Source organism: Emydura macquarii, unplaced genomic scaffold, assembly GCF_026122565.2.
Source record: "Emydura macquarii macquarii isolate MOO-44397 ecotype Brisbane River unplaced genomic scaffold, CSIRO-AGI_Emac_v2 contig_1230, whole genome shotgun sequence".
In the NCBI taxonomy this organism is placed as follows: Eukaryota; Metazoa; Chordata; order Testudines; family Chelidae; genus Emydura; species Emydura macquarii.
The window spans coordinates 12,617,031-12,855,041 of NW_027131367.1; the positions used below are offsets into that span (position 1 = coordinate 12,617,031).

Sequence of the window (238,011 nt, forward strand, 5' to 3'; positions counted from 1 at the left end):
GCAAATTCCAGGTCTGAACAGCCCTGAATTTAGGAGCGTTCCAAATCCTCACTTCAGTTCCAGACAGGTCCTGCCATATAAGGAGCTGAACCCAGCACCCTCAAACTTTGGAGCGTTCCAAATCCAGATCTGGACGGGAATTGGGCGTCCTGAGCCAAGCTCCATTCCAGCTGTCCAGGGTGAGTCACCAGGAGTGCTCACGCTGTGCTCAGCGCTACTAACCCAAGCAGCTCAGAGACCAAGACACAAAGAGGGGGAGGGTTAGAATCCATCGGCAGAGTTGTCCAGGCGATGCTCAGCCATGTCCTGGCAAAATAAAGTTAAATTCAGCTAAATTAGGAGGCCCTAGATGAGATTCGACTAGGCTGAAGGTAAATCTTCCAGGGGACACGTTGCAGCTGTGCATGGCCAGAGCAGTGTGGGACAAGCCACAGGACCTGGGGAGGTGAGCACCACGGTGGAGGGGCATGAGCACCGCAAAGTCTGGCTTCCATTGGCTCAAGATTAAACCTGGGATTTATCAGATAATAGCCATTTTCGTCTCAATGGGCTGGAAAGGGCGAGGTGACAAAAGGAGCAAATGCATTGTTTTAAATTGATTGCTCCTATCCATTGCCAATGAACAACGCATGGGTAAGCAGGCTGGGTTATCCAGCCAGGGAGGGGAACCTCGGTCATGCGCAGGTCTGTGTTCATCTCTGGCACTCACACTGACCCCAGACGCAATGGCTTTAATTCTGCAAAGGTTGGTCTGGTTTTAAATTCCACCGTGGCTGCCAATTTATTCCAGCAGGGCGAGCTGTTGCATTACTTGTAAATCGAGCATGCTGTTTGAGCTAGAAAGAAGCTGACTATCTTGTACTGCCTGAAAAGACCAGTTCTCGGGACTCAGTATTCATTGTCCGCCAACTGGCAACTTGAAAACTCAGTGCATCTAATTTCAGTGCATTTGTACTGGACTTTAATCCAGGTGATCTACAAGGGGCCAGGGAGAATTGCTTCATATATCCAGAGAACTACTAACCCTTTAAATAATAAAGGATAACAGAAGAAATACTTAAAGCACCTTTCACTTAGCGCACATTACCAATATTCAGTGATGAAAGCATTTCAACACCCTAGGGCCATGAGGGATTTTTGGTAGTATCCCCATCTTACAGATGGGCAAGAAAGGCTGAGCGTACGTCTACACTGCAAAAACGAGTGTTCTGAACTAGGGTTAAAATAGCAGCGAAGTCCCAGCAACTTGGCTTTTAACTTGGGTTAACAGCTCCAGTTCAACCCCATGTTCCACGGCGGCTTCAACTTGAGCTGCTCACCCAGGTGACTCGGTCTTTGCTGCTGTTTTAAGTCGAGCTAGCTAAGCCAAGGTAAGAAGGCAGCATGTTTTGCAGGGTAGACATGCCCTAAAAGAGACTCAGTGTCTTGTCCAGGGTCACAAGCAAGTCACTGGCACAACCCTTGCAGTCCTGGCTTTGTTGCCTCTGCCCTAGGCACCCCCTCGCAATCCCTTTTTACTAGCCCCTAATGTTGACCCCTCTGGGAGTCACAGCATGTGTCTGTAGCTGATAGCCGGGCCAGGTTCTTGCACTAGGGTCAGACTAACAAGCTGATCTCACGGCCTTAGACATGTGCAGCCGGAAATGTGCACAGGCATCTGCATAGACACTCAGCAACCAGGAAGGAGAGAAAGAGACACCAGGAGCAGGAAGTGTACCATGGACAGGAGACAAGGTGCATTAAAAAGCCCCGAAAAGTTTTATAATGGGATCTGCTGGAGCCGAAAGCTGCAACATGGAAGCAACATGACAGTTGGGTTTTGGCTAATCTCACGCATGAAGGCGTCATGCACTGGGGTTGGGATCACCTGCACCTTTCCATTCCCACTTCTTCTTTGGAAACAAAACAAGCCCAAATTCCCATCCAAGCGTGACCTGCTGATACAGCCAAGCATCCAAACCAGAGTCAAGGAAGTCACTTTGCAGAGGGTGCATTCCTTACAAAATGTGTAATCATCAGGCAGTGATAAGGGGACGGAAGTTCATGGTCTCTAATAAATAAATGGGAAACACTATGGTCCTTTGACAGGTAGGAATCCCAGACAATGAACAGAGAACGGCTAGCTGCAGAGGTCAGAGGTTTTACATATATACATTTACTAAGCAGAAAAGTACCTGGTGCAGGAATGTCCTGGTGTGAGGGAATGTGGTGTAAGGGGGAATCTTTCACTTCTTCACATATTGGGCTCACCTCTGTGTAGGTTAGAGATGGACTCAAGCGCCACCATTCACAGCTGGAGCATCTCAGAGTTTGGATCCAGTGCTTTTGATCTAATCCTTTATAAAGAGAGGGACCACTTGAAGCTACCTGGTCCGTGGAGGCATTTACAACAGGCCTGTCACTCTGCGGTTTGCGTGAATTCTGGGCTGAGGTTACAAACGCTGCTTGTGGGCAGTTGGATCTGGGGCTCTGGTTGGGGCCCAGGCTAAGTTAGAGATTTTATTTCATACGTTCGGTTTTGCCCAGGAGGGGCTGTGAATCCTGCACCCAGCCTCCTTCAAACAGGGGCAGGGCCTGGGCTGGGATGATTCTCCCAACACAGCTTTGTTTGCCTTCTCTGGAACGTCTCACTTCTGGGGCCAGGGCCGGAATCCAGGTGGATTGCCAGGTCTGCCCGCCAAAGGGCCTGACGCATTCTCCCTCTTGCCGTGCTCCAAAGCCCATCCGAGCCGATGCAAGTCTTTCCACTGCTTTCAATGGGCTTTCGCTCAGGGTCCACGTGAGCCGGGCTTCGCAGGGTGTGTAGCACGCGTACCATTGCTTCCTCACAATTGCCACAGCTCAGCCAGGGCCACACCTACGCAGCAAAGCTCTTGCACACATGCTTAACTTTAAGCATGCACTTAAATCCTACTGAAGTCACCCAGACTTAATACCTCCCTGAAGTTAAGCACAAGCTTAAGCTCTTAGCTGAATAGGGCTCGATGGCCAAATGGCGGCCTACCAGGTTCATTCTGCTAACGGTTGTTCTCCACCAGCTCCCTCTGGCATCAGTGGAACATCTGGGCGCAGGGCCCAACCCCATTGACACATCTTTTCCCACATCCAGGAGGACTTGCTCCCCAAAACCTACCCTCTAATACAAACTCTCCGTGATTGACATCCCACATCCTGGGAGACAAAACATTAACCACACAACAGTCCCTCGATACTACCCTTTGCAAAGAGCATGGCTGGGTTTCTACCCTCATCCTCGTCCCAAAGCGTCTCACTCAGCACCAGGAGGTGGGTGGGGACAGCAGGTCCAGCTGGGAAGTTAGGAACAGCTGTGGGAGAACAGGAGAGACCCAGTCACAGCTACCCCAAACATCTCCCTCCAGGGCAGTCACCTTTTTCCAGGTCCAGGAAGACACAACTAAGGTCACATGTCAAACCGGTAATCCAGGTTGCCTGAGAAAAACCATGAATCAGAAGCAGTAACAAATGGCAGTGGGTACATTGGTAATGTAAGTTATACAGGGGTTACATGTGCTTCCCATAAGGAGCCATAGGGCCACAGACTTTCAAGCAACTAAAAAGGACCTGGCTAACAGAGCGGGGCAGGAAATGAGTTTACTGTCCCACGAACGGTTTTGAGATATTGAAAAATTTTCCTGTCCCAAACTGGAATGAAAAGTCAAAATCTTGACAATTTTTATGAGCCAAAGAAAAGTCGGTTTGGGTCAATCAAAGATGTTTCATTTCAATTTTGACTGTTTAAAAAATGATTCGTTTACGTTTCTAAATGAGACGTCGTTTCCAACCAAAAAACCAGACTGGTTCGTTCTGAAAATGTTGACACATTTTGAAACTTTTTTTCCCAAAATTTTTTCAAGTTGAAAAACAAAAGTTGAAACTGACCCTTTCCCACGAGTGGCTTCGGTTTCTGACGAATCAGCATTTTCCGATAAAACCGTTTCACTGGAAAATTCCCGACTAGTTCCACTCGCTAACACTGGAATGAGGGGTATTACTGCAAAGCCAGACTGTACGGAGCACAACCAAAACCCCACAGCACAGCACATTCCCCTGAATGGGAGGGAAATGTGGATCTGAGCTTGGAGGCTTAGGCCCATAACAAAATTGGTATTTAACTGTTTTGGCTACTAAGCCCAACCCATGAGGCTCATAGCTACCGCCTCAAACTCCTCTTCAGTTGATCACGGTGCCCCCACCCACCCAGCCATTTTTGGGTCATTTCCTATCATCTTCTTCCGGGAGAATGGGCTCCACAAACCCAACCCGAACCAGGGCTATCAGAAGCTAGAAAACAAATCTCCTCTTGATGGTCTTGGTTCATGCATGTTTATGTTCTTTCACCTCACTAGAGCAGCCAGCATTTCTTTGCAAATGCTCCAGGAAGAACCAAATGGAGCTTCATCCCTCTCTCCTACTGCCAGAATTGTCCTTGGCTGTTATGTCTTAGTGAGTTACAATATTCAAAAGCTGCAAGGTGCCAGAGCTTACTGAAGAGACTCAAAGCTGCCTCAGGGGAATCAGTGCAGAATCCGAGTTCTGTTTGCAGCGATAGGCCAACTGTGCAGCTAGTCACTAAAGCCCTGTGTAATTCATAGCAGAAGAGGTGGGAGATCATGGTACAAATGTGGCTAATAAATTGCCACTGGGAGATATCTTTTTACTGGTGGTCCCGCCCCCTGCTTGTCCCTCCTTTTCTGGAAGTTCCTGGATCTTCCTGGATCCATTAAGAATACCAGAGCCACAAACCCAAGGGAACAGGCAGATCACACAGGGTTTGCGGTTCAAGCATGATGAAAGAATTGGGAGGGGTTTTCCCTTTGCAATATGGGGGGCATTTTGGCCACTCATTTCAATTTCCTGGAAATACCATATGCATGGCGGTGGCACTTTCAGGCCCATCCATCGACAGCAGAGGAACGGGCAAGTCGGAATAGGGTAGCATCCCTTTAAATAGTTTCTGAGCCTTCACCACGTTCTGTGTTTTAAAAGCTGCCAGAAATTAACCAGAGCAGCAGTGTCTCTAGGCTGCATTTCTGTAGGCCGGTCAGAAATTCGCCAGAGCACAAGGCACTTGCTTGAATGTCTGGATACATTTTCCATTGATCAGTTAGTGGCAGGATGGTAAGGAGCGGCCATGGTGTGTGTGGTACCGTTTCTTTTGACAAACAATTGAAACTCTGTGATGCTCACAACCTACTTACAGGGATAGTACCTTATTCCAGTGTTTCTCAATTAAATTTGGCCATGGAACCCTTTTGAACTCGATAAATAATTGCGGAACCCCCCAAACTCTTAACATTATTTTTACATATGGGGCCAACAAGAATGTCAAAATAAGCAAATTATATACAAACAACTAGGTCAGTGTTTCTCAATTAAATTTCCCCGCGGAACCCTTTAGGCTCCGCAGGGAAATTACACTCATACTCGATACCCTCCGCCGAAAAATCCGGGACATCTTCCCTTTTTCGGCGGCGCGGAGAACAGCTGCTCTCGGCGGCGCAATGTCACTTTCTCGCGGAACCCTAACAGTGTTCCCGCGGAACCCCAGGGTTCCGCAATTGAGAAACACTGCCTTATTCCTATAAACTCCAAGCCGGGTAGCATCACCCTTTGGATTTTTAAGGGTGAAAAATCCCTATGTCTCCTTCAGAAGCACAGTATTTGGAAGCAAGTTAATTTGTCCAAAAGAAACTGGGCTCAGGCTGCACTATTTGGAGCCAGAGTTCAGGGGTGTTCAGATGTGGAGGTTTAGTTAGGCTCACTATAAACACAGTGATGAGAATTCTGGGCTGGGATTCAGAGCACCCAAATTTCAGAGGTGCCTGGAGTCAGATTTTTGGTTTGGATCCGTCTCTATTAAAATAATAATTGTGCTTTGCACTTCTGGGGTGTTTTCCATATGAGGATCTCAGTGCGCTTTACAGACATTATGTACTTCAGCCTCACAGCACTCCTGCAAGGTAGGACAGGATTATCGTCTCCAGGGAGCATTCTCTCCATTTTACAGAATGAGAAACTGAGGTACAGAGCGGTAAAGGCCGATGTGTTCAAAAGTGGCCATTGATTTGGGGTCCCTTCATTTCTGGATGCCCCACTTTAGACATGAAGGGCCTGATTTTCAGAGGGGCTGACCCTCCCCCAAGGCTAAGTGACATCAGAGCTGTGGGACTGTGAGACTCAACCCAAGGGGTCTCAAACTGGGAACCCAAAACCCGAGGCACCAAAACTTGGCCGTCATTTTAAAAATGTGGCTGCAAATGACTTCTCCCAAGCCACACACTGAGTGAACAGCGGAGCCAGAAACAGAGGAAGGAGTCCTGAGTCCCACTCCACCAAAGCACACCGCCTCCCTAGAGAAAAGTTGTGGATGATTATTTATTTGTTGGTCCATTCCAAGGTATCATACTGTTGTCTTTGTCTATGGCTTCCTACGCTTTGTCAAACTGTGATCACATGGAGTTTCACCTATCAGCTTCATGGCATAGCACCATCTGGTCCCCACTCTAGCAAGCAGGCTGGTCGGAGCTCCACTCAGCAAAGATGGAGCATCAGGCAGGTCATATCTCAAAGATTCCTCTTAGCAGCAGGTTCCTGTTGGGCAGAGTCCCACAGACCGGAAGCAGAATGGGGAAGGAGGCAGTCAGTTAGGAGGGACTGATCTACACTGTGGCTTGCAGTTGTCCTAGTGGAAGAGTCCCTGGTTTCGGTTTTCTGGCAACTTAGAATTGGTTTTGTTTCTTGTTCATAAAATCTGCTATCTGTAGAGCAAAAGAGAAAACCTGTTAGCAAGCTCACACCGGGGCCAAATACTGAGCAGATGGCCAAACCACTACTGAATAATGAATAAAACAAAGGGGAATGTGTCAGAGAAGCTGGAGTCAGCAGGTTGTCCCACAATGAAAGACAAGGTAGCACAACGGATACCCCATTTGGTGATGAAAATTTTCAAAGCACTCTAAAGGATTTTGACTCATGCCCTCCTCTAATCTTAGTGGAAGAGATGTTTAAATCCCCCAGGCAGCTCTGAAAATCTCAACCAGTATTAGCCAAACAGCTAAATCTGGTAGTCCTAACTAGATCATGGCCACAGTTCAACAGATATAACAGATGCAAAAGATTCTGAACATGTAAATTATCAAAGCCACAGATGCTACCACTTAGACACCTACCGATGGCACCCCAAGTTGGGTAGCTAGGTGTATAAGTGGGAGCCTCTCTGCTAGGAATGAAATGCAGGCACAAAACTGGTCCCCTTTTAGAAATCAGGGTCTAGGTCCCAACCTGTGAACTTAGCTTCCATTTAGGCATCTTCCTTGTGCAAATAGGTTTGACCCAAGCCTTCACCCAAAACTGGAACCAAACCTTTCTTAATGTACAGAGGCAAACTTGGAGACCCTTTTCCCCTTACCCCCCACCCACAATTTCCATTATCCTTCCCAATCCCAGCCAGCACTATAAGTGGAAATACCAAAATACTGTTTTCGTAACACTCCCAACCCAAGTTTGCAAACTCAAGAGCTTTGAATAAAAACCCAGGCATCTGAGGTGGGTTTTGCAGATTCGCTCACTAATGGCCCAACTGCTCTCATTGAAATCGACAATCTGTCGACGCCAATGGGCGCAGAGCAAGGCCAAGGTTGGGTGCTTCTGAAACATCCACCCGGGGGAGCTCAATAGGAATCTGACCTCAGAATGGTCTCAGTTTGTCCAGGTTACAGAACGGCAAGGACTTCGACTCCCACCCACCCAGCATTGGAAATGCTGAGAAATGAACTAACCTAAGCAACTCTGTAACCACCCAAGATCTCCGTGTGCTGGCAGGTTCCTGTCTTGTGTATACATGAAGAAAATACTGATCTTAGCTGAGCTCCTGTTCTTCCGATGGAAAATACGTTGAGCACATATTCAAGCCCTTCAGCTCCCCCAGTCTCCCTCACGCTGAGGGAGATATGGCTCTAGGGCTACAGAGCGAGGGACATCTCCTACTTACAGATCGGTGTCTGCAATAACATCAGGCCTCTCCAGGGTCTGCTTCCTCCTCTGGATGGCATCCAGTATCTTTTTCCGAGGCCCCAACGGGATGTTGATGCTCTTCAGGTCATTGTCTGAACACAGCATGAGGGCCTCCAAGTCGATCTTCTCCTTCTTGAGGATGGAGATGAACTCAGACATGTGCAGGGAAGCCAGGAAGGCCTCCAGGGGACTGGTATCAGGCTCATTGTCATCATCCAGGCCCAGCTCCACCTCATCCCAGGGCAGCTCCTCCGCGTTCCTCTCCTGCAGGCTGTTGGCACTGCCGATGCTGTCGTTGAGACTTGGCGAGCGCTGCAGGCGGCTCCGCAGTTTGACACCTACCCCGTCCAGATTGCCCTCGCCCGGCAGGCTGGCACCCTCCTGGCCGATCCCAAAGAGCCCGCTGCTGACGTAGTTCCTCCGGAACACCATGGTGCCGAGGCCAGGCCGGGTGAACAATGAGTCGTGGCCGGAATCGGTGCTGACCTCAGAGTGGGCCAAGTCTATGTGCAAACCTGGGTCGCTGATGGCACGGGAGACGGTATCTTCGTCCGTTAGGAACATGTCCCTGAGGTTGCGCCGGGTCCAGTCCTTTGGGCTGCCATAGGTGCCTTGCTTCACAAACATGACGTCATTCCCCAGTTGCAAGCCCGACAAGGACCTCACGCTTTTCCTCCCATCCTCGTAGATCTTAAACGTTCCATCCACCTGCTTCTTCTTCTCCAGCTTCTTCTGAATTTTGGTCTTGCCCTTGGCGGTGCCGTGGATGGTGGCTTGGGAATATGGCAGGGACGTCACCATGGACATGTGCTGGAACCTCCTGCTAAGAGTGCTGCTGGCGTAGCTGGAGAAACTCATGGTGTCCGAGTTGTCAGACATCTCCTTCTTGTACCTCTTCTCCATCCGCTCGTGATGCTTTTTCTGCATCTTCACGCAGTCCTTGATCCTCCTCTCTGCGTCTCTGAAAGCCCTGTCCTTCAACTTGCTCACCAGCTTGGGGTTGAGGCTGCTCTGCTTGGCGGCAATGGAGTCTAGGTACCGCACGCTCTCCATGTGCCCCTTCATGGCAGCCATGTCCAGTGGCGTGTGGTAGTCATTGTCCAGGCACCAGATGTTGGCCCCAAAAGACACCAGGAAGGAGAGGCAGTTCAGATGGCCATTGGCTGCCGCCAGGTGAAGGGGCGTGTTCCCCCAGATGTCACATTTGTCTGGATCACCCCTAAAACAATGTTTGGAACAACTAGTTAACGAGCAGTTCTGCTGGGCTGACCTTACCGTGAAGATATGAAGTGGGGTTTAAAGAGATGTTTACTGGACAATAAGCTCATGCATTGGATGCCACCATCCCCACTGCCATACGAGCTCTTTCTTTCCCCCGAAACATAAGCAACATGTCCCCTAGCCCAGCCACCACATACCCCATCCCATGAGCTCCCTGAAGAGGTGTAGTGAGCGTCAGGTAATCACATGTCCGACAGACAGGCCTGTGGCAATTTCTGTTACCCACATTTAACCCCAAAGGTCGCACTCATGCCCCTGTGCCCACCCCACCATCTTCTCTCCATGCTGGAGAGGGACCTGAGCTGCAAAACTGGGATCCAGATTCTGAACATCCTAGAGTCGGTGAGAGAGGTGAGACTGGTTCTGGAATATTGCCTGGCCCATTATAAAGGTAGAGGCAATTTGCAGAATTCAGATGCCGGTTCAGATCTCAGCCATCTCTAAAATCAGAGGGTGTTCATATTCAAGCCCTTCTCTACACCATATAACATGGAGCAAGCTCCCAAAATAAGCCCTGTACTCTATGTGCACTTCTACAGGTCCTCCCAGGATAAATGGCTATCCGAAGCACAGGGCCTAAATCTCATCAGTTGTTTCACCTTTTCACCTTCATGTGCACATCATGTGAACTGCATCCCTGCCTCACAACTGTGCCTGGGGCACCATTCAAGTGAATAAGACTGGGTGGGCGTTTTTGCCTTTCCAAGTTTGGTTTTCGATTGCACAGTCCAGAGCAAGTTGCTACTAGCACATCCTGAGAATCCGGTTTCAAAGGAAGTGGAGATTAGGTTTCCATCTTTCTTAAGAGCCACAGACTCAACTAATGTGATTAGCAGAACCTGTAGTGATGTCAGCACATATCCCAGCAGGCCATTGCTCACCAGGGAGTTGCCCAGTTTTTGCAGCCTCCCATGATAAGAAAGGTCCAATAGGGTATGCCAAGTAGGATTTGGCCATAGAGAAAGTGCACTTAAGAATACTCAGGTGCATGTCTGAGCTCCGAACATTCCTCTCTATTTGTGATCTGCTGAAATAAGACACGGCTACTCCCCTTCCAGCATCAACCATGCACTTGTATATACGAGTCAATGAAATGCATCCAGCATCAGTAGCTGACATCTGTCAACAAGCCTCTCTCTCTCTCTCTCTCTCTCTCTCTCTCACACACACACACACACACACACACACACACACACACACACACACACACACGATCAAAATAGCAGAACTACCAAACCACACTGCTGCACCATTCCCTAGAGCGACTCCTCCTGGGAGAGCATGGGATTGCGACAGCTCTCACCCGCATTCCTACACCTTTCCTTATAATCATGCCTGAGGAGCTACAGCTGCCATGGGAGGAACCAAGTGCTCCCCCACAGCCACTGATAGACCATTTCCAAAACTGGCCCTTGCTAGGAGTGACTGAAATGGGAGCTGAGCCACCCTGGCCCATGTTCCCCCAGCTCATGTGTAGGACTAGAATGTCCTCCAGGTCTACAAAGAAAGAGAACAGGTTGGTGAGAAGAGAGAGACTGGCACTGGAGAGGCTCAGACATCCTTCCTTACAGGGCTTCTCGCAGAGAGGGGCTGGGATGGAGGCACCAGACGCTCCCTCACCAGCCCTGGTGTAAGGGGGTGGCTACAGCCAGCAGTGCTGAAAGAGGCTAAGATGACACCTGCAAGAAGGGGCTAAATTGGCACTAGGTGCGAACTTCCCCGTTGGCTGCACCCTTTTACCCCAGGGGCTGGGCTTGGAGGGAGGGGAGCCTGGCCTGCACCATTCCACCTAGCATCTTGCAGATTTCCCTCTCCAGCGCCCACCCTCCCCTCCGAACTTTGGTAGCTTGGAGCGACAGACCCTTGACCACAGCCGCTCCCGCTTTTGCAAAACTAAGTCCCGAGCAATGAGGCACTGACCTGGCCCCTCTAACCCCTATTGGAAAAAAAGACATAGGGCCCCAGTCCTGCATAAGGAATTCTCACTGGCTTCAGAGGCAGTTCTGTGCTCCAAGGGCTTGGAGGATCAGTCCCAGAAAGATTCTAGAGAGAAAAGAAAGGCAAAGGACCACTGAACGTCAGGGATCCATTAACCCAGCAGCAGGGCAGGGGGCGGTTTATCTTGACTGCAAGTCTCCTGTCTATTCTACCGGTGCTGATCTCTGGTGACAGGTACTTCCTAGTTCCTCTGCTAGCTCCGCCCTAGTAATGACATGTCCAGGCTGGGAAATTCATGGGGGGGATAAATATTTGATGAATTGCAAGAGAGGAGTAAATTATTTAGCCAGTTGAATTAAAGAGCTAGTGAAAATGGACCTGCCGGCGCTGGCAGTGGGCTTCTAGGTGTGTGAACCGTTGTTTGTTTATGTTTGCGCTGAGTGGCCACACGTGTGTCAGAGCTGGACACGTCTCTCTGTGCGTGTGTACGAGCGTGTGGCATGGGGGACCAGCACCTTCGCGCGTTATGTGTGATTTGGTGGTGGACCCGGAGCAAAACTTTGGTTCCAAACCTAACCGCTGGACTTGGATCCAAACGTCACAGTTCAGCCCCATTTCTCATGGACATGTGCTTTGGACTGCAGCAGGGTGTTTCTTGGCCATCTGGGTTACAGAGGAGATAATGATACTGGCCTCTCTTGTAAAGTGCTCTTAGATCTACTGACGAAAAGCGCTATATAAAGAGCTACGGATTATTATTAGGATGCTTTCCATGTGCTTATTGTTGCCTCAGGGAGCCTTTGACTGGGGAGAAATAACACAAGGTCCAGCCTTCTCAGCGTATTTCCCCTATCCAAGAACCAAAACATTGTAACAGGACCAGATCTCTGCTTATCGTGGCCCCATAAATGGCTCCTGGAGATGGGAAAAATGCCCATGAGAAACAAGGAAGATCAATGCCTTGTAAAGCAGACGCAGCTGATCCAGCGTCAGGGAGAGACAACAAACACAAGGGACCCCCCTTGCTGTTTTTATAATCACTTCTCAAAGCAGAACCACACTGCAAGGGCATTGCACATTGTTAATTGCCAGGTCCAGGAAGTGGGAACGTATTTTAGGAACAGGTAGTACATTGTATTTATCCAGTGGGACACTTTTCAGCATCAAAGCATTTTCAAGTGCTGAGTCAACAATCGTAACAATTATTAATATTACTTTTTAAAAATATTTGTAACTGAACCCCTTCTCCTCCCCTCCGGTGCACCCAAGGCTACAGCGAGTCACCATGCTGTCTTATCACTGCAACACGCACCCTTCCTCATTCCATCCCATTCCTTCCGTTTGTTTCGCTCCACTTGTGCCATCACATCTAAAATTGGGCCCCAATCCTGCCAACATGAGCTTACAGCACCTGCGTACTCCCTTTGAAATCAACGGGACTGCTTGCACACTTAAAGTCAATTGCATGTAGACGTGTTTGCAAGATTGACGCCTTGCACTGTAAGCTCTTCGGGAGGAGAGTGTATCTTTCTCTCTGTCCTGTCAGCGTAATGGTTGTCATTCCTCAGGACATGCCGGAAAAAGCAAAACTATCCTCAAGATACAGTAGATTCCCCTGATTAGCAACCCCTTGGTTGCCAGCAAAAGTTTGCCATTGTCCAGCCATTGCCAATATAAGCAGAAGGCAAGTTCATGAAGCTGCAGATTTGCGGGGTTGCAACTAGGGAAGGAAGCACTGGGACAGGCCGAGTCTGGCCATGGGCAGGTTTGCGGGGCTGTGGCCAGGGAAAGCCCATCCCAGCACTTCTTTCTCCAGCTGCAGCCTCGCAACCTTGTCTGCAGCTGGGACCTTTCTTCCACAAAATGTTCTTAATAAGCGGCATGCCATTGGCAATATCCGAATCCCACTACCTTTCGAGTCAACGGGACAGGAATGGTTCCCAGCAAAACGTGGCTATTAACTGGAAGTCGTTAATAGCTGGGTTGCTATTAAGCGGAATCGACTGTAGTTGGAATGGCCCACAGGGGATTTCACTCCCTCAGAAATGACTAGATAAAATTGGGATTCAGAGCTGGCAGCTGCACGCCCCCAAACTGGATCCAGGGGTTTGGTTCCGTCCATGATAACTGTAGGTTTGGATCTGGATCTGGCTGTGGATTTTGATCGCTTGGGAGTTCGGGGGCATTTGAAATCCAGAACTGGATTCTGTGCTTGAGCCCATGTTAAGGCTTTGCAGAGGGAACAGATCTTTCTTTTACTGGTTAGTGCTGGGATTTCACAGGCAGCTGGGAACATCCACAGAACAGAAAGTCCTACTGTCCAGAGCATTCTCCCCTCCGTGGGACAGAAGAACAAATCCACCCCAGCCCACCCTGTGGGCAGAGAATCCTGACACCCCACATTGCCGAGCCCGCCTCCTCCCAGTGAATCAGAAGCTGGTCTGATTCCCAACCCAGTCACCCCTTTCATGAAGACGTCAGACCCACGCTGCAGGATTATTGTCTCCTTGCAGCTCCATTGGCCATTATTGTCTCCATTGGCCGCTTTGCCTCCGCTTTCCCAGCTTCCGCGTTAATTGGGATCCTTTCCCTCGCCGGAGCCCAGCCAGGAACATGAAAGAGGCTTTTTGTGTAACTAACGACTTGGACGAGCCACCACCAAACCCGACTCTGCCCCCCTTCCCCTCCTCTCATCCAAGGGGCAGACACGTATCAGTGTTCGTTACACTACCCTCGCCACCAGCCTTCTTTGCTAGCCCCTTGCGATGGGCTGAGACCGCGAATTGCACTCGGGGCAGCCATCAAGGGAGATTACTCACACAGCCATGTCCAGCGATAGGCTATTCTTGGCTCCATACTCACGTCCTTCCTGGCCTCCCATCTATTGCATGCGTCAGTGTGTGTCGTCCGTGTCGTGGTCGCGCCCCCCCCCCCATTCCCATCACTGTGGTATCCAAACCCCGCACGCACATTAATGAATGTAGCAGAACACCGCCGGGAGGGGGGAAAATATTAGCATTCCCATGTTCAGAAGAGGAAACTGAGACCCAGAGGTTAAATGACTCAGTTGGGGTCACCCAGCCGGCTCCGTGGCAGAGCCAGGGACGTAACCCAGATCTCCGGAGTCACTCTGCAATGCCTGAACATGCTGCCGAGCTTCTGTAGGATACCACAGTCCCTGTGGGGGATGCTGGGCCCCTCTGAGACGCAGAGATCCAGCAACGAGGGACATGAGCACGGTCAGGGCCTGTTTACACCATCAAAGCTACCGTGTTGTGGCGGCAGGTTACAGCAAGGCATTGCCCAAGAGAGTTCGGTCTTGCCTGCATGAACCATCGGCAACCCACAGTTCCCACAAGGTGCTTATAACACGGCCTGTTCCCACCCACACAGGCAAAAAGCAAACGGTGCTACAACACTCCCAGGATACAAACGAACACAGCTAGCTGTCCGGACGCAGGTGCCACTGTAGAGTAGCCGCGTGAGCCCGCTCCAGCACTGGAATTCCAAAAGGGCTGACAGATTCATTCCAGGGCATTGGATAGTTTAGCTGGCACTGAGAGGTCTATCCGCCAGGCCGTGGACTTGTTTTAAAAGAAGCAACAGCACTGACTTCCCAGCAACCTGTCTCCCTCAACCGCCTTTCTCTCTTGTCCCTCACCCGCCTCTCTCTCTCAGACACACACACACATTCTGTTCCCACAGGGTAACTGTCATCCTCCCTCCTTATCTGTGCTCACCGACTAGACATTGCATAACTGCCTGCCTCCAGCATTCACTTCACTGGGCACAAACACAGAGAGGACAATTTACTGGGCTTGAGTGTCTGCCAGTACCATAGCTCTGAGTTGCTTACCCAGCCCTGACAAAGAGTAGCGGCTCCTTTGTGATCCCAGCTGCCTCCTGAGACCACGGTCTCTGGTTAGTCTCCTAGATCACACCGTCTCTCATTACCCTACTGCAGGCGAGTGTGCTACTGGCCGGAAGTTCAGATTTCTACTTGTGTGCGCAGGATCTGCTAGGCCCCAGAAAGAGAAGGACTTAAAGGTAAAACCTCGAAACATTTGGACATTTGGACAGTTTTTATCACTGGGGTAAAATTTTCAAAAGCACCTAAGTGACTTAGGAGCCTAAGTTCCATTTTCCAAAGTGACTTAGGTGGATTTCAGAACTTCACGCTGGAGCTGGTTGGAAAATGAAACACAAAAATATTCCCCCCAAAATTTTGACCCTTCCAATTTGTTTCCATTTCATGGGTTCCAAATGGCCTCTTTTTTTTCCAACAAACATTTTTATCGACCTTTTCCCCCAAAGCCGTGATTGAAACCTTTTGTCCTCTGAAAACTGGGTTACGATAATATCGCCAAAACATCTGCAAAAAATGACTTGGGTTTTTAAAAAGTCAATAATTTTTCATTTTCCTTAAAACACTGTATTTCAACGGGAAAAAATGTGAGTTCAAATCATTCCGACCAGCTCTAGCTGTGATGTTTCAACGTATCCTTGAGATGAACGTCAGTGACAAAGAACTGACGCTCCCATCCATGTGGGCATCAGAACTACTCCAGCTATAGCGTGCTGGGTTCCAGGATGGCTTCCCTGATCAGTGTGGACAGGGAAATATTTTGCCCTGAGAACTGTGCCAGCCAAGATGTGCTGAAAACCCTAGCCATGCAATGAAAACAACCCAGTCGAGCAATGATTGAGACCCTAAATATTCCCCAACCCTCTTATAAAAAAAAGGGCCCGGCCCAGATCCTGCTTGCAGCTCCACAGGAGGAATCCCACTGGAGACAGTGGACTTCCACTGATGTAACTGACAGCCGCATTTGGCGCCTGTGTTTGGAACTCTCCTCTCTTTCCAACAGCTTGCTGCTAACAATCGAATTCCTCTCTCCGGCACATCCTGTCTCTCTGGGAATGTCTACACTGCCATTAAAAACCCGCCACTGGCCCTCACTTCTCGCGGGATCTCAGAGCCACTCTGAGCCCAAACATCTACACTGTAGTTTTATAGCCCCACAGCCCGAACCCCGCATGCCCAAGTCAGCTGACCCAGGCCAGTCACAGCCAGGCCATGGGCTCTTTATGGCAGTGTAGATGTACCCTCTGTCTCTCTCTAGCTCTCCACCTGATTGGTTGCTCTGTGCATCCCCCACTTTCACACACCCAGCATCTGAGCAGCAGCCATCACTGCTGACATAGGAGCTGCGGCAGGTCACAGACCTCAGGAGAAAGAGCGGCATTCAGGCGCAGGGGGAGAAGAAAAGGCTTTGTTAATCTCGCCCCTCAGATTGCCTCCACACTCTGTAGCTTCTGTGAACTCTGCACTGGTTTAGTGAAGCATCTGGGGATATTTCATCCCTCCCTGACAGAGTGTGACCAATGCACTGATGAAAACACATTCTAAGCACCACTGACAAAGGCTTTGCATGTACCATTCATCACCAAAAGGGCATGGCCCTTCCCTGTGCTATTTTCCCTGTCAACAGCAAACGTATGTTACGCTGTTAATTAAACACCAGCCGAGCGACACAGGAGGGTTTCAGCTGGGATCGTCAATTCCCATTAGAATTTATAAAAGGGGCCCGTCTCCAGAAATCTGCCTTTGGTCTCATGGGCAGGCTGCAGTTCAGTTAGATGCACTGGCAGCAGAGCTCTGTGGGGCTCTGAAGCTGCAATGCCGGAGGGAGCTTTCGGGGGAGCTGTGAGGTGCACTGACAGACCTGGTAGGGGGCCCAGAACTGAACAGGGATGGGCAGAAGCCCCAGAACAGAGCAATAGTGGATGCAGCCTGGAAGTGAAATAAAATGAACAGTACGGGCGTTGCTTTTCTCGCCATGCTGCACTCATTTTAATGACAATCACAGCCCTGCGCAGCGGGAAGCTCTCCGTAAGTGCTTAGCGTTACCCAGGCTAAGGCTCAGCCAGGGGCCCATTGCTGGCATTTCCGCCCCACCCCCTCGACAGATGCCTCTTTGACTTGTGCCACGCCCGGAAGCTGAGAGGAGATTTTTAAGCCTGGGTAATACTAGGTCACACGCCCGGTCACACAACCACATCGGATCCTAAACCTTCTCTCCCCAGTCTGGTGCAATCTTTACCAGCCAGCCCATCAGCTCCTGCAGGCCAGTTCACCAGGACCCCCCAAAAACGCTTAGTGAAGACAACATGTAGTGGAGCTGTAGCCGTGTTGGTCCCAGGATATTAGTGAGTCGAGGTGGGTGAGGTCATATCTTTAATTGGATCAACTTCTGTCGGTGAGAGAGACAAGCCTTTCCCAAACCTGAAGAAGAGCTCTCTGTGGCTCCAAAGCGTCTCTCTCTCACCAGCAGAAGTCGGCCCAATAAAAGACATTCCCTCACCCGCTTGGTCTCTCTATTGAAGACAAGGACATTTATCCAGTTGGCTTTAATGGCAGCTGGCTCAGGCTTCAAGAGCACAGTACTGAACAGGGTAAAGAAAAGCGAGCCGTGATTTTAAGTGCCTCAATTTTGTGGGGGTCCACCTGAACGAGGCCCATTGTTCAGAAGGGGCTGTGCCCTCTGCAAATCGGGCTCTTTAAGCTGCCCCTTGTTCAGCGCCCAAATATTGAGGTACCCAAAAGCACTGATCACTTTTGAAAATCCAGGCCGGGAGCGCTACTCATCACTGCCAGGATCACAGAGTGGCTGGAATCCACCAAAAGTCACTATGGCTAAGAACTCAATGCTCCTCAGAGAGGGAAATACCACCCTCCCCTGACCGGGAAAAGCCCTGGAAAAGCCCCGAGGAGCAGGCAAACCACTATAACGCTCTCAGGCTGCACCACCACAGGCTCAGAATCAAATCAGTACTATGAAGGCATGGAGATCTGAGTCCCAGGCCGGATCTTATCCCAGGAGAAATGCAGATAGCATCGCTTTGCAGTAACACCCAGCACCTTTCATCTGAGGATCTCAGTGCACGTCACAGAGGTGGGGTGGCAATACTGGGCTAGATTCTTCTGTGAATACACCCAGGCAGCTGGCGGGGAAGTCAGTAGGCGGTTACACACCTGTGGATGGGTAAAACAGAGGCACAGAGCACATGTTCCCTAGCTCTAGCCCCTCCCCCAGTCCATCAAACAGTTTGGCACAGATGGGTGAAATGAGCAGGGTCTGCTTGAGACACGCTCAGGCCTGGGAAGAGTCAAGGGGGAGGGGAGCAAGGGTCGGGACTGTGCTGTGTTAGCAGAGCTGGGTGAGGCCCGTGGGCAGGAATATCAGGGGGCGTCTCAGGTCAGGAACTGGGGGGCCCAGCAGAGAAGTGTGAGGCCTCAAACATGGAGCGGGGGGGGGGGGGCTTGTGGTATCACCAGAGGTGCCTTAGCGGTGCTAGTGGGAGAGCACAGCACCTGCTCAGGTACATCCGTCTGCAGCCAGTGCTGAGAACTGATTCAAGCACCACGCTCACCACACACTCACTGTGGACAGACGCTGGTGCCAGCAGGTGACACTTGCGAAGAGGCTCCTTCCTTCCTGGGCTTGGGCACACACCCCTCTGTACCGAGCTCCCCCTCACATCCCTGTCACAAAACTGACCCTCCGGCTCGGACACTCCCCTGGCTCTAGAAGGATCTCGTCTTTCTTCAGAAGAGTTCCACACCAGAGAAGCTTTTAGCAAAGTGGAGGCTCCATTAGGGGAAAGAAATGCTTTGACCGCTCCTTTCTCTGGGCTCGCCTCTTGCGCCCGGACTCCACCACTCCACATCCCCTCGGCCCACAACTAACACCTCGGTTGACGTGCCAGGAAAACCCTTTTTCCCTTACCTGATTTTAAAGCGAAACGGCACATCTGGGAAACCCTCTGACAAGCCCTTCCCACTCCCCCTCATGCATCTTGCTTGCCAGTCCGGAGCCCTTAGGAACCAATGCCTCTTTCAAACTGGGATGAGGAGGCAGAGGGAATCACTAGCCAACCACCACCCCTGGGGAATACTGTGACAAAAGAAATCTGCTGTTGGGAGGGGTTGGATGCTTGGAACTGCCCTGACTCCAGAATCCAGGAGAGGCTGTACCCCAGGCAGTTCATGCTGGGATGGTACCAGCTTGGGATGGGATGGACAGAAGCTGGCACTGCCCCATTTACAAGCATTTCTTTTCTGACCAGAGGTAGAGATTTTTTCATCTGAAGTGTCGGAGAGAGAGAGAAAGAGAATCAAGGCCTGGGCAGTTTCTTAATGCACTAGCCTTTCATCTCCGCAGCTCTGCATTCAAATCCTGCTCTTCGGGAGCGGGCCAGTGTATTTGCAGAGCTGTGGAGGGTCCCACGCCTGAAAGCAGGGGAAGGTGGGAGACACTGGCAGAGCTGTGTTGGGACGTGGTCCCAGACTAGCAAGGGCGTTTGCAAAGCAGGTTCCAGGTGCATTGGGAGGGAGAGCTGGGAGAGTAGTGGAATAGCAGCGGTGTTGCAGGGTTGGAGGCGTTTTAGCAGAGCTATATGATGGCAGAGCACTTGGATAGCAGGGAAGATGCAGGCCAGGAATGAAGTGCACCCACCGAGCCGAATGAGTGAAGCTTGCCTAACACCTGCTCACGCTCCTTTCGAGCGTAGTCAGGCTTATCAATCTCTCACATCCCAGGTGCCTAGGGACTACAGGGATGGGGGTATCAGAAACGCCCCGGACTGGCTCAGACAGACTCACTCCTCATTCTAACAGGAAAGAAAATAGCTGAGGGGAGGCAGGACGAAAGAAGTGGCATTCCCCGTGCAGGGCAAAGGATGGAGGCCATCGGCTTCCCAGCACCGACAGCTCTCCTGACCTGCGCGGGGGAGGAAGACGGGTTTTCACGGAGCCACCCCATCTATGCTAGGAAAGGAGCAGAGCAGAGAGCAGCACTTACCCTCTGCTAACTATCAGCCTCAGCGCCTCCAAGTTGCCGTGGTAAGCGGCCCAGAGGGTCGGGGTCATGCCATCCTCGTCGGGCGAGTTTAGGTCCTTCCGGGTGGCTTCCTTTAGAAGGTCCAGGTAGCCATCCCGGGCGGCTCGGTGGTACTGGTCGTTCATGATGCTGAGCAATCCTCCAGCCAGCGCATCGGGGAGGCAGGCGGGCAGGGCTGGGAGATCCTAAAGGATGGGCATTGGCTCGGCCCTGGATCCAGGAAAGCAGCTGCCCGAGAGCCCAGGCGGGAGCTGAGAGCGGCTGGTGGTTACCAGGACACCTGAGAAGTCCTGAGCAGCCAAGGGAGGAACTCCTTGAAATGAATGCAGGAGAAGCCTTGTCCGAAGCTCCCCCTGGGTCCTAAGAATCCTCCCTCCACCCAGTGAAGGCCTCACTGCAAGAAGCAGAAGACACGGGTCAGCCGGGTCCCCAGCTGGAAGGCACCTTCAAAGCACCTTTTAACTTTACCGTCTCCATCCTGGGCCCAGCCGCCTCTCACCAGAGTCCTCCTGAGGGCAAGTCATGCTGTAGTTGGGGCAGCTTAGCACAGGCTCTTCCAGCCCCAGGGACCTTTCTAAAGGAGGAAGCCAAATGCAATACCAGTCAGCATCCCTGGCCGTACCATTCCAGCCATTCCAGCAATGCACCTGCACGGTTCACAACGGCAGCTTGGATCCACGCAGGGGCCTGGGATATTACTTGAGTGAACACGTCAGCACTCAGATCCGCCCAAGAGACAGGGGGACCCGGTGTCCCGATTTTACAGGGACAGTCCCGCTATCCGGGGCTTTCTCTTATATAGGCGCCTATTTCCCTTCACCCGGGAGGGAAGTTCAGCTGGAAGTGTCCAGAGTGGAGCGCCAGGAAATATTTTCAAACCCGCGGGACCAATGCCCCGAGATCCCCTGCCATGCAGCTGAAACCCAGAGCCCTGAATGGGTGGGGGAGGTGTGGTTGGGGAGGAGGAGGATCTCCAGGAAATACCATATGAGAATTTAAGCCTTGGTCCCCCACCTCCCATCTCCATTTTTCACACTTGCTATCTGGTCACCCGACCAAGAGAACATTTTGGCTGCTCGATAAGCCCAGGAGCCACACTCTCTCCTGGCAGGGAGGCCACCAAGAGCAGCATTTGAGGGATGGGGGTTGTTTTTACTGATTTCTAGGGTTTATTTTTCTGCAAATGACGGCTCAGTTTGTCTTGGTAAAACACATAACACAGGTCAGGCCTGCGTGTGGGCATGCTAGCGACACCGCAGCAACCCCGCCAGGGCACCTGGAGAACTGGAACTCACAGTAATTTCAGGGCTCCAAAATCCCCTCCCTTCACCCCGGTCCCCAGCAGAGAACCCCACTGGTTTGTCTGAGGCCCTCCCTCGGGAGGGGCAGGATTTGGCCTGTAGTTTCTTGGTGTCGGTGAAATGCTAGCACCTCCCCTGGTTCTACGGCCAATCCAGTATTCCCTGGTGGGAACGGGCAGGTGCTGACCCCATGGCAGCCCCCGCAGGGTGCTGGGAGCATGCAGTCCTGACATGCTGCTCCACCCTCCCTCCGCCACAGGCAGAGCCGGCTCTCCTGGGAACGCATGGGCCTGTGGCGCCCTCTGCCGCTCATCAACCTGCCAAACCAGCCATGTGGTTATCCCAGCACGTTGCCCTGAGCTTTGATTTTCCTTGAGCTCACTAGGGCACCTGGCTGTGTAATGTGCAGGGAATTTCCTGTTGCTCCCTTGGCATTAATAGGACCCAGGCCACTAAATCCTGGGGCCGTTTGCCTACAGCGCAGCCCTGGGACATGGGAAAGGATGAGCCTGCCGGCACCAGGGACCATGGCCCCGTGGGAGGTGGTAGGACTGCACATCAGTGCCGTTTGAGCCCCGGGGAGGGGAACGAAGACAGAGAGGATTGGGAGGGGAGAAGGGTGAAGGAGGAAAATGGGAAAGGAACAGAAAAGGGACTGAGAGTGAGAGACAAAGCATCACTAACGGGAAGGAATGGGGCGGACAGAGGGAGGGAGAAAGGGGTGAAAAGGAGAAGGATGACAGAAAGGGGGAAGAGAAAGACAATGACTAGAGGGGCCTAGGGCTGCATTTGTGAGTGATAATGAGATGATAAAATGGCACTTGGCACAGCCCATCTTGCAAGCAATTTGCAAATACTCACTGATCAACCCGCTTAGAGCACAGGTAAGTTTCCCACAGCCAGGGCCAAATTCAGGCGTGGGGGGTCCATTGGCGACGGTGGATTTGCAGCCATTCGTATTACATCCTGTCTGAACTTGGCCCTGAGTGGTTAAGTGGTAGATAAAGAGATAGTTGTCATTCTTCAGGCCATGTGTATCTTTCCAGAGGAAAGGCAATAGAGTCATGCACATTATTCATGACTTAGATACTAGTTGTTCTCATATAATTATTATTATTAATGTACATGTATGTAATGTAATTATTACATTATTAATGTAATTACTGTAACTCCTGGGGTTCTCAGAGAACAGCTCAGTGAAGGAAATACTCTCTCTTCAGGTCTGTCTAGTAAGGGGAAAAGGCAGCATGATGGAAGAGGTGAACATAAATGAGACAGACCAAGTAACAAGGCCGGGTATTTCGGCAACTGGGGTAGAAAAGGATATAGCAATCCCCATCCCAGCCAGCAGAGGGCAGGGCAGGGAAAAGAGATGTAGTTGGTCAGCGACACTGTTGCGGAAAGAAGAGACACTACAGCTACTGGGGGAAATGGGGATGTGCAGAAAATAGCCCCATCTATCCCAAGCCCAGGAGAGGGGATGACTGGAAAGGAAAGAGAGGAGCTAGACCTATTTCTGCCATAGATAGACCACTCTATAGAAGGGAAACACAAGGAAGAAGTGGAGCTATAGTGAAGCCTGGAAAAAAGCCCATTCTTATTAGGCCGCTTCCTGTCTTGAGCGACCATTGCCAAAATACAGAGCACAACTCTACCCTGTCCTACTGAGACCACCATGGTTAAGCAACCGGCTTTGGCCCATGGCTCAGCAACCATGGGAGAACGGTGTACAGCCTCCTTGCCTACGCGCCATCAGTGACAAATCAGCTTGGCATCTGAAGAGAGATACAGGGAAATTAACCGGTGGCAAAGAGAAAGGAGCAGTCCCAGCAGAGCACGTCATAGGCTGTGTTTGGATTGAGGAGTGCATGGAATCCAAGGAACAAGGACAGCAAATTCTACTCAGTCCCCGTTGCACACCTCCCCAAACACTGACCAAGCAGAGAAAGACTGAGCAGCGCCCAGGCCTGAATGGATATGGGAGTGGATTCCTTTCTTTCCCTCAAGAATGGGTCCAGATAGGGCAGGCTGGACATAGAGCAATTTAGGGTGGGCTGGTGTCTACACCTGGAGTATTAGCCATACTCTGTAGTGGGAGAGAGAAGCCCATTAACATCAGCTAAGATCAAAGTTTAGCCCGTAATATGTCATCTGTCAGGGCAATCTAACCTGCCCTTTCAGGGGCATGGCCTTGATCTAATGGATCTGTGGTCACAGATCTTGATCTATGATCCTGTGACCTAGAGGGGTGGGTCACGCCATGCTCAGTAACGTTCATACCTCATGCCCTTCGAAGGCAAATAACTCTTATCTCCCGCTCTCTCTCTTCCCTAAAACCAGCCCATTGCACAAAATGGATCATGTGAGTTTCACAGAGAAGTTTATGAAGCAGCACTGTCAGCTCCAGAGATGGTGTAAATCAAGATGTCCAAATAGGTATAAATTCCTCAGCTGCCCAGATCCGAGGGAAGAGGAACCTTGTGTGGAAGCCCAGGTAAGATCAGAGAATCAGGCTGCAGGCATAAAAGCAGGTTGGTGAAATGACTTTCAGCTTTAATGCTAGTTTTGCTCTCCTAGATACTTCAGCCCAGGTTTACCTAGTGATAAATTCAACGTTTTATAAAATATTAATAAAGCACTGAGCTTAACCTGTTCGTAACAGGCTTTAGAGGCGTTGGAAAGCTAGACAAGATCACTAAGGAACCTGTTTTAATGCATAAGCTTGCTGCAAACTACACTGTGTTCTTCTAAGGGATTCCTAGTCTATTAGGTTTATCATTTTAATACGTCTGTTTCTTTGCAGGGAGCATGGCATTTCGTCTGCACGTTTTGTGGCTGACATTTAAATCCAACCATGTTGGCCATTTGTTCTGAGACCTTTGATCTTGCCCTGCATTCACATCGATAAACATTTAAATGTTATATTATATATTAGGTGTGTGTTACCCTGGGGATTTAATACTTGTCTTACACTGGCATTTAATTCATTCTAACATGCATTGATCTGAGATGTCAAAAGTAACGAAACAGTGAATGCAGCCCACAGGGTCTCAGTCACCAAATGCTACTGATGAAACGTCTTGCTACCCTTTTAAACAGGCTTCTTCACATCTAAAGATTCCCCTTAGCAGAGACAGATCTTGAGTCTCATCCCGATAACAGCAGAAGCAGGGCATGCACAATACTGCACAAAAGGTGCAACCCCAGGAGAAAATAAGTTGGGGCTGAGGGTGCACAAGAACCTTGCATTGAGGGGAACATCAACAGAATGGCACAAAGCCAGGTGGAGAACGTCCCCTCTTGTGTCTCCTCCCAGTAGGTGCACTCAACTGCGCTACTGAACATTCTCTAGGCATCCATAGCGGCTCCCCACCAGCTCTTATCCCATGCGTGTACTAGCTGGCACAGGGAAATGCAGCTGCAGTCAGTGTTCCTCTGAATGCGGGGGACAGGGGATGGAGTTTGGAGAGAGATGTCAGAAGTCAGCTCATCCCTAGTTTTAGTGCTTGCTAGCTTCTGCCTCCTCCCCACCCTTCCATCTCCTTTGAACCCCCCCCCCCCCCCCGCCTCCCACCCTCCCCTTTGGTTCAGCCCTGGGCCATTCAGATGGAGTGATCCTTTTTTTTCTTGGCTTCTGTTCCTGACAGCAGTAACACTTGGCTTCAGCATTAGTTGAACCATGACAGAGGAGCCCGTGTGGACAGACAGCGAGATCCGCCGCGCAGACTCCATCATGGGCTCCGGCCGGAGGGAAAACAAGGACAGCGTGGCCCGCAGCCCAACTGGCTCCTTGAGCCACCACCCGCCCTCGCCCCCCTTGACACACAGCCCCAAGGAGGTCTGGAAAAAAGGAGGCCGCATGTTCTCGGTCCTGCTGGCCATTAATTTGGTGTTACTGGCCTGCACCCTGGTGAGCAGTGGGGCCTTCAACGAGGTAGCTGTGCATGACTACGATGTATTCTTCATGCTGACCATCATGATGCTGATCTGCATCGCCTGGATCCTCTTCTACCTCCTGGTCACCGCCAAGCGCCAGGACGCCATCCTCTGCAAGGACTCCCACGCGGGACCAGTCTGGCTGAGAGGTAGGAAGCCACCACAGATGATGCCTTGGGGGGGGGCAGGGCTGGTGGGAAGATGCAAAATGAGGTAGAGATGGGATTCCAGACCAGGTAAGTGCGCTGTGGGCAAAGCATTACTCAGATGGCGTCATCGGGGCCCCATAGCCTCTTTCCTTGTCAAAACATCCCTCACGGAGAACTTCAGAAGGGTCCTCTCCTTAGTGCTCTGGGTCTGACGGTTGGACTCTCCATGCTCAGTCTCATTAACCTGTGTCCTGCTGGGTCCGGGCCTTATGTGGAAGGGTTCTCTGAAGCACTCGGTTGCCATTACACGGGCTGGTGGTGCAAAGAATTTGTAGGTGCTGGGTAAAAAAGAAAACTGGGGCCGCTATAAAGGGGAAGCCTGAAACGTCATCTGCTTCTGCTTGGTGATGCCAGTTCTGTCCCTCCTCCACCCATCAGCACTAGCGTGGGCTCACATACATCTGTCTGTCCACCCCCCACCATGCACACAGCGTCTCTAATTGCCTTTTGCTTCCTCAACAGGAGGCCTGCTTTTGTTTGCCATTTTGTCCCTCGTGATGGACGTGTTTAAAACTGGGTATTACTCCAGCTTCTACAACTGCCTGTCCGCCATCAAAATCATCTACCCTATTGTGCAGGCTGTGTACGTCGTCATCCAGGTGAGCTTGGGTACTCTGAGCGCCCCGGGGGGACATGTGGGTCAGCTCAGGGACAATGCTTGGCCTGCAGAAGGTGCTGATCGCTCCTGGACCATTCTCTGCCCAGCGAGCTTAGCACACTCCTTGATCCATCCTAGCCTAGCAGAGCAAACTCAGGTGCACTCTAACTAAACTCCTCTTCCCCGGTGAGCACCTAACATAGCTGATCTGGGGTGGCTTGCTCTAGGCCGAGAGTCACAACTATGACCTGCTATGACCTGCTCACTTGAACTCTATCCCGCCTAGCCAGGTCCGAGCCAGAACTTCTCTCCCCTTTAGCAACATGGAAAGGGGCAGATGGCCGTGACCCCTGACATCTGTTCATGATTGCCTGTGGGGTCTCAACCCCCCCGGCTAGGAACCCCTGCTCGACGTCAGTATTGTGGAGCGGAGAGGGCTGGATGGGAGCCCGGGATGAGGAGCGGCAGGATGATGTGCAGCAACATGGGGCAGGAGTGGACGGCAGAGGAGCTGCCCCGGGTGGGATCACAGGCCTGATGCAGCAGAGAACGGGGCAGGGCCTGACTCATTTGGCAGAGCATGGAAGTGGCTGGGTCTGTTTCTAGTCCGACACTGCCGCCTGGAGGGCCTGTCTGAATCAAAACTTGTATTTCTTCCAGACGTACTTTCTGTGGGTTTCTGCCAAAGACTGCATCCACGTGCACCTGGACGCTACCAGGTGAGTATTTCTCCCAGCTGGGCGGGTTTCCTCCTGCTCTGGTCCCCATTCCTCTGCCAAGACTGCCTAGCCTCCCCTGCAATTAGCTGCAGCTATAGGAGGAACATTCCTACATTCCTTCATGTCAGTGGGTCTATTACAGGATTATCTTACCAGGCTCACGCACGAGATGGCACTGGGGTGAGAAGCTGAGATCGGCCATTTGGATCCCGGCTGCCCTGAAGTGCTACGACGGGAGGGATCCAGTCACAGTTTGGGTTCAGTAACCCATAGAAACGGGGGCCAGCTGCAAACCGGAGAGGCATATCCAGGGTTTTGGTTTGAGTCCATTTCCAGTGTAAACCCTGTCCACTCAGGGTGGCACGCTGTCCCCCTCTAATGGCGGCTGGGCCACAGGAGACGTTAACGAGCCTGCGACAGCCTTTGCTCAGGCACTAGCAGCTCAGACTTTAAGATCCAGAAGTGGGAAGCTAGGGGCCCAGCCTTACACTAGCACATAACATTTACATTTCAATGAACGTCCTGGTCCTGGTACGGAAGACAAAGCACTCTAGAGGAGCGTCAGGAAGATCAAAAGGCCAATGGAATGAGAAACCAGACCTCAGACAATCATATTCAGTTTTGCAAGACTGAATCCACCTTTCTGGACAGGCCAACCCTGACCAATTACTCTACATACTTCCACCCACGCCCTGTGAGAGGCTGAGCCAGAAATAACAAGAGAGATCATACTTGGTTGGTGCTTACCAGCAAGTAGATGGTATAAAGAGTGAAGGGAATGAGAGAGGGTGGTAAAGGCAGCAGACAGGGAACCAGGACACCTATTCCTGACCCTGCCACGGGCTCCTTGTGTGACCTGGGAAAGTCACTTCCCCTCCTCGTGCCTATGTTTATCCATATATACAATGGGGATAATGGTCCTTGCTTGCCTCACAGAGGCGAGGTTTAATTCACTAATGGTTGAAGAGTGCAGTGAGTCCTGGAGACGAAAGTTGCCAGAGAAGTAGACGTTGCCTTGATTCTATGCCTCTCCTCTCTTGCACAGGTGTGGCTTGATGCTGACTTTGACCACTAACCTAGCCGTGTGGATGTCGGCAGTAACGGACGAGTCCGTGCATAAATCACACACAAAATTCCAGAACACAACGGATGAAACACACAAATGGATCATGAAAGGTAATTTGCCCAATAGCAAAGCCCCAGAGCTGAGGCTAGGAGGTAGAAGCCTTTCTCCAGATCGGATTCAGATATCCTAACTCAGGCTGAGTGAATGCAAGGGGACTGCTCAGAGTCAGGCGCTATCTAGTGTGAGGAGGGGCCCTTAGCATTCATGTCTTGATTTGTATCCAGGAGGAGTCATGGGGGTGGGAGGGAGAGTCTAGGATGAACAGGGGAGGAGGAGAGGAGACGAGGAAAAGGAAGGATAAGGAAAAGAAAAGGAAAGAGGGAGAACAAAAGAAAGAACAAGGGTGGGAGAGAAGCGAGAGGAAGAAGGGATTCTACACAGGCACAGATGAGAGAGGAGCGTTCACTAAACCGATTGTTTGACAAAGGGGAAAGCAATCCAGAAAGGCAGCAAACCCAAGGGAGGCAGAGGTTTCAATGGCCGGACTCTCAGTGCCAATCAGCCCTGCCTCTCATACTCATGAAATCTACTTGTATCTTTGCTCTTGGATTTTAGTGACTGTGATTCTCCAGACTGAGGCTCTTCAGGCAGGACTGTTAATAAATGCTTGTGCCGTGCAATAACAATGTCAAATGTATGTGTTTTTCCTGTTCCAGCTGGAACGCCAAGTGGCTCGACAGAAGGCTGTAATTGTAACAGCCAAATTTGCCAGATCTTCCAGAATGGCTCTTTTTGGTTGTACCCCTTCAACATTGAGTACAGTCTCTTTGCCTCCGCCATGCTGTATGTGATGTGGAAGAACGTTGGACGCCTCATAGACCACCACACCCACCACATCCATCACCTGAAGTTCAGGCTCTTCAGAAGGACCTTCTTTGTGGGCACTGTTTTGGGGCTATTTATACTGGTGAGCGGCCTGGCGGTCCTTATTGTTTATGAGGTGCAGGTGAATAACAAAAGCCAGCCGGACAAGAACCAAGCACTCATCATGTATTACAGCTTCAACATAGTTTGCCTGATCCTGATGTCCTTCGTCTCCATCGGAGGTTCCATCATCTACAGGTTTGATAAGAGAGACATGGACCTCCACAAGAATCCAACCAGGACTCTGGATGTGGCCTTGCTGATGGGGGCTGCCTTGGGGCAATACGCTATCTCCTACTACTCCATTGTGGCTGTGGTGGCCAGCACACCAAGGGATGCCATAAGTGCCCTCAACTTGACCTACTCCCTGCTGATGATCGCCCAGCACACTTTCCAGAACATCTTCATCATCGAAGGCCTTCATCGGCAACCCCCAGAAGAGGACCACAAAATTGATCCTCACCGGAAGGATCTATACGGACTCACCTTTGTCAATATCAATGCTGTATCCCTCCGCGTCCCTGATGGTGGAAGTGCTCTGCCATCCCCCATGCCTGACAGTCTAGGTACGGTAGCAATCCAGCCTTCAGAGATAGTGCAGTCCATAATGGTCCCCAAGAAGGTGAAATGGAGGAGGAAGTTCCTAAAGGAGATCTCCTTGTTCCTGCTCCTGTGCAACGTAATTGTAAGTGAGAATCAGAAAGGGATTTTGGGGGTGGGACAGTGGAGGACATAGGATGTGGTCTAAGGAAAATGTTCCTTTTTCTTACTCTAGTACCTAGTAGCACAGGATGTGGGCAAGTTTCTGAGATCCCATTCTGAAAAAAATATCATGGGCCTGATTTCCCTCTGACTTAAATCAAAAGTAGCTGCGTTGAAGTCAGTCAAGTTATTGGGACAAATTCTCGGCTGGTGTAACTAGGCACAGCTCCCTTGATTTCAGTGAAGTTTTGCTTATTTATGCCAGTAGAGAACTGAGCCCATAATATTGTGAAATTGGTTCAAAGGAGTGGAGAATCCGTCCCAATATTTTTCATGAAGCATAATCCTTTTGTACAACATTTTTAATGTATGGAAAAGGCATCGAGAGCTGGATCTAAGCTCTTTTATTATATGTTAGACATCAAAAGACATGATGTCAAGTGACCGATAGTTAAACAACATGCGTGAAACCCTGGCTTCATTGAAGCCAATAGCAGAACTTCCATCGATTTCAGTGAGGCCAGGATTTCACCCTATGGGTCAATTTATCTCAGTATCTCTACTGACAGGTCTATCTCAGAGCAGAATCTGGCCCCAGTTAGTTTCACTTACACCTCCCCTTGATTAGCAATTACCCTTGATTAGCAGCCACTCCTTTAGGTTGCAAGCCATAGGGGAAGCCAATTAAATGTAGCATGAGTCCCCTATGTTTTAAGTCACTTTTGATTTACAGGAAAGCTGCGGAGGAATTGCATACATTTCATAGGAGCTATGGCTTCTGAACAAACCAGGCACCGATGATTTAGATAAAGAGCCTCCAACCCCAACTGGGCCGTTTTCTCGCTCTAATATGGTCCTGATTTTAGAAGTTTTATCCTTTCCCTTTTCTCTGACTTTTCTGCCCTTTGAAGTCCTTAGCAGCAGTTGCAGTGACTCACCCCTTACCACCCCTCTCATTGAGACTGTCATGTTTTTTCCCCATCTCCAAACAGCTCTGGATCATGCCTGCATTCGGCGCCCGGCCGCAGTTCGACAACGACAGGGAGCTCAAATTCTACGGCTACCCCATGTGGGCTGCCATTGTGGACATCTGCTTGCCGTTTGGGATCTTCTACCGGATGCACGCGGTGGCCAGCTTGCTGGAGGTCTACATCATGTCCTAAAAGGAAGATGAACACCTGCTCTATCAAGCCACCTTTCCCACCCCGGAACTGAAAGCCTGAGCAGCTGTACTGAGGGGTTGGAGGGTGGCATGCATCTCACGCCCTAGCGATGACAGGGCATTACTGCACCGCCATGGAAAATTGCCACTCATAGTCCCAGATTTGGTTTTCTGTCTGAGTGCGTGTTTGTTTTCAATTCTTGCTTGAAGTTCTAAGACTTTTAGAAAAGTGGGATGTTTACAAAGTGGGGCAGTGAAAACCACTTTCATTTAAATTGACACACCTTCCTACTAAGGGCTTGCTCCTGCCGAGTGCTCTCAACGCCACAGACTTCATTCTCCCAGGGGAACGCTCGGCACCTTGCAGGGTCAGAGCCCATCTATGTGCAGGCTGAATCCCGTTCACCTTAAGAGATCCATTGGCTTCAGTGAGATAACTCAGGCACGTAAGGCAAACGGGACACAATTCTACGTCCCGCTTCTGGGAGCTCAGCACAAAGGAGAAGAAGCAAGTGCACAGCCATGAAAACTGAACTGGTGAATGCTGAAGGCTTTTGGAATCACGTTAGAATTCTCTGCTTCCTGCTGCCCCACCACGGTCCTAACAGCTTCGCAATACTGCCCTCGGTCACAACCCCTTCCTCCTCATTGAGGCTTTATAGCTGATCAGCCAAGGCCCAGAATGACTGAAAGCATCCTTATTTGGGACAGCACCTATGCATCTGCTTAATTCCCACTGAAGTCAATGGGCCCTTAGCACATCCTTACGTACTGTCTTGAATAGGAATAGATTTAAGCACATGCTTAAGTTCTTTCCTGAATCAGGGCCTAAGGTTAATTCTATTACGAGAATTATAAGGATTTTTTAAATAGTTTAATGATTTTTTAAAAAAATACATGAACTTATTTTATATAAAAAAAATTATTTATTGATTTTCAGTGTAACAATAAATGACTAAGCGTTCACACTGCCACACAATGCAGACATCAGAGATCCAGTGCATTCTACAGGCCAGAGCTTGACCATAGATGAATACACAGGGCTGCCAATGATTTCATTAGGAGACCTGTGCATCAGAAAGTAAAACTGATCTACGAGTTGTCTGCATAACCTGAAGCAAGCCTCAAGAACTCTAAACAGGCCGTGCTTCATTTGGCCAGTGCAAATAAATGTCAGCAAATGCTCCAGCATGAGCACAGCTCAACGTCTCTCTCTCTTACAAAGTTATGTTTACAGGGGAAGGAAATTTCATTGTACTGAAGAAGAAAATTGCAGAGCTGATGAAAATGTACAATCATTTCCCAAGGCTATTTGTATATTTCTCAAATAAAAGAATCAATGAAAATCCTGCTACTTTACTGAGCAGAGTTTATTTTTCACCAGCCAGCTGGAGTCACTGGAGGTTTGGTCCACGTAACACCAGAATGAGAGGGAAAGACAAAAATGTTGAGGTGGCTGAACTATTTTGAATCCCCCCCCCCCCCGGCCCTCAAAAAAAGAGTTCTAAAGAGTACTTTAGAAAGGGTGGCCAACTTTCTAAATACCGTGCCTCTTTTTGGCGCTTTTCCTGTGTACACACTTGGTGTGAAAGCTTCTCCATTACAAGAACAGTCCATGTTTTCCTGTATCACAAATTCCATGGGTGGAGGTGTCACATTTTTCCAATAATGTGCCATGCAGAATCTAACTGCTAACAATGAAAAAGAAATTTATTTGTCGTTCTGTTTAAAATACAGATCCCTTACTAGATCAGTAAGCGAGCAGGTCAGGGGATCTCCCACCCATTGGAATGCCTTTCTCCACTAGACTCCAGGCCCATCAGTACTTTTTTAAGACCTGCTCTTCAGAGGTTACAAATTAACATGCAAGAGAAACAAGGCTGGACTAAAAAAACCTAGCCAGAATCTTCTCCCGCTGAAAAATGTATTCCTGCTGGTGAATTGCACTTTCCTCATTATTTGCAAACATCCATCAGAAGGTAGTACCCTCTGTCATGGTTACAGGGCTTGGCCCCCTCTCTATTAGTCCATCCCCACAGGTGTCACTCCTCAAGCCTTCACCTCTCTTTGGTGTGGAACCACATGATTCTCTCACTAGGTCCTGGGCTACAGAAACCTGTGCATCAACCCTGCTTACACAACAGGTCCGACTGGGTTCAGGTACTTGCAGTTCTTTCCTTCAAGAGTACGTTACCAATGGTGTATGGACTTAAAACAAATGTATTGTTTAGTTTAATCACAGGAGCAAAGCATACCAGAAGAGAAAAAGGATTTAAAAACAACATAAGGTCCACACAGGTCAATTTTACCTACAGTTCTGTGCACTGGCAGGCCTATCTTATCCCAGCACACTAAGCTCTGGGAGCCTGGATCTCAGCCTCCACAACTGTCCTATTCCTTGAGCGAGTGTCTGTCTTTTTAAACCCTTCCTGACTCCTTTGTTGCGGTTTCCCAGGCATGGACTGCTGCCTAAAACCAGTCTGGTGGAGCTGCAGGGGTCAAGCCAGGGCTCCAAAATTCAAAGTAGTGGCTCTTGAATGGTCTCTCAAGTAGAGCTGGGCGAAATTTTTCCAAAAAACCTTTTTTTCAGCTGAAAATGCAGGTTCTTGTTGACCAAAACGTTTCACAAATTTGTGTCGGATTTGTTTGATTGTTTCAGTCGGGGGGAAAAAAATTCTGAAAAAGTCAAAACGTTTCATGCTGACATTTTTTGAAGTGAAACATTTTGACTTTTGCTTCAAAACAATTTTGTTTCAAATTTGACTTCAATTGTATTTAAAAAAAAAATAATAAAAAAGGTTTAAAAAAACAAAAACCAAAAAACCCTCATTCAGCCCAAAGGAAAAAACATTCAACTTTTTCAGTTCACCAAAAAGTTTGGAAAAAATTCATTCAGATTGACCCAAAATGAATTATTTTTCCCCTCATAGTTTCAGTTCAGCCACCAAACTGAAAAATTACTTATTTGCACAGCTCTACTCCAGGGTTTGCTTGAGAAGGAGATATCAGGATCCATCTCCTTCCTGAGTGTGGGAAAAGGGTGTTTGTGGCTGCCTGGGGTAAGCATATTTTATTGACAATGGGTGGCCACTATTATTTTGTTATTCAGTTGTGTAAATGTGTCTAGCTATGAATGATGATAGGTGTGTTATTAAGGCAAGATTTTTAAAGCTCAGCCATTTACACCCATGTATAATTGTGGGTGCAAAAAAATAAAAAAGAAGACAGGTAGAAAATCTCTAAATATGTAGGCAGGGGCTCTCATGTATTAGAGAATCAAAAAACAAAAAAACCTCTCTTTCCAGTAATGAATTGGTTACAGTTTATTTAATGCTCAAAAGGATTATCACAAGCATTGGTGGGCATCAAGATGCACTGTCTAGCCAGTTTAGAAGACACCCTACCTCCAGGCAAACCAATTCGTTAAGCACAGCTGTAGTCTAGCACATCAGTTGCAACTCACAATCAGGTGTCAACCTTTCACTGGTCACAAGCCCTTCTATCCAATATGAATCCAGAAACGCACTCCAGGAACGCTAAAGTAGTTCAACTGAATACCACTGTGGGACAATTAACCCGTCTGTCACCGGGTTAAAATATTATGTCATTGAATTATAATATACCCACTACCTGTACCCAGAATAGTGAAAAGGATCAGTAAAAGATTCCACCGCCTCACGATGATTTTTTCTTGGCAGATCAAAATGCTCAGAACACTTAAGATATGTATATGTCCCCCATTAGTGACAGAGCACCTCACACTCTGTAATGTATTTATCCTTACACCATCCCTGTGCAGTAGCGCAGTGCTATGAAAACTATTTTACAGATCAGCAACTGAGGCACAGAGCGGCTAAGTGACCTGCCAAGGTCAGACAGGAAGTCTTTGGCAGAGCAGAGAATTAAACCTAATTAAACCTAGATCTCCTGACCAGCATCTTAACTTTCTGGACTAGCCTTTCTTTCATGGTATCTCAAAGTACCTAGGTTTCTGAAGGAACAGAAATCAGATCTGCATCAGGGGACACTTGCTTAACGGGACACAGATGGGAAATAACAGAGCAGCTGCCTTTGACACAAATCAAACAATTATTAATCAAACAAAGCAACTCAAAAGCTACAAAGAGAAAAGGGACAACGCTGGAGCCTTACCCTTAAGATCTGGTTCCTAAATACATAGTTAGGAACCTAAATAAAAGGAGCTAAGCACCTGCAAACGCTCATTGGTGTCAGTGGGAACTCAGCCAGCACCTCTGAAAAGAAGGCCACTATATTGCTTGAATCTGGATGTAAGAGCCCAGCTTCCCTTGAGTTTCCGTGACGTTTGGGGCTGGATTTCACAGCTGGGCCCTCGCCCTTTCACAGGCCAAACCAGGCTCCAGTTCCAGACACCCTGGAACCATGCGGATCCAGATTTAGAGCTGGGGTTTTATAGGTTTGGCCCAGCTCTACCCAAACCTGAATGTGCCAAATCTGGGTGTCAGGAGAGCACCTTAGTCTCTTGGGCCTGAGCCATCAAAGGCACAAAAGTCAGGACCTTTCATCATTTAAGTACACAACGAGGGAACTAATCTAACAAACAGCAGATAAGAAATCGCTTTATGGAAGGTGAACAACAGGGAGAGGAAAAGGCTGCAATTAGGGCCCGACCTGAGTCACTGTGTGGTGGAGATAGAGAATTTGCACCTCTTCCCTGATTTCTGAACCATTCCTTGCTCTCCGGGTCAGTTTTTTATTTGCGCTAAGGTGTGGCGGGGGAGCAGGAGCTGGGGAGGAGGGAGGGTGATGATCACCTGCTGACACAACAGCTGGGTGGGAGGGGGGGGGGGTGGCCAGTCAGGGGGTGCAGTTTGAGCAGCATTGGCCATGAAAGAGGGATGAGATTGGCTGCTCGCAGAGAGCAGCGTGGGGGGAGCCGTCAGGTTTGAAAGATGGGAGAATGATGTCACCCAGGGCAGGGTGTCTGTTGAGGGCTGATGGGGAGGGGTTGGATGTTTGCTGGGAAGGGAGTTCCCCAAGGGGCTGTAGGTGGGTGGATTCAGTGGCGGGGGGGGTGGGGAGAGATCAGGTTGGGTCTTTGATGAGGAGTGGAGGGGGGAGGAAATCAGGCTGGCTGCCTGCTTGTGGGCAGGAGGATGTGTGGGGTAGGTCTTGGTTCTTGTTGAGGGCTGGCTGGGCGGGAAGAGGGGCAGCTACAACACTGTGCCGTTGCCCCATCGTTTTTCCCCAGTGGATTGGCTGGCTCCCCCTCCTTCGGCTGCAGCGAAGGGAAGAGCGCATGGAGAGTTCTTGCGGGGGACGCAGGGGAAATGGCACCGACAGGGAGAAGCAGCCATCAGAGAGCCTCAATCACCTTATCACACCAGAATCTCACCTGTCAATTAGTTTCACACTGGATGTCATCCTGGAGCACTGATCTGTAAAGGGGCTGTCTAGGCAAAAGGCATTCCACAGAACTCTCCTGGAAAAACATCAGAGTTTGGCCTCCTACCGTCTTGGCTCTGATTTACAGTTTGCCTGTGCAGATACGCTCAGCAAGCGCCCGTAACTTTATTAATGCTGAGTGCACAAATAAAGCTGTTAATCAGAATGCTGCAGATAATGGACAGGGAGAGATTATTTCTGGTCTTAATGACTTCGATTCAGCCCAGGAGCAAAGAAAGCCATCTCTCTGCTAGAAAACTGCACCTGTTTCATTACATGGACTTCAAAACTTAACTAGTTAATGTGGTTCAAGCCCCAACATAGACACACTTAAATTGGTTTTACCGTGGCCTGTGTTGATTCAACTTGCGCCAGTATGTTTGAAAGCTAAAGACGTGCCTTTCTAACTCCTACAAGCCAGAAACTCAGGATTAAGCAAAGGTGAACCAGATGGGTTTGGGGGTTTGTAAACTCCCAGCACTTTTCAAGTGCTGAGTTTCATGAAACGCTTTTGAATACTGTGACACTTTATTTTTTTAACTTTAAATTATTACTCCTCAAGGGAACTTTATTTACATGTTTTCCTTCACTGCAGAGTGTTCAGATCTGGGGGTTGATCTGCTCTACCTGAGTGGCTGACCACCCAGTTCAGATCCCCATCCAGGCTTCCCAAAGCTACAGGGAGGGTCAGATTTGGATCTCTGGTTATAAAGGCAGAATGCAGAATTTCATCAAAGTCAGTTCCCCTCTCCCTGCCCATGACAGACCCAGCCTCAGCTGCAGAAAACATAAACCTGTGGTTTTAAAGTCCACAGGAGGGCTTTCAATTTTGCACTAAGTGCTCTGGGAAGAAGATTTCAGGTTTGTTATTATCCTACCCAGAAATCTGTTTTTCCTGTTAAATATATGGCAACTTTGGGCAACCCAGGGACCTGCTAAGCACTAAAATGGGCATTATGAAAGGAGCTTGATTACCTGTCTAAAATGTCTACACATATGACATGCCTTACCAGGACAGACAGTGGTCCATCTAGCCCGGTATCCTGCCCTGGGAGTGGCCAGTAACAGATTCTTCAGAGGTAGGTGCAGGAAACTGTGAGGTGGATAGTTGTGAAATAACCGGTTCATAGGTGAAATTTCTTCCTACTTCTAATCTCCCCATCAGTTACTGGCTGGCTTACGCTGTGAAGTCGGATGGTTTATATCACGGAATAATATCTTGATCGCCACTCCTAGGACAGAACCTTGGGGCTCTTCCACTCTTGACTTTTTGCCAGATTAATCATTCCTTCTCCTTCTTTTCTCTCTTTTAAGTCATTTCTGAGCCACAGCATAATTTTGCATCTCATCCCACGGTTCCTTTGGCTCCTTATCAGTCTCCCGTGAGGGACTTTGTGACTCAGAACTCAAGCGTGTTGTAAAAGTGACAACCCCAGAGCTGCACAGAAGTTACTGCTAGAAGTTTCTGTTCTTGAAGACCTCTCCCCTGGAGGCCTTTTACTGGTTTTTGCACCCCATACGTTGCACTTGGAGTTTCAGGGAACACAAACTCAGCCAACAGCAGCAGTGTTGTCCCAGGCTTCCAACCCAAAAACAGAAGTCAGCTCACATTTGCCAAAAATATTCCAGTGGCAGAAAGAAACGGACCTTCAGCAGGGCCGGGAGCATACAATAGACTAAGACCAAGTATTGTACTGCTCAAATCAAGATGAGCCCAAAGCACACTTCAGGATCTGAACACCCCCAAAACTTTGTGCTATTGGAAATTCAGATCTGGTTCTGAATTCTGCCTTTGCAGCGCTCTCTCATCTCAGGCAGTGATACCAGTATCTCATACTCAGTACTCCTGTGGTTCGGTTTGGAGATGCGCCTTAGGAGTTAGGATGTTTATCCATCCATATGTCTAACCATACTGTCTACCTACCTCTCCTGACCAGCATCTCCCAAGATTCACCACAGCTCCTGCTTTTGGTAGGGTTGGAAATACCTTGAGACCAGTCTTTTCCATTCGGAGCCAGAACCTGAATTGGGATCAATTGATGTAGCTCCATTGATTTGAAGCTGAGGATCTGGCTCTGTATCTCAGCATTTCCACTTCCAGAATCTAAAAGAACAGCTCAGAGATGTGCCAACAGCACCACCCTGTCTCTAAGACCCGCCGACTTTGCAGGCTCAGGTGAAACTAGTCCTGGATCCAAACAAACCTTGTTTTGGTATCACCGAAGAAAAAAAACCACCTCCAGTTTGGCCCATTTCTAGAGAAAGGGTCAGAGAAAATGGAAAATGGGGGTGGGGAGAAAAGAGATTCAAACTTTTTTTGGAACTTCAAAACCAGCTTAGTGTAGGTTCTTTCTGAGACGTGGGGAAAGTTCAGGTTGTTTCTCATTTTAGCCAACCCAGTTTGTCCACCATCCCGCACCCGGGGCTCCCTTGAGCGAGCCAGTTAGGAGTAACTGGCTTTCAGTCACAGCAGAGCTTCAAAAGGCATTAGTCACTATGGCTTGTGGTTTTTACGGAGAACCAACAGGCTGTTGACATGGGCTGGCCAGGCAGGTGTATAAGAGGGTTGATTCCCATTGGCTGCCCTCTGCAGAGCTAATGAGCCTCTCAGCTAGGTCATTAATATAATGACAATAATATTCCAAAAGTAAACAGGCAAAAAATCAATGCGCTGTGAGAGCACAGGTTACACTTCCCAGTTGTCAGCCTTTGCCTGCCTGCCGCAGCTTCTCAGTCCTTCGGAGAAGCCTGGCGACCCGCGGGCCGAACGGCCGTCACCGAGGGGGTGATCTGAGCTTTGCATGCCTGGAGAATGTAAAACGGGCCCCACCGGTTGCTGCTTCTACCCTGCGGATCTCACCAGCCCGTGGGGAGGTAAGAACGCTTCAAGGAGCTCTGGCCAGTCTGGACACCTCTGCTCAGCTTCTTCTTTCTCCGAGTCATTCCTGAGGGTCGGGGGAAAGATTGGACATGGTCCTGTGCTTCCTGCCTGGTCCCTTTTCAGCTGGCTTTGGGAATCTTCTCTGACAGGCTGAGTGTATTGGGTACTGCAAAGGGATCTGCTTTCCCTTGGTGTATTTAGTAGATCCCAGATGGCTGCCCGGTGCAGTTGAATCAGCACTGGTCCATTGCATGAAACAGGCTTCTCTTGCTGGATCTTTTAGGGTAGATCAGGGTCTTTTCACTGGCTTCGCACAGAACATTTTCTTAGCCCTCAAGAACTGCATCATAAGAGCTCATTTAAGCACCATTTTAAACACTGTTACTCTCCCAGGTCGCTTGCTGTAAACTACAGCTGGGTCCAAATTGAAAAGAGCCCCGAAGTCTGGGTGTGCTCCACCTGTGGGGGTGGATTGGGCCCATCTCTGTTCAAAATCTACCATCCCGTAGGGACAAGCTCCAGGTGTTTATTCTTCCATTTCCCTCCGCACTTCGAGAGGGGAATAGCTCTACCCCATTCTTGACATATGACGTGGGGGTGGGATGGGGGGAGAGGGGTGTCAGGATCTTTTGCTGACAAACTGGTGCAGGTCTGGGCAAGTCCCCCACATCTTTGAAAGTCCCCGTTCTGCTTTATGCTCCTCGGACACAGGCAGGCTGGTTGTCTCAGACATTCCATTAAAATAGCATGGTGTTTTTGTGAGTAAATCAAAATCCCACAACCAAATAACCCTGAACTTTAGAGTTCTGATCCACAGCCAGATCCAAACTTTGCAACTGGTCTAGATACTTATCGTGGAACAAGCTGAAAAGCTGGAGGCAGAGAAGTCTGGGGAGCAGGATGTGAATAGCGCTGCTGGTCTTTAGTACTCCTGCCCCAATGCCTCCAGCTATCATAACCAACAACAAAAACTTCAGCTGGCCTCACAACTCTTCCAAACACACGTGCTGGTCACGGGGGAGTATCCAGTCTTGACAAAGGCTCAGGATCACGCATGCAGACTGTAAAAGGTAATGCCTGGAACATGTCAAAGTGCCTTTAACCAGATGTCTGTCTTTTCATCTTTCCTTCCATCATTCTGGGGGGGGATCTTTGCTGGTACGGGTGAGGCCACTTTTAACATCTGACCCTCCAGCTCAGACTGAGAGGGTTCGGCAGCAAGTTGTTTCCTCCTTCCCTGACCCTGCTGCCAGAGAGGACAGATGAAATCCTCCCACAAGCGGCAAAGTATGCTCGAGAGGTAGCGGCCCCAAACAAGGAAGGTCCCCAGGGGCATTTGCTTTTCTTGCACTCAAGGCTTGTCCTGGGAGGGTTTATGTAGATAAATTGTGCCAGGGACTAAGCTGAGACCACCAAACTCATCTCACGTGTGACTTTGTCTCCATCTGAAGCCAAGTGGCTCGATATGACAGCAGCAGCCCCTAACATCCTCTCCACTGGTGCTTTTATTAATCCCTCTTTGTTTAATGGGACAGAAGACTCCAGCGTGAACTCTTCTTCCGATCAGACAGCAGAAAACCGTGACTGCTGAGACATGGCTGGCAAGAAAGCGGCCCGGCAGAGGCACCTTAACCAGGAAACTGATGGCGAGGAGTCAGCGTCAGCAGGGCCAGAAGCCTGGAAGATCCATTACGAGAAGTCCTGGCTGCACCGGTGCTACGCCTCGCTGCTCCACAAGGACAAGCAGGCTCGGAAGGCTGGGCAGCTCTTCTCGGGGCTGCTGGCCATGAACGTGGTGTTTCTGGGCTGCGCCTTCATAAGCAGCATGATTTTCAACAGGGTGGCAATTATCTTGCGCGATGTCTGGATCTTCCTCTCCATCCTCAAGATCCTGTCTCTCTGCTGGATCGTCTACTACTTGCTGGGTACCAGCAGGAAGTCCCATGCGGTGTTGTACAGGGACTCCCATGCCGGCCCAGTCTGGGTGAAGGGTAAGTGCTGCACGCATCCCTCTTATCTTTATACAGTGCCTTGCACCCAGACCACTTTACATACAAGGGAGCACTTTACCCATCATCAAAATGCTGCCACCTCTGGCATGGCAACACAGCATTTCCTACTGGTTAGAGTACAGGGAACGAGGCGATCTAGGCTGTCTGCCACTGTCTCAAGCTGTGACCTTGGGCAAGTCACTTCATCTCTCCTCCCTTTCACCCCATGCCTCATTTTCTCCATCTGAATGACTGGGGTCACCCGACTTCCTTGCCTCACAAGGGTGCTGGGGGGCCTTAAAGTCCTGGATGTTTGTAAACTGCCCTGTAAACCCTTGCCCTGGATTCTTCCCCATTCTCAGGCTCCAGCCTGAACCCAAACATCTATGCAGCCATTTTATAGCCCTGCAGCCCGAACCCAAGTCAGCTGACATGAGCCAGCTGTGGGTGTTTAATTGCAATGTAGACCTACCCTTAGTGGCCACAAATGGGGGGACACCATTACAGCTAAGGGCACCTCTGGCAGCGGAGTACTGTGCTCCCCTTAGTGCCATGCTGGAGCATTGGCTCAGTACCGATTCAACGGGAAGATTTCTGCTTAGGGAATCCCCTCCTTGCAACACCGGGGGCTTCCCATCCAAGTCCTGACCAGGCCCAGCCCGCTTTAGTTTATGAGCTGACACCTCCAAATTGCACTGTCCTCATTTTACTAGGGCATTTTAGTTAGTGCCCAGACTCATTAGTAAAATGAAGAACTAAGGGCCACATATTCAAAGGGTCTTTAGACACTGAAAGATGCAGATAGGTGCCTAGGGGGATTCTTAGAAGCACCTAACCCACGCTAGGCACCTAACACCTATTGATTTCAATGGGAGTTAAGCAAGTTAGGGTGAAGTCACTGGGAGCTCAGGGCTTAGCTAGAGCTGGGAGACATTTTTTGGCCAAATAATTGAGTTTATTTGCCGAAAAATGCAGTTTGGGGTTGGCCGAAGCTATCTGCAAACATGAGTTGAATTTGGCACATGGTTCTGGAAGGGGGGAAAAAAAGTCAAAATGTTTTGTTTCAATGTTTTCAGAACTACCCCTTTCGATTTTTTGTCTCCAAATGATGTTTCCTTCTGAAACTGAGCTAGGTTGATTTAAAAAACAAAAGAAAGGATTAAAACACTTGAAAGCAAAATGAACAAACGAAAGATGTTTCATTCCATGTGAACTTGAAACAAAAAAAACATTTTTTAGTTCAACCACCAAACTAAAAAGTCAATTCTTCACTCAGCTCTATGCCGAAGCTGCTTAGTTGCTTCTGAGAAGCCCAGTGGATGCCTATCTGCATCCTTAAACACCAAAACAGCTTTGAAACTCTGACCCTAACAAACAGCTTTTCTGAGCGATATCCAGTACGGCTAGATTGCTACACAGAAATCATCACGCCCAGTGACCTTGTCTCTACTACCGCACCTTGTGCAAAACATGGGATGAAATTCCACCTCCCACACACACGTCATCCATGAAAATGGCACGTGTTAGTCAAGTGTCTATTGCCAAAGCCAAATGTTCAAAAATCATGATTCAGGGTTCCCCCCACCCCCAAACAATCAGGAGATTTTCAATTTTTCCCACATTTCAGGGTACCTGGATCCAGGATTTGAATTCAGGCCCACCCCTGAAGTCCCAAAACCAGAACTCTGTCAGCCCCACCCAGCTCAGGAAGCACAAAAGCAGGAGAAGGGGTGATGTTTACTAAACTTGCACCAGACCCTTGCTCATTTGGTTCACTGATGGCTTTGCTGTTTGGACAGGGTCTCTAGTGCTGTTCGGAGCCTGCAGCATCCTCCTGAACGTTTTCAGGATCGGATATGATGTCAGCCACAGACACTGCAAATCCCAAGTGGAAATCCTGTTCCCGTGCATAGAAATCGTCTTCATTGGTGTTCAGGTCTGGAACTCCATCGTCTCCGGAATCCGGTTACTCTCACTGTCATACGGATGGGAGGCAAGGGAGGGAGGGAGGGAGAGATCAGAGGCAGGGTTTTTTGTTAAAGGTATTTTTAACACGGGTTATTGTTTAAATACCAAACCGTACACAGTGTCCGTACGTGGCACAAATAGCACTCAAAGACATAAAAGTAAAATGAAATCATTACTGTGATAAAAGACAATAAATCTATCATGGAATTTAGGGGAAGTTCCCCTGCTTCCCTGTGCAAAGTCAGTAAAGAGACAGAGAGAAGTGAAAATCTGGTACATTACCCTTCAACCGTTCAGACAGCTGTCTCTGTACCGATGTCTCCCAGGAAGCTTTTTGTTTGAAATCAGGATGTCTCTATGTTTGCCATTGCCAAACCCCAATAGCAAAATCAGTTGCACACTTAAATGATTCAGACATGCTTCGCAACCAGAAATTCTGTAAAGTAGGACATCCCTCTGACCGAAAACCAGATTTGCAAATTCCCCAGATTCTATCAGAAACAAATTCCTGTGCCTAATGGTGCAAAAGGAAATGTAGATTCAAGTCCCTCTTTCAGGATTAGATTCATACATGCATGCTCCCTCACAGCATATTAACTACATGTTAGCCAGACATATGGTGTATCTATACTGCACACTTCCTATCGCTTGCTTCCTATCACATCTATATTGCATGCTTCCTATTGTTACATAGCTGAGAAACCCCCTTGCATGGGTAAAGTAGCAGTGTAGACCGAGAAGCATGGCCCTGAAGGGTGCAGGTACATATCAGATCACAAACCCTACATGCTCCCTACTCACCCATGCCATACCTCCATGTTTACATTGCTATTTTTAGCAGGGTAGCCTCCTGCTGCCTACCTGCTGCTGGAGCCTTCCACTGACATGTGTAGCTACACACTGCAGTGTGGACGCAGCTTGCGTTTCACTGCAGTGTGTAGCTACATATACACCAGATGCCGCCAGCACTAATAGTATTAATAGTCTATATTATATTAAATACGAATGGTGGGCGGTTCTGCTAACAGACTCGTATTCTGTTCCCTTCTGCCAAGATGGCTAGCTCCCCCTCAACACTCTGCAGATCTAAACCATTGGCATTAGCAAATAGGAAACCTGGCTGAGACAAGATACACAAATGGTGTGTCCTAGCTCAGGCTGGTTTGTGCCGTCACGGCCCCTAGCATTTGGAATGTGGGATCCAAAACAAAAGATAAGGACAAAACAAGTTAATACAGAAAAATAAGGTAAAAAGCCGATTGGTGGATTTTAGTCTTGGGTGAGTTATAAAGTGCTTTTAGTTTGTAAAAAGCCATAGTACAAATATGGCTAATTTAAATGCCTACTTCGGAGAACCTCTTCTGTGTAAGGTGAACTACAGGCGCCAGAGAACCGCTGCCTGGAAAGAATAGTACGGATGCCTCCTTTTCCTACTGTCCGACTCTCTCTTTAGACAAGGCAATAGCCAGGCTTGGTTATTTGGTCTCTCGAATATTTTTCATATCAAATCACAAGTGTAGTCAAGCAGCTGGCTTCACTTTGGAGAATACGTTTGCCCTCATGCAGGCGCTGCCGTATGGAGGCATATGCACACGCAAGCGCAAGCACTCCTGCACCCGTTCAGCAACGTATGCACAGAGGTCCACGCGCTCCCACTCAGACGCTTGCATTTGCACAGGCTCTCGCTCACGCACATCTGCACATGCATCCGTCACCGGGTTTACAGTAGGTTCATCTGATTGTTTCTGTTGCTTTCAGACATACCTTTTATGGCACCACTGTAAGGATTGTACCCAAGTCCAGCACAACCTCAGCAGGTAGGAAGAGAGGAGGAGGGGCATTGTTTAATAGCCCTTCGTGTTACTTCGAACGCTGTCTCTACCCATGCTAGGGCTTTCTGACTCAACCTGCCCTTCCTCAGCTGACCTACCGTGGGTTCCTTATAGTCTGCATTTCAGCTTTCAAGGTCTGTGTTTCTTAAAACTGAGGGATTTTATATTTAAATGCAAGTCAGATCGATTTGTCATTCTTTCAGATGGGCTTTGGATGGGATTTGCCTTCTGATCCATCTTCTTGTTTGGTCTGTGCGGCACCAAACGGTTTGATTTCCTAATCCCATCTCCAGTCCACTTGGATTTCCTCAGGGGAGGATAATGACCTATTCAGCATGAACTGGAGGCTGTAGATTATAGTAGCGAGGAACAATCCTCGCAGATCAACATATAGAATTGCAGTACGTGCATTGGATCCGATATCCATGCCAGTACTGGGCGCCCAGTGGGATTACTGCTGTTTCCACTAAGCAGGAAGATTCATCTTTAAAGGGTGAGAGATTGCACAAATCAATCTCCAACCTCAAGGATCTTTCCACTGAACGTCTTTGCTGAGGCACTAGGTTTTGACTTGACTTGACTTTGCCCATTCTCATTACATCTAGACGTGTTAGCCAGCTTTCTTCTGGCCATTGGATGTTCCTAGGACACCAACAAGCCTGAACAGGCCTTGGGCACAGTTTGCCACTAGGTTCAGAGTTCAGCCGTAAATTTAATGCAAGTGAGAATCTGGGCAAACTGCTGCGAGTGGGAATGTGTCTGAGTGTGAGGGAATGGGTGTGCTTGTGCGTGCAAATACAAGAGAGTGCATGCATGAGTGTGTGTGTAAGCACAGATGTGTGAGTCCAGATGGTATCATACAAGCCAGAGAATGTGGGTTCACTGTAAAGCAAGGAGGAGCTAAGGGTAAATGTTCCAGGATGGCCTGATGTAGACTCAACCATGAGAGATGCTCTGAGGTGACACATAGTAAAGGTGCTGTTCCCCTTTCACAGATGTGGGCTGATGCTGACCATGGCCACAGATCTCCTCCTCTGGCTGCTAGCGGTGACCAACGACTCTGTTCACAAGGAAATAGAATCTGCACTCAAAGATCTTGTGCAGAATTTTCCAGGCATGGCTCATTCTTCACGGCTTCTTAATAGCTACAGGTAGACAGGTAGGAGGGAGAATCTGCAAGGCCAGCACTAGCCTTTGGCCCCAGCCATTCAGTTTTCTGGGTCACCCCCCGTCAGGACACATGGCTTCACTAAAGCACAAGGAGTTGGTGTCTGTTTTTCTAGGGAAAGGGGAAGCTTTGTTTAACTGCAGGTTGAGGTGGCCCGTAGAGCTCTAGATTTTTGGATGCTCCCTGCTGCAGTTTGTGGGAAGTGTGGAACATGCTGACGTGCCTGCAAAACTATTTAGCCACTAAACTTTGGGGATAAAGAGGTCTCCTGGGAGGATGTCTAGCTAGGGAAGGAAAGAGAATACATATTACAGGGCAAGGTCCCCAGGTAGTCATGGTCAGGCACTGTGTCCGGTCTCCTTCCAGAGGGAGAGAGAGAGTCATCCTCAGCAGTGATAGGGTGGAAGGCTCCATTTCCCTCCGCAACTAATTCCTCATGGCATGGCAGAACCCTCACACCCTCAGGTCGATGTTGTAGACTTTACCAGGGCTCTTAGCTGCTCAGATGCCTGTGAGGAGAGTTTAGCAGATTGAGCCGGGAGCTAGAATCCAGGAAAGCCATAGCGCTGATCCTGGCTTTGCCACTGGCATGCAGTGTGGCCTGGGACAGGTGACACCACCTGTCTGTGTCTTGTACAAATGGAGAAACTAATAATTCCCCCCTCCCCGGGGGGGCTGATTAGTCAGTGTTTGTACAGCGCTCAGAACATGGGAAATGCTGAGTATTATTATTCTGACCTCCCTCCCCCCCAGTCAAAGACTCCCTGGGCTTTATGCAGATCATTAGACTTGCTGGGGCAGGCAGGTATGCAGAACCTCAGTACAGGTAGCCAGGAAAAAGGCAAAAAAAAACTTCCCAGGCTGCTCGTACCTCCCAAGTAAACCCCTTCCTCCTTCCTCGCTACAGGCAATGAGACCAGCTCATGCACTTGCCTGAACACCACAGCCTGCCGTGTCTTCCAGAAGGGCTACATCTTGCTGTACCCCTTCAACACGGAATACTGCCTCATCAGCTGCTCCATGCTGTACATCATGTGGAAGAATGTGGGGAGGCACATCCCTCACCAGCAGGCCATTCATGCCTCGCCCAAGTTCAAGCTCCATGAGGTCATCTTTGGGCTGGTGCTGGGCACATCTGCTGTGATCATTGGGATCTGCATCTTCATGACGTACCAGATCCAGGCTACCAGCTCAGCGTCTCGCCAGACGGCCTTTGTGCTGTATTATTCCTACTACATCGTGCTTGTCCCGGTGATGACCGTGGGCGCCTTGGCTGGAACGGTCATCCATGGTTTGGAAGAGCGTGAGCTAGATACTCTGAAAAACCCGACCCGAAGCCTGGACGTGATCCTGCTCATGGGAGCTGCCCTGGGCCAGATTGGCATTTCTTACTTCTCCATTGTGGCCATTGTGGCCACCGACCCCGGAGACCTGCTGAACAGACTCATCCTGACCTATTCGATCAGCCTCATCATTCAGCTCATCACCCAGAACATCTTCATCATCGAGGGGCTTCACAGGCAGCCTTTGGTGGAGGACACGGACGCCAGCCATGCTGGGCCCCACCCACAGGACTCAGGCCCACCCAGTGACGAGACGGCTGCGTCGCGCAGCGGCCAAGAGCCCACGCCGCCCCCTGGCGACAAAGAGACTGAGTCAAAAGAAGGCGAGAAGTGCGGAGACTGTGACCCGAGAAGAGTTTACGCTCTAGAGACACAACAGGAGGTCAGGATGGGTTCCAGTGCCTACACCCGTACCTACAGCCGCTTGAACTGGAAGAGGAAAGCGCTGAAGGAGATCTCAATCTTCTTGGTCTTGTGCAATATCATAGTGAGTATCTCTCTTAAGCTGTCTTCTCTACATACCGAGCCTGGAATGAGAACAAGTGTAACAGAGAACACCCTGGCTCTACATTTTCTCTCTCTCATGCACACCCACACACCCCTTCCTTCTCTTTCCTTTGAACCACCCATCCTCCCAGAGAAGCTTCATCAGCATTTCCTAGGCCTGCTAGTGAACTCTTACACACCAACAGTGAGGCCTGTGCCACCATGGGAGACAAGCTTTCTTATTAACAACCCACTTCCTTGACCCTAAAATATCTTTTTAATGCTAATGATCCCAGCGTGGCTGGATTTTCTGTACATGGGGAGAGAGGGAGATTTTCACGGCAGCTAAAAACCCCACAACTGCCATGATTTTAAGTGTATGAGAAGTTCTTAGACACATTATTACCCAAGGTGTTTATTAAAAAGTGCCTCACTAGGAAGCTGCAAAGCACAGAGGATAGCAATGGGCCCTTGTAATCAAGAGTCCCCAGTATTAGGACCGATCTGCAACAACATCTGTGTCCACGGAGCTTCTTACAACACATTTCCATTTAACAGCGTCGACAAGACGGTAACCACATCCCTGGACCATGATAAAAACTTTGGAAAAGCTGTAACATGAGCTTGAGGATGTGATTAAAACGCGGGTAGCTCCCATCTGTCACGGTTACTGGGCTAGCTGTACTGCTGTCCCTTCTCAGAGCGTCACTGAGTGCGCATCCAGGGATGTCAGGCCTTGGGCCTTTACCGCTCCTGGGGTGGAATTCTGCAATTCGCCCATTCCTAGACCAGGTCCTGGGATACAATCCCCTGGTACCAACTGGGACAAATTCTGCGGGCCCAACTGGGGTTGGACCGTGCAAGGGTGTGTCTCGTGGGAAGCCTGTGACAGTAGATGTTTGCAGCGAGACAGAAGCAGCTTCTTCAAAATAAACCATGATTTATTCTGCCCCAGAAGTACATAGAGCTCACAGAAGTAGATTTAAAGACCTACATGCACATTCCCTTTCCCAAGTTTAACCTCTCCATCCAAAGCTCCGGCAGGTCTAGCTGCTTCCCCATCTCTGAGTTGGCATGAAACAACCTTCACTGTTTCCAGCCTACTTCCTCTGCCTCTGAGTGAGTCCTCCCACCTTCTCAGCCTTTTCAGTGACACGTCCTGGCCAGCCTCAGCTCATCCCCTGGCAAAAATCCCTCCTTTTCGGCAATGGGCACCTTTTTAGCAGATCTTATGACCCCAGGCTTAGCTAGGTAACTTCTGCTAGGTAACTTCTGCTCCCAGCTGATGGCCCAGCCTTGTTATCTTAACTCCTTTGAAGCTGGGTACTTAAGAGGCTGTCAGTGTTTTTCCTGGCCTGCTCAGTTCTGTAACTCTCCCTTCACAGACTCCTGTGATTTAGCTCTGTGCACGCAATCAGGCCACCATACAAAACTGAACAGGGAAACTGAGTCATACATAAAGGTCATAAAATTTTTTTCCAAGTTCCTCACCCCATCCACATGTCAAAGCTGAACCAAGCTGTGTGGGCAAATGTGTTGTTACGGGGTCTCCGGACGTGGTTATTTTAGAAACAGGGTTTTACTTGGCAGAGACTGCAGTAGTGTAAGCGGAGGAAACATCCCAGTGAGATGTTTTCTGTTAGGGAGAGGACTCGCTCCATTAATCCAAGATCCCCCAGTGACTGCCTCAGCCAGTCCTGAGTCCATTCAGCACTGTAGGCATTCGAGCATACCCAGTGCCATGGACGATGTTGAAGATAGGTAGGACACCCTAACCTCCTCTGACCTCTGCTCTTGGTAACCACCCTTCTAGCTCTGGATTATGCCCACGTTCGGGATGCACCCCGCCTTCGAGAACGGACTCGAGACGTCGTTTTACGGTTACTCCACCTGGTTTGCCATCGTGAACTTCGGCCTGCCCCTGGGTGTGTTCTACAGAATGCACTCCGTCGGGGGGCTCCTGGAGGTTTATGTGTCATCCTGAACCAGACCCAATCCGCCCTCGCCCAGGGGTGGAGGAGAAATGGAGCTGAAATAACATAGCCGTAGCCGGATGGGGAAGATCCCCAGGAACAAAGACACAGATACTTACAGCTCGCTTTCATTTTGGTCTTTCACTTTGGTTCCTCTGAGCCCTATTTCTCTGAAAGGGAAGTTATTTTGTGTTTCGAACAGGCTGGTATCAGCTTTCTCCATAGAAAAAAAAACAATCTAGACCAGTCTGTAAAATATCTTACTGCTCAATGCAAACAAACTAGTGCCCAAATAGTAGGTAGAATATCACAAATGCCCTGAGGACACTGTTAATGGGACTTTAAACAGCTCCCACTTAAGCCCCCTGAACATAAGAGCAGCATCAAGATCAGGAGGTGCAGAGACTGAAATGCACTCCACAGAACCTCGAAAATCACCACCACCCATGCGCCAGCCATCCTGCAATATCGGCAATCTCTGGAAGACACCCTAGAAATACCTGAAGCACGTGTCCTGTTGTCAAGCAAAAATGAACAAAAATGTCTGCTTTTCACATGGCTGTATGGAAGCAGAAGGTTCATCTGAGCACCTACGGAGCATGATGTAGTGGTTAGAGCAGATCTGGGTTCTGCTCCTGATCCTGACACTAATTCAGTGTGTGTCCTTGGGCAAGTCACTTAAGGCCCGATGCTCAAAGATATTTAGTTCTCTAAGGGCGTGTCCACACTTGAAACACTACAGCAGCAAAGCTGCATCTGTGCCGCATCAGTGTAGACACTACCCACGCCAGCAGGACGGGTTTTCCCATTGGCATGGGTAATCCACCTCCCGAGAGCTCCGGCTGTGGCCCCACTCCTGGTTGCAGACCGGTTTACAGCCTCGGCCCCCGACCGCAGCTCTGGCTCTGCTCCTGACTGGCTCCCAACCATGGCTCTGGGGGTGGATCAGGTAAAATGACAGAAAAGTTTTGGGGCCCACTGCTCTGTCCCCATCTGTAGAATGGGAATGAACTCACTAACTCCATTTAACTGGGCTCAGTGAATTTTCCTAGAGGCATTTGGAGCAGGTCCAGTGAAAAGCACTAGAAAAGAGTTATAATCACCATTTAGTTTAGACTTGACATTCCTTGTTCCTGCTTTTTACCGAGTATCTCTTGTTCTCTTACGAAATGGAATCAGCTCATCCTTCTGCGTGAGCGAAGGTCACATCACTGCATGCTGTTTCGATAGTCTAGCTCGGGGAAGTTCTATGGCCTGGGTTATAGAGGAGGTCAGACTAGATGATCACAATGGTCCCTTCTGGCCTGGAAATCCATGAAAGCCCTAAAATAAGCTACTAATAAATCTACTGTGAAACCCCTCAATATCCCTCCCTTTGTGCTTTCCACAGTCTGCACAGTACACAGCAATGTGCATTGACCTGTGTGCAAATAAGGGAGTAAAAATGCACCGCACAGTGTCTGAGGGCTGGTTCACACTGACCGCGCGATTCGGCGGCAGTCGACGGGAGTTACGCAAACTACACAGAGTAACTGACGCCGACCGCTCAGCTTCCCTTCTGCGCGCTGTTCACACTGCACTGAGCCGTTCCCGTCGACTCAGCACTACGCTACTTGAAGGGGTGGACTTATTCAGTCGACTTCCTGATCGATTGAGCGGGTCTACACTGACCGCTCCATCGATCCTGAAAGATCGATCTGGCGGGGGCGATTTTGCCGCCGTCAGTGTAAACGTAGCCTGAGGAGAAACACATCAGGTGTTTGATTAATCAAAGGTGCTTAGCTGGGGAACTGGAGAGCACAAAGGCCAGTGGTGGCCCTCGTGACCGAGGACCTCAAGCTCTGAGTGCGGTGAATAGAAATAAAGACAATCTGAATGGTCCCGTTTCTCTGGTGCAGTCTTTGTTTCACCTTTTGCACACAGAGCCTGATCTAAAGCCCACTGAAGTCAACAGAAAGATCCCCAATTCATCGCAACAGACTTCAGATCACGCCCTTCCCACGTACAAAGATTATATAAAGATTTAAGGGCAGGTCCCAGTTTTACAATCAATCCATCTCTTCTTGCTATCAAAATTCTTCATGTCACTTAACCAAGGCTGATGGATTAAAGTGCAAATACCTCTACCTTCACTGCTCCCATCCAACATAAATCACTCTAAAAAAGGGTTTGACTAGAGTCAGAGTGTGGCTTCTCAGAGCTGCGGCCTTGTATAAAAACAAACCCCTACAAGCCACGATCAGGGGCAGAGAGTGCTCATAGCATTTGGAAATGCCTCTCCAAAGCGCCCCGAACACTGGCATCTGAGGATCACAATTACTGCAGCTTGTCTGGAAGTTACAAGTGAGACAGGTCAAGCGAGCAGGGACTTTGCCTTTCAAATACTTTTACTAAGCCGTGTGTCAACAAGAAGTGTCAGGAGAACTTACAGCTGAATAAATTAGGCACCAATAAAGTTAATTATTACTTCCATTTCAGTTTGTACCAGGGATCTCACCAGAGAAACACACCGGGGTCCTTTCCTTTCAAATGAAAAGCTCTTAAACCTTCTCCCTTGTTTTCAAAAGATCCTGGTGCAACGAATGATGTATGTGCATGGGGAAGAGAAAGTTACTTGGGTTTGAGTTGCGGTACCAGAGCCAAAGGTCACGCTCAAGTTGATAGACTCCAACTGATCAGGGAGTTCTGGAGGCCAAACACCGAGATACAAATACTAGCACTGTGTGGGCATGTTGACATGGCAAAGAGCACACTCGTGGCAGCAAGTCTCAGAGCCCAGGTCTGCAGACTCAGCCCCACAGGGCTCACACTAGGTCATGTAGATGTCCCTGCTCAGGATGGAGCTTGGGCTCTGAGATGCATCCCCCTCACCAGGTTTCGAGTGGGAACTTTTAAGTGGCTATTTTTAGGTTGTAGCACACGCCCTGCAAGCCCAATCTGGAGCCCCGGGTTCTGAGATTTCCTCCCATGAGAGGTTAGCAGCATAGATGTACCCTGTATGTACAATAAACGTGTACACACAGCAAGAGAAAGAAACTGGGACGTGGTCTCTTGTGGCAGCATCATGAGCTCACCTATTAAGTCTCAACAACCAGAGGACAATTACCTATCAGCTCTGGAGCATAGGAACTGCCATGCCAGATTGGACTAAGGGTCCAGCTACACCAGTATCCTGCATCTGACAGGGGCCAGCATCAGCTGCTTAAGGTACAAGAAACCCCCAATGGACAATGCTGCAATATCCTGCCCCTCGATAGTTTGTCATGCCCTGAGGCATGGGATTTATATCCCTCAAATTAGATCGGACAACAAAAATCAAAACTCTAGGGGAAAAGGATCTGGGGGTTTATAGTGGATCACAAATGGAATGAGTCAGCAATGTGATGCAGTTGTGGAAAAGGCTAGTATCATTCTGGGCTGTATTAAACGGAGTGTTGTGTGTAAGACACAGGAGGGAACTGTCCCATCTCCTCAGCAATGGTGAGACCTCTGCTGGAGTGCTGGGTCCAGGTCTGGGTGCCACCTTTTAAGAAACATGTGGACAAATTGGAGAGAGTCCAGAGGAGAGATACAAGAACAACAGTGGCGTACGGAGGTCTCCAGCACCATGGGACCAAGCCTACATTTGTGCCCCACCCCAAGCCTCACCTCCCCCCTGCACATGGCAAGAGGGGTCCCAGCACCACCCCCCAGCTGCCCCGGGGAGGGGGGTCTGTAGCTGCGGGGAGGAGGGCGAGGGGTCAAATGCAGGCTTGGCTCTGCCGCCGCCCCCTCTGCGCACTTACCCGGTGTGCGGCGCCCGCCTCTCCCCATGCAGCCCCGCAGCCCAGCGCCAGCTTGGATGGGGCAGCCTCACCCCCCTGGCCTAGGAAGGGGGGCCTGCACCCCAATCCATCGCGAAGGGCCAGCCCAACGTGTCCCCCGGCCCTGGCACTTACCCGCTGCTCCAGCCCTGCAGCCCGGTGTCGGCTCAGATGGGGGGTGGCCTCATCTCCTGGGCTGGGGGGGGGGGGAAGCCATGCTGGCCCTTCACAATGCACAGGGGGTGGGGACCGCAGGAGCGGAAGTGGGAGCAGCCACCCCTCAGCCTCCTGCGCCCTCTGCCCATTGTGAAGGGCCGGCCCGTAGCGCCCCCGCCCTTACCCGCCACTCCAGCCCTGCAGCCCAGCGCCAGCTCGGATGGGGTGGCCTATCCCCTCCAGTCTGGGGGCGGATGCCAAGTCAGCCCTTCACGACAGGCAGGGGGCACGGGAGGCTGAGAGGCGGCTGCTCCCACTTCTGCTCCTGGTGGGTGAGGCCTCCCCATCTGGGCTGCGGGGCTGGAGCAGTGGGTAAGTGCGCTCCAGACCAGCCCTTCACAATGGGCGGGGGGCACAGGAGGCTCAGTGCCACCTGCACCCCCAGCCGTCTGCACATTGTGAAGGGCCGGCCCGGCGCTGTCCCCCCCACCCAGGCTGGCGCCCGAGGCCTGGTCCGTCCCCTCGGTACACCAATGAAGAATGAGAAAAGTTTTAGAACATCTGATCTTTGAAGAATGGTTAAAAAAACCTTGACATTTTAGTCTTGAGAAAAGAAAACGGCGAAGAGAGAAGTCTTCCAATATGTGAAAGACTGTTACAAAGACAACAGTGATCAACTGTTCTCCATGTCCACTGAAGACAGGTCAAGGAGAATTCATCTGCAGCAAGGGAAACTTAGGTTAAATATGATGGGGGGCGGGGGAGGAGAGGGGATTTCTAACTATAAAGAATAGTTACGCTCTGGAACCAGCTTCCAAGGGAGGCTGTGGAATCCCCATCATTGAAGGTCTTTAAGAACAGGTTGGACAGACACCCCCTCAGGGATGGTCTAGGTTTACTTGGTCCTGCCTCAGCACAGGGGGTTGGACTTGATGACATCTCAAGATCCCTTTTAGCCCTACATGTTTATGATTCTATGTACTCAACATTCACATAAGCATCTAATCCTTCGTTGGAATCCTGTGAAGGCCTTGGCCTTGGCCTCAGTCATATTAACAGACCCTATCCGCAGTATGTCAAAGGCAGGGAATGCAGAGGTCAGGTAAGTTACCAAAGATAACCAGGTGGGAAGCCACCCATTGCAAAGGAATCCAGGACAGCATATCCTCCAGTCACATAAATCATGCAGTAGGCCCACAGAAATAACACAAACAAGATCATAAACCCCCTCTAGTACAGACAGAGTCAAAGTAGGTGCCATGTTTAAGATAATTTTTATCTTTTCGTAGATGGGCAAATAGTTTACAGTGCAATTTGATTTTCATGGAACAAAGATTGGACTTGAAACATCAAGGAACATAAAACCACAGAGGAACTCACAAACGAACATAAAATACACAAAGCAAAATGAAAGGACAGAATATACCACAAAACCAGAGTGTGTGTGGGCGGGAGGAGGGGAAGCAAGCATCTGGGACACAAGAAGCCCCTTCCCCAGCTGTGAGGTGCAACGGCAGTACAATCAGAGGACGGCCCATCACCAGGGCTCCACCAATCACATTCTTCAGACGAGAGATATGCCAAGCAAAATATAGACTTCAATCTGTAAATGTCTTTATACAGATGGAGAGGGTGATGACAAAATGCGTGGGGGGTGGAGAGAAAAATGCTCCTTTCTTCATCTATCCCTTGTCCTTCAAGGATTTGCCAGGCTATACTTCAGTACCAAATGGGGCTGGGGGCTTAAGTCCAGTTCCAGCACCCCAGGAGGGAGACTGCTTTGATACTAGATCAGTGAGCTACCCATACTAAACCAGAAAGAGGCCTACTGCATGATGGCTGCCCAAACCACGTCATGGACCTCCTCGTAAGGGGAAGAACTACAAGGTGGCTGCATACGGGGTGGGAGAATTGTTTACATGGAGTCATCTACAGCAGTGGTTCTAAGCTAGGGATCCTGAGTGGTGGTCCCTGGAGTTGTGCAGAATGAAACACAAAGGAGGAAGCAGTATGGGAGATAGGATTTGGTCCATGAGAGCTTCCCTCTCATTCTGTGGCCCAAGCGAGCTGGTCTGCAACATAAGGATCCTTTCAGTGGAACAGAAACACCTCTGGCTCATGCCCCAACCTACAGAACTGCAACCCTGCATCAAGCAAGTCAGGGCTACATCTTGTGACTGTGGCAGACCTTCCAATATCTCTGCAAACTATGGCCTCCCACACTTACTAAGCCTGGGAACCAATATAGTCTAGCTTTTTTAACCCAGAAGCCATCAAGACCTCCTGAAAGATCCAACTTCACTCGAGCAGTCATTCCCACCAGTGTATAGCTGCTTTTCTCCTGCTGCCTTCATCAAGCTTCTTAAGGCTTCCCTGAGACCCTCCCCAAACCCCTTGCCCTGAAAAAGCAGTGCACAATTGAGCCTTTCCACCAGTCCCCACATGCCGTGACAACGTGCCCAGCAAAGAAGGTGGAATATAGCTTCTTCCAAGGCCAGACAATGCTGCCCCTTCAGGCAGCTGGAGAAGGCTGACAGAGGGCGACACAAACTGTTCCTTTCTCCTTGAAAGGAAGAGCTTTTTGATGCCTCCAGCCCTTTGCACTGACCCCCTTAGACTGAGGAGGGTTTTCAAAGTGGCTTTAGACACATACACTCTGGTCATTTAAAGAGCCCATCTCTACAGGCACAATGTCGTTCCTGGTCTGCAAACCTCCAAGGCAGTGAGTGACAAAGTGGAGAAGAAGAAGAAGAAAGAGCAGAGCTTTGGACACTGCACTGAAGCATTGGCTACTGCAAAACCCTACACTGGTTTCCAAAGAAGGGGAGGAAAAGAGGGACTCAAAACACAGACATGAAGTGGATTAGCAAAGAGATTCCCTTTAGCATTCCCTGTTCATTCAGCTGCTAAATAAGGATCTTCCTGCCTTGCCACATACAGTGAGGTGAGGCAGCAGCAAGACAACCTGCAATCTGACGGAGTCTTGGAATAAATTCTTTGGAAAAGAACCACAAAAACCATGTATTTCTTTAAAAAAACAAAACAAAAAAAACCCAACCTCCTGCAGCAGCAGCTTCTTCCCTCATTGACCCAGTTTAATGCTTTACATTCAGTGTCTTTTAATCAAATGCTGAATCTGACCAGGGGGTGAGGGAGCAGAAAAGATCACAGCTTCCAGCTGGTCAGGTTCAGATTTGTCTCCAAATCAAACCCAGGAGTGAAAGAATGACTGAAGACCTAAGAATGGTCTGGTTTCTAGTGCAAAGCCACAATGGACACTCTTTGGGCATTTTTCACTCAGAGTTCCTGGGGAGGGGTAGGAAGGGAGGTGGGCCAAAAGACAGGTATCTCTGAGCAGATCCTGATTAAAGCTTAAAATGACGGGTAGGTAAATGGGAGTGATTGTCCTTTTGGTGTCTCAGCTGGCTGTGAAATGCAGAAATATCTGTGACGAAGCAGCGCATAGCGAGGTCCTTGTTTCCAGTGTTTCTCTCCCAGCAGAGGTAAGTGCCTTCTCTCATCTTAGACTCGCTGAATTTCAAATAGCTTCACATCTGTATCATACCAGATGGGGGGATCCACATTCCTGAGAGAAAGAGAAGGTCGCGTCACTTTCCATGAAACAAATCCATGTTCATGGGACTCAGATCTTGCCAGCTGGGATAACCAGAACGGGGACATTTAATGGGGCAAAGAAGAGACTGCAACAGCCACGAGCTCCTGCTCCAATGCCCTGTACTGCCTCCTGTGAGCAGAGGTAGGGACAGGTGGAGCTGCAAGACCCCACGCAGTCAATGCTCCTCCATCATTTCCCTGCAACACCTCCTGCTTGGGGATGCAGTTGGGCTCCCCCACTGCCAGCTTTTCTACACTATTCCCTATAGCACCCGCTGCTAGAACAGGGAAGTCCTAGAGTAGCTGCACGTTTTCCCAGCACTCTACACCAACAACAGAAGGGAGGGTCTAGAGCTGGCCAAGCCGCAAGCAGTATGCTCTACAGACTAGGGATTTGCATAGAAACCTCTCAATAGTTCGGAAAAGCTGGGCTTAGAGTGCATCTAGCTGCTTTACCTTAAATAAATAACTCCCCACATGTAGGTTCGGAACCACATGGCAGTGCCCGAGTTAGCCTGGTACTTGCGGATCAAGATTGGGTGAGGGACAGGTAACAATCCCACTAGAGTGCCATGCTGCAAGAACTTGAGGATTTCAGATTCATCCGTGAGGCCCCTGCAGAGAGAGAGAGAGAGAGAGGATGGGAGTGTCCAGGACATCTTCAATTGCCACTTGTGGAATCTGCTGCAGCAGACAGTACTGCCCCACGCAAACACATACACACCATGTTTGGACAGATACACACACACAAAGAGCCCATGGGCGTGACTCCTGAGCTGCTCCCACTGAAAAGAGGCAGTTGTGTAAGTGACTAGATAAACGGAAAGATCGGGGAGAGCTCTAGCGCCTGGTATCTGCTGAAGTTGTAAATGTAGCTGAAAGCACCACAAGAGGAAAGAAATAGATGGACTTGAATTCATGGCCTGAGTTCCTGACCTCTAGGCATGCACTCAAGTCCATCGCTGGTAAAACCTTAGATTGTCTCCTAGATTATATCATATCCTTTAGCCACTCACAACCAGCCTCCAATCAAACCCCTCCAGCCTCACACCTATTACATAACACAACACACTTACTTATCAATGCAGATCTTCTCCACCTGGGGGACCAGCACCTGTAAGAGCCGCATGATTGTCTGCAGAGGCAGCTTTGATTTCCAAGACATCACCTGTGGGTAAAAAGCCCCCCAAGGAGATCAGTGCCCATGAAGCTGTGTATGAACAGCTCACAGGTTATGTTAATGCTTAGCAATTTAAGTATCACTGCTCACAATATGTTGAGTATTCAGATTTGGAAGTCTCTGAAGAGGGATGTGTATCTAGTGGGAGAAACAGGGAGTCAGTGGGAAACCCTGGAGAGGGAGCTGTCCACACTAGGGTCTCTCTCTAAGGACTATCACAAGAGTACAGAAGCCTTGATATGCACTAAGGGCCTGACTCAAAACTCACTAAGTCTATGGGAGTCATTCCACTGGCTTTGGATCAGGCCCCGAGTCAGTGGAAATTTTGCACAGAGATTCATCTGCAGCAATATCCTCAGCACAGCTGGGACATCCCAGCTATGGAAACAGGAGTTCTACCCCAATCCCTTTCCTTGGGTATTTCCCTTGCCCCGGCTCCTCTCACCCAGTCAGGAGTTGGGATCCATTGCCCGCTCAAGGATGCGCTGGATAGACGCCTTCGATCCCGTTTGGGCTGAGATGCCTCCTGTTAATATACAATCAGAGTCAATATGAGCACAGAATAGTTAGCAGGATGTTTCCTGCTGAACACTGCCTCTTCCTCCTGGCCACACTGGAGAATCACTATGCCAAGCAGCCTGGATAGGTCCCCAGCCTGGAAAAAGTACCACCACCAGCATTTAATTACCCACTGTTCTGTCTAATGCACTAGCCTTTTACTGTGATACGGCCTGGGTTCAAACACAGTTCAGCCAGAGGTCAGATTGTGTGAGGAAGTGACAAGGTTACAACTCTGGCCAGAAACCTTGATACTCTACTAAGACCATGAACAGCGGTATAGTTAAGAGGACCTACATGAGGGAAAAAGTTGGTTTGGGCCTGTTTTTTTGCTTCTTTCTGATAAGGAAAGAAGGTCTGAGTCATACAGGTATTAAACAAACAAAAGAGAAGCCAAGGCTTTCAAAAGTGACTAGTAATTTGGGGGTGTCACAGTTTTTTGGTGCCCAACATGAGATATCTTAATAGAGCCCAATTTTCTGAGACTTGGTTAGCAGCACTTTGTGAAAAACAGGCCAGGCGCCTCTAGGGTGTCTTAAGAGAGAAACCAAAAAATAAGCCCTAAAAATCACTCGTCACTTTTGAAAGCTTTGGTCAAAGAGTTTTAAATCGTCTAATTACAAATCTCTTCCCCTCTACAAATACTCTGGTTTTACTCCCTTGAGACAGTGATGTCATAATCCTCCTAGTTCTGTGGTCACTCAGCGTCTGCCATGTTTTCCTAGAAGACTAGACTGAATAGCTCTAATGCAAAAAGCTGGGAAAATACCCCCTTTATAAAATCACTTCAGGTGCCTCTTTGTACAGGGTAAAAAGGAGCCCCATTTTTTTCTTCGCAAGTCATCTTCATATTGTCATTATTAGGGTTTAGAGTCAACACGCCCCACTGAGTGGAAACAGTTTTCCCTTCCTATGTTCATTGTCTCCATCTATACTCACAGAGGCAGTAAGACAATTCTACATGGCTTCACATGCAGGTCATCTTTACAACTAGAATCACAGAAGTGCTGGTACTTAGGAATGGCTCGCTTCTGCTGCTGGGAAGAGGGAATGTCACTGATCCTACACAGAGGTATGACCATGCACCAGTTTATTCCACAGACCCCTAGTGGATGAAGGCCTTGATTTTGCAGACCACTTAAATTGTCCTGTTTAATCCAATCGAACTACTCATGTGATTAAAGACAGACAGGTACGTACTTAAGTAACCTGGTGACCCGGGGCCAAAACCAGCAGCACAGCTCTAGAATGAGAGCATCAGGAGGGTAAGCAAAACAAGCCAGGGAATCTCAGTTCTCTGGGATTATATTTATTCTGGTCTATTCAACATCGGAATGATAAGGCAGTTTTGCAATGTTTGCAGCTACAACATCCTTATGGTTCAGCTTCAGTATCCTGTCTCAATCAAGCTTCTAAAAATAAATTCATAAAAATACCCGTTTTAGCAGACCTGCCCTGGCCCCCTTCCTCTTTCTCTCTCCCATAGCCCTTCCCAACTTCCCGCCACCACTTTGCATCTGTCTCGCTGCTGACATGTTTAGGGGCCGTTGGATGGAATTATGCTGCAATATGGTAAACAAAGATGCTTTCGAGATGGTTCCCACTGATAAGAGGAGATCATTGCAATAGGCTCAAGGGAGCATTTTAACTCAGTCAGCGTGAGGAGGGGACTGAACTTCACACTACCGGGTGAAGGGTCTTGCGGGGAGGGGGAGTGTGTGGAAATAGCCACTTTAGAAGAAGGACATGATTTACTCAAGTATTCCCGGCTCTCTTTGTTTAGATGGTCTGAACCAACTAGATCAACATGCATCCATGGAGACAGGCTTGTACCTAAACAAAAGCACCGTCTGACTGTGCTGTTATAACCCCTACCCTTTCTCACCCCACCACACCCTATGTTTCGTTGCTCATCTCATCACGTCTACTGTTTGGCCCCAGTCCTGCAAACACTTAGCTATGCAAATAGTCCCACTGGACTCACGCACGTAGTTACTTGCGTGTTTAGGTGTCTGCAACACTGGGCTCGACAGCCCCAATCCTGCCTTTGCAGCCATGTGATCAGATCCCTAAGCCTGTGTACAACTAAAGCCACAAAGAGAATCATTAGAGGAGATGGGGTCCCTTGCTCAGTGCATTAGATCGCAACACTTTGAGCTGCTATATCTTGTGAGGTCAGAGTTGTTCAGTTGTAGGCAGCCAGCTGGCAAGGGAAAGGGAGTTTGCGGCAGTCCAAGTGCACATAAACAGCAGCCTAGCCAGCGTTCCCCAGGATGGTTACATATTGAGCCGGGCCCAACCAAACATCAAGGTGTCCTTCTTGTAAGGGACATCTCCAAGTCCCATCCCAGGCAGCCATGGGCATACGGGGAAAAGGGCCATGAATAACCTGTGATCTTTAAGGGAAATCAGTGACAAACTTTCAGACTGAGAAAGCAGTTTACGTTTCCCAGGCCATCTTCCCCAGGGAAAAGGGAAGAGACTGGATTTGTTTTAAATAAGAGCTGAGGTCAGGCTTGATATGTCAGGGTCTCCCAAGAAAAGTTCCTCAGGGGTCAGCTCTAAGAACATCTTCCATTTTTCAAGGAGGAGGCGGAAACCTGGATGCAAATTCTGCAGCTCTGGTTCATCTCAAACGTTACTGAAGTGAAATACAGTGAAAGATTCTTATGGCGAAGTCAGTCTTTCCAGGCCAGCTTCACTCTAAGCAGAGGCTGGCTGTGTTTGAAATAGCAACCAGCACATTACAATGCTCCGAGATAATTCAGGGCTACTGGTTGGTGACTAGGGCTCCCAGGTACTATGGTAATACAAATACTAATTTCACTGGAAATGGAGTTTTACTTTAGCCAGGTTCACTCTAGGCAGGTTCCATCACATCAAATGAAACCCCCACTGTCCCCAGCCCAGTTTATGTTCTACACTGGATGAACTTATATAGGGGATTGACCAGCCATTCCAAACAAGGCTGAGGGGACCTAGAAAAGAAGCTGGGAAAAAGGTCACACATTGTACAAAGGATAATCTTGCCCTCTAGTGGCTGGAGGTGCAGTGTTCATAGTGAAGCAAAACACTACGGTGGCTAAGGAACAGGAGCACCATGTTTTCCTCAAATGCAAAGTAACACAAAATAAAATGAAAAACTATTAAAATGACATAAAACAATAAACTCCACAGCAGTGGCTCCTGTAGCTTCTTATCCATGGCATTGGGCCGGGCTCCTTGCTCTGGGAACTGCAACCTGGCACTGCCAGCTCACAACACCAGGAGTGGGTAGCCAGCCCTGCAGGAGAAAAGCTGCCACTACAGCATGAGTGTAGGGTGGTTTGCTCTGCAACCCTCCCCTGGCGCACAGCACCTCACACCCCTGGGGCAGGACCCCGAGATAAAAATGCAACAGCAAGACATTCCTGATAAACAAAATGAAAGATTATTAAAAGAATTTCATGGGGCTCTAGGAATGAGTGCTTAAGCAGAACCATGTCTACAAACCTAACTTCCCTATCAGAGAGAGGGCCCACATGACAGCATCTGAGGTGTGCCCTGAGAAAGAGCCCAAGGGTTTGGAGTATTGCACAGAGGAGGGCTGGCTGAAGAATTAATGGCATGCAATAAAAGAGCAGACTGGTTCTGCTGGAAATGGAATAATGCTGCTTGGTGGTTCTTGATGGGAAATTAGCAGGCTGACACCGTCACAAAGGCCTAGGAGTCCAGCACTATGGTGATTCACAGAGCATGAAGCGTCTCCTTAGTACAAACAGTGAAACTGCTGCTGCTTTTAGAGGAAAGTCTCGGGCAAGCCCTGTAGGAAGAGAAGGCAAAGCTGGCAGCTTTTATGCTAGTGTCCTTGGGCTAAGGGTATTTTTAAATTTTACTGATTTTCAGTTCACCTTAGGACTGTACATTTTACCCCTTGGATGAAGGCCAGCCTTGTATGGACTTTATCAGGGCCTCTCCTTCGGGGTTCATAGACTTTCACCCATTTGGTGCCGTTTTACAGACCTTTTCATGCAGGAGAGGAGCACAGGGCCTTACCCCGCTCCAGGACTCTGTGTCACTAACGACCGCAGCCGGGCTACCCTCCGAAGGAGACTGTGAAGACTCTGGCTCTAGGGAGCGCATGGTCCCGTCTTCCGACACCTGCGATTTCTCTGTGAGCTTGTCAATGCCTGAATTCAGAGGGGAGAGTTAGAAAGTCTAAGCAAGAGCTCTAAAGTGGCCTATGCTTTAGGGCCTACAAAACCAAACTCCCTGCACTTCTATTTCCATCTGAAATTATGCTCTCCCTTTGCCATAACCGCCCCTCACCACCCCATACAGGTAAAGGAGTGACTATGTCTACACGAGCAAGAGTCACTGGTATAACTGGATAGTGCTAAACTGGGCCACAAGACAGTGCAGAGCCTCTTTGTTCTGTCTCAGGACGGTTTGATTCAGTTAGGAACAGGTTTAACTACTTGGACTAAACTGCATCAAGCCACTCTTATGCTGAGACAAGAGTGGCCACAGCTTTCTGCACCAGTTTAACATTCATCGTTTTTAAACTGATATCGTTACGCTAGTGCAACCTGCTCCTATAAATAAGTCCTTAGATTTTTCAAAAACCCTGCTGATGGCTGAGTCCCGGCCACACCTTGTAGAGAAGGCAGCCAGGCCCTCCTCACCCAACCCCCACTGTAAAGGTGAGCCCAGGCTGACCTGGTGTTGCCACCAGACTAGTCTTCAGTGTCCCTGGCTCTGCAGGAGCAGCGGGACGGGACCCTTCCATGGAGATCCCATCCTGGGAGTTGGTGCGAGAAATGGGCTCTGGAGTCTTCTTCTTGCGCTGCAGAGCTTTCTGGATGGACTGAGCATCCGTGGGCAAGTTGGCCAGCTGATGAAACACGTTCCGCTTGCGGATAATGGCGTAGACCAAGTTGGAGTTCCCTGGGAATCACAGCAATAAAACGAGCATCGAAAAAAGGTTCCAAGATCTTTAACATAATCTACCCCCAGGGACCTGGGCATCCCAAAGGGAACACAGTAACCCAATGTGCATTAGCAGGGATTCTGGTCAGAAAGCCTCACCTCCACCAATAAAAGCAAACTGCACAAGGGGGAAAGCTGGACTTGCGCCCTTAATACTTATGACAGATTAAAAAAAGGCCTGAGAAATTCAGGTCCTGTCTAGACGAGAAGACACTGTGATGATTGAAGAACTAGTGAAATGACAGCATCACAAGAGTCAAGAAAGTAACATTTCAGTAACTGAGAGCAGAAGGGATTTTTAGTCAGTCTGTTTAAAACTGTTTTCTGTTACCACCAATTTAAATCAAGTGCCTAGTTAACATTTTGAGAAAGGATGTCTTTGTTAATGATTCCACATCCCTCCTTCTTCATTTAAGAGCACAACATGCATCCTCCAGAATAACCCAGGGAAGACTAGAGTCAAGATGCCTGAGATTTCTAAGGGGAAAATAAAACATAACTTTTAAAAAAAACCTCTCACTCTTTGTGGACCTTTTTTACCTGTCACAAAGTAGTGAAAGAGAGCACAAAGTCCATTATTTATAACAGTCACTTGTAGGCCACCTTTAGGAAAAATGGAACTCTGTTTTCCAGTTCTTTTTTTATTTTTTAAATCATTGCACTAACTCCGAACAGGAGAATCCAGGAGCCCCTAGAAGGTTGTCAGATCCCACTCCATTTCTGCAAAAGTCAGAATCTGTCATGCACCGGGGACAGGATATCGAGAAGAAAGGTGGAAGATGCTTGAACTTGGTCAGTAAATATTTGACCTTCACCAAGCAATCAGGAGTTTCTCCTCAAGTTGAGGAACATTCCAAACACCTGGAGTTGCAGAGCTGGGAGGCACATTTAAAAATTCAAATTAAAAACGGGAGGCTGTATTCCTTCCTCGTATGCAAAGCTGAACAATTCAAGCAGTTTGATTCCACCCCTAAGCCATGTTTCTAGTATTCCCACTCCCTTCCCTCCACTCATTGCAGCCATCATTGGTGTCTGACATGTCAAGGGCAGGACCCTGCTTCACCCTATCAGCCATCTCAGGCTCCATCTGTAAAGGGGTTTTCTTTGCACTGGGAACTAGCACAAGCCCCGTTTTGCCCCAGAGCAGTGTGTCTACATGCGGGCTTGGCAGCAGAGTAGCTATATTGGTGCAAACCTCTCTAGTCTAGACAAGCCCCCAGCTAGCTGGTTTCTGCACCATCTTGCTTGGGCAAAGGAGACTGAATAGTTTGTACCTCAGACCAGTATGTACTCTGAAATTCCTCCCCGTACTCCCTCGGACTGAGACAGCAGAACGAAGTCAGGGCCGGCTCACCTTTAGCCACTTACCATCAAACTGGTACTGGATGATGTTATTGAAAACCTCCAGCAGGAAGAAGACAAGATGGTGGTTCTGGACCGTGGAGAACAGGAACCAGGTGGTGGAAAAGGCCTCCAGAAGGTGCAGCAGTTTGTTGGCAGCGACCATGGACAGAGACTTCAGGTATGGAGACACTATGGGAAGGAAGAGGGAGGAATGGGCAGTGGAAAGAGAAGGAGGGATGAGTGTGAACAGCCCACCAAAAGGTTAGCTCAGTCTATTAAACTCTACAGGATTTCTCCATAAGGGCCTATCTTGACTACAATCCGGACCCAGCTACCTTCATCAGAAAACAACTGGCACCACCTGCTGAAGAAGAGTTAGTATTACACCTCTTCAGTCCTGTCCCAAACACTTCATTTGCCCTTGCTCAGGTTACCTCTCTGCAGTGCTGGGGTGACTTGTTCCCACCTTCCTCTGCAGGGAAAGCTCCCAGGGGACGGGGTCTAATTCAGTGGCATCCAACTCCAACCAACATTCTCTCCACCCAGCCCCATTTCAACAGGTGCCTCTCCAGTGCAACAGGGAACGAAGGTGACGACTCCCAGATCTGGTTCACCCTAAAAGCTGTGCTGACCAATCCCCACTGCGGCACCTACCTACCCTGATCACTGCTGCCACTTTCTATGCTGGCGACAAGTTAAACCAGACCAGCAAAAGCTACCAAACCAAGGCATCAGTTAGGTTCCTCCACTGAAATTCACAGGAAAACCCAAACCCCTCCCCCTGGAGGCTGCTTTACTCCACAGTCAGCACGGCTACGTACCATTCACGATGATGGTGAGCAGGCAGTCGAAGAGGGGCTGCAGCCGCTGGTGCCCACTGGTTATGATCTTGTGAAAGACCTACAGCAAGGAAGGACTTGAGCAATGGGAGAGCCAGTACAGCTGCACTGTTGAAACAATTATCCCCACTAATAGCTTTCTGACAACATTCATTCCAAGGCAGGGCCCACGTACTCTGCAATTACACAGGCATGGAATGCAGCCCTTGCTACAGACTTGTACTCCAGGAGTCTAAGTTTTCATTTATACAGAATCCTTGCCAGCCCTTATGGTTAAGAACACATTAAAACCAGAAACTGAGCACAAGTTGATGCAGTGCCATCTTCCTGAGTCTGCAAACAACCTGAAATAAGAGAGGTGTGAACTGTCCTATTCATCTCAATAAGGTGTTAACCCTGAAACCCAGCGATGGACACTTAAACACCAAAATGAGCTAACAGTTTCACTGCCAATTTTAGCAGAAACATCCAGCTAATACACTTAGCCCGCAATCTCAGACTGACTCCCAGGCCTCCCTAGGTGCCAAAAGCCCCACTGTTCCCTAACCAGCTGAGAGAAACTTCATCTTGCCCCCACCCATCTCACTCCATTACAGTAGTGCATTGTCAATACAAGAGTCTGCAGCCCAGTGAAAATGTAGATGCAACATAAAATAAATGGAACTGAATACAAAATAAAGAGCACCGAGGACACTTTACCAGTTGGGTTATTCGCCTTCATATTTCATTTAGAACAGGCCTCCATTCTTTAAGTCTGCCTAAAAGCTTCTGCAGAAGCTCCACTCTGCTGTACAAGAGCACAACAGAAACTACAGGGCTTTGCAGCAGATTTCAGCCACCACTGTCGGAGTACATGGGCTTTTTTTTACAGGTATTTCTATGATCGTATTTTGTCTATGGGTATTTCAGCACCGCAGTATTCCAGCACTTCACTCACACATCAGTGAGTGAATTTAATGTCGCAACAACACTATCAGGTAGGGGTGAGTGTTATTGTCCCCATTTTTACAGCTGGGGAAACTGAGGCACGGAGTAGTGAAATGACTTGCCCCAGGTCATTTGCTTTAAACACAAGAACCATCCTTCCCTCACTTAAGGACCAGTTCTGCCCCAGTTGTGCTAACCCCACCCCACCTCACCCTATCACTCCTTTGGGACACCTGTCCACTGCCACAGTAGTATCCTTCCCTTTGGAATAACCATCCTCTAGCAAAACCACTCCTCTCATGCTCCTTGCAAGATATTGCTTCTGACTTAGTAGGAGGCAAGGATCCCATTAATGCTCAGACACTTCAGTGACAGGCACCCAGGTCTTTCTGGCTCCTCACTGGCGGGCTGTCTAGGATGTACCAGCATTCGGAGGATAAAGGCAGGAAGGGGATTGGTGAAGTGTGGCTTGAGGAAGCAGGGGCTGGCAGTGCCAGCCAGGGCCATACTCACTACGATGAGAAGATCCGCATGTGTCCCTGTGAAGACGGGGATGTCCATGGGCACTCGCACAGAGTACGGCTTGTTCAGGCGGACGCCAAAGTTACGCTCCCCACTGAGCAGCAATAGGATGAAGACGCCGATGTGCATCAGTCCCACTCGAGCTGCAAAAAGAAGCACAATGGTGAAGCCAGCTGGCCAATGGAGAAGGAAGGTCAGGGAGAAGAAACAGAGCGAGACCAAAGGAGAAAGCATAACTTAACAGGATTGCCCACACAGGGGCTCTGCAAGGAATGACCCTATCTCCATCTCCAGCAGCAGGAAAGGAGGGCAAGGAGACAACCTGTTGTCAGAAACTCCTGCTGCCTCCAGGAATGGAGCTGGAAGAGGAAGCTAGCACATCTTTCCTGCTACCAGCAGCCTGGCATCCAGCACATTTATAAGGTCGTCCCCAGGATAGTGAAGGATTTGCATGGACTCATTTTTTCTCCATGAAATTCCTGTGTGAGGCCCCAAGTCTCTGAACTGGAGACACCTGCCCTGCTCCTGCTCTCACTTACACCAGTGTAACCACAGTAATTTCAGTGGAGTAACTCCTGATTTACTCTGGGGTGAGAACAGAAGTGAGACCCACTGTCTGTCTGTCTCTCCCTCTCTCCACTGGATCAGGGACACCTTTCCAGAGCTGAAGCCCGGGGTTTTGGAACAGGCAGTGGATATAGAACTTACATTGATCTGCTCTGGCGTCATTGAGAAAGTAGAGGATTGGGACCAGGATGTCAAGGACATCACTGCTCTTCAGCACGAAGAAGAGGAATTTCTGAAAGAGAGGGAAGGATGTGAGATGATCTCAGATGGATTCTGTTCTCTCCAGCATCTGTGCTGTATCAGCCCTGACAAGTCAGTCAAAGGTACTTTCACATCCTAGCTAGAAAAAGGAGATCAACACCAAGGCCAGCATTTCCAGAAGTGGCTGTTGGTTTGAGGTGCCTGACCTGAGTTATGTAGGGTCTGATTTTCAGAGGGCTGAGAATCTGTAGGTCCCTTGGGGAGATTCTATGTGTCTCAAGCTGAGCACCCAAAATCTGAGGCATCTAAATCAGTGGCTGCTTTCTAAAATGTGCCTGTGAATGTTTAGTTGCTGATCCCAGCCACCAGGTAATTAGACAGGAAAAGGAAGGAACAGGCCAGATTCTCTGCTGGCCCTAGCCATCCACGCCTGGACATGTCCTGCTTCTGGGGATGTAATCAAGCCCTTCCATCTCATGGGGATTTAATCCTTTGATTTTTAAAAGCTTGTTAGAATTTTTTCCACACGCTGCTCTGGGTTTGACCCTAGTCTTCAGCCAGAGGAGTCAGGTCCCCGTCTGTCACGCAGCCAGAACACCAGCAAGTCACTTGTTCATTTCTACCCGCTCATCATAGACCAACCAACCAGAGCTCCAGGGTTTACATAACCACCATTAACTGCTGGGCAGGGGCCAATGCAACCAGAGGTCATGTGATCACCCCTAGCAACTTTCCAGCAGCCAACACAGCCAGAGCTCCTGGTGTCATGTGATCTCCCACAACCTTTCAGCCAGAGCCAAGCCAACCAGCCACGTACATCACATGCTCACCCTTAAACGCTTGAAATTCCATTAGTCTACAAAGACCCAGCTTTGGGCACAGGCTCGGTGCTCCCATTCCAAGGTCACCAAGCTCCTCTCCCATTCCTATCCCCTCCTGGGTCCAACCCTGCTCTTGCTGTCTGTCTCCCTCCCCTGGCAGTGCTACTTAATCTGCACCTTATTGAAGTCACAGAGTTTCCAGAAGAGAACAAGGAGCTCCTGATGGAACTGGATCTTCTTGGCTGAGTTTGGCAGGTAGGTCTGGACCAGTGGGTTCGAAAGCAGACGTGCCACTCCTTTGAGGATGAACTGGAAGTCCTGGGACAGATAACCAAGAGGGTAAAGAAACATCAGTGTATGGTGGCCTGGGTTAGCCTAATATACAGGAAATCAATCAGGAAGGATCTTAACGAAGGAGCACCTTACCTCCTCTCTGTGTATCCTAGACAAATAATTCACAAACAAGTTGTCTGGCCCCGGAGGCTGCATTAAAAGAAAATTTAAGACCAATATTAGTAACAGAATTTCCTTGGGAAGCCAAGTTTAAGCGCACAGCAAGCCAACCAGCCACCACCAATTGGGGCCAGAGGCTAGCGACGTTTGCACCTGCTCTCCAACTGTCAGCTTCTCTCTGAGGGACACAAATACTTCGATTGCTGAACGCCCGGGGACCGGATGGCTCAGGGGATTGGAAATGGAATAAGGGCCTTTCATTTATAAGCCACTGTGGCCAAAGTCATTACCACCCGATGGCTGTTCAGTGGCCTACGGAAAATAGGTTAGACTGTGTCATACTGGGCCCTAGTAGACAAGTGTCCACAGCATAAAGCCCATCTCAATTGGCCCCAGACAGGAACAGAAAGGCCGAATGGGGCTGTGGAGACTGAACTTCTCTGTAGCCGTAAAGAGGGCTTCTTCAGGTCAGCATGGGGAGACCCGTATGGCTATTGACTGTGCTGTATATATAGAGAGGACTGTAGCCTTCAGGGACTTCAGGCTGCTGGCATCAATCACCAGCATCGCCCATCCAAACACATGCGCTGTAGGAGAAGAGGAAGAGCATCCTAGCTGGGATGTGACACAAGTGTGGGTCTGAAGAAGCCCTTGGTAGAGAGGAGGCAGCATCAGGAAGGCCTGGAAAAAGGATCTGCGGCAAAGATGCTGAAGAGACTGGTGGCAAGGGTGAGAGAGGTACCAGGTGTAACTTACGTCCACGTCATCCATGGCGGTGCTGGTAGTGGTGCCGTCCACTGTGGGGCTTGAGCTGGTGGAGGTGTCATAGTCCAAAGTGACTATCAGCACCTGGGCCGCCTCCTCCACGAGGGGCTCACGGTAGTCGGAGAAGAGCAGGTGGTTGTAGGGGATCCCGTAACCCACTGGGTCGTAGGCACAGACGATATTCAAGAGCGAGGTGAAGAGCGGCAGCGCGTGCCTGCAAGAGGACTCCAGAGACTCAGAGAGAAGCAGCAGGAGATACTTATCCCACACACTCCATACCCTGATCAACGCCCCTCCAAAGGGAAGCAGGCTTCCTATGGGGAGTATAACCAGCAGCTTCACCTGAGAATCTACACACAACCATATTCAGGTGTGTGGGGTGGGAATGGAGGGGTCACTTATCACAGTGTATATACAGCAGCCAGAATACAGGCCTCACAGACAGAGCATGGGTAAGAAAGGCATGGCAGGCTTTCAATTTAAGTCCTTACCATGCAGGACATGGGGGCCACTTGGCTCAGTGATCTGGCAATGAGCTATTGAGCCTTTCACCTCTACAGAAGGTTATTGGTTCAAATCCAGCTCAAGTCCACAGCAAATCAAAAGATGTTACTGACGGCTGTTTGGAGGTCTATAGGGAATGAGTTTGGGGGGTCAAAAAAAAAAAAAATCACGCCTCCCCACCATTTGACAACGGGGTTAGTCAGTTTCAGCAGAGGCCGAGGATTGAATGGGCAGTGGAAACTCCCACCAGTCTGATTCCTAAATGGGCTCCCAGGTTAGGGCTATGGTGTTGGATGGTGTGAGTCTGTGCTGCTCCGGTCAAGGGATGGGGGGTGCCTATTCTGTGGCCAAGTAAAAGACTTCAGCATCCAGGGCTATCAATGCACACACAAAACATATGAAAGATGGCAAGACCCTTGAAGCACTCCAGACAGAGGGATGAAGCTGATCTCCTCCAGCCTGTGAAATGTAGCCTCAAAGAAATACGTCATTTTGCAGATTGAAAGTCACACAGGAGATTCACTGCTCAGCCAGTAGGAGACAGCACTCCCCTATAACCAAATGTAGCAAACCAGGCACTGTACTCATTGCAACAAACAAGGGTGTTTAAAGCAGAGGGGAACCAAGACAGGGAAAAGGACAGTCTTGAGAGCCGAGGCTGCTTGAGTTCTACGCCCTCAGCTCTGCAACAGACTCCCTCCATGGTCTGGGGCATGGCACATCACCTCTCTGTGCCTCAGTTTCTCCACCTGTAAGCGAGGGATAACACTGACCTATCTCCCAGGGCGCTGGGCAGGCATTGTGTGTAAGGTAGATGAAGTGGGCTAAGTACACAGAAGGAGGGAGGGGACAGAGTCACATGAGGAGGATGAGCCACAATCTGCTTTGCCTGGGGGAGCAAATCCTAAGGCCTCCTACGCTGCATAAACTATCCTGTGTCTGGGGAGAAGAGCTAGGAGCACCCTCTCTCCCTCCCCCACCCCAAAGACTTTGCCACTTGCCCTTGCTCCCTCTGACCTGTTCTCCGTGGAGCAAAAGAACTGCACCCAGGGATTGGCGTTGCTGCTGTCTGAGGAGGGGGGAAGGTACATGGCCTCCGAGAAACACGTCAGCAGAAGTTTCAGCAGCTCTGTCCTGAAAGAAGAGCAGGAGGATGAGTCCTGGAGCCATTTGGGTAGAGAGTCCTCCTCAGTCGCATCACTGGACAGCTACTTTCAACGCTTTGATGAACTTTGGACAGTTGGAAACGCCCTTCTAAGGCCCCAGACACACAACGGCAGCTCTCACCAGCAACAGACACTTCCAGGAGTCTCCTCCTCACAACACAGAATCCTTCTCAGTTGGTTTGCAATGAATTGGCCCATACACCAGCTAACGCACTGGAATCCAAGTCACTGCCCCCATCGCACAGAACAGAATCTACCCTCTCCCCTCCACGCTTGCCCGCCAACTCCCCTCGACGGCTTTCAACCACTCAGCAGCCCCTCCCTATCCCCCCAGCTCCGCACCTGTCTATTGACAGTGATAGGACCACTACAGACAGAACCAGGAGCAGACTTGTCCCTTGGGTTAACGGAGCCGGTTTATGCATCTGCACATGTGCATGTGTCAGGAAGAGGGGCTGTCAAGGGCCCCCATTTTCCATCCCTGCAAAGGCCCCATGTTCCAGTCAGCAGAGGCTGAACGTGGCTCCCTTCAGGGCCGATCGATGCCATGTCGCGCTAGCCAGGCTGTGGGGAGGTAGGAGGTTGAATGGGAAACCAGAGGGATGCAAGATGCCCCTCCTCCCCCAGTGCGAGGAAGCAGGTGCGTTACCTCTGCCATACTCCCAATGCCTACTGCAATGGGGAGCCCAGCCTCTGAGCTTGCAACCCCAACGTGACAGCGTCTTTTGCAGCCACAAGGTACTTCCCTGGTCTGTACTGCAAGTTCTGTTGGTATAATAGGTAGCAGAAAGAAGACGCATCCACAAAGCAAGGAGTGTGACTCCTGCATGGGTTTAGATACTGGCAAAGGCAGCGTTTCAAACAAATTGGGGGGTGGCAAAGTTGTGTCAGCATATTATAGGTGATGATATCATATCCTGCAAAGTTGGGGGAGGTGCTAGGAGGGGCGGAGTGGAAGACATAAACCTAGGAAAAGTCTGGGGCACAGGCAAGCCAAGGTCTGGGGGAACAACTGCCCCCTTGGCCCATAGCAAATAAAAAGCCTGGATGCCGGGGGAAGTGAGCGAGCAGATCCCAGCTCCATGAGAATCTCCATTAGGGCTATGCATCGCCCAGGGCCCACTGCACACAGCCGTAGCGCACCGCCCTGCACCTCTGGACTGTCTTACCGGTTTAAATCATGGCTGTAGTTGGGCTGGGGGGAGTGAGCAAAGCCCACGCCAGCCTCCCAGATGTACTCACAGCTGTCAATGGAATGAATGTCCTCTGCCGTGTCCTGTGGAGAAGAAAGAGATCACAGCTCTGGCACGCAGAGGCTTGAGTCAACAGCCTCAGTGGCACACAGGGGGGTTAAAACCTGCAGCCCACCAGGGGATGTTGTAGATGCCTGCACGGGGGGGAGCCAAGGTGTTAACAAGTCCAAACATATTTTACTTTTAATTGTTTGAAGTATTAGCCCCTCCTCTCTCCAACACACTCCCACTCTGTCCCCGCCCAAAAAAAGGGTGCCCAGTCCAACTTCCAGCACTATTAGCTCCTTAGGGCAGGGACCGACTTTTCATTATGTGCATGTACAACACTAGCATAACAGGGCCTTGATCCCCCCCACAGGCTCTACCGCAATACAAACAACATCACTGTTATCCAAGCAACTTCTCCTCCTTGCCCCTCGGACAGCTCCTGGCCTTGTTCACAGCACGAATCTAGAACAACTCCTGCCTTCCCCCACACGCACTTTGGTAACACTAGGGGATGAACTCCGAGCCCCCTGGGAGCAGCCATGTTTCCTGTAGTCAATTGTCTAGTCAGAACTGGATCCCCCGCACAGGCAATTTGTGGAGACAAATGGCCATTGAAAGCAGCATGTTTACTCTCCAGGAACAGTCAGGGTAAAAGGGCTCAGATGAATGCATTTACACCAAGGGCTTTTGGCACATGTAAACTATCCCTTTCAGTGGTTTAATTAAGCAAATTCTCTGTGCTGCCTTTTTCCTGGTGCACTCAGGAGCAGGAGTTCACAGAACAGCTCTTTCCTAATTACTCTGGATTCCCATTGTGCCACACTCTCTCTCACACGCCCAGGACTGCTCTCAGTACAGCGAGGTTCAAGTGCAATCACACCACCCTCCCTACGTTCCCAACCACAAGCTCCCACAAAGCTAGTGCATCCACACCTGCTCCTGCTGGGACTGGAGCAACTGCAAGCTCCTGCTGACAGAGACTGGAACTCACCTGCCGCCAGAATTCCTGCATTAGCCCTGACAACAACTCCATGCTGGAACAGGCATGAGCTCACATACAACCTCCTGTGCGTGAGAGTGACAGGGAGAGATGATGCTCCCTGATGATTAAACTGCAGTCAGATAAGAAGCTGAGCACAGGAACCATATGCAGTGAGAGAAGCCACATGGCCAGCCAGCCATGAAGAATTCTCCCCCAACTTAGGCCAAGTGGGGATCTAAACTCAGGCATCTGCCTATTCATCTGAGTCCATGCTACACTGTTTGCTGTTAAATATTTTGGGATGTTTTAAGTGATATTACTGCCATCACTGTAAGAAGAGAGAGCATGAAGTGCAAATCACAGCTCCTTTGGAAACGCCCATCGCTCAATGCATTTGTCAGTAATCAAACGTGCACTATTTTGATGCAATTTTGATGCTCCTTCATAGGTATATTTTTAAAGGAGGGTTCCACATTGCTGTGTTTACAGGCAGGGCCTGGAATAAACATTGCAGTTTTTATAAAAAAATATTCAACATGGGAGAGATTTAAAAAAAAAAAAAAAAAAAACCACCACAGCCTAAGGTCTGACATCCAAAGGTGAAGAGCACCTTTGAAGTTCATGGAAGCTGCAGATGCTCTGAAGGTCAGGCCATCGGGCTGGTAGCACATTTGCCACAACAATAAAATGTTACGAAGAGGAAGCTGAGACTTGACAGGCTCCTTCTACTCACCTGAGTTACAATCCCCAGTGAAAGAGCCCTGCGGTTGAGCTAACACTGGGTTAATGCTGTCCCCGGTTTGTAACACATGCCGGGGAAAGGAACAAGATACTAAAGTTCTCCACTCTTGAGGGAACAATGGAAGAGTGTTTGTTTGCCAGGATGACCGCATTTTCTGGAGGGGCTGATCTGTAATGAGGGGGTAGTGCCAGCCAAGTCTATAGCACCCGGCCGTGCCAGACCACCCTGCTATTGGCTGCTCTTCACCCAGCCTGTACCAGGCAACTCAGCTCTGCTCTCAGGGATGGCCTCACAGGCGAATCATGTAGGAGAGAAACTTCCTGCATCATCATCATTAGACTTCCAGTTGCAGGCCAAGTATGTATATCTCCTTCCTCATGCCACAGGCTTTCTTTGTTAATCAGTGAGAAGAGGGGAGGGTTAGTCATTTCAGAGTAGTTTTCTTACTCTGAAAACCCAAGATGGACCTACAGAGAATTCAGAGGTTAACCCTGAATGCACCGCCAGCCAGAGGGCAGCAGCTCAGTGCTGCATCCTCTGCCTCCACGGAGTGTCACACAGAAGCAAAGACACAAACTTTCACAGTATTTCTACAGCACCTTCCACGCGAGGACCTCAGCATACTTTCAAGACATCTAGCAATTTACAGCTCCTCTGAGGAACAAGCATTAATCCCTACTTTACAGGCAAGACGTGGATCTTCAGCTGCTGTAAATCAGTGTAGTTCCACTGATTTCAATGGAGCTTTGCAGATGTACACCAGCTGCACATCAGGGCAAGTGACTTGTCCAAGGGTCTGTGGCGGATTCAGGACTAGAACCAAGGTCCCTGTTTCCCAGACCTATATCATCTTAGACACAAGATCATCATTCCTCCCATTCAGGCAGTTCTGAATCCAGAGACCAAGAGCAAGAGAATTTCTTCTAAACCTTACTAGACTGCACTGATATTTCCTCAAAAGGGAACAATAGATACCTCCAGCTTCATGTCAAAGGCAACAAGCTGCCCAGGTGCTCCTTCAAGGCAAAACGAAGCTATATATACATGTCAATTCCTCCATTTTTAGCATACGGCATCTCCGAAAATCAAGGGTTTTGAATCTCATCACTCCACTGACACTGACCCAGAAAATGAACTGTCGTATCTAGTTTGATGGCGGGAGGAATGGGATCTTAGCAAGATTTCGTGTGTAAGCACAGACCAAGCAAGGCAGGTACAATGCAATAGCACCTTTTGTGATCTAGGAAGCATGGAAAGGGTGGGGATTAAGTTCAGATCAACTAATGACAGCAGTGTCTAATGCTGGCCTCCAAGCCAAGGGCCTGATTCTAAGAGGTACTGAGTACACCCAGCTCCAGCGGAAGTCAGTTGTACCTCCTGATGTTCAGCACATTTGAAAATCAGGCTCCAAATGTGGACGTCTATAGCACCCAGGCTCCTGCTGCTTTCACTTCTTCAGTACGTCCCTTATTTCAGCCTCATTTACCTCCACTTCTATAGATTAGTTTGATGTTAAAAGTTGAACCATGTGAATTACCAAAAAATATTACTGGTGCCAAAGAACTGAACCCCGCAGCATTATAAGTTGTCTGCACGGTTAGGTATACAGTTCCATTCATCTCTGGGCCACAGGAGCCCGGCAGCGGCTTCTAGCCGACTTCTAGTCTGGGACAACATGAAGTTGATCTCTTAAGAGATCATGACGTGTTGTTTTAATCATTGCCCCTTTACAACAAACGGACACCATGGCATGAGCGCTGAATGCTGCAGAAGGACAGAGTCGGCAGCTCCAGCATTAGCCACAGCAAGTTCATATCACAGTGACGCACCAGTCTCCTGCCTACGGCTGTGCAGAACAGCCCAGAGACCCTTCAGGATGACTTAGCAAGTGACACACGAGCCCTTTCATCCCAGCCCATCTCATACAGATGTGGTCTGTTTTCCTTGATATCCTTCTGCAGCGGTAGCTCTGAATCCCCAGCCACAACTGCATCCCTCTTTAACATGGCAGTATAGTCCATGGATACTACAGGTCCAGGTATGTAAGACTCCATCTTAATGGTGGATATGGTTGAATTAGGATGGAGCATTACATATGATTTATGAAGGTTGCTTGGATCATGATTGCACACTGCATGGCCGGATTTGTAATGCTCAGTGCTTGTGCAGTGCTTTACGTTTTCAAAGTGCTGTACAAACATTAGCAAATTAATTAGTCATCTCCACAGGCTCCCGCATCTGTACTAAAGACAACAGCATCTGCAATTGGCTCCATTCATTTGACTCCTGACAAGATGACAATGCAGACATCAATGGGGCAAAGTTTGAATGTCACAGTCCTAATGGCCTCAGCTGGGTAACATCATAAAAATCATCATCCTGAGCTCGTATGTAGAGCTTTTCATCTTTAGATGTCAAAGTGCTTTACAGCGAAGGTCAGTAGCATTCCTGCCAGAAAGAACACATTGTGGAGGTGGAATGAAGGTTGCATGCACAGATAAGTGGCCTTTCAAGAATGTTACAGTTTAAATAAAACTTCAAATGTTAGAAACCCAGGAAATACTGAGTTAAGAAGTGAATCACTTTCGAAATCCGATTTCAACGTAAGAAATGTGGTGCTGCTCACTAGGTCTCAGCAAGGGAAGCCCAGGAACTGCCCCTTTACTTTTCTGCTGCTGTCAGAGGGATTTTTGTTACAAAGCGGCAAAGCTACCTGAAGACATTTTGCACCCTGGGTAAACACCTCTACCACAGAATCAGGAACTCCTTATCCAATTCACTCCAGATGTAGTTTTCTAATTTGGAGACCACTGTGACTTTTTGTGGATTTCAAGGGAAGAGGCCTCAACCTCAGGTCTAACTTAGCTGTCTCATTCATTATGAAGTGATTGCTGTTGTTCCATGATATAAGTTCTTATATGGCTCCCACCAAGGTCACGTGTGAGCACCTCTTGTTTAAAGGTACAATGCTGCCCAGAGTAGACTTATTTAAAACCAACACCTCCCTAGCCAGAGGGCAATAAACCAGTTCGGTTTTCCTCAGGGCTCTTTTCTAAGTTGCATGTTTCACGATTCATCCCTGTTATGTACCAGAGCACTGGCATTCTGCCCTGCCGCCCCCACTGAGTAACCAGGTTGATATGCCTAGTTAAGAACCATATCTTTGGTTTTCAGGATCCCTTCCATCTCAGTTTTAACTGGGAGCCCTTCACATTGGCACCTTACCTCTGGATCCCTTCAGTCCATACCCACTGCATTCAAGGGAAGGGCTGACCAGCTTTACCACGGTGGACAGGAGGGAAACGTATCCAGGACAGGTACAGAGAAAAGATGGCTGCCTTCTTAAAAACTCAACTAAAGCCAGGCCCCCTGCTCAGCTACCTGGCGCTAACCAGCAGATCACCCAGCTTACCACAGTGCTCTTCCGGTGGCTCTGGACAGTGAAATCTGGACAGAAGAGCAGATCTGCAATCGCCAGGAGCAATGACTCAGCCAGGGGCCGGGCATTTTCATCTTCTTCATCACCCTGAAAATGACAAATATAGTAGAATGGTCTCAGCCCAGGCTTGAAAGTCAGCGCACAGTAATATTAATACAACAGGGCAGCAGGGAAGGAGCACTTTCCCCAAGAGCAGACAGCAAAGAGTGACAGGGGGTCAGGGAGAGGCAGGCAACCCACCGGTAGGGAGGTCATGGTAGGGAGGAGTGAGATGTCATCCCTGAGAGCAGGCAGGTGACAGATGTAGTCGGAGAGGGAGCAGTTTCAGTGAGGATGGGCCAATCAAACCGCTGTGGAAGGAGAAAGACTCAAGGCCTACATATGCAGGGAGGACATGGAGTTGCCTCATTGGTCTTTGTTGTGGGTTAGAAGAAGTCATCAGAGAGCTATTCATCTCACTGGGACGCTCCAGTTAATACAGGTGCTGGAGGAAAGGGAACCATTTCCCAAGAGGAGCACACTACAGATGTTAGGAGAGCGAGGAATCACTGCACCATGATGAGGTGGGTGAGTCAGGTTGTGAATAATGGGGGCGGGATTGGAGTCACCTAGCAGGCAACATGGATAATGGTTGTAAAAAGCCTTTCAGAGCCAAGTGTACTGTCCAGAATTGAGGGGCTGCCCCAATGGGCTACGGAGAAAGGGGCCTGAACAATCAGCTAGGGGTGTCTCAGTCAGCCATGGCAGAGCCAGCAGCTGCTGCAAAGTGAATTTTGCTCTCTCTGGCATTCAAAGAAAACCTCAGCCCCTATCCAGAGACAGATGCTAGAATCACACGTGGTTACTCCTCTGCAGCCGTTTCCAGGGGAACGTCTCCAGTAAGCCTCTGACCCTGCCATTCAAAGAGCATCCTGGATGTTATGTCTTCCCCAATAAGGCTAAATCCAGGCTTCTGCCAGGAGGGGGCGAGGCTCAAAGGCAGCTTATCTGTGCCAGCCAGGCCTCCGTCAGTGTGCAGATGACACAAAACCCTTAAATAACAGCAGGCAAGCTGAAGGGAGATAATAGCCTGCACTGCACTGACGTCTTTTCATGCGACATTGGGGAGGCCAATAACAGGATCCCAGATGCAGGAACCAGGCCGGGGGTGGGGAGCCAGTAAGGAGCAGAGATGCTTTTATTCCAGCTTTGAAATCAGAGATGAAACGGAGGAGCCTTGAGGTCAAAAGGGATATAAAAAGGGTGAGCTGCACCACCACAGCCTGGACTTCTAGACAAATCATCTGCACAATGGGGCATCTGCCCTCCAGGCAGGGGGGGCATTCAAGTGATTTAGACAAAACAGAACAAGCCAGCAGGTCCCTTCCACCCTGAAAGTTGGGGAAGGTTCCTGGTTCCCAAAGAGATCTCCAGGAGTCTTTTATCACCTCCACAAAACTGTGGTCTGCTTCCTACCCCATACCCTCCTCTCCCATAGATCCTCAGAATTTATATCTGTCATCCACAACCCCAGGGGATCTTCCCTACTTCCAATCACAACCCCAAAGACCTGGGGTCTGTCATCCACTCCCTCCATCCAAAAACAAATATCTGCCACCCATTCTGCCCGCAGCCAGACACAGATCACAACCCCTTCCAGGGGGCAAACCTGGCCAGGGAAACAGTCCCCAGCAGTGCCATATTATCCATTAGGCACAAGCACAGGACGAATGGGCCAGGAGACGAGCAACCATGCATGCAGTCAGTACTTGCCATACCCCCACCAGCCCAAGAAGCCAGAATGCCTTTTAGGGTCTGTTGGCCCATGCAGATGCGGAGCAAGCTGCTAATTCAGTTCCTAACAATGGCCTGGCTGTATCCCCACACAAAGCACATTGCATTGTCCTTCCCAAAGCAAGTCGAGTCTCCCAGCTCACTTACACTCAGCCCCCCATAAGGGAGACTGGATCCCTGGACACCTGCCCAAAGCCACAGCAGAGAAAAGAGGCATCAAACCTCCTTCCCCCTGCTGCCCAGAACTTCTCACTGAAGTGGTCATAGGCAAAAAAGATTAGAAGGGACAGGCTAAGAGAGCGCAAAGTTCCGGCTGCACCAACCCTCCCCCTTGCCAATCTCTGTTAAACCTCCGTAAAAAGCAGTGCAGAACACATAGCTTATGGTGGGAGCAGCTGCACACGTTGGTGCAGAGCCCAGGCCCCAAAAGGACCAGTCTGCAGATGCAGAGTCTGCAAAGACAGCGCTGCCGGTACATTGAGAATCGGCTGCTACACCAGCAAGTGGGTATGGCAAAGTAAATTCTCCCCTCCCGATATGTCAATATTCACAGCAATAATGAGCCTTTGCACTTCAGCCAAGGATCCCAAAGTGCTTCATAAACATTCCACCTTGATTCCCCCTGCGATGAAGGGAAATGTTATTATTCCTATTTTACAGATAAGGAAACACAGAGGCATGCCAGGAAGTTAAGTGACTTGCCTAAGGTTCCACAACGTCAGTGGCAGAACCAGAAACAGAAGCTAGGACACAATTCTCAGTCCTTGGTTCCAACCACTAGACCATATTCCCGATTTAAAACTGTAAAGCTCAGTTCATGAATGGGCCAATGACCATGATTCTTATGGCTTCTCTACACAATTAAGTTGCGCTGGTAGAACTGGAATCTGCTTTTAAAGCAGTATAATTAAACCAGTGCAAAAGGCTGTATGGGACACTCTTATTTTGGTTTAAGAATGGCTTATATCCGTTTTAATTTAACCTGTTTCCAATCAGCTTAAGCTAAACCAAATAAGCCTCTCATCAGGTGAAATAAGAAGGGCCACAGAGCTTTCTGCACCCGTGTAATTATATCAGTTTAAATTCACAACTTAAGTTACATCAGAGCAACTTTCTTGTATGAACAAGCCCTTACCCATAGCTACACCTAAGTGACTGAAATACGCCACTAAAAATATCACCCTGTGCTAAACAAACCGAGCTGAGATGGGGAGGAAGGCAATGAAGCTGGCGCTACAGATGAGCTGTGTAGTTAATTTCAGTCCCTCCCAACACGCTCAGCAGAGAGGCAGCTAGCACAAAGCTGCCATGTGCTGAGGGGTGGGGCCATGGGGGAAAAGAAGAGGCTTCCCCATCAGCTTGTTTATATTTGAAGCCCACATCCTGCCCCTTTCTCCATTACATGCCTTCCCACAAGGTTCAAACCAACTGAAACAAGGTTGTTCCCAGATGATTAATGTTGGGCTAACATGGTCTCTGCCTCCTGCAGTTTCTCCCTCCCTCCCTCCCAAAGAGGAACAGCATAACCCAGTAGATACAGACCCCGCCACGCCCGGCCCCAGGGACAGTTGACCAGAAGAAGCCTCTCCAGTCAGGATCCTCGAAGATGTAGGGCAGGATGCGGGTGAGAAGCCGGCTGCAGTTCAGGACGATTTGCTTCTCCTTCTCCGAGTGGCAGCCGCTCTCCGCTCCCTGAACCAGCTTCTCTACGGCCTGATGGCAATGACACAAAGGCATTAATCTGGAGTCGCGTCATTTGCCCAGCCGCCACAGGCCCAGCCACCACAGAATTACAAACAGCATTTGGTTCCACTTCCCAAGGGCTCACTGAAGTCCCTATGGGAAAAATCTCTCTGTGTTGCCATTAGAAACGAGCAGCCAAAATGTCCGATTCTCCTAAATGCTCCTGTGATCACAGCAGGTCTCTCTCCTTGTGCAGGATGTGGAAGCCAAGAGAATGCCGGTTGTAATTTGTTATGTGCATTGGCGTAGCACCTGGAGGCCCAGCCATGGACCAGAGCAGTGCTGGACTAGCCCCCGAAAGCTTGTCACTGTCTCAGAACAGGGCAATTGGAAAATGTAGATCTCCAAAATAGCCCTCGCGCCCCCACTGCCCCCTCCTGGATGAAGTGAATTTAGTGCTGGTAGATGGTGCTGGATTGAAAGGCCTGGAGATGGAAAGTCCTTCAGTCTCTACAGGATGAGTGGCCAACCAGCCCAAGCTCTCCTCACCCCCTCCATGTGCCTTACCACTGACCCGGGGAGCTCACCTCTAGGCTGCGGGGGAGGGTGGGGGTGTCTTTCAGTCTCCAGGGCCATCCAGTTTCTAGCTTCTCTGCGGAGGCCACCAACAAGGGGGACAATTGGGGTCAGTGGCACTGCTGGTTTTTTGCATGGGGACCCTTGTCTTGCCAAAACAGCCACTGCAGCTTACTGGGGCCAAAGACAAACCACTTCATTTGCATGACAGAAGTTGAAGCCCTATTTCCCTCCTATCTGTGTCTCCTCCCCCTTCCACTCTCCTCTTGCCATGAAAGCCAGGGACATTTACTAAGGATTTGACATGTAGGTTTTAATTCCCAGGTTGCGCCTCTCAGTTGACGTTCACAATGGAGTCTCTGGTTCATTGACTTTGTCAGTTTGCATCACTGCCTTAATGGACATATGTGTGCTCCCTGGGGTCTGGTGCACTCAGCCTTGGGGACTGCATTTGAATCTCTTGTCAGGTGCAGTTACAGCTCAGTATGTTGTAACACAGACCGAGTTGCAAAGGACATTACAATCATGCCATGGGCTCGTCTCAAGCAAAGAAACAACAATGTTGCAAAATCCAGGCCCTACCTCACAGGACTAAAGGGTAGTCCCAAATTGTGCTACAGCCCTACCCACATTCAAGCTGTTGCGTAGATCAACAACATGGTTAAAATGCACTTGGCTCCCATTTATATCACAAGAGCTAACCATGCTTTTACCACGTGGAGGGACAAGCAGGCTGGAACCAGATCTCCCAACACATTAGCCTCTAGTGGGTAGACAAGATCACAGAGTTGCTTTGTGAGGAACAAAGCGTGGGGATGTGGAGTCAAAAGCACAGTGTTCATTGGTACAGTTCTCTCAGCAATCTATAGTCTGTCTACACTGAAAAAGGAAACCATGACAGCAAAAGCCACAGTGGAAAATGGTTGCGGAGCACTGCTCTGATAGGTCTGCATTCAATTATTTCTGAACACGGTTGTTGTTTGTATGGTGCAAACCATAGTGCAGCAAGAACTTGAAGCATTATTTGTGCCAATGCCTGGCTAGGTAGGCTAAGTCTTGCTGACTAGATTGTTCCCCAAGCAGCAGCAGCCAGCCATATCCTACTGGCTTGACAATTTGTCAGCTCTGGCAATGCAGGAAATATGAATAAATGCCCCTCATGTTGCACACACCAAGAGGGCAAGCTTGATAGAAAAGCATCAAAGAAAGTGCTAATCAGAGCTGGGTGGGAAATGGTTTTCCCGTCCAGCAAGAGACTGATATTTCAAAATTTACTGTCCTGTTTTGGGATGGGAATAGTCAAAAATCTTGGAAAATATTGCAACCAAAAAACTGAAAAAAAATCACTTTGGGTCAATCAAAACATCTCATATCAATTTGACCTTATTATTAATTATTATTATTATTAAGGTAAATTAACTAATTTCAAAACAAAAAGTCAATTGGAATCGAAGCAGACAATTTTTCAAACCTAGATGAGATGTTTTTGTAAAAGATCTGCTCTAATTCAAACAAGAAATGATTCAGGGAAGGTCTCTACGGTCTGTGTTATGCAGGAGGTCAAACGACAGGATCCCGGTGGTCCCTTCTGGACTTGGAATCTATGAAAAACTAAACTTGGTTTTGAAAATGTCAAAACCGGGACACTTTGACAATTTCAAAACTTTTTTTCCAAAAAATGTTTTTAATCGAGAGATTCGTTGAAATAAGTCCCTTCTCGTGAACTGTTTCAGTTTTGACAAATCAATGTTTTCCGATGAAAAAACATTCCATGAGAAAGCTCCTGGCCACTCTAGTGCTGATGCTACAGGAGAGAGGGCAGTAGAAAGGGGAAATACGTGTAATACTCTTTCCCATATCTACCCTTCTGTGGCATTTTTAGGATGACCCAGCATCATAGTTAGCTCAGGCCCTTGGGATCTTTCTGTGTGCTAGAAGCGGAGGTTGTTGAACCTTGAGGAGCAATCAGATGCTCTGATAAGGAAGCAGGAGCACTGGCTTCAGCAAGGATACACAACTCTTGAGGGCTGCATGCCCGGATCCCGCAGTATATGGCAGCCTACGTTTAAATCAAGAGTTGGGGAGGTGGTGGGAGATGACTGAACTGATCAAATGCCAGCTGTGGTTTGTGGTAAACCAAAAGAGGAAATGTGAGCAAACCACCCATGCCCTGCAGGGCAGAGAGAGGCGTGGCAGTTCAACCTCAGGAGGATACAGGGGCAAGCAGCCGTAAAGAGGATCGCAGCCAGGAGGGCAGGGAATGGAATTTGCGAGGACTTGGATTACTGTTGTATCTGCTCCAAAAAAATCAACATGCATTTCTGCTGCAACCATTTCCTTGTTCACATGACTAATACTCACAAATGCAAAGTCTGAACTTGACAAGCATTTGGGGAGCTGCTAATCACAGAAAGCAGCAACACTGAGAATGCACCTACTACACCCTCTCACAGAACTGGGACTGTCTTTTTGTCTGGTGTTTGCCCGGCACCAGCACAATGGGGTTCTGGTCTCTGACTTCGAGTTGCTACAATAATACAAGTGAAAGGTGCCTCACTCTCTACGGATGAAACTCACCCCTGTGCAGATCAGCACAAGGGCTATGAACCACGTCAGCAGTGGGACTCAAGTGAGGCCTAGGAATGCGCTGCCTCTCTGCATAGGGATGACTCCCACTAATTCCAGATGAGGAGGAGATGGCACCTTACCTTATAACACAGAGTGGCCAAGTTCGAAGGAGATTCTTCCCTCACCGCTCGGATTTCTGCAGCTGGCACGAGGGCAAAGACATCCTGTACTGAAGTTGCAGTGTCTGCCCAGAATTGGTCCCAGAAGGCATCATCCGTTGCCTCCACAGGCTGTGAAGAGACAAAACGCCCTCGTTACAGATGCGAACAGCAAGGAGCCAGCAGGAGAAATCACTCTACAGGGGCCAAACACAAGCCATCTAACTTGCTGAGAGATGGGGCCAACCTCGACCCGATCAGTGCTCAGGATCCGGAAGGAGAGAATATGCACCAATATCAATCCATCAGCTCTGTATCTTGGCATCTCTTGTGCCAAAGCCTCAGCTGGCAAAACTACTGTATAAAACAATCCAGTTATCACAGTCTGATAGCTCCCTGCCCCAAGAGGACATGCCTGTTTCACATCTGGAAACACACTCCTCCTTATCCAGCCAGCAGGCTTCCATGGGGGGAGACATTCCTCTCTTCCCAGCCCTGATGCCGGATGGTACCATCCCCTTTGTTTTGAGGCTCCATGTGTGGTTCACATCCAGACCAGCTCCCTGCTCAGGGTTAGTCTTTGATAAAACTGTGACAATCCAGAACAATGCACATAACGGCCCTGGAGCCTCCAACGAGATCCACATGGGTAGACCCTCAGATTCCTGCGCAAAGTCTATGGGACTCCACGAAGGTGCCTGGGTCTGTCCACATGAATCCAATTGCACGACTGGAACCTAGGTTTTTCTCTGACAGAGTCCTCACTGCTGAACCTCCATCTGGGAAAGCAGGTTTCTATATAGTGCAAAGCAGCAGTTTTCAAACTGCTCCATGGACTACTGGTGGCTGCAGAGCACTTGCTGTGGTCCATGGAGAGGTGGCTGGTCCATTATACTCACTCTCATTCTTGCTCCCAGCTTCTAAGTCATGTTAGAGAGGCTGAAATTACACCAAAGACTTTGCTAATATTATTCGTCCATGTAAGCAACTGCTGTTGTAGCCACAAAGATGTTATGCGATGACAGACTGGGATTGGAGATGGTCCATGAGAATGGAGATGGGAACGGGTGATGTGACGCTGTCTGGATTAGGGCTGACCATTTATATTATTATTTAACACCGATATGACAAAATTGCAATGATTCTTACAAGATATGCCATATCAGGTACCATTGGAAAGGTTATAATTTGCTAAGTATGATAATATTGTTTATGTGTATGTATCATCTTTGTACTGTAAGTTATGGATATGTGTGATATATCTGTACCCAAAAACTTGTGCTGTACTACTAAGTTACACACCCCAGGCAAATTAGTGTCACCATTGATGACTCATCAGGGTCATCACTTATACAAAGAGCCCAGGAAGAGAAGTCAAGTCATCAGGACATGGAGGATAATGCCTGTGGCCAGGGGGACAGCAAGTGCTTTTCCCTACCCATGTGCTGTGAGCTTGTGTTTGAAAAAAGCCACAAGGCAGACCAGAGACTATAAAATCCAGCTGAACCATTTCCATCTTGTCTTCATTCTTGCTTCCTACCTCTGGATCAACTATTCTATATCTGAAGCTGTGAAACAAAGGACTGAGACCCATCCAGGTATTGAGTGTACTCGAGGGGAACTGTTCAAGCCTGCAAACTCCACAATTCTGCTAAGAACCTGATATATATGGACTTCGAAGTCAGTTGTTAAATGATCAAAGCAGTCAGATACATACATCTCTCATCTTGTTTGTTTCTTTCCTTTTATAATAAACCTTTAGTTTTAATTACTAAAGGATTGGCCGGCAGCATGATATTTTGGGTAAGAATTATACTGGTCTGATAATGTGGCTGACCCTTTGGAGATAAGGAGAACATTTTTGTAAAGGGAAAAAAGTTTTAAATAAACTTATCTCTTTACTAAGTTTAGTTGCTGATTGGGAGCCAGAGACTGAAATGCAATAAAGAGGGCCATGTGTTTCTTTTTTGGGGCTTCCTGATAACCAGTGTGGGGAATCAGGAGCACTGTTTGTGACTGGTTGGGGTCTCTAACTTCAGTGTTAGCCACCAGTTTCGGAGAATCTGCTCTCCTTTTTGCAGCCTGCCCTGACCTTGGCACTTTCAGGGGAGCTAACCTAGGCACAGACAAGTCACAGGCGGCATCCAGGAGACACCATCCCTATCAAGACATGATCCACACTATGAAAAAGAAATGGGAACATCTCATTTAAAGGTGCCCAAAAGCCAGCCATAAGAGGAATGTGAGTGGCTACAGTGCATGGACATAAGAACTCAGTACCAGGATTAGGAGTCTATCAATCAGGACTCCTGGGGTCTATATCCTGCTCTATATACACTTAATCTTGCCTCAGTGGGGGGGAAGGGGGATGGACCAGATGACCTCTTGAGGTCCCGTCCACCCCTATATTTTTATGCCTGACTTTGTTATCAACTTACTGGGTGACCTGCAGCAACACATTTAACCAATGTGCTTTTAAAATTAAGATAATACAAGTTTTTCTGCACCTCGCTGGACAAGTGAGGCTTGTCAGCTTGTAAAGCATTGGGAGACCTTTGAGCAGGAGATGCTATGCAAGTGTACAGTATTACTGAAGCACCGGAAGCAAAGGGGAATTTCCAGCATTAAAACACACTAAGGAGTGCTCATTCAGTCAGAATGCCAGGTTGGCTAAACATTCCTGACCCCCAGGTTAGGAATAAAAGGTGCCTCCTGCAACTGACGTAATAAAAACCTCAAAGACAAACACAACAGCTCTTGCCTAACAGTGGGTGGTTCCATTGTGTTGGATTGCGGGGGGGGGGAGGGAGGAGAGATTAATGTGACTTTAAATTAAAGCATTTTCCCAACATCTGTTGCAATTTTTTTGTTAATGTTGTTCATCTTTGCAACAAGCTCCGAAGTGCATGCAAGAATCCTTCATTAGAGGCTGACTCTGTTCACAGCTCTGACACTGAGACAGAGAGAGAAGCACTCAGATTCACACTGCTACACCCGGGTGTGATGAGGGAGCACCTTCTGAACCAGCAGCCCTAACCTCAGAGGCACATTAAGAGCTCTGAGCAGGTGATGTGTCACTAAAACACAAAGGCCAGAAAGCAAGAGAACCAGGCAGGCAGAGCCAAAACTGGTAGAGCAGGTTCAGTTCATTGTGGTTTTGTTCTTTAACACTCTGATGCCAAGAACCTTCCTATTATCACTGCCCTTGTCTTGCTCCTTCCAGCCATGAAATGAATCCCCCAGGCTCTCTCCAGCCGTGACTGCTCTAGTACGGAAACCCTTTTCATTTTTCCAAATGGGCAGCCCAGAAAGTCCTCATCAGACCCCTTTCAAGGAGAAAGGGATTTTTCCAAAGAATCCAACACGCTGCCTGCCATAGGAGATCACTGTAAATGCTTATGTGCTTAGGGCTGGATCTGGAAAAGAACTCAGCTGGGCTGTTTTGACAGTTTGGCCACAAGTGTCTCAGCGGGAACTGCTGGGTGCAGAGCGTTTTTGCAAATCTGATCTTTATTTACATGCCTAAAAGGGAGTCGAGCACTCAAAATTCTGGCCCTGAACTCTTTTGAAGATCTAGCCCTAATTGTATAGCACACATAATATCTTACTTACACTTCTATAGCACCTTCCATCCGGACGGATCCCAAAGCTTTTCTAAATGATATGTATAGTAATCACTTCATCTAGCACTGAAATGGGGTGGAACACGGCTGGTGTTTTACAGCGCACAACAATATTGCAGATCGGTTAAAGACAGGAAGGGAAAAATAACATTCAACCGAAACTACAAGGGAAACTTAGGGAAGCAGAATAGTAGCTGGAATTTTGATCATTGCACTAATGCGAACGTGACGGCTGCCAGCTTGGCCAACGCGAAGAGCTGACCAGTGGGTTACATTAATACACAATTTCCTGGTTCCTTTATGATCACAAGTGGTCAGTTTTACATCTCCTCAAAACAGGTGACAGCAGCACCATAGCAGTAGCACTCACTAATACATTGGTTCAGTGCCGACTCAGGAGAAAGTTCACTTTACTGAGTCATTAACACCACTTCCTGCAGCTCCTGGGTTTCTCTTAGGGGCCTCCCGTCCAAATCCTGCTCAATATATGTATGCTCATCCCCTTGACAAAGCACTACTGGATTTTGACAAAGACTTCCATTTTCTCACACAGAGTCTCAGGGGGGATTAAATAGCAATTGGCCCAAACTGTGACTGAATTCACCAGGTGACCTGCTATCTGGTTTCTAAAGTGGAGAGGTGAGGAGGATCAGAAAGCTGCTTCAGTCTGCTGTCATGAGCATCTTAAATCTGAAACCCTGATTATAAAGATTTAGGCACAAACACCAACAGAAAGTAGTAACAAATACCATCGCAGCTAGGCTCACAAAGGTGGCCTGTGTGTGCATACGGGGCCCCCATAAAAGGATGTTTGGGCAGTCCAGCTGGTTCTGAATCCCCATTAGCACTGCTACGAACTTCAGCAGCCTCAACTCTTCAGGAGGGGCACAGCACACATCTCAAAACAATCAAGTCATTCTTGGTCCCGAACAGTAACGCAGCACTGGGGTGTGCACCAAACCACAGGAAACCAGATTGCAAATGAGCTGTCTTGCTCCTGATAGACAAAGGGCAGTAGGCTATTATCATTGAGGTCACATTGCAGCAGAAATCTAGCATTACAGGACTAACAGCCAGGCGTGTTCTCTGGGAGCACAGCCTTAGGTCATCTGGACAGAAAAGGCCTGAAGTCAATACACGGGCTGCCCACTCGGGGTCCTGTTCCACCCTGCTATGAAATCCTCTAAAAGGAGACAGACAGGCAGCAGAACAAATATGCAGCTGTCTGAGCTGAGCTTTCCAGGGTAAAATGCTAAAGGGAGGGTTGTTGGAGCCTGAAGTGGTTACTGAGAGTACAGTGGGCAGAGTTAAGGCTGATGTGGCACATGGGGGTGGGGTGGAGAGGATTGGATCTCCAGCCCAGATACGGAGGGTGAACATGGTTACAAGGGGTGTAGTGAGCGGGGAACGTGAGATGAATGCAGAGGGTTAGAGCATCAATTATACTGGGCACCTTAAATGAAAATTTCCTGGATGTTTTGTTTTCTTATTTCTCAGTCTTAGTTTTGCACTAAAAGTCTGGGTTGGTTTGTTTTTATTGCAGGAATTCAAAGAGGAAGCAGCTTGGATTTCAATGATCTTGCCAGTTATCAAATACAGAATCACAGCCCTGAAAAGGATCCCTGTGTAAACAGGACACATCAGAGGAAACAGAAGAACAGAGTTGCCTTGATAATGGCCTATAAACAGGAAACGGCAATGGGGGAATGCCCCACTCATCTGTTATTGTCATCATTGTGTGGGTCTGGCTAACATACTACTTTACTGTCACTCAGACACCATAATTCATGATCTCAGTCACAGTCAACATTTACCATCTTATCCCAATTGCCAGTACTCAGCACTGCTGGGGGGTTATTCCTTCAAGAAAAATGGTTGTCCCCAACAGCCCATTCAGATTAGCTCAGGGCTAGCTTTCCGATTTGCAAGACGTAATGCAGAAATGTAGGATTTGCTAACTAAAGGTGCGAATTTAACATGGCTTCGTTAAACTGCATTTCATTCATTCAGAATTAAAGTGGCCTTAATCTGGTTTAGTTTAAATCACAGATTTAATCCTGAATGTGAGTGTCCACACAGGAGTTTAATGCAGTTTAACTAAGCCACTTTAAATTCAATACAGATTAACTTTCCTGAGTAACCCTGTGTAGACAACCCCTTATGGAGGGTACTCAGACCTCAATCAGTCACTTGTCTTACTTCTGTATCCACCTGTTGTCTCTTGTCCACTCTCTCCCTCCCACCCCAGAAACATCCACTCCATTTAGATTATAAACTTTTTGGAGTGGGGACCTTGGTTTTGTTCTGTGTTTGCACAGCACCTTGCACAGTGAGTTCCTCGGCTATGACTGGGGCTCCTAATTGCAGCAGCAATAAAAACAATACAATAAATAATAATAGACACCTCCCCTCATCCAGAGGTGGGTTGAAGGGAAGTAGGCTGTGAGCAGTCTACCCAGTCAATCGAAAATGTAGGGCCCCAAGGAGTAACTTGTCTTGTTTATGCAAAGTTTGCCAGATGCTACTCTCTCCTCTCATACACACAAAAACACTAACGAGAGGACAGTCCATGCTACTCCATACAGATGAAATGAAGGAGAACTGCAGTGCGTGAAGACTATTAAAGTCACTCTGGAGCACCTCATTAAAGTCCATGAAAAGGGCACAGGAAACCCCACCGACCCCTGCAGTCAGATGTAGCCTGGACAGCCTGATGGTTAGTTTGAGACAATGAATATGCATTTACAGGTGCGTCCCTGCTTTTGACTCATGGCACACACACGAAGCTAAAGCAGGTCTATGGATGGACCTAAGGCTAATGCTACCAAGTGAGAGAACCCAGTTTGATTTTAGCTGCCCAGAGGTTGCACACTCATTTGCGGGGCAAGTGTGGGGAAAGAGCATCTTGAGCTTCACAAACAGGGCCCCTTGCACTCAACAATGGAGCAGCATGGAGAGATGCCATGATGAGTTGTGTACCAGTTCTCCACTGCCAGAAGAATGGTGGCCATAATACAGGTTCTTGAGGAGGAGGAAAGGGGTTTCATGGAACTTTGGCAGGGACATAGAAAAACACCAGGATAAATAGCAGCTATGTGATAATATAGTCCTAAAAGCAGAGCTGCACCTGATAGAAGAAAGGCTAACCCAGGCATTCAGGGTTTTCTTTTGATGAAGCCAAGACTGAGTTGCTTGGAAATTTTCAGAACCAGGTTAATAGATTACTAAACTGACCTCTCTCTAGACACAAGCCATTCTCTTATCAGGCTCAAATTAACACCTTATCAAGATATGGCAGATGCACACCGTGTGAGAAAGAACTTGAGCTAAGATCCAAATGTTTATTTGCTCCTTATCTCTTTAAAAACAATTACACGGCTGGCATTAAAACATGGTAAGAAAATGTTAGAAGATAATTTTATATTATCAACTGGTCACTAGCTGAAACTTTAAAGACCATTTGATCATTAATTTATTTAGGGAGAGGGAAAGTTAATTTGTCTAATGATTAAAGCACTCCTAGGTTTGATTCCCAGCTCTGCAACTGACTTATGATACCCTAGCAGGTCACAACTTCTCTGTGCTTCACAGCATCCTGAGATCCCTCAGATGAAGTGAACAAGTATTATTATTATTAAATGGGTAGGAACAACTTCAAAATCATATCTAGATAAATTGCAATTATCCAAATGGCTAAACGGACATATCAGATTATAATCCAGGTATACCGGCATTATAAACAAATAATTTTCCTGTGTGACTACCACCAATTTATATAATTAGAATTGAAAACCCAATGTACTTTTCACCCTTTATGCTATTTGTTGGCTTTTAGCATTTTTCTTGCCATTAAAATTGATTAAGTCAATTCATTTTTGTTTACAGTCCATTTGACTTTCAGGTTCTGGGTCCTGCATTGTCCGGGGTTGAAAGGAAATGTTTATTTGTTGATTTTTTAAAAACGGACTACATGGGAAGTTTATTTTAATTAATGGAAACGTTTCCAGTTTATAAGAGCTTTTTTTTTTACAAAAAGCTAAACTTGGGCCAAATCTGAACTCTCTTTAACCAGTGATGGAACATTGTTTTTAACTGGACTGCTTCCTGCCATTAAAGCCTTAGAAAACCACAATTGTGCTTTCCTGCTTGCTCAGCTAAAGGTTTTAAGTTACCAGTGTTTTAATTAAATGTAAACTTCCATTTGTCCTGCTGCTCCATGTTAGAAGAGAAAGTAGAAATAGTAGCTATGTTGCTGAGATAGCAATGCTTAGTTTGGGTAAATACCTGTAGGGAAACTATTCAAACCAGCCCAACATTTTGTTTTTAATTCCAGAAACTCTATGGACTGGGAGGTTATGCAGAGATTGTTGCCTCTATAAAATCAGAAGATTGCAAGACAGACCAGCGCTGCTTATTGCACAGGCAAACCCCAGTGCCCTTCTCAAGTATGTAAATATGAGCATTTCACTACCCTACCCTCTTTTCCACATGGCATAAGTCACACCTACATTTCTACAGAGACTTCTAACAAATCCAGCCAAGAATATAGAATGTCTTTTCTTTATTCAGTCCACAGTGAACTTTATCTCACTACATATGTCAACAAACCAGAGGAGCCACTCAGCCTTCTGGGCCTGTAGTAGTGTGACTGCCCTGCTCAGAGTTTTCTTTGTAAGCTCCAGACATGACATGATAATTTAGATGTTTGAGGGGCAGGGGTTTAATTCATTTTGCAATCTCTTTTTTAAATCCACAAACACACTTTCAAATAGTGGAAGGAGAATCCAAAATTGTAGGGCTTTGGCACCTAACTGTATTAGCACTCCCACTAAAATTAAGCTAATCTCTCTTTGTTATTCATTCCCCAAACCAAATCTTTATCTCAGACACCTATTTTTAATATCTATTTTAATATATTAATACCAATCCCTCTCTTCCCCCACCCTTCCCCCATTTCTCTTCGCCTCTAGTCACCCTTCCTTCCACTAACACGCCAATTAATCTTAGAGGATCCATCCTCCACCTGCTATCAAAGATCCTTCAGGGTAGCAGCCCCTCCTTCAAAGCTCAGAAATGCTTAGACATATTCCCTCTACAATCCAAAGAGTAGCATGTGCTGCCTCCATTAGACTCCCATTATCTGCTGTCCTAAGAAAAAAAGACTTCAGCTTGGTCCCAAACGAAGATCCACAGCTGCTACATAACCAGGGCAGCTAGCTTCCCTATAATATGTGCTTCTGATTTTTGTTTTACTTCCTTCACCCCCTTAAACCTACAGAGACAGAGCACCCACTGGAGCAACAAAGCTGTGATCATCCTCTGATGCCAGTGGCTCTTAGCTCTTCCCCAACAGTGTGGCAGGATTAGAATGAAACTAACAACAATCATGTGAGCTGCATCAGTTTCACTCAGCTGTCTCCAGTCCAACAGAAAGGATTTTCCTGAAGAGACTATATGAAAATGCATAGACATGAGAAAAAGTGGGGTTGCCAGGATCCTCTGTTGATTTTAAACCCTTGAACAGCTGCATGCATTAAGAGGACAGAACCTGCATCATAAGATCAGAAAGTTGGTCCATCAAGTTTAATAACCTGCCTCTGGCAGTAGCCACAGCCTGGTGCTTCAGGGGACAATGAAGAAAAACATGATGCACCTACATAATTGTGCAATGTTGCACAGAAGATGAAAATCCTTACTGACCTCTATGGTGATGAGCTGGTGCCCAGAAGCATGACATTTGATTAGCATCAATCTCCCTTATTTTAATAAATGTATCTGACACCCAAAGATACGAGTTCATATACAGATTCCATCACAGCTAAAATTGTGTCCTGACTGGATGTTAATCCTCGTCAAAAAGTCACCACAGAATTTAGCACATAATTGCCAATCTCAGTGCAGGGACGGCGCAGCAGTGGTCAGGACTGAAATGCATTGACTGAGCAACATACGGAAACGTGTACAGCCTGGTTCTAACTATGGTCCCTAAATCCTGATTTTCCTGAGAACTAGAATTCCCCAGCTGTTACAAACCAGCAGATGTGAAGCAACAGGCCCGCAGATTAGCACCAAAACCACAAATTCCAATCCTAATCTATAGAAAATGGAGATACTCTAACTACACAGCATAGCAAGGCGCAATTAGCGAACGTGCCTTTCTCCCAGAGAATTTCCCCTCACTCAGGTTTCCATGCTTGCGCAGGTACAAGTTGAAGATCCCGTGGCACTACAACTCTCCACTTGTCAGTAAGCAGGGCCGGGAGCTAATTGGCTCCAATGGCCTTGTGTGTGGGATGGTACTGACACACAACAGCTGTTACACCTGCAGTCACTCTCACCTGTGCCTGGAGGGCAGTCATTACCGGGAGAAGCACTAGGGGACATTATCAAATTCATATTATTTATCCAGGCTGGCAGGCACGGCTGGACCCAGGTAGGGGTGTCGTGAAAGGGGCAGGATGGGAATGGATCAGGCTCATGGACAGTTGCTTGCCCGGCACAGCCCCCTGCTCCAGCCAGGCCCCTCCACCTGCCAGCCTCAGCCCCCCAGGGTCCTGTCTTAAGCCCCCCTTGCCAGCCTCAGCCCCCAGGGGGGCAGCTTTAGGAAGGGGGAGCACCCCCCCCCCGCATTTCTTACCCTGGCTGCTCTCTGAAACCAAGCCTGAGAGGGGGGCAAGGGGGACTTTGAGGAAAACCCAGCAGCTGTGACCAAGGGCTGGGTTACCTCAGGGGAGCCTGAAATGCAGGTTCAGGATGTAACAGCAGAACCCCCCCCAGGAGTCTCCCCCCAAAGCAGCACCCCCAGAACCACCTCCCCGCCCAGATCACCCCAACACCCACGCCAGTACCCCAGGGGCCTCCTCCCCTAAACCAGCCCCCAGCCTCCTACCATCACCGCCACCGCCGCCGCACAGGGGCCTCCCGCCGCCGGGCCCTCAGGCAACCCCCCTCCTCGGGGCTCAGTCCCGATCCCGGGCCCCGGCGGCTCCCAGCCGGACCGGGCCTCTCCTTTTCCCGGCTGACGCGGGGATCGGGGCGACCGCTTCTCCCGGTGCCACCCCCCGCAGAGAGGAGCCCGCCGGCCCCGGAGTACGTGACCCCCCGCTCGGCCCGGCCGCTCACCTGGGTCTTGGTGGTGAGCTGGATCACCGCCTTCCTGAAGTTCAGCTTGGAGTCGGCGTTGCCCATCCTGCCGGCCGGACCTGCCCGAGCCCGGATCCGGATCCGGCTCCGCTACCCTCCTCCCGGCGAGCCCGAGGCGCTCAGGGCCGGCTCCTCCTCCCCTCCCGGCAGCGCGATTAGCGCGGTTCGCTCTCCGAGTCCTCCGCTCCCTACGCCGCCTCCATCCCCGGCCCTCACCTGCTGCCGCTGCTCCCCCTCCTGTCAAAGCCAGCCTCGCAGATGGTCTGCCCAGCCTGGCCTGGCCCTCCCTCTCTTCCCGTCATCGCGCCTTCCCTCCCTGCCACACAGCCCTCCTCCTCTCCCGTCCCTCCCCTCCTGTCACACAGGCTCCCTCCTCCTCTGCTATCCCTCCCCTCCTGTCATCCCTCCTTGTCACACACTGCCCTCCTCTCCTCTCCTGTCATCCCCCCTTCCCTCCCTGCCACACACAGCCCTCCCCCTTTCCCATCCCTGCCCTCCCCTTCCTCTTATTTCATCACTGCTGGTTTGTCCCCCATCCCTTTCTCCCCCTGCACACCGCCCTTGGCTGCTATATCTGGTCCTACCCAACCTTCTTCCCCTATTCCAGTTAGTTTTTCATCTCCTCCCCCTGCCAGTCCAGTCTTCTCATAAGCCTGGAGTCTCCCTCCTCCTCTCCTACATGTACCTCAAAGTCCCCATCTTACCCATTCTCCCCTCTCCTCCTTTTATTTCTAACTAATCCTCCGCTCTTTAATAATCCTTCCTCTGTCTTCTACAGCCCTGCCAGTTCCACCTCCGTTCTTCCTCCTCCTCCTTGTCTGCTCCTTCCCTTTCATTCCCCCCTCTCAATTCCCCAGCCCCATGGTGGAGTAGATGGAAGAGAGCTCTCCCATCAGCACAGAGCGTCTTCACCAGATGCCCTATTGTGGCGCAGCTGCATCAGTGTAGCTGCACTGATGTAGCACTTCTAGTGTAGGCTAGCCTTAAGACACAGGAGGTAATTTTCTTGCTCTGCTTGGCACTGGTGAGACCTCTGCTGGAGTGCTGTGTCAAATTCTGGGTGCCACTCTCTAAAAGAGATAAGGACAAATTGGAGAGAGTCCAGAAGAGAGCTACAAAAATGACAAAAGGTTTAGAAAACCTGATCTATGAGGAAACATTTTTTTAAAAAAGGGCATGTTTAGTCTTGAGATGACCTGATAACAGTCTTCAAATACGTTAAGGGCTGTTATAAAGAGGACAATGATCAATTGCTCTCCATGACCGCTGAAGGTAGCACAAGAAATAATGGGCTTGATCTAGGTTGGATATTAAGGAAAAATTCTAACTATAAGAGTAATTAAACTCTGGAACAGACTTCCAAGGGAGGTTGCAGAATCCCCATCAATGGAGGTTTTTAAATACAGGTTGGAAAAACACCTGCCAGGTACAGTCTAGGTTTACTTGGTCCCGCCTCAGCGCAGGGGCCTGGACTTCATGACTTCTCTAGGTCCTTTCCAGCCCTACATTTCTATGATTCTGCATACAACTCTCAGCCATTGTGTGCGGGTGGGGAAAGGATGGCGCGGGGGGGCTGCTGTGATCAGATATAGATCCAGGAAGTTCTAATACAGATAGCAATACTTCCTCCAAACACATCACTACATCCATCAGTTGAAATCGTCAGTAGTGAGCCTTGCAGTGTTCTCAGGAGTGACAGAGACCTGGCAGCGCTATACATCTTGGGACAAATTAATTGAGCTGAGCCTAACCTGACTTCAATCCAAAAGCATCCATTCTGCCAGGGATGATTTTGGCCCCCTGAGCACAAATGCAGGTATCAAAATACCTAGCTTTTCACAAAACCAGCTACATGTTAGTGAGACTTCTTCTGTGCCCTCCCCTGATTCCCTGTCAGGTCTCTAAGGATCCTTTTTATTTTTCTGAATTAAATTCTCTTTATTCTTAAGACTTTGTAACACTGCCACCATCCGTCTAACCAAGGAGGACTGGATGAACTTCCCTTCAGAGCCAGTCAACTCTGTTCCTTAACTGGAGTGAGGGATTGATCTTGAGCAGTGGTTCTCAAACTTATTTGATCACCCCCATTTCTTTGTGTCTGTAGTATTTTGCACCCCACCCCCTCCACCACACAAGAACATAAACCGATATATGTGGCAGTAGAGCTTCACTTCAATCAGTTTCGGCTTTTGTTTTTCACTGCAGTTGTTTTTTCTTCTGTTACATGAATGAGACAACGACCCATTGTAATAAGAGCAAAAGCAAAACTGCGATTGGGGTTGATGCTTACAATCAAATGTGCACACCGTATCGTAGCAAATGGATTAACGTACAGAGGGCAACAACTTTGTATAATGCTAGGCGAGCTTAATAGAAATCCATCAAAATGCATAGATGCCATCTAGAGTCAAATGCACAGCACCATCTGAGGACCTGATATGGCTGGAGGAATCAGCTTTTGTTAGTTATTCTTTGCTGCGGGTAAAATGTGTGCAGTAAGCTTTTTTTCCAAAGCTTCTCATGCCCCCCTCCCCAGAATACATTCCACACACCCCCAGGGGAGCCTGCCCCTCCAGTCTTAGAACCTCTAATCTTGAGCAAGACAAGGCACTCCCTCACCTTAAGGTCAGACAGCTCAATAACTGACTCCCAGTCCAAAGACTGGCCTTGCTAAGTATTATTAATTATTATTCTTTTAGCACTAGGAGCCCAGTCATGGACCAGGACCCCATTGTGCTAGGTGCTGGACACAGAACTAAAAGACGGTCCCTACCCCAAAGAGCTGACAATCATTTGAACTCAGGTCTCCTATAATAAGGGCAGACTGTAAGCACAAGCAGCTGATTGCTTTGGGGGTTCTTTGCAGATCTGGCACTTCCTAGCGGATTGTCTCTTCCTTGTCTATTCGGGACATCAAAAGGAGGAGGTGACTCTCTCCCCAATTTCCCTCCCACCTTTCTGCCAGAAGCTTGCAGTACTTCAGGACTGTAAAACACTACCCCTAGGCTGTCCTAGGCGAACCTGATTTCACGATATTTGCTCATTCCAGAGGCAGCTGATCCAGACAAGAGCAGGCAGGGTGGGCAGTGTCTGGCCTACTTTTCAGTGGTCTGCACAAACTTCTGAGAGAGAGTAAAAGGAAAGCAACAGAAACCCAGAGAAAATAAGAATCCTGAGCCCTGAGGTAAGTGGGTGCAGCTCCAGTAGAAGTCTCTGAGTCAAATGCAGCAAAACCATATGTGATGGTTTAAATGAGTTTGGGTGTAAGCTTGTCATTTAATGTGTGTAAGTGATAAAGGAGTATAGTTTGCAGAGATTTCTCATTCAGTGGGTGTGCAAAATGAGGGTCACTCACATGCTGAGGAGGTGGACAAGGTGTAGAGCTAGAAAAGGAACTAATGGGAGAATGTAAAAGTCTGGGGTGTATGGAGTGGGGTAGGAGCTTGTTTACAGCTTCCAGCTTCCTGTTAATAATAATAATAAAGAAAAAAATCAATACATTGGCTGAGGAAGATTGGAGGCCTCACGCTCAGTTTGATCCCATTTCTCTGTTTGGGTGTAAAACAATAACTTTTGAACACTGCATCCAATCGATTCCAAAGTTTCAGAGAATGTTCTAAGAACCGTTGGGTAGAATCCTACTGATTTGGGGGAAAATCAGAAAACTGGTAGGCAGCATATAGAGGGCACATAAAGCCCCTGCCATCTGCTTAGCCAAGCCACAGCTCCAAACACTTCTGCAATTCTCTATAGATCAAAGAACGGGTAGATGGCCCCAATTAACACCTTCCAGCATAACAGTACCACATCTCATCTCTGCCTATCCTCCCAGCAGAGTTGAATATGTTGACACCTTGAATGATGTATCCATCAGACAGAAAGGAGAAAAATAATAATGGTGTGGGAATGGAGGGGGCACAGAGATCTCCTGGCACGGGGGTGGGGAGGGGACGCAGAAGAAAGGACCCTAGTATAGGGTGGAAGGGGATGCACACAAAACTCCTTGTATGGGAGGGGAATGGGGACCCTAGTATTGGGACAGGTGGAATGGGGGTAAACAGAACCACTGGTATGAGTGGAAGGGGCACACACTGAACCTCTAGAAAGGGGGACACACATTGAGTATCTAGCAGGGGGAAGAATGGGGCACCCTGGCATGAGGAGAAGGAGAACATGGAGGAATAGGGGAGCATACAGAATCCCACAGCATGGGGGAGAATGGAGCACCCTGAAATGAAGAGATTGGGGGTACAGAGAGCACCTGGCATGGGGGGGTCACATGGAACCCCCAGTGGGAGGGAGAAGGGGGAAATGTTGGGCATAAGGGGGACATGGAGGAAAGTGGGGAATGGGGACACACACACACACAGCCCCTGGCTTGAGGGAGTCCCTGAAATGCCACAGGATGTGAAGGTGGTACATAGGCAGAGAGAGGGGAAATGAAGGAAAGCAAGGAGCCCTTGGTGTGTGCAGCGTAGAGTAACACCTAGACACCCTAAGGGAGATTGGAGTCCCATTGTATTAGGCACTGTACATACACACATTATGGGAGGGTTCCTGCCCTACAGAGCACACGTCTAATCAGACAAAGGGTGGGAGGGAGGAAGTATTATTCTGCCCAATTTACCAATGGGGAACTGAGGCACCAAGTGACTTACTCAAGATCACACAGGAAATCTGTGACAGAGCCAGCAATTGAATCCCAATCTCCTGAGTGCCAATCCGGTGCTTTAACACCACCCTCCTTCCACGTCTCCCAGCTACGCCCCCCCTTTCTGCCCTTTGGGGTGCATCTGTTTCCCTTGTTTTGCACATCCAAACGGCTGCAAGCTGCACCACTCTACCACCTACACAGAGTCACGCACTCTTGCCCATTGCGAGGCGTTTGCCTACTGACTTGGAGGGCAGTTGCCTCCGCTGGCTAATTGGTGCTGTCTGGGGGGGAGAGATTACCCTGCAGCCATCCTTAGCTAGCCCTTTCCTTCCTGCTGCTTCCTTCCAGCTGCTGTCACCTTTGCAGTGCCAGAGTGCTGCCGTCTGTCCCGGGCATCTGCCTTGCTGAATGCACAGCAGCAACAGAGTTTGGAATGAAATGCTCCCCTCTCCCCGGGGACAATTCCCAAGGCGCAGCAGCAAAAACGATCATGAGGCTTTTCCTGTCTCTGTGCAGCACGCATCCCACCGCCTGCAACCCCCAGCCGAGAGGACACCGAGAGCCAACCCTCCCTCCCTCTCATATGCATATTCAGACGTTGCCTGGCTGGCATTATTCAGCCTGAAGCCTTGCTCTGGCCAACTTGGAGGAAGGGTTGGGTGGGACCTGCATGCTCTAATCCGCCTGCCTAAAATGCATCTGAAACTCCTCTGATTAACGTGCAGGGTGGATGAAGAGGGAAGGGAGAGTGCCCCTTTTGCACGGCTTTTCCTGCAGCAGTACCATGCTAGAGGTCTCCACCGAACCGCAGAAACAGGAACTAGCTGCATGGGGACGGGAAGGTTCCTCTTTCTTTTGTGCATCACTGAGAATATCCCGGTGCAAAAAAAAAAAAAAACCCTCCAAAACCCACCCACCACCCCTGCAGTCTCCAGATTCCCAGTTAATCCATACAAAATCCGCCCCTCCGGAGAGTCGGACTGGGAGCAGAGGGAAGGAAAGGGACGCCTGCCACGTCTCAACGCCGCCCCCCCCCCCTTTCCTCTCCCCCTTACAAGGGCAGATGGAGCCAGCCGGGGAAGGTGATGCAAGAGCAGAGAGCGCGCTTGGAGCCTGGTACCGGCCGTAGCAGCACAGTCCACAGGACAGCTGCATTGTCCCAGCCCAGCTCTGCATCAGCGGGCAATACTGGCCAATCTCAGCCCGGCAGCCTGGCCCCCGGCCCTGCCCGCCTCTGAAAGCAGAGCTTTGATCCACTCCGCTGGCGTGTATCCCCCCCGCCCCCCGTTAGTCCATACCCACCCCTGTTCTCGCTGCAGCAGTAGCCCCTCCGTGATCCGAGCCTCTCGTGGGGTTTTTTTTTGTTTGTTTGTTTTGTTTTGGTGGGTTGGTTTTTGATGCTGCGTGTCCTTCTGGGCTGCCGGTGCTAAATGCTGAGTGCTGACAGGATGGAGGAGTTTCGAAGTGAGGAAGAGGAGCCCTGGTACGGTCAACAGGACCTGGAGCAGGGTAAGGAAAGTCTGAACCCACACCCGGCCAGGGGGAGCCTTTGTAAAGTGCAGAGTGCAGCTAATGCTGAAGAGAAGATAAAGAGGGGGAGGCGCATCCTCTTTTTGTGGGAAAAATACTCTCTTTCCACCACACACAAATCCTCCTTGGTTTGAAATTTCATCAACTCTGGGGCCCATAAGATACCAACATCGGGCTGGAAATCGAAATTCAACCACAGGTATTTAATAGTTCATGGGAGTGGCCAATTTAAAGTTCAAAATGTGGATAGACATTGTTAGAGGGTCAAATCCTGCTCTGGTACACGGATGTAAATCTCGTGGAACTCCATGCACTTCAGTGGAGTTATACTGGTGTCAAATTGGTAAGGGCAGAGTCCAGGCCAGAAAGTTATAAATGGCTAGATAGACTGTTTAAACTTTAGGTAGATTAGATTAAGTTAGAGAGAGTCAGGAGGAGGCAGTTCAAACAAAAATCAGAAATGATTTGTACTAAATAGAGGACGTGTGGTAAATTTTCCAAAAGCGCCTCCAAGATTTAGGAGCGTGCATGCAATGGGACTTAGGCTCGTTAGCCATGTAGGCATTTTTGAAGATTTTACGCATCAGCCTCAAAGAGGGCAGAGAATTGGGGAGAGAGGGAAATAACAGCAGCTTTTTTTAAAAAAAAGAGAAAGCTGACTCTTCACTTCTGCAGTTTTGTTTTAAGGCAACAGTCTGTGTTCATAACTCTGTCTGGACATTTGCATGTATTACACGCAGTGTTCATCCTAAAGAATGGGGGGGGTGTGGTTAGTAACATTGTGTGTTTGGGAGGGAGGGGGGTGCTTATCTTCATATTTTGGGTCAAATGTCAGTAAATAAATGACTGGAAAAACTGCTCTCCCATTTCACATCAGAGACTCATGAATGAATTTAAGTGGCAGCCTATGCTCAGTGAAAATCAATTACACTAAAATAAAGTCAGCCGTGTAATTTTTTGTATTATCTGCATAGATTTGGGGTTTTACAGTCAACTGGAAATAAAGCGGTTATTAGGGAGTCCAGCTGCATCTGCTTCAGTCAGCCATAACTCCAGTAGATTGTGTTGTGATCTAAAGTTTTCACAACTTCAGCTGTAGGGCAGGCGCTGAGGAATTAATATGGAAGATATAGAGACTTCCCAGTCAGTTTCCAACTCTGCTTTCTCAGCTGATGGAAAAGAAATATTGCTGCATAGCAAAACCAGTTTCACAAAATATGATACCTGAACTAAACTGGGACAGAGGTGGCCCAGACTAATCAACTGAATAAACACTATGGGTTCTTGAATATCCAGGATTCACTTAGTTAGGGGTGTCTTCCCATAGCTTCTAAGGGACCTAACCTCTGCTATAGAACAGAGTTGCAAACCAAAGAGCACAAGAACAAGAATTAATGTAGGATGCCTAGAACAAAGTGGGTCTTGTTTATTTTAGCCTTGTAACTGGCCTCAGTTTCATGAGTCAGCATTTCTAATTTAAATAATTTACAACACTAAAAGTACCTTAAGACTGGGGCCAGATTCACATCTCCATCGGACTAGTGTAAACCCAGAGTAACTCCACTGACTCCAGATGCCAGATTTACACCCACGTAACTAAGATCAGAATCGAGCTCTCATTTGTTTTGGGAGGGAAGAAAATTATGTTCATTTAAAGGGTTCACAGCCTCCTATGAAAGTGGGGACTATATACAAATATTTAGATTTAAGATAACTCTGAAGGGGAGTCAGAGAAGCCTTTAATTGAAATCAGTGAAATGGTACTGCAGGGTAATTACAACTGTAATTAATTTGCATGATGCACAAAGTTCTTCAGTAAGGACACTGATATTACAGCCTTTTAGATACAGCCTAATAATGTATGGTCAAATCTTCAGTTGCAATGTGATGATCATGGTGCTGTTAGTTCTTAGTCTGAAAAGGAGGTGGCGGGGTGAATAACTCAAGACATAGAGTGAGATTATTAGGTGTTATGCATTACTAAGAGGATCAAAGTGCCAACTGTCCCAGGGTCATAGAGAAAAGGCAGTGCTTGGCAGAGAGATAGATGACAAAAGGATGTTCTAAAAGACTATTTATTTGGGCAAGGGATGGGAGGGCTAATGGCAAACTAATGCCAGGAGAGTGGAGGAGGTTTGGATGAACCCATTGGTTGCTAAGACTTTATCATGATTTAGCAGTGTCATCAAATATTTAGTACATTTATGCCCAAAACTGTTTGCTAAGCAACGGGCAGCTTAACTGGGAGCTCTGTGATGCTTATGTTTATTAACTACTTGGGTACCAGTAAGTATGTAGCGTAAATCACAATTGCAGCACTGCTCCAAGCACCTGCTTCTTTCCCCTTATGCCCTATGGAGCCCCCAGTACTTTAAAAATGGTGCTGAAATAATCTATTTAAGAGAAACTAAAACCCCAATCATTTGCTTTCTGAAGCACCACAGGAATTGATTATTATCCACCAGGTGCCAGGGGGGTGCTAATGTATATAAGAAGATTCAGTCTTTACCCCCAAGGAGTTTGTAGTATATGTGTTGTTCATACACAGACAAAACAGTTCTGATGCATTTAGCTGATTTCATTGCAGAATAGTCTAAGGTGCTGTATTAAGGTCACCATCTCCCCTAGAGGTGTAGATTCAAATTCCAGCCATGAAACCTGACAGCTTGTTACATCCTGCACCAGCAGGGAGATGGACCAGGTGATCTAATTGGACTATTTCACCCCTATGATTTTGTCTCTGGAGATGCCTTTGTGGTTTAAAAAAAAAAAAAAAAAAAAAAAGGCTATTCTGACACAATTAAAATGATGCTACTGATTTCTGGGTGATGCCTCTCCAATTCCAGCAATGTTTCCTTCCAAGTTCTCTTAACACAAACAACATTCCGTGGGAGGATACATGCAGCATGAGCTCAATTTAGCTACAGCATCATTTTCCAGGGGCTGGGGAAAGGCATATCAGGGCAGGTGTCTTGTGACTTTAAGAAAGTAATAAAACAGGAGTGTATTGACAGTAAAGTCAGGGAGAGAGAGGACAATGAGCCTTTCCCCAGCAGCTGGAAAATGATGCTGTGGTTAAAGTGACCTCATCCTTCATGGAATGTCCGTGCTAGGAGCACTCAGGAAAGTGATGAGGCGCTGGAATTAGAAAACCCGACCTGCAGAGAAGCAGGGACACCTTTTCTGTTCATTACAACAGCATTGGCATTAAAAACAAACAAACAAATGCATTCAACGTAACTTGCACTTGGACTCAAACTAAATGGACACTGGATCCAACAGCTCTTTCTGCTCCTCTCCCAGGGTTCCTTCATCTTCTTTCTACAGACCTCCCAAACAAGTCCTTCTCTCCCTGTTCCTCAGAGTCCTGCATCTCCCCCTGTGGACTCTTTGGCCATTCTCTCCCGGCTCCCCTGGGCCCAGAGAGATGCCAGAGTTCAGATCTACAGCCAAAAAGGACACAGTGCAACTCAGGAGGAAGGCTTGCAAAGGTGACATTTGCACTCCTCTGATCCTGGACCAGTATATGTTAAGAAGATCCCCCTACTATAAATCAGAACAGCCTGGAAGCTGCACTAAGTTGTACCAGCTGTTAATAGTTTCAAGGGGCCAATACAGCAACAGAGGTTGAGAGAGGTAGAAGGAGGCCCTGGTCATAATCCCTTTCCCTCAGACACATCCTCATGCTGGCAACAGGGACGGGGGCAACATAGCAGGCACTAAGCAAGCTCTCTGTCACACTATGATTCGCCTACATTGGCGTGATTCTCCCATGGCCGGTTTTGCTAACTGTTGCATTCTGCACCAGTAGTGTGGTGCAAAGCAGCCTCCCCGCAGTGCAGAATCTGGGCCCTGTAGCTTCAACTTCCCTGAGATATCCAGGCCTAAGTATCCTGCCTTATTCCTCTGCTGGGCATTTGTATTGCTTATTACATGCTCAGAATGAAAATGACACAAGATGCTGAGCGCTCACAGCTCCCATTGACTTATATGGTTTTGAAGGTGCAGAGTCCCAAGTGTGCAGCACCTCTAAAAATCAGGCCCTATATCTTGCCATGAAGCACAGGGGATATGTACTGGGATTAGAGAGTCTACATTAACTAACAGCCACAGTCTCTGGTGTGCCTAGGAGACTCAACCCCCAGTTTTCTGTCATAGTCGACATTAAAACTTGATGATCCATAAAGCTGCAACTAGCAATCCGTTCATCCAGGAATGAACTAATCACTGCACTGTGGTGCACGGGACAGCCCAAGTTCCATCCCTTCTGCTGCAACAACTGCACAGCTTTGGAGAGAAGTCACGATGATCACCTGACATCCTGGATTGCAGTGATTAACTTGCTGTTGTTTTCCCCAAAGCTGCACAGTCAAAAGGACCCAGGATCTCTCTGCAGTAGCTGAGGCCCTGACTTATTTATGAGTGTGACACTGAAGGTGTCTCCTGGTAATGGAAAGTTTTCAGTGACTAATTGCTGAGCCACTTGGAAATTGAATACTTAAAACAACACGCACAGCACAGCAGACCCGATGACCAGATAAGATGTGGAAAGGGGAGTACACTTAGCTCTGCATCTCAGCTTGGGAAGAATGGAGATTCTCCAAATCTGAAAAGTTCCCTGAATAAATATTCCCAATTCCAACAGTGGGGAGTAGGAGGATCCCATGTGGAATCTGTTAGGAATCTCCTTTCATAATCCCACACAGAAGCTCCTTTCAACAATATCTGCTAAAATTCAGGCACATATTTCCAGATGTGGGAGGGAGTGGGATTAGAAGAGAGGAAAGGAGAACCAGATGGATTCTCTGCATCTCCAGCCCAGCTGACCAAAGGTATTTCTCCTTGGCTAGGCTGTGCGTGGAGAATTTGCGGTATGAATCCTAAAGGACATTCCAGCCGTGGCAGGCCACATTACTGCTGGGTCTAGAAAAGTCAGAGTCTAAGAGCAACTGACCATTTAGAAATAGCTCAGTCAGTCTGATGCCTCATTCTCCCATGGACATGACTTTGATCCTTCAGACTTTTCCTCTGTACAAGACTGTGTTGGCTGGTGACAGGGAGACATATTTTATCCAGTGTGACAGGCTGAAGGGGGAACCACTGAGAGCAGAAGGCAAAAAAAAAAAAAAAAAAAAAAAAAAAAAAAGAGCCTAATCCTGCTCTCACTAAGGCCAGGGGAGTTTCCAGGTTGACTTTCCACAGGAGGTGGTGGGGGATCAGGCCCTGAGCTAGAAACAAGACAACAAAGCCTAGAAAATCTAGTTCTAATTACAGTATTTAATAAACGTTAGTGTTAATATGGGGGCTCAATCCTGCTAAGTGCCCATCAGTGATCAGACCCTATGCATATAATGGGACGGTTATGTTTAACCAGTTCTGCTGGGCACACCTCGCTTGCTCACTTTCAGATGCCATCAGCCTCCATTGCTAATGGAGTTTGAAATGAGGAAGGGCAGAAGGGAGTGGAAAGCAAGCTCCCCCATCTCCATTTGGAAGCCCCTAAGCACACATTTCTTTCTGGACTAGCGGGACTTAATGCTGCTTTGTGACTGCAAGGAATGTTTCTTTCTGCAAGAGCTTTGCTGCCATTTAGACACACAGAGAAAAATCTATGCAGCCCAGGGCTTTAAGAAGACGTGCATTAGCAACACGCAGTCTCTTCTCAAACCCAAGCAACCTGCCGGGCTTAACTGCAGAATCTGGTGCTATATTTGGTCTTTCATCCGTGTACCCCATTGCCTGGAAAACATTCTGGAGGAGCAAGAGTTCAGGGCCTCTTAAATTTCTGATCCTTGCACCTACTGCCGTTTTTTAAGTGAATTTAGTTTTTGTAAAAGGTGCTGGACGATAGCCCTAGAGACTGAATTCCTCTGTGTATGTACACAATAGGTCAGATCCTCTAACGGTATAAATCAACATATCTCTATTGACTTCAGTGAAGCTCTATCGATTTGCATCAGTCGGGGATCTGACCTGAAGGGGACAGGATGGCCAGTAACAGTGCAAGCTTCCCCTGTGCAGTTTGGATAACGTGCCTCATCCTAGCAGTGAAAGGTTTCAGTCTACGGGCCCATTCAGTCATCTGTGACCTCTCTGCCAATTACGGCAATCTTGTTGTGACAGGTGTCAGCATGTATTGCTGTTACACACAGAAAAAGAATTTGGAAGACTAAGTATACAAGCAAACGTTCAGCCTTGGGAAGACATGCTGGGTGGTTGTTAGCTTGAAGTTATGCAAGGGTCTATGTGGAGACAGTGGTCTCTGGAGGTAGAGCTATGCAAGCAGCAGATGAATTTGCTGTCTGCCTTGGACTCTGATTAGAGTCCGTTCTTGAGGCAGAGCTGCTCCCTGGACATTACTGTTAGGCTGAGACTCCTGAAACTGCCCTGCATGTTGTTTGTGTCCACCTCTGTTCCATGACTAATGTATGTGTGAAAACAAAACAAATTACACTTAGAATGTGCCCAGGCTCTGCATCACTGATTTCTCCTCCCCCAGGAAGCCAAACTGTGAGGCCCAGACATCTGCCACCACAAGGGACAGTAGTATTGGAAGAAGGGGCAACAATACTTTTTCCTTTTCTTATATGGATGCTTGTCCCACGGTTGCCGGGCTAGCTGCACTTCAGACCCCCTCTCTGGTCTCAGTGCACCCCCTCAGGTCTCTGGCCTTGTGTTTTCACCTTTATCAGGGTGGAATCCAATGATCCTCCTGCTCGTAGATTGGATGTTTAACTACAGTAACATGTACCAACCATGCTTACTCAGCAGGTCTGATTGGACTTAGGCACCTCTGGTTCTTCCCTTTGGGAGCTGTGACCAGCATTGAATACAGTCATCCAAAACAGCATTCTCAAACCAAAGTATTGTTTAATCCTAACTGTAGAAACACAGCACAAAATAAGGGAAAGGGATTTTTAAAGCAACCGAAGATGTACACACAGCTGTCTTCGCTGGAGTCTTAGGCAGGCTTAACTTATCCCAGGTTTCTGTTTGAGAACCCACTCATCAGCAGCTATCGCCTTCCTGACAGAGAGCTTTTTACCCCCAAACAGTCCTTTGTCCCAATTTTCTGGGGTTTGGATCCTCCCTGTGGTTACAAGCTGGGACCCCCTACCCACACCTTTGATGAACTGGTCCAGTGAGCTCAGCAGGGGGTCAGAGGTGGCACTTCAAAGCGATTGGTTCTAGCATTGTCCCTCAGGGGTGGGTAAATGAGTGGCTATCTGAAGCCAGTGTCCTCTTTCCTGCATACATGCAGCCAATCTCTTCTTGAATTAGCCCCTTGTATTCATACAGTAACCCCATTTTACAACAGTCAGACCTGACCTGAGGAAGAGCTCTGTGTAGCTCAAAAGCTTGTCTGTCTCACCAACAGAAGCTGGTCCAGTAAAAGATATTACCTCACCCACCTTGTCTCCCAATATTCTGGGGCCGACATGGCTACAGCACTGCATACAACATCCGAACAAACATATAGAATTAATACATTATCACAGGCAGCTGTAAATCCATCAGAGCTTGTCCACCAGGAACTGGACTGAGATCACGAATTCATTTCATGTAGATCACTCAATAGCCTCCAGCTGATAATGACTTTCTGATACTAATTGCTAGGCTGTATTTAAAACTATATCTAGAGCAGTGGTTTTCAACCTGTGGTCCGCGGAACCCTGGGAGTCTGCAGACTACGTCTAAAGGGTCCGCGAAAGGTTGTTGTTCCACAGAACAGTGATTTTCAATCTATGGTCGGCAGACCCCTCAGGGTCCGAACCTCCATTTGAAATTTTTTAGGGGTCCACAAATGAAAAAAGATTGAAAACCACTGCTCTACAGGCAAATGGCTTTATAACCTGTTCCCTACCCTGAGAAAACTTATGCTAGAAGGATTGTGTATGGTCTCAGTTGGGAAGCACAGGGTAAGGGACCTTCAAGCCCAGCCAAAAGAGGGAGAGATTGTGGCCAGATACAGGGTGTATCATCTCTCCTCCTCTACTGGCCACTCACTGTATCTTTGGACTAACGGGGCTTCTAGACACTGAATATGTGGCTGTGAAAAGATAGGGAACAAAGGAAATAAATGATAGGCAATATTGTTAGGATGTGCGTACTGTTTCTTTAAAATTGAAGCAAGAAGCCAGGCAGGAGGGGTACTGGGGGAAATTCTAGACAGACGCTCTCTGGTGTAGCAGAGAGATAGAGATAAAGCAACAAACGGATAAATCTGTTTTCCTTACTCTTCTATTAAAGTTCTTTGTTCAGGGTTAAAAAGAAAGCAACTCTTTCTGTACACCATTGTCATATGACAGATCGTACACAGATGCAATCTAAGGCAGAAGTGTTGGTAGGTGGTTTCCAGCGTTGCACGTCTGAAGGGCTGCTGCTGGAATAACACGGGTACCGGTGTGGTCACTCATCAAGAGGCCAGCCCCTCACTGCTCTGCATCCATTGCCCCCTCCCGCAAGGATGCTGCTCAGAGGCAGAGAGCCAGCTCTTGGTGATTAAATGAAAGGCAAAGACAACAGAGATGGTGGTGATGGCCCGGGAGAGTCGGAAACACCAAAAGACATCAAATGTAATGAGAAGTAGAAGGGAAGGAAGAACGTGCAAGATGCTGGCATAGATAGCAAGAGATACGAGTGCATTGCGGCACGAATCTCCTTTAAAACCAGTGTAATTCCATTGGCTTCCTGACTTACACCAGTGTAAGGGAGAGGAGAATCAGACTGTCATAGGGCAGTTACAAAAAGAACTAGATAAGTTCATGGAGGATAGGTCCATCGGTGGCTATCAGCCAGGATGGGCAGGGATGCAAAATCATGCTCTGAAGTGTCCCTAGCCTCTGTTTATCAGAAGCTGGGAATGGGTGACAGGATGGATCACTCCATGATGACCTGTTCTGTTCATTCCCTCTGAAGCACCTGGCACAGGCCACTGTTGGAAGACAGGATGCTGGGTTAGATGGACCATTGGTCTGACCCAGTATGGCCGTTCTTATGTTCAGCCCCAGTAGATGAAGGTGGTCCAGTTCCCCTGTACCAGAGCAGGTGGTTCCATTTGGCCAGGTAAGAGGGTGGGGCAACCCCTGGGAGCTACAGACAGTGGTGCTGGAACAATTTGTATATTGGGGGTGCTGAAAGCCATTGAACAAAACTGTAAACACGGTATATGATGGAAACAACTTTGAGACGGGGTGCTGCTGCAGCCCCACCACCCCTCATTTCTGAACCCCTGGCTACAGAAGGTCAGGGAATCCAAGGGAGTCAGAGCAGTCAGGAAGGGCAGGGGAAAGGTGCCAGAGAGCAGGAGACTGTAGGAGTCCCAGATGGAAGCATGAAGTGGTTCTTGGGAGCAGGTTGGAGGCAGGAGAGCGGCAAGAGGCATTGATGGCTGGTGTCAGGGGGAGTGAGGGACACTTCCCTGGAATGGATACTTCAGGCAGAGCAGTTGTGGGGGTTCCCACTAGAAAGAGCAGGGTTGCACTCCAGTTTGAAGGGCTGGGGTGGCTGTGCTGGTCCAGGAACAGAACAAGACTGACAGAGAGAGTCTAACACTGCTCTGGGGAGTTGGGGTGGTGAGAGCTGCCAAGGCCGTGCTGGAAAGCAGCAGCAGCAGCAGCATGGTGAGGGACATTTGATGCTGGGGAATACTGGACTGTGGTTTGAGGACATTTGTTATGATTTACATGCAGTAGGGCCATTTGCACTAAGAAAGACTGTTTGGACAATTTCTGGGGACAATTTGCCACCGGAGGATCCTCCAGACTGGGCCACCTTCTTACACAGACCCTTAGTAGTTTACACTGGGGTGCTTCTCCCTGAAGAATTTCTCATTGGGCAGGAAATCATAGCAGCTGATCAGGCTAGAGAAGCTTCTTCCCCTTTCACTGCTGAGCTGCCTGGAGGAGGGCACTGCACAGGGAAGCTTCAGCATCCTTTTTTCTTATCTCATGGGCAGCTGAGGCTTTTATTTCTTTATGGTAGGTGCACGATAACAGAGAGTCAAAGCGACCAATCGCTGAGCCTCTCTGAAGCCATTGTGCCTAAAAGACAAACACAGCCGAGAGGCAGTGACAAAGCAACTGTTTAGATAAGAGGTGGAGAATGGCAAGGAAACACACTGGGTCCAGTCACGCTCCCAGTGGCAAAATATGGATTAGGCCCACTAGGTTTATATGCCTGTGTACACAGAGGCACTTACAAGGAAAAAGAGAAAAGATCCCTGTGATAGGTTAATGTTCCAAAGTGACCCCAGCCAGGAAAGTCTACAGTTGAGAGGGGAATTTCTCCATGGGGTAGAGAGTGGATGGAGGGAATAGGTAAAGAGACGCTAATGGAGGGGGGGGAAGAAGCTATTTCTCTTACCCATCAGCACAAGGAGAGAGAAGGGGAAGGAAAATAAAGAAGGCTTAATTGAGGAGAAGGAAGGTTGGAGGGAAAGGGAGTGAGCAACAGATGCTGGAACAGTTGGAGGGGGCAGATTTCCTCAAGCTGCCCCGGCGAAGTGTAAATTATACTTCCCTGAGCCAGCCTGGCCCCTGTGCCCTGGGAGGTAGTTTGGGGTTTTCCACTGGGTGGAGGACAACAGCTTAGGGTCTGCTTGCACTATAGCAGCACAGCTGTAACTACGCCCTCCTAGCATAGACTCAGCAACAGAAGAGCATTTCCCGTCCCTGTAGTAAATGCATGGGGCATAGGTCAGCTTAACTACGTCTCCCAGCATCGTGAATTGTTCACAGCCCTGAGGGACGGAGCTAGGTCAACCCGAGTTTTAGGTGGAGACCAGGCCTCAGCCTGTGCTGGGGCTCCAGAGTAGCCTGACACACCCGGGCCCCTGATCCAGCACATCCCCCAGATGTCCAAGCTATGCTCCAACCCCAGCCAGCTGCTCACTTTTGGGGCTGCACTAGCTCCCTCCCACTCCTGGCAAAGCAGAGGTTGCAGGAGGCATGCACCACTGCAATCTCCCTCTCAGTGGATTTTCCACTGCCAGCAGTCTCTGCTTTGGAGGCTGGGGGATAGCTGAATCCAACCCAGAGGCTACACAACAGGGTATGAGAGAGAGGGGAAAGGAAGGAAGGACAAAGGGAAAGAAAAGGAATGACAAAAGCAAGGAAAAGTCCCAGCAAATGTTATTAGATCAGCAATAACATCTATATGTATCATGCTTGTTCACGATAATTATAGCCCATTTAAAATGATGGAAGAAATTAGGGGGAGCTGGCTCTGCCTATGGTGGATTTCATCACTAGAGCTGGTCAGAACACTTCCATTTTGCAGAGCTGTATCAATTCCTATGAGGTTTTTGTTGGCAGGGGGAAGAGAAAGACTGTGCGCACATGTGCGTGCATACAGCCTGGTGGTTACAGGGATCTGGGATGAAAAGCTCTGCTCTGAATCAGACAGAGCAAGGACTTGATCCTGGATCTCATACATCCCAGGCCAGTGCCCTAACCACTAGGCGACGTACACAGCTTCCAAATCAAAAAGCGGTTTTGATCCCAAAACAGACATTTCATTTTTGCAAAGGCATTTGAAAGGTTTCGGTGTCATTCCAATGTGGAACTAAACCAAACTGCAAAACCTCAAAAGTTGCCATGGAACAGAACTGTCGTCCTCAAGTCAGTTCTATACATGCCCCTCTCTGACCACTGCTCCACCTGTCCCTGCCAGAGGTGACTTTTATCCCCGCCTCATAGAGATATTTCTGCAGGGCAGTTAAATGTCTTTGCAATGTGCCAGATTGTACCAAACATTACTATTTAAGAAGCAATTCCCCAGGGAGAGCACACCTGAGCCTCCTACCGCTGCAAGAGTTTCATCCACCCCAACACACATGCTGCAGATTATTCAGCAACTTGCAGGTTGCTGTCAGCTGGAGCTTGTTCTCGCTGTATATTGGCAAGTTCCACTGTGAAGGTTTCTTGAGAGCTATAAGCGCTTAACGTACAGACTCACTGCATCACCTGCGGTGAATCAGCGACCACGATAATACAATATGCAAAGCTCAGTAGAGCTGATCCTCATTGCAATGGGCCCAGAATATACAAAGCCCCCACTAAAATCATTGGGGCAGATCCCCAGTTGCTGTAGATCAGAGTAGTTCTTATTTAGATTTAAAATGATAAAGACACTTATCCAAGGCTCTTGGCACCCTAGCATCATTAAGGATACAGTACGTACAATTCAATTAAATCACTGCAGCATTCACATCATCAGTTCCACAGGAACTCGGCCAAGCAGCCACCTACCACCTTCATCAACTAGGATGCAGCCCTCACCTCCTCCAGAGACATTCTCAAGCAGTGTCTTTTGCAGTGTGCGTGGGGAAAAACATCACCAAATCTGGCCTATTTTAGACCAAGGTGGGGAGCAAAGTCCAGAGTCCCCGAGCCCTCCCTGCCAGGGTGTTGCCTCTTTCTTATAACAAGGGGAATCCAGTCCAAGTGCCCCAGCTGACCGTAGCTGTGGCTGTATGGCACAGGCGCTAGCCAATACCAAGCCATTTAGGGCCTTATACTCCACCTGGAGACCAATGAGTGCACTTATATCAGTGGAGCTACACCAGTTTTCATCAGCCAAGGGTCCAGCCCTTTGATCCCTGTTTGAAATTGCTAGACTTCAGCATCATGACACGGTGGGTGAATCTGGCTCATTACAACAAGCAGTTGAGAATCTGGGATTTTTTTTTTAAAGGTATCAAGCCCCTGCACTTCCCTTTGGCTTCAATTAGACCAGCCCCTCTGAAAATCAGGCACTTATTAAGCAGCGGCTGCTTTCTGAAGCTTAAATAGCTTAATTATCTAACTGTAAAGAGAAAAAAAAACCAAAAACCGAAACTACCTGCTCCGTATGACAGGACCATGTATCCTCCTGTGTCCTGCCATGTTTATAAGGAACCCTGCACAAGTAAAGGATCACAAGTCTAGCACCAGGCAGCCGGCAAAACATCTCTCCTCTACACAACGTCAGACCCAAAATCCCCCAGACAAACCAGTGTCTGTCAGATGTTGAAGGAAAATAACTCTCAGGGGCTGGCCTCTGCCCTGGAGTCTGGTTGCACAAACAGACTCAGCCAGAGGGTGGGGGGCAACCGTGACTGTAAAGCCGCCTTTGTGCCCCCCATAGCTGGGGCTGTCCTGGGCTGCTGCAATCACCTTGGGACAGGCTGGAATGTTCCCCAGCTGCCTCCTGAATCCAAGGGGATGCAGGCTAAAAAGGCAGCAGTGAGCCAGTTCTCTCTTCTGTGCTGAGTTTAGCTTAGCTGCCACTCCAAATCAGAGCCCGTCTCCACTGCCCAACCCCTCCATTCATCTAGCCCTGGCCTCCTCTCTGCTGCTTCACACACCCTTATCATTGTTAATGCAAGAGCCTTCCCCTCTGCAACAACCTTCCTGCATCTCAGAGCAAAACCCCAGAGCAAAGCATACCTTCCCTCCCGGGGCTCTTATCTCTGTATATCAGCCTTAGCTGTTAATGTCTATTTAACTCTGTAGCTGCATCACCTAGCTCTCCCATAGGGGCCAAAGGAGGCCCTGCAGAATGAAGCCGCGCTGCATGAACTGCAATGGCTGTGTCAGAGCCAATTATCCAGGGCAAGAGGTGAGAGCGCCTTGGTTTGCATCTGGATTGTTGCAAGCTAATGTCACACTTGCTGAAGGGGTGAGTTATCTCACACTCTGGCTGGGGGGGGAGGGGAGGGATGGCAGGTTTCATGTAACAGCTAAATCAAGGAGAGGTACACAACTGTACTTGTATAGCTCTTAAACCACCCCCTGAATGACCTGTGGGCACAAATACAACAGGCAGCAAGTTTCCAAGGTCTCTGCAGCTAAGAAAAAAAGGAATGGGGCATCGGAGTCCCACTGAACAGGAGTCAAGCTTGATCGTAGATCCTGCTGGCACCTATGTGAAGTAAGATATTAGGGCTCTGCCTCCAGCTCCCTGCCTGTCCACCCACCCACCTTCATGTGCCCACAATAGCTCTTAGTGGGAGGGAAAAGCCAAACAAGAGACCCCCTAAAGTGGATGAGAGGAGACCCGGATGTGAGAATAACTAGAAACAATGCAGTACGGTCAGTGGCACTGCGGCTGATGGGTTGCATGTGTGCAGGGTCCCTGGCTGAGTGGAGAACTATAGGGTTGAGTCAGGCTACAAGTACCAGAGCAGATGATCCTCCTCTTTCTTGTTTTGCCTGGTATCACTTGGCCCCTCATCCATGCTCTTTCAAAGAGGGGGAAAAAAGAACCAGTTTTCTGCCTCTGAGCTGTAGAATCTCTTTACACCTCTCCCCAGACGCTGCTTGTTTTCTAGTTCAATTATTGCTGACAGGGTTCTTTAAATTATGATGCAGGATCCTGTGTTTCCTAATCCACTTAACTCAACCCCAGCTGATTAAATTGGATGCCATATGGTGGGACAGCACTGATGTAATCCGCACAGAAGGGGAGTCTCTTGCCTTGTTACTTGGAGCACAGTGTGCATTCCTCTCTCTAGGTTCCTCTGTGCTGGAGGTGCCTTCCTTGCCAACCAGATCGGGCTGGACGGGATGAGATTTACAACATGTCTATCATTGGCAAAAATGCATGATCTGGGGAGGGCTGGGGGATTGCCCATGAAAACTACAGTTAACCACAACCCAAGCAGCTGAGGGAGAAGAAATTCTCTCCATCCCGGCTGGAGTCTAACATACCACTCCCCCATCTCTATCAGGCATTGGGTCCCCTGAGGGCACTTTGGAAATTGGAGGCTGTTTTGTGGCTAAGGGAAGGTGAAGAAGGTCTATGTAGCAGTAGTTGTGCCTGTATCTTGATTACTCTCATTCCAGTGATTGCAGCCCTCAGACCCAGTCACTCTATACCATTCCGATGATCATAATTAAAAGGTCAGATCTCAGATTTACCCCCACAAGACAGCCCACAGCTGGAGAGCAGGTTCTCAGGGAAAAGGGAGAAAACTCAAGGATGTGACTGCCAGCTAACCAGTACAGGACGAGATCCAGAGAGCTAGTCCTATCTATAATTTGAGGTCTCCCAGCACAAGCAGCCAAGGTGCATCGCCATTCACCACATATACACAAACACTCCTCCCAAACAGGCTCCATTATGTCTACAGGTAGAATCAGAAAGTGTTAGAACTAATTAGTAATCATATAATAATACCTTGCACCATCAGTGGAGCATCATTCCTCTGAAGATGTCCTAACACACAGTAGATATTATCCCCATTTTGCAGCTGGGGAATCTGAAGCACTGAGAGGCTAAATCATATGGCAAGACAGTGGCAGAACTGGGATTACAACCCAGGAGTCCTGACTTTTAGGCCACAGCTACACTACAAAATCACGTCAACCTAACTGATGTCAACACACAGCCACCGCAGTCATTAAACCGCTTGTGTGCGCACAAACTTGGCTCCTTATGTCAGCAGTGCGTGTCCCCAGCAGAAGCACGTATATCAATTGTATTGTTGGCGTGGGGCATTGTGGGACAGCTCCTGAAAGCCAACAACAGTCAATGTAAGCAACGCAGTGTCTACATTGACACTGCATGAGCCTAATTACGTTGACCGTGACTCTACGCCACTCAGGAAGGGGGAGTTACTAAATTGGCGTAGAGTGGCACTTTTGTCGGCGGGAGCCAAATTTAAGTGAAGACACTTCCACAGCTAGGTCGACACAAGGCAGCTTATGTTGACCTAACCGTATAGTGTAGACCAGGCCTCAGTGCTCTGCTCTAACAATTAAATATCACTGTCTCCTACTCGACTGCCAAATCAAATTAACTTCTGGAAAAAGCTGCAGATGCTTTAGGCCACAGCATAGCTATCCTGATATTCATCATATGTTTGCTTATTTAGGGGCCAGAATGGGATTAGGGAAATATTAGTGTATCAGGCCCAGTTTCCCGTATTCACTGGCAGTATTACCAGTCAAACATTCTAAAATCACGAGCCTTTAAAAATCATGAGATTTTAAAAATAATAAACTTTGAGGTTCTTATTTACTTTCTGGTGCTGGAGCCTGCAGGGTCCACATTTTCAAGATTTTCTGTTCAACCATGAAGATTAGCCATTCTTTTTTTTTTTTTTTTTCTTTTAAATGAAAGCTGAGAGTCTCACATAATCACCTGACTCCAGGAGCTAGGGCTTTAAGAAAAACACCAGTTATTGTGAGACTCTCAGTAATATTGTGAGAGTTGGTAACACTGAGTTACCAGGCTGAAAGGCAAAGGCGCTGTTTTTTTTTCCCCAAGGAGTATGGAGGCTGGGGGGAGAATAGTGAGCATGTGGGTGACCTGGAGACACTGCAGAGTTACTTAGCCCTATTTGGGGAATTCAGCAAAAGGCTGCGAGGAAACTCACTGCCCTGATCATACCGTATTAGAGACAGCCCCTCCAGCACAAGATCTAAATCCCAAGGAAGCTGGCTGCAGTTCCATAAGAGCTAATCATAAGGAAGGCATTTGGAACAGGAATTCGCTAATTCCATTGTGAAGGCTGAGGCCTAGGGAGGGGGGAGGAAGCTAGAGGAGCTCTGGTCCTCTCCCTTCTGCCATGGTAACAGACTCCAAGCGGTGATTACCCAGGGGGACTGCTCATTAAAGCGGCAGTGACAGCAAGCAGAGAGGAGGGGATTCAAGTAGCACCTCAGTGCCAGCACTGCCCCCTCTGCATCCGGCCAGGGAGGGATCACTGGGACAGCTACCCCTGCCTCTCTCCTGGTGACTTGAAGAGAGAGGCTCGCCTGCAAAGACAGGCAGATTCAGGAGCTAGTCAAGTGTCTGAATCGCAGGCCCAGAGGATGAAGAACTTGGGAACCAGTGAAGCAGCCACAAGCCAATCTGCCTTCCAGGTGGCCACACCCCACTGCTGCCACTACCACTGGCTCCTCACATGCTCATGGACAGACATCAAGGTGCCATGAGAGCCAGCAACAGAGCCAGCCGGGAGGAGGCTGATGGGAAGAGACCGCTCCGTCTCCCCCAGGCTGCGTGCAACTTTCATGACTCATGTCAAGACTATTCGGGGGCAGTGGGTGCTGGGGGAGGGTTAGCCACTCCCTTGAATTGGAGAAAATAATATTTACTGAGTATTCCCAAGAACGCCCAGGAGCTTTACACACTATGGGTCCAACCCTAAGAGGTGCTGAGCACCCTCAAGTCTCACTGACCTGAACAGTGGGAGCTGAAGGCACTCAGCATCTTGGGGGATCAACTCTCATGGGCTCTGGCCTCCATCCCGAGTCCTGCTACAGCCCCATTATGACACAGAGGCCATAGAGCTGACTTAAATAGCCAACTGGGGAGTCCTTTGATGTCTGGGGACTCCAGGAGTGGCATAAAGCCTGCACAGCAGGCAGGATGCAACCCCCTTGCATCAGGATGAGGAGACATGGCCAGAGTCCCCTATGCTCCAGCTCTCCCCAGCTGGCAGAGAGGCCCTTTAGGGGCCACTGCAGCTAGGGTGTAGTTTAGAATAGCCTGAAGGTTGCTCTAAATTACATCAGGGGCTAAGCTGGCCCCTTTGCAACTGGGTGCAGCAGAAGATGGAGCCCTAAGTGAGGACTCTACGCCAGGCCCCTCTATACATATAGCCCCCCGAAATGCAGCCAACATTTGGAAAATGGAAAGCAGGAGACAACCAACCAACAGCCCCGGGCACCCGGGCGGTGGGAGCAAAAACGTGGTCTCAGGAGGGACCCAGGCAAACCACAACTATTACAAAAAGTGCCGTAGTGTCCGGGCAGAGAAGAGAGGAACTTGGCTTTCCAGGTCTTATCTGCGTGGAGCTCAGCTGCTCTACCTCAGACCCTGTTGGCCTTCAGACCTATGGCTCCAGGGAGTCTCGGTAATTTGTCCCTTTTACTTTTCAGACCTGCACTTGGCAGCCGAACTGGGGAAGACGTTGCTGGAGCGCAATAAAGAGCTGGAGGACTCGCTGCAACAGATGTACGCAACCAATGAGGAGCAAGTGCAGGAGATAGAGGTACAGAGGCTGCCGATGGAGCCCAAAATAACCCCCTGCAGCTGCTGCCACCTGAGGGGCTTAGCTGTGAGAAAGCAGGGGACAATTTACCCGCCTCACTGCAGGCGATGGAAGCAGCTAGGCTGTTAAGAGAGTGGAGAGATGTGCTGTGGGGGCAGGGAAGTTAAAGTCACATATGGAAGGCAGGGAACCAGTGATGGATTAAATCCTAACTGAGCAGATCAGCTAGTCTGGGCTCCATGCTCTGATAGTTCCTCTGCTCCCCAATTGTTATTTTTTTTTCATCACGTGCCCCAGGCCCAGCAGCTTTGGGAGCCTCTGTTTTTGGTCAGCTCTAGGTCACATTCAGCCTTATTCTGTCCCTAATCCAGACCCCAACCCGCCTTCTGTTCAGAACTTGGTAGGAAGGGTGTGATCGTTCTGGCACCTCCCTGCCTGATTCGAGTTATTTGTAACCAGTGTTTAGTAGCCAGCGGAGAACAGAACCCATCGTGCTATGCACTGCACAAACAACAGTCCCTGCCCCAAAGGGCTACAGTCTAAATAGACAAGACAGACGCAGGGCGGGGGAAGGGGAGAGGACACACAAGAGCGAACAATGCGATGGCTGCAAACGTCACATTAACTGAGTATGTGGGAAAAGAAATGAATAGATTTCAGTCCGTCACCCCAGCCCACCGTTGGGGTCTATCACAGGCTGAGAGGGAGCATTTGAGTAGGAGCCCCTTTTTCAACACAGCACATCACTGGCACATCACTGTTCTTTGGCCAGCAAGGGTCATCACGGACACGCACAGAATAGCATTTGGGAAGCTGAGAAAGAGTGTGGGCAACGTGGTTCCTTTAAGCAGAGGAACCCAACCACCGGAGGTGGTCCTGATTGCCTCCTCAGAGGTGCTGAACACCCTGCACTTCCCTGGAAGTCAGTGGATCTCCGTACCTTGCAGGATCAGGTCCACTTATGACAAAGCGAAAAGGGAGGTGGTTCAGGGATGGGCTTTGTACACAAGCACAGCTCTTGGATCTCCTCACATTTCACGGACTCCTGAATTTTTTGCAGTACCTGACAAAGCAGCTGGAGATGTTGCGCCAGATGAATGAGCAGCACGCTAAGGTCTATGAGCAGCTGGACCTCACGGCACGGGACCTGGAGCTGGCTAATCAGAAGCTGGTGCTGGAGAGCAAGACATCCCAGCAGAAGATACAATGGTAATGCTGCTAGTGCTGGATTCCTTAGGTCAGCAATCTGATCGATAGCCATGGGACCAGGGTGTGGTAAGGTGCTTTGCCTTGTAGGCCAGATGACTGGCAGTACTGAACAAAAACAGATGAGTCTGTTTGGAAAACACATCTAGTCCCCCATTCCTTGAACTACAGGAGCAGAGGCATTTCAAGAATCTTTAGAGGAGAACAAGGCCCACTAGTCAATACTAGGATACTGTTCCATCTCTAGAGCAGCACAGACGAGGATATTTCCTGCCAGCTAACACCAGCTTATCAGTAGTATTTTCCCTTTTAAAAGGAGAGGCTGATCCAGGTCGGTCTTTGTGATTGTTACGCTGTGTCTTGTACAACACAACATCTTTTAAAAATGGCTGTACGAGCAGAAAACTTTAGTGTCACGGCTCTAAACACTGTTTTACAAATTGCACTCATAGCCGGAGTAGAAACAATCCCTGGCCAGTCTCTGCATTTTATTTCCATGGGAGAAAGAGAAGAAGGAATCAACCAGCCCCATCATCCTATCTCCATCTTTTAAATGCTGAGATATTCTAGGATTGAGCATATTCCCAGGAGGCTGTTGTTCTAGCCAACTGATTCAAGAATAGAATCCCAAATTATTCCACTCATCTGCCACCTCCTCATCCACCCACATCCACCACACACACACACCCCATGCAGGCAGAATTCATCACAGTTAGACGTGCATTCCCAGTGCACCCAGAATTCCCCCGGTCAAGGACTTTGGACGGTCTATGCAAGGAATGCAGGATCTGCCCTCAAATGAGTGCACTCTTCCTCAGCCTTCCTGGACAGTGGGAGGGGATTTTTAAACAAGACCTTTGGCAGATGAGGACCTAAACTTCCTTGTTGCCTCCTCTCTCTTTCTCTCTGATCCTGGCCTTGGCCTGCAGCCTGACGGAGACCATCGAGGGGCTGCAGAACCAGGTGGAGGAGCTGCAGAACCAGGTGGAGGAGTTGCGGAGCTTAGAGCAGCTGCGCATACGGCGGGAGAAAAGGGAGCGACGCAGAACCATCCATACCTTCCCCTGCCTCAAGGAGCTGTGCTCGAGCCCAAGGTACCACCATGGAGTGAGGAGAGGGAAAGGCGGGTGCAGAGACTACGGGAATATCAGCGAGGTCCTGGGAATCAGCAAATACTCCTTAGCCTTAACATTGTATTTGGAAAGAGTTTCCCATTAAAACTGGCATTTCTGCTGAAAGGGGAAGGAGGAAACCAGCAGAAAAAGGGGGGCAAATTTTATTCCTACCTACTCTAGCCCATTAGAGTAGCACAAGCCAGGGAACATTGTAGTTGAGCAATATTAACACAGGATTTGCCATTTATCCTCAGTTTAGCGTCTCACCTCTGCAGCAGAGGCTGGGGGGGAAGGTGAGCCCCACCCAGAGGTGATGCACACAGTTGTACAATTCTGCAGTTGGTAGGACTCCTTCCTGGTCACTATCTCAGCTGATGCCTTGAATCATAAGATTTGATTACCCCTTTGGGGGGGCTCAGATAGCCTCTTATGAAGTGGAGTTGCACTGGGACAAGGAAAGCAGGTGCCAAGCGGCACTGTCTGGAGTGGTTATACTTTTCTCACGCATGGTGCTTCCCAAGTGCTGTATGGAAACACATGTTAGGCAGCAGGACTTGATCTACATCTAAAGAGCCATAGCCAGTATTCTCCCAGTAAAATTCTCCCATCACTGTCTAGTGCATGGGGGGGCAAGGCTGTAACCCTGACAGGCTCCCTGGTGGGGCAGCTAGCACAACCATCACTTCCCTACCAGCTGCACCCAGATAGAGGATGTAGAAGAGTGTGAAATCCTGCATCCTCTCCTGGTGCAGCTACAATAAAGCAGCCATATCTTTCACATGTCTATTACTGCTATTTATTTATTTACTTGTATTGTAGGAGCACCTAGGAGCCCGTCATGAACCAGTACCCTATTGTGTTAGGTGCTGTACAAACACATATGTTGTTATTGTTCATCCCGCCCTGTCTAAAACCCATCCACAGCATTCGTTCATTGACCTCATGAAGACATTTCTTGCTCAGCTTCATGCGTGATGGAATCTTCTCTAAATAGACAGAGAATCAATAAACCTGCTATCCTATAGGAAAGAATTCCACTGCCAGGGGATACAAACGCACAGCATGCTACTGGAGCAATGAAGGGGGTGTTACAAGGGCACAATCTACCCCCAGGCAAAGTCTACTCAATGTCTCTGTGATTGTTTTCCCACCATGCCCCTGTAGTACTTTACCCACATTGCCTTGCTGCACAGATGGGCTTTTAAATTTGCATTTGGGGTTTGAAGGTCACTCTGACCTACAGTAATTAGGAAATCTGTTCGATACTCCCTACTGCTTTTCAAGCCCTAGAGGGGAAGGGGTGGCATTTTATCCTTTCCAATCTGTTCTAACTAGAGTGGCTACTGGGGTGGAGAAAGAAAACAGATCTCCTGACAGAGATGGAGGAGAATATGTCACGTGGTTTCCATGTTACAGAAGCACTGAAGGAGGAATTACTCCAGCAAGAGTCTCTTTCCATCCACTCTCATTTTATAACTTTCTCCTACTCTTTCTGGAGCACTTCCTGCACAGAGAACAGCACAAGTCACGTTTTTTGTTTGTTGTTCGTTTTTCAGGGAGGGTGAAGCTCAAAGGCTGCAACATAGACTCCACAATTTTTACTACTTTGTTGTTTTAGGCAAGACAGTTTTTCAGAGGGAATTCCTCCCACTTTTGTCCTCCCTTGCGGGCAAAGCCAAATGCCTGAAGAGCAGAGACTCCCACAGCAGCCGCTCACAATGTCAGTCTTCGGCACGGGGGAAGGGGAGATGGTTAGCAAGTTTCTAATGCACTACATTTGTGTATACTTTACTCCCATTATTGCCAGTTCCTCCTCCTCTCTGAAATCCTAGATGCCACCAGTGCTTTGCCTTCCTTTCAACCAGAAGGGGTGGGAATGGACTAAGATCAATGGACTAAGATCCAATCACTATTGGAGAGTGGGAGGTGGGCAAATACTCCAGCAACAAAGTGACTAGCATTTGGCTCACGTCCCCTTCCTCTCCACGACAGAAAGTTGATTAAATGAATCCCTACCAGCCCAGGGAGGAAAAATCTCAAGCGCTGTATTTTCAGCCCAGGTTGGTAGTGTCCTGAAGGTATTACTATTAAATTGCTCTGAAGGGGCTTGTAGAAAATGAATTTGTTGGCTGTCATTCATGTTGCCAAAAGCTAAGGCCTTATCTGCACAAGAAAGTTGCACTGGTTTAACTAAAGGAGTGATTTAGTTTAACCGGTGCAGGGGTCAGAATCAGTCTCAAAACCAGTTAAAGTCAAAACTGGTGTGACTCTCATGTAGACACAGCCCAAGTCACAAAAAGAGCAGCCCCAACTGGCAATCCTGATCTCAGCAAAGGGACCAGTGACTGAATATGGCCATGGAGGTTGCACAATCCTCTCCCCTCTACCAATGGTTCTTCAGGACAAAGTGGAGGCACATTGGCAGGGGCAGAATGGAGGAAGCTAACATAGACTTCGTATCGCTCAGGCAGTGGCTATGTATACAGAGAAAAGTTCCATATCCAGGGCTATGGATCAGATAGCGTTTTGACAGACCTGTATAAAACCTAGATCCTTTGCAAAGTATCACTGTGATAAGGGAGAAGCTGCCAGCTGGCTGAATCCATGATACAGGTTTCCATAGGTAGAGAAAGAACAACACAGCATGGGTAGGACACTGGAGTGGAAGGCAGAAGTCCTGGGTTCTGTTCCTAACTCTACTACTGACCTGTATGTGACCTTGCACAAGTCACTTCCTTTGTGTGTGTCTCATTTCGTCTCCCACTCTTTTGTCTCTTGTATAATTGTAAGCTCTCTGGGGCAGGGACTGTCTTTCATGTGTATGTACAGTACCTGGCACAATGGAGCCCCAATCTTGGTTGTGGCCTCTAGGCACAATAGTAATACAAAATAATAACAAAGCACTCACAAGCCAAATCTTGCTCTGTTACACCAGTGTGTATCCAGGGGTAGCTCCTCCATGGACTTGGAGGAATTACTCCATGGACTTCAAGGAATTACTGGTGTACCTGACAGCAGAATCTGGCCCCAATATCCTTAAAAGGACCATTATTTTGTCAATAACTCACTACAATCTCCCTCTGCCACAGGTATGAGGATGCATTCCAGGTCCACAGCTCTTCAATGGAGCTCAACCAAAAACCCCTGGAGCGGGAGAATGAGCGTCTCCAGGCCATGGTGAATTCCCTTAGGTCCCAGGTCACCCAGGAGAAGCAGCGGAAGGAGAGGGTGGAGCGCGAATACACTGTCGTCATCCAGGAGTACTCAGACCTCGAGCAGAGAGTATGTGAGATGGAGAGTTGCAAACTACGCATCAAGGAGCTGGAGGCCGAGCTCCTGGAGCTACAGCAGATGAAACAAGTGAAGAAGTATCTTCTTAGCAGAGAGGACAACCTGTCTGAAGCACTTCTGGAGCCATTAAACAATGCCCCTGAAGCAGACTACATTGACCTCTCAGAGGAAGATGGGGGTAAAACTCACGGGTCATCCCTGACAGTTTCCCCAAATCACCCCGTCCGGAAAAGCTGCAGCGACACAGCCCTCAATGCCATCGTGGCCCGGGATGCTGTGAGCCGGCACGAAGGCAACTACACACTGCACGCCAACAACGTGCGCAAGCGGGGCATGTCAATCCTGAGGGAGGTGGACGAGCAGTACCATGCCTTGCTGGAGAAGTACGAAGAGCTCCTCGGCAAGTGCCGGCAGCACAAGGACAGCGTGCGCCACACCGGAGTCCAGACCTCCCGCCCCATCTCTCGCGACAGCTCTTTCAGGGACTTCCGGGGAGAGGGTCACGAACTAGAAGAGCGGAAGACAATGGAGAAAAGCCTTAGCAAACACGTGGAGGCTGTGGACAAGCGGCTGGAGCAGAGTCAGCCAGAGTACAAGGCCCTTTTCAAGGAGATCTTCTCACGCATCCAGAAGACGAAAGCAGACATCAATGCCACCAAGGTGAAAAACAAGTCTAGCAAATGAATCTCGCTGCTGCTGTGTTTCTTTTGCTCCCACATGCAACCTCAACAGCCAGCTCTTCTCTTTTGCACCAGGAAACGTGCTGCCCCCCTGCCTTGAGGCCTCTCACTTTGTTTTCTTGTATGGGAAGAGGGCTTACATGGCTCAAGGGCAAGAAAGTGCCATAGAGACTCACGTCACTTTTTTAAGTTAGTGCTCCAAGCGAACCCAGCTGCTAGGGTTTCAGAACCTGCTGGAAAAGCTGTATATTGTAGTTATAGATTGTTTCAGAAACTTTACAATGAATTCCTTTCCTGCATGTGTTGCTTCAACAGCCAGAAATCACAAACACAGGAAACCAACCAACTACCCACCTTTTCACTTCTCCTCCAGCTACTATGTTTGATTGTCTTCAGGCAAAATCTTGGATCTCCTGCAGTGTCCTGGAATGGCCTGGCTGCAGTGTTACAAAAAAGCCATTAGAACTTCCAGAGACTGCTTCAGAACACCCAAACCTTCTCTTTCGCTTTGGTTTATTACAAAGGACCCACAAGTGTACCTGAGATACTTTAGTCTGACCTTTCTGTTCCCCAAAGGGCCGTATGTTCTTCCTATTTAAGCCATTCTCTTATCAATCAGGTTTTTCAGATATTTACAATGCAAACCCATTGCAACTGGAAAAACTTGAAGAGAAATGTAGAACTGGTTACTGTAATGTCTTCATCAGCCTCCCCCAATGATTCAGTCCATATTCTTAGGACTCAATAAGCATATAGGATATCCTTCTTTTACACTCCAGGTGAATCACAGTTTGATTGAATTCTGATGACCAGGGCTTTCCCAGAAGCCAGACAAGAAGTGCTGTTACTGGTTCAGAGAGATACCTATATCTTCTCTAGGTTTGGGTATTGGTCCTCTGTGCTTTGCTATTTAAAAGGTCATTATTACCTCTCCTAGCAAACTCTTAAGATATGACTTGTATAGGCTTGTAAAGACTGATTAGCAGTGACTCACATGCAGAGAGAGAACATGCAGAGAGAGAACAACAGTATTTAGCACCACACCTTCTTAAAGTGTTAGACATAGTTTTCTGCTGACAATAATCCAACTTGGCAGCCTTCTAGGTTTCACCTGCCATGGAGTTTTAAATATTCCAATGAACTTTCCAGCATCAGAAGAATCTCTCTGTTCTATTCACATGCCCGCCAAGAGATACAGACACACACAAAAGGCCTCCCCAATCTCAGGAATCACCAGTATCCATTTTTCATAAACCAAGAGTGGGCCTTGTTTAGTCAGACGTTCATACATGGCATCTTTCAGGGCTCATGAATATATGCAGATAAACAACATTTCACTAAAGCTTTGCATACAGACCCAGAGCGCACTGCTGCAAGGGGTTTATCCCAGCAATGGTTATAAGTTACTGAAGTTATAAGTTACTGAACAGTATTCAACATGCACTTAAAGAAACTTTGGGCTGGATTCTGATTTCCTTTACACCAGCTTAAATTCCAACGTCTGTTTTTCTGGAGTTACATTGGCCTAAATGAGATCAGAATCTGGCGTTTGGTTATTTTTTAGCATAATTTACCTAATTGTATTTTTTTCCCCTCCCATGTCTTATTCTCCAAATTCAGAGCCTGTCCCCATGAGAAGCCAACTGCCCTCCGATCCCATTGAAATCAGTGAGGATTGAGGGTGCTCAGCGCTGTGCAGGATCAGTCCCTCTGTCCTTCCTTTTCAAAAGGCTGCCAGCATGGCAGTTTGCAAAGGTGCGACCTCCAAACCATCACCACTGCCGCCTCTTAGATTGGCCTGCCAGAGGTGCCCAGATCCGGAAATACCCTCCCCCACCTCACCCCACCCAATGCCGAAAGCTTCTCTCTTCCACCCTTGACATATTCAGCTGGCCATTGGCCCCAAACTCAGAAGCATTAGGAGCCATACACATGATTATGGCTACCAATCTGGTAACCGTATGGAGAACCTTCATGCCTTATTTATTTATAATGGAAAGCAGTTGTCAAAAAAAAAGAAAAAAAAAAGTAAGCATCACGTAGATTTTCTCAGAGAATTCATTCACCATGCTCTTTGTTGCCACTGTCATGATACTTGGTGTGCTGATTATTAATGTTCCTTTACTTAAATCTTTATAATAGGGGACTTTTGAGCCTATGCCTGTTCTAAAGTCAACTGTTTGTTTCATCAGTGTGAAGGGATCAATATTGCTTTCAGTTTCAAACACTGTAAAGTATGAACCAGCATCTCAGTTTAAGTGTACATCAGATAAATATATTTAAAAATGCTTTAGTCTCTTCCTAAATAAAAGGAAACACCAGTATTCTGAAAGCTGAAACTTTCTTTGTGGCTGTTTTTGATCCCAAGAATATCCGGTAGTGCAAATTTCTGGCATGATTTACGGCAAGCAAATGCTTTAGACTTCTTGGGAGAAGGTGGAGGGAATGTAGCAGTGTGAATATACAGCTATGGGTATTTATGTAACATACATATTATGTATTTGGGTTATTAGCAGCAACCACATCATGAAAATGCACCGCTTTAGAATTGTGCAAAGTCCATTAATGGACTGTTGAGGATTGATAAACAGCCAACACAAATACTGACTTTTTTAATTTAAAAACAGGATCTAGAAAAACTATTCATGCAAATGGCAAGATACTAACACTTGGCTTAATAAAGGAACAGCTGCAGTGTATCAGCAGCTTGTACAGTAAAGTGCTAAAGAGCATCCTTTCTGTGTCCAAAAATATTAGTGGCCATACACATAGAGAGACCTGTGATTCACAGTCAGTTGGGGGAGGGAGTTTGTTTGAAATGAAGGTTCCAGTGAAATGCATCCCTACAAAAACGACAATACACATTTTTTGCACTTCTACAGAATCTTATATTTAAGGATCACAAAGTGCTTTACAAATATTAATTAATTAAGCCTCCCACCACTATTAAGAGGTAGGTCAAGAAGATATAATGATCATTTTACCCACCTGTCTAATGGAAGGTGGCATCTGTCTAACAGCACACAGAAATATCCTGAAACAGGTTAGGACAGGAAATGCAGAATAGACTGTACCCAGTTCCAGTTGCAGGGGAAATTTAGAGCAGCAGGAACAGAATTTGGCTAGAAAACCTAGGCTCAGCAGAATAGGCGTGTTGGAATCTTTAATGACCACAAGTGCAGTGTTTCTCAGCCTTTTTGATGCCAGGGACCAGCTTCCTATATACTGTGACAGGAAGATCTCAGGGACCAGTGCCAGTCCATAGACCAGTCGTTGAGAAACACTGGTCTAGAACTCAGTTTTACTTTGCACTTGAAAGACAGCACTTGCACAAAGCCCAGCTCTATCAGCACCACTCTGGGACAATGAGTTAGTTCAGATTCAAGTCCCAAATCAGAAATACATCCATAATCAGGAGGAGGGATGGATTTCCTTAAGCACAAGCTTAGGTGCTTTCCAGGACTGAGACCTCAGACAGAAGAATGCCATCTACTGAGTCACCTGCATCACTTTAATAGCACCTATGACTTCTATGGAGGTTTCCCATTCAAGGAAGGACCTGACCAAGCCCTGATTGACTTGTGAAATCTGCTGGGATCACTGTGCAAAGTGGGAATGCATCACTGGGCACATCAGCCCACCCGATCACAAATTATTAGATGGTTTTGTGTCACCTCTGGTGCCTTCATTCTGCTAACTGAAGCCCCAAAGCAGGCTGCAGAATGATGCCCTCTTGGCAAATATAACCAGTGAGATAGTAATGCTAACAGGTTTAACAGCAGTGGGCACAGTGAATTATCGTGCTACAGTTATTTTTTCTCCACCCCTTCGGCTACAAATCATAAACATTTACCTGCTTGTTGCTTGAAATTAAGGTCACCAGATGGCATGACTTGGCTCTGACGAGTCTGATTTATTTTTTTTAACCATTATCAGAGCAAAAGTCACCAGGGTCTCCATTTTCAAACAACCTGTGCTGCCGGGGTGCCACTCAGATTAGATTAACACAAAATGCAGTGCCCTCCATGGCCCATCAGCACTGCTTAGTGTCAGCTGTAGCAGGCTGTTTGACAGAGACATAAAACACTTAATCCCTTTCCCAAGGGGTTGAGCATGCTGCCTCCGCTGTGATTACCAGAGACCCAAGCTCAGATCCCAGTTATGCTGCCCCTACATGTCTCCACATCAACTGTTTTGACTTCAGCTTGCAGTTTAAACTAAGGTTTCTTCTAATTACCTCTGATACCATTTCTACTCCTGCCAAAACATCAGAGGCTCTGGCAGTCCCATACCCGCTCTACTCAGTGACTCCTGCCAGTCTCTATCAAGGATGCCCTGCTCTCAAAATACAGTTCCAATTTCAAGGGAAATGGAGGAGCTCAGTGCTTTGCATGAGGCTCTTAGAATCCCACAAGACTCAGCCTTATCTCTGCTCTATTGGAGAAAAAGTCCATGTGCCCAGAAAACACTTGATTATTACTATGTGTAATCATTAAAGAGGGGGTGGGGACAGATAACTACTTATGATGTGCACACTCTCATTCTTATAAAAAGAAAATACTCTTGAGATTCCCTAGGAGTGGCCCAAGATACAGCAATATCATTAGCATATGCTGCTGGGATTGGGGTTTTTACTGTAAAATAGCAGCGTTACCAACTCTCACAGTGGTATCCAAGACTTAATAGTTAATGTTTTTGTTAAGGCCCTAAAGCCTGGGAGTCATGGAAAGCCACCAAAATCCCAGCTTTCATTTTTAAAAAGTTTGTAGCCATCATGATTGCAAATATAAGCTTGAAAACATGAACCCTAAGAGTGCAAAAGCCAGAGTGCAAATAAAGAATTCCAAACATTAGGAGTTTTCAGGGTCAATCTCATGACTTTTAAATCAGTCCTGTGATTTGGGGGACAGAAGGGATGGTCATGATTTTTGAGCACTTAGGATTGCCAATACAGAAATACTGCTCAATGCACAATGCAGGGTTAGGCAACATCTGCACACAAATGCAGGATGTTAGGGCACCCCCAATAGGCAACATCACCATAGACCCACACTTCACCCCACTTGTCAATGCACTGTTCAAAGGAAATTAAGGGGCATTCTCTGGCCTGTGTTATTAGAGGTCAGACTAGATGATCACAATGGTTCCTTCCAGTGGCCACCTGGGAATCTATGTCACACCACTGCTAGGCCACACAACCCCCACGCCGTTCCACATCCCTCCCAACAAATCCCATGGTTAAAGCGGGATGGGTCCTGTCCCCCAGGGGTAGGAGTCCAGGTCTGCCCCTGTGGAAGCGGTAGGAGGCCTGGAGGGTTGGGTCCTTCCTTCAAGGGCTGGGCAGCCCAGCGGGTGGGGCTAGTTGCTGAGCGAGACTACCACACCGGCTGCCCTGCCGGTGCCCACTCGCCCCACAGGGCAGGCTGGCCCCAGCTCCACATGTTGCAAACTGGCCCACGGCTCAGGGCGTGGCTCAGGTTTGGCCCAGCCTCCCTGACTGGGAGCTGGGGGGTTAGGGGGGGAGGACAGACACCCAGCTGGGCCAAATCTGAGCAAGTGGCACTGCGACCCCGTGCATGGGGCAGGTCTCGGAGCCAGCCCCCCGGGCAGGAGCCCGTCTGGGGCATGGAGGTCTCAGCGGGGCGGGACAGCCCCACCATACCGCTAGGCCAGGGCTCATGGGAGGCCAGCCCTGGCCCCTGGGCCCCATGGTACGTCAATCATCCGGCCCGCAGGCGCCCCTATCGTCTGCAGCAGCTCCCATGCATCCCCCCCGGGCAAAGCGAAGAGCTGCCCCAGCCCCGCCAGCGCTCACAGCAACAGAGGCTGGGGGAAGGGAATCGCCCCGGAACCTTCGCAGCGTAGCCGCTGTTCTCCGGCCGGACGCCTAAAGGGGAGCTCGCGCGCACACACACACACACACTCAGAGGACCCAAGATGGCGGCGCGCGTGCTGCGGGGCCTGTGCCGGGCGGGGCCGGTGCTGCTCCCGGCCCGGCCTCCCCGCGGCATTGCGCACCGAACCGCCGCCGCAGGCGCTGCTCGCGGCCCCGAGTTCCGGAGCGACTACGCCCTGGACAGGCTCTACCCGAAGCAGAGCGGGAGCGACGCCGCAGAGAGGGCCCAAGTGCGTGGGGGCGGGGCTGTGGGAGAAGGCGGGAGGGGAGGAGCCTGATTGAATGGGGGCGGGGCCGTGGCCGGACTGCCGCGGACGTAGACGGCCATGTTGCAGTGGGTGGAGTCTGCTAGTAATTGGAGAGGACGGGGCGGTGTCTTACGAGTAATGGGCGGGGCCTGATAGAAGTGGGCGGATACGGGGGAGGGCTGGAGTTCAAGGGGTGGAGTCCAAGGACAGCCAGTAATAGTGAAATAGCTGATGACAGGTTTGTAGGGAACTGTTCCCTTGTTTCATTCAAAGCAAAAACAAAAACAAACCCTTTCATGGCTGCAGCCTGCATGGGGGTTTCATGGCTGCTGGCTGGGGCCCATGGCACCATGACCTTTTCCTGTGCCAGAGAAACATCCTTGCAGCACAGCTTCATATGATGTCTCCTGGCCACAGAAGTTACACTGAGGACCCCTTGCTGTCCTGTGTGGTGGGTGCTGTGGGGAGCAGACCCTCAGCAATAAAAAAGAGGCAACCCTAAGATAAAAAGAGACCAACAGTATCTTTGGTGATGTTAGTTTGGGTGTGGTGTCTTGTCATGGCAAAGATGTCAGGCTCTAGAGGGAAGATGAATAAAAGTTAAGTGACTGGAGCTTAATTGTGGAGAAAAGGAACAGTGCAGGGGGGATCAGATGAGGCTGTACTAGTGCAAACTGTATGGAATATCTGCAGGCCATATTACAAATGCCTAAAATCAACAATAAAAACAGCTTGCCTGGAAAAGAGCCTGTAGAGCAGGATTGTGTAGGACAGAACAGACAAGCTAGTCTGTTTACAAGGGAAAGAGGAAAATATCCAGCTTAGACAACACCAGTGAAAGATACAAAGAAAAGAATTATAAGCCAGGCCTCTGCAGCAAACCATTCTCAGAGGCATACGTTAGATGAAAAAATAGTTCTAAGCCCAGATATACAATCAATTACAGGGATGTTTTCATGGGGCAATTTCATACGTCATTTTCTGAAAAAGTGTGTTTATGTAGAAATAGCTTCTATAGTTATTTTCTTGTAAACTGTGCTCTGGAGACTGCTTTTATTGCGCAATGCTTTCTGTAGCATCTAACAGCACTTTTTCTGTGTGTGTGTGTGTGTGTGTGTGTGTGTGTGTGTTTTATAGGATGGGACAAAAAACATTCCTGACATTCCTATGGGTAAGTCTAGCATATTGGAAAAATGCCTTTTCTTTGTCCAAGTTGCTTTCAGCTGGTTTTTATTGGTTTAATTGCCAGTAAATCAATTAGGTTATTTTTAGATTTCAATTTCCTGTGCAGAAACAAAATCAAAGTAGTAAGTTATTAGCAAGGTATTGGTCTCCACCACTTCCATTAGACTCAGACTAAGTTCAGAAGAGACCTTTATGATCATGTAGTCTGACCTCCTGAACAACACAGGCCACAGAACCTCACCCACCTACTCCTGTAATAGACCCCAACCTATGACTCAGTTACTGAAGTCCTCAAATAATGATTTAAAGACTTTAAGGTACTGAGAATCCACCAGTAAGCTATGCCCCATGCTGCAGAAGAAGGTGAAAAACCCCCAGGGCCTCTGCCAATCTACCCTGGGGGAAAATTCCTTCTCAACCCCAAATATGGTGATCAGTTAAACCCTGAGCATGTAGGAAAGAACTCTCTTTATGGGTAATCTTTTAGAGAATGCTAAACATAAGGAAGTGATCAGAGAATAAGATTTGTGCACAAAATGTGCTGGTGACTGGAAGAAAAGGATGGAGGAACATCATAAGAAACTGCATTAATCCTACATTTATTTTGAACACGATAAGAGCTGGAAGACAGGCTATTTAAGATGATAGAAAATGGGATAGGTGAAAAAATGTAATTCAGTAAAGGGACAATTAAAATTCAGAATGGCTTGGATAAAGCAGATAAGTATTTAATATAAAGCAATGAGCCTGAAAATCTTATCTATAATGATTATAGGCTTCCTGAACCTGAGCAAGAAAAATATTTGTAAGGTAGGGAGAGGGGAATTCTCTAATTCTTATTTTGGGGATTAATAGCAGTGAGGGTCTGATCCAGTGCCCATTTCACTAGAAGTCTTTCCACTGACTTCAGTAGGTTTTGGATCAGGTCTTAACTGATTGTCTGTTCTGTAGGCATGTTTCCTTGCAACAAAACACTGGACCTATACATAGAAATATCAAATACCTCACAGGATCGTATTTGTTGCACTTACCTTTCCACTTGAAGAAGCTGTCTGTTAATTCCACCAGAGCTAGTCAACATAGCTTCTGAGTTGAGCATCTCACTTTAAACTTGCATTCTCTCCCCAGATCATTTAGATAATCTCTTTTCTCTGCTTTTTATTGTGTGATTAGTTGTAGATCTGGCTGTGGGGTTAAGTACTCTTGCGTTCTTGTCTTTCAGATTGCCTGTCCATATCCTATTGCCGGAGCAGTGGACCTGGAGGTCAGAATGTTAATAAAGGTACAATAAATATTCTGTAGATTTAAAAATATAGAGAGACTGTACAACAACTTTAAGACTTGGATTTCCAATGCTTTATAAAAGTTCTAGACAAATTTGAGAGCAGCCTTCTGCTTGTTGTTCATTTTTCATTGTAGTTAAGACATTTAAAGGGACATGCAGACCAAATTTAACCCAAAATTTAAGTGTTGTAAAAAGAAATCACAAAAGTTAAGACTAATAGAAATGTTTTAATCATTATATTTTTTCTTTCAATAGAATAAATTTTGTTTAAACAAAAAACAGTCCTCTGCAGTGTTTGCAGTTTGAACATTGCAGTACTGCAGTGCATGAGAACCTGAAAGTGAAACGGACTAGTCTGTTTTCATGATACAGGCTGAGAAACATGCAAAAAGAAATCAATTTTAAAAACCAGATTTAAAGAAACAAAAGCTTTGTTAACTAAGGAATTAATTACTAGTAACACATGGAGGAACTTATTTTTTTAAATATTTTTTATCCTGATATTTCCTTTTTATTTTTTTTTAAAACTATTAAACAATTTATTCTTTGTAATTGAAAGTAGCAGTTAGATTCTATTTGAAAATGCCCTGGTCTCAGATAATGTGATGAGGTTCATATAAGCATCTAGGTAGAGTTCTCCAACTGTGGCACCGAGAAGAGCAGAAGAGTGTAATAAGAAGAAACAATGATGTGATCCTGCTGCACACTCAAATTAGAATCAACATGGCAACCTATCACCAGCTGCTTTTGAATGTGAATTGCATGAGAACTCAAATTTGCAGCAGCTTTGGTGAATTAAACATCCCCTTCTCTGTCTTTCACTCACAGTGAATAGTAAGGCAGAAGTAAGATTCCATTTGGCATCAGCAGATTGGATTGCAGAAGATGTGAGGCAGAAAATAGCAGTGCTGGTAACTGTCCACCTTTTCCTTCCCCTTCCATTTTTTTTAACTTTACAGCTTTCTGTCAAAGTTCAGGGCAATAGTACCTGTATTTCCGTCTCATGGCCCAGCAAGGGCACCCAGTCTAGATTTACAGCTCCTCATTCATCACCTCCTTTGGGCAGAGACTCATCTTTCTCCTTCTGGACCAGTCAGTTTTCCCAGGCTGCACAGTTCCCTGCCTACATTGTGATTTCCCCAAAAAAATCAGGCTGCCTGAGCAGGCCTGCTTTGCTTTCTTCTCAGAGGCTATAAATAGCGTCATTGCCCACATTTATAAATTACCAAACAGTCCTTTCCAAGCAAGCACATTTATTCTTAATGTGAAAACATTGCAGAGAAAACAAAACAATAAAAAAGCCTTACAAACATGCTACTTAAGCTTACCAGAGATCACCCTAACTTCAACAAGGGCCCTGGCAGGTGATCAGACCTTCAAACCTCACTAAGGGGATTTTCTATGATTACAAGTTCATAACAATTAGCTCAGAACTAGCATGCATGCATAGGTTAGCCTTTCTTTTATACAGTTGTGTCTTTGAGCTTCAAAGACCATGTGTCAAATTATGATTCTCTTCTGAGGGCTCACCTTCAAAAGATTGAGTCCAGAGGTTGGAATTTGCATTCCCCTTTGCACCAGTATTTCCTGGGAAACCCACTTACCTATGTTTGTCCCAAAAGTTCCTTCTTGTCTGGCACCTGGTTTAAAATAGTCCTTTGAAGCTCATAACACTTCCTGGGGCTAATGATGGCCATATCTGCCCCCTACAGAAGTTACGTACAATCCCACAATAATACAATGGCTTTCAAAGCTATTTAAACTTAATTCAGTAGATCTTCCAAAGATTTTGTGGAAAATTACCATATCTGTCACAACTTCTGTGTCAGGAAATGATACATGTATAACAGTGTTCATGGTCAAATATTTTATCTTTTTTCCCTCCCTAGCACAGGAATAAAATAAATAAACTTGGCGAGCTGATCGTAAACTCTGAAGTGAGTCGCTACCAAATGAAGAATCTGGCAGACTGCTTGCAAAAAATCAGAGACATGATAAAGGAAGCCACTCAGAAATCCAGTGTGGTGTCCAAGGAGACTACCCAGCTCCTCATAGCCAGGTAGAAGAAACAAAAATGGGGCTCTTCTTCACCTAGGTTTGGATTAGCCAGACAAAATCCAGTTACATAATCCAATTGGAATTTGCAGGTGGTTTAAGCAAAAGCCTCCCTGGTTAGGACTATCATGATGCCTAGCAGGGACCATGGCAGAGCTACGTCAGGGTGCCATTTGTTTAAAATGGATCAGTCAGGGCTGCTCTAGGTAGTCCATTCTAACTAACTTGCACTGGTCTATCAGTTCTGGACCTGGAATTATTTTATACTGTGCAATCCACTGTAATAGTTTTTCATACCTGATCAGACCACTGGTTCATCAAATCTGGTATCCATCTTCTACAAGTGACCAATACCTTGTGCTCTAGAGGAAGGTGAAAAATCCCTATGGCCAACTGTGTAATGCCATATTACATTACATTGGGGTGAGAAGGGCTGGAATTCCTTCCTGACCTCTGTGATAATCAACTAACGCTCCAAGACATGAGATTTGTCTACTCCTATCCTAGCATGAATAATTCATAATAGTTCAGCAATTTACTTGGGTTACACTATCCAAAGGACAGGGATAGTCTTACTGTATGCATGGACAGCACCTAGTAACACATTGTGTGTTATCATAAGATGAGTGTGGAAGAATAATAGTTTTTAAATGGTTTCTAGGTAGGCTCTTTAAGGCACTCTCTCTGTTCTTAGGGTGCAAAAAATGAATCGTGAACGACTGAGACAGAAAAAAATTAACTCGGTTATAAAACAAAGCAGAAGGGTAGACTTCGACTGAAGACAACAAAGAAATTCCCTGCATACAATATTTTCAAACACATTGGCCTGGAAACTGAAGAGGATACTCAGATTACAAACTGTATTTTAAAAAGTCTGCTTAAAAACATGTAAAAATAAAATATGTAATTTAACGTTTGCTTTCTTGTATTTAGTAAAGGGGAGTTGTTTTCACTAACAACATTTGCAGTAGAATATTAGTGTCTCAGAGAAATTTTCCAAGTTTTAAAAGAACGCCAAGTGCTCAGGCTATCTTCTGCCATAATTGTTTTTTAAATTCCTCCTGCCCCTACTGTAGACCCTTCTGTATCCATGTATGACAGCAATCCATGCTGATGAAGAAGCAAGCAAGTGAGCCTTTGAGCAGAAGAGTTGCACACCCGAAGATTTAAACAAAAAAAGTGTATTAGTAATTGCCAAGATACTTTAGTGACAGCCTGAGCTCTCATCTCTTTCTCTGTGATAAGCAGAAATTCTTCTGATGAAGTGTCACGGTCACCTTGAACAAGTGGAGGTGGCATTGTTTTTATTTTACATCCAATTATTTAAACTTTAGTCAAACAGAATATATGTGAGTTAGGTTTTGTTTTGAATCTAACAGTTTATAAAGTACAATCATCTAGTTAAATGATACTCAGACCTCAGTGGTTTAGGAGCCAAATGAGTGATCTGCATTACCCAAAAGAGCCACAGTAGTGTGAATTCACTGTTTCATTTACTATAGTGCTATATATTCATATTTAAACAGTATGATGGGAAATATTTAGTGTATATTATATATATTTTCATTGCAAAATGACTGACCAAGTATTATTTTATCAACTACAATTGGTTAACAATAGTAAAAGCATCCTGATTGATTTAATTATTAAATCAGTGTTTTAATATATGCTACAAAGAACCGCAGGAGACACATTAAAGACCCACTTGCAGCTCGTGAACCTCAGTCTGAGTATCACTGATCTAGCTTATATTTGGATAGAATAGATTCTCGTTCATACTTACTTTTTAAGCAGCTCACTCATTCTATCGGTCTACTGATCCTAAGTGCTAATTAACTGGTGTGCATGTTTCAAATTAATTTATGAAATTGTCAAAGTAGGCATTCTATCAGAAGGATGAGTGCCTAAGAGATTTTCATCGAGAGAGGGTTGTCTTCTTTGTTACTTCTTTGTGCGGCATCTAGCAATATGAGGCCCTGACCCTGGACTGGAGTTATTAGGCGCTAGATTTTGTAGGTGGGATTTAAATTCTGAAAATGAAATGTGTCTAAAATACTATGATCTTCCTCATAGCCTGTCTGTTGGGTTAATTTTTTCACTCTGATTCCCAATTTCCCCTCAACCAAAGACAGAGATCTCTAGTGGTAAGGCTTCTTCTGTTGGCCAAGGAGCATTGGATGCTGCTCACTCTACATAGCCTGTTCATTCTGCTCTGATTGCTGACTATAGTTTTTCTTTTATCAGAAAGAATGGTCTGACCCTGGGGCTGTGCACCAAAAACACATGAGCTCTTCCAGTTTTAAAGCTAACGCCTTTGTATCCCGAACCTGCATATGCTTATGAATGTGCTTATGAATGCATAGGAGTACTCTCATGCATCAAGTTAAGCAGTGTGTTTAAGTGTTTGCAGGATTTCAGCTGTGGTGACCTTTGCAGCTCATTTGCCTTCTCTGTGCCCCCATTCATCTGTAAAAGGAGATAGCAGTGCTATTTATCTAGCTCATGAAGGTGTTGGGAGGATTAATTTGCTAATGTTCATAATGCTTGAAGATGAAAAGCAGATGAAAGTGCAAGAGTGTTTTTCCCCTCAAGGAGCCCAAAACCACAACGTCATGAAATAACTTCTTTTTCAATCCTAATGCAACAATGAAATGGAAGGAAAGGTTTGATGGAGCCTGCACAGCCATTGTAAGTCCAGCCAAAAGTAGTGACTGTTGGAACACAGGAGACAGGGAGGAATATACATGGGGGATGGTGAGAAACGATGCTGACCCCAGTCTTGCACTCTTCTAATGCATTTGTGTGGGAATTGTCTGTAAATGGATTATTGGCTGGCTTTTTTCCCCCATAGCTTTTGGTGGCAGACCCTGCTAAGAGATACTGAAGGTGCAAAAAGAACTTGAACCCTCGCTTTTGTGATCTGAAGTCAGATGAGCTGTACAGTTCACTCAGTTAACATGAAGCCTCATTCTGTCGCTGACGCTTTTGCTTGAACTTTTCAAGTAAAGAAGTGTAACTAAATTTTGCCTCATTAAAGAAGCAAACTGTGGATTAGAAGAACATAATGGACGTGTTTGTCTTCCTCAAATGAAAAATGGCATAGAATAAAGTTATGAGTGTTGCCAGCTCTTGTGATTTTATCACAAATCTAGTGACATTTAGTCCCAGCTTCTGCAGAATTTCAGCTTTCCTCAGAAATAAAAAAAAAAACTCTAGCCCTCATGAGTGTTGGGGAAAGGTTGAAAAAATGAAGCAAGGGTGAGCTAAAGGCTCAGAACCCAAAAAGCAATGAAAAGGCACCCCTTTTAAAAGCTCATTATTTTAAAGCCAAACTCAAGATTTTTTTGTAGTCCAACTCATGATTTTTGGACATTTGTGGTTGGCACTACTGTAGTTGTGAGGATGGGTTTTTCAGACTATAAACACTTCAAAGCAAGGGACGACATTTGCTTTTGAATATGGAAACCCCTAGCACATTGTGGGTGCTACCAGAGTCTAAATAAACAATGAATTAAAAAAAGAAGCTGAATATTTCTGGGCGAGAATGTTAATTTCAGCTGTAAAGGGTGTCCAGTAAATTGATTTAGTTGCCCTTATGGTCTCTTGTGGGTAAAAGGAATATGTCCTGAGCTCTGTTAGAGGCATGACCTAGTTGCTGCTTTTATGGTCAATGGAAAACAGGACACGTTTGAACAGCAGCCAGTGAACCTGTCTGGGTAAAACAGAGAGAGAAAATCCAATAGAAGAGAATAAAAAAAAGCTTCACAAAATTCCTTAAGTGAATCAAAAAGCCACATAGTGGCATCCTGAGCTCAGACATGACAAGGAGCTGCTGCTTGGAACTGTTTTCTGGCTGCTAGAGCTTTTGGCCTATGTTTTGCTCACAGTTGTCCTGAGCGGGGAGGGCACTGGATGACCTTAGGCACTAGCTAACTAGGCAGCTAATCTATGATGCCAAGGTGAGGGGCATTGGTGGAATAGCAGTGAGACTACCATAGGCACTAGCCAGTCCCAAACTGCTATTCGTAAGCGGCAGTGTGCCCATCCCCTTCAAAAGGCTATCACTGCTTCTAGCACCGCTGAAGATCTTTTTTGACTAGGCGGGTGGTGAAGCACTGGAATGGGTTATCTAGGGAGGGCTGTTTTTGTCTGTGTGTTAGGGCAGGGTTGATTGCCTTGTGTACACCACCTCTGCTTTGTTGAGGAAAGCTGACTTTAGTGGACAAACTGTAGTACAGACCAGGCCACATCGTGAAAATGTGTGTCCTTTAAATTTGTAGCCAGTAATGGACTGCAGACGCCACCGAGGAGAGATGGTTTTGCTTTTAAACAAAAAAAGAAACCTTCTCACCCCAGATGGGACTCGAACCCACAATCCCTGGCTTAGGAGGCCAGTGCCTTATCCATTAGGCCACTGGGGCTTTCTGGAAATATCTCTTCCATACTCCTCCTTAACTCTGTGGTGGCTGAACAATTTTTCTCCTTCCTTTTCTATATGCTCTCCCGCCGGGGTGGGAATTGGTCTCGCCCTCCACAAACCCCGGCCCCTGCTTGCACCTCACAGGCCGCGGGGGCCGGTTGCGGGCTGCGATGGATGCATGGAGCCCAGGCGGGCTGGCACCGGCACTGTCCCGTTCATTCGCTGCCCCCTGGCATCCCCTGGGCGAGATTCGCACGGGTCCGGCCTCCGCCGTGGCTCGCCCTTAAGGCCCCGCGCGCCATGCGTTGGGCACAGCTGGGCGCCGCGTTCTAGTCCCCCCACGCCGGGCTCCGCTGCGCTGTGAGCGGGTGGCTGGGGCGGAAAAAGCGGCTTATTCTCAAGGAGGAAGTCGAGAGTTCGGGTCCCGCCTGGGGAAGCAGCGCGCATCTCTCCCGTGCTGATTCCCCCGGTGTCCCTTTACCAGAGGTGCACCTGGGGTCACCCCTACCCGGCCTTTAAATAAAGTCGGAGTTTGCACTTCATGCAATCAGACATTTTTTGCCCCACACACCCCGAGCAAAGGGGCAAGCGAGGTAAGAGGTGCCCTGAGCTTCCCGCGCAGCCCAGGCGCGTCTCTCAGCATCAGCGCCAGAAAGTGAAAAGCTTCTGCTCTGCCTGAGCCCCACGAAGTGCAGCCGCTGGCGAGGACACAGCTTGTCTTCATCACCGCTCGAGTGCCATTCAATGTGACCGCGTGGCCTAATGGATAAGGCGTCTGACTTCGGATCAGAAGATTGAGGGTTCGAGTCCCTTCGTGGTCGGTGATTCTTTTAGTGGGGGAAGAATGTGATTCTTTTCAATCGTCCTGATGTTGTTTTGAAGAGTGATTTGCCAGGAAGCAGCTGCACCCCCCCCCTCCATGCCAGGGTGAGAAAGACAGCAGCTTCTGCAGAAGAGTAGGGAAAGCAGAGCTCATCTCCCACTGGCAGCCCACAGCCATGCCCATCCTGCCCTCCTCTGCTCGTCCAGAATTGATCCCTCTTAAAATGCACGAGAAACAGGTCCTCTTAATAGAGTGTTCTTGTTTAACCTTATGCATTTGGGACGGATCCATGGTATTAGCCCAGAAAAGAGGTGATGCATGCAACCGTAGCACTGTAATGACTAAAGAAGGAATGTGAAAACTACCAGGAATTCGGCCTTTGAAGATTTTGCCACCGAATGTGGGGGTGGGATTTAAAAATAAAGTCTCAAGACGGCAAATGCATAGGCAGGTATGGCAGGCCCAGAGGGTCACAGAGCAGAGGGCCTGTGACCATAGCCAGCTGGGCGGCGTAGGATCAGATGGGCTTGTGCCCATATGCCCACCCATAGTTAAATGCTCACAGAGAAACTAGCTTGTTACTCTCAGGGTGATTCACTTTCTACTGTACAAATGTCCAGACTAGAAAAGCACGCCAATATTGCTCTCCTGAGCTAGGCCTGGGTAAAAGATGTTCTGTCCAGCTGCTCCGGAGTCACTGGAGCTTGGTATGAAACAAGCTGCCTGGTGTGAAAATGAATCGCAAGAAGACTCTTGTGGTTGCATCTGGAGACAGCAGAGGATAAAAGGCTTCTTGCAGCAGAAGGGAACTAAGAGGGTTTAGTGTCAGCAAGAGGCAGAAAAAGGACTTGAAGGTGCAAATCGCAGACCAGAGCCCAGAGCACAGCCCAGAGCAAGATGAGGAATCAAGCAGCAAATAAAGCAAGTTTTTTTTTTTGGCTTTGCATTGGCCTAATGTGTCAGGCACTGGCCTCCTAAGCTTTTGTAATTGTAAAAGCAATTGAACCTCTATATATTCCCATAAATGAACCTCTCTATGTTCCCATTTAGTTAAAGTGCATTTTCAGTGAAATATATTTAAGGCATCTTTAAGCCTAGTTGTGGTTTCCAGAAAAAATTAATAAAACTATTTGAAAAGCTTTAAGAACTAACTATTTTAGAAGGGAAACCAGAACGCTTTTTATGTCCTAGCAACGAAGATGTAGTAGACAGAGTCAGGGAGTGATATCATCTGTCCTACAGAGATACCTTAGCCTCCAATTATTCTATAATGTGTTCCATTTTTATTGGCATCTTTCATTTTTCATATTAAATAAACTTTCTTTTAACAGAACCCTGCATCACCAGCATCCTCATTCAGAGGAGATTGGAGATCCAGCCCCAAGGACTTTATTTGTAACTCTCTCAAGGCACTGCACATCATTTCTGAAGGTTACATCCCTTCTCGGTTTTAAACTAACCACATGTTTTCATGTACATGGCAAGCTTCCCTTTACTCATATAGACAGACATAAAAGTTAACATTACCAGAGGGAAGGGTTAGTGGTCACACACTTTGCAGCTTCTGTAGGCTGAGTTCATTGCACAGAGTCCATGGTATATCCCTCCAGTCCCACACAAGCCCCCCCCCCCCGTGTGCCATCCCTTTTGTTTCAGGGACTTCCTACAAACTCACCCCCAATCTCCTCCACTCCCCTCAGAAATTCTGTGTCTACACCCTCCCCATACCAGAGTCCTTCAGTCTCCCACCACAACCAGGGGTAGTTTGTGCCCTGCTCCGCACAGCTCTGTGTGCCCCTATTACTCCCTCACCTACTAGGGTCTCCCTGGCAAGGGTTGTGTGCACCCCCTTCCCACCACCACCTCATAACAGAACCCTCCATCTTCCCCTCTACCCATTCCAGTGCTTCCCCCCCCCCCCCCCATTTTCTCCCCACATGCCAGGTGCTCTGTCCCCCATGCTCCCATTCCTACCTGGATTAGCACAGCCTTACCAGAGCATCCCCGCACAGCATCAAGCAGCACAGCAGCCATTCCCACACCATTGCTCTTCCACTGCTCACCCAGTCTAGCACCTTCCAGGCTGGAGCTCTGTAGCCTGTGGACATCTTCCCAGCTGCCCAAAGGGCCATAACAAGCAAAGAAATCAACACTTCCCTTTCCTCCAGAATAACTCACCACCAACAGTCCTCTTGAACCCAGCTTTCCTTCCCACCAAGAGCCCCCTACAAACTGCCCACTCCAGCTGCCTCTTAGCAGCAGAGCAGGTGTCTCGTCTCCTCTCCTCTTTAACTCCTCCCTGGAAGCCTGGCTCCTGCCCCAGGTGTTGCAGAGCAGGTTGATTGCACCCCCAGCAGCCCATTAACACTTTCCTGCCTTGGGTGGAGTTTGTATGCCACATTGCACCACCTTTTCCCCATGCTAGGGGTTGTGTGAGCCCTCTTGCCCCCATACCAAGGTCCCCCATTGTAGCTTCCTCCTGGTTAGGGACTGTGTGCATGCCCCTATTCCTCCCTTCCCTGTGACCCTCTCTTCTGCCTCCCCTCTCTCATTATTCTTCTTTCTGTCTGGGAGATAAGTCATTCCAGATATGAACATGTTAAACTCTAGTGGGAGGATGGGCAGAGATAACATGGAGATACTGCTCTGCTGGAAGGCATTAACGGGTGCTAGCAAGCCCTTGTTTGATCTATTGGTAATTGCAGAGTCTCTTGAAAGTGTGATTGTGCTGAACAGTTGACAAAGGCTTTGGGTTCCCCCATTTCAGCTTTCCAATTGCCCCCCAAATCAGTCGGGTTCTGGACCCTGATGCCTCGGACAGTCTCTGAAATGTTGGAATTGATCAGATGCGGCACTCAAAAGTTGCTGTGTTACATACACACAGCGACACACACACAAAGACAAATGTCACTGAATAAAAAAGTCAAGCCCTCAAAAGTTAGGAAATGCCAGAATTAAGGTTGCCTCTTGTACCTATGGAACATGTCACTTCCCCGCCTCTGGCTCACCGCCATCATATTCTTTCCACCTAGGTTGTCCAAGTTGCCACTTCTCAGGCTTCTCCTCACGTGCACAAAATAACCTCATATTTTATTAAAAATATTCAATTAAAAATGTAATAACAAGGTGGGTGAGGTAACATCTTCTACTGAACCAACTTCTCTTGGTGACAGAGACAAGCTTTCGAGCTACACGGAGCTCTTCTGGAAGGTGGAGGGAATAGAAGCACGTGCACTTTTGATTATTTCTTGCTTTTGCTTTTCTTTTTTGATTTGCATGCAGTCTAAGCCGCTGTAGCAGTTAGCAGCAAAATGCCCAAAATAGGCAATACAATAATACGAATAAATGCATCCTCCCCAGAGCATAGTGAGACTGCCACAAAGTGCCCCCTGTCTGGAAAGTGCTGTGACACCTTGCCTCGACACCTCCAACACTCAGCTATGTGCACCGTCATCTCACTCTCTAGTCTCAAAGCTGTTTGAATCATCTCCCATTTTTAAAGTGAGAGGAAAGATGTGCGGAGCTATTTTAGCACCTCTCCTTTTCTCTTTGGTATCTGGGTCAGCCAGGGCTAGTCCCCTCCTGTCAGCTGACATACTAAACGAGGTAACCACCAGAGCAATTTACTCCCTCCACCCCACATCTCCCTCATGGGAATTTACATGGGACAAATGCAGGTTAGTGCCGCCATGATGGACACTGATTTTCTCATTACTTCATCCTGTAGCTTCAAAAGGGAATCAGCAGTAGAGGTGACTGAGACCCAGCCTGGTGTCTCCATGATGAAGGGGGTTAGGGAGGTTTGAACATAACCAGTCTTTCATTTTATCCACTGCAGGAGCTATTCCAGAACAGGTCTGTAAGTACCTGATGTGACTGAGTACGGGAATAATCACCTGTAAATAGAAATCTCTCCTTATACACTATACCCAAGAAGAATTAGAAAGAGCCCTTGGAAGTACAGTTGAATTTTACCCAGATTTCCACTTTGTCAGTGATAGGAGAGCACATCTCCCTCTTCTTTCTTTATCGACTGGAAAGTGCAGGAGCTGGGGGGTTGGCTCAACACTTTCTTTGCAAAAGAAAAGTGACAGGTGGTCACCTTCTATTGCTGGATGACTGTTGTAAGACTCCTCACCAGTCACTAACAAACAGCTCCATTCTTCCTCAGAGGTATGCCAAGACTAGACTCAACTGTTATTCTTCTCCCCTCCCCGCGCCTCCTGCCCCCCAACATGGAGAAATTAATTTGTCTCTTGGAATACCCTAACCTTCAGCAATGTTTCTCGCTTTACTAGGCCGGTGGATATCTTGAGTGCCGTAGCTCTTCACCGATGAGCAGTAAGACTGATTGATTTCACTTGCTTTCCCTTTATACCATTTTTAATGGGAACCGCACTACCTGCAGCAAACTCCTTCCAACCCCAAAAGGGGGGGGGGGGGGGGAAAGCAATACACTGCTCTGTTACTGTAGTAAATCTAGGAGGGTTAGAAACAGGAGGCTCCTGCAAGCTAAGGAAATGGAGCCTGTATGAAAGGGAAAAACGTTTGCCAGTCAAAAGTAATTATCTTCAGTAGGTGGCAGCCATGTTTGAGTTTACCTGGCTTTGAAGCCAGCTGGAGACGGGGCAGCTAAGTGGCTGGTGAAATTGAACTGAGATTAATAAAAAGGGCTATACAACAGGGTTGTCCCATTTATGAATGCAGATAAAAGCTGAGACTAACACATCTTGGGGAGAGCAAAAATACAGACTCCTTCACCTAGGGGACGAGCTAACATCGTGTTTGTCTTTTGAAAGGCGGGTCACAGACAGCCTGCCCCTCTAAAACGTTGCAAGGATTTAGAGTGAGCCATATTCTACATGACACAAGACTATTGTGTTCGTTAAATCTAGACTCTAGAATGCATGCTATGACTTTGTTTTATATGCAAACCATTTGTTTCCAACACCTCTGCTTGTGCCTGGTTGAATCTCTCTGCTTTGTTAAATAAACATGGACTCAGTTTTGCTATAAACGTATCTGTAGGTTGTGTGGTGAGCAGAGCTGTGATCTGAGGTGGAACAGGTAATCGGGCGGGAGGGTGCTGTTTCTTTGACAGCTACGACTCTGTGAATCCTCCAATTGTCCGGTGGAGCAGGAGCTGGGAGCTCCAGGGAGAGACTCAGAGGGCATCTATCAACTATAACTAACCCAGGGAGTGACACTGGGGCCTGCCAGGCCTAGAGGGAGCGTTTGTGTTCCCCATAAAGAGTGGAAGCAGGGAGGCGACCCACAGCAGACACAGACAGGGCTCCCTCAGTGTAAGGGTAGGTGGAGGGAGGTGCCTCAGACCCCTGGAAAGCATCACAGTTTCCTTTATGTTTAGAAGAAAATATTCCTAGCTAGCCTCGTGGGTGCTGAGACACTATGGAGAGGGGCAGATGAATAGATATTTAAAACCCTGGATAATCATTGTAAATCTCCATGCTGCCTCCCACATACATTTAAATGGACCTGATCCCTTTCCATGGGAGCTGTCCAAGAGTGTGGAGGTGGTTTTACCACTCAAGGAAAATTTTACACAAACTACGGACTAATGAAAGTCTGCTCTGGGGAAGACAGACAGAGAGTCAGACAGACTCTCTTTGAAGACCAGTGAAAAATTGTGTCAGGTTACAACATGCCTTGCAGCTCTAAACAGCGTGTCTAGCCCACAGCAACATGACTGCAGTGCAGGATGGCAAGCAAGGCAAGTGCAGGTTTTAACTACTGGCAGAGAACATTAAACTAAAGTGCAAACCAAACATTGCAAACAGCTCATCCATTTTCTAATTTCCCTGGCCCCACCTCAGCCAATCACTTTCAGAAGAAGTACAGCTGTTAAGTGAAATTAGCATGTGAAGCACCCTACAAGCATTGCATAAACACCCAACACATTCTTATAACTCAAATATCTCTTTTAACAACACCAGCATACAGGTGAGCCAGACTGGTTTCCAGCTATGCATTTTGTCAGTGTTCAGTGAGGTCTAGAGACCTTGGCATAAGCTGGCATCTGATGTGCCAGTGTCAAGGAAACAATAGTTCATTGAAGCCTAACACCTTCTGTAGCAAAGTCAGTATTTTACATCATTTAAAGCAAGCTTTTAAATGTAAAGACCTTGGCATAAGCTGGCACCTCCTTCCATGTGAGATTTTTAATCTCTTGAGCTATATCGTAGGAAAGCTCAGGGCCCTCCTAAATAAAGACTTGAGTGCACAGTTCTTTGAGGCAGTTTATTACGAGCAGCTCGGAGAAGTGTCGGTCACCCTAAGGCTCCCGAGGCCTTCTATCTTACAGACTCATACCACTAAGTTTTATACAGTATTCAGACAAAGAGAAAAAAGAAAAGGATGATGTATTGCAGTACATTTCCATTAGCTCAACTTTTTCTACACTAAGATATACTAAGAAATTCCTCCATATTGCTCATTGGACAGGGCCCCTGATTCCCATAACAACTATCTTTTGAAGCTAGCTAGCACTGTCTTGTTATCTACTGACAGCTGCAAAAACCTGCAACTCTACAAAATGTACCTGTTTCAAGGCTGAGAAAGCTACTAAAAATCCAAGATGGAATCTTTAGCATACAAGATGGAGTCTTAAAAAATATAGAACTAGGTATAAAAGTAGAATACAAAAAATAAAGTATATAAAACTGTTCCTTCCACAGCTAGATGCTTTCACCCATGCAGATTTTGAATTCAGTACGGCTGGGGAAGAGAAAAGTCCCAGTAGTACCATAAACTCTCCAACGTAGAATAGGAGGAGGCACCTCCACAGATTGTATCTACAACCTGTTAGATTGACAAATTCAGCCAGCAAAATCCAGTTGCACTCCAGTACCCAGCATCCCCTCTGCAGTCATGCCAGCAGGTCAATTTTGGTTAGGAGGGGATTTTCCATCCAGTCACTGCAGTTAAATGGAGAAGAAACAAACAGAGATCTGCACCTCCGCTTTATGCTGAGAGCAGTTAAAACAAAACCAGGAAATTCCTCAACCCCATCTGTTTTAATGATCTCAGTAGAGCCAATTGAAGCTCTGGAAATGTGGGAAAGATTGTGTCGAGTGGGAGCAGTCCTTCCACACACCCAAAACAAGAGGGCTCTGTGACAGCCTTAGCTCAGAATTTGCACACAGACTTTTGGGGTCTCAGTAGGCCCAGTCCTTCAACCCCCCTACCCTAAAGATTGGGTGAAAACACAAGATCCATTTCAATTTAGGCTTAAACAGTTTATTTTAGCCTTTATTTTGTACATTTTAAGACAATGTGATTATCACTTATGAATGTGTGCAAAAGCAGAGAAAGCAAGAAAGATCATTGATTAAGTTAACTCTCCTGGGGATAGGGCAACTCTTTTCATATCTCTGGTCTCTGCTATGTTCTCCATTCTCTTATTATCCATCACCTATCTTTTATCCCCTGTTCCATAATTCAATGTACTTCGTTACCTCATCTGTGTACCTATCTACTCTAACCCCTAATTAAAACGTTCTCATGCATAAATCATGGTAACACTACATTTCGCTTATCCTAAGAACATGAGAATTGCTATACTGGGTCAGACCAATGGTCTGTTTAGCCCAGTATCTCTCTTTTTAACAGTGGCCAATGCCAGATGCTTCAGAAGGAATGAACAGAACAGGGCAATTATTGAGTGAGCCATCCAGTCCCAGCTTCTGGCTTCCTGCTAAAAAATATTTTTAATCTGTCTACTTCTGTCATCTATTCTTGGCTGTCAGCCCCACTGGCTCCATCCCATTTTTATTTGATGGGTCTGTTTCTGTAGTCTTAGGTTTTTACTTGTTCGATTGTTTTGTTGGAGGGTCATGGGGGGGACCTGAAGTTAACAATTCTTTCATGACACTTTGCTTCACCCTGCTATTTGCATAGGACAAGACATAAACCAGTTTCATGGTTTACATAACCCTGGACCTGGTTATAGTATGCTGTATATAATAGTCATTTCACTAACATTTAATATGTACATTTGACTAACACAGTTCATTACACAATTTTCTAACAGGGCCTCCCATGGACCAGAGGTTCTGTCCATTTGCTGACTCAGGCAGAAGGGCCTGAGCTAAATTAAAACCAGTCTATTGATCAAAAAAAAAAGTCGTCTTGTGGACCCCAGAAAATCCAGTTTGAACTAGTATATGCCAGCCCATAGGAGAGTGGGGTCGTGGAGGAACTTCAAAGGTCTGATAATGGAAGAATTACATTAGCAGCCCCCCTCCTACTTAAGAAGGAACATAAAATTCCACAGTAATACATACACAATTGCATTTTTAATACAATGGATTACAAACCTAATTCAATAAGGTTTAATTTAATTAAATAAAGCTTCTTAATTCCCAAAGGTTTCTCCAAGATATTGCCTGTATAGCTCATAGCAAATTAACCCTTTTGAATCTTGTGCAGAGAATTATTATTTCCATAGATAAGGCAGTGCAACAGGTCCTGGACAAACCTCAGGCCTGTAACAAAGACCTTAAAGGAAGGAGTCAACAGAGAAGAAAAGTGCAGAATGTGGGACTCCATTTACTATTAGTGTTTCCATTAACCCTAGAGTCAGCAGTCCAAATAAGTGGGGCATGGGCTCCAAAGAGGCTGGACCCAGTGGTGCAGGGTGCATTTGAAGCATTGCTTAGACATGGGGACATTTCACATTCAGGAAAGAGGAGTAAATAAAGAGACTGATCCACAGGGATTTTCACAGCATTTGTTTTATTGATACCCTCCCCCTTATGTGCGCACTTCACTGAACAGCCCCTGCTGAAGCGCTCTCAACAGTGACTAAGACATTTCTTCTTGCTAGGCGGTTCGGATGGAGTTTTGTGGCTTTTCTCCGCCACACAATGCAAATCTCCACGCTCTCTGCCATGCAAATCACAGGCTTTACCTTTCACTCCTGAGGGAAAGGACCACCAGCCTTTACTTCCCCCTCTTCTCCACTACCCCATAAGTAAAACATTTTTGTTGTTCTTAGTGCTGCCTTTTACTAAACCACTATCTTACGCTCATCAAGTCCTCACTCTTTTTTGACCCACTATCCCTCATCCAGCTCCAGGTCTGAAAACCCAATACTTATTCCATAGGATAATGTCACTCAGAGGGCTACAATGAAAGTTCAGCTCTCTATGGAGGACCCATAAGAGTGTTATCAATTATAAATCACAATAGAGTGTGATTCATATTTTTCTACAGTATTTAATATTCCTTAGGGATGGAGGCATTACAGTCTGAGATACTGTGACAAAGAAATTAAATCAAGTCCCCACTGGGACCTGAGCCCAAAATCCCTGACTTGGGACACTGGGCCTATCCAAATGCATTGCCAGCTCTTCATCCTTAGTGATGAACTGTTATGGGTCTGCGGCACATGCATAGAATCATGGCATTTCACTGGTAATAGTCCCAAACTTCTCAGGTTTCCCTTTCTTGCAAACCTGTCTCAGTGGGGGGTCCCTTCCACCCCAACCCCTTCCTTCATTATAACTAAAGCTGATGTCTCTTTTCCTATCATCATGGGTGCAAAGACAGTCCTTTGCTGCTAACTCATGCTTGTCCCTCCTCCTTTAACAACTTCAGAGGGGGAAAGGAAGAAATCAGCAAGTTCTGATCTGTAGTTTACAGAGGAAGAGGGTGTTTTCTCGGACTCTGCAATTCAAACTAGGACCCTCTGTAAAACTTCACAGGGATTAACCTTCCACTCATGTCAATGCACTTGGAGTGGCTGTCTCGTGCCACCTCTGAGACTGGTTGGGTGTATTAAAGTTCCTCGGGCAGCTAATTTCGCATGGGCAAGGACTGGTTCTGCAAAGATTAAAAGGAAGGACGGTTTCTCGGATTAAAAAGAACCACCGACCACGAAGGGACTCGAACCCTCAATCTTCTGATCCGAAGTCAGACGCCTTATCCATTAGGCCACGCGGTCACGGTAGCAGCGTCTTTAGCACATACTAGGAAAGAGCATCCCAGGCACCTGGATGCTGCTCGGAAGGGAATTTACTCCACCCTGCAGTGGGCAAGCCGGAGCGATGGGGCTGCTCCCGGCACAAGCGACTGGATCAGTCACCCCTCTCACCCAGCCCCCTGCTCTCTCCGCACCCTGCTTTGTCGAAGACACGAAGACGTTTGTGCCCTGGTGCAGAGTGGAAGGAGCGGGGGGGGGAGGAGAGAAAATGTTCCCCATTGTGTGCCTGGCCTGTACAGGCATTCCGGGGGCGAACAGCCTCAGCGGGAGTCAGACCTGCCTGCTTGGCTCTGCGGTGCGCTCGGGGCTGCACACAGGGGTGAGAAAGAACATCTCACTCACACACACCCCGCGGCGCCCCGGACTGGAGCAGCAGCTGTCCCCGCCCTGCTCCACCCCTGCGGCTGGCTTCGTGCTGCTGATCTTCAGGGATTTTTCCTTCCCTTCTCATCCCCCCCCCCCCAAACACGAGTGCACACAGCCGCCTCTCACCCTCCCCGGGTCCGGGTCCAGACCCCGCCCCATCCATCACTTGGGTCCCTTCCCCGCACGTCCCTGGGACAGGAGCAGTCGGGGAGCACAGGAGTCCCGCTGCTCGGACCAGGCTGGTCGGTTCCAGGGAGAGGCGCGGATACACCCCCCAGGCCAGCCGGACTCCGCCAGCCCATCCGCCCTTACCGCCAGCTGGCTCAGGGTTTGATCACCGCACAGCTGGGGGCGAGTGGGGGGCAATTCAACACCGCCCCTCCACCCCCGGGAGCTTCGGCTCTGCGGGGTGGGCTTTCGCCAGCATCTCTGCGGTGAGGCCGCACGGCACCGTCCTAGCCCAGCCTCGGCTGTAACCAGCCTGACTCCGGGGGGGAAGCACCAGGGGCGGAATCAGGTCCGTGATATGCAGCTTGCTGGGACTCGCCCTCCTGTCCAGCCGCCCCAGGCAGGGCTGCTCGGCTCCTTTCCCCTTCCCCAGGCAGCCGCGGCCATGGGGGAGAGGGAGAGCAGGGAAGCCTGGGCCCCCAGCTCCCCCTCCTTTACAGCAGCCTCCTGCGGGGGGAAGGCACCCCTGCTGGGCACCTCCTCATCCCCGGCTCACGGAGGGCTGGCCGCGGAGAGGAGCCGAACCGTGGACCCCCCTCCCCCCCAAGGGCTGGCACGGCCCCACTGTGGGTTTTAAACTGCAGTAGACATACCCCCCCAGTGGCAGCTCATGGGCATTCATAACGATTATTCGTAGTCACTGGTCCAAGGAAGGAAAGTGAGAATGACTCTCTAACCAGCTGGTTTTGTAACTCATCTGGAATGTGGGAGGCCCAAAGTCAAGTCCCTGCTCCACTGAGTCTTTGTACAAAGTGAAACAGCTTCAACAGGAAAGATGGACCCTAGCTCAGAATATTCCATATCTCACCAGTTAGGTTAGGGGATTCTCCTGAGAGGTAGGAGACCTGCCTTCAAATAGGGGCTCCATATAAGGCAGAGGGGAATATTGAATGCTGCTCTCTGGCATCCTAGGAGTGAGTGTTCTAACTACAGGGAAAGATTATAAAAACACCAGTGGTTGTTTTGTGAATGGCATCTAGTCTGTGGAAAAAATGTCTACAACTATTTAGCAAATTCATGTCAAATTCACAGATCATTTCAGGTCAACCAAAACTGCATTTTTGGGCAAATAAAAAAAAAATTCACCCAGCTCTGCACAACTTACCCTAGCACATTTCCTTGGCAAAGACCCTGCCACAACTTGCTCCTGACTTTGTCAGACACATTAACAGCATAGAGCGTACTTAGACTGTAAACTCTTTGGTGCAGGAGCTGCTCTTTTGTCTTACGGTTGTACAGTTCCTCTAGATGTTACTGCAGATAATAAATGATGATAGAACAAATTCCACTGCCTTCAATGTGTAGGAGATGGAAAAGCACAAACCCAGGCATATATGCTCTGTTGACCTGGATGCCAAAACACAGAAATGACATGATGTGCAAAGTAACCACAAGTGACTGAATGTATTGATTACACCCCATTCCATGCATGCTCTGCCAGTTGTCTGACAAACAGAATTGTAACCTTTTAAAAATTGAATTGAGCGGGCTGTGTTAAACCACAGTGTCCTTAGGGAGTGAGTCCAGCTGCTGTGGTGCTAGAGTTTTTGAGAAAAGGTGAACGTTACCCTTCATGATTCCCTTAGCTTGGAAGGCTTTAGGAACACACAGAGAACGAAGACAGTGGTCACCCACACAGTCAAAAATAAGAAATCTTGCCTTATAAGTTTTACTAAGCAGTAAAGATCAATGTTACAATCACACGAAAGTATACAAACCCTGAGAGCCCATGCACAAGCCAAAGCAAGATTCATACTCACATACCCAAAGATCTTGCAGAGTCAGGTAGATCTCTCAACAGGTGGTCATCAGTAGAAGGGTGATTCTTGCTGGGGTCATCCCTGATGGGGGGGGGGGGGTCTTCTCACCCTAACCATACCAGGAAACTCTTTTTATCCTGTTATGACCACACCTACCACCTTATGCATATGCATGAGGATTCCACCCTCCTTTTCCTTATCTGTACCTTCACACCCCATACATTTTGGGGAGATCCACTTTTCACAAGTTGTCCCCTTATTCTCATTAGCATCTCATTAGTATCTACATAAACATGTTCCCATGGTAACCTGTGGTAAGAGCAGAACTTTCTCTGATCTTGTGGTCTGGAGGGTCACAGCGCAGCATATTGGCCTCATCATCACCTATTGGCACATTCTTTACATAATCTTGTCACTTGACTGGCACAGGGTTATTCCTAGGCCACCTACTTATATTAAGCTTCCTTAAGCCTGAGGCCTAGCATGGTTAAGCTGAAATCTTACAGGCCTTATCTTGTAGGCCTTGCATTACAGCCTTGCTTTACTTATAGCCTAACACACACTCATCATTTCTAAATACTTGTCAATCTTACTCTCCTATGCTAGCCTACTTGCTGTAGCTGTACCTCTAGCCACAACTTAAATCTAGTTATCACACATGGAATAACAGCTGAGTTTGCCATGACAATGAACAACACACTTAAATGATCAAATGAACTAATTGGCTACATAATGCATAGGCCAAAACATTCCTAATGTAACTCCATGGACTTAAATGGATTGGGAGATGAAACTATATCCTGCTGTTGCCTCTCCAGCTTCTGCCAAAGTCTCCAGGGGGTCAACCACAGCAGCCATATAGAAGTTAGAGGGGGCGTTTATTGAAGAAAATGACATAAAAGGAAGTGAAGAAACCTGACTGGGAATTTGGTCTAGGAAGGATAGGGAATGATGTCTGTGTGCTGAAATTGTCTGCTCACCCCACAAAAGGTAAAAGAGATAAAGGTGGAATGGTTGTGTGAAAGGATTGATAGTTTAGAAAAATGGAGAAATCTACCATAGGGCCACTCACTCCCCCTCTCCTGAGCATCCTATGTATGTAGACAGAGAAAAGAGAATCTTAACTGGGTGGTGTAACACCAAATGCTGCTCTGTCAGACCAGTGTAAACCCAGAGTAACTCCATTTCTAGATAAAACCCAGACAGCTGCATCAGGTTTAATTCCCCCCCCCCCACACACACACACACACATACACACAAATAGGGACAAGATTTGGCCCTTAAAGGGCTAAAGTTTTTAGCATTATTCTTTGTGAAGCTGAATCCTTCCTTTTTCTCTTCGCAGGTTGTTGTTTTTTCCCCCTGAGGTGGGGAGCCAAATTATTTCTACCATAGCACTGACTCCATAACATCAGTATCATTAACAGTAATTTGAAGAGCTGCTCCCAAGAGCCAGCTGAGTGCTTTGAACCATTATGACTGAATTCTTCATAAACCCCCCCCCCCAAGCCTTCAATTACATAAGCTTCCTCCCTACAATGATTAATATCAAATCACCAACTGCACATCAGTTGGTAGCCACTGGAAACTAGTGGTAGCATCAGCTGTACCATTTGCCTCATTAGGAAAAGAAGAAAGATGTGGGCAGCATTCTTAGCTATTCTCGCTTTGTCTTTGGCAACAGGTAAGTTAAACTATAGTAGGACCATGGAAAAACCAACTGGATTACCATGAGTTATTTATACTCTCGTACACATATGAGGAAGATTAAGACGGGCTTCCTATTCCTGCCAGTGTGAAAGGGTACAAAGCTCTGACAGTGATTTTCTAGCAGCTACAGCCCGCTGTCTTTTATCCTCTGATGCAATCCCATTCCATAGACTGGGTGTGTGGTGTACGCTGAGATCCTGCTGGGTAGTGCTCTGATAAAATGAATTTGGACATAACCAGACTTTCATTTTATTTCCACAGGTGCTGCACCAGAACAGTTCTGTAAATACGATGACGTTCTTCAGTACCTGAATATCTCCTCTGAAAAGACACCCCTACTACAAAGAATACCCAAGGAAAATTGGAAAGAGCCATTGAAAGTGGAGATACAGTTTATACTGCTTTCCATCCTCTCAGTGGTAAGAAAGCATACCTCTTTTTATTATTCTTTATAGTAGGAAATATTGTGAAAATTGACAAGTTGAGGCAGCTGATGATCCTAAAGTGAGTCAGTGATTCTTCTCTCACTCATGCCAGCACAAATCAGGAGTAACCCCACTGTTACTGCCCCTGATGTGAAAGAGTAGAATCCGAACCTTAGGGCTTCTTCTCCAGACTTTCTGGCTGTGGTTTAAAAGTATAATCCAGAGCAATGTTTGTTGGAGGTGCCAGGTGTAAAATAGTTTGTCACATCCACACAAATGAAAGGGTTGTTCAAAATTGCCTTAGTGCACATCACATGTTGAGCAGGTGTCACATTAAAATGAGCTCTAACAGACCTAAATCCAGGGCAAGATTCATGTCTATAGCAGCTACCAACCCATTTTTAAATTGGCCTGTTAAGCTGCTTTGTGTTGCTAAGGCAAAACAAAGTTGTTCAGGAATTTGGTCCTTCATTTGGATTTCATCTGCACTTAATTCTTTTTTACAAGGGAAACGCTGACCTCTGCTTAGCCTGGGTGAAGGGGCCCACATTATTATTTGGTGATGCAGCAAAGTGGAGTTGGTGGAGGGGTGTGTGTGAGAGAGACGTACATAGTTCTTGTTTGGTTTTGCCCTCCTTATATATCAGGGATCAGATTCTGTGGCCTATTTCCCTGAGCAGTGTTTCAGTTTTTCTCCCATTCTATTGCTCTGGATCCTCTCCCAGCACAGATTTACATAGCCAGGTGAATTCTATCAGGCAACTATTCTTTCCAAACATTGGACCTTTCCTTCCCATTCTACTCCTCCATTTGTAAGACCAAGAGCAGTAAGTTATTGGCCTGACCTGATTTTCTCTCATCCCTGACACCCATCTCACCATCATTGTAAGAAAAATGTTTAACAACCTCCAAGCTCCAGTCCTACCTTAGCTAAAGAAATCATGCTAACTACTTTCCCATTGCATTTCTCTAGACTGAAAAGCTACAAACTGTCACTGTCTATTTCTTACTGAGCATGGTAAGAGCCTTCTTCTGTAAAATCAAAGTTATTTCCTGTGTGCCGTGAGTTCAGAAATTGTTTCTATTCTGTGACTTTTCTTTCCTCTAGACGTGGAAAAATATCTTCGTGACTTGGAATCCTCAGGATTTCTGTAACATTTCCAAACTCATTCTGCCAGTGGATACATTTTGGTCCCCATATATCGTCACTTATGAACAGTAAGTCTCTCGTTGACTGATTTCAACTTGCTTTCGTAAGAGGGATAATTATAAGGGACTTGACTGGCACCACTGAAATCAATGGAACTAACTCATCTGAGCATGGATTACTCAGATAAGCAAAGGTTTTGCAGGATGAATTGGGAGGGGGGGCAAAATAACTAAGAATCAGTTAACTGATCTCATGGTACTGTAAGAAAACATTCATTAAATCAAACTGGGGGGTTTTAGTCCCTGAATGAAGGGGCGCTAGTAAAGAATGTGCAGGCTATGGGAAAAACTATTTGACAGACAGAGAAGCCAAAAAAGAGAGACTAACAGTATATCTTACTGGCTCCTGTCACTGTTCCTTCTAGAGGGCCAGGAGATGCCTGCTGTACTGTGATATTCGATATTGTCCCAAAATGATTAATTATTAATGATTATTGTTAAGCAGCAACAGCATTCTCAGCACTGTACAAGACACAAATAAAGACACAGGGCCTGATTATGCTCTCACTTACATGGTGGAAATCGGGAGTAATTCAGTTGAAGTTAATAGTTACAGAGGGTGGAAGCAGTGTGAGATCAGAAAAAGGCCAACAATTCCTGGCCCAATGGGGTATGTGGTTCATATGTCCTTGAATGTCTTTCCTGTCTCATCTAGCACACTAATAGGATGCACTACAAGTCTTGGTTCAGAGACACTTTACAGTAGATGGGGGTTATCAGTCCTTCGCTGAGCCCCAGATTTTCTCTGCTTGCTTTCTCTTTTCCCATCTCTCCTATCTCCTCTGACATCCTTTCTATCTTCCCGTTTGTTTGAAATCTCGCATTCCCTCGTTACACTCGGTCACTCTCCTGCTCTCACCCATTTCCTTTTGTCTATAGTAATGTTCATTGACCATTCAAAGTCAGACTAAGAGCAAATTTGCAAATGGTCTTCCATCTGCAACGAGAATTGTGTCATCTTACTCTTCATTGTTGTTGAATCTTTGGTTTCTTCAGAGTGGATGAAGAAAAATCAATGAGCAGGCCTTTTCTGTCCATCACTCACAACGGTATCGTTAGCACAGTCCAACAGCATCAGGTCACCATAACATGCAGCTTGGAGATGCACAAGTTTCCATTTGACAGCCAGACATGCCACATGACCATGTTCTCAAGTGTGTATACAGGTATGTCCATTCTTATTCACTTTTACTACAACTAGACTGGATTTGCTGGTGCTGGCCACTGTTTGAAACAAGACAATGGACTAGATGGATCACAAGTCTGATCTACTATTGAATTTTATGTTCATTAATCAATAGTCAATTGTGTTTAAAAAAAAATTATGACGCAAGGGGGAAACTGGGCTATAACGGGATGCCCACTATGGCGTCTCCTAGATGTTTGTCTCTGGAAGAATCCAGGATCTGCCCCTGCAAAGCCTTTACGCCCAGAAGCGGTCATGTTAGTCAATTGATTAGTCCCACTGACTGCAATAGGGATTACTTGTACAAGAGTTTGCAGGGTCTAGTCCTTAAAACATCCCCGAGGGTCTCGATTAAAAATAGAACTCCAAGAGCCCAGTTCTGAGGTTGATAGGACTACTCACATGAGACAGGGTTGCAGGATGGGACCCGAATTTAGAGATTTGAATTCCAGGCTAGATCTGGTTCTGGACTGCTGCATGCTCACTTAGTTTATCCCTGTGATAGTTGCAGAAACAGACAGATAAGCCTTACTTTCGAGCATGATCTTTTATTGTTTGCATAGCACAGGTTTCCACTTAGCCAGAACTACTCTAGTAATTCAATTTCACTTGAAAAGCAATTGGCTTCATTAAACTGAGGTAGAAAATGTTTCATGACATTCATAGAGTTTAAAGCCAGAAGGGACCATTAGATCATCTAGTCTGACCTTCTGTGTATCACAGGCTATTAAATGTCCCCCAGTTACCCCTGATTTGAGCCCAATAATTTGTGTTTGGCTAAAGTACCTCTCCCAGAAAGGCAGCCAGTCTTGATGTGAAAAGGAAACGTTTTGCTAGGAATGCAAGTATGAACAGGCCCAGTTCACATCCAGGATTGAAACACTCCAGGGAAGGGAGCTATCCCTCTTGATATCAAAACTTAGAAATTTTTCTCAAGAAAATGCTCCATTTGCACAATTGCCACTTTAAGGATCATCCCTTTAGCTAAAGGATTTTGCTTGCAGTAGTAAGGCTGTGAAGAAGAGGGCCAGATAGTAGTTAATCCCAAGTATTTATGGAAGCACAGGAAAGAGACATCCACTACTAACTGCTCCTCTAAATGATTGATCCAAAGCCTGCTGGAGTCTTCAATAGGATTTGGATCAAGGCCAGAAGATGGGAGACGGAATTAAGCCAAGTAGCGTGGAGTTATGAAACTCCTACTGTCAGCAGACATTTGTTCCCATTTAAGCAGTGACCTTTGGGCTGGATTCTGATTTCATACTGGTATAATTCCACTGATTTCAATGAAGTTATTCCCAGTTTACCCTGAAGTAAGAATCAAGCTCCAAGTACACAACTAGTTCTGCTTTGGGCAAGAGATGTAACTTTCCCAAGGGGGCGGGGGAATCTTAATCTTCTCTTCCCTCTGTCTGAATACACACCTGAACTATGGCAGCAGATTTGACTCCTTGCATTGAGGAGGGAAACACCTTTAAACCACTGTGTCTTCACTTTCTTTCCTCAAACAGTAACAGACATTATACTCATGTCCAATCAGACAACAGAGGAGGTGAACAAACAAAGCCAACTTTATCTCCTGACCAATGGAGAATGGAAGCTCACGAACATAAACATTATATCACGCACAGACTCAATGGAGGGTGAAGAGTTTGCTGTGATCATCTATGCGGTATTGCATCATCAGTGTATTTCACACACTGTATTTCATTCCTTGATTTATCAAAAATGCATTCTTCAGAACATCAGGGCTCTGCTATAAAAACTAAAAACACAACCCAAGCAAAATCTAGTCATCTTTAAATGACTACCCCCCGCAACTACAAATACACATTCCTCAACAGGCAAAGCTCTTTATAAATTACAGGTATTGTAACTAAAGGTCCAAGGAGAGAGATAGTATTCTTTCCCATCCAAGATATGGGAGGCTAAAATCTCAAAACAGAATGATTTGATAAAAATGAAAATTAGAAACCTTGAAATGGAGTTCTCAGAATGTGTCACCTCCATAGCATCAGAGTGTTGTGCTACCAGACCCAACTGTCTCCTACACCGTAGATCATCTGTAGACGTAAATCAAGAAAGAGCACGATCTACTCATAATGCCATGGGCTGTGTTCTGCCAGGAGTTCGGGGGAAATATACAACTCCCATCTAAATGGGAGAGCGACAGCAGGCCCACAAGTCCAACAGCATGTCTCCAGGACACTGTGCCCAAGGTGCCACGTCCACTGCCACAGCCCTAGCATTTTGCTCCTAATGAAGTAAGGTCAAGAAGGTGGAGCCAAAGCAGCCTATTGTGCAAGCCAGATCATGCATATGCAAAATGATCTTGGCCAGTACAGCTCTCATAGGAGCCTATGGGGTGAGACAATAATGCTGGCAAGACTCTGGATTCCTTCATAGCCAGTAACCAAAACAAATTCTTCATGATAGAGAACTACACCAGATCCTCAGTAGGCACAAACTGGTATAGCTCCATTGATATCAGTGGAGCTACACTGATTTATACCAGCTGAGGATGTGGCCTAAGGCAGGTTCATCTTCCTTTGAGACATCTCTTATAGGCCATTCTGAGCCAGGTTACGGCCCTAGATTGACCTATTTGGCTGTGTCAGTTTGAATGTGTTTAGGGAAGTAGAAGAAAAAAAAACCAGACAGGTAAGGGCATCCGTATTTAACAGGCAGGTGTGATGCATATACATGCAGAGGATATCAGCAGGAAAATAGCAAGCGGGTGTAGGAGAATATAGGACTCAACACGAAAGGCGCTTCGGTGAGGTGGATGGAAATAGGTGGTAGAATGAGAAGGGAGGGTAGGATAGACCTAGCAGGCCAGGTGGAGGAAGGGTCAGACTATGGGCGGGGAACACGTTGGGATTAGAGGGTAGATAGCAAGCAAGACATGAAGGTGACCAGGCAAGGAAGGAGAGCCAGAGGCAGGATGCGGGAGAGTGTTTAAGGCTGGCATTTGAAGCTTGGGCTGTAGTAGAGAGTAGGAAGCCCACTCTAGCCTGTTCCCTCCTTTGAGTTGATAATGGGAGCCTGGACTCCAACCACAGTTGAAGAAATCAGTCTCATTCCAGCAAGACCAGCACTAACCCAGTCCTTGTTCCCCCCAGATCTCCATGAAGAGACGACCCATTTTATATATTCTGAATCTTATCTTCCCCACATGTGCTCTCTACTTGTTGGATATGGCTATTTTGTTCAGCACCAGCGCTTATGGGGATAAAGTCAGCTTCCAGCTGTCACTCATCATCGGAGAGTCTGTGCTGGCTGTGATTCTTAAGGACATTCTTCCCACTTCTTCCGATGACCCACCCATAATAGGTACTTGTCTTTGAGTAAAAGTCAGTTTATATTAAAAGACGCGCTAGATCTAAGAAAGAGAGCAGCGTACACGTGCGCCTCCTGTTAGTAAGGAGGGGAACAAATAACCCCTATTCTAGAGCTGGAATACTAGAGGTCTCTACTCAGAATAGTTTCTGGACTTTGGTCCCTCCATTTCTTCTATCAGGCAGAACACAGTAGATAGAATTGTGGATCTCGAGGAATCAAGGCAGAGTTTATCAAGCACATTCTTTGTCTTGTTTTGCAGTGCTGTTCTTCATAGGCATCTTTGTGCTAATGATTATGGGCGTATTGGAGACCTGCCTCTTAATGCAGCTGAAGAAGAAACCCCTACCCCTTTTACTCAAGGCTATGGAACTGCTCCAATGCCCCCAGCAAGCTAAAACAACATCCAGAAACCTCCTAAGTAAGCAGGGTTGGTGTATTATTACCTACATTTCAATGCTCTGTATCCAGCAGTAAGGCTCTGCCAGTAGCAAGACCCTTCTCTCAAGCTAAGAACTCACGTCCGCTGTGTTTCAGGACACATTTAATCATACATTCACACACAGTTAAGACATTTACCTCTCTGTCATCATGTGCATATATCACATACATACAGGCAACATATGTACAAAAAGAGTGGCACCCTTTTACTTATATAAGCTCAGTTGTAAACCAACCTCCATGCAAGAATCCACCAATTCTGGCCAGCCTCCTAAAGTCATTGAGGCATAACAGGCCACAAGATTTTTCTGATTAAAAAAAAAAAGTATGATGTTTTAATAAAAACTATCAAGCAAATACAGGCAAGTTTAGCAACATGCAGGCCTCTGCTCTTGTCCAAAGTTTCCCCTAGCATGTATTTACATTTGGCTCTGTTTTGCCCATGGTAGGAGATTCGAAGACTGAGATAGACATGGGACAAGAGGAAAGCAGGGATTCAAATCAACCTGGAAAGAAGAATACAGAACTACCCCTTACAGGAAGAATCAAGGCAGAAGGGCAGCAAACTGGGAGCCAGTTAGGGCTACAGAAGTATGAATCAGCTCTGCTAGTTCTGGAGAAGGTGCTTTTTTGCAGTCATTTGCTTGTATCACTACTCTTTATCACCATTATTATTGTACAATGGAGCACTTAAATGGAGGTTAGTTGCTGTTCCTAATACTTTCTTGCCTCAGCCTCCTTCCAAACAAGATTTTCCTGCTGCTTATGCTTGAATTAAGCTGTGTATTGCATGTCTGAGTAAGAGTGTAAGCTCTGCAGGGCAGGAGCCTTGTTCTTGTACATGCTTTGTAAAGCAATGTGTACGCCTAGGGCAGTGGTTCCCAAACTTCTCTGCCGTGGCACACCTTGATACCTTTCATTATTTTGTGGCACACCACCCCATAGTCTTCAAATGAACTCATGAATATTCATGAGCCAATTCAGAACTCTTCAAAGTGGTTTTTCAAAAATTCCATGGCACACACTGGCCTAGGCATTCTATCAGCAAATAGGTTACCTGAATAAAATAAATTCATGGAGCTACTGTTCCAGCTGATAGGGAATTATCGCAGTAGGTATAAGTCAGCTTAGCTGAACCTCTCAAAGTGCTGAACTACACATGGGAACAAGTGGAACAAGTGTAGGCTCCAACACTGTGATGTAGGTCTGAACCCGAGCAGGCCTGGACCATGGATACTATTTGAAGCTTAAGGGTTAATCCTCACACTGAAAAAGAAAACTAGGCATTATAGATAGGGATGTTCCGGACACATTGATTGTTTGCTCATGCCATCCCACTATGATAATTGACTGCTTGAACATATGAGTGGGAACATCCTGCCTAAACATTTATGACACATTGGGGACCTGCTTGTGAACATCTACGAATGAATGTTTTGAAACTAATTGTAATAATTTACAAGTGAAGGAAAGTGCCCAATGCATATCAGGAATGTGGTTGATGTGTAAATCATGGGGCAATGAGAGGGTAAATAAGATATTTCCTTTTAGTAAAATTGGTATTAATAAAATTAATAAAATTGGTGTAGGTATAAGAATTGTATTATGGTAGTAAGTATACGATAATGTACTAATGTAATGAAATAAGAATGTAATGGTTTTTAGTGAATATGAATGAATGCTGAGATAATAGTTCTCAGCCTTCAAGGGTAGGAGGGAGAGAAGATGCTTTTGTTTAAAGAACTTTTACAACCCCGATGGCCGAAGATCAAAATAACCCCAGCAAAACAGGGGAGTTAACACCCAAGGACAGAAACAAAATAAAGTGTGAAACAGGAATGAAAGAATAATGAGAAAGCTGTCACACTTGCAATATCAAACGTAATTGACGATTACATCAAACAAGGAAACTATCTGACACAACAAAATCCATAGACCCGAATGGGGATGGATAAGCATAAGAATGGAAAGAAACCTGGACTTTGGGGCTCATTCTGCAAACCCCAAGGAGCATCATGTCGCAACTGACAGAGCCTGGCTCCACTCTCATGTCTGAATCACTGATTCAGCTCAGGCAACAAGGGACTGGTAATTATATCCCTCCTGCAGAACTGTGTGTGTTTTGTTTTGTTTTGTTTTTAAAGGCTTTTTAAAATGTTTTTCTTTTTTGTATTCATAATAAACGCGGCATACTACCTTATCCCCTGAATAAGATCCTGCTGTTTATTTTAATAAGTATAACACAAGGGAAACACAAAACAACACAATGGACTGGATTAGTCCTGGTCTTGATGGGATGAGACAGACTTCAACTGTGTTTGGAGTTCAGGCAACCACTATCAACTCAAAAGGAGGGAACACGCCAGTGTGGGCTTCCTACCTTCTAGTACAGCCCAGGCTTCAAATTTAAAGGAGAATCAACTCCAGAGGAAAAGGTACATTTACCATAGCAAAAATTTCAACTAGTTAGTGGTCACATCATATTGTGTCTTACCTAAACAAACACACTATACATCTGATTTTTGCAGACCACTGAAAGAATTTGCCTTATCTAGTACTACACATTACTAATGGGAGACTTGGACCACCCAGAAATAACACACACCAAAGATGGTCACGGCTTTGGCTGAAGGTGAAATTTACCTAATACAATCTTACAATCCTCCCAGAAGGCACATGTGGTGAGGCTGCTTTCCTAGTCATTTTACCTACATTCCCCAATGCTACATACAAACTTTAGGTCAAGAGCTGCATTTCTACCTGTTCTTTGAAGGGTTCATGTAACCAGTCTGTAACATTCATCTGACTGTGAGATACAGAAAAGCCCTCCCGCATCCCTACCTCTATAACCAAGATGGCCCTCTCTATTCCCTGCTGAAGCAGCCCTGACTAATTGCACAGGTACAGAATAGGTGCAAAAGCACAGCTGGCACACAGAGGCTGTGAGAAAAAGAGCTGCTGTAGATTTGTAAGGTTTTGTCAGGTTTGTAAGTAGGTCCAATGAATGTCTCATGGACAGGTTACAGAGACATGCTTGGACTTGTAATATAGACAAGGCCTAAAAGTTAAACTGGGCTGGTTATGTGTGTCACTGAACTCCTGCTATTTCAGCACCCATAACAGCTTGGGTTTAACCTGAATGTCAAGAACAGGGAGAATATTTACAAATTCTAAATCTTGGCATCCTGCTGGAAGACTCAATCCTGTCCTTCAGCAGCTATCCCCACCCTGCAAAGAGCGCAGAGCCCCCAAAACCAATTGCCTGCTTATTTCACAGCATTCATCACCCACTTAAAAAACCCAAATGAACTCCTAGTGGATTTAATTTTTTAATTCTGAGATCAAGACAAGACACATTGCTGAAGCCCTGTACATTTAAAAGATTCTAGAGAATTTGACAGTCACAAGAAACTGCTTCAGACAGATTTACAGATCTGCAATAGGTTTGTGTGGCCAGTATGGATACTTTTCCATATCCAGTTTGGTTTCAGGAAAGACCTCATTCAAATCCTCAATTGTCATCTGATCAAATGGAATCATGTTTCTGAGCTTCTCAAGCTTGAAGAGGGAAAAGAGAAGAAAACTAAAAGTCAGTTGTCAGCAAGAATTCAAATTTAAACTGTATGTACAATTAGGAATTAAAACAAGGTTGCATGCCAAGCTGCCTTAAACATGAAAATCACAGGGCAGAACCCTTTAAATCTACCTCTTTCTCATACTGGACAATACGGGCTTTAGAGGCCTGCACGAATTCAGCAGCACTCTTAACCTGAAAGAGAACAAAGGATTTGGTGAGCTCATTCATGCTAGATTGTTTCCTCAAGTGAAGCTATGACCCTCATCCCATTTCACTTCAGCCATGAACAGGTGGTCACCATTCTCATCTTACCTCTTCATTTAAGAGACACTTACCTTAAAATAGCATCCACCTTAAAAAAAAAAGCAGTTAAAAGCAATTTCAATCCCTGCCCCTGCCTCTCCTTGCCATTTTTGTGGAGTTCAACAACTTTTTGTTTTCTAATACAAACTTTCTCTTCCATGTTGCTATGTGAGATATGAGGGGAAATTGACTAAGTGTACAGTCAGTTTCATCATTTCCCCAAAGTGCTTTCAAAAGCACAAAAGAAACTGAAATGTTTTAACTAACTTATTTCTATTGTAATAATCTTAGGTGTTACTTGTGTAGGAAATTACTTACTGGGTGTTACAAGTGATTTTGCCCCCCAAATGCTGCAAAGATGGGGAGATGTTTGAAGTTACCCATTCCCTGTTTCACTGATCTGTTAGGAGTGGAATCCACTTCCTCTTTTCTTAAAAGAGACTATAGGGAAAGTTTGAAGTCAGGAAATTCTCAGGTAAGTTTACCCATAAACTTCAACCTAACCTCTCTGCTGATAAGTGTTACAAAAATTTAAATGTTTAATTTATTAAAAATTTAATGCAAAAATGTAATGGTTCAAACTCGTTTTGAACAGCTAGTTCACAAAACTCTAGTGATTTAGAAGCTTTTAGGCAGACATTCTGTAACAGAGAAAGCCACAAGGAGGCTCTTGAGGCTGACAAATTCTCCGGCTAAAGACAACAACAATGACCTGAGTACAACACCTGGAGGTACCTTACACCTATCCTTCCCTTTAGCACAGAGGAAAGGCCCACAGAATAGAGGTCCCAGTATGCAATGCTCCATCTTGATCCATGCAGTCTCCAAGAAATCCAACTCCGCATTAAAAAGGAGTCAGGACTATTTTATGCAACTTAGGTGCATCCCTTGGGCTGCTAGCAAGATGCCAATAAGATCCTCAACTGATCAGCATTTGGTTGCCTTTGTCTTACACTAATTTCAAGTTTATTACAACAGAAAAGCAATCCAGTCCCAGAATTTAAATCCCCAAGTGTGGTCACATTATGCATTTTCTTGCTCAAAAGCTGCCTATATGTACAAAGGCCAGACTCACAGTTCCTGCACCTCAGCGCAATTACCCTCCAAAAGCAGACTCCAAGTAAGAATTATTCCGCATCTCCACAAAGAGAAACCATGTGGCGGGGAAGAGTTTTAAAATACTTACAGCTTCCTGTTCTTGGGTATTTATCTTCTCTGTTTGTGTGTCCACAGGCTCAGGAACCTTTAGTGCACTGTACTGTAAATTCAAAAAATAAATTTTAAACACGTTGCCTCTCAATTCTGTTGAAGCCCTGTAGGCTCCCAGAGCTAATGTTTTCTCAGTAGCCAGATTAGTGCTCCTTGGTCGCCCCAAAAACACTGTCAGGCCCTTCCAAGTGAACAGGCTTTCTGCAGTAAGTCACCAATCAACTCAACTGGAAGCTAGCTTCACAAGTAGTGTTGGTTGGCTCTCCTATGTACACAACATACTCAGCACGGCATACCGTCATGAGGATACTCATAGTCTTGTACAGAGCCAAAACACGGCACTGTATGGAAGCATTAACAACAATCAAATGCAAAGATTTACTATCTTGTCCCACAAACCAAGTCAAAATATACAGAAGAAAACCAAGTTCCTGAATTCCTCTGAAGGTCAGTGTGTCCTTGTGGAGTGAGCACAGGACCAGGAGCCAATAACTCCTATATTCTAATGCCAGCTCTGACACCAACCCCCTATGTGATCCTGGGCAAGTCACTCTGGTTATTTCATCAAAGCCCATTTATAAAGAAAGGTTAACGTCCACTTCAAAGTATGTCTTATTACCATACCACTTTGGGATATTAACAGTGTTTTACTTCCTGCCCTTCAGTGGCATGGGCTAGAGCAGTGATTCTTAACCTTTCCAAACTACTGTACCCCTGAAGCCTGAGTCCCACCCCCACGGGGCTGAGGCATGTAACTTAGTTTCATGGCGCCCCTGTGGCTCCAGGCAATTGCCTTTCTTGCCACCCCCAATACCAGCTCTGCACTTGCGACCCCTCTAAACCCCCAGGTTAAGAAACACTGGGCTAGAGGAATGTTTGAACAGTCTCTCCCCAGAGAACACAGAGTTATTTCTCAAGCCATCGCACCCAACCCCACCTCATTAATAGTATTTGTAAAATTTTACTCCAGTAGGCTTCTGGGCCAGAGCCTTGGCTATGACCAAGAAGAAGAGAGCACAGCTCAAAACATGATAATAGTGTACAAAGGTGGCTTTTTCACTCCTGATACTGGACCAGCTGCATGCCAGCCAAGTATCAGAGCATATATCAGAGCAGCCCTTGTGCTACTCTAAATTATGCAGACTGCTAAAAGTCTCAAGAGGCTAATATGGCAGCTAGGAATCAGCAGGGAATAGGAAAGCTCTGACCATGTACTCTTTCCTCAGGCCACTTCTACACCTACAGCAGGGAAAACCTATGCAGGCTGTAAGAAAAAAAAAAAAGTGTTAGCTTTATGCCACTAGAGGATCCCCCTCCACTAAAATGACCCCTCCTATAGTTAGTTGTGCCAGTTTTAGGGCTGCTTTGTGCTAGCAGAGTGATGCAAAGCAACAGCATGATACAGCACAGATCTGGGCCAATATGTTCTAATAATCCCATGCAGCAGCCTGTTAGAGGAAAAGTTCACAGTTCTGTGTCATGTATATCAGATACAAGCAGCCTCCACTTGGATTTCAAAACAGCAGCAACATCTAATTGAGGAAAAGAATCTCACCTTCTTTTCAAACTCATCCACCATGCCTGCCTTAGCAACTGCAGTCTTGTAGTAAACCCAATCAATAGCTGGGGGCTTCTCTGGCAAGGGGTTCAACCTGTACAGGTGGAGCAGAACAGCTGACAGATCAAGCCACAGTAATTTAAGAGAGCTCCCAGCTCCAAACCAGGCAACTCTGCCATATCCATTGCCCCCACCCATCATCAGTCCCCAGGGCAGCAACTACACTAATTTTAGTTGCCAATATTTTCAAACTCACCTTTAACACAGAAATGGCAGTAAAGTAGTCATACAAAATTCTGCATGCCTACATTTGCATTTTTTTTTGGATGGGCAAAGACAGTACTCTCAATTTTTTCATCATGAACGATAGATAGTAGGACTGGGCCAGGAGATTTTGTGAATGGGATAGTTAGTTTTCATTACAGTTTTGCAGGGCTGACAAAGGGTTTCAAAAAAAGATGATAAGCAATGGTATTTTAGCTGTAGCTACGTTACAGAACCTGTGCTGGCACAGCTATGTCGGGATAGTCCCCCAGCATAGATGCAGCATACACAAACAAAATAAAGTTTTTCTGCCGTGTAGGGACACCATCTCCCCAAGCAATGTTAGCTATGCTGACCAAAGGCCTCTTCCGTCAGCATAGCTGCATCTACACTGAGGATTTTGTCAGCATAGCTATGTCATTAGGGGGTGTGGTTTTTTCCACGCCCGACCAACATAGCTATGCAGGTATAAATTTTAAGTATAGACCAAGCTTTAGCTGCAATAGCCAATGACCTGTGCATCTAGTAATAGCAAATCTAATGTCCAATAGGACACTATTGTTTATAGGAAGATTTGGCAGCAAATCAAACACTTTTAAAAACACTGTTTTGATCACAGTAAATGTAACACTGCTTTCTCAGGACTCCCACTAACATTATAGCTGCTGTATTATTATAAGGAATATCAAGAAAAAGAATTCTGCTCTAGAAAAAAGCAGGCTTTATCTTGAAAAAAGACTTATTTTAACATCCTTATAGCAGGCACAAAGTTTTGAGAATACCATTGGTTTACAAATCTACTGCTAGTGCTGTCTTCTCTGCAGAACAACCTTTTCACACTGAAATATACTCACTTGGCTGAAAGGGCATCACTGCGTGTTTTCAGGGCATTAAACATGGCTCGCTGATCAGGGGGCACTCTCTCTGCAAATGCCATCCAGTCAATAGCTTTCAGAGCGGCTCTGCGACCTGCCATTTTTGTATTCTAGAAAAATAAACAGCAGAGAAACTTAAATTTGAAGAGGAATAGAAAAGAACAGGCAAGTTTACTTTCATCTTTGTAAAAGTCTGGGTATTTCATCCACTGAAACATCAGTTCAGCGATCTCTTTGCTGCTATTCCATTCAGTCCACCGACTCCCACCAAGAGTAATGCTAATAATAATACTCTGCATTTCTTACATTGCTGAGAAGAGGGAAGCACTTTACCAGCAATAACTGAGCATCACAATACTTCACTTAGCTAGCTCAGATATATAGAGTTCATTTCACCAGGACACAAATGCATTAATTCCTGGGGTGGAACATGGCAGCAGACAGCAATACTATCACACTGTTTAAGACAAAGTAAAGGCTGCTCCAGCCAGTTCCTGGAACCAGAATGACCAATGTGCGGTTACTTCGCCACAGAACCTGGCTCCAGTTATCGCTATGGGAACACTGACCTTGATTTCATAGACCCATACAAATGGAGGGCTGGAAGGGGCCTCGAGAGGTCATCAAGTCCATCCCCCTGAGCGGGACCATCTCCTCTGAAAGGCAGCGCCAGCAAAGCCTCCCCTAACGCCCAGCTGGGACATCCCCGGAGGTTTGACTCGGTGGAGAAAGTGCTCCTCGACGTACCCGCCGGGGCTCTGGGCAGGTCTCACCGCCCCAGGCACGCGCCCCCCGTAACCCGCCATAGCTCGCGGGGAGGTGACGCGGTCGGAGCCCAGGGTGCCGCACGCCCCTCCCCCCACGTCTGCTAGCGGACCTTAGGCAGCCCCGCCCGCCCCACCAGTCCGCTGCCCAGGTGGCCGGGCGAGGCCAGCCAGAGACACAGTCGGCGCGGGGAGCCCCTGCTGCGCCCAGTGCCCCAGACACGCTGCACCGCCCGCCCGCGCTCTCCGCACCACCCTCCCATGGACCGTTGAGAGACACTCCCTCCCCCCGAAAACCGGCCTCACCTTCAGCGACCGCCACCACCCTACGGCCAGGGACACCCTCCGGAAACCAACCGGCAACCCGTCCGCCGCCAACCAATCAAAGCCCAGTGCCCCCGGAAGCACTCAGTCGCACCCACCTCCCCGCCCCGCCCTTCACACAACCCGGAAGTGATTCTCACGAGTCAGCTTTCAACAGCAATACCGTAGAATTTTAATAAAAATCCCCCCCGGCCTCTTTTTGCTCTTGGTTTCAATCGCCATCTTCTTTACCGCCTTGCGCTGGGGGCGCCCCTAACACAGCCTCCATGGCCGTTGGTTTGCGCGCCCCAGCGGAGGAATTGGGTGTGACCCGGATCCGGAAGTCGCTGCTGACCCGGAAGTCGGGTAAGTCCGGCTCTTCCTGGGCAGACGGTTGTGTGAGGGAGGCGATGGCTGCCGGGTGGCGGCCCCAACTCACCGCCCGGCGCTGAGCGAGCGTGGCCGCCCCTGCCTGGGCCTCCCCAGGAAGTCACAGTTCAGGATGGCGGAGTTGATGACGACGAGCAATGGGCCGCTCCGGGGCCGTACGCCCAGCCCGGTGCTAGGGGGCATCCCAACTGCCCCCGGGCCGCCGAGCCCCCGCCTGGTCGGGCCTGCCTGTTCCGGAGCGGGGCTGTCCCCGCCTAGCTCCGAGCCGCCCGTCCCCGACAGGCCTAGCTCCGGCTCCAAGTGGGTCCGGCTCAATGTGGGCGGCACGTACTTCGTGAGCACCCGGCAGACCCTGTGTCGCGAGCCCAAGTCCTTCCTATGCCGCCTCTGCTGCCAGGACGGGCCCGAGCTGGGCTCGGACAAGGTGAGGGGGCTGCGCGGGGCGGGCCACAGGCGCCGTGGAAACCCCCCACGTCTTCCTCCCAGATGCCCTGTAAACTACGGAGACCAAAAGCCCCATCGCACCCTCCTGGAAACCTCCTTTCTCCCTGCCCCCGACAACTGACTAACCTGCCTCCCGCTAGAGATACGGAGCCGTCAGTAGCTCCCCTCTTGCCAGGCCATAGCAGGAGTGCACTGCAGCGTCTACCTACACAACCACGCTTAACCCGTGTGAGCCATAACTACCAGCCCCCAAAATGGGCTGGGGGTGCTGCATCTCCCTACCATCTCTAACTCCCCCTCCGTTCACAGCCTGCTCCTCACACACACACACCTATCTAGGCTTTGTGCTACTGCTGGGAGACAACTTTGTCTCCAACTTTGATCAGACAACCTGAGAGGGTTTGAAGCTGTGAGCATTCATTCATCCAGCATGTACCCCTCTCATCCAGATCATCTGCTGTGAGCATAAATCTTTCCTCTGCTACATCTGCTGCTATGAAAGATGAGGAGCTAGACATCACACAAATTATTATCCTCCCCGTACTCCTCTACTTCAGCTATTCCCCCCCCTCACAACACTCGCTTATGTCTCCCACACTCACTATGCTCAGCACAGATACAAGTGCATCACATCCCCCCCCCCCCCCCCATCCTTTAGGCTACACCAGCCTTCCAAAAAGACTTATTTATAAAGGCTAATTAATTAGGGGAAGACCTCATCAATTATAAAACACCTGTCTGTTCTCTAGATCTGATTATTCAGTAACTTGTCTCAGCCTAGGAATATATTTGTCATTTCTCCTTTTCTTTATATTCTGTGGTTTGCTTTATTACTTACTAAGTACAGCTACTTTGGTCTGTAGCTTTGATAACCCTAATTTCAACCTCCTACCCACACTGGCAATTTCACAAATAAATCACTATGTTGGTAACTGCAATCTTTATTTTCTATAATATTCTTTATATAAATCTCACAACACTCTTTATTTAATTCTGTATCTAATCTCTCTGTAAACTCATTCTTCCCAACCATGAGATTAATCAGGATGTAAAATTCCTGTTTGTCAAGTAATATGTTTATTAAGGTATTTATATCTCAGTAGAAAGTAAGAAAGGGCTTCAGAAATATCCATACTTAGTTTTGCTATAAAGCAGACTGCCCTAGTCTCAGTAGTACCTCAATTGCTCAATGAACAAAAGAAGCTGAACCATTATATGGTGTTTAAAAACAGGACTGCTTGTAATGATTATGAATCAATACTGCATCAAATTTCAAATAGATCTGTGCTGTTATTGTGTCAACACATTAAACTTGGTTCGAGAAATGTTTTCTTTCACCTGTTAATTGTTGATAATTTTATAATGTAGTGCAGTGCCCTGCCACTCTTCTGTGATATAGATATAACTTTCTATTGCAATGTTGATTTTAAGAAGTGGAAAAATAAAGAGGTGCTTCAAGTGTCTGATGCATAGATTGGAAAGCTACATGTTTTCCAGAGGAGAGGCAAACCGTTAAATCATTTGCAGTGAGGCTTGGGTTGTGTGTGCCTTTTATTTTGTTTAATTTCCTCAGAGGCATTCTTTTGTTTTCTGATTGAACAAGTTACAAAACAAAAAGCAGGCTGACATAAAAAGACTGCAGTTTTTGTAGGAGGAATAACATTTGTCCCTATTGTCACAGTGCTGAGAGAGTGCTAACATGACCCTACATTTTTATTTATTTTGACTTACATGAAAAAGCACTTGTCCCGTAAGGTGCCTAGGTGGGGAGTCTGTGTGCATGGATCCAGTTGCAGCATTTGGGGCTTAGTTTATAAACTATCAAAAATATTTTTAAAATTTCAATAGCAGTAGATATAAACACATTACTTTATTGTAATCCATATCCTCCCTTCCCCCAATCCCACTAATCTTTTATTGCTCTCCATTATCACATTGTCTAAATATTGGGCCTACTCCAGCAAACACTCTTATGAGCAATTCCCACTGACTAGTGAGCTTGCTCCCTTGAGATAGTTTGCAAGCTTATGCCCTAAAGTTGTAATATATTCAGGTCAAGGACTATCTTATTTGTCTGTAAAGCACTCTGGAAATATTATTTATTTCTAAACATATCAGTAGCACTTGCTACTTTAGGAGCAGATATTTGTGACAGTAGTCACTTTTAAAATTAGTTGGTACATATGGACATGATGAATCCAGCATGGTATAATAAGATAGATATTTGAAATAAAGATTAACAAGGACTGTGTCTGTGGAAATATGGTTGAGTGTGAATTGAAATAAAATGTAAAATCTGTATATTGAATGATAAGCTGAGATTTGACTCTGTGCAAGGAATTTTTGTTCTAACAATGCATTTTATGGAACTAGAACCATTTCAGAGTAGTTGAGTTTTAGAGCTGAAACTAATTTGTATTTTGGAGACTGCCTGATTCCCAAGGAGTCCTTTGGCCTTGGTGTAAGTTTCAGATTAATAAAAAGGAGTTTAGGCATTAACATAAGATTTTGTGATTGGCATTTACGTATAAACAGGAGGTTATTTTAAAAAAAAATTGTGGAGTTGCCTCTCTTTTTTTACATGAAAGAAAACCCAATTCCTTTGATCAGGATGATCTATTTCATGTTGTTGCTCCCACACACCAACTTCTCTAGTTCACTTTAACCATCCCTTTAAAAGATACTCATGCTGGATCAGAAGTTGCAGAAAGAAAACTAGTGTAGACAAGCTGACTGGCCCTACTGTACATGAAGACCTTCCCCACCCAAACACTATTCAACATCGCAAACATTGACCTGTCTACACTACAGAAATTTTGCAAAGGTTTCCCATCATTGCTAGCACCAATTCAGCTTCACTGGAGTTAGACATTTTAGGAGTCCCAGTGTAGAGGGGCTTCTAGCTTGATTCCTATATGTGTTTCACAGGATGAGACAGGAGCATATCTCATCGACAGAGATCCCACTTATTTTGGTCCGATCCTGAACTACCTCCGACATGGAAAACTCATACTAAACAAGGAGCTGGCAGAAGAAGGTAAACATTTATTGCAGAATGAAGAAACACCCCAATGACATTGTTTGACTTGCCAGTCATTGCCTAGAGCTTGTCTGGGTGTGGAGGATTCTTAGTGCATTAACATGCTGCCTTGTGTGTAAGCTCCATTTCACAATAATATGGTGTTTTCTTTTCAATTCCCACAAAGACACTCGTGAATAATATGAAGTCGATATATACTGGAAGCAGAGGCCTCTAGACTCATAATGCAGGCTGTCTTTCCTATCCTTAACCCATTGGCTTTCAACAGCAAATTGTGCTTTTCGAGGAAGAGAGGGAGACATTCTCTAAGAATGATCTCTCCTGTTCTGTCTCTGCAGACTGCAGTCCTGTATGTCCAGAGATGTTAATAGCTTTTTTGTAATATGTTGAGATGATGAAACAGATTGATCTGAGACGGCTTAACCTATTTTGGCAAAAGCCACCAATAAAAGAGCAGTATTTCCCTATTACGCCCCCTGGGTTTCTGTCATCCTAGAGAAGGGGGAGCAAACTTTTGTTAGGTATCATGTGCTTTAACATAAAGAGACTATGACCAGTTGTGTAGAGCATTTTCTTCCAGCCTGTGACTGAGATGAATAGCACCATCAATTCTGCATCCACTTATTGTGTCACATACAGGCTAGATTGCAAATATAAAATTAACTGCAAATTGATACAATGCACTGCATCCTTGTGATAAAATTGTCCATTTTTCTGTTGACTCAGAGCTCATTTCTCTGCTTTTGGATTTTTTTTAGGGGTACTGGAAGAAGCTGAGTTTTACAATATTGCATCTCTGGTGCGTCTGGTGAAGGAGCGGATACGGGACAATGAGAACAGAACCTCTCAAGTAATGCACGTTAAAACATGTCATCAGACTTCAGTTATTTATAGGGGTGTGACAGAGGGACAGTGTGCTGCGGTCTGAGACACGTGGAAGCAGACTTATGTCTAGTCTCTCAAGTAGTTGGGAGTCCATACTTTGATAGATCCAGCACCTGATTGAGAGAGAGTATCCTTCGTGGCTTACAGGCACAGGCTCTCAAATCTGTTCCCTGATATTTGCAGGTAGAGGTGAGGAACAATTGAATAGAAGGGGACTGCAAATAAGATCAGTTGAAACAAGGCATGAAAATGAGCACTGAAAAGCAACATATATAACTTTGTGATCCAAAAAGCAGATTAGCTAGCTCACCTACTTAGGATCTTATAAGTACATGGGCCATGCTTCACCTGTAAAGAATAGGATTTGCTTTAATAAATTTGTAATTAATAAAAGTGCAGTGATAGCATTTTGGCAGAAAATGTAGTTACATAAACATTGTGTGGGAGTACCTAGTGTAGTCCCTTTCCCTTTTCTTTGTGTAGTAATGTCCCGCACGCATGGGTGGCTCTCTCCCTAAAGCCAACCCTAAGAAAGGGAACTTGCGTGATTTCCTCTCCCATTAGGTTTACAAAATGAGCTCTGCATGCATACTTTTCCTACTCCTTTCCAATTTTAATATTTCCAAACATAAGCCTCCTCAGCACAGCATCTTCTCTCAGCATTTCTTTAGTGCAATTCTTTCTGATGCTGTTGAATTGTCATTTTTAATTCATAGATTCAAATCTAGAACAGTAAAATTTTCAAACACACGTGGAGGACTTGTGCGCCTATCGTCATTTATATGCTTTTGACAATGTCACCTCAATCCTCGCTACAGTCAGAAGAAAAAAAAATTGTTGTTTAGAGTAGCTTGTGAAAGTCCATGCAACTCAGTCTTCCTCTTCTAATATAATCCTCAAAGCACGAACCAGATCAGGTTTCCCTATAAGAGGCTAAAACCTCAGCTATGTTTCCTTATCTGGAAGCAAATGCTGGTAAACCAAGTCCCCATCCTGACTTTAAAATTCCTTTTTTTTTTTTTTTTTTTTTTATTCCCTGTGGTGCTTTAGGGACCTGTGAAACACGTGTACAGAGTCCTGCAGTGCCAAGAGGAAGAGCTCACACAGATGGTATCCACTATGTCTGATGGATGGAAATTCGAACAGGTATTGTTGCCAATGATGGGCGTTCCTTGTTTTAGATATAGGAATGGCATTTTGAGAACAGCATATGGAATGAGTTTAGATTTCTGTTTAACTGCACCTCCCACGACTCCTTTCTCATGGGAGGAAAAATAGTCTGTATCCAGAGTCAGTCCGCCTTATAGGGAATAACTGGTAGGGGAACAGTAGCTCACTGAACTCATAAGAAATAATGTTCCCTGGAGATCTTTTGTATTCGTGTCAGATCTTGAGAAGTTCTCTCCTCCCACATTTTCCTGGCCCGATGTGGAGCTTTAATCCAAGGAGAATGAATGGGATCCAGGAGAAATGAAAACAATTTTCTTCAGAGCCCAGCAGCACAACCCTTCATGCACCAGCGAGGTGTTGAGACACATGAGAAATACCCTGCTCTGCAAATGCTAAACATGCGGCAGTTTTCTGGCCCTGTTTCAGTGGAGTTGCATGGGTCATAAATCTGCTCCAAATTTGATACCAGAAATCAAAAACAGCTCTCATGTGGATGTACAAAACTTAAGCCACCACACTGGTCTATATATTAATGTCATATTAAAGTACTGCGTGATAGTGCCTGAATTGTAGCTGTACTGTCTGCTAAGATAGATCTGAAAAACAGCTGCTTAGAATGAAAATGACACCAAATGGCTCATAGGCCTAATAAGATAGAGCCTTCACTTCTAGATCACTTGTTCAAATCCAGCTCAGTTTAGTAGTGACCAAAATCTGTTAGTGGTTGCTGGTTGTGCAGTGCCTAATGTAAAATCAAGTGTGATGGTTCAGTGTCCTTTTTCCAGTGGATGAGTGTCCATATCCCATTTGGCACTATTTAGTCTCCTTGATAGTCTTAGAACAGATATCAGGGATTGACTAGGTTGGGAATTCCAATTGACAGGTTGTCTCTATGGCTATATCTACACTATGAGCTAGCAATGTGATTCCCCTGCTCATGTACACATTCACACTAGCTCAATGAGAGCTAGTGAGAGTATAAATAGTGTAGCTGAGGTAGGATAGATAGCTATAGATTTGTCCTAATTAACATGGATGCTGTGTATCTACAGTGAGCTGTGGTCTGAAGTGAAGCTGTTTGAGTTCATTATAGTTTAGACAGTCAAGTAGTAAAATACAAAGGAAAAACCCAATCCATTGACATCTTAAGACCAAGTCTTTTGTCCTCAGCAATGAATCAATGCAACCATTAAAGCTCACTCATTGTACAAGACATTTCCTTTATTAGAGCTTGGCTAATCCTCCTTCAGACTCAGCAGAACAGTGGAGATTATTATTCTAAGTTAACAATGATACACAGCTATCCCTTGTATAAGTATGAGGTGCTCTTTTCTAAAATTCTTTATGCAGAACTTAAATCTAAAGTCTATCCATCCACACAGAAGTGGTCATAAACTGAGGTGACAAGATTCATACTGTTTTTCTTCAGACCACCCTTGGATTTCACATCCTGAAGAGCAGGGCTGGGATATACAAATTACCACTACACTTTTAGTCCAGACTCACTTTAATAATTGTAAAACACTTATGCTAGTTTGCCAGGTATCCTTTACTTGCTGGATCATGACATCTACCTTTGTGACGAATAAATTGCCTGTCCTGTGTTTCTGCATCAAAGTCAGAAGCTGTATTCATAGAGTTTAATTAAACAGATGTATCATCTAGAGTGAGTGACTCCTTTTGTATAGGCAGAGTAGCTTGTGTAACTCCCATCGACTTCGTAACTTGTTTAGCACGCCGTCTCTGCTCTGCAGATGGGAAATGCATACCCGTCGACACAGCACTATGCTTTTTGGGGCGGTGGTTTTATTTAATAGACTTCCAGATTGATTGAGCGTCTTCACTGCTGCTCGATCTAACCGGAAAAATCGATCTGACGGCAGCAAATTTGCCACTAATGTAGACATAGCCTAAGTCTGGAATTTTCCCTGAGTTCAGCCACCACCAGAGGGCTCTCTAGCATTTCCAGTCATTGGCCCAAGCATATGCATGCCATTGGACGGGAAAGCTTATAACAGAAGTTAGTACCCAAGAGTTTTGTCCTGTTGAAACTTTAGTTCTTACTGGGTTCAGCCAGCCAGGTACAGCTCACAAGGTGATATCAAGGACAGAGCAAAGTCCATTTGCTGCATTATTCCTTACATCCTCTTGGTTATTTTCCTGTTCTTCAGCTAATCAGCATTGGATCTTCCTATAACTACGGAAATGAGGACCAGGCAGAATTCCTCTGTGTCGTCTCAAGGGAGCTTAATAACTCTACCAATGGCATTGTCATCGAACCTAGTGAGAAGGCAAAGGTGAGAAGCCTGGTAAAGAGTTGTCTTTAAATGCTCCTGTGCACAGAAAAAACATTCCTCTGTGCTCGAATGATGCCACGAAGTTGATAGTTATTCCTTGCGCACGCTTATACTCCTCCCTCTGCCCCCACGTCCTCCAGTGAGATTTGCAGTTTTACTATAAGACATTACAGTAAATATATCCAGACCCAAAGCTCTTTGTACATTTCATATTGAGCCATAGATCTACGGGAAAGAGGGGGTGAACTGTGTTTTTTAAATGTGTAAAAGAGGGAAGAGAGCACCACTAGGAAAATGGGAGCTTCCTAACTTACTGACATTGCAGGGAGTGGGGGTTGGTTGTTTTTTTTCCTTCGATCAACCTTTTATCAGAATATCAAAAATATGAAACCATCCTTCTGAACTCCCTGTGTTCAACTGACTCCTGTCTCTAGAAGGGGTTTTATCACTCTGTAATCGCCACAGTTTCTGTAAAGGTTCTGAAGGAGACTCAGTTTCATGGTCTTGTACGGACCTTGAAATTAGGGACTCCGATCTTAGCTCTGTCACATGCTCTGTGGCCTTGGGCAGGTCATTTAAAAGCTGTGCCTCAGTTTCCCCAGCTGTAAAATGCTAATAATGCTTACCTCACAGAAGTGATGATTAGTGTCTTAACATTTGTGAAGAGCAATATATACTTTTTAAAAAGTCCTTCCACAGTTCATGCTGTTGAATCTGAGTGGGTGAGGTCCCTGGGTGGAAACATAAGAAGAATTGCATTATGGAGCAAGACTATGTATCTAACTAACACACACACCCACCCACCCACCCACCAAACAGCCTCAAACGATAAAAATTTGTCAAGGTGCAGCAGAATGTTATGCCTTACTGTGGCCAAAAGCCAAGTATTTTGAGCACAGGCCAGTCTTTTCCAAGGAAATCAGTCATTTGTAAAAGCCAGTGGCTACTCGTGATTCTTCGCACATTCCCCTCCCTCCATCAATTCTCCTTCCTCTATTGACAAAAATAGCATTTTTCAAACCATGAGAACTAACATCCAAATTTGTCCAAGTCCAACCTTTATTGTACCATCCTTCTCTTTTCAGATTCTTCAGGAGCGAGGATCCCGGATGTGATCCAAGTGTGTGGGTCTGTTATACTCTGAGATGTCAAAAGGGCAGTCTAGCTGGGCAGAGCGTTTCTCCGCAGTTCAGCCTTGCTCTTGTACAGTAACCTAGCTAACGCAAAGCAAAGCCGAGCCTGTCCTGCCAATGGAGAATAATTCTGGTCAAAACCAAAGGCTTCCCCTTAATCCCCGGAAACAAAGGACAGAAGAGACTCTTCCAGTCGGATAGTCCCTTTTCCAAATGTTTGTTTTCTTGGCCGGCGCTGTATTGAATTTGTCCAACAATGGCTGGACCGGATTCCCAGTCAGAGCCTTTGGGAGGTTGCACTGGTCCATGGGCCCTTGTAGTCAGCCCAACCTCCAATGGGCTGGAGCAGGTGAAAGAGGATTTGTATTAGAGCTGTGCCATTTCAATGTGCCCGGGTTTATCAAGTAGAAAACTTGGAGATACCCTGCAGCGCTCCTCCTCCCCACCAGCTAGCCCCACACAAATCAGATGAAAAGGTTTAGGAGTGTGACAAGAACAAGAACTTTGGCAGTTGTTTTTTAATACTGAAATTTTTCATTCTTGCTTTGTATTTGTTACTTGTCAGAGCGGAGTTTGATTACAACATAAGTCTAGTGGGGAAGAATGTTGTGTTCTGTCTAATGGGGGCGGTATTACATATGGGGCTCCTGGCATAGCCCAAAGCCCATCACTATTCATACATATTTAAAAATCTACATTGGCCCATGTTAGTGACAGAGTAAATGGTTCTGTCCTTTATTCTCTCCATGTTGGATAAGTGGTGACAGAGATCCTGTCCCACTTCCCCTCCTGTCCCTTGCCACAGCTCTATCTTAGCCTGGCATGACATTACTTGATTTACTAAAGTTAGGAGCTTGTTGCTGCCACGTTCAGCTTTGCTTTGGTTGTCTCCAGCAGCATGGACTCCCTCGATCTCCTGCGGTCTTCTCCCAGCAAGAGTTAGGGCAGGCTTTATTTTGTACTGTAGCACACAGGTAGGTTTTTTTTAAAATCCATCAAATAGGGGCTCTCGTCCCACCCCCTCCCAAACTATTTACATATGGCAATTCCCCATCTGCAGCCCTCTCATTACCCCACTTTCAGTAGGTTAGCCCAAAGTACCAAGGGGCATTGCAGAGACTTTGGGGGGGGGGGGGGAGTTGGTGAAAGTTGCCAAAGTGTTGTAATGTTTCTTGTCCAAAGTGACGTGTCAACTTGTGACTTTTTTTGGAATGCCTTGAATGGACGTGCAAATGTTCGTTTGTGCCTCTCTCTTTAATTCTAATCTTAGCCAAACTGGACTCACCAGTCCCTTCAATGAGTCTGTGCCATCCCTACGCAGTGACATGTCTCTCCTATCTGGTGAATGGAATTTTGTAGGAGTCATCTGCATGTTTTTCCTTTCCTCCTGGCTTTGTTCCTTATAGCCCAGTGCTCTGGCACCTGGGCTTTAGAGTCAAGTCCCAAACTGACATTGAACCAAAGTTCCAGAAACACCGGAATTCACTGGCATTGGCAAGGCCATAGTGGAAGTTTCTGGATTAGGCCATGACCAGAGAATTCCATGTTTGGATTGAGGAGTGTGAGATTCTCCATGGAAGAACTGGGCTCATAGTGGTCTTATCAGTGTTTTGTGCATAGGGAAATGTCCCATCCTCTCTCCTCCTTGTTGACTTTAGGGGCAGAGGGCAGTGGCTGCTGAGAGTATAGATGACCTTGTTAATGAACAAGGGGCAGTAAAGAAATTCAGAGTGATACCCCTCCACACTTCACTCCAGCTTTTCCTCACACTGCTCTAGCAGTGTGCCTCCTCCACTGGGGTCCCCACCTTTTTCTCAGGAAGGAGGGTTGATTATCTGTGCTAGTTAGTCTTGGTAACAAACTGTGCCAAATGTCTTTGAACTCACATTGTGTCAGCTTTGGGCTGTTGACATTCAGTTGGCGTGACCCCATACAAAATAATCCAGCTTTCATACTACTTCTCCCCCCATCTTCCCTGTGTGTCATGTGGTGAAATGGTGTTGGTGTGATTAGACAAGATGCTTTGGCTGGGCCCAACTAACACTGTGATGTGTACATATAGCTCTTATCTATGGGTATCTTGTAGCCCCAGCCATCATCAGTTTGTGTTCACAGCTGAGAAATAAAAATCTACGTATGCAATTTAGCAGCATAAAAGCCACATATCACACTAGCCTTCACCCCACCATCTTTTTCCCCCAGGGAGGAGGGGAGGTTGGGAATTAGTCAAGAAAGACCAGACTAATGAGAACAAATAACTTAGCTGCCCTGTCAGTCAGTGCTGGTCAAGCTGGTAGGCACAAAGCAGTGCTAGGTTTCCTTAGCAGGACGCCATTTTACTCAGTAAAGTTTGAGTTGACAAAATGATACCTCGTTGCTTTTTTTTGGTCACCAAAACCACCATGCCTTGTGAAGGCCGCCTGAGGAGTGCCTGCTGTCAGAATCGGCGTTTGAAAAATGCTATCGCCCTACCTTCTCCGCAGCAGAGGGAACGGCTCCAGTAGAGCCAGAAGAAGAACGTGGTAGTTACAACAGGCCGAGACCAGTTCAGTGCAGTGTCCCCCGTATAAGATTAAATGGATTGAATGTTTCTTCCAGCTACATGGAGAAAAGATAAAAATTAAATCCTGTTCTCTCCCCAACTTCCCTCTCCAGCAAGAATTGTTAGGGCTTGGTCAGTGGATTTAATTCCCCACTGGAACCCAGTTGCCTTTTCTTAAAATCCAATGGAATGTGTTGTCTTGTAGAAAGTGATTCCTATCATTTGCATCCTCACTGGATCTCAAGTTCTTTAGTGATGAGAAGGGACTGTTCTAATCTTCTGGGAGGCTATGGGTTCTTTTAGGTATAACCTATAATCGTATAGGTATAACGACTTGCAGGATGCTTTCCCAGGTCACCCAACTGTGAGTTTCTCCTCTTTACTGTCTGCAGTAGGTCACCTTTAGCTCTGTTCAAGTCTCAAGAACTGGTCTCGCTTGGTCTCCACGTTCCACACTAGTTACATCATTGCACTGCTGGAGACTGGGCTTTTCGTTCCATTGCCTTTAGCTCTGTCGCAACTATCTCAAACAAACTGAAGAAAAAAAGGTACATCAAATCAGTCCTGTTGCCCCTAAAGAGGGCAGTATATTTTGGTGAGTGGGGGAGAGGGAGCAGCGGTAGGATGTCTGATGGATAGCTGTGGGGTTTTGCATCTCTTGGGAAGGTTGACTTTAAAGCATTAGCACTGGGAACTGATCGTGTGTTTTTTTCTAATTTCCCCAGTGACCTAAATTGTTCCATTACGGTGAGACTGGAATTAACCTTCTCAAAGTGTCTTCGTTTCTGCACATTTTAAAAATTGATCTTCTCAGGGGTGAGGGAGTGGGCTGAGGGAAAGTGGGGGATTAGCCACAGAAGAGAGTGCGCAGCTCCTCAGACTTCTGCAGCTTGGCCGGGGGCTCCGCATCCTCAGGTTTTGCCTGCAAACCCAGAGGTTTTGTACAGTTTGTCACATGTCCGTGCCCTTTGCTACTGTTTCTCTGTTTATTAAATGTGTTTGAATAACGATTGAGATGCTGTGATTAATTTTTTTCATTAAAGATTCTGAAATGGTTTGGAAGTTTGAACTAATGTCCTGTGTCCTGCTGCTTTGTTTGTATTGACTTCTCAAATGGGCTGTCATCTCTTCACATAAGTTGGTGAACACCTGTTTTGCTCCACTGCCTACCACACACTTGGAAGGAAGGATGCTTTGGTGAAAGCTCACAGTACACAGCTGTAGTACCAGGTAAAAATCAAAAGGGAAGATGATGGGAAAAAACCATCACTTCTCAGATTTCTGAATGTCATGAAGCACAAGAGACTCTCCCAGACTTCACCTACACTGGTGTTAGCAATGTTTGGAGCCTTAGTGGTAGGAGGCTTGCTGGAGTTTTAAACACTTGCCTAATAGTGTCTAATCACCCCAACTAGCAGCATCTGTCAGGTCATCTAGGCTAGGGTTCTGTTTATTAAGAGCTCTTTTAAACTAGAAGTCTTAAATTTTTTATTTAGATTATGGTCCAGGAGCTGTTGGCAAACAACTCAAAAGCTTGGCCTGAGCCCCTAACCTGTCTCAGAAGGTGACAGACCACAGCGAGCAATAGTTTCAGCTTCAAAATGTTAACTGCTCTGGCAGACCAGGACATCAGGTTCTGTGTGCAGGTACGTTCATTGCGTGCAGTGTTGCTGTAGCAGTTTTGGTCCTGGAACGAGAGAGAGAAGGTGGGTGAGGTCCTATCTTTTATTGGACCAGGTTCTGTTAGTGAGCAAGAAAAGCTTTCAAGCTACCTAAGCTCTTCCGCCTGTATGCTTGAAAACTTCTCTCTCTCACACAGTGGTGTTGGAACGATTTTTATAGTGGGGTTGCTGAAAGCCGTTGAACAAAACTGACTGACTATGATGGAAACCACTTCAAGCCAGTTGTGCTGCTACTGTGAGCTACGTTTTAACCACAATGAGATAAAAATGAACCCATGTGGGAAAAACAGCTCACTAATTCTACAGTCAGAGGGGCCCAGGCTACAAAGTTCAGCTCTGGAGTTTCCCAACGTTCAGGAGTGTTTGGAACCAGTGCAGTATGGGAGGAAGAACGATTGGGTTGCAGATTTGCAGCAGAACTGGCTTCTCGGTAGAGTCTGGAGCTTTGCCCAAGAGCTTTTAAGAAGCAGAACTCATCAGAAAAGAACAATGCCACATTTCTGTGCCTGCGGCCAGTCTAGCGTCTCCACCCTGTGCTGCTCCTCTGAGGTTTAGTCTAACTCCTTCCTTCCAAGGACACAGCAGGATACAGCTCAGCCTCTCCAATGAAGTCTGCGGGCTGATGACATCACAACTGGAATGTTCACTGCAGCTACAGTTTGGATTATGATGTCATCCAGAAAACTCAGCTGTCCCATGCAGGGCAGCCTACAGGAAGGGAGGCCTCGGGGGAGCTGCTAAAGGGCCAGGTAGAACCAACCAACCAGCGACTTGGCACTGTAGTGGGCGCCGGGCTAGCCTTTGGTACTGCCATGTAACCGCATCGTTACCAGAAGATTGTCATTGGCAGGGGGAGGCATGAGTGACCTCATCTCCCAATAGATCCGGTGAGTACAGGGGCTTCTGACTTTGCGATAAAATGATCTCTACCCCCGCAGTGGCAGACACACAACATCCATTCACAGGGTAAGTGTTTGGACTGGTCACCGCCAACTGGAATATTCTATAAGGAATTAACAAGATTTAATGTATTTAAAAATATGCTATGATGAACTATCATCTTCTGTATGCAGTTTTTACAGTAGCAAGCAAATGGCCCAAATTCAGCCCTGCCATAAGCCAATCACCATTGATTGCAACGCGAGATGAGCTCATTTAGTCCATAACTGAATTTGTCCTGAAATACAGTCTTTCCCTGACAGGCTTTCAGCCTGATGAATCTGAGTAACTCAGCTGAAGGAGGATGGTTGTCCCTTGCCCTCTCCCCAATAGCCTTTTGGGGGTTCTTCTGGCTTTCCAGTGGGGTATATGGTCTCTGCACCTGCTTGACTGCGCTAAAGAGAACTGTCCATACCTAAGCTGGGGTCCTGCATTGCCTCTTGCCCTTACCCCGGCCCCTTTTGTGTCTTCTTGGTGGGCTGCCAGTATCTCAAAAACAGAGACAGAGCTTGGCTGCTACAAGTCTGTGCTACTGGGAAAAACTCCAGATGTGACTCCTGCTTATTCCAGTGTCTCTGGTCCTGTTGTGACCATCCTTCTCCTAGCTAAGAAGGACTCAACATTAGGCGTTCTTGTACTGTTCCCTCCCTGTTATCACCCAGCAACAGAATATGCTGCCCTCACAGGCCCTCCAAGCTAGCAAGCACGCAAAGACCCACACAAACAGGCTGCTCCATGGAAAGGAGCTGCTCAAGCAGAAGTGTATTTGCCTAGATACGGAGCAGTACATCTATGGAGCGAGAAGGGCTTGGGACCTAGGACTCCTGCCTTCTATTCTCAGCTTGTACATCTACCCTGTGATAAAAAAATGCACAGCACAGTCTCAGAGCCCAGGGCAGCCGATGCAGGGTTCAGGTTGCAGGTCTATAAAGTAATGGTGTAAACATTCAGGCTTGGGATGGAGCCTGGAGACAGACTGCCCCTGCTCACTGGGTCTTAAGAGCCCAGGCTCTGGCTCGAACATCTACACTGCTATTTTATAGCCCCACGGGCCGGGTGCTGTGAGCCTGCATCTGCTGTCCCAGGCCAGCAGCAGCCGTGCTATGAGTCTTTTATCCCAGTGTAGACGTACTCAGTGACTGTGAGAAAGTCACTCAACTGTTCTGTGCCTCAGTGTCCACAGCTGTAAACTGGGGACAATGCTAAATATTTAATTCAGTGATTGTGACAATTGTGATAATATCTAGGAAATACATGGAGATCTTTAAATGAAAGAGGCTAAAGAAGGGCCACATGCCTTTAAGAACCCACCCACTTATACAAAGACAAGTTAACAGAAGTGAGAGGGCTCTGGTCCTAGCAGATAAAGGAGTAATGAGATCCAGTGGCTGGAAGCTGAAGTTACACAAATTCAAACTGGAAATAAGGTGCAAGTTTTTAACACAGGTAATTAACCATTGGAACACCTTGCCTATGGATGTTATGGATGCTGCATCAATTGAGGTCTGCAATTCTAGACTGGATGGCTTTCTAACAGATATGTCCTAGTTCCACCAGAAGTTCTGACCTCCTGCATAATCCAAGCCATACTAGAGAATCAGAATGGTCCCTTCTTGCCTTAAAAAAAAATCTATTCATTACATCTCACATCAGAACATCTAGCTTTATAAAAATGTTACAAATCTATTAATCATTTTTCACCCAGTGCATTGGCAGATGAATATAATGATTAAACCTGTGTCTGTTTCAAGTTTTCCAGAGCGCTAGATATCCGGATCTGGAAGGCAGCATTCCAACTGAGGCTTCTGTCACCATGAGCAACACAAATTTTTTTTTCCTTGAGGACAACATCGTGTGCCCGATATGCCTGGAGGTGTTCACGGACCCCGTCACCACTGCCTGTGGGCACAACTTCTGCATGGACTGCTTGCAGGATTACTGGGACCACCAAGCTGTGATCGGGGAGTGCCCCTACTGCCCACAGTGCCGAGAACCTTTCAGCTCACGTCCTCGACTCCGCAAAAACATCAGCCTTGGAGAAATAGCAGAAAAGTTTGCCCGGGAGGAGGCTCAGGCGACAGCCAAGCTTCCCCTGGCTGGTCCAAATGACATTCCTTGCGATCTCTGCTCCTCTAGGAAAGTGAAGTCCATCAAATCCTGCCTGCAGTGCATGGCCTCCTTGTGTGAAAACCATACCCAATTGCACCACGAAGATAAAACTTTCAGGAACCACGAGCTGCTGGAACCCATGGGTGACCTGAAAACCAGGCTGTGCCAGAAGCATCACAAGCTGCAGGAGCTGTACTGCAGGACGGAGGGTGGGTTAGTTTGCTACACCTGCATCCGGGAGGAGCACAAGAACCATGATGCAATCCCACTACAGGAGGAAAGAGCCAGGAAAGCAGTAAGTATGTACATCTCTGTTCCTCTGAGCCCAGACTAAGGGGAGGGGGTCTGGATAAGGAAGAGGAGTGGGGTCTTCTACAAAAGCAGATATTAAAATCTAAAATAAAGTCCTGTCTACACTACATAAAAAGCAGGGCAAGGAACCAGTGTTTGGAAGCCCTTACACTTGCAACACCTGTGCAAATACTTGCACTGACACAAACGAGCCATCCCAGCCCTCTGGTTAGAATGATTAGTTACACCACCGAGGTCACATCTTTAGCAGACGTCTGGCTGAAGCAACAGGAAAGGGAAGGACAAGCAGGACAACCCGTCAGTATCTATAGTTAATGACTTTGCAACTGTTTCTTCACTCATAGCCTGATGCAATTGCCCCTGGAATCTGTGGGATAACTATGGGTGAGATCAGCAGCACTGAGCTAATTTACCCCACATGAGGGTCTGGGTCCATGGACTTCAATGAGAATTAGATCAGGCCTTTAGTAGAGACACCCCCTCTGTATATTTAGTTCCCAGTCTCCTTCCAGGCGATTCCAGAGATGTTAAAGCAGATGCATCTCTTGGGAGAGCAAGTACATTTATACTCGATTCCAGAGCAGCTTGTCTAAAATGCCTGCAACAAGTTCCTAATTGGGTGGTGGATTCCCAGATTTTTTTAAAATCTGGCATGCAGACTGGGAGACCTCAGTTATTCCCTAGGAAAAACTGATCGTATAAATCCATGCCTTGGTCAACCAGGGAGAGCATGTGTGCCAAGCCCCACCACCCGCCAGGAGTGGGGGGGAAAAATGCCTTTCTTCTTATTGATAGTAAGATGCATTTCTTCACTAAGTTGGGTCAAGGCCAGTCCACCTCAGCTTGGCCTTCCACATCTTCATCATCTGAACAAATGAAGGCCTCTGAGAAGGATAAGAGACTGGAACTTGATGAGGGGTGGACTCCTTTCCCTAACCTCTCTTTGGGGAAGCTTCAAGACAGGCCCCTGCACAGGGACATAAGACGTGTCTAGGAGGAAACCACGGAATGGAATTTTGCATTCTTGGGGGTGGGAGGGGATCCCATTATGTTCTCCAACAGCTTAGCGCTTCCTGATTCGTTTGGAGTAGAGACAAAAGGGACAAAAGGGAGCGGGATGGGGATTGGAAGGAATAAATCTTCTCTGTACTTCAGAATACTACAAAGAAGGGAAATAAACCCAAGATGGCCCCTGGTGAGGAGCCAGTAGCCTGGTATAAATACATTGAATGGGATTTTCAGAAGCACTCACTGTTCATGGTAAAACTTGCCTTGAGTTCAGTCAGAGCAAAGTAAGGCCATTGCTGAGAGCTTTGGAAAAGTGACAGAGGTGTCTTTTCTTTGCAACAGCATGTGCTTAAAGCACTCCCATATGCCCCTTGTCACAAGCCCATTTCTTTTACACATCTAGTACTTCCTGCCTGCAGTATCCAGGTCCTCAGTGCCACTTTTTCATTTAAAATAAAAAAAATCTAACTAAAATGGCCTGAGACATGTAACTGATCACATTTAGGAACACAGGGAGAGATTCTCAAAGGTACTAAACGTCAGTGGGAATTGGGCATTTACATGCCATCGAACAACTCCCCATAAGATCCGGTCTCCAGCAGTGGCCTCATCGGATGCTTCAGAGGAAGCCAAAACCTCTCTTTAGGGCACCTAGCCAACCAGGCAAAGCCATACAGGGATGGAGGTTACAGAACTCCTCCCTGGCCTCAGCAAGGAGATTTAAGCAGGCTTATCTTGCCATGGAATAAAGGCAACCGTTCACAGCAGATTCCTGGCAGTGGTTGCCTTCTCTGTAGAGATCTGACAGTGCTGGAGGCAAGGGGTAATAAAACTGATGCTCAGGTTGCCGTTATGGGGACCTAGAATGGGTATAGAAGAGCACGCAGAATAGGTAGGAGACAGTATTGCCAACCCCAAATGTTCAAAAAGCATGAGTCCAGCTTGCCACACATCATGAGATTATGTAAAAATAATAGATTTTATAATTATTATAATAGATTTTTTTTTTTTATTTGCCTTCTACATTTTGAAGCTGTCTCCACAGCCATGAGGGCTAGAAACTTACTTTTTCTTTAAGAATGAAGAAGGCTGAAATCATCACACATCAGCTTGACTCCAGGAGCCAGGGCCTTAAAGAAAACAATCATTAAGCAACACTGAGGAGAGCTTTTGCTCAGCCGTGACGTGTGGCAGAAACAGGTTGTAACTCAGGATATTCTGCCTTTGCTCTTTTATATCTGTATTGGGGGCCAAGATCCTCAACTAGTGTAAATTAGCACAGCTCCATTGACATCAATGAAGCTATGCTGAGTCACAGCAGATGAGCTAGTCCTGAGAGCTTATCAATAATAAGAGATCCAGGTATTCCTGTCAATCCTATTGCTGGTTGTTTAGACATGTGCATCTGCATGGAACTACTGAAGCAGAAGCAGGGCTATTTGTTGATCTGCTCCTTTGGGCTAAAGTTAATTTGCAGTTGATCTTTCATTTATCATAGCATCCAAGGACAGGCTTGGCGAATGCACCAGCTGGAACATTGGTTTTTGAGCGTCTGCGTTTCATCAGGTTTGTAATCAGCAGGGAGTTGAGCTGAGAAATTGCCAGATGCTTTTCTGCAGTCATGCTCCCCAACTACGTGAGCTTGTTAGAGGTTGGACCGAGGAGGGTCAGGCCTGGGCAGTATGTTCTCAAAAATAGGGGAGAACTCTGACTGGAGGGCCCCGAATTCAAAAGGTGCTTTGTGAGGGGTGTAGAGGTCTGCGCACAAGGCACTTTTTGCAGGACGGGGCCATGTTCCATAAAGCATGGCTTGAATTTATGGTGCACTGTACAACATGATAGATAATTATACTAGCGGTTCTCAACCACCAGGTACTTACGAGAGGGCTGGGTGGTACGCGAGCCGTACCGCGCTGCCGAATCCGCCGCCGTAAGTGCCCTCCCACCCGCCATTGCGGAACCTTGCCGCCGAAAATGGGCAAACGGCGGAAGGGTTTTGGCGGCAGGCATCGTTTCCCCTATGTAAGCCACCGCAAGCTTCCCCCCCCCCCCTTTATTTCCCAAATGGTACTTGAGTCGGGTACAGTACCATTTGACCTGACTGTACCTGGCCAGAGTGGTACTCGGGGAAAAAAAGGTTGAGAACCGCTGAATTATACTATTATTGTTAATCACATTTGGATGGGAGGCTACCCAGAAAACCCAGGCTGCTACCAGAGGCTGTGAAGCTGGCATTCCTTTGGGGTTATTACTGACCCAACACACCAGGAAGGTGGGATTGTGCTGCTAAAAGTGCCACCTCTCAGATGAGATGTAAATTCAAGGCTCACTTGTGGTCATGAAAAGCCTCATTTCATAAGAATTAGGAACATTAGCTCCTGTGTCCTGGCCAGGTTTCTTCTTTGACCAGTTACATTCACCCAACCTAAATACCCTCTCCAGTTTCCAGTGGATACGATAATCTTCACTTTCCTACCTGACCTGTTGTGTAGTATTAGCCGTGCTAAACAGCTAAACAGCTGCCCCATTGGACTCCAAAGGCTGGCCAGAAAACACGCTTCTCCAGGAAGTTTCTACTTGTCAGTGAAAAAAAAACAAAATCCAAAAAATTTCAATTTGGAAATGCTGCTGCAATGCCTCATGGGTGTTGTAGTCTGGTTACTTCATGTCCCCAGTCTCTTCTATGGGCCAGGCTCCCCAACAAGACTACATTTCCCTTGATGCACCACAGTCGCCCCATTGTTGAGGAGGAGATAATGCATTATGGGAGTCCTGGTTCCTGGTGCCTCATGGCAGCATGAGGCACCTAAGCCACCACTCCCTTGAGGCACTGCTGGGGCATATCTGAATTAAATATTTCAGTTTTCAGGCATTTGATTTGGGTTTTTTTTCCATTGAAAAGCCAAATATTTCCATGAAAGGCTGACATTTGTTTAGTCAAAAACCCAATTTCACCCTATAAAAAAAATTAATGGAAGATTTTTGACCAGTCTTACTGATTCTAAAATGCTTGGAAATGGAAAAGACGACATAAAATGAAAAATATGCATTAACGGAGTTATGCTACTTTATATCAGTTGAGGATCTGGCCCATTAGCTGGACATTTTTGTTAGTGACTAGCAGGGAAACTACTGAGAATACTGATATGTAAATTAGCCTCTTTAAATATTTAAATCAAGATTGAACACTCCCTTGATGAATGGGGGTAGCTGACACCTCAGAACTCTTGTTGCAGGCCGGCTCAGATTCAGGACAACACTGCACCAAATTATTAAGTTTTTGTTAAGGTGTTCTTCGCAACCATCAGAACTTGATCTTTTTTTTCCCCCCCCTTCTTTTTAAGTGAAAGCTGAGATTTGGGAGCACAGGTTCGCAGTGAGAAGTGGCTTCTGCAGAGAATTTTGCCTTTGTGTAGGCATGGAATCCATGGAACCCAACATATCGGTGATGATATATTTACAGTGAATGTAAATATGTTCATTCTTCCTATTCCAGGTGGAGGCCAAGAGAATACAAGCCAATGTGGGAAACCAGATCCTGATGATGGCATCAGACAGCCACAAACACAAAGGGAGGGTGATCTATCTCACGGTAAAACTGCTGCTTCCATTCTAGTACATGACTCAACAGGACCCAAATTAATTCCCAAACATCAGATTGTCAAAGGGTCTCTCTAATATGGTGGATGTTGAAACAAGAGCCACCGTGTCACATGGGACCCAGAGACGGGGTGGCGAGGGGGGGTGGTCTTTACCCTCAGATGTATCTAGCATTAGCGTCTTTCATTGTAACTGATCAAGCAAAGAGACCCTCAACTCCATGACATTTCTGTGTGTACAGTACAGAAAATATTGGAAGATTTTCCAAGGAAGAAATAAAGTTATTCCTTTTTATTGTTATTTGTTCGTATTGCCAGAGCCCCTGGTGTGGCCCAGGACTCCACTGTGCTAGGAACTGTACAAACAAAACCAGAAAGACTGTCCCTGCCCCAAGACGCTTACAAGGCAGGATCACAAAGGGTCAGAGTCTGATCCCCTAAGCCTAACCTATTGAGGAGGCAGTGGGAGTGATTCCCTTGCATAGTAAGCTATCCCTCAGCATGCGCTAAGGGCATCAGAAGCTACACTAAAGTACTGTAAGCTCTCCTAGGGGGGAAAAGGCCTTTTCCTCTGGTTATCCTATTTACTGAGCCAATGGTCCAGGACCTTCTTGCAGAAAGTGAGGGCACTTTTGGGGAGAGTGTCAGCGCATCGGGTGTCCCACAAAGATCAGTGACCGCAACATGTGTCCTTCCCACCCAGAAAGTGGTCAAGAACTCAAGAGACGAGGTGAACGAAAGCTTTGCTGAGATTATAAAGGAGATCAAACGAATGCAGGTGAAGGTACTGGAGTTTTTGGACAAGGAGGAGAGAGCAGCCCTACTCCAGCTGGGGAATTCCATTCAGCAGAAACAAGGAAAGCTTGCAGACCTCAACAAGCAGAACCTCTGGCTGACAAACCTCCTCGACAATGCAAGTGACCAACAGTTCCTGCAGGTAGATGTCACCCTGTGACCACAGTAAACTGCACCCATCAGTATGGCCCAGCTCTGCCCCATGCTTAGCATCCAGATCATCCACTCCTCCCTGCAGTTACTTCTGCTGCAGGCAGGCAGAGTAGCGGTACATTTCCTATAGCGACTTTTGGTGAGCAGGGACTATGGCTGGAGTAGCTGAGGAGATCCTCAGTCTGCTTTCCTGTATTAGTCCTTACAGTATCCTTGAGGATACATAGGCATGGTAGCTTGAAGAGAGCTAGCATGCTAAAAATAGCATCTAGCCAGAACAGCACAAGGGACAGGATGGGCATGGACTCAAGGGGCAGGGTAGGCACAGACAAGGGCAGCAAGTCCATCCCTGCCACTCGTGCTGCCGCAGCTCGTCTATTTTCAGCACACTAGCTCAACGGGAGATAGCGTAGGCACGTCTTCGAGCTGAGAATCAGATCTCCGCCTTCACCCTAAGGTTAGAGCAGCTGTGAGCACCCTATAGCCCTTACTACTGCACCAATCTGTATTTATCATGTGCACTTCATCAGCCCCGGAAGCAGAACCACATGGAGGAGTAAGATAGGGGGAAATATCAGGATCTCTTTATGCAATAGTTATCTCAAAATAGTACTAGTTACAATATCACTGCTGCCATCAGAGTGATGTGAAGGGGTAAAATAGACTTCAAATGCAGAACAGTCTACTTGCATTTCCTTTATTTTAGCAAAATGCTGACATTAGATAATTATACTTAAAAAAAAAATCTTTAAATCAAGACCAGATCTATAGCTCCAACAGAAGGTGGGGGCTTGATGCAGAAATTACTGGGTGAAGTTCTATAGCCAGTGTCATGCCAGAGATCAGACTAGACACCACAGACACCCCTTCTGGCCTTACTCCTGGAAGCTGCTATTATTAGTTTGCACTATGGGATCACCTCACACCACAGACACATAGAAAGCAACAGCCTCTGCCATAGAAAACTTACAGTCCAAATAGACGAGGAGTTATCCCCATTTTATAGATGGGAAACCAAGGCCTGGGGAATGTAAAAGACTTACCCAAGTTCACATCGCAGAGATTGAACTCAGAGCTCTGGAGTCCAAGGACACTAAATATTTAGTTCATTACTAAACATGTTTAAAGGTTGGCAGGTTCTGGTCTGGTCAAGAGAAAAGAGGTAACCAATATAAATGCTCAGACACCACCAGGTTTTGCAGAGCAGCTGGAATGAAGGTAGGGACAAGAGAAACACCCTGAACAACATATTTTACTGCAGGCTGTACATGGAAATCAACAGATGGGAATCTTCTAATTCAAACATTTATGAGGAACATTGTGCACCCAAAAGCTTGGCCATGTCATGTTGGGTAAACAAACGTATTTGCCTGGTTCTTCATTTAACTGGGTACAAAACGGGGAATTTCTTTCGCCACGAATTCCATTTGAAGGTTTGCAATGACCCCCCAAGCGACATGACCTTAGCCTCTTCTGGGAATGGAGCTGGTTCTCTGGAATTAATTCAAAGCTAGTGTAAATCAACATAGCCCCACTGAAGTTAAGGGAACCAGACCAAATTTCCAAATCTAGAGAGGCTTAAAACTCACTTTGTTTTTAACAAACCTCTTTAGCTTTGGAAATAAATCTGCCAGTGAGACAATAACAAATTAGACAAGCACAGAAGCCACATCAAGCTGTTAATAGTCTTTCTTGCATACGATACTAATCCTTGCTTAAAGGGCAACTGTTTGTTTTTTCTGGACTGCAGCATGCTTATGTCCTGAGGTAGCGGGGAACTTTTCCTAACACCAAAAACAAGTCAATGTTTCAGTAAAATCCACGAGGATTTACTTGGATAACAAAGACTCCATCAAAATGGAGGAAAGAACCATGTCCTGGCAGTTCAAATGGCTGTCGTTTTGCTATTTCATCCAAACAAGTCCTCCATAAAGGGTGAATTCCACTCTGTGCAGAGGCCCATGCACTACTTAAACCCTATTTTGAGGGTGTAAGGAGAACTTAAGTGGTGCATAGGCTGCAGAGGGGGCTCACTGCACTACGGTGAATGTCACCCAGCTGCATATAGACACCCTCACTCAGGCTGTACTAACTGTGCCACATCCTTTTGCACACATAGACCTTGCAGAGATTTCCAGTATGGTTTCAAACCTTTTGCAAAAACACAAGACCGCTGGATATGCACAAATAGCAGCCTCCCAAATGCCTAGATACAGTTCTGAAAGAACGGCTGAAGGTTAAACACAATGGTCCTCTTCACACGTACCCCTTCATACATTCACCAATCAGCACTGAGGAAGGAACGAGGGTGTGACTGCCGAGTTAAAGAAATTCATTATGGGCCAGATTCCAGTACGCTTACTGCGGTTTAGTATCTCCTTACTCCACCAGCAGTCCCTTTCACGGTGTGGAGTAAGGTGCTAGTCCATGTAAGTAAGGGCGTCAACATCTGGCCCTGTGGCATGATTTCAACGAATGGTGAGGGGTTGTTTTTTAAAAAAAGATCTCTGCCCTGCTAGGAATTCCCAAAGCTCAAGAAGTTGGGAGCCTGCCCTGAACCTGTGCTCAGTCTGAAGTGTGAGGAGTGCTCAAGTTTTGTCAGCCTTAAACAGAATCTGGGTGACCTGAAGGCTCAGCTCGTGATGGTTGGCCTCTGCTTCATCAATAAAATCCTCATGAAAGGTGAGTGAGCTTCTTCCATGGAGATCTGAATGTTCCCCCGCCCCACCCCTCCCCCAAGGGATTTTCCGTGCAATGCATTCCCAGGTTCCAGTGCCTTTGGATGTGCCGGGAAACCATCCTGTTTACTGGACTCTTGGCACACAGCTCTGGTATTGGCATATACATTTTTAGAGGCTGAAATGGAGAATACCCCATCCTCACCACGTTTTCAATGGGGAATTCTGTTTTGTCATTGACTATAGGCCAGGATGGACACGGCCGTGACTCCAGAATATCCCCTTCCTCTCCAATCTAGGTCAGTCACCAGTTCCTCCCACGAAGCCCCCCTCCTCCTCTCAAGAGTGGATATGAACTTATAGCCGGCTGGTCTAGACAATAAGTAGGTTGGCTCCCTCAGTGCTGCTTTGCAGAGCACTCAAAGATGGCACCTGTGACCACCAGCCTTCAACTGGGAGATCAAGTGGAGCCCTTTATGGAGCAAGAGACCGAAAGATTCTGTCTCGAACTCCTTAACTACCTAATCACCCACTGGCTGGGAACGGCTTTGTTCCCCATCATTTTGTGTATCCATCAGGTCCGATAACCTCCCTCTTCCCTCACAGGCCTTTGTTGAGGAGACCCTGAGCCAGTGACTGCTCATCTTTGGGCTATTGTTCCTACGCTGAGTCCAATCACCTCCCCCAGCTCCCTTTCCCATTTAGTGCTCATGCTTTTGCCTGGAGAATGTGCTATCAGCCACCAGTGTCGTCCCACTAATGTCTAGACTGTGGCACTAAAAAGGGGGCTAGAGTCCAGGGTGCGGGCTCTCTCTTCTTGCTCCAGTCAGACTGGACTGTCCCTCCCCTTCAGTAACCAGACCAGATCCTCAGCTGGTGAAAATCAGCAAAGCTCCATTTGCTTCAATGGGTCTATGACAATTTCTACCAACTGAGGATCAGGCCCACTGCCTTTACATACCATCCTCCAGTGGCTATCAGCCGACCTGGGGGGTGCTGGTGTTTTCTCCAGCCTGGCCAGCCTTAGCTTTATCGATGCTTCGCTGGTATTCGCTCAGATTTGTTTTACTGTTCAATTTCCCTTACGAAATACGCAAACCGAAAACAAACTATAAAACCTTTGGCTGTTCTCAGCCACCACGCTTCAGACTCACTTAAAACAGACACCAGTGCTTAAAGTGCTTGAACCTCATTTAAAATAGCAAGCTGTGTATAAATCCTGTTGACTCCACCACAAGGACATTTAGGGGTGCAATCCAGACTAGTGAGGGGCTTTGTCACCCCTGCTCTGCAACCTTGGGCACCTCTCAATGTTTTGCTGCTATAGTGCCCCCCCCAGGCTGCTCACAAACAGCATGCAAGTCACACCCTGAGTGTCTGTGTATAGCTGCAGCCTGCCCGCCACTCTTTAGTCACGATCTGGCTTCCACCAGCCTTGGTTACCGCTTGCAGGGGGCTCCACCACACTCCCAGTCTCAGATCTCCCTCCAAAATGTGTATTTTGTACTGCACTATCCACTTCTAAGATTTCTGGCTGGGCTGGGAACTACTGTAAGAACAGCGAGAGTTCTGTGGCACCTTAAAGACTAACAAGTGTATTTGGGGATAAGCTTTTGTGGGCAGAAACCCACTTCGTCGGATGCATCCAAATAAATTTGTTAGTCTTTAAGGTGCCACAGAACTCTCGCTGTTTTGCTAAAAACAGACCAACATGGCTCCCTCTCTGGAACTGTAAGAACAGCCTCTCTTGTGGTATTTCAGGATTTCTGGGTCCAGCCCTGCTCAGGAACACACAAATGCAGAGACACGGGTGAAAATGAAAAAATTAGGGGGCAGTTACTTTAACTGAACATTTTTCAACCTGTAGAACATTTCACTTTGGGAGAGGGACAAAGGTCCCAAGTGGAAGGTGGTGGCTTCCCCCCCCATACCACCCACCTCAGCCAAAGCTCACACATCCACGGGCGCTGCCCAAGCAGCATAAACATTTGCTGTGTCTCTTTCGTCTTACAGGAGTAACAATGCAGCCCTACGAGGTATTACCAGCCGACGTGGACAGGAAGAACCTCCTGAAATGTAGGTGGCTATACTATGTTCCTTGACCTTCTTTCCCATAGTCTTTTCTTTGGCTTCTGGGGATGGACTAGTGTAACCGGCAGAGTTGAGAGCATCCTCAACAGAAGGAACTCAGCAAGCTGAAGTTGCTATAGTTTGACTCAAGACTGGGCAGACCAGCAAAAAAGATGCAGCAAGATATTTATTGTGAGAGCAACAGGAGCTGTGTGGAGCAGACACGTGCCACTTTGGCTAGTGCAGCAGAACTCTAGAAACAACGGAAGTCAGGCAACAGTAGTGGCCTTGTGGAATCCAATCTAGCTACTTATAAAGTGCAAACGCCGGGCTGGTACTGTACAGACAGGAATGAAGAGTCCCTGCCCCAAAGAGCGGGTAATCTAAGGATCGGATCCCTGCACTGCTGGAAATGGGAGTTCTGCTGTAATTTAAATGAGGGCAGGACTGGCTCTTAATGGAGAGCACTTCCCCTCTAAAAGGAAGCATTGTTTAGTGGTCAGAGCATGGGACTGGAAGTCAGGATGTCAGGGGGTTTCCCCAGCTCCGACACTGGCTGTTTGGGTGACCCTGGGTAGGCCACTATGTCTCAGCTTCACCCATTTGGACAATGGTGATTACCTACTTCACAGGGTTAAAGCTTCTTTAGTAAACGCTTGTCGAGTTCTTGGGGATCTTCAGATGAAAGGTGCTAGAAAAGTGCCAAGTATTATTCAAGTAACACTTTGGGCAGGTAGTGGTGGGATGGGCTAGATGGGTGTAGGAACTTCATAGACATGAGGATTCTGATATGGGTGAAAGTCATGGTGTGTCATTCAGTCTAATGTGAACAGAGGCTCTCTAACTACCTACTTTAACACCGTGCTGTGCCTGGTGCCTGCTTCCAGAGAGTTCCTAAGGGAAATTCATTGGCAAATCAGCAATTAGGTGCCCCGCAAACACCCTCTATGTTGGGAAGCTAACTAGCAGACACGTAGCCAGAATATCTGGTGACACCACACCCTACCTGCAAGAACCGCCAGGCCAGCAGGTGTGCTGGGGTGTTTCTAAACCTACCCAGCTATTCTACAGGGGTGCAATAGCCCATAGAGGCTGTTGTAGCTAAAGAACAAGCCAAGGCTGCTCTAAACTACGTCAGGGCCAAACTAGCCCTCACCAGTACAGAAATCACTTCCACCCCATGTCTGTCAAAGCAGGAAACTTGTGGGTGTCTTTTCAATCAGTTTACTAGTTGCATTTTGTTTAAACAATTTCAGACTAAAGCAAAGGTTGCCTGACCTGTAGTTTTACTGATATCAGGAGCTATTTCAGTATAGACACAGAGGATGCCATCAGGTCAAGTTCAACCCAGAATTTAGGTTTTGTTAAAAAAAATTAGTTTTACAGGAACTTGAGATCAAAAGACATGTTTCTATGGATTGGCTTTGAAACTCTAATGGAAACAGGTTCTGTGGTTCTTGAAATCCAAGTGCCAATGCATTTCTGGATAAAACAGAACTTGAAATAGACTACGAACTAAACAAAAGTGAACAAAACAAAACAAAACTAAAAAGTGAAATTGACAATTGTCTTAGCTGACAGCAGTGCAGAAAGTAAAACACCTATAGTAACAGGTGATGTTAGATTTTTTTAAATTCTTTCAGTTGTAATAATGTAAAGCTTTTGTAATATAAGCAAGAGTATTTACAAATACTAGCAATGTTCCTTTAATATAATCATGAGTGTGCTTTTGAGGAGAGATAATATTATTAACAACGTGGGCCTGCTTTTGAAATATTGTCTCTAATTATGCAGGCACAAATGGCTGTTCCTGTGGGTTTTTTCCCCTAACTGCAACTAATTGCAGGTACAAGCGATTAAGATTTAGCAGCCTATGTACTTGATTTGTGGACAAAATAAAGTAACTGGATGATTACCGTCTGTCTTCTGCAACTGCAATTAATTGTAGATTTAAACTGTGCTTGCAGAATTACAGGCTGGGTTAAGGCCCATATAAAAAAGTAGCCCTTTGTATTCAGAACAGAGCAAAGAATCTTCTTGAACTGGCTGAAAGCCAGGTGGCTCCGCCTACTCTGAAAAATACCTGAGAAGTACTTTTTAAAAAAAAGCTTCAGCTCTGCCTAGCCCAAGGATTTTGTGGTCTAGATCTATCATGAATAGGATGTACCATGTCCTAATAGAAAGGAGTTAGGAGGAAAAGTGATATTAAGTAATCATAGCATTGGTTACAAATTTAAAGTTAGCTATTGCACAGAAGAAAATGTAAGAGTAAAGTTAGAGACCAATTATTTTTTCCTATCCACAAAACCTTAAAGTGAAGAGAAATATTTTAATTTTCTTAATTATCAAAAGGGTTTTTGTGTGAATTAAAGCTTTCCTCTGCAACCCAAACACTGCAGCATTGTCCTGGAGAGTGAAATTGACTAGAACTATTTTCACTGGCTGAGTGACATGCAAAAAAATTAGCCACAGCATAAATATTGAAAAGTTCTAGGTGGTGGGTTTTTTGGTTTGTTTGCTTGTTTTTTTGTTTGTTTGTTTGTTTTGGGGGGGGGGGGGGAGGAGAAGGTGTGGAAGGAAAGAAAAGACAGATTTTGCATCTGGCTTCAGAAGGAGCAGGATTGGACCCTATATGCATAAACTTCTTGATTAGAGACAAGAGAGGTGATGTAATGTCTTAGCAGACATTTAAATTGTTATGGAAGAGATGACAGCTATAGTTAAAGCTGAAGTATCCATTCTACACTCCTATTTTTATGGTTATTCAGAGCTTTCTGAAACTGTCCTTTCAAAAGAAATTTATTTTTTAAAAAAACCAAACCAACATTTTGTTTTGGTTTCCAGATGAATTTTGTTAAAAAAATCAGATTGGGGAAAATACATTTATTAAAAATAATAATAATCTTGCAGGTTTTTGAAGCAACTCTAAAGCCAAAGTGGCTCAGGCTAGATATTGAGCTTTGCTATATCAACGGTCCTCAGTGAGAAGAGTCCAAGTGCTTCAGTGAAAACTGGACTGAAAAATGCACCATGCATGTGAGCCATGACATCTTACAGAAGGAGGTTAGCTAGGCCAGTGGTTCTCAACAAGGGGTACATGTATCCTCAGGGGTACACAGAGATCTTCCAGGGAGTACATCAACTACTCTAGATATTTGCCTAGTTTTACCGCAGGCTACATAAAAAGCACCAGTGAAGTCAGTACAAACTAAAATTTCATACAGACAATGACATTCATATTGCTCTATGTACTGTACACTGAATGCAAGCACATTTATATTCCAATTGATTTATTTTATATTTATACATGGTAACAATGAGAAAGTCAGCAAGTTTTCAGTAGTTCTGGAGGGGAAGTGCCTGTTTTCTTGGGGGCTTCTCTTCCCTATCTTCTCCCCCCCTCACCTATTTTTTTTACTTTAACAAAAACAAAGGAGGAGATTGTTAAGGCTGCAGAGTTAAGTATTTGGAAGATAGTACATGCTAGAGTTAAGGTTGAAGATGCAGCCTTGACTCTTCTCTCTTCCACGTGTACTACAGGTATTTGATCACATGCTATTTCTCAGCTACAAATTACACCATGTTTTCCCCCTCCCCTCCCCTTTAGCCTTAGATATGTGACGTGTCTAGCACAGAAAGCACACTTTTGCGTACACGGCATGTTACGTTTTAAGGACACAACACAGAAGAATAATGAAAACTGTTCATGGTGTTATTTGAATAAAAACGTAACCAAAAGAATAGTCCCAACTCTTTGGAGTTTACAGTATAAGCATAAGGTAAGAGAAGAGGTGAATACAGACGGGAGCACAAGGAAACGAGATAATACACTATGACCTACGTAGATCGTTTGCATTCACAGCTGAAGCTCTGATCTGGAGCTCCATATGGTACCAGCTCTTTCAGGCTACTTCTGTGCTAGATGGGAAGCTTGTACTTCTCTCAAGAGTGGTATAATTTTTTTAAATACTGGCAGGGTGCTCGGTGCTGTCTAGGACCCAAGCAGCAGCCCTTGCATCTCTCTCTCTCTCATTCACAGGGGGGGAGGGGAATCAGCAGTTAGCGGTAATGAAGTCTATGGAGTTACACTGGTATAACGCCAGTGTATGTGTGAAGAAAATCTGCCCCATAGTCCCTCCCCAAGCATCTTGGAGAGGAAACAGCCCCTGGCCACCTTCATGGGAGTCATAGCTGATATCAGTCACTTCGTCATAGCATTCCCCATCCTTCTGGTTTGTGAAGGGAGCTGAACTGGGCATACTGTTCAGGCTGACGCCTCCCTTCCCACACCCATCAGGAATGGATTCACTGTGGCTGTTCAACATGTATCTCCTTTTGCCTCCTGTGAAACAGACTACTGCAATCTGAACTTTGATCCGAACACCGCCAGCGAGGAGCTCTTGCTTTTTAAGGAGACCCACTCTGTGCTGAACATGGGCATCCTGCTGGAGTCTTTCTTCGGGTCCTGTCAGGGATTCAACCACTGGCCACAGGTCTTGTGCACCCGCAGTTTGTGTGAGGGCTGCCATTACTGGGAAGTGGAGGTCTCCGATTCGTGGGTCTGCTTGGGAGCCACCTACAGTTACATGCACAAGACTGGGAAGAGCTGCATCTTTTACCTGATCGGCAGGAATGACACCTCATGGTGCTTGGAGTGGGACTCTTTGAAGTTCTCTGTCTGGCACAACAACATCCAAACCGTGGTGAAGGGCAGCTATTACAAGACCATCGGAATCTACCTGGACTATGCTGCTGGCTCCCTGACTTTCTATGGTGTCACCAACACCCTGAACCTCATCTACCGCTTCCTGGCCACGTTCACAGAGCCACTGTATCCTGCTGTCATGGTGAGCAGTGGCGGGTCCATTACCTTGAAGCAGCATCCCGAGTAAGGGCAGATTTGCTCCCTGTAGCCCACGAAGGCTCTTTGCTGCTAATAAAATTCACTTCTACCTTATGGCTGCAGAGGTAGGTTTTTTTAATTGCTGAGCTGCAGGTAAAAGCAGGTGACGCATAAATGATGTTTACACTTGATATTCCCCTGGGAGAAGTTTTCACTTCTCAGGGTCATCTGGAGGTGGCAGAGGCTGTCATCCACCTGTTTATTCCAGCTTTCCCTTTATGCACCATTTCGCCCTAGTTTTCCATGACCTTTGTAATTCTCGAGAGGCTAGGAATCAGGACACCTGGGTTTTATTGCTTGTTCTGCCACTGACTCACTGTGTGACACTGAGCAAGTCATTTAACCTTGCAATGCCTCATTTCTCCCCAGCCCTCCCGTCTGTAAAAAGAGCGGCACGTAGGTGCTTTGCAAGGAGATACCAAGGGTTAATCTGTTAGGACAAGATTTTCAAGTGACTAGAGATTGGGGTGCCCAACAAGTGACCCCTCAATGAGGCCTGATTTTCAGAAAGTGCTATACACTCACCCTAACAAACTCAGGCTCCTTTAAGGGGCCTAAAGTTGAGCATCCTAAAAATGGAGGCACATGAAATTTTGGTACTTTTGAAAACCTTAGCCCCGTGCTTGTGACTACTTTTGAGCTGCTCTGGTGCAAGATGCTCTAGAACAGTGTTTCTCAACCTTTTTGATACCAGGGAGCAGTTTGTTGCCTCCCTCATCTGTATCAGGGAGCTCTCAGAAGATCTCAGGGACTGGGACCGGTCTATGGACACCAGTCATTGAGAAACACTGCTCTAGAAGTGTCATTTTATCTTCAAGAGTTTTTCCTCCACTGACATCAATTCAACAAGATACCAAATTCAACAAAAGATGTCAATTAAGTATAAGCTTGCAAGGGAGCATGAGGCAAACCACATGACAGCAACACAGCAAGTCAGAACAAAGCAAGACATGAACCAAAATCCATCTGTGAAGCTTCTTCATGTGTAATTTACCCAGCGTGTTGTTCCCAAACTCATTACTACTTCACTCTGGTATACATTCATTGCCTTGCCGTAGGTGTTCATCATCTGGTGTCAATCATGCAGACTACACTAGGTGAAATCCTGACCCACCAAGTGACAAAACTCCTAGTGACTTCAGTGAAATCAGGATTTCCTGTAGTTTCTAGGTTGCATTCAATATGTCTGAACAGAGGTTGTTCAAGTCAGGAGTGGGGTGGCAACTGGGAGACTTAAAGCGGGTCTCACATTTCAGACGATGTTATTTTACATTGTCCACTACTGTGGACACTCCCTGATATTCCAGGGATCCCTTTAATCTTGTGTGCCAGAAGTTTTATCACCAAGACAAATAGCAGGGCAAACCAGATCCTGCTATATCCCTTTGAACCAGTAGACACTGTCAGTGTATGTGCTGGTGTCTCTGTTTGTATGCTGACTAGAGAAGAGTCAAGGATATCATTTAGTGCTAGTCTACCCTCCAGCCAATGCAAGATTGTTCCCTCTCCTTACTATGATAGTAGTTCAGTTTGCCCTGCTGTCTTTGGCTGTCTTCCACTAATGTGTATCTCATTAAAAACTCAAGAGAAATGGAGAAAACAGCATGCCACAGTTTGTTTCCCCCCAAAAGCAGTGGGTTGAATCCTTCACTCTTATCTCCAGGTGGTACCGCTGACTTCGCTGGGGACTGAACTAGTGTAACGTCTTTTGGCTAATTTTAAAGGCTCCTGTGTGGTCTTTGACCAAATGGCCCCTGCAATGGTCAGATGAGTTTTTCATGAGACCTGTGTCACCACGGCCTTCCAACAGGGGCATTCAAGTGAACTTCTAAGATCTTTTGAATGTTAATTGTTCTTTTGTTGGCAGCAAGTGCAGGCAGTTTGCTTCAGATTACAGCATTGGCTGCCTCCCAAAGCAGTTCTATGGCTGCTTTGCAAAGCGGACCTGAGTTAATAGTCCCATTATCCAGGGCGTAGTCTTCAGGCACTTTAGAAGAAAATGTTTTCTCATTTCTGTCTGCACTACCTCAGGCTATTTTTGCCTCCCATTTTCCCAAGCGAAGCAGGGCTTGGACTAATCAGCATTTGGTTGGGAGTTCTGATGCCACAAACTGTGATGCTGGGAATTCAGTGGGCAGCATTCTGCGTTGGTTCTGAGCCAGTGCTTCAGCAGAACTGTAGGAGGGCGCTGTGTCCCAGGAGGGCGTAGTCTGTCAGGTGCAGCATTGCACCCAATAGCACTAGATAAAAATCGAGAGTTGCTTTTCCTTCGTGTCCCACCTGCTGCAATGATGTGATTAGGAGAGAATCTCAGCTGACTTTTTAAAATAAAAAAAGTCAAAAGTTCCCAGCCCTCCTTGTCATGGAGCAAAGCAGGACAACGTGACATGAGTGCACCTAAAGGCACGGAAACCAGAAGGGAGATTTTAAAACTCCCAAGTGTATTTAAGGAGATGTTAGGACTTTTAAACCAGTCATGATCTGGGGGAGCTTGACTCATGGTTTTTGAATTCTGGGGGTGGGCACGAGTGCAGAGACGACTCTCCTCCATGAATTGCCTCATAGTGATGTCACCTGTTCTGCTACTCGGTCACAGAACCCTGTCGAATCACTTAGAATTGCTGTGTTCATTTAGATGGAATATATGGGCCTGGAGAGTCTAAAGGTGTTAACATAACCCAGTCACTGCCCAGCGTTAAGCAGTTTTAAACAAGGTTCGGGGTTTGGAATACAGAGACCGAAGCCTGATTAGCACCATGGCAAACACAATTAAAAGTCCCTTTGGCCTTTCATTAATGATACAGAAAAGGAAAAACAGTTAAAACATTTGAAATGTGAAATATGAAAGAAGACTTTCATTTTAACAACACCTCTTGTTCCTTTGAGCTTGAGGGAGTCTTTAGAAGGAACTTCACCCCACCTCCCTGTATTTGACACTCTTCCCCATCCCCCTTCTTTGACTCTCTTTTAGATGATATTAGAGATGGTAATGACTACATGTCTTTGGGGGGGGGGAAGAGAAGTTAGTTAAAGATGGGCTGGAGCTGTCATTGTTAACACCCAATCTCAATTCCTAGAAGGCAAATGAAGACACAAAAAAGGGGGAAAAGAATAGCAAAGCTAGAAAATGCAGCTTCTCTTTGGTGTTGACTTTCACTTGCAACCTCACTTCTAGAGAAACACAGGCACACCACAGAGCTACTCCAAGACTGGGCAAACTTGTACCAGCATTAGGCAGTTTAGGGTACGGCTTTTAGCTGCAGATTTATTGCGAAATATGCTGTCTTGGCCAGCTAAGCCAGACTGTTATTAAACAGAAGCAAAAGGAGAGAGAGAGGAATAAGAAATAAGGTGATGAAGGAAAAGAACATGCGGGGAGAGGGGAGTGAAAAAGGTTGACAAAGTCTGGCATCCCAGGCGGGTGTTTGGGATTCAGCTGGAGCCAGTGGAAGTGGGGAAGTCATCTGAGTGCTCCTCTCTGGTCCAATCACAGAATCAGGATGATGTAGGCCCAGGGATCACAGGAGATGCTAGGAGTGGCAGTCAGTCATGAGGTTGAAACTCACGCCAGCAGCCAGTTTTTCTCCCAGTGTTTCTTTAAGGACCCCAAAAGGAATTGATGGGTGGAATTATTTTATCCACCAATTAGGCCTAATTTCCAACAGACACCATCAGCATTTGTTAGGACGACATTTTTATGAATGTTCGCTCACTTTTTTCCAGTCAAACTCACAATTAGGGAAAATCTGTGGTCCCAGTTATCACAACAGAATCCAAGGATGCCCTCAGTGTCCTTTGTATCCAGCATTCTACAATTTGGAACATAGAAGCCTCCTTTTCTCTCTGACCATCACTTAGTTCCTCTCTCACTCCAAGTACACACATATTGAGGTGAAAAAGGAAGACCCGAGTGGATCTTTCTTTCTGACCACTGGTGGTTGTCAAATATCCCGTGGCACTTTTCATAGGAATATAGGTATCCTAACTAAAATTCCAACAGGAATCATTCTGCTAAGCGGTTTCATTAGGATATCGCATCCTCTAATTCCTGTCCAGAAGCACTGTGTGGTTTTTGCTGTGCCCTGTTAAATAGCTGCCTTAGTCCATCCCAGAGGTGACTGCCTTTCAACGGTGGGTGAAAGTGATTTTTGCGTACATGCAGTTTGTGAACTGCTTTGGAATCAGAAGGTTAAGGTGTGGTTTATTTCCTTGATTTAAAAAAAAAAATGTAATTGAACAAATTGTTTCATCACAGGTTTCCATTTCTCAGATGAGAGTTTGCTAATCTAGGCCCCTTGAACAATTTCACTAATTTCTCTCTAAAGCAATCTGTGAATAGGTCACACATCAGTTCTGGAAGATGCTCGCTTTCAGAATAATTACTATCCTAAATGGGGGTCTCATTAAGCCCCAAAATAAATGCTTAATCATACCTCTGGCTAGGAGTGGTTAAGCAGGGTCAGAACTGGATTTAACAACTCTAAAATCACATTCCTACCACATGTTAATCAGGCTGCCACCTACGTATGCAGCAAAACGATTACATAATAACTCGGTCAGTCACACGCAAATCAAGTTAGTTTCGGACAGAACTGTACAGCAAGCCACAGTGATCACAACACAGGTCTGGGAGTCAGGAGAGCTGGGTTCTGTTCTTGGCTCCACCACTGCGTGATGTTGCACAAGCCAGTTGACTATAATAATATGTATCCACCCCAGAGGAGTGTTGTACTGTTTCATTAGTGTGTATAAAGTGCTATGAGATCTCAGAAGGGCAAGGCACCAGAGAAGCGCAGAGCATTATTACAAGGTGACTGGACACTCAACTTCAAACAACTTCACAGTTCTCCATTTACACACACTGGTGTGTGCATGCAGTATATTTTACACATATGGTTGTAGAAAATATCCTTTCGTTGCACACACACTTAGGGGAAGAATTATGGCAGACTGTGGTGAGCCACACCTCCAGTGAGGTTTGTAAACCTGTCTGGCCATACATTTGTTTAAACATTGCCTGGGTTTTGTTTTGTTTTGGTAACATAATATAGCAATAAACATTCATAAACTTTCCCTCTGCTTACAAAGAAAGCAGAAGACACCCTGTTAATGTCTCTCTCCTTCCATCCCTCTGCCCTGCCTCTCCATACATTACCTTCTCTTCCTACCACAGCTGTTCTCCCATAGCTACCCTTCTCCCCCTTTCCCCATTCCTTCAATTTCTTCCCACCGCCCTCCCTGTAATTTCACCCTTCTCAATCAGGACACTCCGTTTTCTCCCTCTTTGCATCTAGTCCTCCTTCCTGTCTTCCTCTCCCACACACGCTCCATCCCAACATTCATGCTGGACTCTCCTTCCTAACTCTCCATGTGCAGTAGACGGACCCTGAAGCACTCCACAGTCCCATATGCACCAGGTTTCCAAGTGCCCCGTGTGACCACATGGGTCAAACTCCCCCCCGCCGCCCAGCTCTGCCAGAACTCTGCTCCAGCATCTCCTGCTGGGTGTGGTTAGGCCAGGGCATCCATTGGGTATTCATGTGGAAAGGGCATTTTGAGGAGAGGTGTCTCTAGTTACTGCAGCCCAGGAGCACCCAGAAGTCGTATCAGGTTACACATCCAATTAGTGTTCTGTTAAGGAGTAAACAGATCTCTCCTAGGGGTGATTACATGTACTCTCACTTGATACCATGGTATCAAGCTTCATCTCCCTTCAGTCAGTACCATAGCACCTCTGTATCAGATAAACTGCAGCTCTGGCTTAGGTCCAGATCCTCAAAAATATTTAGGCACCTACCTTCCATTGATTGGACCCATGATTTTAATGTGAATTAGGCACCAAACTAGCTCTGAGGACCTGGGTCTTGGTTTCTTCCTGACCCCCTCCACCCTCACACTGCAATATTCCTTTCCTGAAAGCTTATAGGGAAAGGAGCAGAAAATACTTTTTTCTCCCCAACGTAAAGGTAACCCCCGGAACTAATTGTGCCATGATATTATTGAAGCAAATAGTTTAGATTCAATATGAGGTTCAGACACATATGAATAAACTCAGCATCTGCGGCTGATATAAAGTGAAATAGGCTGTCAATCCTCATACTTCAGGGCATAAACGATTGCCATCTGAGATCAGGAAGAAGTTTCTAGTGATTACATCATGGGGATTTTAGTGTGTCCTTTGAAACATACAGAAGCAACTAGTCTCAGAGACAGAACACCGAAATAGATTGTCCCTTAACCAGATGCACAGTGTAGTGCAATACCATTTCATAACAAGTAATTCATACACATCTCACCATGCACAGCAGAGGAAACAATATAATGGGATTGCAAAAGAGGGGACTCACCCGGGCATCTCCTGGCTTTCCTTCTGTAGCCCCCTCCACCAACAGTTGCTCCGGTCCTGTGACAATCTCTCGTCTCACAACTTGATGCTCCCACCCAGTCACTTTGTAGTTCCACCCCGCTTCTGGAGTAACAGATCATCCAATAAAAAAAATCCAGCATCCTTACAGCTGGTTCTCAGATCCAGCGTGGCTGCATGGTCCTTCCACCCCACTCTCAGGGTTTTTAATCATCCAGAGCCCTGTATGTTGGGGGGCTTCAAGCCACCTGGCAGGTGGCTGGTAGGGAAACACAAATACACCCTCTACACTGAACCCAGGGCAAGGATCCTAGGATGGGCAACCAAGTCAGACACATTGCCACTGCCTCCCTGAATTCCTTCCTACCACAGGCCTTTCTTCAGCCTTTTCCCCTGCTCCTTCCTGGCCTCTGTAACAAGCAGCACCTCCCAAGGCTCCACACCATTACTCTTACATCAGCCACAGGAAATTGCTCTAATCCAGGGTCTTCCTCTGCTTGCAGGAGCCTTCCTGTTCCCCCATAGGCTACTCTGTTGCCAAAACTGCAACCATGGGTTTCTTCACTCTTTGCCTATAGGCCTTTTCTGCTCCAGGCTTCCGCTCTTTATAGCTGCACCCAGCTCCGACCCAGCTGGGATTCATCTTTAATTAGGCCTGGCCCACCCTCCATATGCAACAGGTGGATTAATTAGCCTCCCAAACCCACCTCTGTGGGGTAAACACCCCATCACAGAGGTGCTAGTGTAAAGCTAAGGAAATGAGTCGAGCATTGTTTGTTTAGAGATATGGGAGTTGTATGGATAGTTAGAAGCCTGGGATTTGGGAAAAGGAACACCCAAGAAGGAACGCTTCTTCAGATTACTTTAACACCCTAGTGAATTTTTTTTTTTTTTTTTTGGGGGGGGAACAGTCTCCAAAGTTCTCACTAAACACTGTTATTCCTGCTAAGTCACAGTAACCCTGGACAGGGCCTCTGAATTCGCAGCTCCTGCCTGTAACGTGCGGGTCCAGTCCTACTAGATCCAGTGAAGTAGGCTGAAGAAATGTAAATAATTTTAACCCATCCCAGCCAGATCCCAAGACAACCAAAAGGTGCCTGTGCATATCCCTAGCACACCTAAATCCACCCAACTGATTCTGTGAAATCCTCAACAGATGTGTACCTGTCTCACTGGAGTCCGTCATCCTGCTCCGGCTCCATTCCCCCACTGTCTCCTGTGAAACCATTGCTTACATCTATTGGATGTGTCATCCGTCCAGTAGTATCTCCAGCAAATCCTGTACAGCCCTTGTACATCTCCTCATCATTCTCGTTCACACCCTCCACCGGACTCTGTGCCATCACACAGTGCACCTAAGAATTTCCCCCCAGTTAATTTCCAGTTAATTTCCACTGGATCCCGTGATATGCCTGGTGGATCAAACCTTTTCCCAACAAAACCATTGCATCCCCTCCGTGGGATCCCGTGTGGTGCCCTGGGGACCTACCCCCTTCCAGAGAGCATGTGTGACTCTGAGTAGATTAAATTACTTCCCCAAACATCTAGGCCCCCCTCTCCCAGACACTGTGTGATCCCCAGCGGATCTAACAATTTCCCAGTAGATCTGCTCCAACGCCCTCCCATAGATCATGCATGATCCTCAGTGGGTCTAACCCTTTCCCAAGAGCTCTAGCGCCCCCCACCCTGAGATCCTGCGCGATCCCCAGTGGATCTAGTCCTCTCCCACTGGATGAACTCACCCGCCCCTGAGCTTCCCCCTGTAGCCAGAGATGTGCCTGCCCAGCACTGCGCTGCGCTGTTGGCTTCCATCCGCCGTGTCTCCTCCCACGCAGGGCGGAGGAGAGAAGCTAGCACGGCCCTTCGAGGAAGAGGATCGTACAGACCAGAGCCGCGGGTGCCCTCAGAGCGCTTCCCTCCCTCCCCCCGGCTCTGGGTCGGAGTCACTCCGGATGGAGGCGCCCGTGTGAACAGGTAAGCGGAGCGGAGCGGAGCGGAGGGTCCCGGGGCAGGGCAGGGGAGGGAGGGAAGGGGGTGGCCAGCCAGAAGGGCAGTTCTGGGTCCTGCACAGCCATGCACTTCCCCCGAGAGCAGAGAGGAGTCCGGGTCCCACGGCTCCGGGTTGGGGGGGGTCTCGGGTCATTGCCCCGCTAACGAGGGGGCAGGTGCCCCCAGCTGGGATCCCACTCGCCAGGGGGCTCTGCCATGACTCAGCCCAGGCTGTGACCAGCGCCAGCCCTGGCCAGCCGGAGGGGGAAGGAGGAGGGTCGGGGCTGGTTTGCTGGGCAGCTCTCTCCCAGCAGGAGCCGGCCGTGCCACCCTGCTGCGGTGCCCGGGAGAAGGGCAGGCTGGGCTCAGCCCGGCCCGGGGGGGAGCGAGCGGCAGCTCGGCTCGGCTCTGCTTTCCCTGTGCATCCTCCCCGCAGGCTGAAGGAGGGGGCCCTGCCTGCCGGCCGGCTGGTGCCTGGGGACTGGCCCTAACCCACAGTGCGTGTGTGTGTGACAGGCAGCAGGGACTGCAGCCAGGGCTCTGGACAGAGACATAAGCGCCCTGCTGGAGCTTGGGCCCCTCTGTCCCAAAGTCCCTCTAGACCCTTTGGGCAGAGCCCCACAGAGAGCTGCAGCTGGGCTCCACAGTCTCAGGGGAAAGTCTCCTCTGCTAAACCAGTCCGACCTGATCCCCTCCCCTGCCCCTGACTCAGCAAGGTAACCAGAACCATCCCTGGCATTCGAGATCTGCCACGGGGTGCCAAAGCTGGGTCCTCCAGCCAGGCTTGGGTCACGCCCAGAAGGTTGGGGCCTCAGCCCTGAGCAAGTCATGGATGGGGCGCTCTTCCAGCCACTGACCTCGCATTAATCCCTGCAGAGAGAAGGCTGGATCCTTGTCTGCGGACAGCCCAGCCTTCCGAGGGATAACTGAAGGCAAAAGCAATGGAACGAGCCATCTCGATTCTTGCACCAGATCTTTTCCTGCCTTTTCTCTTCTTGCCCACTTCGCTGGCACAGAGAATAAGGGACTCCAACCTTCACAACCAACGCTGCTCTCCCCACCCCACTGCAGCCTCCGTATCCCCAGGACATGGCAATACTGTTCCATCATCTTAGCTGCCATAAACTGGTCATCAAAGGGCCACAGCTGAGCACCTAGAAAAAGACCTCCAGGTGTGTACATAGAGTTAATCGTGTTTTACATATGGGGAAACTGAGGCACAGAGAGGACAACCTGTAGGATTGTAAAGTGAGCAAAGTGGCAGAGCTGGGTCTGGAACCCAGGTCTCTTGATGCTCAGCCATGTGCACTAACTGCAAGGGCCTGCTGCCTCCTAAAAGCGTAATGATCCGCTTGATCCTGCTCCTGTTAATGTCAGTGGCAAAACTCTCACTGACTGTAATGGGACCAGAGCCAAGTCTTATAGGAAGAAATAATCTTATCAACTAAGAACAGGCCAGAATAGACATTATTCTAACCCCGGGGCTAGTAATGAAATCTGTCACCATCTTACATGGTATCCTATCTAGCTGACTACACAGGCTGGGGTGACATGAGAACCTTTGTCCCTATGTATCTGCATATCTGTTGCTAACAAGTGTATTGTTTGTAGCAGTCACTTATTTGCCTCTCAGAGGCATGGTACCCAACACCTGGAGGTACTGTATTTATATATTTCATTCTGAATCTGTATTGCTATGGCTATGAGACCACAAACTTTAAAAAAAAAAAAAAAAAAAAAAAAAAGATTGGCACCAGCTTTTCAGTCCTCCTTGGAGGATGTGTTAGGCCCCGACAGGGAAGGAGTATCTGCAAATGCAACGTTCTCCACGGGGAAAGAGGGGCTGATGTCAGTGGCTTCAATTCCAGCCATTTTGGCTACAAAGAAAGCAAGTTGTGGTCTACTGAGCCCGCTCCCTTGGGACTCTTAACATCACCCTTCAATGGGTTGTCAGCTCACCTTCCAGTCTGGCTCAGAGTTCAGTACATTTCAGACAAGGAGTAGATAAGGGATTGGCTGTCGTGGGGAATTAGCAACGGGGGAGAAAGGTGCCGCTGGTTCACATTCAGGAAGGGTGAGCACTCTGTCAGTGACTGAGAGCTGGTCTCCTCTGGTGGCCGTTCCGTAGCTTATGCGGAAGGAGTTTGTTGGGTTTCAATTCAAGCCCCAGTGGAGAGGTTCCCAGAATGCATTTTAAGCAATCACTAACATTGGTAACCTTGATTGGCCCAAGATTGATTAGGCCATGGAGACCAAACAGCCATAGTAGTGGTGCTAACCGTGAACCGCACTGGAAGGGCAGCATGGGGGAACTGCTGTGTCTTTTGTAGATGCAGAGAGGCATCCTCAGTGTCTAGGGCTGTTAATCCAGCCTCTTCCAGGAGCGCTAAATTCACACGCCAAGAAACACCTTTAACAAAGGACAAGACACACTGATAAAACCAGATTCTGCTCTTACCCAAGGCTAGTAAAGTTGCAAGGAGTAGCTGCCCTTGTACTTCCGAGGGGCTGAAGATGAACACCATCTGTGATCAGGAGCGGATACTCCAGCTACTGTAGCATTCCACAGGTGACCAGGTGAATTACAAAGGGTTTCCTGCACTTATTACTGACAATGCTGGATTAGATGGACTCCTGGCCTCTTCCCCTACGGCAATTCCTGTGGTCCTAATGTGCTCATGCTAGCAGCAGTGATCACTTAATTACCATGGGAAGAGCTAATACAAGGCTTCAAAGTGCTGCATTTTTTTGTTGTTCTACTTGGCAGATCCAGGTGAATTGGCACCGGAATGAACTTGTTCCTGTTTACCTTTGTTCAGGCACCAGGCATGACATGGTGATCGCTCACATTCCTTGCATTAGTCAGTATATTACAGCCAGGGTGTCTCAGCATTCGTTTCAATGAGAGGCACACGGGCAGACAGACTTGTGAATCAGATTGCTGAAGAAGAAAACTTGGCTTGTAATGAGGTACATACAGTCGGTGGGGAAAGTGATTGAAAGCTACAGCAGGTGTGCCTCTGAATGGGCGATTAATTAGCCGTAGGCAGTGAGTGAGCATAAATAGGAAGCCTGGTGGAGCTGGGGGTGGCAAGGATCATTAGCTGAACAGAACACTCTAAAGAGGTGAACTGTGCACTCGGGCACAAAGACAAGCTACACTGCACGGTGCTGGGTTGCTCTCTTTGTTCGGGTCTGTGACTGCTGGGGCAGTCTTTAGGTCATGATCCAGCTAATACAGACCTGTTTGATCACACCAGAGGGACAAGCCCATGAACTAGTCAGTAGCTTTCTCTCTGCCCCTCCACAGTGTACAGAGAATTAAACTGTGCCAATCCTCACCATGTTCATTTGTGTGTTATGTCCCCACCTCAAAGTCTTCATCTACTGTGTCTCTTTTTGACTGTCCGGCCTTCAGGGCAAGGCCGATCTGTTTGTGAATGTACTGCCCAGCACAATAGGGCCTCAGTCTCAAGCGAGGCTTTTGCTTGCCCCTGTAATATAAATGTTTAATAATAGGGAAGAAACTTGCCTACACTGTCTATGCAAACAAATTAATCATATTCATTTATAGAGTGGCTATTCTGGTACCAGCTTGGTGTTTGATACTAAAGTAATGGGGGACTTTGAAACGCTGTGCTAGATTAGGTTATTCCAGGAAATGATTTAAAACATTTTACATGAAGCTACCCCTGAGGAAGAGCATGGGGCCACTGACCGTGGGGACGTTAGCAATCCCGAGGTTATTTTACAAGAATAAAAATATATTAAATCAAAATTAAAAAACCCAGACAAGCCCTAAACCAAAAGTTAAATCAGATCCATATTTATTGCAAGAAGGCAGTATGGCCCAGTGGCTAGAGCCTCAGACTGGGGGTCAGGAGACCTACATTTCATTCCTGGCTTTGCCAATGTCTCACAGTGGGACCTGGGTAAAGTAATACCCGTTCCCTGTCTTTGTCTTAGTTTCCCCCTCTGTCACATGGGGATAACGATACTAACAATGCTTCGAACAGTGCTTTGAGATCCACAGCTGAAAAGCACCGTATCAGTGTTCAGTATTGCACTGTGACCTGAAGGTTGCCACACATGGAGCCTGGCAGGCTGCCACAGAGGAGCTCAGGTTTTGCAGGGGAGGAGTGGGTCTCAGCTGAATGTTTCATGCTGCTGGACTCAGAGGGATCAACCCTGGGAACCACCAAGAGTCTCCCACGGCCGAGAGAGGGTGGAGGGAGACGCGTCTCTGAGATTAAAGTCTTGTACAGAGTGGGATTTGGTAAAGATCATGATTGGCAGCTTGAATTGTACCCAGGAGCAGGCAGGGGCTGCACAGAGGTGCCCAGCACTGCTCGTCTTACTCAGAAGAGCTATATATAATTTTTATTACTGTTGGTATGCGCGTGAGTTTCCTTCCCTCTTTAGCAGGAAGATTTTATGACCTTAGCTACCATGAGCAAGGGGACTCTATAGGCTGAAAGCAGGTGAAAGGGAAAACAAGCTCTGGGAGGGAGCTGGGTCTGACCAAGTCATACCGCAAAGGGGGCGTGTTCAGGACTGTACCTGGACACGTCCAAACTCTAGTGTAATAAAAGGGGAAGGTGTTTCATTTCCCAGGCAGTTTGGTGCCAGGATCCTGCGGTGAGAGACAGGAAGGTGCTCTGAGCAATGTAGGACAAGAGACTTTAAGCTGTGACTGGGGAAGGCTTAGGGAGCAGTGGTTCTCCTGGCCATGGAATGCAGGTGTCCGGGCTGTGATTATCCCTGCATCGCTCCGCATGCTGCTGTTTGACAGCTGAGCTGATTTTTCAAACAGGTTGGCGTGGAAGGAGGTAGAAGTGGAAATGTCCAGAGGAGGAGCAGCACATGGGACCTCCAAGGTTCAGGACCGGGGATGGGCCTGGACGGTCCTGTTGGCCACTGTGCTGCTTCAGGGGCTAACGCTGGGTTTCCCCTCTTGCATCGGGGTCTTCTTCACAGACCTGCAGCAGGAGTTCCAAGCGACCAACAGCGAGACGTCATGGTTCCCATCCATCATGACAGCAGTGCTGCACGCGGGCGGTGAGTAAGATGCCAAGTAGCGACTTTCATCTCCCTCTCCTGGCTAAGCCAGTGGACGGGGTTCATTAACTAATGAGCCTTTAACATTTCATTAAGGTAGTTGTATCCTGGTGGCTGGGTGGCTATGGGGCCTGGGCCAACACCCTAAGATGTATCCAGATCAGGCTGGCAGTACCAAACAGTGGCTTACATGAAATGAGTCTGGTGTGTCTCACCATCACTATCGGCCGTTGCAGACAATCTCAGTAGAGAGGTCACAGGTTGAATGGGACATAGACACTGAGCTCCCTCATCTCTCCAGGTCAGGCTTGAGGCACCTTGGCAGGCTAAGCCAGGGAGACGAAGGCCTAGGACAATCCCTTTCTCACCTCGGCTTCTCCAGAATGGGGAAAATGCATTTTCTCTTCCATGACAGTCTCTTGAGTGGCCCATATGACACAGCTGTCCTGGCTGTCTCTTCCCTCTCTCTGTCCCCGGAGAGCAGGTGCAATGGGACACCTTGGCCCTCCAAGTTCCAAGAGATGCTGAGATGCTTTTGCTAGGCCCATATAGCTCCCCCAACACAAACACAACTGTGTTAAAAGCAACTCTTCGGGCAGTGATGCAAAACCCAGGCAGCTGTCAGTTACGTCAGGGAAAGGGTTCAGTGGAGCTGGGCTGTCTATGAGTGCATCCCAGAACCAGAGACGTTAGAGATGGGGAAGGCCACATTCCGACACAGTTGTTGCTGACAGTTCCCCTGACCAGCATAGACAAGGCATCTTTTTCTCCGAGCTCTGCTAACCATGCGGAGCTACAGAGAATGGGCCAGTGTCATCCCTGCTGGGAAGGGAGGTAGAAGGGGTGTTTGGTGTTTTTTCTAAGTGAAGGCTGCTTTAGTTTCTGCCCTGTCCTTTCTAGGAGCCACACCAACAGCGGCTGTAGCGGGGGTGCAGTTACTGGACAGGATTTCTCAGCCAGTGTCGCCCACTTTGGCGATTCCCCTGCTGTCGGGGGGGGGCCCTTCTGGTGGCCATCTTGTGCCACCATAGGCTGGCAGACTTTCCATTGCAGGAGCCCAGCAGCTTGGTACATTAGTGGAAGCCTGCATAAAGCAGGGATGGCTTGAGCCATCTCATGAGAACGTGAGCCCTGGCTGATACTTGGCACCCCCGAGCCAACGCTCGGTTTCCTCTAGCTCACTTGTTTGGGGTGCTTATTGATTTCACTCTTTGGTCTCACCCTTTGCAATCCTGGAGCTGCTGCCTCAGTAGAGCTCCAGGGCTTGGAACCTCAGGGGACTCAGAACTGTGCCCCTGGTGCAGGAGGGCAGGTTCCACTTCGGCTGGGTGTGTGGGAACCAAATGCCGGAGCATCGCTTCTGAGAACAGAGAGATGATGCTGCAAAATAGTCACCAGGCGGGCAGCTGTGCCCCAGACAGCCCCCAGCCACTACCCTCACTACTGACTGCTGTAACTCCAGGCTTTAAAGATTAACTCCTTCTCGGGAACGTGATTTGTATTAAACCGCTCACTCCCAGGCCGTGCAAGGAGTACAGCAAGTGGCACATGATCTAAGCCAGGGGGCCAGGGAGCTGTGGCGAAAAGAGAGCCATGAGATGAGCAGCTAGTAGCTGTTAGAGAGCACTTCACAGGATCACAGAGCTACGTGGTCACTCACTAACAAATCAGAGCCCACCCGGGAGGCAGGGGAGGTGAGTATTATGAGCCACCTTTTACTGACGGAGGAACTGAGACACCAAAAATTTGACTGACTTGCCCAGCATCATGTAGCGAGTCCATAATAAAGCTCAGATTAGGAGCCACGTGCTCTTAACTCCTAGCCCCGCATTCAACACGTTAGCCCTCGGCTTACACTTGAACTGGCTTGTTGGAGCTACGTCTTATGGGGACATAACAGTCCTCTCATCCTTTAACTCCCTCCCGAAGACTCACTTCTACCATGCCATGCACAAGAAGGGACTCAAAGTCAGTATTACATTTATAGGTATATAATTATCTTTTCAACCCTTCCTAACTGTGCTGCTCACATGCCTTCACATCATCTTATTGCCGGGACCTCTCCCCATCTTCCGCCATCCCTCACCTATTGGTCAGTTGCCCCTTCCTCCATTTCCAGCCTATTGTTCTTTTGCCCTTGTTGCATCATGTCTAAATGCAACTGGGAGCTCTTTGGGGTGGGGACTTTGCCCTTTTATCTGTGCTGTGATGTACTGAACAGACCTATGGCCACTATAAAGTAATAAATAGTAACATGCTATATAGGATATACACATGTATGTCTATATGTGTGTGTATCTATTTTTATATATAATTACATATATGTACACACAAATAAACACTACACAGGTAAATCTGAGCTATACAGGCCATGCAAAAACACACCCACACCTCTCTCAAAGGATTCTGGTTGAATCATGGTAACCAGGTAACTACAAGACCAAAGTTTGAGTGTTTATGATCTCATTAGCCCCCTGAGGCCATGTGTTTTGTTTTATGTATTTGAAGAATATCAGGAGATCGCATACTAAAAATCATATACAGACCATCCCTCCATTTAGTAACATGGGGAAAAGAAAACCAGGGAAGCTTTAGATGTTTAAGATTCAAAAATAAATCCATAGTCATATTTTTGGAGTCCATCAGTGCACCATTAATCCCGAAGGGCCTGGGGAGACTGACCTGTCAGGAGAGGTTAAAAGAAGCAGCAATGGGATACATTAATTCTTGGTGTGAGCCTGAAGGAGTTGCACCCGGAAAACATCTGGCCCCTTCTGGCAGATCTTGGCTACAGAAATGACTCTGTGGATTAAATAACAAACAGGAAGAAGAATGATTTAAGCTGAGTCATGGACTAATAAGTACATAAAAGGGTGAAATGGAGCAAGAGAAAATACAGTTGATGTCAGCAAAGATTTCCCAACAGTAAGATCACAGTGACTGATCAATTCCCAGAGGCAAGCAGTGGCCCCCACGGCAGCTGAACTCATAATAAACAAAACCCTCAGAGATGTTCTGGAGAGAACAAACTGTCACTGGTAGTGGTGGGCGGGGAGTAACTCTGGTCAGCTATTAATACGTTTTCCCATCTCTTACTTTTAGATTCTGGTATTCACAAATAAACATACTTTTTCACAAGGGGAAAGTGACAGGTCTGATTATTTGGATTGCTCTTAGAAAGGCTTCAGTCATGGACCTACGAGCCAAAGTCAAGGTGAGGGGACACTACACCTGCAAAACATGAGCAGGTAGGAAGGCTGGCCTAGTGGTTAGGGTGCTACTGTGGCACTCAGAAAACCTGGGTTCAAGTCCTGTCTCTGCTACTGACTTGTGGAGTGACCTTGAGACAGTCTCGTAGCTTTTCTGTGCCTTAGTTTCCCACCTGCAAAACAGGATAATAGCATTACCCTACCTTATCGGAGTGTTGTGAGGTGCTCAGACACTCCTGCGGGGGGGCATAAAAGTACTATAGACTGAAGAAGGGCAGGTGGTCTCCAGTGGTACGATCCTGAAGAGCAGTACCTCCTGTGCAGAGAGTGCTCTAAGCTAGCTGCAGCTCCCGAGAGCTGGCACTGCAACTCCCCTGCCTGTGTAACCTGGGAGCACAGAGATCAGGATAGAACAGGTGTGCAAGGAGAACCCTCTCCACCTAGCTGACCAGAGAGCAAGTGTGAAAAATCAGGGTGGAGGGGTAATAGGCACCTATATCAGAAAAAGCCCTGAATATTGGGATTTTCCCTATAAAATTGGGACATCCGGTCACCCTAAATCCACCCCCCCGGGCTCTGCACACTCTGGGTGTGACAACTAAAATGTGGCCCCTCAAATTTGATTTCCAGACTCTTATGATCGGGGGGGGGGAAATCCAGCTAGCTCCAGAACACCCTGTGGAATGAACTGTGTTTTGCCGAGCTCTCTGTGTGTCTGTCTCTGTCTGTTTCTCCTGTGATTGTTCTGTAAACAAACTATCTGAGCTGGGACTAGGGGAAAGGAGAAGAGTTCACTGCCTGGGGTTCAACATCTGAACTCTTTTCCTGGTTACACACACATAATGCCACGCCCAGGCTGGTTAGAGGTGACACTTTAAAAAATAAATTAAAAAAAAAAAAAAAAGAGTCCAAGGCCACATGGGAAGCAATCAGTTGCTATCTGATTTGTCCCGAGTGGGGTGAAAGACACATGGCTGACAACCAGGTGAGGTAGTCAAAGGAGATTAGCACCTCAGCAGAAACAGCTTGACCCAAAAAAGTAAGGCACAGGTGCAGAAGAAGCCACACAGGAAACTATTTCGTTTAGAGATATTGCTGTTAAAGCCCTGTGGAAATAATTAGGCCAGTGTTCACACTCCTCTATGTAGATTACAGTGGTGTCTGTAGCAGACTGACATGTACTTAGAGGCCTAAATATTCCCAAGTGACTAGAAATTTCGGGTGGCACAACTTGAAACACATGATTTCCAGAGGGTGGGTAACTCAGCACTTTCTGAAAGTCAGGCCCCTTTCCAAAAATCACTAGTCATCTTTAAAAAGTTCGGCCATGGCATTTAGAATGGCCATTAGTGTTAGTTCTAGTTATAACATCTTAGCACAGGAAATGCCTGTTAAATTACCCTACCCAGAAGCTGGGTTCTTGAGAGTAGCATGGAAAAAAAAGGTATGTTGGATTGTTAGCAGCAAATCTCAGGATCCTTCCTTATTAAAATTAATCCCATCTGAGTACAATATACCGCAGTACTAAAATGATCATCCTTTGAAATAGCAATAATCAATCAACAACCACCCTTCTAGAATTAGCAGATTCCACCTAAGTCAGTGGTTTTCAACCTTTTTTCATTTGCGGACCCCTAAAAAATTTTGAATGGCAGTGCAGACCCCTTTGGAAATCTTAGTCATAGTCTGCAGACCTCCAGGGGCACATGGATCACTGGTTGAAAACCACTGACCTATGTGATTAATACTTTGTCTCTGCTGGAATCAGAGATGTGCTAACTGGAACCACGTTTAAACAGATTTATTGTTAGCATGCAAGCATGGTTTCCTTCCCCATTATGGATGTAGGAATTATTGATTTGAGACTCGTGTTATAAAACACTGGTAAAAATGATCTATGGGGACAGTCTAAAATTTACCATGTTATAATGCAGTCCCCGCTGCTTTCCAACACAATTTGATCTTATTTGTGTAGGTGTGATCATACTGTGTCATAGAATTATCTGGTCTTTACAGGGCAGAAACGTGGTTAGAATACAGTTCAGGCCTGTTTATACAGAGAATGTCAAACCATTTTACAATGTGATCCCCTGGCATGTTGCTGCATGGATGGGACTTTAGGTCTATCCTGGTTCTCAAAAAATAATTGCTCTTGTCAATAGTCACTTGGTGTTAGAAAGCTGCTAGCAACAGCTGCATTTGAACAAGGTTGTAGGTAGCATGGGCAGGATCCTAAGGGTCTGTATACACAAGCTTCAAACATATCATGAGATACATTTACAAATACAATTAAATGTTGTGAAGCGCTTAACTGCACTTAACTCTGTTCTGTGTACCCAGCCGAAATGAGGCATGTTGTATCTGAGTCCAGGGGCTAACCGTGGTATGACCAGGTCCCCAGGTGAGGGGAATTTTCAGCTCCTACTGAAATCTTTATCACGGACTTCAACTGGAGCAGAGCACAGCTTAATTTTGAAGCCCAATCTGGACCTGGGTAGACTACAGCCAATCCTGAACCCAGCCCAACCCGAAAAGTGTGGAGTTGTTACATACCCGACCTGATCCAACAACCTCCGAAATATAACAATCCCAAACATACACACTTCAAACTAAGGGCTTGTCTACACAAATAATTAGTTTGCAGCAAGCTGGGGTATGAATCTACCCCACACTAGGCTGCCACGGTCTAGCTATCCATGTGCATCTTTGAAATGGGACTAGATCAAAGCCTGTTAAACTGTTCATATGCGCTTCAGTAGGGTGCATGTGCACATGGACAGTTGGACCCTGGCAAACTAGTGTAGGGTAGTTTCCCACCAACTCGCCCCATACTAATTGTTCACGTAGACAAACCCTCAGTGATAAGAGGCTACCTAACCTGAACTGAGCCTGAATTTATGCTATGCAAATTACATCCGACCAACCCCAACACTTACAGTTGGGTCCCGTTGGATTTGGGTCAGGCTGCCCTGCAGAATGCTGAGTGCTTTTGAAAATGAACCCCCCATAACAGAGATGAGGCCTAAGAAAAGTTGGACAAGGGACCAGAGGCATCAGGGGTTGACGGGAAAAGCAACCCTTTGGCACAGTTATTCCAAAAAAGAAACAAGGGACGGGACTGTCGAGCTCACCAAGGGTTTCTCCCGACACAAATGGATGCCTTCTCCGCTCACATCTGGAAACACCTGAGCGTTCCGTATGCTGCCCCCCATCTGCGCACACAACTCCTCCTGAGATCAGGGGGAAGAACACTAGGCCCATTGGCTTTAAAAGGCTTTCTTAGACCAGCCACAGCATGAATGAGGGTTGCTATCCTGCTATGCACCAAGTAGGATGTTCCCAACAGGACCGGATGGAAATACCGTCTTGCTTATTTTCCTGACTACAAACAACTGTTTCATGGGAACTCAGAACTACCATGCAAAGTCACATGCAAGACATTAAGTTGATGAGAAAGGCATCAAAAGGATAAGGAAAGTTAAGCCTCACACTAATTAAATTTACTTTCCAAATGCTAACTCTGGGGCACTTCATGTGACATTGTGTAACCAGTAAAGTACAAGCCAGATGTGGTTACTCTGCATACCGGTCAGTACTTCTCCATTTCAGCCTGTGGACAGTTACAGCACAGAGAGAGACTGGCTCTTGCCTTCCTTACACTGGTGAGAAGCATGAGTAACGCAACTGTAGTCAATGGAGTAAAACTGGTGTGAAACCATCGGAAGAAGTGAATCATGCTCAGAGTGAGTGTGTGTGGCTTCTTTTGCACCTTTCGGCATTGATTTAGCCCTGCTCTACACCTAGAACGTGGGTCAACATAGCTATGTCAGCCAGAAATGTGAAAAAGCCACACCCCTGAGCTAGGCTGATGTAACCCGCCAGCAGAAGACTAATTGATGTTGGCAACAGACCTTGTCACACAAATCTGATTTACCTCTGTAATGCTTCCACAGTTGTTATAAGGATCATTTTAGAGCTCTCAGTCACCCAAGCTTGTTCCTCTATTTGGAATCTCTTAACAGTTCAGCCCTGACCAGACTTGCTGTTCCTAGAAGTTTATTAGTTTAAGCAAACATAACCCTCGCTGTACACCGGTCTGATCTCAAACCAGCATGAGGCTGGAACACTGCACTGGCTTCAGTAGAACTATGCCTGTCAAATTATTCCAGCCTACTGTAAGCAAAAGTAGAATTTGACTCACAGTCTCCACCAGTGTTGCCCAGGGCAGCAGATTGTCTTGAGCGGCCTCTATGTGCTAATCTTATGATTTTTATTGTTTTCTTAAAGCCCTTCCTTACTGCTGCACTCATGAGAATCTCAGCTTTCATTTGAAAAAAAGAAAGTCAGTTTCTAGCTTTCATGGTTGCAGGAAAAAAGCTTGAAAACATGAAGCACGTCCTAAAGGCTCAGAATCCAAAAGGCAAAGGAAAAAAAACCCGAACATGCATTTTTTTAAACATCTCATGATTTTTAAGTCAATCTCATGGTTTTAGGGGGCTGGACTCATTAATGTGGCTTGTCTGGGGCTGGCTATACTGCACCACCAGTCTTTAGGCTCTTCACTCCGACGTAAAACTCGGCCATCAGTTTGCTGAACCTGCCAATTACCTTTTCAAAAGCTAATTCAGTTATGAACAGGGGGAGTTCCTCAAGCAGATCAAAATATAGGCAGCTGCAGCCTTTATTTTAATCAAACTCAGCTGTTTACTTAACAATTGTGCATTTTATTTCAAATAGCAGATTGTTTTAGGCCAGGAACATGAACCAAGCTATGTTGCCACTCGGATCAGCTGCTGAAGCTTGTGACTATTTTAGATTCACTTATGTAACACTATATTTAAAAAAATAAATACCTGAAAATCCTTGAGCCTCCTCTTAGGAATAAAAGGAAAACTCTGGCTTCACTTCCTCTTCCGCTAGAGCACAGGCCCTTTAAACAGATGAGCACGTTCCGCTCTGGCAATTGGCCAGCATGTCAAGATCGGTCTGACCCTGCCCCAAAGAGAAGTGACCCAAATTTGTAATGCCAAGGGCTTGATTGACAATTTACCAGGAGCCTACGGGATGCCCTAGAGCGGCATTCAATTTACATGTTCTTAACAGACCATACATGCACACATTCACACTTGTGCACAGAGACTGCTCGAGACAATTGGCTGCCCTGGGCAAAACTTCAGTCTGCTGCTTCCCTCCTACCTGTTTGGGAGCTCATGGCAGACCCTCCCTCCCCAGCGCTTCCTCTGTTGCTGCCATTCCCACTCCTGAACCTCATGCAGCAGGGCTGGAAGCTGCTGGGCCAGATCCTGGCCTGGGGCTGCAGGGCCCTGGTGACAGACCCCAGGGAATGGGAACAGTCTGACCCCAGGCCACTGGCAGAGGGCAGCTCCCAGCCCATAGGGTCCTGGTTAATGAGGAGCCCAGACCCCCACACGCTCCCTGCAGGCTGGAGGCATTGATCTCCCTCACAAAAGGGGTGTCAGATTCCTTCCCACTAGACAGAGTGGGGGTCGCTGCCCCTTGGTCCCTCCATCCCCAGCCTGGCCTCCCACCCAGCTCCGCACCTTGGCCCCCCACACCACCAGGTCCCTACACCTGGTCCCCTGCACTCCACCTGGCCCACAGCAACCCTCACACCTTTCCAGATGAGCTCCTCGCTCTGGGCCTCGTAGCCTGGCAGCAGTGCCTCCCAAGCACGAACGCGGTCGGGTTGAAGCAGCGGCCGAGGTGGGAGCGAGGGGCTACCTGGACAGCAGGACCCGCAGGTGTGGGCTGGGTGCTGCCAAGGGCCTGGCAGCTCTTGCAGTGACACCAGGAGCAGCCCTGACCGTGAGCCACTCAGCGCCCGTGATCTTTCCATGCTGGGGGGCGGGAGGCAGCTGGGGAGGGGGGCAGCTTCCTGTTCCTCGGAGCCCCAGCTGGTAGCTGTCCCCCCCCCCACCTCCTGGGCAGCCTCATCTCCTCCCACCCTGACACCTGCCGAGTCTGTCTAGAGCTAAAGCAGTCTCTGCTTGTGCTTTACATTTTCTTGCTAGATGGACAGAAATCGCTTGTTAGCCGAACTCAGCAGTAATATAAACAATAAAACCCAGCCCTCACTCCGGGGACATACAGCAGACATGGGCTCTGGCCTGTTTGAAGCATTAGACTCTGTGGCCACATCTCTGGTATTTGTGGTCCTGGAAGCCGGACGCCTGGCTTCTATCCCCAGCTCTGTCACTGTATCATTGCACCATTCAGGTTTTCCCTCTCAGAAAGGGAGCTGATGACACCGGCCCCTCCGCTTGCCAAGCACGTTGGGACTAATAGATGTAAGTAGCTGCATCAGCAACATAGTGTTATTAGTCTCTGAGGTGGAGCAATTGCACAGCAGATGCGCAACTCCACAGGTCACGGCTTGGATGCCCTATGACCCTAACAGGTTTGACTTTAATACAGGCAGAAATGTGTCCCTCATTCCGTTTCTACATAACATGACTCTCCCCAAGGGCATTTCCTATCTCTCTCCCATCCTCGACTTGTTTCAGAACTAATCTGTCTTCTCTTTCAGGGGAACTCTCATCCCTGGCTGAATATTGTCCATTTCTAGGCTTCTGAAACATCCACTCCTCTGTTAGTTTGCGCGAAGCTGTTGAGAGCTCAGAATGCCCTTCCACCTCTTTGCCTCTGTGATTATCCCTGCGGTTGTATTCATCTCCTTTCCCAGGAAGCAGAGCACTGAGCTAGCCACTAGGGATAGCTCTGGGGTGCAGGGATTTTAGAGTCACTTACAGAAATGTTTTCAAGCAGGCACCCAAAGGGATAGGTGCTAGAAGCTGCTTTGGTTCCAGTGAGATCCATCAGCAAAGCACTAACGGAGCTGTCAGCAGGCACTGGCTCCGTAACTGATGCTGAATAAAGTGGAGAAAGAGAGAGAGAGGAAGGAAGAATGTAAAGAAGGTTTTACTGGAGGCTCAGAGCCTGATGAGAGGAGTCATTCAGTCCAGTGGGGAAACTTCTGAACAGCTGCTGTGATCTTTTCATTAGAATTTGACCCAAGCTGCAGAGTTTGCACCCAGCTCTAAACTCCTCCTAGCTTTATGTACAAGCTTTTTAAGGCCTCCAGCCCTGTATTATCTGAGCATTTCACAAGCATTAATAAATGAACCCGCACAGCACTCCTGTAAGAGAGGAAATTAGCACTATCCCCTTTTACATGTGAGGAAACTGAGATGCCAAGTGACCAAGGTTCATGCCAGGGTCACCCAAGAATTCTGGGTCAGAGCTGGGCTAGAACTCTTCCGTGCCCCAGGCTGATGCCTGAGGAGCCAGTTTGGGCCTATTGCTGCATTTACAGCCCAGTTGTAACACTCTGTTAGACTTCCTGAGTCTAGCGCCTTGAGCCAGCACCTCCTAGCTGTGACTGACAGGGCCTCCAGGCCAAAGCCAGCCTGGGAGAAGTGGGAAGTGTCTGGGAGCCGTACCCACTTGCACAAGGGTTCATCTCTTTCTGGTTGAGTGGATTTTCCTCTATATTTTGCTGCTCTTGAGTGCTTCATTCTGCCATTTTCCCTCCTTCTTTATGCTGCGGTATCATCTGGAGTATCCGCCCGTCCCTACTCATCACCTCCCCTTCTTCCTCTCCTCATTCACCCCTCGCCCTCCCATATCCTTCCCTCCTGCAGTACGGGAGCTCTCCCCAGACATTGCTCTGCTCTTATAGGGAATCAGAGTGCCGCAAGGAGCCAAGTGGAAGCTCTGCTGGACCTGGAGCAAAGTTGGCGCTGGGAGTGGCAAGTGGGGTGCAGTGCTGGAGTATCACTGTGGACTGCTCCAGCCCCCGTGCACACATGGAGCTTGGGGATGGGGTGCCCAGCACTGAACTGGAGGCTGACTGAGAGATGTCTGTAACATTGAATTGCAAAACATTTCAAAAGCCACAGGGTCAAGATTACATCTTTGTCCCATCCCCTTCCTAGAGGCCAGTAAATGGAGCTAGATCTCTGGCCAGGGTCCATTTCCAGCGGGCACAGAAATCCAGCTCACGTTCTTCTCCTCTTCAAAAACATGCCCAGAACCTATCCCACGTAAGCACAGAATTCCATTTGAAGTGCCTTCCCTCTGCCCCCATTCAAAGGGCTTTACCCAGAATCCACCCCACAGAAGCATGGAGATCCTTTTCTCGTTCTTACCCTAAAGGCCAGTGGATGCTCAGATCAAGGGCGTCTTCTCCCTGCCTAACGTACTGAAGCAGGAGGCTGGGGGTCAGAAGAATTGGGTTCTATTTCCGTGCGACCAGGGACAATCACAGGGAAATTCCGAACTACATCACATTGTGCACTCAGAACCAGCGGAGCTTTGTTCCTGCAGACACTAGAGAGTAAAACCCAAGACAGAACCACTTGTCCAGCCTTGATGCCTGTCCTGATGCTTGTTGGTTGTTTTACAGGCCCCCTCTGCAGCATCTTGGTGGAGCGATTCGGCTGCAGGTTCACAGTGATGCTGGGTGGCCTGCTCAGTGGAGTGGGCATGGTTGCCAGCTCCTTCTCCAAGTCCATCAGCCAGCTTTACATAACAGCTGGCTTCATTACAGGTGAGTACTGAGGTAGGGCATGAAAAAGTATTCGCTGTGGTTGATATTTGCATGTAAATAGCGTCCAGGGGGAATGAGTGTGTAGGTTCTTCCCTCGCCTGACAAGCGGGAAAGATCAGAAGAATCGCAGCTCAACAGGATTAATATCCTGAATAGCCAGTACCCTTCTCCATTCCCCTTTCTTCCACCCATCGTTTAGCTGGGCTCTCTGGGAACTGCTTCTCCTGTGAGCCACAGGGGGCTATGGGGCCCTAATGACTACCACTTTTAGAAGCTGGCTGGTGATTTATTTTTGAGGACAGGGGAGGGAGCATACACCTTGTACAGGGCAGCAGATTTTCTGGACCCTAATTTGACTGGAACCAGAATTTGGTGTGTTGGGGAATGTTATCCAAGTGGATTGTGTGTGCCCATCTTTCACTCCTCCTGCTCTACGGAGAGATGGAGACACCTTTTTTCTAAGAACAAACATAATAATGTGACGGGGTTTTGTACAGAACAAACGTCTCCCCTTCTAAATCACTCTTCTGGAGCTGGTCTTGGTCTCTTGCTCGCTTGTAACATCAGACAATAAATTTCTGCAGCTCACCTTGGGATCTGATCCCCTCAGATCTTGCAAGCGAGGCAGGGTTAGAACCGCTCAACACCAGCAGGGGAGACCTACATCCAGCTCCTTAGCGCTGCTAAGGATTCAGTGGGCGTCACGCTTCATTTTGAGCCACTAGTGAATGAATGTGCCTCAAAATGGTGCGGCGGCCCAGAGCTGCTGCTGCTGCTGCTGCAGGAGATGGAAAATGGAAGTCGTGGCCACTTCTGGTCATTAACAATCCCACAGCCATTTTAACAAGAGCCGAGTGTCTTGGACACATCGCCGTTTAGATCAGTACACTCAGCCTAAGGCTGCCCACAGCTTCATTTAGGTACAGCATTCAGCTTCATCTCCCATCCTAGCATTTCTGCATGCTGTTATACAGCTGCCATCCTGTATATGGATGCAGGTCAGCACTGGAAGAAGTGGCGCCTGGGTCTTTGAGGTCTTTCCAGCCCAAAGGCTCTTGCAGCTATATAGAAATATAAAATATTGCCTTTTTTTTTTTTTTTAAAAGGCCTAGGATCATGTTTTGGCTTCCAGGCGGGAGTGACCGTGCTGGGCTACTACTTCGTGCGCCGACGGGCTTTGGCCAACGCCTTCGCATCCACGGGTGCCTCCATCGGTCTCACGCTGTGGCCGTTGATCTCTCAGTACTTGCTGGATGAGATGGGCTGGAGAAACTCTTTCCTCATCTTTGGGGGGGTGCTGTTGAACTGCTGTGTCTGTGGGGCCGTGATGAGACCAGTCCCGCTTGGGCCCCCTCCGTCACCGCTGCAGGCCAGTGCGGGACAGGAGCCAGGCAACTCAGCTGCAGATGCACAGCTGTCCAACGGAGCCGGCCCTCATCAAGTGGAGCCCGCGCGGCAGGCCAGGTTTGCTGCTTGCAGGCGGACGCTGCAGAAGTACCTGGCTTTTGATATCTTCTGCAAAAACAAAGGTTACCAGATTTACACCATTGGTGTAACCTGGATGGTGATGGGCTTTGTGCTGCCCCTCATCTACCTGGTGCCTTACGCCATCGTGAATGGGGTGGAGGAGCGCAGGGCCGCCCTCCTCATTTCCATCATCGGCTTCATCAACATCTTCATGCGCCCCATGGCTGGGCTGCTCTCGGGACTCAACATCTTCACCGGGAAGCGGATCTACCTGTTCAGCCTGGCCGTGCTGCTCAATGGACTCAGCAATCTCATCTGTGTCATCTCAGCCGACTTCAGCGTGCTCATCTTCTATTGCGTCATCTACAGCATGTCCATGAGTGGTATTGGGGCACTGATCTTCCAGGTGCTGATGGAAGTGGTGGAGATGGACAGGTTCTCCAGTGCCTTAGGGCTCTTCACCGTCCTGGAAAGCGTCACCATCCTCATTGGACCCCCACTCACAGGTGAGAGAGCAGAAACGTTATTGGAGACCCATTGACAGCAGCAGGCTGGGGAAAGGACAGGGGGTATTAGGCCTCTAATGACAGACATTTGGGAATGTAACAGAGAGGGAGGGAGGAGCTGTCAAACTTCCATGGGCAATGGGGCAGGGGGCACCATTACAGGAGAGTCAGAAGGGAGTTATCAGCCCCTACTCACAGGTGATTAAGGGTTTGCATAGACTTTAAGGTCAGAAGGGACCATTATGATCATCTAATCTGACCTCCTGCACAATGCAGGCCACAGAACCTCACCCACCCATTCCTGTAATAGACCCCTGACCTATGACTTACTGAAGTCTTCAAATCATGGTCTAAAGACTTCAAGGTACAGAGAATCCACCAGCGAGTGACCTGTGCCCCATGCTGCAGAGGAAGGTGAAAATATCCCAGGGCCTCTTTCAGTCTGCCCTGGGGGAAAATTCCTTCCCAATCTCAAATATAGCAATCAACTAAACCCTGAGCATGTGGGCAAGACTCACCAGCCAGACACCTGGGAAAGAATTCTCTGTAGTAACTCAGAATCCACCCCGTCTAACACCCCATCACAGGCCATTGGGCATATTTACCGCTAGTAATCTAAGATCAGTCAATTGCCAAATTAGGCTGTCCCACCAAACCATCCCCGCCATAAATTTATCAAGCTCAGTCTTGAAGCAAGCTAGGTTTTTTGCCCCCACTGCTCCCCTTGGAAGACTGTCCCAGAACTTCACTCCTCTGATGGTTAGATGAGATCATAATCTGTAAACGCCTATACTGGGAATAAAAGAGTGATAATAAAGGGCTCTTCAAACCTAGTAGACAAAGGTGTAACAAGATCTAATGTCTGGAAGTTGAAGCTAGACAAATTCAGACTGGAAATACAGTATAAATTAACAGTGAGGGTAATTAACCATAGGAACAACTTACTCAGTCTCCTTCTTGATAGTCATCTGCATTATTTGCTGTGTTACACTGCAATGCTTTATGCAGAAAGGACAGAGACACTGACAAAGACACCTAGTGATGTTGAGCCCTTCCAGTAAAGTGGCAGCTTACCCTGAATGCCACTAGGTATCTTATCAGCATCTCTGCCCCTTCTGCATAAAGTACTGCAGTACATGCCAGGCAATAACTCAGCTGGCTGACTATCAAGAGGAAGATTCAGTGGTACGGACTGTGAATCCCAAAGCTTAGGGTCTGACTCCCTGACTCCGCGGGAGCTGGGCGTGCTATGGAGAGGACACGGCTATGCCCCTGGGAGTGAATTTTGTTCTGCTCAGCGGCAGACCAGGCTGGATGCACAGAAGTAGCAATGAATGGTTCTAAGGACGCTGATATTCTCGAATGGTGCCCTAGATGCAGAGCTGTGCACAGGTTCATCAGTTCAGCATGACAAGCAGCCAGAACGTGCTGCTGCTTAGAACCTGAATGTAATCATTTGAACAGGTTGCCTACCCGCAAGGGCCTTAAAGGGGCCCAGGCAGTGCTTAGACCAGAGTAGGATGGGGTAGGATTGAAGAGACTTTGAGAGTTTGGACAGGATACGCCAGACACAGAAAAATCAAGAGTTGGCAGCCAATCCATTAACGTTGCACTGGTCTGAGCCTCGGGCCATTCTGCCCCGTGCCTTATAAACCACCTAACGCTGGTGAAATGCCAGCTTGCCTCTGCCCTGGCTTATCAGGCTGCCTTTCTCTCAGTGACCTCTCTTCTCCCTATGGCACCTGTCCAGGTTATTTTATATTGTCCTGTACTGTGTCATTCCCCGCTATATGAGTGCAGCGCCGGCTGTAAGTGACAGAACACAGCCTTCAAGTGTGCATTCGGCAGGGTAAGCCTGCAAACTCTGGGCCATTCTAATAACAAGATGATGATCCCATCTGTCCCTACCTTCCAGGAATGTGCAGAGACTTATGCATTCATGTTTGTTACTAGCTTTGAGAGGTTCTGATGGCAAGTGGTACAGCAGGGCACTGCTTTTTTAGTGTTAATTAAACAGTAAGAATATATTTACTTTTGCTTTTCATACATGTACACAGGGCCCTTGTATAAAAGGAGAAATCCTGACAAAGGTGCCATTAATTAAAATGTTAACATTTAACACACGCAAGTAATGAATGTTACTGCAGAATTCTCCCCTCCCCCCCCCAATATAGGGGACTTCACACATGCTAGCTGAATACTGCCTGATCTGTCTTTTTCTTTCCATCCGTAGCCTCTGGGAAGGTTAATTATTTGCACACAGTAAATATCAGTATTTTAATGATCAGCATTGCACACAGCCCTTCTAGAAGGCGAGGCTTTATGTCTTTACAGCACTTTAAGAACATTGGTTTGCTAGTATTTGTTGCTCTGCAAATTCTCCCCATTCTGACAGTCCCATTTTAAAGTGTTTTCAGAGCAGAGGCCAAACCAAGTTGATTTTTACAGACCTGTCATCTTATTTGCTTTGTCCTCGGACCTCAGACTTCGCAGGGCAACGCACTCCACTCTTTGGTGACTAACAGCAGCAAAGGCTCAGAGGCCCCAGTTGCCGAAACGAATAAATAAATTGCATGAGAGGGAAGCTGGATTCCCTGCCACCTCTTCTTTACTGCCTTGGCCCCTTATTGAGCAAACATTCATGGCCACAGCAGAAAGCACAGCCCAGCTGTGTGTACTAATAGCCCTCAGGCCACACAAAAGAGAAATTAACCCATGTGTGGACACTTTGCATGTTGGCCTGGTTCAGAGACAAAACAGACCAAGCCCTTGTGAGGCCATTTCAGAGCAATATTTGCCATAAGTGCCATTTCAGGAAAAAGAGACATACAACACCCATTACACCACATCCTTATTTAGTTCATTGCTTCACTATTCCTTCCTCACAAGCTAGTAGACTAGCTCCCAGCTGCAGTGTAGACATACCCCCGAGGGACTGTAATTACATCAGCTTCCAGCACCTGTATAGTCTTTGCCTGGCATTCTGCTGAGATAGGGTATCACCATATTGTCCTACCATGGTGGGTAGCTGTGTGCTGTGAAACAGGTACTTTGTTCCACTTCAGAAGCAGCTGCATTTCAGTGGTGGGTGACCTGAGTACTGTGCATGTGGCAGTTTATGAACTGCTGTTGGTCCCTGGGGACTGTGTCAGTGTAAGATACTATTCTGTGGTGTGCAACTTCATTCTGGCTGAGCTCTGATTCTGTTTCAGGTCTTCTGGTAGATCTAACTGGCCAGTTCAGTTATGTCTTCTATGCCTCCAGCTTCTTCATGGTGTCAGCTGCGCTCTTCATGGGTTTCAGCTTCTGTGCCTTGGACAGAAAGAATAAACTGAAAGAGATTCCAAAGCCAACCTCGAATAACCCCTCCAGATACCAATACACTGAAGTGCCAACTAACCCAGAGCCTGAAAAACAAGCCCCTCCTGCAATTATGTACATCACAAGCATCTGAACGAAGAGGCCATAGAATTCTGTGACCCACCCAACCGCAATATGCAGTGTAACTGCAGGCAGATGGGAAAGAAAATGCCTGTTTTCCACAATAATCCATCTGCCTCCTGCAGTGAGCATCTACTTGGCAGCATAGTCTGATTCCGGATGGAGGATCCAGATCAAAGGCTGAGCCCAGAGCCCTGCAACAGCCAGAAAGCCAAAGAACAAGGAGCACTGTTTGTACCTGGTACAAGTCCATGGGGCAAGGATAGTAGTTCTGTGACTTAACATTTGTGTTACTTTAAGTTAATAGAATTAAACTGACAGTGACTTTTTTTTTTTTAAAGGCCATTCATTTTTTATATATTTCAGTTTTTAAGACTGGAAAGATCGATTAGGTCACACACTACAATGGTTCCTGACACAGCGACATTAGTCGGTCCTGGAAGAGTTAAAATACCACTGAATCACCAAGTCTGGACATGCCAACCCAGCAACGACTAACCTTGCAGTGAAGTCATCTGCTTGCCTCCCATAGGGGGCAGGGAAAACCCCTTTTTGGAAGGATGTGTTGCTGCTTTCTCCCCCATCTCTGGATATTGAATGGAATAATTGCACAGCTTGTAGAACCCAGGCTAGTTTCTGCTATCAGTTGTGCCTAAGCCAAATGAATTTTTTGCAAGCTAGTCACCAAATCTTTCCTGCATTTCAAGGGCATTTTCAGGGAAACAAAGGTTCAAATCCAAAGCCCCAGTAAAACTGGACAGACTCAAAGTGCCTGCATTTTATAGCCTGTGCCATGATGTCTGAAGCTGTCTCCTCTCCACCTTCGCCATGATGTGCTGCAAGACAGAATTAGACGGTTCATGGCCCGGGTGAATGCACTAAGAAACAGGGAGAATGAGTGGAAAATACAGGGATGGACATTTTTTCTAGTCCAAGACCAGTACTTTGAAAAATGTACCAGGCCTGAAAGCAATTGCACTATTCCAGACATAGGGCCACGTTCAAAGTTAGAGTAAGCTAGACTCCTTTACACTCAGCAGGCCAGCTCCTCATGCAGATTCTCAGATATAATTACATCCATTTATTTTCCAGTGCAAAAGGGAGTCTATGTTGGTGTCATTTATGTGCTAGAGTCAGAAGAAAATGAGGAGGGGAAAGATGTGGGGAAATTTCACTTACACATTCTTACACTCGTTAGTGGCCTTTCTTGCTACACTCCTATTCTGTGGCCTTAGCATGTGAATTATACCAGCTTGAACGCCCTTTGGTCCCTTAGTGAACCAAATTCAGAGATGTGGGTGTAAATTACATGTTAGTAAATAAGTTTGTCCCCATACAAACATAAAGGAGTCTAGAGGACATCTAAGATGGTGTAACATGGAAGACGCTATTTCGCCAGCTTAGACTCTTCTTTTGATGTAGTCCAGGATACCAGCTATTATAACGCACATAAAATCCAATGCAATTTTTGCTTTTATTCTGCTTCAGTTCTGAAATAACTAGCAGCAGATCTCTCTCAGAACATTGGAGATGGAGATTAGTCCTTTAATCCTTTTTAAAGATGGGAGTTTAAGATGCTATCAGCATAGGAAGCACTGGCTTCTAGCTTTATGGTTCCCAAGATAGTAGATACTAAAGTCATGTCATAATTCTAATGAAAGAAAAACAGCTAGAGCCGCCAATTAGAATGATGTGATTACGAGGTCCCAACCTGATAAGCCTAGAAACTAATGCATTCAAGCTTCCAAGCATTCCAGACTATATACTCCTTCGTATCTAACCTTTATGGTCTGTGAGGATCCCCCAATCTAGCAGTGCCTTTTTTGACAATGATCCAACATACTTTGCCTACCTTTGTCAAATATATCCTTAAATAAGATTACTGGTGGGAGATGTTTATATGCAGCCATGTGCTTTTTAAGAAACATCTTATCTCAAGTCATATGTGTTTAGTAACTTGTGTGAAGCTTAAACGGCCAACAACCACAAAGCAAACACGTGGAATTGTTGCCACTCAGCTTGGTTATACACAAGCACTCTTTGTTTCTTAAGGAAATGTGCAGTTTTTCTCCTGTGTCAGAACAAATCAGTGAGAAGGGACCAAGTCTCAGACCTGTTCTAGATTTTGTGAATAAAGATGTTCGGCAACAGCATGTATGGGGTTTGGGTGGTTGTTTTTTTTAACATGATCCCTAAATTTTAAATTCAGTTCAGTGGTTTATGTTTCCTGCCACTCCTTCCTAACCTTTTCTTCTCCCAGGAAGGTGGAGTCAACTGATGTTTACTTACCTCAAGGTCCCCTGTTGTAATGAATGTCCTGGCCAAGGAAGGCTGGAGGTGGCTGTTGCCAGAGCCCATCAAAATTGCTCCCAAGTTAGACAGAATAGTCACTTGAAGAAGCAATGGAAGGCATCTCCCTCCCTTTCAAGAGCTGACTGTGCTGCATCTGCAGCGCTGCTAGTCATGGCTCACTCAAGGGAAGGAACAGTATGATGCACGCTGCCCCCCACCTCCCAATGTGCTAAAGAAAAAGAACTAACACACTTCACACACTCAGCAAACTGACAAACAGCAATCATTTCTTCCACTACTGAAAAGAAACTCGGGGATGGATGTGAATAGCGTGTACCTAAGCAGCAACATTACACAACAGTTTAGGGCAGAGAGCGAAGATATATTTCTCCAGAAACAGGAATAGAGAATTGTGTTTTGCTACTTCTAAATTACAAGGCCAGTGCCCTAGTTTTTGTTTGGATTGGCTTTCACACAAGTTGAGACATTTTTCTGGGAAGGAAAAGAAATGGTTTATAGTTAACAGGTGGCATATTAAATTCATGATTGGTAACTGACTCAGCTCTTACTGTGCTGGCATGTGAGAAACCACACTTCATCATGTCTCTTCTTTCTGGATTAATAGGGCCAGGGATTACAGCTCCTCTTGGATTTTGGTTGATAGCTGTTGCTTCACCTTTACGATGAAACCACTTCTCCTCCTCCTCCTCCTCTCATTAATCCACATCCCTTCTGCCTCTTTTCTCAACCTAGACTCTAAGCTACTCTGGGCTTGGTCCTTGTATTTATTCATAAAGGGCAATGCACACTGATGGCACAACAGGAATAATAATAATAAAATTCCCCCTTGGAGCGATACAGCAGAAGATGGAGATTAGCATTCAAGCCCTGAGGGCCTTGAGGTCAAAAGAAAATAA

At 47.2% G+C, this 238,011-nt stretch overlaps 11 protein-coding genes, 3 long non-coding RNA genes and 3 other non-coding genes across 23 annotated transcripts; 10 read left to right on the forward strand and 7 right to left on the reverse strand.

Moving 5' to 3' along the window:
- Positions 1 to 8,007: 8,007 nt before the first annotated feature.
- Positions 8,008 to 20,347, reverse strand: USH1G (USH1 protein network component sans). Its single transcript, XM_067547835.1, has 2 exons — positions 20,118 to 20,347; positions 8,008 to 9,253 (listed from the first exon to the last, which is right to left on the reverse strand). Exons 1-2 carry the CDS (start codon positions 20,279 to 20,281, stop codon positions 8,008 to 8,010), a joined length of 1,410 nt encoding a protein of 469 aa, XP_067403936.1. The 5' UTR covers positions 20,282 to 20,347.
- Positions 20,348 to 25,136: 4,789 nt separating this feature from the next.
- On the forward strand, positions 25,137 to 30,774 carry OTOP2 (otopetrin 2). Its single transcript, XM_067547778.1, has 6 exons — positions 25,137 to 25,542; positions 26,065 to 26,201; positions 26,861 to 26,919; positions 27,965 to 28,137; positions 28,729 to 29,594; positions 30,604 to 30,774. Exons 1-6 carry the CDS (start codon positions 25,137 to 25,139, stop codon positions 30,772 to 30,774), a joined length of 1,812 nt encoding a protein of 603 aa, XP_067403879.1.
- Positions 30,775 to 40,672: 9,898 nt separating this feature from the next.
- Positions 40,673 to 49,850, forward strand: OTOP3 (otopetrin 3). The gene is made up of 6 exons (XM_067547836.1): positions 40,673 to 41,069; positions 42,869 to 43,005; positions 44,796 to 44,854; positions 45,865 to 45,960; positions 46,943 to 47,867; positions 49,680 to 49,850. Exons 1-6 carry the CDS (start codon positions 40,673 to 40,675, stop codon positions 49,848 to 49,850), a joined length of 1,785 nt encoding a protein of 594 aa, XP_067403937.1.
- A 5,206-nt stretch (positions 49,851 to 55,056) lies between these two features.
- HID1 (HID1 domain containing) lies at positions 55,057 to 96,480 on the reverse strand. 4 transcript variants are annotated; one of them, XM_067547512.1, is made up of 20 exons: positions 96,136 to 96,480; positions 85,373 to 85,522; positions 81,948 to 82,118; positions 78,606 to 78,719; positions 73,398 to 73,504; positions 72,080 to 72,196; positions 70,550 to 70,772; positions 69,767 to 69,823; positions 69,518 to 69,658; positions 68,460 to 68,550; positions 67,743 to 67,894; positions 66,285 to 66,363; positions 65,488 to 65,652; positions 63,850 to 64,077; positions 63,187 to 63,320; positions 59,039 to 59,119; positions 58,684 to 58,731; positions 58,490 to 58,581; positions 57,870 to 58,028; positions 55,057 to 57,384 (listed from the first exon to the last, which is right to left on the reverse strand). In XM_067547512.1, exons 1-20 carry the CDS (start codon positions 96,199 to 96,201, stop codon positions 57,321 to 57,323), a joined length of 2,439 nt encoding a protein of 812 aa, XP_067403613.1. In that variant the 5' UTR covers positions 96,202 to 96,480; the 3' UTR covers positions 55,057 to 57,320. The 4 variants fall into 4 exon arrangements, with proteins under 4 accessions (XP_067403613.1, XP_067403612.1, XP_067403615.1 ...); XM_067547511.1 differs by having other exon boundaries at positions 63,154 to 63,320; XM_067547514.1 differs by lacking the exon at positions 58,684 to 58,731.
- On the forward strand, positions 95,387 to 101,684 carry LOC137152683 (uncharacterized). The gene is made up of 3 exons (XR_010919570.1): positions 95,387 to 95,446; positions 99,206 to 99,340; positions 101,536 to 101,684. It is a non-coding gene; the product is annotated as an uncharacterized lncRNA (long non-coding RNA).
- A 212-nt stretch (positions 101,685 to 101,896) lies between these two features.
- Positions 101,897 to 127,622, forward strand: CDR2L (cerebellar degeneration related protein 2 like). Its single transcript, XM_067547837.1, has 5 exons — positions 101,897 to 102,319; positions 120,214 to 120,326; positions 121,387 to 121,535; positions 122,462 to 122,626; positions 125,737 to 127,622. The coding sequence occupies exons 1-5, from the start codon at positions 102,241 to 102,243 to the stop codon at positions 126,620 to 126,622; spliced, it is 1,392 nt and encodes a 463-aa protein (XP_067403938.1). The 5' UTR covers positions 101,897 to 102,240; the 3' UTR covers positions 126,623 to 127,622.
- A 4,893-nt stretch (positions 127,623 to 132,515) lies between these two features.
- On the forward strand, positions 132,516 to 138,199 carry MRPL58 (mitochondrial ribosomal protein L58). The gene is made up of 6 exons (XM_067547517.1): positions 132,516 to 132,744; positions 133,900 to 133,933; positions 135,170 to 135,229; positions 136,061 to 136,143; positions 137,122 to 137,291; positions 137,982 to 138,199. The coding sequence occupies exons 1-6, from the start codon at positions 132,556 to 132,558 to the stop codon at positions 138,064 to 138,066; spliced, it is 621 nt and encodes a 206-aa protein (XP_067403618.1). The 5' UTR covers positions 132,516 to 132,555; the 3' UTR covers positions 138,067 to 138,199.
- A 3,436-nt stretch (positions 138,200 to 141,635) lies between these two features.
- Positions 141,636 to 141,708, reverse strand: TRNAR-CCU (transfer RNA arginine (anticodon CCU)). The gene has a single exon. It is a non-coding gene; the product is annotated as a tRNA-Arg (tRNA).
- Positions 141,709 to 142,455: 747 nt separating this feature from the next.
- On the forward strand, positions 142,456 to 142,528 carry TRNAR-UCG (transfer RNA arginine (anticodon UCG)). Its single transcript has one exon. It is a non-coding gene; the product is annotated as a tRNA-Arg (tRNA).
- A 9,893-nt stretch (positions 142,529 to 152,421) lies between these two features.
- On the reverse strand, positions 152,422 to 152,494 carry TRNAR-UCG (transfer RNA arginine (anticodon UCG)). Its single transcript has one exon. It is a non-coding gene; the product is annotated as a tRNA-Arg (tRNA).
- Positions 152,495 to 156,455: 3,961 nt separating this feature from the next.
- LOC137152878 (5-hydroxytryptamine receptor 3A-like) lies at positions 156,456 to 164,419 on the forward strand. Of its 2 annotated transcripts, XM_067547838.1 has the most exons (9): positions 156,456 to 156,571; positions 156,859 to 157,016; positions 157,996 to 158,040; positions 158,131 to 158,240; positions 159,228 to 159,397; positions 160,929 to 161,089; positions 162,540 to 162,750; positions 163,019 to 163,177; positions 163,647 to 164,419. In XM_067547838.1, the coding sequence occupies exons 1-9, from the start codon at positions 156,526 to 156,528 to the stop codon at positions 163,889 to 163,891; spliced, it is 1,305 nt and encodes a 434-aa protein (XP_067403939.1). In that variant the 5' UTR covers positions 156,456 to 156,525; the 3' UTR covers positions 163,892 to 164,419. The 2 variants fall into 2 exon arrangements, with proteins under 2 accessions (XP_067403939.1, XP_067403940.1); XM_067547839.1 differs by lacking the exon at positions 157,996 to 158,040.
- Positions 164,420 to 166,513: 2,094 nt separating this feature from the next.
- On the reverse strand, positions 166,514 to 172,170 carry ATP5PD (ATP synthase peripheral stalk subunit d). The gene is made up of 6 exons (XM_067547518.1): positions 172,054 to 172,170; positions 170,963 to 171,093; positions 169,842 to 169,938; positions 168,264 to 168,335; positions 166,904 to 166,966; positions 166,514 to 166,755 (listed from the first exon to the last, which is right to left on the reverse strand). Exons 2-6 carry the CDS (start codon positions 171,082 to 171,084, stop codon positions 166,624 to 166,626), a joined length of 486 nt encoding a protein of 161 aa, XP_067403619.1. The 5' UTR covers positions 171,085 to 171,093; positions 172,054 to 172,170; the 3' UTR covers positions 166,514 to 166,623.
- A 275-nt stretch (positions 172,171 to 172,445) lies between these two features.
- Positions 172,446 to 184,962, forward strand: KCTD2 (potassium channel tetramerization domain containing 2). Its single transcript, XM_067547520.1, has 6 exons — positions 172,446 to 172,864; positions 175,813 to 175,921; positions 176,683 to 176,774; positions 177,860 to 177,955; positions 180,151 to 180,276; positions 181,362 to 184,962. The coding sequence occupies exons 1-6, from the start codon at positions 172,553 to 172,555 to the stop codon at positions 181,389 to 181,391; spliced, it is 765 nt and encodes a 254-aa protein (XP_067403621.1). The 5' UTR covers positions 172,446 to 172,552; the 3' UTR covers positions 181,392 to 184,962.
- LOC137152688 (uncharacterized) lies at positions 183,526 to 211,132 on the reverse strand. The gene is made up of 3 exons (XR_010919571.1): positions 211,019 to 211,132; positions 210,547 to 210,668; positions 183,526 to 185,638 (listed from the first exon to the last, which is right to left on the reverse strand). It is a non-coding gene; the product is annotated as an uncharacterized lncRNA (long non-coding RNA).
- On the forward strand, positions 185,470 to 204,214 carry LOC137152686 (E3 ubiquitin/ISG15 ligase TRIM25-like). Its single transcript, XM_067547519.1, has 7 exons — positions 185,470 to 185,597; positions 188,324 to 188,976; positions 193,498 to 193,593; positions 194,304 to 194,537; positions 197,068 to 197,230; positions 199,240 to 199,302; positions 203,650 to 204,214. The coding sequence occupies exons 2-7, from the start codon at positions 188,386 to 188,388 to the stop codon at positions 204,186 to 204,188; spliced, it is 1,686 nt and encodes a 561-aa protein (XP_067403620.1). The 5' UTR covers positions 185,470 to 185,597; positions 188,324 to 188,385; the 3' UTR covers positions 204,189 to 204,214.
- Positions 211,133 to 212,471: 1,339 nt separating the features above from the next.
- Positions 212,472 to 237,175, forward strand: SLC16A5 (solute carrier family 16 member 5). Of its 2 annotated transcripts, none has more exons than XM_067547522.1 (5): positions 212,472 to 212,537; positions 217,366 to 217,610; positions 229,245 to 229,388; positions 230,495 to 231,361; positions 234,574 to 237,175. In XM_067547522.1, exons 2-5 carry the CDS (start codon positions 217,394 to 217,396, stop codon positions 234,813 to 234,815), a joined length of 1,470 nt encoding a protein of 489 aa, XP_067403623.1. In that variant the 5' UTR covers positions 212,472 to 212,537; positions 217,366 to 217,393; the 3' UTR covers positions 234,816 to 237,175. The 2 variants fall into 2 exon arrangements, with proteins under 2 accessions (XP_067403623.1, XP_067403622.1); XM_067547521.1 differs by lacking the exon at positions 212,472 to 212,537 and adding an exon at positions 216,347 to 216,828.
- On the reverse strand, positions 214,777 to 235,373 carry LOC137152690 (uncharacterized). 2 transcript variants are annotated; one of them, XR_010919573.1, is made up of 4 exons: positions 235,302 to 235,373; positions 233,812 to 234,673; positions 220,293 to 220,412; positions 214,777 to 214,962 (listed from the first exon to the last, which is right to left on the reverse strand). It is a non-coding gene; the product is annotated as an uncharacterized lncRNA (long non-coding RNA). The 2 variants fall into 2 exon arrangements; XR_010919572.1 differs by lacking the exon at positions 214,777 to 214,962 and having other exon boundaries at positions 220,197 to 220,412.
- Positions 237,176 to 238,011: the final 836 nt, after the last annotated feature.

Excerpts from the sequence above, each read along its gene's own strand:
- OTOP3 (XM_067547836.1), top strand. The coding sequence starts at position 40,673 with ATGGCTGGCAAGAAAGCGGCCCGGCAGAGGCACCTTAACCAGGAAACT. Across the intron at positions 44,855-45,864 it reads GTCCAGCACAACCTCAGCAG|ATGTGGGCTGATGCTGACCA; the intron begins GTAGGAAGAGAG and ends CCCCTTTCACAG. Across the intron at positions 45,961-46,942 it reads GAAATAGAATCTGCACTCAA|AGGCAATGAGACCAGCTCAT; the intron begins AGATCTTGTGCA and ends CTTCCTCGCTAC.
- OTOP2 (XM_067547778.1), top strand. The coding sequence starts at position 25,137 with ATGACAGAGGAGCCCGTGTGGACAGACAGCGAGATCCGCCGCGCAGAC. Across the intron at positions 26,920-27,964 it reads GTGCACCTGGACGCTACCAG|GTGTGGCTTGATGCTGACTT; the intron begins GTGAGTATTTCT and ends TCTCTTGCACAG. Across the intron at positions 29,595-30,603 it reads TGCTCCTGTGCAACGTAATT|CTCTGGATCATGCCTGCATT; the intron begins GTAAGTGAGAAT and ends ATCTCCAAACAG.
- USH1G (XM_067547835.1), bottom strand. The coding sequence starts at position 20,281 with ATGAACGACCAGTACCACCGAGCCGCCCGGGATGGCTACCTGGACCTT. Across the intron at positions 9,254-20,117 it reads AGGCTGATAGTTAGCAGAGG|GGGTGATCCAGACAAATGTG; the intron begins GTAAGTGCTGCT and ends ACATTGTTTTAG.
- CDR2L (XM_067547837.1), top strand. The coding sequence starts at position 102,241 with ATGCTGAGTGCTGACAGGATGGAGGAGTTTCGAAGTGAGGAAGAGGAG. Across the intron at positions 121,536-122,461 it reads TCCCAGCAGAAGATACAATG|CCTGACGGAGACCATCGAGG; the intron begins GTAATGCTGCTA and ends CTTGGCCTGCAG. Across the intron at positions 122,627-125,736 it reads GAGCTGTGCTCGAGCCCAAG|GTATGAGGATGCATTCCAGG; the intron begins GTACCACCATGG and ends CCTCTGCCACAG.
- SLC16A5 (XM_067547522.1), top strand. The coding sequence starts at position 217,394 with ATGTCCAGAGGAGGAGCAGCACATGGGACCTCCAAGGTTCAGGACCGG. Across the intron at positions 229,389-230,494 it reads AACAGCTGGCTTCATTACAG|GCCTAGGATCATGTTTTGGC; the intron begins GTGAGTACTGAG and ends TTTTTTTAAAAG. Across the intron at positions 231,362-234,573 it reads CATTGGACCCCCACTCACAG|GTCTTCTGGTAGATCTAACT; the intron begins GTGAGAGAGCAG and ends ATTCTGTTTCAG.
- MRPL58 (XM_067547517.1), top strand. The coding sequence starts at position 132,556 with ATGGCGGCGCGCGTGCTGCGGGGCCTGTGCCGGGCGGGGCCGGTGCTG. Across the intron at positions 132,745-133,899 it reads ACGCCGCAGAGAGGGCCCAA|GATGGGACAAAAAACATTCC; the intron begins GTGCGTGGGGGC and ends TGTGTTTTATAG. Across the intron at positions 133,934-135,169 it reads CATTCCTGACATTCCTATGG|ATTGCCTGTCCATATCCTAT; the intron begins GTAAGTCTAGCA and ends CTTGTCTTTCAG.
- KCTD2 (XM_067547520.1), top strand. The coding sequence starts at position 172,553 with ATGGCGGAGTTGATGACGACGAGCAATGGGCCGCTCCGGGGCCGTACG. Across the intron at positions 177,956-180,150 it reads ATGGATGGAAATTCGAACAG|CTAATCAGCATTGGATCTTC; the intron begins GTATTGTTGCCA and ends CCTGTTCTTCAG. Across the intron at positions 180,277-181,361 it reads AACCTAGTGAGAAGGCAAAG|ATTCTTCAGGAGCGAGGATC; the intron begins GTGAGAAGCCTG and ends TTCTCTTTTCAG.
- ATP5PD (XM_067547518.1), bottom strand. The coding sequence starts at position 171,084 with ATGGCAGGTCGCAGAGCCGCTCTGAAAGCTATTGACTGGATGGCATTT. Across the intron at positions 166,967-168,263 it reads ATACCCAAGAACAGGAAGCT|GTTAAGAGTGCTGCTGAATT; the intron begins GTAAGTATTTTA and ends GTTCTCTTTCAG. Across the intron at positions 166,756-166,903 it reads TTGTCCAGTATGAGAAAGAG|CTTGAGAAGCTCAGAAACAT; the intron begins GTAGATTTAAAG and ends TCCCTCTTCAAG.
- LOC137152878 (XM_067547838.1), top strand. The coding sequence starts at position 156,526 with ATGTGGGCAGCATTCTTAGCTATTCTCGCTTTGTCTTTGGCAACAG. Across the intron at positions 159,398-160,928 it reads GTTCTCAAGTGTGTATACAG|TAACAGACATTATACTCATG; the intron begins GTATGTCCATTC and ends TTCCTCAAACAG. Across the intron at positions 163,178-163,646 it reads AACATCCAGAAACCTCCTAA|GAGATTCGAAGACTGAGATA; the intron begins GTAAGCAGGGTT and ends TGCCCATGGTAG.
- HID1 (XM_067547511.1), bottom strand. The coding sequence starts at position 96,201 with ATGGGCAACGCCGACTCCAAGCTGAACTTCAGGAAGGCGGTGATCCAG. Across the intron at positions 63,321-63,849 it reads TAGTCTGGTGGCAACACCAG|GCATTGACAAGCTCACAGAG; the intron begins GTCAGCCTGGGC and ends CTCTGAATTCAG. Across the intron at positions 57,385-57,869 it reads TGGGGAGTTATTTATTTAAG|GAATGTGGATCCCCCCATCT; the intron begins GTAAAGCAGCTA and ends TCTTTCTCTCAG.
- LOC137152686 (XM_067547519.1), top strand. The coding sequence starts at position 188,386 with ATGAGCAACACAAATTTTTTTTTCCTTGAGGACAACATCGTGTGCCCG. Across the intron at positions 193,594-194,303 it reads GGAGGGTGATCTATCTCACG|AAAGTGGTCAAGAACTCAAG; the intron begins GTAAAACTGCTG and ends CTTCCCACCCAG. Across the intron at positions 199,303-203,649 it reads CAGGAAGAACCTCCTGAAAT|ACTACTGCAATCTGAACTTT; the intron begins GTAGGTGGCTAT and ends CCTGTGAAACAG.